The sequence below is a fragment of the Ahaetulla prasina genome, chromosome 13 (assembly GCF_028640845.1).
Source record: "Ahaetulla prasina isolate Xishuangbanna chromosome 13, ASM2864084v1, whole genome shotgun sequence".
NCBI lineage: Eukaryota > Metazoa > Chordata > Lepidosauria > Squamata > Colubridae > Ahaetulla > Ahaetulla prasina.
This window is the reverse complement of record NC_080551.1, coordinates 10,395,027-10,597,500: the sequence shown is the minus strand read 5'-3', so window position 1 is coordinate 10,597,500 and position 202,474 is coordinate 10,395,027. Positions and strand designations below refer to the sequence as shown.

Sequence of the window (202,474 nt, the reverse complement as noted above, 5' to 3'; positions counted from 1 at the left end):
TGAACATTAGAAGTCGAATAGTTGGCATGCATGTTTAATAAAGACAGAAGGGGGCTAACAAAAGAGTGAGAACGGTTAACACAAAACAAATACACACAGAGAGGAGTTGGAAGGCTCTCTACATTCAAAGAGAGAGAAACCTTCAAATGAAAATAGCCCAATAAAAACCAGCTTCTCTTCTATCTCTCCCTTTCCCTCTCCTTCTCCTTCTCCCTCTCTCTCCCCTCCCTTCCTCTCCTCCCATTCCCTCATCTTCTCTTCCTGTTTCCTTCCATCCCTTCCCCTTCCCCCTTCCCCCTCCCCTTCCCTTCCCTTCCCTCCCCTCCCCTCCCCTTCCTTTGCAATTGAATCTCAAAGTTTCATGCATAGGCCTCACTTTTTAATGCACTTAAACAACATTAATAAAGTAGAGTCCTGTTACTGAAGACTTTGTGCTGCATTGAGGAGGTGCAGTGTTTTACAAGTGCTGTTATGTATTAACAGTTGTGCCTTTAAATATTTGAGCGGGAAATCAGCACGTTGCTGATTGGACGAAGCCTCCAGCAGAACTGTATAAAAGGAGAGGGTTTTGCCCCAGCCTGTTGCTGGGTTCACCCTATATTAAAGAGCTGTTGTCACTACCCTGGTCTCCAGCCTCGTTACTTCCCGAACATAACATTGGCGACGAGGATGGGATTTCGAGGCTAAGGAGAACCAGAACCGAGCTGAAGCACGCTAGTCCCGAACCCAGCAAACTCAGGGCAGAAACGCGGAAATGGCAAACACGCCACCCGCACCGTACAACCCGGGCAAGGAGAAATGGGGAACATATATGACCCGTTTCGAAAGCTTTCTAGAAGCCAACGAATTACAGGGGATCCCTGATAACCGCAAGCGGGCTTACTTCCTAAGCCATTGCGGGCCGGAGGTAATCGAGATTGCGGAAGCCCTGGCAGAGCCAACGCCGATACAATCGGTATCGTGGCCGACTCTGCAGACTTTGCTGAAGAACCATTTCGCACCGACGCCCAAATACGTGCAGCGGTTTGAATTGAGAACGAGACAGATGGAGGGCGAGTCCATCGGTGACTACATGGCCGCTGAAGAAGAGCGCCCAAGGACTGCGGATACCGAGACCCAGACGAAGTGCTACTCGAGCAACTCATCCGAGGGGTCAAGGACATCCGCCCACGGCGACGACTGCTAGCCAGGAGCAACCTGACACTAGCCACCGCCTGGACGAGGCCAGAGCACACGAAATGTCTACTAAAGCAGCAGAGACTCTGCAAAGCCTCTTCAATCCAAGACGAGCGCAGCCAACGCCAGTACACCAGGAGGAGATTCAGTCCGAATCAAGGTGAGGGCGAGGATGAGGAAGGGTCTGCCGGACCGAGAAACGCGACACTGAGGACCGTGACGAGTGCGGAAGCTGCGGAGGGCAGCATCAGCGCCAACGCTGCAGGTTTAAAGACGCAACATGTCGGCGGTGTGGGAGGAAAGGGCACTTAGCTCAGGTTTGCAGAGCGCCCAACCTTCCCGCCGAAAATTCAAATCGGCCAATCAAACGCTGAACCGGAAAGGCGGCCCGCGATTGGTACAAACAAGAAAGGCGCGAAGTCTAACCAAACGACTGTCATTATAGGCCGCGCCCAACCAAAGTGGAAAAGAAGATTTTCACAAAGCCCAAGATCGCGGGAGTACGGTGCCGGCTTGCAGTGGACACGGGTTCAGCGATCACCATCATGTCTTGGGACACCCTGGCGGTCGCTGCCGTCCGTCGCGGCGCCATCTGCAAGCACAGCGGCTACGAGTGCACGACTACCAGGGGAATCGCATCCCTGTTCGAGGACCACCTCCGTCCGAGTCGAGTACGGCCTCACAAAAGACCGTGCCCAGCACGAACGACGAAGGAACTCTGCCCAGTCTGTTGGGACTAGACTGGTTTCGTGCCCTGGGCATGGGAGTGACTGGCATCTACAGAAGTGACTGCAATTTGAAAGACATTCTCTTTAACGAGTTCAAGATGTCTTCAAGGACTGCCTGGGCAAGTACAAGGGGACCCCTATTTCCTTCAACTTAGACCCCAGGTAGCCCCCATTAGGCTTAAGGCGAGGAGAGTCCTTTGCCCTAAAACCAAAATTGATAAGGAGCTGGACAAGCTCATAAATCAGGGGGTTTTGGTGCCAGTCGATCACGCAAAGTGGGATACGCCAATCGTCACCCCCATCAAATCGGACGGGTCAATTAGAATTTGCGCTGACTACAAGGCGACGCTTAACAAAGCCTTACAGAAAAGCGCATACCCGGTTCCCGTAGTGCAACATTTATTGCACTCCTTGGGGCAAGGGCAAGTCTTTGCAAAGTTAGACTTGGCCCAAGCCTACCAACAACTGCCAGTAGACGCCCGACAGCCAAGCCCAAACGATTGTGACGCACAGGGGGGCATTCAAGTGCACCCGATTGCAATTTGGGGTTAGTGTGGCACCAGGGCTGTTCCAAAACCTGATGGAACGACTACTGCAAGGGCTCCCAGGGGTAGTTCCCTACTTCGATGATGTCCTAATTTCAGGGGAAAACATGGAGGAATTGGGGGAGCGGTTAAGAAAGGTCTTGAGTATTTTCCGGACAGCCGGATTAAAAGTCAAGACAAATAAATGTCAGATAGGGGTCGAATCGGTCGATTTCTTGGGCTACCGGATAGACAAGAAAGGAATTCACCCTACTGAGAGCAAAGTTAAGGCAATTAGGAAGGCTCCAGCGCCCAAAAACAAAGCAGAGCTGCAGGCATTCCTGGGATTGGTTAATTTTACGCGGTCTTTTAAAGAACAAAGCAACTGCTATGGAACCGCTGCATAGGCTCTTAGGGAAAAATACTGTTTGGTCTTGGGAAAGTCAGAAAATAGGGCTTTTGAAGCAGTAAAGAACCTGCTCTCAAGTGATAGCCTGCTCATCCAATATCACGACTCACTACCCCTAGTGCTGGTTTGCGATCGTCCCCTTATGGGGTGGGGCTGTACTCAGCCATAGACTTCAAACGGCACAGAAGCCCCTATAGCGTTCTACTCTAGAACGAGGTCCTCCCCAGAGAGGAACTACAGCCAATTAGACAAAGAAGCATTAGCCATTGTATCAGGGGTCAAAAAATTCCATGAGTATGTCTTTGGGCGGAATTTTGAAATCGTGACTGACCACAGACCGTTACTGGGATTACTGGCTGGCGATCGCCAACGCCTGTGGCACTTTCGCCACGCTTGACTCGATGGACTATATTTTAGCCGCTTACTCATACAAGCTGCAGCATCGACCGGGAAAGAAGTGGGCATGCAGACGCATTGAGCCGATGCCCACTGCCAGGGGCGATCAAGACCCCACTCCGGGACACCCATCCTCCTTATTGACTCGTTGGACTCTGGCCCAGTCACATCAAGGAAGTGGCCCGGCATCATACCGACATTGTGTTAAGGACTGTACCGGATGGGTACAGAGAGGGTGTCAGCTGCGCCGGGCGAACGGTTCAAAGAATTTGTTAAAAACGAGATGAGCTCTCGGCTCAAGGGGTGCCTGTTATGGGGTGATCGTGTAATAATTCCTGTTAAGTTAAGGGCAAGGTATTGGACCTCCTCCACGAGGGTCACCCAGGCATCGTAAGGATGAAGGGTTAGCTAGAAGCTATGTATGGTGGCCACTCATGGACGCAGAGATTGCTGAGAGGGTAGGGAAATGCCAAGCTTGCCAAGAGTCCAGACCGCTACCCCAACAGCCCCAGTCAGAGAATGGGAAAAGCCCCAAGGGCCTTGGTCAAGAATCCACATTGACTTTGCTGGCCCCTTTCACGGCCAAACGTTCCTAGTGGTGGTGGACGCATTTTCCAAATGGTTAGAGATCATACTTATGAAGTCCACCACAGCCGAAGCAGTAATCGCAACCCTGCGCCACCTATTCGCAACTCACGGGTTGCCGGACACTCTGGTGTCCGACAATGGGCCCCACCACGGCAGCCCAGTTTGAAGAGTACCTGGCAGAGGAAGGCATCCGACATGCCCTCTCTGCACCTTTCCACCCTGCGCCGAATGGCCTTGCAGAGCGTTCCGTCCGGGCGCTAAGGAGGCATTGTCCAGGCTCAAGCCAGGTGACTGGCAAACAAAATAGACTTTTTCCTAGCCCAGCACAGAACCCCAAGCACAGCCACGGAAAAGCCCAGCTGAATTGCTAATGGGACGAAACTCCGGTGCCCACTTGACTGCTTGAACCCCATTACACACCCGAGGGTTACAAGGGGAGCTAGAAAAACAAGGAAATGAGCATAGGCGACCGGGTGTGGGCCCGAAACTATGGGGACGGCCCGAGTTGGGTCGCCGGACAAGTAACAAAAGTAACAGGGCCAAAATCGACGTGGTAGAGCTACCAGACAACCGAATGTGGCGGCGCCACATAGATCAGTTAAGGAAACGACTAACTGACCAAACCAAACCAACAGAGACAGGTAATGACCAATACCACTTTGAATCCACAGCCGACAATGACCCGGGGGAGGCGCAAGACTTAGCTGAGGTCCCAGAGTTCCAGCGACGCCATCAGGTCCCCGAGGGAAACAGCAAGGAAAATTCCAAAATTAATCCAAGGCCGGATGGCCAAGAAAAAGAGTCGGCCAATAATCCAGAGCCCGATGGCCTAGAGAAAGAGCTGGGAGGAGAAAACAGCCCCTCCGACCAGCTCAAAACACCACCCAGAACTGAACCGCGCAGGTCAGAAAGAACTAGGAGACGCCCAGGTTATTTGCGTGACTACGTCGAAAAATAACATGTGAATAAATATGTAAATAAGACCAAGTGTTTTCTGGGAGGGGAGGAGTGTTATGTATTAACAGTTGTGCCTTTAAATATTTGAGCGGGAAATCAGCACGTTGCTGATTGGACGAAGCCTCCAGCAGAACTGTATAAAAGGAGAGGGTTTTGCCCCAGCCTGTTGCTGGGTTCACCCTATATTAAAGAGCTGTTGTCACTACCCTGGTCTCCAGCCTCGTTACTTCCCGAACATAACAAGTGCTATTGTAAAAAAGAACAAAAGGAGACACAGCCTCCATTCTGAAACATTGAACAAAGTCAATGAGCTCCTGTCTTCTCTTTTCCTCCTCACCTCCAGGTATAGTGACTGGCTTACAATATTTACCATACTTTTCAGAGTATAAGACGCACTTCCCCACCCCCAGACGTGGGTTTCAGCAGGTTCTGACCGGTTCTGGAGAACCGGTAGTAAAAATTCTGACTGACCCCACCACCTATTCTGTGCCTCCCAAGTCCCAGCTGATGAGGAGGAAATGGAGGTTTTGCAGTAACTTTCCCCTGGATTGGGGAGGGAATGGAGATTTTACAGTATCCTTCCCCTGCCACCCCACCAAGCCACACCCACAGAACCGGTAGTAAAAAATTTGGAAACCCACCACTGCTATATCACTATTATTATTCTCATCCTTAGTACCTAGTACCTATCTCTTCCCATTTATCCATGTTGCTTGTATCTTTACATTGTTTTTATTGTTTCCTAGTATGATTTGATTGCTTATTAGTACCCTATGACTATCACTAAGTGTTGTATCTTATGATTCTTAACTAATATATTTTATTTTTTCTTTATGTGTCCTGTTTTCTTTATGTGTCCTGTTTTCCCCAAAATAAGACATCCCCTGAAAATAAGCCCAATTAAATGCATGGCAATAAGGCCAAGCGTTTATTTCAGGGTTAAAAAAAATATAAGACAGGGTCTTATTTTCAGGAAAACATGGTACACTGAGAGCATATGCACCAAAGACAAATTCCTTGTGTGTCCAATCACACTTGGCCAATAAAAAATTCTATTCTATTCTATTCTATTCTATTCTATTCTATTCTATTCTATTCTATTCTATTCTATTCTGCTGAATTCTACTTTACTCTCTATTCTGTTCCGTCCTATTTCTATTCCTACTCCCTATTCTGTTCTGTTCCTACTCTTACTCCTACTCCTACTCCTACTCTGTATTGTATTGTATTGTATTGTATTGTGCTGTGTTGTGTTGTGTTGTGTTGTGTTGTGTTGTGTTGTGTTCTATTCTATTCTATTCTATTCTATTCTATTCTATTCTATACATTCACAGTAGGAATCAAAGCGTCCTATCATTTTTGCGCATACAATAGTCTCGCTTCTCCCAACATATACCAGAGCATATAAAACATTTGTTAGGCCAATTCTTGATTACTGCTCTCCTGTCTGGAACCCTTACCATATATCTGACATCAACACAGTTGAGCGTGTCCAAAGGTATTTTACGAGAAGAATTCTCCATTCCTCTGAAACTAATAAAATACCTTATTCCACCAGACTTGATATCTTGGGTCTAGAAAACTTGGAACTTCGCCTTGACTGGATCTGGGTTTAGCATATAAAATCATCCGTTGTAATGTCCTTCCTGTCAATGACTTTTTTAGTTTCAATAACAATATCACAAGAGCTACAAACAGATTCAAACTCAATGTCAACCGTTCCAGTTTAGATTGCAGAAAACACGATTTCTGTAACAGAATTGTATATACTTGGAATGCATTACCTGACTCTGTGGTTTCTTCTCATAACCCCAAAGGTTTCACTCAAAAACTGTCCACGGTTGACCTCACCACTTTCCTAAGAGGACTCTAAAGGGGCGTGCATAAGAGCACAAACGTGCCTACCGTTCCTGTCCTACTGTTTCTTTCCCTATGTATATACACGTTTTTAGTACCTCATTTCTCCTCATATATACGTTCATATATTTATAACCTTTTATGTAACGCTTGTATATATTGTTATGACAAATAAATAAATAAATAAATAAAAATAAATAAACATCTATAATAACATGGTTCCAAATTTTGAAAGCTTTGCTTTTTGAAAGACGTTTAGAAGCCTCTCCTGTCACTAGGGGAAGGGGAAGGAAATGTAGGGACTAGCACAAAGCGAATGTGCTAACATGCTGTATGAATTATGGAAGCTTTCACAGCTATCGGATTAAAGGTCACTCAGAATCTTTGTTTTTATGAACAGGTAGAATGTCCAGATAAATGCAGTCACACAGAGAAGTTTTGAGAATGAGAAGTTATGTGAGGTGTCTGCTGTCGTGGCACTGACGGATTTATTGCAAGAGCTTAACGTTGTTGTTTTTTGTGGGGTTGGTTTTTTTTTTGCGAAGACAGATTTATCGCTCTTTAAAGCAAGAAAAATGGAAGCAGAGACGCCGGGGCCTTGCTCCATCGCAAAGTTCTCCTCGGCTAAACATCTAAGTGATAACAAAAGTGGTTAGATCCTTCAAGGCGTAGTCGTCACAGTTTGCGAAAGGGATGCCCCAGCGAGACATAAATATGTTTTAAACTCTCCAATGACGCCCCATTCATTTCCTTTGGTGAAAGATCCAGGGCAGATGGGGGGCCACCTGAAAGCATTCAAAACTTTCTTGGATTTGGCATACGCCTTTTTTGCGTGGGACATTTCAAAGTCCAAATTGGAAATACGTGTTTCGTGATTAGAGACGTGAACACCTACAACATGAAATGCAAGCAGCCAAAGTTTGTCATTGTCATTTCATTCTTTGACGATAGCTGAAAATGGTTTAATTGTACTTACCACTAACTCAAAGGTCAAATCATGCAATCTCCGTTGTAATCATCATTATGTAATTCTCCATGTGTGGAAGCTGCCAAGGATGGGAAATGTTGACTCTCTAGCCAGACAGGACCATGATGTAGGGAAAGAAAGAAAGAAAGAAAGAAAGAAAGAAAGAAAGAAAGAAAGAAAGAAAGAAAGAAAGAAAGAAAGAAAGAAAGAAAGAAAGAAAGAGGGAGGGAGGGAGGGAGGGAGGGAGGGAGGGAGAAAGAAAGAAAGATTAAGAAAGAAAGAAGAAAGAGATTAAGGAAGGAAGGAAGGAAGGAAGGAAGGAAGGAAGGAAGGAAGGGATTAAGAAAGAAAAAAGAAAGAGATAAGAAAGAAAGAAAGAAAGAAAGAAAGAAAGAAAGAAAGAAAGAAAGAGGGAGGGAGGGAGAAAGAAAGATTAAGAAAGAAGAAGAAGAGATTAAGGAATGAAGGAAGGAAGGAAGGAAGGAAGGAAGGATTAAGAAAGAAAGAAAGAAAGAAAGAAAGAAAGAAAGAAAGAAAGAAAGAAAGAAAGAAAGAAAGAAAGAAAGAAAGAGAAAGAGGGAGGGAGAAAGAAAGATTAAGAAAGAAAGAAGAAAGAGATTAAGAAAGAAAGAAGAAAGAAAGAGAAGAAAGAAAAAGAAAGAAAGAAAGAGAAGAAAGAAAGAAAGAAAGAAAGAAAGAAAGAAAGAGGGAGGGAGGGAGAAAGAAAGATTAAGAAAGAAAGAAGAAAGAGATTAAGGAAGGAAGGAAGGAAGGAAGAGATTAAGAAAGAAAAAAAGAAAGAAAGAGAAAGAAAGAAAGAAAGAAAGAAAGAAAGAAAGAAAGAAAGAAAGAAAGAAAGAAAGAGGGAGGGAGGGAGGGAGGGAGAAAGAAAGATTAAGAAAGAAAGAAGAAAGAGATTAAGGAAGGAAGGAAGGAAGGAAGGAAGAGATTAAGAAAGAAAAAAAGAAAGAAAAAGAAAGAAAGAAAGAAAGAAAGAAAGAAAGAAAGAAAGAAAGAAAGAAAGAAAGAAAGAAAGAAGACATCCAGCTTGCTAACCTTTGGTTTTATATAGTCATTCCTATTCGTCTGAATAATCAGTAGAAAAACAACATTGTGTTGGAACGCCCTGGCTTAAACCCAGTTAAGAATAATACAATGGATCTTATAAAAATTTTCCCTTAAATTCTGTGCTTGTGTAAACTTAACATTTCTAACCCAAATTTTCTCCCATGTTTCCAACATTATTGGTTCCTGAATATTCTGTGCCCATTTTATCATACAATCCTTTACCAAATCCTTTTCCGAATCTATTTCAAGCAACACATTATACAATCTCTTTATATGCTCCTGGGTCTGATTTCTAATTTGCTTTATTAAATTTTCCTCCCTTTGCATTATACCAATTTTTTGATCTTCTTTCCATCTAGCACTTATTTGCCCATATTGAAACCAAGTATAATTCCTCCCTTCTTCATTTAATACCTGTAATGATTTTAATTGCAATCTACCTCCTTCAGCATACAAAAGTTCTTTATATGTAATCATTTCCTGTTTCTGTTCTATATTTATATTCTCTATTGCATGTCTAGGGCTCGCCCATATAGGAATCTTATAATCTAATTTATAGGAATATTTATTCCAGACCATAAAGAGCACTTCTCAACACATGATTCTTAAAAGCCCTATCCACTTTTTTCCATAAAATAAGTACGCATGCCATCCATATAACAAGTCATAACCTTCTATATTCAAAATTCTTTCCTCTGTTAAGTTAAACCAGTCACTTATTACTGAGAGGGTTACTGCTTCATAATATAGTTTAAAATTAGGCATTCTTAAACCACCTCTTTCCCGTGAATCCTGTATTATTTTCATTTTAACCTCGCCTTTTTACCCTGCCATATAAATTTATTAATCCCACTCTGCCAATCTTCCAAATTTTTATCCTTTTAATTATAGGTATCATCTGGAACAGAAACAAAATCTAGGTAACACATTCATTTTAATAGACGCAATCCTTCCCAATAGGGATAACTGCAATTTCTTCCAGCCATTCATATCATTCTGAACTTTTTGCCATAGCAAGTCATAATTATTCTTATAAAGTTTCTTGTTCGATGAGCTAATATAGACCCCTAAATATTTAACCTTTTTTACTACCTCAAATCCTGTCATTTCCTCTAGTTTTGTTTCTGTTGTATAGACATATTTTTAATTATCACTTTTGTTTTTTCTGATTTATTTTAAATCCTGATACCTTTCCATATTTATCAATTACTTCCAACAAAATCTACTTGAATTTATAGGATTCATTAACGTAACCACTACATCATCTGCAAAAGCTCTAACTTTGTACTCATATTGTCTAATCTTAATTCCTCTATTTTCATTAATTCTATTTTATCTAATAATGGTTCCAGAGTCAAAACAAACAATAATGGTGATAAGGACATCCCTGTCTTGTTCCTTTCGCAATCTTAATAACTTCTGTCAAACTACCATTTACTATAATCTGTGCTGTTTGCTCTCCATAAATCGCTTTAATTATTCTAATAAAACAGTCTCCAAATTGCATTTTCTCTATTAATTTAAATAAAAATCCCAATGCAATCGATCAAAGGCTTTCTCTGCATCCAAAAAATAAGTGCCGCTGAAGTATTCTTCTTTTCCAAATATTCCAATATATTAATAATCTGTCTAACATTATTCCTCATCTGCCTCCCTTTATAAAACCAGATTGATCAGTATGAATTCTTTGTTGTAAAACTAACATTAATCTATTTGCTATTATTTTTACAAAATCTTATAATCATTATTTAAAAGTGAAATCGCCTATAGTTACCAGGTTTAGAGCAGTCTTGCTCCTCTTTCGTATCAGTGAAATAAAAGATGTTTTCCATGACGGGGTATTCCACTCCTAATTGTATCTGATTAAATAATTCTTTAAGTGGGCCTAATATTTCATCCTGTGTTTTTATAATAAGTTGCTGTAAGACCATCTGTACCAGGGTTTTCCCATTTTAATTGTTTAATTGCCTCCACTATTTCTCCAGTAGCTATCGGCCGGTTCAGCTCCTCCTCTGTTCTAATGTTAGAATATTCACCTTATAATCTTTCAAATAATCATAAATATCCCTATCCAATATTTTGTCTTTTGCATATAGTGCAGTATAAAATTCTGAGAATGCCTTTTAATTTTATCCTGTTGATATGTCTCTTTACCTTTATATTCTATTTTTGTATGACACGTGCTTTCTGTTTCTTCCTTAAATTATATGCCAACCATCTCCCAGGTTTATTTGCATTACAAAAGTATTATGTTTAGCATATTGTATATTCGTTGCCACCTGGTCTGCCATTAACATATTAAATTGACTCTGTAATATTTTTATAGCCTCTTTAAGTTTATGATCTTGTGGGTTTTGAATTAATAACTGTTGCTTCCTTTGAATTTCTTCTTCCAAATATCTACGCTGCTTTTGTTTATTATTCCTTTGCCTGTTGTCCAAATAAAATCAATATCCTCTAATAAACGCTTTGCTCGCTTCCCACACAGTTCCTATAGGTGTCCCTTTGTACATATTAAAATCAAAAAATTCTTTTAACTGTTTCTTACAATAAGTTACATTATCCTCATATCTAAACAGATTTTCATTCAACCTCCATGTTCTACCACCTTTTTTCCCTTGTAATAATTCCATCCATACTGGGCTATGGTCAGTTAAACACCTCGAAAATATCTTCGTTTTCTTCACCCTAGAAAGCAAGTCATTAGAAATTAAAATAAAATCAATGCGTGAAAAAGATTGATGCCTATCAGAAAAAAAAGTAAAATCTCTCTCATCTGGATTCCGTAACCTCCATATATCTCTAAACTCAAAGTCTTCCATCATTTCAAAAAAAGATTTTGGTAATTTTGCATGTATAGGTATCTTCTTGGAGGAAGTTCTCTTATCCTTCTTGTATCAATTACTCCATTCCAGTCTCCTAATAAAATAAACGAACTATAATCCCAGAGGGTCAACCTCTCATGTAACATTTTGTAAAACTTTTCTTGTTGCTGATTAGGTGCATAAATACCTATCAACAAAGTCTTTTTTGCATCTATCACCAGTTCAATAGCAATAAATCTTCCTTGAATATCTGCCTCAATTAGCTTAGCTGGTATATCCTTCCTGATATATACAACAATTCCATGCTTCTTTTCCAAAGCTGATGCAACAAAATGGTTACCCAATTTTGAATTAATTAAATATTTTTGGTCTGATAATTTTATATGTGTCTCTTGCAAACAAATCACATCATTTTTAAATTGTTTCAAGTAGTGAAATATTTTCCTTCTTTTCTGAGCTGAATTCAAGCCATTAACATTCCATGACAAGATTCTATTTGCCATTACTGGCCTCCTGAAGCTTTGAAGCAGACAACGGAAGCTCCTCCTCCGGTATCTTCCGTCTAGCTCCTCCCACAGCTTCCATAATGGGATCCTGACTTTACTTTGAGACTGTTGCTCTTCTTTACGCTTAAGGGCTCCTCTTGTCACCCTTTGCTCTTGTGGTTCCTCTAATACTGGCAGCAATAAAGGCTCTTGGGTCACCACGCCTTCTTGAGTCTCTTGAAGTTTTTCTATCACTTCTATTTCGACTTTCAAAACTGTAGAAAGAAAACTTTGCCTTTAAAACAGTGTCAATTCTATATCTCCTTCCTTGATAGAATAGTGTCAGTCCAACTGGCACCTCCCATCTGAATTGAATCTGATGTTTTTAAGTTCTTGTGTAAAAAGCAAATTCCTTCCTGTCTCTTAACATCTTTGAAGGAATCTCTTTCAACACCTTCAACTCCTGTTCTCCAATTTTTAAAGTTGTCTGATATGAAACTTGCAGAATTTGATTTCTCATAGTCCTTTTCACAAAATAAACCACAATGTCCCGAGGAAGCTTTCTCTGTCTTGCAATCCAAGAATTAACTCTATATATTTTATCAATTTGGTAAGCTACCTCTTGGGGTCCGCTTCAATAAATTCAGCCAATGCTTCTGATATAATTTTTCTTAAGTCTTCTCACGCTCTTCTCGCATACCACGAATTCTAAGAGCTCCTTCCATAAGTTTATATTGTAATATCACAACCTGATCTTCATTTTGATCCACTTTTTTCTGAACACCTTTCATTTCATCTTCTAAATACTTATTTGACTGAGAGATCTGTTGCATTTCCACTTCCAATCCTTCAATTTTTTACTCAGTCCTTGAACTGCCATAAGAATATCTTCTCTTATTTTTGCATTAAAATTCTCCATCATCTCTTTTTGCCTATCTTCAGAAAGTTTTAATTGTTCTTTCAATATTTCCTCAAGACTTGGTTCAGACCCCCTTCTTCCAGAAGGCTTTAAAGGTTTAGCTGCCATTCTGTCTTCAAAAGAATCAGGAATTCAAACTTAATAACTCTCCTTCCTCCTTTCAGTATAAAAACCTCCGTTTGTAACAATCCACAAGTAACGCTGCTTCATCGTACTAAAAAATTTTACTTTCACTTTTAGACGCCATTTTAAAAGTCAATTAATCAAAGACAAAGAAAGGTTTCAAATTTCAAAAAGGGAGTCGGTACTTGCCGTGCTGATTCTACATCAAAGTTCGAACGCTTGTGAAATTCCCGTCTGCTTGGAATATCAATCAATTTAATAAGTTCTCTAGAGCAGAAGCAACATTCCTCTCCTTTTCCCTGATAAAAACAGGGGCGTGCTGAAGTTGGAAGGAGTGGAATTCGGTGGGGTCATAAATCCAGGAAAATTCGCTCTTAAGAGCAAACCCCCTGTCAGACCTGCCACTCTTCCACAATTCTGATAATCTCTTTCACCCAGAGATTATGCTAAGCTCAGTGAACAGTGATTTATTTTCTGTTTCACTGACTTTTACAATCTTCTAACATGGAGTGCTCTGTTTGAGCACCCAGCAGGAGGGTGACGTCACTGGTTCCTATTCGTCTGAATAATCAGTAGAAAAACAACATTGTGTTGGAACGCCCTGGCTTAAACCCAGTTAAGAATAATACAATGGACACATTTCTGCCCAATCAAAGTGCGATCCTTAACAAAGTTCTTTGATCAGCATTGTTTAACTTACGTCAGCACTAAACCTTAACAAGCTAATAAATGAAGTGCTAAGGAAGAAAAATGGCACGGAACATGGAAGGAGATGCCCAGGTTCTGGCATCTGGGAATTATGAGACATTTAGCCCAACCTATCTGGAGAACATCAAATTGGAGAAAGCAAAGGGCAGAAACAAGTACTGGAGCAGAACACGATGAAGTCATATCAGAGTAAAGTCATCAGATTGCAAGTTAAGTTACAGAAGATAACCCTGGCTACCAGGCCTCCTTCCAGGACCTCTCAACTAGCCTACTTGCTTCAGTTGTATTGGGCAACATTGCCTTTGGCCAGTATTGGTTAATATCACCCCATTAGCTGTTGTACATTGTGAGGAACATAATTCTGTCTTTTGTCCAACCTCCTGCTCAGGCAGGAAACCATATTCTTGAATACAGCTCATCAATAAGCTCATCAATAAGAGACCTATTCTCAATAATCAATAAGCTCATCAATAATCAATAAGCTCATCAATAATAATCAATAATAATAATAATTATCAATAATCAATCAATCAATAAGTTCCTCAATAAGAGACCTATTCTTGAATACAGTTCATTCGTCTGGAACCCACACCACATCTCTGACATTAATACAATCGAACGCGTCCAGAAATATTTTACTAGAAGAGTTCTTCGCTCCTCCGAAAACAACAAAATACCTTATACCACCAGGCTTGAAATCCTGGGATTAGAAAACTTAGAACTCCACCGACTCCAACATGATCTGTGTTTAACACACAGAATCATCTATTGTAATATCCTTCCGGTAAAAGACTACTTCAGCTTCAATCGCAACAATACAAGAGCAAACAATAGATTCAAACTTAATGTCAACCGCTTCAAACTTGATTGCAGAAAATATGACTTTTGTAACAGAGTTGTTAACGCTTGGAACTCACTACCTGACTCTATAATCTCTATTCAAAACCCCAAAATCTTCAACCAAAAACTGTCTACTATTGACCTCACCCCATTCCTAAGAGGACTATAAGGGGCGTGCATAAGAGCACAAAAGTGCCTACCGTTCCTGTCCTATTGTTCCCTTCATTATATCAAATTAACATAGTTGTTGTATACTTTTACTTATATATGCTTTTTTTTTCTCTCATGATGGGTTATTGTTTATATTGATGATTGTATATACTGTTGTGACAAATGAAATAAAATATACAATTTACATATACATATACAGTGGGCTAAATGACCCACTGGAGAAGAGCGTAATGCTTAGAAAGATTGAGGGCAAAAGAAGAAGGGGACGGCAGAGAACAAGGTGGCTGGATGGAGTCACTGAAGCAGTACGTGTGAGCTTAAATGGACTCCAGAGGATGGTAGAGGACAGGAAGGCCTGGAGGAACGTTGTCCATGGGGTCACGATGGGTCGGACATGACATCTACATCTACATCTAACTACATCTACATCTTAAATTCCTCTCTGCTTCTAAGATGAACTACAAAGTATGAGGATCAGAAACAATCATCTTTCACTCATTCAATGTTTAAACATCTTAGGGTTTCTAAAGCAAATTTCTTCTAGCGACAATGTAATATTTCAATTTTGCCATTTTATCTCTTTCCAGCTTCTTTATGCTGATTCATCAATGATTACAGTCATTTGTATGCCACCTATTCATCTAACTTTAGGTAACTTACATTATTAAAAAAAAAAAAACCCAACAACTGCAGGTTCTTTATTCAACATATAAGCACAAAGCCTTCCTTCATTCTTCAGATTAATTAACTAAGGTTTCTTTCATAGGAAGAATGTCCTACAATTACTCTTTCAAATGCAAAGACCATCATCCTGACTGTAAAAAAAAATAATTAAAAAAAATCAGACCGATCTCAGACGACCAAACTGTATCCTAATTCCATCCAGATGGAAAGGACTGAAGAGGTTCCTGAAAAAATGGAAGGAAATTTAAAACATCGGTGAGCCACTTTGTTCTTTCCTTCATTACGAGTCTTTTTTCCCCCACAGATTAGCTGGTTGTCTGAACTAAGTCTTTTATGATTTATTCAGCCAAGAATGGCTTACACTGATCAGTGAATCCAGTGTGGAATAGAATGGAATAGCTGGATCCATACGTAGGTGTCTGGGAGAAGCTATGAGAACATCATGTGTATCAGGACAACATCATCTGTATAAATGAGGCAAATTTTATAATTCACATCACGATGCCATGTCACAGATGTCCAAAGCTACCGAAAAGCAAGACAAGAAACAACGGATGGAAACGAACCAAGGAGAGAAGCACCCTAGAATTAAGGAGAAATTTCATAATGGCGAGAACAATTTACTAGTGGAACAATTTGCCTTCAAGAGTAGTGGGTGTTCCATCACTGGAGGCTTTTAAAAAGAGACATTTGTCTGAAATGGGATAGGGTCTCCTGACTGAGCAGGGAATTGGACTAGAAAACCTCCAAGGTACCTTGCAAGCAGGAGTGAAATGCTACCGGTTCAGTCCGGTTCGCCCAAATCGGTAGTAAAAAATGCTACTGGTTCACCAAACCGGTAACAAAAAAATGTTTTAAAAAAAAACTTCCAACAATCAGCTGAGTGACCCACGATCATCAGAACTTTTTTCTTTACTTTTAAGCATTTTTTTACTACTTATTGTCTGAGCTGGTAATAAAAAAATGCTTTTAAAAGGTTAAAAAAAAGGCTCCGACGATCACAGCTGTGGTGTACAAGCGTCGGAACCTCTTTTTTTTAGGGGGTGGGTCAGTTTTTGCTCCCAGCAGGCTTCCCTGAAGCCTGCTAGGCCAAAAACAGGGGGTGTAGGCAAAAAACAGGGTGTGTGTGTGTGATATTCTATGATATTTCTCCAGAACAGCAGGAGAAACAGGTCTGACGGACTCCACAGCGTTGCCATTGGTGATCAAAATCAGGAGTAGCCCACCATCTTCTTTCTGAAGACCCTTCTTTCCGATTGGGCGGAAGTCCGAATGCTGGGAAATACGTGTGTACAAGGGTATATGTGTGCGTGTGTATTCTCCCTGGCTTTGTTCTGTGTAGGACTATTTAACCCACTGTTTCATAACTATCGTTCCTCCGGATAATTTGGACGGGAATGAGGACAATCCCTGCTTTCCAGCTGCCAAGACCAGATGTTTGTTTCCCACTGAGACGGAGTATTGAAGAGGAGCCTGTAGGTTAAATGGCATTCGTAGTATGCTGGAACCACATTTAAAGAGCTGAGAAGGAAAAGGGTAGGCTTTGGGGGCCCAGTCATCATGTGCAAATTGCCCACAAACCAGGGAGGGTTGTATGTCAATAAATAGTTTCCCTGCTGATGTCACTTTTATATAAAATGTGCAATGGCACGGGTGATTTTCGCCTTGTTCCACTTATTCCATCCTCACCCGCAATGGATTTAAATTAAATGGACTGAAATTGCTGGGAAAGCTGAGAGCCAATTAGGGAGGAGGAAAATTAAAGATGTCCTGTCTCTGTTGTCAGGGAGGATGTTAAAAGGGGAAACTGGGGGGGGGGAAGATGGGGGGGAGTACACATCTGGAAGTGTGAGTGTGAGTACGAGTGCAAGGAAGGAGAAAAACAACTAAAAGAAAAATGCTTCTTAACTAGTGGTGGGATTAAAATTTTTTTACTACCGGTTCTGTGGGCGTGGCTTGGTGGGCATGGCAAGGGAAGGATACTGTAAAATCTCCATTCCATCGCCACTCCAAGGGAAGGTTACTGCAAAATCTCCATTCCCTCCCCACTCCAAGCGAAGGTTACTGCAAAATCCCCATTCCCTCCCCACTCCAAGCGAAGTGCAAGATCTCCAGTCCCACCCCACTCCAGGGGGAAGGATACTGCAAGATCCCCATTCCCTCCCGACTCCAAGCGAAGGTTACTGCAAAATCCCCATTCCCACCCCACTCCAGGGGGAAGGATACTGCAAGATCCCCATTCCCTCCCGACTCCAAGCGAAGGTTACTGCAAAATCCCCATTCCCTCCACACTCCGAGGGAAGGTTACTGCAAAATCCCCATTCCCTCCCCACTCCAAGCGAAGGTTACTGCAAAATCCCCATTCCCTCCTGATCAGCTGGGACTCGGGAGGCAGAGAATAGATGGGGGCATGGCCAGTCAGAGGTGGTATTTACCATTTCTCCAAACTACTCAAAATTTCCGCTACTGGTTCTCCAGAACTGGTCAGAACCTGCTGAATACCACCTCTGTTCTTAACTCTCAAAGGGAAGCACCTCCCCAGCCTTGAAGATGGTATCAATTCCATTGCTGACTGAGTTATAATCTTCACACAACCATCTAATCTTCTAGTCCAGCTAAATTTGTGCCATGCAAACACAAGAACTGTCTATCAGTTCTTAGCATATAGGGAGTCCTCAACATGTTATAACATGGAACACAGAACATCAGAGATGGAAATGACCTTAGAGGTCTTCTAGTCCAGCCCTCTGCTTCAAGCAGGAGACCCTGTATCATTTCAGAGAAATGGTTGTCCAGTCTTTTCTTAAAAACCTCCAGTGATGGAGCACTAACAACTTCTGGAGACAAGGCGTTCCAATGGTTAATTGTTCTCACTGTTGGGAAAATTCTCCTTAGTTCTAGGTTGGTTCTCTCCTTGATTTAGTTTCCACCCATTGCTTCTTTATTTAATTTTTATTTATTTTCGTCAGGCATGTATTAGATAGATATAAGTATAAACATTATTATGAATACATGAAATGGATACGAATAAAAGGGAACATTAGGACAGGGACGGTAGGCACGCTGGTGTGCTAATGCACCCCCCTTACAGACCTCTTAGGAATGGGGTGAGGACAACAGTAGACAGTCTAAGGTTAAAGTTTTAGGGGTTTGGGGAAGAAACCACAGAGTCAGGTAGTGCATTCCAGGCATTGACCACTCTGTTGCTGAAGTCGTATTTTCTGCAATCAAATTTGGCGCAGTTTACCATAGGTTTGTATCTATTATGTGCTCATGTATTGTTGTGGTTGAAGCTGAAGTAGTCTTTGACAGGTAGGATGTTGTGGCAGTTAATTTTGTGTACTACGTTTAGGTCGGACCGGAGACGGCGAAATTCTAAGTTGTCTAAGCCCTAAATTTCAAGTCTGGTGGCATAAGGTATTCTGTTGCAAGCAGATGAGTGGAGGACTCTTCTTGTGAAATATCTCTGGACTTGTTCAATTGTATTAATGTCTGATATACAATACGCGTTCCAGACAGATGAGCTTATCCTGCCTCCAGGTGCTTTAGAGAATAGGTTGATTTCCTCTTCTTTGTGGCAACCCCTGAGATATTGGAAGTCTGCTATCATGTCTCCCCTAGTCCTTCTTTCCATTAAACTAGACATACCCAGTTCCAGCAACTGTTCTTCATATGTTTTAGCCTTCAGTCCCCTAATCATCTTTGTTGCTCTTCTCTGACTCTTTCTAGAGTCTCAACTGACTGGTCATAAACAAAGGACTACCTTTATCAAATTTTGTTTGGCCCTTTCTATTTCATTTCTTCCAAACGCCATTTAGTAGCGTCTCGAACTGATGATCTGCACATGAAGCTCTTTAGCAAATCCTTGCTGAAACATGAGGTTAGCATTGTGTTGTGGTCCGCCAGCAGCCAGTGGAGCTGGCAGCGGAGTCGGACAGTGAAGAGGCTGGGGAGGACAATGGGCCAATCCTAGAGTCAGGGGAAGGCCTGGACGAAGGCTCTGCATTGGAGGCAGAGATGGGGCCAGGGTCATCTGGGAGCGATGCGCAGACTCCGGAGCCTCCAGAGGCAGACAGCAGAGAGGCAGAGAAACAGGAGGAGCCTGTTCCTAGTGCATGCATGTGAAGAGCTGCCAGAAGGCAAGAGCAGCTAAAGCAAAAAGAACAACTCGGGAGTAAGGCCAGAAGATGACTGCCCCCTCCCATAAGGCTTAAAAGAGCAGCAACGAGCCGTTGGGTTCTTTGTAGGAAAGCAACGTTGATTTCTGTGCTTCTTGTCAGCGTCTCTTGAACTGTGTGGGGGTGTTGCCAAGAAAAGCCTTTGGCAGGTTGCCAAAGACATCAAAGGTTGATGATAAGGCCCACGGACTGGTTATTAAGAATTTTGTTTTGGACGAAGCTGAGAATGAATTAATTTTAATAAAATAAGTTTGTTGAGGACTGAATTGTGTTTAGTAATCACTACTTGGGTCTTGGTCACAACACATCTCATGTAAACACAGCTATCCCCAACTGACAATATCTTTAGTTTAATTGCCAAATAAAACCCAGCAATTCATGAGTGGCTGGGTAGAGAAGGCGTCTCGATTCCCTTGAAGGTATAAAGGTCCATGGTACAGCCCTACTCCTGAGCTGAAGTTTCCACTGATGACATTGTTCAGAGGTCCGGCTGAAATCCACAGTAGTCAATTGTTAAGAGCAAAACCAAGCCAGGCAGATTGTGTGTCTCCGGGAAAGGATATCGGTGTCTAATCTTGGTGGAAACGGAACGCAGGAGTACTCGGAGCCTTGTTGGGCTCAATGCCCTTATGTACAAGGCTGAATAGGAGAACAATGTTTACATCCCCCCTCCTGATGCCTTTTAGAGGCTGGAAGCTGTGCAGTCGCAAAGCATGAGTGGTTTTCAAAAGACCGCCATTCCTGGCTCTCGGTTACCAAGGTCTTGACTGGCAGGCAGTATTGGTTGTAAATATACCTCCCTTGCAGGCAAGCCAGGAAGGGGGGGAAAATGGACTTCTTTCTGATGCTGAGTAGGGATTTCTCAAATTCCTGAAAAGCAGCTGTGTTTGTCCAGTCAAGCAAATAAATAATATAACATAAAAGCTGTAGGTTGCCATAAGCTGGAAGGCAGGAGGCCAGGGAAAGGGCTGTAACCATTCTGGAAGGAATAGATTTGTTGGAATAATAGAGGCAGGGACTTTATTTTGTTTTACTTATTAATTAAATTCCCCTATAAGGTGATTTATAGGGCAGCTTACAGGTTATCCTATTAAAGGGTTGTTTCCTCCTTTTCGTTCTTTCAAAATACTGAAGCCAGAATCACCCCGAAGGCGAACTGGAGCTCTGCGTGGACATTGCTTGGCAACTAGATGGGCAGACAACCTGCAGGTGAATAGGCGGAAAGGTCTCCTGAATCGAAGAAAGATCATCTGAAAGATGATCATCTATTGCCCCAATGAACAACAGAGATAACTCTTGGATTTCACCAGTAGATGATAGATAGATAGATAGATAGATAGATAGATAGATAGATAGATAGATAGATAGATAGATAGGTAGGTAGGTAGGTAGGTAGGTAGGTAGGTAGGTAGGTAGGTAGGTAGGTAGGTAGGTAGGTAGGTAGGTAGGTAGGTAGGTAGATAGATAGATAGATAGATAGATAGATAGATAGATAGATAGATAGATAGATAGATAGATAGATAATAAATGATAGATAATAATAATAGATTAGATAGATAGATGATAGATAGATAGATAGATAGATAGATAGATAGATAGATAGATAGATAGATAGATAGATAGATATGGATGGAGAGATGGATGGAGAGAGAGAGGGAGGGAGGGAGGGGGAGAGGGAGAGGGAGAGGGAGAAGGAGAGGGAGATGTAGATAGATGGAGATGGATATGGAGATGGAGATGGAGATAGACAGACAGACAGACAGACAGACAGACAAACCAGAAACCTGGTTTGTGGAGCCTGCAGCCTCTGAAAGTGGTGAAATCCTGACCTGGAAGGACCTTCTCAATCTTCTTGACAGAAAAAAGAAAAAAAATCCTGAATATGGTGGTCTGAGAATATCTCCCTCTATGGCAAGGATTTGCAATGTATTCCTGCATGGGATTCCAGAGTCGTATTCCCAAAGTAGTGGATGAGTCTAGGAAAAAAAGCAAAATTTTGCTGACAGCTAGATTTAGAATGAACTCAAATGAAATTAACATGCACACTCCCCAGGCGTCTATCTCATATTATTTTTCTTTTGCAACATTAGACATCAATTTAGCCGCAGTGATGACTGAGGATCATATCTTTTAGAACGGAATAGAATAATAAGAGTTGGAAGGGACTTTGGAGGTCTTCTAGTCCAACCCCCTGCTCAGGTAGGAAACCTTGTACCATTTCAGACAAATGGTTATCCAATCTCTTCTTAAAAACCTCCAATGATAGAGCACCCACAAGTTCTGGAAGCAAGTCGCTCCACTGATTAATTGTTCTCACTGTCAGAAAATGTCTCCTTAGTTCCAGGTTGCTGATTATAAGTGACGCACCTTTTGCAAACTAGAAGTGGTACGCTTTGCTTCTAACGACTGGATTTCATAATCAGAGATCCTAGCAAAAAAGATCTCCTTGGGGCGCTTCTTCTGAGATCTTTGTCAGGGTTCCAAGTAATACACCCATAGCAAACAAAACTCCGAGGCCGGTAGGTTCTTCAAGGGATAGTTTTATTGGATATATCATATTGGCACCATTTTGGCGAAACCGACTCTGAAAGTTCCTGCGGTTTTCACCTAATTAAAAGTAAAAGTTTTTCCCCTTCCCCAAACTATTAGTCACATGGTCCAATCAGGGTGCTCTCCAGTTGTCTGGTAATGTCACTCCTCTCTTTGATCAGGTGTGAGAACGTCCTTGGTTCAGTGGTGGGATTCAAATTTTTTTTACTACAGGTTCTGTGGGCGTGGCTTGGTGGCCATGGCATGGCTTGGTGGGCGTGGCTTGGTGGGCGTGGCAGGGGAAGGATACTGCAAAATCCCCATTTCTTCCCGATCAGCTGGGACTCGGGAGGCAGAGAATAGATGGGGACGGAGCCAGTCAGAGGTGGTATTTACTGGTTCTCCAAACTACTCAAAATTTCCACTACCGGTTCTCCAGAACTGGTCAGAACCTGCTGAATACCACCTCTTGCCTTGGTTCCCAGGAGAACATATTTTGTTTTAGCTACAAAACCCCAGCTATCTCTATTCCTCCCTCTCTATCCCTCAGCTCCGGTGTGGCAACACTGAAGCTCCAAGATGGCTTCGGCCAAGTCAGCTTCAGAGTTGACAATCTTCTTCCAAAGAGCTGTGGTGGCGCAGTGGTTAGAGTGCAGTACTGCAGGCTACTTCTGCTGAATGCCGGCCGCCTGCAGTTTGGCAGTTCAAATCTCACCAGGCTCAAGGTTGACTCAGCCTTCAATCCTTCCGAGGTGGGTAAAATGAGGACCCAGATTATTGGGGGGGGGGTTGTGATAGGCTGACTCTGTAAAACTGTTTAGAGAGGGCTGTAAAGCGGTATATAAGTCTAAGTCCTATTCCTATTGCTATTTTTCCAGGATGGGATGGAGAAGAATGACATTCAGAGCTGTTGCCATTGCCACTGACCTGTCTGGGTCTTAAGGGACAAAGGAGAATTTTGCTGCGCAGAGACATAAAATTGGACGGAGGCCAGACTCCCCATCCATGACTTCTGACCCTCTTTGGAGCTGATCCTCTCTCTCTCTTTCCTTCCATTGCCAAAAACACATTAATCTATTTTGAAAAATTCTCCACGCACACCAGCAGTATCGTGTCCACAGTTAACAGCTATCCAGCTGTAAGAGCTGAGATACACATGGAGAAAATATTTCCTTATTCACTGGAGAACAATAAATGCTATCCAGGAAATGGCATAATAAATGTAACAACATTACTGTGAGCAGAGGGATGGGAGTAAACTATTTAAAGCATTAATCAAAACGACTGGATTCCTTATACATTTTTCTATGCAGCCAATGAGAAGGTAATCCTCCCACCCTATAAATTTTTAGATTCCCGAATATCTGTGTATGTGGAGTTAATCAAATCTGACACCCTCATCTTCAGGAAAACTTGATGCATTTATCATGTTGAATTGTGATACGGTTTCCTTTTTTTTTTTTGGCACATTTTTATGAAGTTGGTCACTGCGGTATGTACACTATGGTTTATGGCCTAGTGTAATATGTGAGGATCAGGAAAATGACTTGCTAAAACCTTGGGTAGAACACTTCATGGCTTAGACCAGGGGTCTGCAAACTTGGCTCTTTTAAGACTTGTGGACTTCAACTCCCAGAGTTCCAGAGCAAAGCTCCCAGAGCAAATCTGGCTGAGGAACTCTGGGAGTTGAAGTCCACAAGTCTTAAAAGAGCCAAGTTTGCAGCCCCCTGACTTAGATGAATGGGTTCTCCTTGCATGTCAAGCTCATTAACAAATTCAAATAAACAAGTAATGTCATATATTTCAAATCCCGGTCTCTGTAAAGCAGAAAAAGGCAGCCATTCTTGGTTTTAGGCAACATAGTAAGTTTGTTGTTGCAGTTCAGTGTTGTATGGCATGAGGATAAGTTGATGGTATGGGACGGTGGTGAAATCCAGTTTTTTTTTTTTACTACTGGTTCTGCGGGCCTGGCTTGGTGGGCGTGGCAGGGGAAGGATACTGCAAAATCTCCATTCCCACCCCACTCCTGAGGGAAGGATACTGCAAAATCTCCATTCCCACCCCACTCCTGGGGGAAGGATATTGCAAAATCCCCATTCCCACCACACTCTGGAGCCAGCCAGAGGTGGCATTTGCCAGGTTTTTTTTTATTTACATTTATATCCCGCCCTTTTCCGAAGACTCAGGGCGGCTTACAGTGTATAAGGCAATAGTCTCATTCTAATTGTATATTTACAAAGTCAACTTATTGCCCCCCCAACAATCTGGGTCCTCATTTTACCTACCTTATAAAGGATGGAAGGCTGAGTCAACCTTGGGCCAGGCTTGAACCTGCAGTAATTGCAGGCTACTGTGTTTTAATAACAGGCTCCTTACAGCCTGAGCTATCTCTGAACTGCTCAAAATTTCCACTACCGGTTCTCCATAACCTGCTGGATTTCACCCCGGTCCAATCTCTTCTTAAAAACCTCCAGTGATAGAGCACCTAGAACAACTGGAAGCAAGTCGTTCCACTGATTACACCGAGGGAACATAGATCAGCAAGAAAGTAGATACCAGTGGTGGGTTGCTGCCGGTTCTGTTCTGTTCTTTAGAACCGGTAGTAAAAGCAGTGGGAGGCTCACCCACCCGCCGGATATCAAAATGGATGATCTGCGCATGTGCAGAAGTGCGCGCGCAGGTGAGTGAAGGGAACCAGTAGTTCACTCCCATTGCGAACCGGTAGTGAAGGTAAATAGAACCCATCCCTGGTGGATACAATATGAAAGAATGGATAGCACTGGCCTTTGAAACAAATTTGGCTATCCTTCTAGAAATCACAGAAGGTGTATTGCTAAAAGCAGTTGAACAACTGTGGCTTAAAAAGGGTAATACTGGAGCATCCCATCAGAATAATAACAACAGCAACAACAACAACAACAACAACAACAACAACAACAACAACAACAACAACAACAACAATAATAATAATAATAATAATAATAATAATAATAATAATAATAGAATGCAGGAATAGGTATGAAACAGTCTCTATTTCTCCTTGTAAATCAGGACTCTCCAACCTTGGCAACTTTTAAGACTTGTGGACTTCAACTCCCAGAATTCCTCAACCACTCTGCTGGCTGAAGAATTCTGGGAGCTGAAGCCCACAAGTCTTAAAGTTGCCGAATTTGGAGAGAACCCTGTTGTAAACAAAAGTGTTATTCAGTCTTTCTTCTGGAGAGCAGATCATTGTGCCCAGCAAGCGTGAAAGCTCTCTTAGGACAGGAGTCGGCAACCTTAAACGCTCAAAGAGCAACAAAGGTCCTAAATGGAAGCCCCCATTCAATTCTGGAGCCAACTGGAAGTCCCCCCACCATAGAGTCTCCTCCTAGCACGGCATCCTTTTTCCTCTGCTGACCGGAAGTCCGGTTCCCCCACCATAGAGTATCCTCCTAGCGCGGCATCCTTTTTCCTCTACCTATCCTAACAGAAAGCCCTATCAATTGTGGAGCCGACCAGCAACAGGGAGCTGCAGCAGAGGGATGAAAGAGCCACATGCGGCTCCAGAGCCGCGGGTTGCCGACCCCTGTCCTAGGAGATATACCTCAAATCTCAGCTAAAGAATAGGAGTGATGCATGAAGAACATTATGAGACTCTCCATGTCTTCTTGGGGTTTTTGGGGACAATGTTCCCTCAACAGTGACATCCGAGATGTATGGTTCAGAAGTTATGAGGATGGATATAATCTTTGGACATAGGATAATTTCAATCGTTTCATGCAAGTCTGCAGACTTCAGGAAGAAGCATCAGTCCTAAATAAGATGGCTCCACAATGTCCTTCAGTGTTAAGCAGCTGCATGATTTGTTATGCAATCTGGTTTAAGTTCTGCATGGTTATTTTCACTTTAGTACTAGAGAACACAGCCAAAAGAAACACATGCTTACAACTATAATCAGAATTAGCTTTCAAACACACACACATACATGTGCGTGCGCGCACACACACACACACACACACACACACACACACACACACACACAGGCCCCAACAGAAAATTGAACTGTAGTCAAAATGCAGACACCATATGAATATTTGCCAACAGTATTAAACAAGAAAAGAGCAAAGTATGAAGTTTCTGGCAGGAGCCGAAAATGGACTGGCGTTTCGTTCTGGCAATACCTAAAAGATACCAATGTCTCACTTGTGTTGTAGTTGTTGTTGTTGTCATTTATCCAAACAATACTGCGCCTTTGCTTTGTGTCAATCATCCGACGGTCTGGTTCTTCGTTATACAAGGGAAGTTGCTCTCCAGAAATTCATCAACCAAAATTTAACATTTACTAGGAACATGCTGGAAGAAAAGAAAGGGAGTGAGAGGGTGAGGAAAGATGTAGTAATTGAATCCAGAACCTGAACTATTTGAAAAGAAAATGTCTTCGGGAGGTAATTGATTGTTAGACGGTCCACAAATATTAAAAGAGGAAAAAGAAAATATGGATAAACTTTGGGTTGGTTAAGAAAACAGGTTATTCTTGAGATAGTACTCCCGTGTGTATTGTATCTTAGCTTCACATTTAAAAAACAGGCAGTATAATCTGATAGCATATGTGGTCCTTTTTTCTCTCCCTGCATCCAATTTTTGTCATCACAATATAAAAAAAGATGTTGAGACTCTGGAAAGAATCCAGAGAAGTGAGACAAAAATGATTAGAGGACTGGAGGATAAAACATATAAAGAACGGTTGCAGGAATTGGACATGTCTAGTCTGATGAAAAGAAGGACATGGGGAGACATGATAGCAGTGTTCCAGTATCTCGGGGACTGCCACAAAGAAGAGGGAGTCGGGCTGTTCTCCAAAGCACCTGAGGGTAGAACAAGAAGCAATGGGTGGAAACTAATCAAGGAAAGAAGCAATTTAGAACTAAGGAGAAATTTCCTGACAGTTAGAACAATTAATCAGTGGAACAACTTGCCTCCAGAAGTTGTGAGTGCTCTAACATTGGAAGTTTTTAAGAAGATGTTGGATAACCATCTGTCTGAAGTGGTGTAAGGTTTCCTGCCTAAGCAGAGGGTTGGACTAGAAGATCCTCAAGGACCCTTCCAACTCTGTTATTCTAAGTTTCTAAGTCTCCCTACCTGCCTGGAAAAATGAAAGTGCCACATGGAGAATCTCAACGATAGATACGATATCTCAATGATAGGGTGACATGATAACAATGTTTTAATATTTGAAGGGCTGCCACGAAGAAGAGGGGGACAATCTGTTCTCCAAAGCACCAGAAGGAAAGACAAGAAACAATGGGTGGAAACTATTCAAGGAGAGAAGCAACCTAAAGCTACGGAGAAACTTCCTAACCGTGAAAACAATAAACCAGTGGAATAGCTTGTCTTCAGAAGTGATAGGTGTTCCAGCATTGGAGGTTTTTAAGAAGAGATTGGACAGCCATTTGTCTGAAATTGGTATTGGATCTCCTGCTTGGGCAGGGAGTTGGACTAAAAGACCTTCAAGATCCCTCCAACTCTGTTATTCTTTTATTCTCCAGATTGCTCCAAACAGTTTGAAACTGTTCCACAATTGTTTTCATTGCTGCCAGCCTCAATATTCAGGGAACACATGGAGATGACAAACCATCAGCTAGGTCCTCTTCAGTTACCAGCAGGAGAATATTATGGAAAATATCTCGTATCCACTGCCCTAAAACAACTGAGCTAACGCAGAAGACAACAAACATCTCCACCCCTATCCAATACAAAAAGGAAGAAAAATATAATCATAAATTGCCAGTCTTCCTCCCCACTCCCACAATTCTATTTTGAGCCATCCATGGGCGAGTTCATGTGCAGCTGGCATAAAAGAACATTTTCCTGGCTGTTGAAACTGTTGTTTGTTTATGAATCTGTCATTCCGCTTCACTTAAATGCCCACTGAAAGCTTTGAAGATGGAATGACATAACCTTGCTCCTTCACATATGTGGTTCCGTTCCTGGGTCCCCCGAACCAACTCCTAGAACAGTGATGGCTAACCTTTTTGCCGTCGTGTGCCAAAAGTGTGGGGAGCGTGGGGGAGTTGCATGTGTGCATGCCGACACCCATAATTCAATTCATCCCGTGCATGCACGCCTGACATCCGCCCCCTCCCGTGCACGCGACCCCCACTTTTGGCACGCGATGGCAAAAAGTTTACCGGTGGGCCCGGTAGGCTTGTTTTTTGCCCTCTCCAGGCTCCAGAGACTTTCTTGGAGCCTGGAGGGGGGGCGAAAACAGCCTTCCCCATTTCCCCCTCCCGGTGGCCCTCCAGAGGCCGGAAACGGCTCATTTCCCAACTTCCGGTGGGCCCAGAAGGCCCGAAAATCAGCTGGCCGGGGTGTGCGCTGGAGCTGAGCTAGGGCAACACTCGTGTGCCCACAGATATGGCTCCGCATGCCACCTGTGGCACCCGTGCCATAGGTTCGCCATCACAATACTAGAACAATTGAGAAGAGACACTGAGGGGTGGTGGACCATTATTAATAAAGGGACAGAGTAGCAGTAGTGTGAAGAGGGAGGGTTAGCATTTGCCCCCCAAATAATAGTAATAAAAAAAATAGATCGCCCAATAGTTAATACAGCCAATCTTCCTTCATCCTTACAGGGAGCCATCAACAACTGGCAACTCTATGAAGGAGAAGAAAGAGTGGCAACGGTGGGAAATCTGGTGCCAATTGTGGCAGGGGTGAAATGTAAAATTTGTTACTACCGGTTCTGTGGTCGTGGCTTGGTGGTGATGGTGTTAATGTGACTGGGTGGGCATGGCCAACTTTTTTTTTTTTTACTCTTAAAAGCATTTTTTCTACAACCTCTTCGGCCAAAGAAGTTGTAGAAAAAAATGCTTTTAAAAAGCTCCTCTGGTGATCCCAGCTGAGTTGCCTGATCGTCCCAGACTTTTCTTTTCTTTTAAAAGCATTTTTTTTTGCCTTTAAAAGAAAAAAAAGCCTCTGACGATCAGGCAAGTCAGCTGGGATCATCAGAGGAGCCTTTTAAAAGCATTTTTTCTACAACCTCTTTGGCCCATGAGGTTTTAAAAGCCTCTGACGATCAGCATCAGAGGCTTATTATTATTATTATTATTATTATTATTATTATTATTATTATTATTATTATTATTATTATTATTATTATTATTATTTTTATTATTATTATTTTTAAAAGCATATTTTCGGCCGAAGAAAAAATGATTTAAAAGTAAAAAAAAAAACAACCTCTGATGATTGCACGACTAAGCTGGGCATGGGGGGGGGTGCATTTCCTCCCGATCAGCTGGCACTCGGGAGGCAGAGAATAGATGGGGGAGGGGCCAGTCAGAAGTGGTATTTACCAGTTCTCCGAACTACTCAAAATTTCTGCTACCGGTTCTCCAGAACTGGTCAGAACCTGATGAAACCCACCTCTGTCCTGATCTGTGCCTGACAATATAGTACCGTGATGGTGAACCTATGGCAGTCTCTGAACATGCCAGCCGTCGCCCGTTGCTCTTCCGGATTCCAGCATGCACATGCGCGCTGGCCAGCTGGTCTTCATGCATACATGCGCACCAGAAACCGGAAGAGCAGGTGACTGGCGTGCAGGCACATGCCAGAAACCAGAAACTCAGCTTCCTGGCACGCACACGAGTGCTAGGGAGCTGCTCTTCTGGTTTTTGGTGCTCCCGGCACTCGGTGCCGAAAAGGTTCGCCAAAACTGATATCGTATATTTGCCATTATTTGATTTTTTAAAATCCTTTTTTAAGATATGCTTCAGAGGCTCCCTCGACATACCAAATTGCAATAGTTGTACATTACAAGTTAATGGTTTAAGTGACTGTTTTTTCCTTCTTTTTTTGTACCCTATTTTTTTTTCTTGTTTTCGTTGTCGTTAGGGTGGAATGTATGTTTTTGTTTCATTTCGTTTTGGTAGATTATATTGTATTCTCTATGGAAAAAAAGCAGCAGATCTATTTCCTGATTGAACCTATTTAAAACATAATAGCTGCATATTTAGGGGTGATCCTATGGCTCGTAGAACGAAGCTAAGTTTAACGAGAGATGAGCTTTCAAGAGGTAGAGAAAGCGGATAGTGACTTTACTAACAGAGAGCACAGGGATATTCAGAGAGGGCTCCCAACCTAATCCACATTTCCAGTGCGCTTTCTCCTTGCTCTGTCATCGCCCCTTTATCAAATGCTAGACTGTAATTCCTCAAGGCGCAGACCACTTAACAGCAAATGTAACGTGATAGTTCAATGTCACTGCCTTTCCTGGATAAAGAGCATGATAAATAAAAGTGATGACATTTTCTGAAAACTCACGGAGCAAGATGCAATATTTGCTGGTACTGTTTGCCTATCTACTACTTGGAGAAGAGTTTATTTTGGCTCCAGACAGGGGGAAGTTGGCTCAGCTGGAATCCATGCAAATGTCTAGATTCCCTACCCAGCATAATTTTGCTTCTGGTCGAGATGTTGGTATCGGGAGAGAGATAAAATTTAGAAAATAACATAGAGCAACCACCAAGTAGGGAAACAATGTGGCCTATTGCTCTTCCTTGTTCGTGCCAGTTTTTATATGAATTGCTTAAATTGCAAAGCTTGGACATACTGAAGTGCATGTTGTCGTGTCCCACTCCCACTCTGACGACCGGGTCTGGGAAGTCTGTATCAAGCGTGGCCACAAAGCCTCTGCAGCTTTGCCAAATTCCTTTCAGAGTTCTCAGGGCGGGCAGGAATCCAAGGTGTGACTTCAGCAAACCAGATGAGACTTTGCTTGACTCAAGGAATGCCAAAAAGCAGATCCTTTATATAGGCCATGGGGTATGGCTCCATGACTCAGCACTTATCCAGGCCTGCCCCTCCCTTCCTTTTGCTGACGTCGCCTCTCCATTCTCCAGAAGCAGGGATCCGTCCACTGTGACTTTCCATCCTCCTGATCTGCTGCCGGCAATTCTAGCACGTGGCTGGCTTCGTGCTCCCACGCTGTAGGAGAGAGGTTTGTTTGCTCATTCCTGACATTCTGTCCGGGCATGGTGCCAGGGCTGGGGACTGGAGGCATGCCAGGCCGTTCCTCTTCATTATCAGACTCTGATTCAGATAGCAGGAGATGGGAGGGGCCCGGCTGAGGAGAGGATCGCGGGCGAGGCACAACACATGTGGTCAGTACTATCTACAACTACAAAGACAAGAATCCACTGAAAAAGACAAGACGGGAACCAAATACAAGTAATCCTCGACTTGTGACGACATGTGAGCCCAAAATTTCTGTTGCTAAGCGAGACAGTTGTTAAGTGAAGTTTTGCCCCATTGTATGACCTTTCTTGTCACCGTTGTGAAGTGAATCACTGCAGTTGTTAAATTAGTAACACAGTTGTTAAGCGAATCTGGCTTCCCCATGGACTTTGATTGGTCCTGTGTGGGTGCGCGGGCACTCCCTTTTCAGCCCTCGGTGCCATCACTGTACTAGGTATTCGCCTTAAGCTGCATTCTGCCTTTCCTAACTCAAAACTTGATTTTGGAATCATAAGCAGAACAAAACAGAGAACACCTTGATCACCACCACCCCAAATAACCATTGAATTTTCCTACTTTTTTCTAATTTTCCTACTCACCAGGGGAGACATGATAGCAGTGTTCCAATATTTCAGGGGCTGCCTCAAATATTGGAAGGGGAGGAATGAGAGGAAGGGGTCAAGCCAGGGGTGAAATGCTCCCGGTTCTCCCGATCCAGTAGCGATGGCGGCAGATGGTTCGGAGAACCGGTAGCAAAAAAACCCTGCCTCCCCATGCCCAGCTGAGCCACGCGATCATCAGAGGTGTTTGTTTTTTTTTACTTTTAAAAGCATTTTTTTCTTCGGCCGAAAAAATTCTTTTAAAAGTTAAAAAAAAAAAGGTTCTGATGATCGCGCGGCTCAGCTGGGATCTTCAGAGGCTTTTAAAATAATTTTTTCTACAACCTCTTCAGCCAAAGAAGTTGTAGAAAAAATGCTTTTAAAAGTTAAAAAAAAAAGTTGACCATGCCCACCCGGTCACATTAGCCACCACCATGTAGACACACCCACAGAACCGGTAGTAACACATTTTACATTTCACCACTGGGTCAAGCTATTTTCCAAAGCACCCGAAGGCCAGACAAGGAATAATGGATGGAAACTGATCAAGGAGAGACTCAACCTGGAACTAAGGAGAAATTTTCTGACACTGAGAACAATCAACCAATGGAACAGAAGTTGCCTTCGGAAGTTGTGGGAGCTTCATCACTGGAGGCTTTCAGGAAGAGACTGGGCTGCCCTCTGTCAGAAATGGTGTAGGGTCTCCTGCTTGGGCGGGGGGAGGGTTGGACTAGATGACCTACAAGGTCCCTTCCAACTCTGTTAATCTGTACATATCTGTACTTTCTTTCTAAGGTAGTGGCCCCCAAGCTTTTGGATACCAGCAACCGGTTCTGCGGAGAGAGATTTTTCCATGGATTGGTGGGAATGTAGTTTTGTGTGATGGGGCTTTGTTTGTTTGTGCTGCCTGGTTTCTGGCATGCTATAGCCCGGTGCCGGTCCATGAACACAGGGTTGGGGGGCCCTGTTGTAAGGTGTTACCACAGCAACCTGGTCCTTACCTCAGCACCTGTTTCAGTTTGGCCCATGGACCCCTTATAAATTAAAACACTCTTTGATGTCTTCAGTTACAATAACAGCCTGGTGATAACAACAGATGACATCAGAGGCAGGAAAACATGCTTAACTAATTTATTTTGCTTGACTTTATTCATTGTACAGGAAAGAGAGCAGAACTGATAGATCTTCCCGAGGCACTTTTGTTTTTTGTTTTTTAAGGACAAGAACTTTTAATGGAGAAAAAGAAAGAGCGGGATAAATTAAGAGCAGCAGGGTCTTTTGGGAACACTTTATTCAAGGGTGGGCTGTTGGGGGTTTGTAAGGGTTCGGGAGGACCTCTAGCTAAGATTCTGTGCAGTTTGGAGAACCCCCAAATCCCACTCCTGGCTGGACCGGCCCTACCCCACCCCTCCCCTCCCAGGAGTCCCCACGCGGCCCATTTTGGATGCAGGTAAGTGCAGGGCGCACACGGAGGCTCAGGGAGGGCAAAGAATGGGCCTACTTGGAAGTTCAGGCCTCCACAGGGCATCCAGAGCCTGGGGAGGCTGTTTTTGCCCTCCCCAAGGCTTGAGGAAAGCCTCCAGAGCCGGGGAGGGCAAAAACTCCCCTCCTTGCCATGGTGCAGGAGGCTGACTAGGCCACTCCCACCATGGTCACGCCCACCCCACAACTGGGCAGAGAATCCCTTGATAACATTTTTGAAGCCCACCCCTGGTTTTATTCCTCATTAATAAGCAAACAACAAATATTTAAGGCGTGAAATCAAGATGGACGCCACCACCAGGAGAAGATCAGAAGATCAGCCCATAAGGAGGAGGATTCTCAGGGGAGTCTGACGTCCTACGGCCCTTTGATCAGTTATGTCAGCAGCAACCACACTTGTCCCTTGATTGCGTTTGCGTTCTCCCCCAGTCTTTGTTTCTGTTTGTGTTGTTTTGTGGACTCGGCTCCAGTTGTGGCGTCAGATGATTCATCCCTATGTGCAGACTTGGGGAGAATAAACGTTGGCGTATGCCCTCTGCAGATGTAGAGCAATAAAGTCACATTGTTTACGCCACAATGCATTCATCCATGCCCTCTTCATTTAATTGTGGCTTATAGGGTGGTTAGATATAAGTGTAATTTCTGGGAAGCAGTCTGAAAACGGGAGGAGGCGTAACGTCGTACTGGCAGGGGGCTGAGCCACAAGCAGGAATCTGTCTGAAACAGTGGTCTGGAGGTGCGTAGCTTTAGCTCAGGGTTTAGAGAAGATGCTGCTCCTTTAATCGTGCATCGTCATTGGCCCAGTTCATTCAGTTCATGGTCAGACATGGCTTGTTAAGAAAATTCAAAGACACACATCATTATTCTATGCATTTCCATAATGTTTCCTTCTACAGCAGTGATGGTGAAACTTTTCGGCACCAAGCGCCCAAACCAGAATGTGTGTGTGTGTGTGTGTGTGTGTGTGTGTGTGTGTGTGTGTGTATGCATGTGCGTGCATGCGCTGGAGCACCGGAAACCCGAAGAACAGCTGTTCTTCACACGTGCCAGAGCACCGGAAACCCAAAAATGAGCTGGTTGGTACGCATGCGGGCGCCGGCCAGCTGGTTTTCGGTTTCTGGCGTGTGCATGTGTGCTAACCAGATGTTCTTTGTGTGTGCTGGAGCGCCGGAAACCCGAAGACCAGCCGGCCGATACACGCCCAACGCTCCAACATGCGCGAAGACCAGCTGGTGATGCCGTGCACGGCCACAGAGAGGGCTCTGCAGACCACCTCTGGCATGCATGCCATAGGTTTGCCATCACGGTTCTAGAGCAACCATCTTCTGCTTTATTGCTGTATGTGGGGTCTTCTTCAAGCTTCTTGGATGAAAATAGAATAGAATAGAATAGAATAGAATAGAATAGAATAGAATAGAATAGAATAGAATAGAATAGAATAGAATGGGAGGGGAGAGGAGAGGAGAGGAGAGGAGAGGAGAGGAGAGGAGAGGAGAGAAGAGAAGAGAAGAGAAGAGAAGAGAAGAGAAGAGAAGAGAAGAGAAGAGAAGAGAAGAGAAGAGAAGAGAAGAGAAGAGAATTCTTTTTTGGCCAAGTGTGATTGGACACACAAGGAATTTGTCTTTGGTGCATAGGCTCTCAGTGTACATAAAAGGAAAAAAAGAAAAAAATACATTCATCAAGAACCATAAGATACAACACTTAGTGATAGTCTAGGTTATTAATAAGCGATCAAATCATACTAGGAAATGAACAGAACAATATAAATCCTAAAAATATAAGCAACATGATTATAGTCATAGTGGGAGGAGATAGGTAATCATAAGATACAACACTTAGTGATAGTCATAGGTTACTAATAAGCAATCAAATAATACTATAAACAAATAACAAATAAATAAAGTAAAATGTCTTCAAAGAGAAACCAGAAAGTCCAGCTGCCTCTTGAAAAAGCATCTTTGGGACAGTTACTGTTACATTTTGGTACAGAAGATGGGATGGAGGGGGTCTTTTTTTAAAAACTCCAGAAGTAAAGTCTTCATGAGACCCTCACCCACTTTTCTCCCTACTTCTTACATCAGTGTGATTCTGTTTCTTTCTCCCCTGAAGTCAATGCTAAACTAATTTATTGAAAATTGAGTTCAGCCCATGGATTGACCTGCCTTTAAGGCAGGGGTCTCCGACCTTGGCAACTTTAAACCTGGAGGACTTCAACTCCCAGAATTCCCCAGCCAGTAAAGCTCCCCTCCTTTAACTGGGGTCTCCATCCTTGGCAACTTTAAGCCTGGAGGACTTCAACTCCCAGAATTCCCCGGCCAGCAAAGCTCCCCTCCTTTAACTGGGGTCTCCGACCTTGGCAACTTTAAGCCTGGAGGACTTCAACTCCCAGAATTCCCCAGCCAGTAAAGCTCCCCTCCTTTAACTGGGGTCTCCGACCTTGGCAACTTTAAGCCTGGAGGACTTCAATTCCCAGAACTCAGAGCTGGCTGGGGAATTCTGGGAGTTGAAGTCCTCCAGGCTTAAAGTTGCCAAGGTTGGAGACCCCTGCTTTAAGGGACAGCATCAATCTATTGGATGGTTCATATACTGTAGTTAGGAGCCCCACCCCCACCCGCTCTGTGTGAGGGGCCCAGGGCAATGCCTAAGTGAGGGCAAGGGGCTACATCCCAGCTGAACCTTTTCCTATTAATCCTTTCCTAAATGAGCTGTTTTCACGTCTTCTGTAGTGACACAGAACTTAATCCACCCCACAACCCCAATACAGAGGTTCTCCCCCCCACTCCAAAAACTTTAATCCTCTTAACTTGACAAAGCTTTTTCTTTTAACCTCACACCTCTCTCACTTCCTATGACCCAAGATTCCCTTTCTCTCCCCTCCCCCCTTTCTTTTTTTTCTTCTCTTCACATCGAACCATGGGAGGTAAAAAAAAAAAAATGGTCCAAGCATAAAAGATGCCAAGGGTGAACCGTACATCCAATACACACTGGCTGTGCTCATACCATATACTTAGCCATTCATTAGAACATAGAAAATAGAATAATAGGGTTAGAAGAGACCTTGGAGGTCTTTTAGTCCAACCCTTTGCTCGGGCAGGACATTAAGTCATTAATCTTTATATACCACAAACCACCACCAAAACCAGAAAAAAACAAATTACCCATATCAATAAAAAAGCTTCAATCAAAAAAAAAATCCCTTTGGAGAAGAAACAAAAAGGGCTATGTAGCAAATTTCAAAAACTGCTACAGAAATATATGCAATCAAATAAAAAATGAATGCGCCAATTACCACACCAAGCGAGAAGAAGACCTCTTGTGCACAAATTCCAATCGTGCTTTTTATAATTTTGTGAACAACAAACTTAAAGACTCGAGATCCATTCCACCACTAAAAGATTCTAACGACAAAGAATATAATGAAGAAACAGTTAAAGCACACCTCTTCAACACATTCTTTGGCACAGTCTTTGTTAACAGTAATGACTTATACCCGACATTCCCCAATCGTACCAACAATGAGTACAACGACCTAACACATATAGATTTCATAGAAGATAATGTTGAAAAAGCTCTTCGCAAACTGAAACCATCCCTATCTATTGGACCTGATGGACTATGTGCATACTTTTAAAAAAAAAGATTTCCACTAATATAGCAGAACCCCTAAGCATAATTTTTGAAAAAGCTTTCACGACCAGTTCCCTTCCCAAACTTTGGTCACTAACTACGGTCATCCCTATCTTCAAAAAAGGAGACCCCAGCCTAGTTGAAAATTACAGACCTGTCTCTCTTTGCTGTGTCACCTGCAAAGTAATGGAATCTATCATCAACCAATCCATTACCCTCCATCTAGAAACAAACAACCTACTCTCTAATAAACAATTTGGTTTCAGAAAAAAATTATCATGTAATTTACAACTTCTTCACTGCAAAAACATATGGATTACAAATCTTGATCAGGGCAATGCAATAGATGCAATCTACATAGACTTCTGCAAAGCTTTCAACTTAGTAGTACATGATAAACTTCTCCTAAAACTAAAATCCTACGGCATCTCAGGACCCCTCCACAATTGGATAAATGCCTTCCTGTCAAACAGACAACAAGTGGTCAAAATTGGCAATGCTCTATCAAATCCTGTTCCTGTTAAAAGTGGAGTTCCCCAAGGCAGCATTCTTGGACCGACCCTCTTCATATTATACATTAATGATCTCTGTAACCATATTACAAGTAATTATGTTCTCTTTGCTGACGATGTCAAACTATTTAACACCACCAACAATACAGCTATCCTCCAAAAAGACCTTGACTTTTTATCTGAATGGTCAAAAACTTGGCAACTCCAAATCTCAACCAGTAAATGCTCAGTCTTAATATTGGAAAAAAAGAACCTAAACACTAAGTACAAGCTTGACGGACATTACCTTACTGATGACCCCCACCCTTAGAGATCTTGGAGTTTTCATATCAAATGATCTAAGTGCCAAGGCCCACTGCAACTACATTGCAAAAAAGGCCTTAAAAGTTGTAAACCTAATCTTGCACAGCTTCTTCTCCAAAAACACTACACTACTAACTAGAGCATATAAAACATTTGCTAGACCAATTCTTGAATACAGCTTGACTGTTTGGAACCCATACCACATTTCTGACATCAATATAATTGAACGTGTCCAGAAATATTTTATAAGAAGAGTTCTCCACTCCTCTGAATACAACAAAATACTTTATGCCACCAGACTAGAAATCCTGGGTTTAGAAAATTTAGAACTCCACCGCCTTCGACATGACCTGAGTTTAACTCATAGAATCATCTATTACAATGTCCTTCCTGTCGAAGACTACTTCAGCTTCAATCACAACAATACATGAGCACACAATAGATTTAAGCTTAATGTGAACCGTTCCAATCTTGATTGTAGAAAATATGACTTCAGTAACAGTGTTGTTAATACTTGGAATACACTACCTGACTCTGTGGTCTCTTCCCAAAATCCCCAAAGCTTCAACCAAAGACTATCTACTGTTGACCTCACCTCATTCCTACGAGGTCTGTAAGGGGCGTGCATAAGAGCACCAATGTGCCTACCGTTCCTGTCCTAATTGTTTCCTTTCATTATATCCAATTAATATAGTCATTACATACTCATATTCATATATATGCTTATATATTGTACAATTATTTCATGCTTATGCTTATATATACTGTGTGACAAAATAAATAAAATAAAATAAATAAATAAGTAAATCCTATACCAGGGGTCAGCAACCCGGGGCTCTGGAGCCGCATGTGGCTCTTTCATCCCTCTGCTGTGGCTCCCTGTTGCTGGCCGGCTCCACAATCGATAGGGCTTTCAGTTGGGACAGGTAGAGCAAAAAGGATAATTGACTGAGTGAACCTATTTGGGAATAAAAGTGTTATTAATTTTGCTAAAAGGAAATACATTTGTAAAGGCATGTATACAATAGGCAAGTGGGAGACATTGTATACATTGCGTATGAATAAATGAATAATAATAAAAATTAAAAATATGCGTAAACAAGTAAAAGAAAGGAAAGGAAGAAGGAAGGAAGGAAATAGGAGGAGGAGAGGGAGAAGGAAAGGGAGGGAGGGAGGAAGGAAAAGAAAGAAAGAGAGAGAGAGAAAGAAAGAAGGAAGAAAGGAAGGAAGGAAGGAAGGAAGGAAGGAAGGGAGGGAGGGAGGGAGGGAGGGAGGGAGGGAGGGAGGGAGGGAGGGAGGAGGAAGAAAGAAAGAAGGAAGGAAGGAATGAAAAGGAAGAAGGAAGGAAGGAAGGAAGAAGGGAGGGAGGGAGAGAAGGCGAAAGGAAGGAAGGAAGAGAGGGAGACAAGAAGGAAGGGATCAGAATCATAGGGGAGCAAGGGAGACAGAAGAAAGGAGGGAGGGAGGAAGGAAAAGAAAGAAAGAGAGAGAGAGAAAGAAAGAAGGAAGAAGGAAGGAAGGAAGGAAGGAAGGAAGGAAGGAAGGAAGGGAGGGAGGGAGGGAGGGAGGGAGGGAAGGGAGGGAGGAGGAGGAGGAGGAAGAAAGAAAGAAGGAAGGAAGGAATGAAAAAGGAAGAAGGAAGGAAGGAAGGAAGAAGGGAGGGAGGGAGAGAAGGCGAAAGGAAGGAAGGAAGAGAGGGAGACAAGAAGGAAGGGATCAGAATCATAGGGGAGCAAGGGAGACAGAAGAAAGGAGGGAGGGAGGGAGGGAGGGAGACAGAAGAAGGAAGGAAGGAAGGAAGGAAGGAAGGAAGGAAGGAAGGAAGGAAGGAAGGAAGGAAGGAAGGAAGGAGTGCAGCTATCTAGCTATTAGCTTAGTGCAGAATATGAACTTTGGCAGCTGGATTAATTCAATAAATTATCGCTCAATTAATTGTGTGTTAGGGCGTCTATAAGTTTAAAAACAAGCTATGTCATAATCTAGTTTGTTTAGTTTTGGCTACCTATATTTGGTAATCCTCATTTTTTACTGTTCAACAGAATGACATAAAATGAGATGTGTGAGAATCCAGTTTTAAAGTGGCTTCGACACCAGCCTCTTCTGTTAGGGTCGAAGGGGCGTTCTGTAACACCAATGAACCCCATCCATTTCCCAACAGCCTTCTCTCATACACCCAGAGATACACACACACACACACGCACTCTCACACGCACAAATGACATATGTTAAATAAAACGGACACTGGGAATTAAAAACGGCCATTTTTCCAGCTGCTTTCTGGAATAGTACAGATCCTCTAAAGCTGTATCATATGGTCTCTCCGAATACATAGATTAGTTCTAATTCTCCACAGTCTTACAGACTAACACATGCAGCACGAACAGATGTTTAAACCGCTGGCAGAAAACAGCGGTTGTGCCTTATTCGTTTGGCAAGAGGAAAAATCTCCTGCGAGCAAAAAAATAATTTCAACCGGTTCCTTCGCAAAGAGAACCGTGTTTCATTTCATGGTTGCAGTTCAATTGAGACCAACCGTCAAGCTGGGCTGGGCTGTATCACCTGGTGGTTCTCTTTCCCCCTTTTGTTGTTATTGTTGTTTTGGTGGGGGTTTTTTTCTCTTTGGTCTCTGCTGGAGCCAGGTAACTCATTTGTTGAGGTATATAAGCCAAAGCAATTCTTGGCGTCGATATTATAAATTAATTCATTCACGCTGGCGTGAATACCTGTGGTTTTTGCATACTCAGACTTTGGGGAAGTTTAAAAAAAAAAACCGGTCTCCATTTCATTGGTGTAAGCCCAGAATTGCAAATCATTCTACCAACCTTTATGTAAGGTATGTTCACATTTAAACATCAGTTTATGCTTAATTGAACGTGATTCCTTTACTAACCAACCCAGGAACCGAAGTATAAACAAGTACCGCCTAAAGAAGAAAGCAGCTAAGGTACGATGCCCTGCCTAGAGAATACAGAATAGAATAGAGAATAACAGGGTTGGAAGGACCTTGGAAGTCTTCTAGTCCAGGAGTCTCCAATCTTGGCCACTTTAAGGCTTGTGGACTTCAACTCCCAGAGTTCTTCAGCCAGCTTTCTAGACTCCCTGGACTAGAAGACCTCCAAGGTCCTTCCAACCCTGTTTTGCTGGCTGAGGAACTCTGGAAGTTGAAGTCCACAAATCTTAAAGTGACCAAGGTTGAAAACCCCTGTTCTAGTCCATGCTCAAGCAGAAGATCCTAGACCTGTGATGGCAAACCTATGGCACGTGTGCCCAAAGTAACACACAGAGCCATGTCGCCCTGGCACGTGTGGCATCACCCGTTCCTCTTCCGGGTTCCTGTCATGCATGCATTTGCGACAATCAGCTGGACTTTCTGCATGCGGAAGTGCCGGAAACCGGAAGAGCTGTTCTTCTGTTTTCCAGCGTCAGCGTGCCAGCTGTTCAGCACACGCGCATGTGTGGCAATAACCGGAAGACTTGCTGGCCGGTGCCCATGAGTATGCCAGAAACCATAACATAACATAACATAACATAACATAACATAACATAACATAACATAACATAACATAACATAACATAACATAACATAACATAACATAACATAACAACATAACATAGAGTTGGAAGGGACCTTGGAGGTCTTCTAGTCCAACCCCCTGCCCAGGCAGGAAACCCTACACCATTTCAGACAAATGGCTATCCAACATTTTCTTAAAAACATCCAGTGTTGGAGCATTCACAACTTCTGAAGGCAAGTTGTGCCACTGATTAATTGTTCTAACTGTCAGGAAATTTCTCCTTAGTTCTAGGTTGCTTCTCTCCTTGATTAGTTTCCACCCATTGCTTCTTGTTCTGCCCTCAGGTGCTTTGGAGAATAGCTTGACTCCCTCTTCTTTGTGGCAGCTCCTGAGATATTGGAACACAGCTATCATATCTCCCCTAGTCCTTCTTTTCATTAAACTAGACATACCCAGTTCCTGCAACCGTTCTTCATATGTTTTAGCCTCCAGTCCCCTAATCATCTCTGTTGCTCTTCTCTGCACTGTTTCTAGAGACTCAATATCTTTTTTACATCATGGCGACCAGAGGTACCTTTCTGGCACACACATGCCCCCTGAGCAGCTCCTCTTCCTGGTTGTCGCCCTGAGAAGTGCATGTGTACGCACATGCACGATATGCTCCCTTTTTGGCACTCGGTGCCGAAAAGCTTCACCATCACAGTCCTATACCATTTTGGACAAATAGCTGCCTAGCCTCTTCTTGAAATCCCCCAGTGATGAAGTATTCACAATTTCTGGAGACAAGCTGTTCCATGGATTAATTGTTCTCACGGATAAGAGGTTAGTCCTTTGTTCTAGTTTGGATCTCTCTTTGAGAAATTTCCTTCCGTTATTTCTTGTCCTATCCTCAGGTGTTTTGGACAATAGGTCAACCCCTCTTTCATTTGACCATCTTTCAAATATAAGAAGACTGCTATTGTGTCAGCCCTAGTCCTTATTTTTGTTAGACTAGATATACCCAGGGGTGGGCTGCTGGGGGTTTGCAGGGGTTCGGGAGAACCTCTAGCTAAGATTCTGTGCAGTTCGGAGAACCCTAAAATCCCACTCCAGCTGGCCCCGCCCACCCTTCCTCTCCCAGGAGTCCCCATGCAGCCTGTTTTGGATGCAGGTAAGTGCAGAGTGCACACAGAGGCTCCGAGAGGGCGAAAAACGGACCTACAGCCGCGAATTGAAAACACATCTGTTCATTTGCACGGGGCTGGCTTAAGGCTTTTCTTTTAAACTGTTTAGATTTTTTAAATTTTAAATTTTATTTATGTTTTAAATTGGGGTTTTTAGATTTTAAATATTTTAATTTTTCGGCCAAATTGTATAATAAGTTTCTTAATTCGTTTTTAATTGTACATGGTTTATGTTTTATCTTGGCTGTACACCGCCCTGAGTCCTTCGGGAGAAGGGCGGTCTAGAAATCTAATAAATAAATAAATAAATAAATAAATAAATAAATAAATAAATAAATAAATAAATAAATAAATAAATAAATAAATAATAATAATAATAATAATAATAATAATAATAATAATAATAATAATAATAATAATAATAATAATAATAATAATAATAATAATAATAATACCAGAAGTTCAGGAATGCTGGAAATGGACCCATTTCCAGTCTCCAGAGGGCCTCCAGAGTCTGGGGAGGCCATATTTGACCTCCTGGAGGCTCAAGGAAAGCCTCCAGAGCCCAGGGAGGGCAAAAATGCTCCCTCCCCCTGCTGTGGTGCAGGAGGCTGACTAGGCCATGCCCACCATGGCCACACCCATCCAGCAACTGGGCAGAGAACTCCTTGCTAAAAATTTTGAAGCCCACCCCTGGATATACCCAGTTCCTGCAACCGTTCATTGTATGTTTTATCCTCCAATCTCCTCCAATCTTTGTTGCTCTCCTCTGAACCCTTTCTATAGTCTGAATATCTTTTTTGTATCATGGTGACTGGAACTGGATGTAGTATTCCAAGCGTGGTCTTATCAGAGAAGGGAAGGGAAGGGAAGGGAAGGGAAGGGAAGAGAAGAGAAGAGAAGAGAAGAGAAGAGAAGAGAAGAGAAGAGAAGAGAAGAGAAAATACTCTGAATCATTTATGGACACGTAAGATATAAATTGGCAACTTTTTTTTCTACAAAAGAACATCAGATTATAAAACATTGTAGATTTACAGATTACAACATCAGATTACAAAATTCACTTCAAGTTCCCGACAATTGTGAAGTCCTCCATAATTTCCAATCAGGACAAATTACCTGAGATATAAGAGATTTGAGATCTTGGAAAAAACCATATTTGAGTTTTCCACATTTTACCAAAAAAAATCTCAGCCAATTTTCAGAATCATCTGAAGGAAGCTCACCCTGTTCTGCTAGACTCAGGGCTGGTCAGGGTGTGCTCCGTTCTACTCCAAAGACGTTTCTGGAGCCTCTGCTATGACTTCATCCCAACCCTTTGACAAAACCCAGCTTATGTTTCCTCAACTTTGCTTTCCAGATAGGTTTAAAAAAAAAAAAAAGAATTAGCATGCAAATTGAGTGTTGCAGGCTAGATTTTGCATAATGTTCATTATTGGAAACAGCTCTTCATGTCAGCCACAGCCTTGCAGGATTTTTCTCAGCCAGATGTGGAAGACGTCTGTCTTGGTATGTGAAAAACCATCGTGGAACAAGCTTTTTGCTACACTGAGAAAAAACCCTGGGGCAGCAATACGGAAGGAACCACTGAACCAGTATTTCCATGGGGCAAGGAGCCAATTCTCTCTGCCCAGGTCCTGAAGAGTTCTGACGCCAATGCTTCGCTGGTAAACACCGTTTCTAAGTGTCAATTTACACTCTTCAGCAGATGTTTCTGTTTTGGGGAGTAACGGGAATTTTGTGGACCATTTTTCTCCTCTTCCTACCTCTTCTTCAGGACCAAAGCATCAGATGCTCAGTTAAGAAACAGTTAGTTTATGGGGGGGGGGGGAAACTTGCCAAAATGGATAATTCTTCTGCCCATGGCAAGACTGAAATGCCAAAGAAAACCTGTTGAAAGCAGAGACGGTATAAAAGTTAACCAGGAAATATTGGAAGTCTTGGTTCTTTGTTCCCCAATGAAAGTTGTAGGTTATAGATGCTTTTCGAGAGCTTCAGTCGAGCAAATCTAAGAAGCTGTAATCGGTGACGTTAGAATATAGATTATATTATCTTTATAAAGAATAAAGATAAAAAAGAAGAAAGAACAAGAGAGAGAGAGAGAGAGAGAGAGAGAGAGAGAGAAAGAAAGAAAGAAAGAAAAAGAAAGAAAGAAAGAAAAAGAAAGAAAGAAAAAGAAAGAAAGAAAAAGAAAAAGAAAGAAAGTGGGAGGGAAGAAGGAAGGGAGGGAGGAAGAAAGAAAGAACAGAAAGAAATAGAAAAAATAGCATTCTTTGCAGCAAAGTGCAATTTAAAAAATTGTCTTCTATGTTTACAAAAAAGCTCACTTTTTTCTATCATTCAGGTTTTTTTAAAAATCAACAAAACCAAAACAAATCATAAATACGTTTTTCTCTCTGCTTAATTGCAGACGACAAAGTTTTATCTTATTCGTCTTGCAGAAAGGAAACCTGTCTCAGCTTCCAAGTGGAAGTTTGATTGTTGTTGTTGTTGTTTTTGGATCTGTGCTTCTTCCACAAAATATTATTTATTTATTTATTTATTTTATTAGATTTATAAACCGCCCTTCTCCCGAAGGACTCAGGGCGGTGTACAGCCAAAGTAAAAAAGAAACAATGTACGGTTAAAAGTAAATTAAAAAACTTATTATACAGTGTGGCCGAAATTAAAATAGTTAAAAATCTAAAAGACCCCAAATTAAAACTAAAAGAAATTTAAAATTTAAAACTAGACAATTTAAGAAGACCCGCACGAACAAACAGATATGTTTTCAGTTCGCGGCGAAAAGTCTGAAGGTCAGGTATTTGACGTAAACCAGGGGGAAGTTCATTCCAAAGAGTAGGGGCCCCCACAGAGAAGGATCTTCCCCTGGGGGCCCCCAGCCGACATTGTCTGGCGGACGGCACCCTGAGAAGACCCTCTCTGTGCGAGTGTACGGGTCGGTGGGAGGCATGAGGTAACAGCAGGCGGTCCCGTAAGTACCCAGGTCCCAAACCATGGAGCGCTTTAAAGGTGGTAACCAAAACCTTGAAATGCACCCGAAAGGCAACAGGAAGCCAGTGCAGTCTGCGCAGGAGAGGTGTCACATGGGAGCTACGTGAGACTCCCTCTAAAATAAACCAAAGGGGAGAAAAGAATCTGTGCTAGTGAAAGTGACCCCCCCACAACGCTTCATGAAGCTGAAATGGTTCTTTGGCTCCCCTGTTGTTTATAACACAGGTAGTCCTTGACTTACAACAGTTCATTTAGTGACGGTTCAAAGTTACAACAGCACTGAAAAAAATGACTTAGGATCGTTTTTCAGTGTTACAACCTTTGCCACATTCTCCATGATCATGTGATCAACATTCACATGCTTTGCAACTGGTATATATTCATGACCAGTGCAGTGTCCCAAGGTGATGTGATCTACTTTTTGCAACCTTCTGACAAGCCAAGTAAAAGGGGTAGCCAGATTCACCAAACAACCGGGTTAGTAACTTATCAACTGCAGTGATTCACTTAACAACTGTGTCAAGAAAGCTTATAAAATGGGGCAAAAGTCAGTGTCAGGGTTCCGACGGATGCCTTAATGAAATCATGAGCCTCAAGTCAAGCTTCAAAAGAAATTCAGTTGTTTATTAGGAGCTTCATGTCGGCACGTTCCCAAGTGAAGCCAGCTCTGACCCTACGTAATTTACACCCCAATCATGACCCTGTTTCCCTCCTCCCCCCAGGGTGTGCCATCAATCACATTTGCCAAGGGAGCAATTTCACGGGTTGTAGAGGTCACTCCCCTCCGGCAGCTGTGGGTAACCCTGGGATACAGCCTTGAGAGAGATAAGTGTGGAATGTGCATCTGTCTTTGGCTGCTGTGCCATTTCGCCAGTTTCCCATCCCTCACCCGGCCTATGGCAACTCGAGACCAGGCCAGGAATGCTTTGCGAGTTGACACTCAGCTTAACAAATGTCTCACTTAACAACAGAAATTGTGGGCTCCATTGGGGTCGTAAGCCCAGGACTACCTTTATATAGTGGTCAGATTATTCGTCAAGAATAGATTTTACAGATGTCGTTAGAGATTCTCAGTCATCCAGGTCATGGTTGTCCTTCAAAGAAAAACAAGAAAATCCAGCTGCCTCCTGAAAAAGCACCTTTGAGACAGATTTTATAAGGGTTTGTTTTTGAACTGAATTTGAAATCATTAATTTGGGAGAAGCTGTCATGGGTAATGTAATCAGTGGCCTTCGTTTCCCTGTAAATGATTCCTGGTCAAGGTGGCTACCCACATACCATAATATACTTTGATCACATCGTGTGAATCTGGGTGCTGTAGTTAGAGACCCCGAGTTCAGGGGTCTGCAAACTTGACTCTTTTAAGACTTGTGGACTTCAACTCCCAGAGTTTGTGGAACTCTGGGAATTGAAGTCTACAAGTCTTAAAAGAGCCAAGTTTGCAGACCCCTGCCTTAGTTCATGGCTAAGCCATTCATGGAGTGAACCCAGTCACTGTAAAATCTGGGTCAACGGAGGTTCCTGATTGATTGATTGATTGATTTTGTCAAGTACATATTAGATAATATATATAAGTATAAGCATGAATTGAATACATAAAGTGAATGCAATTAAAGGGAACATTAGGACAGGGGTGGTAGGCACGCTGGTGCTGTTATGCACGCCCCTTACAGACCTCTTAGGAATGGGGTGAGGTCAACAGTAGACAGTCTTAGGTTAAAGTTTTGAGAGTCTTGGGATGAGACCACAGAGTCAGGTCTAGTCCTTGACCACTGTTGCTGAAGTCGTATTTTCCACAATCGAGTTTGAAGCGGTTCACTTTATCTATTGTGTGCTCGTGTATTGTTGTGGTTGAAGTTGAAGTAGTCATTGACAGGTAGGACATTGTAGCAGATGATTTTATGAGCTATGCTCAGGTCAGACCGAAGGCAGAATAGTTCTAAATTTTCTAAACCCAGAATTTCAAGTCTGGTGGCATAAGGTATTTTGTTGCGAGCGGAGGAGTGGAGGACTCTTCTTGTGAAATATTTCTGGACGCACTCAATTGTATTAATGTCCGATATGCTATCTGGTGAGGGCAAAGAAATTCCTTCCACAAATGTGTGGTGGTTTCTGCTACATTAAGGATCTAGGAAGTGGGGCAGAAAACTTACAAACATGCAGCAATTTATCAGTAGGATGTATACAAAACCACCATTTAACATTAACCAGAAATCTTGAAGGACGGGAGTCAGCTAAAGTCTGGAGCAGAAATTGATAAAAATTTCCATTAACTTTTCTTGTCCTTTTATTGGTGATCTGGAAAAAAAATAGCTTTACAAATACCTTTACTCCCTTAGTTACATAAGTGGTCTTGTGCTAGGCCTCCTTGAAAAATCTTCAAACTCTCTCAAGCAAAGGTAGGAGATTCAAAAATCAGAAGAAGGAGAAGAAGGGAAAAAAGTGAAAATTAAGATGGGTGCATTCTCCAAGTGAAGTCATGTGTGAGAAGATCTGGGGGGGGGGGTGTAATTATTTCAAGAATTGTGTGCGCCCCCCCCCCTTAGCCTTGTGTCGCCAGGATTCAGTTTGTCAGGTTAATATTAGGAGTAGCGGTTGTGAAGACAAATGCTTCTGTCCTTCAGGTATGTAAAGCTTTGCAGCCTAGATCAAGTTTCATATGTTTCAAATTCACTTTTGCTTTTCTTAAAAAGAAAATCTACAACTAGAAATAAAATCTCAGCTGTGTGTCCTGGATCTTGAGTTAGTCATTCTTTGCTACTCGGATGATTGCTCGAGGTTGCTATCTTGCGTTAATGTCTACTCCATTCTATTCAGGAGAAGACTTGGTTCAAGAATTGCAATTTCCAATAGCTTACACAAAGAGAAAACACATGTCCACCTCGCACACAAGTTACAACTGAGCTTGTAATCTGACAAGTTAGAAAAGGTTATATAACTATGTAGCAAATAATGCCAAAATTCCACTGCTTGTACTTAAGTTATGCCTCAGTAACTTGCACAGATGGTTGATAAGGCAGGTGTCTGTCAATCAAAACTTGCTGATCTAAAAGAAAATGGTCATTACTAGGATACAAAAATCTAATTCCATAGGTCCGTGATGGCGAACCTATGGCATATGTACCACAGGTGGCACAAAGAGCCATATCGGTGGGCATGCGAGCTCAGCTACGGTGGGCATGTGCGCGCATGCCAGCTGATTTTTTGGCCTTCTGAGTCTACTAGAAGTAGGGAAACAGGCTGTTTCCTGCCTCTGGAGGGCCTCGGGAGGGTGGTCCATTTTTCTCTCTCCCCAGGCTCTAGAGCCTTTCTAGGAGTCTGGGGAGGGCAAAAAAGGCCTTCCCTATCTCCCCGGAGGCCCGTTTCCCAACATCTGGCCCCACATAGAATTATGGGTGTGGGCACGCATGCACACGACACCCCACCCCCACCCCACCCCGCTCCTGACATGTGATGGTTAGCCATCACTGACATAGATACTAGTGAAGGCTTTTCTGTATTTCTTTATCTCCATCCATCAATCTACTGGTTGCCCAGATGCTGATAGACAAAGATACAATCTCCTTCTTTGAAAGTATGTTCCATTTTAATTCAGTAGATTGATTATTTATTGTGTGATCAATTATACCTTGATTAAGTCAATGGACTTCAGGAAACTTACATTAAAAATTGTGAAAATCTTCCTTTTTTTAGAAAAACATATCAATTTGGATTGTATCCTTTTCTGAATTGCTCTTTTGTACATTCCCATAGAGCTACTGTAGATTGCTGCTTTAAGTTTGCCAGACATTTTCATTCCCTCTTATCCAGGGGTGAAATGCTCCCTGTTTGGACTGGATCGCCCGATCCGATAGCGATGGTGGTGGGTGGTTCGGAGAACCAGTAGCAAAAATCTCTGGCCCCCCCCATGCCCAGCTGAGCTGCGCGATCATCAGAGGCTTTTTTTTTTAACTTTTAAAAGCATTTTTTCTTTGGCCGAAAAAATGCTTTTAAAAGTAAAAAAAAAAGCCTCTGATGATCGTGCAGCTCAGCTGGGATCATCAGAACCCTTTAAAAGCATTTTTTCTATAATCTCTTCAACCAAAGAGATTGTTAAAAATGCTTTTAAAAGGCTCTGACGATCTCAGCTGAGTTGCCTGATCGTCAGAGGCTTTTTTCTTTTAAAAGCATTTTTTTTGCCTTTAAAAGAAAAAAAAAGCTTCTGATGATCAGGCAACTCAGCTGGGATCGTCAGAGCCTTTTAAAAGCATTTTTTACAACCTCTTTGGCCGAAGAGGTTATAGAAAAAATGCTTTTAAAAGTAAAAAAAAAAAGTTGGCCACACCCACCCAGTCACATTACCCCCCTCTCACTAATCTATGCCCACAGAACCGGTAGTAACAAATTTTACATTTCACCACTGCTCTTATCATTGTCATTGTAGATTTCAATTTAAACTCTCTGCAAGATCCCTAGGAATCTTTCTCAGTTTAGAAAAATCTGCTGGTTCAAAACAAAATAACAATGAAGACAATGCATGAGAACTACCCCTCCCCGGATCTTAAACAGATTGGATTCTGAATTGCTTTTAAACTGCTTTATTTTTTTATTTTTGATATAAATATTAGATAAAAGAGGCATTTTTTTTGTTTAATGACAGGATTATAAAGAACAGATATCAGCAATGAAAACAGAGGGAGTACCATATTCTTATGGTATTCTGACATGTAATGAAAAAAACCTTGGAGATTATGAGAATAAGCTGCTTTAACAGTTAGATGTGAGTTTTCCTTTTCTCATACAGCTACAAGGCTGACTTTGGGAGCCTCTATTTATACTTTAGATTACCATATTTTTCGGACTATAAGATGCACTGGAGTATAAAACACACCTTAGTTTTTGGGGAAGAAAATAAGAAAAAAGATGATTGGCAGGTGGATCGGCCTCCCGGAATACCCCCAATCAGCTGTTCCCAGAGGTGAATTTTAGCAATAAGTTCCTTGGTTGTGAGCTCTGCGCCTTGCTTTTTTTTTTTTTTTGCCTTTTTTTTCTGCCTTTGAAACTTCTGTAACTCTGTTTCAGAAAAAAAACTTTTTTCTGCCTCTGAAACCTCCGAAAAAGCTTCAGAAAAAAAGCCTCTGAAGCTCGGTTTAGGGGCTTATTTTCTGAAGCTTCATTTCTGATGCTTTTTTCAGCCTCTGAAACCTCAGTTTGAGAAGCTGGGCAGGGCTTTTCAACCTCTTTTTTTGGGGAAAAGGGTGCATCTTATACTCCAAAAAATACGGTAATTAGCCAAATTAATGTCTCTGTGATTGGGATACTCCGTCTCTTGACAAACTATAGTTGAAATGGTTATATTGTTAGTGCGCACCCTCCTCTGTCTTTTTATTGTTGTATTTGAAATGTAGCTTTTAACTGTTTTTAATGATAGGAGATTATGATTTTTACTTGGGTTTTAACTACTGTATGTATGCCACTCAGAGGCACAAGTAAGTGAGATGAGTAGCCATGTAAATTGAATTTGTGTATAAATAAACTTGTGTTGGAACAAACCTTTTTCAAATAAACCGGCATATTGTGACAAACTGCCGTGAAGAATAGTCACAATTCAGAGTTTGGATAGAACAGTAAAATGTGTAGGAGAAGAGCACACAGAACTGATGGACAGAGTTTAGTGCATCATCAGTTCAGAGTCATTATGTTTCCATAAACGGTCTAAGTCCAACCCTGTTTGAATTTCCTTTAAGCCTTATCTGGTGCCAATTTAGCACAGAATGTTAACGTCGCTGGGTCCAGTGCCTGACGCGTGGATGTGCAGAAGGCAGAGGAGAGGAGAACAGTGGAAATCTATGGGCTGATCCTTGGGAAGGAAGAGCCACCACTGCTAACAAAGCCCCACCCTAGCTCTGGGGATAAAAGGCAGGGAGCGGAGATGAATAGATGTGGCAGACAGTGATTCATCTCTCTGCCTGATGGACTTGTTAGCCTGCTTCAAAGAGAAACTTTTTGCCGGGGCTGGGCTGGCGCTCCTAATAAAGGAATCATTGATTTACATACAGAGGGTTTGTCACCTTTGGCGAGCTGGGTCAGAACACGTTAGTTGACTAGATTCTTGTGTATAGACTTGAACAATAAAGCTTCTAACCTACAACTTCGTGGACAGTCCTGATCATTTTCTGCCTGAAAAAAATGTAACCAAAACCAGAGATAGAAAATCTCTGGTTTGTTCTCTCTTTGTTCCATCTTGGAAAAAGAGGGGAGAAGTGAAAATACACCTGAGGCTCACTACAACTTGCCTTATACCTACACCAATTTCTACTGACCTGATACTGTTCAGATCTGCTGGGACTGCATGACCGGAATGCCCACCCTTGCCTCATAATTAATGGAAGTTGAATTAAACTTTAACTTCATGTGCAAATACAGTTGCACCATCTTTCTATTCAGTCATATTTGGGAGCTTTGGCAATGGCAAGAGACCAATGGGCACTGGTGGAATTCAATTTTTTTTACTACCGGTTCTGTGGGCATGGCTTGGTGGGCGTGGTGTGGCTTGGTGGGCATGACAGGGGAAGGATACTGCAAAATCTCCATTCCCATCCCACTCCTGGGGGAAGGATTAATGCAAAATCCCCATTCCCTCCACACTCCTGGAGGAAGGATATTGCAAAATCTCCATTCCCTCCCCACTCCCGGGGGAAGGATATTGCAGAACCTCCATTCCCACCACTCTGGGGCCAGTCAGAGGTGGTATTTGCCGGTTCTTCAAACTACTCAAAATTTCCGCTACCGGTTTGCCAAAACCTGTCAAAACCCGCTGAATAGCACCCCTGCCGATGGGGTATTAATGTTTTTAGGAGAATGGGAGCAAACACAGCTTTATCCTTGAATGCTTGATGTAAACGTATACTAATCATAGCTAGCGAAACATGCTCCATCCACCATCTCCATTTTTGAATCTATCTTTGAACTTCAGATGGGGACACAGCCTAATTTTAGACTTGGAATTACCTGGTTGGGTATTGAAACATCTGCAGAGCTCAGGGAGCATCAAGACTCCACAGAACAGGAGTCTCCAACCTTGGTCCCTTTAAGACTTGTGGACTTCAACTCCCAGAGTTGAAGTCCACAGGTCTTAAAGGGACCAAGGTTGGAGACCCCTGCCACAGAACATAGAATAATAGGATTGGAAGAGACTTTGGAGCTCTTCTACTCCAACCCCCTGCCCATGGCAGGAGTTCCTATACCATCCTGGACAAATGGCTGTCTGCTTTCTTCTTGAAAACCTCCAGCGGTGGAGCAGTCACACTTTTTGAAGGCAAGCCGTTCCACTAATGAATTGTTCTCACTGTCGGGAAATTTCTCCTTAATTCAGTCTCTCTCTTGCATATATTCTCTTCTAATTTTAGATTTCCTGACTTTGGTAACCTTTTACTTGATGAAAACTTGGGGGAAAGTCAAAGGCATCCAGAACTTTCTTTTGACATTTTGGACTAATTAATAAAGCCAACAATTCAATTTGAATTTAATTTGCAAAGTCCCGTCTCTACCCACGTTCAGCTAGCATGGAAATTGGAAACTAGCAGCGTACGTTCTCCTTAAGTATATCCTGCCATGTGAAAAGATGCCAGCTCTCTGTTTGTGCTTAGGATGTTGTAATGGAAAAGAAATATGGACACGATCAACTCACATGTGGTTTGTTGCAGACCAGTTTGTCCCAGCCTGGCACATTCTCAGGAGGTTGAGATTTATAACTCAAGAGAATTCCAAGTTACATGGCTTTTATCAAGGCCTTAACTGGCTGGGAACCCTGGGAGTTGCAGTCCCAACACATCTGTAAGGTGCCAGTTTGAGGAAGACTGTGGTAAACAGATAAAATAAAACCAGGCTTACTGCTTGGAATGGATTTAAGACTCCATCAAACAAAAACCAGAACCCTACCCAGAACTGAGCATCAAAGGAGAGCTGGTTTGGGGAAAAGTTGGTCAGGCCCTTTGAGGAAGACGAAGACCAAATCCGTAGCACAGATGGCCAAGAAGACCATCATCCACAGTTTGCTACCCAAAACATCTCTCAGGAACAAAAGAAAATCTCTTCTTTGGCTCCTCGGTAACTCTTGTATCTGCCATACATTACATATATATATATTTTTTCAAGACAAAACCACAATCCCTCTTCATTAGCGTTAGGCAAAAAAGAAAGAAAAAAAGAAAGAAAAGAAACTTCTTTTTCTTAAATTATGACTGCTGAAATAAATTAGCTCTCAAAACAGCAGTCCATATAGCATTTTGTATACTTTGTCCAGAGACAAACACAGCTGGCTTTTTGGTGGAAAGCTGCCACTTGCTTTCAACTTTCAAAATCGATGTTTTAGAGAATTTGTATTAATACTGTGCTGAAATAAATCCCCTGGTGTCTGGCAAAGTTTCTTCCATGGCAAAAGACGCTTCTGTTTTTCTCTTGGATTTGCCAGATGCTTTCAAGTCTCTATTGGTAGTGCCGTAATTCTGAGCTTCATTTTTGCAAGGCGACGGGCGATGTGATTACCCTTGGACTTCTTATTTGTGGGGGGTGGGAAACAACCGTGGAGAAATCCCCTTGCAATGCCTGCCTTTGAGACTTTATTGGAAGCATAGGAAAGTAATAATAATATAATAATAACAACAGAGTTGGAAGGGACCTTGGAGGCCTTCTAGTCCAACCCCCTGCCCAGGCAGGAAACCCTACACCATCTCAGACAGATGGTAATCCAACATTTTCTTAAACATTTCCAGTGTTGGGGCATTTACAACTTCTGCAGGCAAGTCGTTCCACTTATTAATTGTTCTAACTGACAGGAAATTTCTCCTTAGTTCCAGGTTGTTTCTCTCCTTGATTAGTTTCCACCCATTGCTTCTTGTCCTGCCCTCAGGTGCTTTGGAGAATAGCTTGACTCCCTCTTCTTTGTGGCAACCCCTGAGATATTGGAAGACTGCGATCATGTCTCCCCTAGTCCTTCTTTTTATTAAACCAGACATACCCAGTTCCTGCAACCGTTCTTCATATGTAGGGAGACTGTAGATGAGGGGTGTCAAACTCAAGGCCCGGGAACTGGATCTGGCCCACGGGGTGGTTAGATCTGGCCCCTGGAAACAGCGAAGGACTGGCCCATGGTGCTTTCTGTCAGCAAAAACAGAGCTCGGGAGGGCCACGTGCGCCCCCCTCCCTGAGCTCCATTTTCGCTGGCGGAGGATTGCAGGAGGCTGTCGCAGCCGAAAACGGAGCTCAGAAGCCCGTTTTCACTGGCAGAGCGCTCGGGCCGCCACAGGCACCCCTGACACGAGTGATGTTGAACTGGCCACGCCCCTCCTGGCCATGCTCCCCCAAGGTCAAACACAACCCTGAAGTGACCCGCAATGAAATCGAGTTTGACACCCCTGCTGTAGATAAGGGGTGGGGAAAGATGGCCCATTTTTTGACCCGTGGATTTCAACAATAGCCAGATCAGGAATTCTGGGAGTTGAAGTCCACAAATTATCAAAGGGGAAATCGTTCCCCACCCCTGTTGTAGATGGAAGGAAAGAAGATTGTGCAATGAAAAGCACTGACAGAAACCTCCTTTTTTAAAATCATCCTATAACTAAAAGAAAGAACAAAATGGCATGCTATTGACGTGAGAATTTCACCAAAATGACTTCAGGGACATTTGCAGGCTAATAATTTCACAAGAACAGACAGACTGTTAGATTGCTTGTAAAACTAACATTGTTTTAATTGATTGTTTCTTTTATGGTTTTGTTTCAGGACAGATTGTTTTCCCTGTAGATTGCCTTACTTAATTCACTTAATTCTTCATCTTAATAAGTAATGTTGCATTGCATTGGCTGGATACTACTTGGGAGTCCTTCAGAAGTAAGAGTCATACAAACGTCATATAGTTCAGGAATCAGAGAGGTACAGTAGATGGATCATGTAGGACCCATCCAACTTCTGCTTCCCAACGGGAATACAAATCAAAGCATCCATCACCAATGACTGACAGTAGGGAGTAGTAGTAAAGGCACAAGGCTAGAAACCGGGAGATCATGAGTTTTAATCAGGAGTGAAATGCTATTTATTTATTTATTTATTTAATCGCATTTTTGTACCGCCCTATCTCCCAAGGGACTCAGGGCGGTTTACAGCCTAGTAAAACATACATATAAATACAAAATAAAACGCCAATTTAAAAAACTTATTAAATAAGGCCGAATATTAAAACTACAATAAGATAATAAAACCCCGTTAAAACCAGATTTAAAATTTAAAATTCTAGTCCAGTCCTGCGCAAATAAATAGATGTGTCTTAAGCTCGCGGCGAAAGGTTCGAAGGTCAGGAAGTTGGCGAAGTCCTGGGGGAAGTTCGTTCCAGAGGGTGGGAGCCCCCACAGAAAAGGCCCTTCCCCTGGGCGTCGCCAGTCAGCACTGCCTGGCTGATGGCACCCTGAGGAGTCCCTCCCTGTGAGAGCACACGGGTCGGTGGGAGGCACTCGGTGGCAGCAGACGGTCCCGTAAGTAACCCGGCCCAATGCCATGGAGCGCTTTGAAGATAGTTACCAAAACCTTGAAGCGCACCCGAAAGGCCACAGGTAGCCAGTGCAGTCTGCGCAGGAGAGGTGTCACATGGGAGCCACGAGGGGCTCCCTCTATCACCCGTGCATCCGCATTCTGGACCAACTGGAGCCTCCGGGTGCTCTTCAAGGGGAGCCCCATGTAGAGAGCATTGCAGTAAATGCTATCAGTTGCAGTAAATGCTATCAGTTCGCTCCAGTTCGGGCAAATCGGTAGTGATAAAAACTACCAGTTCGGTCAAACAGGTAGTTTAAAAAAAAAGCTACCGGTTCATCTGAACTGGTATTTCCGACGATCAACTGTGCCGCATGGTTTAGCTTTGCTAGAAAGCAGGAAATCCTGCTTTCTAGTGAAGCTAAATCGTGCAGCAGAGCTGTCGTCCCCCCTCGCTGTTCTACTTACCTAGGAAAGTATTCTTTTTTCACACTAAGCATGTGTTTGGTGCACACCACGCATGCACGCACAGAGTGTGTTTGGCGTGCGCTGCACGGGCAGCAAACCAGTGGCGATCTGAGGAGGATTTCGCCACTGGTTTTAATACCACTTTTCAGTCATGAAGTGACTTTGAGCCAGTCATTCTCTCTCAACCCTAAGGAGAAGCAATAGCAAACCACTTCTGAAAATGTTGCTAAGAAAAATACAGGGACTTGCATTTCACAGAGGGAAACTTCATAAACTTTCTGGGTGTTTGGCTCAAGCATCTATTTGCTATTATTGTTAGGAATTTTTTTGTAGGAGTGAACCAGTGTCTATTTTCCTGTAACTCTTAAGTCTCAAATTCTTGGATGCTACTTAAAAGGATCTTGGCTTTCTTTTGTATGACATTCTGTGATATACTTCATGTTTATGAATATATCCCTGCGGCTTTTACTTCTCAAAGCTAAATATTCTCAATATTTCTCTGTAAATATTTCCCAGAATTTCTCTCTTCATAGAATTTTTTCCCCTAGTTCCCTGATCATTCTTCTTGTTCTCCTCTATATCTTTTTCATATTGTCTTGAAACCTTCTTGAAATGCGGTGCCCAGAACTGAACTAAACAAAGGTACCTCTGGGTATGTGGGTGTAACAATGCAGAATAAAAAAGTAAAATAGAACAATTTGGAAATATTTTGTTGATGTTGCCTGAAATCACATTTGATGGAGAGCTGTTTTCTCACCTAGCTTTTGTATTTATTGTTTGGCTTAATAAGGCCTCCTCTTTTTTCATAACAAAAGCATGACCATTCATCCATCCAAGCTTCACATTTCTGGCACTATTTTGTCTCTTTTTATATTTTCTTAAAATATATCTTTTTAAATTTCACCTCAATTCTAGGTTGGTGAGAACAATTAATCAGTGGGACAGCTTGCCTCCAAAGTTGGGAATGCTCCATCACTGGAAGTTTTTAAGAAGAAGTTGGATAACCATTTGTCTGAAGCAGTGTAGGATTTCCTGCCTGGGCAGGGGGTTGGGCTAGAAGACCTCCAAGGTCCCTTCCAACTCTGTTATTCTATTCTATCTCATTAAAATGGAGAGGTCTATAAACAGGTGAAAGGACGCGGTGGCTCAGGGCTAGGATGTTGAGCTTGTCGATCAAAAGGTCGGCAGCTCAGCGGTTCGAATCCCTAGTGATGCCGTGTAACGGGGTGAACTCCCGTTACTTGTCCCAGCTTCTGCCAACCTAGCAGTTTTGAAAGCACGTAAAAATGCAAGTAGAAAAAATAGGGACCACCTTTGGTGGGAAGGTAACAGCGTTCCATGCGCCTTTGGCGTTGAGTCATGCCGGCCACATGACCATGGAGATGTCTTCGGACAGCGCTGGCTCTTTGGCTTTGAAACAGAGATGAGTACCACCCCCTAGAGTCAGCAACGACTAGCATGTATGTGCGAGGGGAACCTTTACCTTTTATAAACAGGTGACCTTCCTGCCTGGTGCACGATTTACTATTCAGGTGCTGCCAAACTCATAATGTGCAACCTGAAAGCCTCTTCTGTTTCCTCTTGATATAAAAACATTGTCCTCATAGAGTAACAGTTAACATTACCGTAAACAACTGTACACAGCAAGTCTGTACTTTTTCTCTCCATTTCAGATATTCTCTGCAAGCTGAAAGTTAGGTTCTGCATCAATTAAACTCTGAGTGGGCTAGTTGTAAAACGCTTGAGAATTGTTGCTTCTATTTATGCTTCCTGGACAATGCACAGTCCATCACAAGATTGAAATCCTGCAGGCCAGCATGGAAAACAGTTGTTCGCTTATCATCTACCCAGTTCAGTAGTGGTATTCAGCTGGTTCTATTTGGGCGAACTGGTAGCGGCGGCTGCGGGAGGCTCCACACACCAGCCCAGACGTCACCATGTCCCATTTTTGATGCTCTGTGCATGCGCGGAAGGCCATGCTCATGCGCTCACATTTGTGAACTAGTAGCGAAGGTAAGTGAATACCACCCGATCCAGTTTAACTCTGAGAATGCCTGGAGAGAGGAATGGTCCAAAGTGACCTGACCATCAATGATCCTTCAAGCAAACCACCTGGTTGTTTTTTTTAACCTGACTCACTCTCTCTGGTCCAAATCGAACAGAATTCAGTGTGAAATTGGAAGTAGTGGCTCTACCCTGTATCAGTGGATGGAAAGATTTCCCCTTGTTGTGATTGTGGTGTTGATATGCAAACTATTAAACATATTGTGCAAAATTGCCCAGGACCAGTGGTGGGTTGCCCCTGGTTCAGACCGGTTCTATAGAACTGGTAGTAAAAGCAGTGGGAGGCTCCGCGCATTGACCCAAACGTCATCAAAACTCTTCTTTGCATGTGCAGAAGAAGCAGAGCGCGTGGGCATGATGCAAACTGGTTGTAAAGGTAAGTAGAACCCACCCCTGCCCAGGACGTGCATTCTCTAGTTCCCTAGAAGATCTGAATGAAGCAACACCAGAGAGGATTGCCTGGAGAGCTATAAGGCCACTGCCATTCCCCTGTAGAGGTTTTGTATATAATTATGTGGATTGTGCATATATGTTTATTTCTCTTTTTGTCATGTTTACATCGTATGCTAAGTAATCAATAATAATATTTATGCTTCTATCATCAGAAAGAGTTCAGGAATAGTTAAAATGGCACCGACCAAGACCTAGATCTCTACTCCCCCGTTGCTACACAAGTCTAGATCCATCAAATTTAATTTTGTGCAGCATATAGCCAGTTTAGAGCTCACTTTGTCAGATGCAAAACGTTCCAACACAGCTGGCTCCCTGGAATTTGTCAGTCTAAATGAAATCAAGACACTCAAGAAGATGCAAAATGAGTTCCTTTTGCACAGATGCATTTGTTTAAACAAAGACTTATAAACAAAAAACTTGGAAGAGACGTCTACAAACAGGCAGTCCAACCGGGCAAAACTCAGTCCATAAAACATTTATCAGCAGTGACCCATCAGGGACTAAGATTTTTCTTACCGTCAAAGGTTACAAAAATGTGTAAATGTACATTCAGTACTGAAACACCTACTAGGCCTCCAGGTATGTCCAGCATGCCGTATAACTCTTGAAATTAAAAACAATTAAAAACAAAACAGGATAAAAAACACTTTCCAACATACGAAGATGATTGATCCTAAACCAGTCTACTGTCTCATCGACTCTAGTGGTGTCACTTCTAACTGGTACAAAATTTCCATCAAAAGCCTTTCTTAGCTTTACTTGACCCTTTGCTTAAACCATTTGTCCGGAATAGCAATAGCACTTAGACTTATACAGTGCTTCACAGCCCTCTCTAAGCAGTTTACAGTGTCAGCCTCTTGCCCCCAACAATCTGGGTCCTCATTTTATCCACCTCGGAAGGATGGAAGTTATTTCTTCCAATAACTGGTTCTCCAAACTGCTTAGAAAGTTAACCGGTTCTCCCGAATAGGTGCGAACTGGCTGAATCCCACCACCGGGAAGGAAAATCTCCATTCCCTCCCCACTCCAGGGGAAGGTTACTGCAAAATCCCCATTCCCTCCCGATCAGTTGGGACTTGGGAGGCAGAGAATAGATTGGAGCAGGGCCAGCCAGAGGTGGTATTTACCGGTTCTCCGAAATACTCAAAATTATGGCTACCAGTTCTCCAGAACTGGTCAGAACCTGCTGAATGCCACCTCTGGAAGACTTCAGTCTTTTGAGTTCTCATGAGCAGCTATGCTGAATGTAGAAGCTGAGGTCCACACTTCCGGATAGGTGCGCACATGTTAGAGGGCAGCTTTTGAAACAGAATAGAGTGTTGATATATTTCTATTATGGCTTGGCATTTTCCTCATCTGATCATTGTTATCTTTGGAAAAATCTCTCTATCCTGGTTTGTTTTGCAAAGGGAACTAGTTTTCCACTGCTGGCGCTTTGAAGCAGTGAAGTGAGGACGGGCAAAGCTGAAGTTTATCTTATCACAGAGCAGTTGTTCATTCCTCCAGCTGCTGTCCTGGAACAGTCTTGGTCTTGGTTCTTGAGGTTTGGGGGGAAATCCAGGAGATGTTGCAATGCCATTGTGAAATGCACGAGGCATTTGCATCATTTTGGAAGTGAATTGAGCTCTTAGGAGTGTTTGCTTTAAAATGGGTATCTGCCATAAAATATTGCTCTTGCCTTCAAAGATAGCTTTAAGCTTGCTGTAGGCTTTGTATTTAATGAAATAAAATCTTATTTGGGATGGTTATTTTTTGAACCTCAATTTAATGGTCCATTTGGGGGGAAAAGGATGATTGATTAAGTGAAAGACCATCCAAACTGATTTTGCATAATTGATGTTCACGATATAAATGACTTCCATTGTCCAGTCTGCTTTGGAAACAATGAGAGTGAAGTCTGAAGGACACTGTCCACTGTGTTTGAAGTCTACCGTATGGAGATCCAGAGAAGCAAAATTTTAATGTAACTGTTTCCTCCTCTTGTGTTTTAACTTTGTGAGAACAAAACATATTATCCTTCCTTGAACAAGTATATCATGTGAAAAGGGTTGGTGGTGGTGGTAGTGGTGGAGGAGGAGGAGGAGGAGGAGGAGGAGGAGGAGGAGGAGGAGGAGGAGGAGGAAAATAATCCATGATTGGATCATCTACATTTTTACTACTGTGTTTCCCCGAAAATAAGACCCTGTCTTATTTTTTTTAACTCCGAAATAAGCACTTGGCCTTATTTCCCGGGAGGTCTTATTATTTTGGGGCACGTGGAGCAAGATGGGGCTCCTCTTGCCTGATTTCCAGCTCTGCTTTTAAATATTTTTGGGGAGGGCTTATTTTTTTTTGGGGGGGGGAGGCACTCAAAAGCCCGACTGGGCTTATTATCAGGGGATGCCTTATTTTTGGGGAAACAGGGTATCCCCACCCCATTTGGCCAAGAACAGCTGAAACTAGTGCAATTCAGACAAAGATCCTGGGATGAGCAGAGGGTTGACATTCCTTTTCAAAACCCTCCCTAATGCAGGACTCCCTCCATTCCCAAGCTAGAAAAGACCCTCATAAGTGGAAGCCAGTGAAGGGACATAAGGGGGAGAAGAAGGGGGCCTCTGGTGGTTCAACGGACTAAGTCTGTATGTTATTAACACAGCTGCCTGCAATTACTGCAGGTTCTAGTCCCACCAGGCCCAAGGTTGACTCAGCCTTCCATCCTTTATAAGGTAGGTAAAATGAGGACCCAGATTGTTGGGGGCAATTAAGTTGACTTTGTATATAATATACAAATGGATGAAGACTATTGCTTAACACATTGTAAGCCGCCCTGAGTCTTCGGAGAAGAGCGGGATATAAATTCAAATTAAAAAAAAAAAAGAGTCATAATCACAGGAGAGTTGAAAAATGTTGGCACCAATGCTTGGGTTAGACAATGAAAAGAGAGATCTGTTCAAAATGGAAGAGGGCCAGAGCAAGGACCAGACACGGAAAGGCTCCTGGATCAGTTTTTAAGCTGTGCTTTTGGCGTTATCTCGGATGCAGCTGCAACTGGGGGCTAGCTCCACTGTCTAGTGCAAAAAATAATAATAATGATGACCTCCTTTTACTGGTCCACAATAGAAAGCGTCCTCACTTATTGCGTCATGGTATGGCATGCTGGTCTGACAGCCGCGGATAGAAAAACATTACAGAAGGTGGTGAGCACAGCATAAAACGTCGTGGGCCGTCCCCTGATACCACTAGACGAGATCGCTAGGGCTCGCTGCCTTAGAAGAGCGAGGAAAATCCTCAGGGACAACTCACACCCTGGTCAGCACTTCTTTACCCTCCTACCATTAGGAAGGAGACATAGAAGCATAGCAAGCCATACAAACAGGCTAAAGAACAGTTTTTATCCATGGGCTGTCAAGAGTCCTGAATGAGAAATAACTATGTAGTATGATGGACTGCAGGGCCGGGGCAATGTGTAACATGTTCACACTCGTGCAATAGGACTGGGTGTTTTTGTTAATATGATTTATTGGGTTAGGGATTTTCTGTCTTCACTGTGAGTTGTATCGTGTTCGGAGGGGTGCACTGAGGGAGCTCAACCAATCTCATTGCACATGTGTTGTGCACTGACAATAAAGATTTGGATTTGGGAAAAAGAAATTGGTGAGTTTTAAGTGAGTTAAGTTGAAGTAAACTCTCCTCCCATGATACGGTCCTGGTGGACCATAACACTTTGGTTTTCCTCACAATCCCTACACTTTTTCTCCCTTGTATTGATTTCCTCTTACAAATCCTGGTGCCTGAAAATATCTCCATGGTTTTCTACTATATAAGGGAAATTCCAATTTCGTACTCACGCTTCCTGACTCAGAATTTCAAATTGCAATCAAAGTGGTGCAATGCCCTTCCTTTCCCAGGACACAAAACTTCCACAGAACTCATCATTCCTGTCTCCTAACAAAAGAGCAGGAGATAGCAAAACCCTGGCTGAATCACTGAATCCTCTTTATTGGAATCACTGAACGGTTTCCAGGAAGTAGATGACATCACTCCTTTCCTCGGTCTTTGGGGTTTGCCCTCTGTTATTGTCTTTTTTTCTGTTTGCTTTGGACCAAGTTTTTTCTACAGTGGTGAAGACAAGGGGAAATTACTTTTGGGAGAAGAACTTGGATGTGGTGTTACCTAGCCATACAGCTTTGCGCTTACTCATACTGCTCCCTTGCTATACTTCCTGGTTTTGCTTTGGAGAAGTTCCACAGAAGTTGCTTTTCCAACAGTTTGCTGGAGAATGAGTACCAGTGGTGGGTTGCCCCCGGTTTGGACCAGTTCTATAGAACCGGTAGTAAAACAGGCGGGAGGCTCCTCCCACACACTCAAACGTCATAAAAACTCTTCTGCGCATGCACAGAAGTTTCTGTGGTTCGGGCACAGGCACGATGCAAACCGGTAGTAAAGGTAAGTAGCACCCACCCCTGACGAGTACATTTCTATTATTATTATCATCATCATGTAAATATCAAGTCCCAGATGATGAGCAACACCCGACAAGCTCTTTCTTCCAGTGTTGCCAGGAGACCTTCTCACAGTCCAAGAAGAAACGGTCCCAATCGTCACACGACCATTGCGGCAGTCCACCATGGTCACGTGATCAAAATTCAGATGCTTGGCATGGTGGTGAAATCCAAATTTTTTTACTACCGGTTCTGTGGGTGTGGCTTGGTGGGTGTAGCAGGGGAAGGATACTGCAAAATCTCCACCCCACTCTGAGGCCAGCCAGAGGTGGCATTTGCCGGTTCTCTGAACTGCTCAAAATTTCTGCTACTGGTTCTCCAGAACCTGTCAGAACCTGCTGGATTTCACCCCTGGCTTGGCAACTGGTTCATGTTTATGAAGGCGCAGTGGTTAGAGTGCAGCACTGCAGGCTTACTTCAGCTGACTGCTAGCTGCAGTTCGGCAGTTCAAATCTCACCAGCTCAAGGTTGACTCAGCCTTCCATCCTCCTGAGGTGGGTAAAATGAGGAGCCAGATTGTTGGGGGCAATATACTGACTCTGTAAACTGCTTAGAGAGGGCTGTAAAGCGGTATATAAGTCTAAGTGCTATTGCTATGATGGTTGCAGCATCCCCAAGGTCATGTGATCCTCTTTTGCGACCTTCTGACAAGCCAAGTCAAATGGGGAAGCCAGATATACTTAACAACCGTGTTGCTAATTTAACAGCTGCAGTGATTCACTTAACAATGGTGGCAAGAAAGGTTCTAAGGTGGGGAAAGCTCGCTTAACAACTGTAGAATCTATAGAATGGCAGAGTTGGAAGAGACCTTGGAGGTCTTCTAGTCTAACCCTCTGCTTAGGCAGGAAGCCCTACACTGCTTCAGACAAACGGTTGTCCAATTGCTTCTTAAAAACTTCCAGCGTTGGAGCATTCACAATTGTCTCGCTTAGCAACATAATTTTAGGGCTCAGTTGTGGTCATAAGTCCAGGACTGCCTGTATTTATTTAAGAAAAATGCTGGAAGAACTAGCTGTGGGCTAGTGAGATGTTTTAGAGATACACATGGGCGAATCCAAATTGCTTCAAAAGTTGAAGAATGGTTTTAATTTGTTGGGTTTTTTCTTTAACACACTAAACCATAATGTCGTTTATTTGGGTTTGGCATGATATAGGATTCATTTTGAAAACTGTGGCGGGAAAGTTCGTAAAACGTGGCCATATTCACAACAACTGTCTCGGTTAGCAACAGAAATTTTGGCCTCCATTGTGGTCATAAGTTAAGGACCACCTGTATTTCGGTGGGCGGCGGCGGGGGAGGAGGAAGGGAAAAATTAAGCCAATTAGACACTGTAGCAAAATGGCTTGCTTGCATGCAGCTTACTAAAATTGTTAAGGTAAAGGTAAAGGTTCTCCTCACACATACGTGCTAGTCTTTCCTGACTCTAGGAGGCGGTGCTCATCTTCGTTTCAAAGCTGAAGAGCCAGTGCTGTCCGAAGACGTCTCCGTGGTCATGTGGCCAGCATGACTCATCACCAAAGGCGCACGGAACGCTGTTACCTTCCCACCAAAGGTGGTCCCTATTTTTCTACTTGCATTTTTTACTTGCTTTCGAACTGCTAGGTTGGCAGAAGCTGGGACAAGTAACGGGAGCTCACCCCGTTACACGGCAGGACTAGGGATTCCAACCACTGAACTGCCGACCTTTCGATTGGAGTTTCTAAAAGGCATCGTTTCCCCCACTTTTGATACGACACCCAGAAATCCCAGATCCTCCTCACTGCCTTTTTTTGCGGTGGTCACAAACCCTTCCAAAGACACAGCATCACATCATCCGGGAATACAGTGTATGTATATATGTATATATATATGTCTTTGGTTATTCGGGTTTTCTCCCGTGTAAAATTGGAAGTGTCTTGGCCAAGACCTACATACAAACACCCGCGAAAACCTCAGAAAACAAATATATATTGTGGCTGTGGATGCCGGCATCCCGGTACAGTCAGCTGAGTCCACGGCTGACTGTTGGAGGCGAGTCATTGGCCCCGGTGGAGAGGGTGCGCAACTTGGGCGTCCTCCTGGATGAACGGCTGTCTTTGGAAGATCATTTTACAGCCGTCTCCAGGAGAGCTTTCTACCAGGTTCGCCTGGTGCGCCAGTTGCGCCCCTTTCTAGACCGGGATGCCCTATGCACGGTCACTCACGCCCTCGTGACGTCTCGCCTGGATTACTGCAATGCTCTCTACATGGGGCTCCCCTTGAAGGGCATCCGGAGGCTGCAGTTAGTCCAGAATGCGGCTGCTGGTGATAGAGGAGCCCTCGTGGCTCCTGTATGACACCTATCCTGCGCAGACTGCACTGGCTACCTGTGGCCTTCCGGGTGCGCTTCAAGGTGTTGGTAACCACCTTTAAAGCGCTCCATGGCATAGGGCCGGGTTACTTACGGGACCGCCTACCTCCCACCGACCCGTGCGCTCTCACAGAGAGGGATTCCTCAGGGTGCCGTCAGCGAGGCAATGTCGTCTGGCGACGCCCAGGGGAAGGGCCTTCTCTGTGGGGGCTCCCACCCTCTGGAACGAACTACCCCCAGGACTTCGTCAACTTCCGGACCTCCGAACCTTCCGTCGCGAGCTTAAAACACACTTATTTATCTGCGCAGGACTGGACTAGATTTTAAATTTATTAGTTTTAAATGGGTTTTATTATTTATATTGTTTTAACAATTCGGCCTTTTTAGAATAAGTTTTTTAATTCTTATTTTAATCTGTATTTATATGTTTTTATTTGCCTGTGAACCGCCCTGAGTCCTTCGGGAGATAGGGCGGTATACAAATGTGATCAATAAATAAATAAATAAATAAATAAATAAATAAATATATTTGTTTTCTGAGGTTTTCGCGGGTGTTTGTAAGTAGGTCTTGGCCAAGACACTTCCAATTTTACACGGGAGAAAACCCGAATAATATATATATAAAACCCAGATGCCATTTAGGCCAATCACAAACTCTTCTTTTATCGTTCTTCCCCCCACACCCACAAAGGTTGGCCCTTGCAATTTTGCAGACTAAACAGAAAAGATGCGTAATACCCAAAACGAAAAGGGCAAGAGAACAGGCGAGGCATTGAGACCGGACGTCGCTTAAAATGAGCAGGCTGGAGGGGTGGGCAGTGGGGGACGACAAATTAAGTCTATCAGACAAAAGAGATGGACTGCTGAGTGTAAGAAAGCACTCTGTATTCAAGAGCCGTCTATGTATGAGATGTCATAATAGGGCACGAGTTAGTCATGTCTAAATGAGAGCTCTCAACTTACGGATCACTGTCTAGCGAGACCGAAACTCATTGTCAGGAAGGGACCAGAGCGACCAGGGGCTCTTCTTTACAAAAGGCAGTCCTGTTTTGCCCAAGTCTAGCTTAAAATATCAAGAACAGGGTTGCCTATCAACAGCGAACATCTGGGCCGCCAATGAAGCCGTAATGTCGAATGGTCACGGCCTTCCTTACTTTTCTTAAGATTCATCCCGGTTCTACTTGTTTTTACAGACTTGGATTTGTGCATTTCCATGAAGTCAGTTTGACTTCTTTGATGGTAGCTTAGCACACTGTGCGAGTTCAAGTTCAGTGGTTATATCATATGCAGGCTGAAAATCTTGAGTCTTTTTTCCCCTTTTTTTCTATCCTTTCTTTTTCTTTTCTTTTTTTCTTCTTTCCTTCCTTCCTTTTCTTTCTTTTTCCTTTCATGTCCTTCTCTCCCTTTTTCCTTCCTTTTCCTTCCTTTTGTCTTTCCTTTTGTCTTCTTTCTTTCCTTCCTTCCTTCCTTTTCTTTCATGTTTTCTCTCGCCTTTTCACTTTTTTCCTTCCTTTTCTTTTCTTTGTCTTTCCTTTTTTCTTTCTATCCTTCCTTCCCTTTTTTCTTTCTTTTTCCTTTTCCTTTCATGTCTTTCTCTCCCTTTTTCATTTCTTTTTCCTTCCTTTTTTTGGTCTTTGGTCTATTTCTTTTTCTTCCCTTCCCTTCCCTCCCCTCCCCTTTTCTTTTCTCTCTCTCTGTCCTTTCCTTTCGTTCTTTTTTCTCTTTCTCTCTCTTTCTTTTCTTTCTCATAGGATCGAAAAAGAGGAATAGCCATCTCTCCATCCATAGGCATGAAGCTGCTTCACACAATTAATGCAACTTTCATCAGCTTGAGGACCATGCCAGGATCAATCTGGCATGTCGTTTTCCAAAAAGCCATTTGAAGACAACATGCTCAGGAGCCAAATGAGTGCCTTGAGTCTCTGCAAGCCTTCTTTGCACCTTCATAGGTAAAGGATCCCCTCGTGCATACGTGCTAGTCATTCCTGACTCTAGTGGGCGGTGCTCATCTCTGTTTGAAAGCTGAAGAGCCAGCGCTGTCCGAAGATGTCTCTGTGGTCATGTGGCTGGCATGACTCAATGCCAAAGGTGCACGGAATGCTGTTACCTTCCCACCAAAGGTGGTCCCTATTTTCCTATTTGCATTTTTTACATGCTTTCGAACTGCTAGGTTGGCAGAAGCTGGGACAAGTAATGGGAGCTCACCCCGTAACACGGCACTAGGGATTTGAATAGCTGAACTGCTGACCTTTCGATCGACAAACTCAGCGTCTTAGCCACTGAGCCACTGCTCCTTCATACCTCCTACTAAAACAAAAAAATAAAAAAATTCCTTTTCTGCCTCACATTGCTTGAGGGGGGGAATGAAAACACTCCGAGCTCCCCACTGAGGTATGGGTCTACTTGCAGCAGCCATCTTATGGTGTTTCCAGTCCACGCAAAGGACCCTGGGAGATGGTCATTACTCATTATTGCGAAGTATGGGTCATCATTTAATTAAAAAGCAGACTGGCTATTTATTTATTCCCAGAAACTTATCATCTGGTGGTAACCACCCAGCCCAGAAAAGGGGAGGAATGTTCAGAATGAGGAAATTGCTTTAGAGGAAATAAGGCAGGAGAATTAAATTACATGGACCCCTTCTAATGCATTATACTCATTCCCACAGTGCCTTATCCCACAAAGATTGGAAAATAGCCTGAGGAAAACCTCAGCCATTTATCTGTTCAGCATGGCAGAGGAGTCCCTGTGGATTCCTGGAGGTGCCTCATCGGTAGCTCCGTCAAGCCATGCAAAACGGCGGTTGGGAGAGATTGAGCCAATTGCAAAAGAAACCAAACTAACCCAAATCCATTTCATGTACATAATGTTTTGTATGTATCTGAGACCTGCAAGAATGAAAGTACGGAAGTGGGTTCAAATGTGGGAATTTCGAATTGTCACAATTCTAATGTGCTCTGACATGGAGCTTCTGCAAAATACACACAAAAATACTATGCTGTAATGTAATGTAATGTAATGTAATGTAATGTAATGTAATGTAATGTAATGTAATGTAATGTAATAGAATAGAATAGAATAGAATAGAATAGAATAGAATAGAATAGAATAGAATAGAATAGGAGAATGTAATGTAATGTAATAGAATAGAATAGGATAGGATAGGATAGGATAGGATAGGATAGGATAGAATAGGAGAATGGAATGGAACGGAATGGAATGGAACAGAACAGAACAGAATAGCAGAGTTGGAAGGAACCTTGGAGGTCTTCTAGTCCAACCCGCTGCTCAGGCAGGAGACCCTATACCATTTCAGACAAATGGTTAGCCAATCTCTTCTTAAATACTTCCAGTATTGGAGAACTCACAACTTCTGGAGGCAAGCTGTTCCACTGGTTAATTGTTCTGTCAGGAAATTTCTCCTTAGTTCTAGGTTGCTTCTCTCCTTGATTAGTTTCCATCCATTGCTTCTTGTCCATCATACCATTTTGTGCATCATAACATTATGTAACCAAAGGGGTATATAAAATCATGCATGGAAAATGTGGATTCAGAAAGTTTGCCCCTTACATGGTTAAAAAACCTAAGTACTGATAGTAACTCAGGACCAGAAAGTGAGTTATTTGTGCCATATAGAGTTGAACTACAGTTAAAAGGAAGTAACAATAGAGTACGGCTAATTGCTTCTGGTTGTCCACCACAATCTTGTTCAATAAAGCGCTGAACATGATCAACTTTTAACTTGATCCAGCAATATTTTAATGTTACTATTTCCTAGTCACCTAATGTGTTAGCCACTGTTTATTTCAAATGACCCTCTGTGAGTTCCTGAAAAAAAGAGAGAAATACATTTAGCCTCCCACCCACAGTGGTTATCACAGGTACTACCCAGGGGTGGGTTCTATTTACGTTTACTACCAGTTTGCAATGGGACCACGCACGCGCATGCGCAGAAGCTTCCTGATGATGCCCGGGTCGGTGGGTGGAGCCTCCCGCCGGTTTTACTACCGGTTCTTGTAAACCGGTCCAAACCGGGGGCAACCCACCACTGGTCCTACCCAAAAATGCATGTTTTTCACCCCATCCTTCTAAGTAAGGATTTTCTCTGAACATTCAGCATGAATTTTACAACTTGGGATACAATCGTCTCATCCAACATTTGTTCCTGGAGCGTTAAGCTGTCATGGTAGCATCTCAAATGCCTTTGCCATTAGAAGTGAAGCAGGTAAAATACCACAAGAAAAAGGCAGTTTTAGCTAGGATTACATACATAAAACTCTGCCAGTAATTATTAGGTTCTTCTGTCAAGTTCCCCAGTTTTTATATATAGTGGATGACTTGAAATGAATTCTCCCACGTGCTATTTGGTCAGTCCGTTTTGATCAGTGCGGTCTCAGGTGGCAATCCACTTGAAAATCAGTTGAAGGCTCCACCCAAAGGTTTCGGGAACAAGATGTCCAGCCACTCACGACCCCTTTCAAGCAGTGATGGGTTTCAATGTGGGTGTGGCTTGGTGGGCATGGCATGGCTTGGTGGGCGTGGCTGGTGGGCATGGCAGGGGAAGGATACTGCAAAATCCCCATTTCCTTCCGATCAGCTGGGACTCAGGAGGCAGAGAATAGATGGGGGCGGGGCCAGTCAGAATTTTTACTACCAGTTCTCCAAACTACTCAAAATCTCCGCTACTGGTTCTCCAGAACTGGTCAGAACCTGCTGAGACCTACCTCTAGTTTACACATAGTTTCACATCTCTTTTGCTCAGTGGTAGAATTCAAACTTTTTTACTACCGGTTCTGTGGGCATGGCAGGGGAAGGATACTGTAAAATCCCCATTCCCTCCTCACTCCAGGGGAAGGTTACTGCAAAATCCCCATTTCTTCCTGATCAGCTGGGACTCAGGAGGTATAGACTAGATGGGGGTGAGGCCAGCCAGAATTTTTACTACCGGTTCTCCGAACTACTCAAAATCTCCGCTACCGGTTCTCCAGAACTGGTCAGAACCTGCTGAAATCCACCTCTGCCTTCAAGCATCCCCTTTAATTAGACCAGGAGAAAGGCATTTTAAATATCACTACAGATTCATTCCTCGTGTTAACCTCTGTCATAAAGCAGAGCCGGGCAATCCGTTAAAAAAACAAAAAACAAGAAAGTTCTGTTTTATGTTCATTTCTTACCCTCGCCGCTTTTGAACAAAGTTCTTGTGATCCCTAATGGTCAAAAAGAACAAAAGTCAAGGTTGTAAGAGCCATATTTGAAAGCCTTTAGCCCTCCATTTATGGTGAGGGGGCGATCAATCAAAATACAGACTAGCCCTTGACATACAACAGTTTGTTTAGCAACCTAAGTAACAACAGAACTGAAAAAAGTGTCTTATGACCATTGCAGCAGCCCAGTGGTCAAATGATCAAAATTCAGACAACTGAGTCATATTTATGATGATTGCAGCGTCCCAGGGTCATGCGAATACCTTTTGCGACCTTCTGACAAGCAAAGCCAATGGGGAAGGCAAATTCACTTAACCACTCCAGTGATTCACTTAACAAATGTGGCAAAGAGAGGTCGTAAAATGGAGCAAAATTCATTGTAAGTCACCTCTTGGAGACTAGGCATGAACAAAGAAAAGGACCGGCCACTGAAAAGCTCATTTTTATTCTCTTTTTCCAGCGAAACACACAATTGATAGCACAGTCTAAAATATCTCTTTTCAGAAGAATCTCCCATTTAGTTCATTGTTAAGTGTATACAGGTAGTCCTCGACTTACATCCAGAATGAAGCCCAACATTTGTTGCTAAGTGAGACGCTTACTTTTGCCCCATTTTACGACCTTCCTTGCCATAATTGTTAAGTGAATCACTGCAATTGTTAAGTTAGCTAACACGGCTGTGAAGCCAGTCTGGCTTCCCCATTGACTTTGCTGATCAGAAGGTTGCCAAAGGTGAAAAAATGGCCATAATTCACTTTTTTCAGTGCGGTTGTAACTTCGAGGGGGTCACTCAATGATCTGGTGTAAGTCCGAGGACTATCTATAGTTCGTGGAGAAAACAACTATGTAATTGCTTAGGAGTCTAAAATGGCTTAATGGCACACAATCAATCAGTCAGTTTTATAGGAAAAAAGGGCCTTCAAAGAATCAGCAGATTCTGTTAAAATTTATTGGGTGTAATAACACTTGTGTAGCACTTCAAAATAATTTACATTCATTGTTTATGGAGAAACTAGCTCTTGATCACAAAACTTTTTACCCTAGAAAATATGTCAATGTCAGACGATGTCAGACTTGTTTAAAAACGTATTAAAGGTAAATGAAATCGGGGGAGGGGGGAAATATAATGACGCGTTATAACTTGATATGTTATCAAGTACTGGAAGATAAAATGGATCAACCTTCACAGTACATTGAACGATTTAATAATATTCCTGATATAAATTGGCTGTTAAAAAGAACTTTATTTTTCGGACTATAAGACACACCGGTGTTTAAGATGCACCAAGATTTTGAAGAGGTAAGTAAAAAAAAAAAATGTTTTGCCCTCACTGGCCCTCAGGAGCATTCTGCAGGCCTCCCAAACTCTCTGTGCACCCCATTTTTCACAAAAACAGGGACCTATTTGCCCTACCCCAGCCCCCAGCCCCCAGGAGCAGTCTGCAGGCCTCCCAAACCCTCTTTGCACTTCGTTTTTTGCCCGTTTTTCCAAAAAATGACGTGCACAGAGTGTTTGGGACTCCTAGAGAGGCTCTGGAGGCTGGAGAAAGCAAAAAACGGGCATTCCGGTCCCACCGGAAGTTGGCAAATGGGCCATTTCTGGCCTCCGGAGGGCCTCTATGGGGGGGGGAGAACATTTTCACCCTCCCCAGACTCCTAGAAAGGCTCTGGAGCCAGGTGTGAGAGAAAACAGGACTACCGGGCCATCGCGTGCCGGGGCGGGGGAAGCAGGGGGGGGTTGCACGTGCATGCGTGGGGGTGGTAAGCATAGAATTATGGGTGTGGGCATGCCCCTGTGCGGCCCCCCCTCCCTCCTGGCACGCGATGGCAAAAAGGTTAGCCATCACTGCTGTAGGGATTTGAAGCTAGGGAAAAGCAGTGAAATAGCCAAGAGGGAGAGAACAGAATTCCAGATCCTTCTCTGTGTATATTAGGGTGACAAAAGGATTATAACTGGAAATATGTTTTTCTGTAAGCAATGACTACTCGGGAAAAGAATCTTGTGGTTGTGGTAGGGTAGACACTACAGTGTAAACATGTAATGCAATTTGCAGCTGCTATAAAATGGCAAAGTGAATGTTGGGGACTATTTGGAAATAAACTGAAAACAAAGCTATCAATATTATTAACTCTTTGTAAAAAAAAAAAAAAAAGTGAGATGCCCACGTTCTGCAAGCATTTCCTGGAAAAGAAACGGGGAATCTTGGATGGGCAAAAAAATTGGAAGCAATTCGTTTATGGCAAGAGATAATACTACTATTCACATTCAGGTGACAGAAATGCATAAAATTATGTGTTGTAGGGGAAAATACCATCAAAACAGTAAATATATATATAATGATTCCCTAGTACAGCACCTAAACAACATTGATTGATCTTGGAAAGTTAAGCCCGGTTAGTCCCTGTATTTCTATGGTATTTCTACAGGACATCATCAGGAAGGCTCAGAACCAGAACTAAAATAATTCCCCAAAGAAAACAACCAAAAACCAGTTCTCCACTGCTGCCTTCACGACTGTTCCCCTATTCTTGACCAAGAGTTGAGTTCCATCTTAGACTTCTGAAAATGATGATTAATACTATAAAGGTAAAGGTTCCCACTGCATATATGTGCTAGTTGTTCCCGACTCTAGGGGGCGGAGCTCATCTCCGTTTCAAAGCCGAAGAGCCAATGCTGTCCAAAGACCTCTCTGTGGTCATGTGGCTGGCATGACTCAACGCCAAAGGCGCATGGAATGCTGTTCCTTTCCCACCAAAGGTGGCCCCTATTATTCTACTTGTATTTTTTACGTGCTTTCGAACTGCTAGGTTGGCAGAAGCTGGGATAACTCACCCCGTTACGCGGCACTAGGGATTCGAACGGCAGAACTGCCAACTTTTCGATCGACAAGCTCAGCGTCTTAGCTACTGAGCTACCGCATCCCTTGATTAATGCTATAAGAGTATATATATTCAGACTTGAGTATTGAAAACTATCTCAAGAAATTTTTAAGCTTAAAATACTAGAATATTTGTTACCGGATGCTTGATATCAAATTCAAGGCTTCTGAGGCTGGCTGATCATCTTTGGTTTAAGGACTATACAGAAGTGGCAAAATTGTGGAAACCTTTTGGGAAAAGTGTATTTTCTAAAACTAGCTAATAACTTTTTTTTGGGGGGGGGAGTAGTACCATAAAATTATATACCAATGGAAACATAATTGAATCAAGAATGTAATGCAATAACTTTTATGAAGGATTTGCTATTAGAATAGCAGTAACAGTATAAAGAAGAAAAGTGAAACACAGAGAAAAAACAAGATATACAAAAATTATCACCATAGAAAAAATGAGATATACAAAAATTATCACATCATTTACTAGGTAGCTGGGTAACCTTTAGCATGACTTACGGCCTTACAACATCTTCCCATGGAGTGAACCAAATCTTCTAGTTCTGCAGCTGTTATAATGTGAAACCAAGATTGAATGATTGCTTCTATTAACTGGGTTTTATTGCTGGGTCGCTTCTGACTAACAAGTTTCTTTAGTCGACTCCATAGATTTTCAATTGGGTTATGAAGGTCTGGGCTATTCCCAGGCCATTCCAGCAGTGGAATATGATTATCTTGAAATTAAAAGTCCTTCGGGAGATAGGGCGGTATATAAAAAAAAAATTTGAATTTGAATAAAAAAAAAAAGTGGTGTTATTAGCCATCAAACCTCAAAAATACACTTTTCCCAAAAGGTTTCCACAATTTTGGCCACTGCTATAAGCTCCTCAGCAGTTGGACAAAGTTTCTGTATCTGCAAACATAAAATACACCCCCCTCCATGGTTTAATTACACCAAAAAAGCAGGAAAGGTACTCATGCCTCATTAGAAACTCATTATCAGAAAACAAACTAATTTCTATATAACAGAAGCCAAATATACTTTATGAGAGGAAATGTGCTATCATTTGAATAAAATGTTCATTAGTAGCTTTTGCAGGTCTACCATTTCTGTAAACAACAATATGCATTTGGCTGAGAAAGGAACACAGGAAATGCTATATAGAAACCAGAACATAATTCATGGCCTCTTATTAGTAAATCAGTAAGAATCATATAAATATTTTGCCAAGAGAATAAAAAAGGGTTGATTTTGCAAAACAGCTCTGGCTCACTCTTTAAAGAAAATAAAAAAAAAGTTTATTAATTGGATGCTAGCTTAAAGTATCCGCTACATATTTTCCATCCTAGGGAAATCTAAAATATTAACACGGAAATCCTTTTTCTTTCTTTTTTCTTTTTACATCTAGTCTGTAATTTCTCATCCTTGGATAGAATGTCAGTGTCTTGACTAAATGAAGTTCAGTCCCATATGTTCTTCAATGCCATTCTGTTTTCCAATATATGGGAAGATAATTCACAGATCTTAAAAGGGCAACTAAAAGCAACAAAAACACTTTGAAATACAATATATTTTACACCAAGTAATCTTTCACTGAAAGTATCAAATGATGGCGCAAAACATACCAATCACTTTAGAAATCAGTGAAAAGCTGATTTTGCTTTCGGCTCTTTCTATTATGCAGTTCAGAATTATCCCTTTTGCAATATGGATACTTTTTAGTTCATTATTTTATGCTTCTGATTTTTAAATATATGCTTGGGGTTTTTTTTGTTTTTTTTAGAAAAATGTTTAGTGTGAATGGGAACAAAAACATACATGCATATTTCACATATACATATAATTTCGCATTCCATTGTAGAGTGGCTAACATTTTATAAATTTTATATATGAAGTTTTTATATTCCTGTAAGCTGCCTTGAGTCGCCATGTGTGAATAGGCAGCAATAATAAATTTCCTATTTTTTTAAAAAAAACATCATCTTGGGGGAAAAGAGATATAGAAGAAATCATCCAATTAAGAATTTGTTGGAGTTTTTCAGGGAGGCCTGACATTGCTTAAGAGGTGGGAGCTGCCAAATAGGAAAACCCGAAGACCTGTTTAGCCGAGAGCAAAGATATTGAGCAGCTGACATATTGACTGTCAGGATACTGGTGTTATCTCTTCTTTTCTTAAGACTGTAGGGAAAGTAGGGAATAATTTTTAAAATGACTCATCTTTTCTGTAGCTTTTTCAGCTGAAGTAACGAGGGAGCGAGTCCTAGATAGAAAGCAAAAAGATAAAGAGATTTGGAAGCAAGTAAAGCAGGACGAAATCTTTTGGAGCATATTAAGGCTGGCCAAGAGAACGAGCAACCTTCTCCCACAGTTTATTCCAATATCTAGAGCGGTTGCTACATCAAAAATGGAGGTTTGTATGCCAACCCCCCCCTTTTTTTTGGCATCTCTGAGGAATTCCAACATGTTTATAGTCTCTTTTAAAAACAAATTAAGAGTTGACAAGCATACAAGAAGAGATAACAGGCCTAGCACAAATGCTCATATCTTTTTTCCTCCATATTTTAAGCCCAAACATTTTAACAGAAAATTCTCATAATTTTTTTTTATAAATTATTATACACCTCTTCAAATTGTCAGTCTAGTCAGTTGGATCAAATAAGTTAAAAGTTTACTTTTTCATAACCTTTCATCCAGTTGAGTTTTTACAGAGGTATACATGTATGTGGTACATTCTGTCTTCTCGGTCTCAAATTAGCACAGTACGTATGCTGTGGAATTCCCTGAACATTAAAACTAAAGAGGGAGGGCAACTAACCAGTTATTTAATAACTCAAGTGCTTTTTAAATTTTCTATACAACTGGGACCCAAAGTTCAACCTTCCCTCTTTGCCTTAAACTTTCCAACACAGCTTCGCAGACAGGAAGGCATGCAGGGTGGCGTTTAGGACTTTTAGAACGACAACTCAATATGCACTTCATAAAAATGAGCGAAGTATTAAAACGTGGGGAGAAACCCAAAAATAAACCTCGAAACGAATAAATAAAACAAAAAGGAGTTACATATTAAATAGCTCTTTTTTGTTACCAGCATGGCGTTTATACATTTTCCGAAAGCCACAGCAGCAAGACAGAATTAAAAGTCATCTTATAATGGATCTCTGCATCCGTAGAGATAACTCAGATGCACGAGAATGCGATAAGATCAAGCACACCAAGTCAGACCTGCAAAAATCTGTTGTGCCAGTTCACAACTTCCTTCCTTCTGGATTGGACCTGGATTGAAAGTACCTTTAAAAAAAATCCTAAGAGATTGACCATGGGAGGGTTTAAACATTTCCCAGAAGGCTGGAATTTAACAATACTATTTGCTGATGTGAAGATGGGTATCTTATTGCCTATGGCATTGCATTTACATCTAGCATACCAAATGCATGCTTGACTTGGCTATGGCACCTTAAAAGGAAAAATAATTAATAGGCCGTTTCAAGGGATCGTTGCACTTTTCTTCTAAAAACCATTGACATACTTAAGGGAAGGAAAGTGCTAGTCGCTGTTACCTTATATACTGAGCCATCAACTTCTTGCTTGCTTCTGTAAAGCCAAGGCTAAATTAGGAGCAACAAATCCCTGGATTATCACTGTTCCTTAAAAATCCACTAAAAGCAAGAAGAGAAATCCTTACCCAAAGGGATGCTGTGCTGCTCTTATGAACTACTGATTTACCTGGCAAAACTGATATATGGGGCGCAGGGTATACATGTATGCCTGAAAACTTCGAAACACTGAAGCATGAGAACCAGCAGTGTTTCCGTGACATAATCCAAGCTAAATCTGATCTAAAATCCGAACACTCCAACGTCCACTGGACGTTGATAAAGGACCATCAGAATCCCATTTCTGTAATGATCTCAACTCCCGTAAAAGAAGAGACGTATCTAAGATATTCACAGTAGCCGACATTTAGAACTAAGCTGTAATCAAGGATTAGTTTTAAGCTACGAAGAAATTGTCTTTAGCAATATTAAGGAATTACTTCCCTAGCAGGGAGAATACGGGCTTCAGAAAGGCAGTGATGTTAGCTGTGTATTGAATATGATCGACCACTTGAGGTTCAACATACCTATGAAAAGTGAGTTATAAGCACAGAATTCACATGCTGCCTATGAACTCAAGCTTTACGGACCTTCCTGTTGATAGTACAGAGATCTGTGCATGTATAATTCACATTTGCAGGTATTTTGAATTGTGAATGGTTTTCACATGGCCTGAATAATTTAAGGAGAAGTTTGCAACAGCCTAAGGCTCTGTTTAGCGTCAAACCAGCTGGAAGCATGTCAGGCCAGAGAAACAAATTATGGACCCCATTTAAAAAAAATTAAAAATTAAAAAGCAAATCGCTAGCTTGGATTTTGTTCTAAGAAAACCAGGAATTAGCCTGTTGCATGAAAAAACAACAATGACAGCTGAGATATGGGCCACGGTATTTGAAATCGGATGTCGTTGAAATGAAGATGGTGATAACAAACAAACAAACAAACAAACCAACTAACCCCTATAAAGCAGCAATTCCAACAGTAACAAACATCATATCTGAGGTCAGGATAGGAATGTTTGAAAGTCACATGTGTGATACAGGAAATAAAAATAAGACAGATAGATATATTGCACTCCAGGCACTATATGGAAACAGGATATGTCGGCTTTAAAATTAAATTTGTTTTCGGTTAATGCTTTTATGATGCACAGAGACCAGAAAGGTATCCGAACAGTATAAAACCTAATTAAAAAAGAGCAGTCCACTCATACTGGCATCAAAGGAACGTTTGGACATCTGAAGTACAATAATTATGCAAAAAAATCTAAAGTTGAATTTTAAAAAAAAAAAAAAGAATGAAGGCGGCAATATTTTCAGAGAGCTGTCATGTCTATGATAAACTTCAAACATTCTACTTACATGCCTGAGCCATGATTTTGAAAAATAATAATAATAATAATAATAAAAATAAATAAACCCCCCCTGTGGGCAGAAAAGTACATCCCAGTGTGGAATCCAATCAATTGCCAGCACTAATGAAGCGTAAAATAGGTGCCGTATTGGCCTTTTGTTTGTTTGTGTGTGTCTGTATGTGTGTGTGTTTGTGTGTGAACAGTGCTAGGGGGCTTAATCCACCAATCAGTGTTGCTACGGAAGGATCTGCCTATAGAATTCTCTACCAATAAAGAGAAATACAATTGCAATACCTGGTAGATGGCGTTCTTAAGCCCTGACCCTTATTTGGTTTAGAATTCATTCAGCACTTCGCTAAAATTACGCATGCTATGCAGGGATGGGGAAGACTTATTTTCGAACAAGCAATGTTCTTCTTCGTTCTTAAAAGCGATGTTTAAAAAATGCCCCCCCCCCTTGCAAAATAAAACCCAACCCCCCCGCCCCGTTTGTAACGACGTATAGAAAGCTTGAATCTTGTAAACTTGGACCAAGAATTCAAAAAAAAAAAAAAAATTAAGACCTCCTAGCATTTGGTATAAAACAGGCCCCTCCACCTGCCCACCCGCCCCGCCCCAAAAAGAATTGTATACCTGCCTTCTGACTTCTTGGGGAGAAAAAAACACAAAAAAATCAGAAATTGCATAGGATATACGTTGTGCAAGGTGACCAGCCTTTGAAAGGTATCTGGAATACAAACTAATCCTGCTTATTGTCCAACTCTTGCAAATTGTCAGATATCATCAAATTTGTGTTTTAAGTAGTCTTTCATGACCTTGGCAATCGGTAGTTCGTCAAGAAGTCTGAGGTTTTGAAGGCCTATACACTGGCGGATTTTAATTCGACAGAGATCTTGCAAGTTCCGAGGCTGCCCTAAAAAAAGAGACAAAAGCATTGATGAGTCATTACCAGGCCTTGAGTTTTTTTTTTTAAAAAAAGAGTAATTGGGGGGGGAAAACCAGCCTGTCAGCCCTGGAGGCCATCTTTTTCTTTGGATCTTCAGGGCTGCCACACTTAGTGCTGTGGGAAACTGGGAGGGGGGGATTGCATGGAGTTGCAGGGGTATCTATAGCCATAATAACATTCTTTTCTCTGAGAGTCAAGGACATCTTGCCCTGCACCTGGAGTGGCGTGACTGGGAGTCATCTCCAATTGGGACGGTGCATTGATTGGACCATGTGATGGACATGCGGGTGCAGGGGGAAGGGACTTGGGTTTTCTTTTGGGTGGGGAAAACCTGGAAGCTTTCAGATTTGGGTTTTCCCAGATGTGCCAATAGGACATCTCTCATAAAATGGAACTTCGAGGAACGTCTAGCCTCAGAGTCTTCTTTGGTTGGGGTGTTACTTGGAACCCTGACACAGGCAAGAAGAAGCCAAACTGTAGAACAGTACAGCTGTCCCAAAACTGTAAAATAGAATAACTAGGTGTTTTTTTTAGTCCTAGTAGGAAATATTTCACTTTTTAGTTAAGATATCTGAGACGGCCCATTAGCAGTAAACGCACATGAGCTCGATCCTAGCGCTACAACCTAAGAATCATTTGTGTGGACACCAGGGAACGAGCCGGAGAGATCCTTCAAAAAGATTAGGTACTGTCCAACAAAGGTGTATACAACCAGAACTGCACAAAAAGCAAACTCACACTAACTGCAAAACAAGATGAAAGAGGTCAAAAACAAATTTCCCCGGTAAATCTCCCTTATAAATGCATGCTTTTAACAAAAGTATATGTGACACACACACTTTACATTGGCAAAAACCCGAAGACTGCCAAAAGCACAGAAGGAACACTTGGAAGAAAACGGGAGGGTGGAGAGGAAGGGCATCTACCCTTAACTCTAAATTCCTCAAGGGTGATTATTAAATGTCCTGACATTTCCTCCTGATAATCTGAACAGCATTTCCTGGGAATGTGCTAATAATGGACATTTCCAGTGTTAAGCACCAGTTGCCACATCTATTGCCCCTTGGTGTCCAGAGCACTTACTCATTCTTGGATGCATCTGAATGGGCGAGCAGGGGGGGATTATAGACCACACCAGTGAATTTTCTTATAGCAAATGTAAAATGTTATTAGCAATCTGGTAAAGGCAAAGAAAATAAAGAAAGCGGCGAATTAAGCGCTGCCTAATGATGAAGAGGTAATGCGGGAGAGCTTCGGCTAAATCTGGAAAGAACCGAGTTGGATTAAAGTAGATTAGGTAAAACAATTAAAAGGCTTCCAAAGCTGACACCTTCCATCCAGAAATACAATGGTGTCAGAGTCATAGAAGTCCTGAGCTGACTTGCTCCCAGACACATTTCTGAAACCGACGTTTAAGGAATGCTTTCATTAGTAAACTTTATCCCCAATTTTTTTTTTTTAAAAAAAGAAAAGCATGGCCAGTGCTTATCTACCACTATTTGGGTACAATGGAAAAGGCCATTCAAGCCAGCCCTCCCCTCCCTCAACAAAGGCAATTTTATGTACTTATAACTATCCTGTGCGAAGGGCGCTTAGCAATCTTATTTTTTTTCTGAAGAGCTAAAAGGTGGGAGGTATTTTACAGGGTCCCCTATCGCAGATTGTTCGGTAAGCTTTCAACTTTTTTGTTTGGTGGGATGGACAGAAGAGGAACATGGTAAGCTGCAGAGATCCATTTCTGTAAGTGGCTCTGTTTGAACAACTATATAAAGTTGGAAATTGCGGCAGCAACGTAAGCAGTGACATGGAAACTGCAGCTGCTTAGTACCGTCCTCCAGAGAATGCCAGAACAGGGCAGTGGGGTTCAGAAATTTAATCAGTATTAATTGTCAGCTATTTAAAAAAAAAGAATTTTAAAAGCAACTTATTAGAGTTTATTAGGCAGCTAATAGTGAAGATTGTTTTCACAACTAATAAGAAATTTACTGTCACAGAATAAAATTTTATTTATTCAATGAAGTGATTAACTGCCAACAAAATCCCGATGGAGATACATATATAGATTTTATTTATATATATACATATACATACATACATATACATATGTGTGTGTGTGTGTGTGTGTATGTGTGTGTGCATATGTATGCATATAATTATATATATGTATGCAATGAAAATTTATTCTTCAGTTTGATTTGTTATTCAGTCAGTTATTAATTATTAATCTCTGCAATAGGGGCCCAAGTAAAACCCCACTAAACATAATCATAGAAAAATGTGATTTTGAAGGTAGAGTTCCATAAGGGACAGGTGAAATTATTAGGCAGTTTAAACTATAAGAAAATGACACATACAGTGATATTAGTAAAATGTAAGAAATGAGAAAAAATAAATGTTAGTGAAGAAAGAAAATTAAAACTGAATGATCCAGTTTTAAAAGTAAGCCTAGAATAATACCAAAAAAAAAGAATGAAGGCGGCAATATTTTCAGAGAGCTGTCATGTCTATGATAAACTTCAAACATTCTACTTACATGCCTGAGCCATGATTTTGAAAAATAATAATAATAATAATAATAAAATAAATAAACCCCCCCTGTGGGCAGAAAAGTACATCCCAGTGTGGAATCCAATCAATTGCCAGCACTAATGAAGCGTAAAATAGGTGCCGTATTGGCCTTTTGTTTGTTTGTGTGTGTCTGTATGTGTGTGTGTTTGTGTGTGAACAGTGCTAGGGGGCTTAATCCACCAATCAGTGTTGCTACGGAAGGATCTGCCTATAGAATTCTCTACCAATAAAGAGAAATACAATTGCAATACCTGGTAGATGGCGTTCTTAAGCCCTGACCCTTATTTGGTTTAGAATTCATTCAGCACTTCGCTAAAATTACGCATGCTATGCAGGGATGGGGAAGACTTATTTTCGAACAAGCAATGTTCTTCTTCGTTCTTAAAAGCGATGTTTAAAAAATGCCCCCCCCCCTTGCAAAATAAAACCCAACCCCCGCCCGCTTTGTAACGACGATAGAAAGCTTGAATCTTGTAAACTTGGACCAAGAATTCAAAAAAAAAAATAACAACTGAGAGTTAGGAAAAATGATAAGAGTAAAGATGAAAGAGAGATCAGAAGAGGTTGAATATTTGAAATTCTGACACAGGATAAACGTTACAGGATTTTCAACCTACAGCACACAATTAACTGATAGACAAGGATCAAAATTACAAATTGTATGATATCCATGAAGGCTACACAGGTTTAAATTATTAGATTTGCTGAAAGTGAAAGTAGCAATTTTAAGTCTTAATTATTATCAGAAAAAACAATGTACCAGAAGTATAATAAAAGCAAATATTAGCATGTTTGTATTTCACTTCACCTGGCTTTTTGACTGATAAGGTTTAGACTATTTATATTTATTTAGGCTATTATAAATGGGCTGCAGGATTCTGTTGGTTAGTACATTTCAAATTGCATTAGTAAGTATGCAAAATAATTATTTGATATTGTGAAGGAACTAATGAATTCATTTATTATTTTTAATTTTACAAAACTAATGTTTTGATATTTGTATGATTTCTTGACATTAAATATTAAACACATGAAAATATGATATGCCCAACTGGTATTGTAATACATACCTATAAACAGTCAAATAATTGTGATAAACTTTTATTAATGGACAATAAAAAGAATTGATAAAAATAAAAAAGAATTATAATAAATTGCTCAAAAATCCATTTTGTTGCTCTCTACTACTTCAAAGACAAAAAGAAACAAAGTAGAAAATTACATTAAAATTCTGGAAGGCTACATATGGATATTCAGCACAAATGTATAAATGTTATGAGGGCTGACAATGTGACTATACCAAAAAAATATCTTAAAGTAATCAGCAAACATAATATACAGTACACTAAATCTGCAAGAATTTCTATAAATGGTTATTTATCTTTAGATCAAGCACAGAACCAGATATCTTTAGTTTCCTTTGCTATTTGTGGTTTTCATGAGACCAGTAATAATAGAGTTTGTAGGACATTAATAAAAACATTGCTAAAAACAAGGCTGACGGTAGCGCTATATAACAGAAAAAAGAAATTTTGACTGATTGACAAAAGATTGAAATACTGTGCAATTATTTTTGAACATAAATATTTAATTCTTCCAAATCCGGTTGGGTAAGAGTCAAGATTTAAAAAACAAACAAACAGAACAAAGCTAAATTAAATCAGAGGCAAAATAGCAGACATAAACTGCAGAACTAAGACTTGAGCAACACTAACACTTATCACTCTTAAATTCCCTTTATGCTTGCACTGTCAAAGAAGGAAGCGGTTACCGAGAAATTAAATACCCGTTTATTTGTTTCTATTAATTATTGTCTAACTGAAATTATCTCCCTTCTTAGATTTGTAGCAAATAAAATCAGTTCCCTAGTATAGTCCCCTCTATACAGTATGAAGCATGCCCAGTTTGCAAAAACATTTTAACCGAAGCCTCTACAGGAACAAGACATATAAAGGAGCTATGCTCACCAAGGTACTTATTTCAGGTAGCGATTGCTATGCCAACTGGTCCATAATTGGGAAGGCTCAGATTCCTTACTTAACCTCAAAGCTAAGTCATTTTCTCCTAAATCAGTGTCTTTTACAGTACTTCTTAAGGTTTAATAAGGAACAGGAGACAGGGTTATGTGCCTACTTTCTCAGACAAAGTGATATTAAAAATGTAAGAACTAAGATATAATGGATTGGATTAGTATTTCTAGAATGTGCATTGGACAATTTAAATCCACAACTTCAGCAATGCTGGAAATCTCTGGAAACTCAATGATACCTGATATGCATACATTTAAACCAAAATACAAACATCTATATGTTTTAGGCTAAAATTCAGGTACAAGTAAAATAAAGCCTTACACCAGTCCTTAATTCCGTTCAAAAATTTTAAACGGTGTAAATACATTCACAGGTCGCCTTCAGTATGAATGTGATTTTACGTGGAATTCAGCAGTTCAGCAAACGATTCTAGAACCAAATTGGGGGGGGGGGAGAAATCTGAAGCTGCTAATTTCAGCGTTTATAGGTTTTCTTTTACCAAAACATTGCTCAAATTAATTCTAACCTTGTTAATTACAAAAGCAAAAACAAGCAAACAAAAAATTCAAAATGAGAAAACGAACAAATAAAAACCTTTAGAGTTTTTATTGGTGGCTTTCTTCATATCTAGCGATCTGCAAAATTTTAAAGAGTTCCAGCATACTGGATTTCTCTCCCCGCACCCCCCTCTCCAAAAGAAAATATCAACTTTTACTTGTTTCTTCATGCTTGCATAACAAAAACACTGTAACATGGCATAACATTGGGTTCTTCTTACAAGATGGCAATCAAATAAATTGACAATCTAGGACACAATCTTCTCCTGCCTATGATAGGCATCTCGAAAAACTAATTTCAAAAGGTAAATTGTCTATTAAGGAGATAATAGGAATTAAGAGTACCAAAGAAAAATATTTATATTTTCACATACTCATAATTGTTATTTATTTTCTTTCCTTGATTTGGACTGTTCCTTCATAAATCCACCATTATTATAATTGTACAAAATTAACCATTAAAAATTATACCTCTAATTGCCGTATTAGTTGGAAAAATTGCCTGTTGTGGCTTTTCAATATAGTAAAGCTTTTTATTAGAAAATTATCCTATTCCCAAGCACATTACTTCAGCAAGGGAAGCCAAGTATTTAACTCTTACTTTCAAAAACATATCAAAGTCTCATCGAAAATGTTTGAACATCATAAACAACTGCACTGCATTTGCTCTCTGCTCTAAGAGTTATATTAATTAAGATAATTTTCCACTTATCTTTCTTAGAATTGGACATTCAGATAGCCACAAAGTTAGGCAAAACAAAATGTTTTGGAGCTTCGAAGGGAACACAGTGCAATGTAACTACATAAGGATTCAGGAGCATCAGCATTCATGAGACTACTTTCTTTCTTTTTTTTTAAAAAAAATAGGAATATGAAGATATGTTACATCTAATATTGTTTTCTTCCGTGTAAAAGATGCTCCTTTTCTGTTTACGTTGCTTTTTGTTTTATTTTAAAGAACATTTAATCTATTGCGCTATTTTGATTTTTCACAATTGTCAACAGAGAGAAAAGGCACTGTTGCAAACAACCAGAAAGGCAAACATTTAGATTTGAATGATGTTCCAGTACTCCTAAACTTGCATAGAATTTATCTTAAATTGTTAAGATTCAATACTGAACAACAGGATAATTACTTAAAAACCCTCAGGCGTGTACTGTTTCCTTTCTTTCCTTTTCTCATGCACGAATATTAAAATAAAGATGAAAAAAAGAGAGGATTTCTTCGTATTTTTAAAGTGGCACTGCTATGAAACAATGATGGTAACTGCCATGACATCCCGGCAATAATTATAGAATATTTGTGAATATCTTGATTCCAACTATACTATCTCTCTAACGTATTCCACGATACACAAAGTTGTACCAGAACCTGGAGAAATTCTGATGACATTTCAATTAGTTTGTGCTCTTATTTTCCAGAGAATGCAGTTATCATGGGATGGGTGGGTGGGAGGTTTCTTTAAAGATCTAGAAAAAAAAAACCTCGATCATCTAGAAAGCTCAAGAGGGTGAAGCAAACAAAACATGAGTGGATTGGAACGGATGGACAAAGAAAAAGTAATAAGGCCAAGGATGAGTTACATGAGGTGAAGAATGAATGAGTTTATGCTTGCCAATGAAGGTTACAGGTTATAGAAAGGGGAGGTATCATAAATAGTATGTGATGTATCAGATAGTATGCGATATATTAGATGATAGAAAGGCAATGTATCAAAAATATATATTTCTCTCTCTCTCCCTCTTTTTTTTTTTTTTTGCTACAGAAGAAAGAATCACATGAATATATGTATTTAGAAACACAGACATCCCTGTAATACATGTTTTTGCTCTGGTGTACACATATCGCTTGTTTTCCAGAGTATTGGCTATTTTCTTTTCCATAAGATAGAGAATATTCCCCTGCCTGTTTTACATTTTGGAGAAAGTGAAAACTATTCCCTTCAAAGAAAGAAAGAAAGAAAGAAAGAAAGAAAGAAAGAAAGAAAGAAAGAAAGAAAGAAAGAAAGAAAGAAAGAAAGAAAGAAAGAAAGAAAGAAAGAAAAAGACTTCAGGGAGGAACGTATTGTTTAGACAGCAGCAATTGCTGGGGAGGGGAGGTTGTGCCTCCCATTTAATTTTGGGAGCAAATTACCTTTCCTTGATGACTAGAAGTCCCCTGCTTCCATTTGTGGCAGTTGCATGAATTTTAAAATACCACCGAGAACCCCAAAAGATTAAAACTGCTTGCCTTATACAAGGCACATGCCTAGGTAACACTTTTTGATAGGTGTCTAAGAGTTCAACTTCAAACCCAGTTTCTGTAATCTGCAGCTGAATATGACTGATTAGAATTGGATCCAACTTCCTGTTATATAAAAGCCTCTTTACTGCCAAACCCTTTTGATTTCACTTCAATGCTAACCAACGCAGCTTAGCCGTGTTCTTTGCGCTGTGTTCAAGTCCACTGCTCCATTTACAATTTGTACACCTGATATTTTTACTTTTATATGTTTGCCATACCCAAAGGCAGCCAGAATTTTTTAGTCCCTTGAAACAGGGCACTCCAGAGAAGGAGGAGGAGGAGGAGGAGAGGTAGTGGGATTGTCAGGGGATAAACACACAAAAGCATTACGGCAATATCAAAGAAGCAAGCTGAACAAAAACCCTAGTTATATTCCTGAGGCTAACATGCATGCTTTGAAAATGTGCCTGCAATACGATAGTCGGGGAGTTTGCTTTGACTAACAGTCACCCACCCAACATACTACATGCCATTCTGAAAGCTCAGCTTCCAATTTCCATGCCCAAGAGAAGCTAAGATGTCACTTTTCTGAAAACGTCTGATCCATCTCCAACATATATAAAAAGCCGGTCCCACTTATAAAATATGATTTATTTTAAAACTGAGATTTGAATATCAGCTAACAAGAGAATATAGTCCAGGCTGTTCACAGATTCTGCAATGCTCGGTCGAAAAAAAAACCCAAAACCAACCCACCTGTAACGGATTCAGAACTGAAGTCTGAACTACATAATCATCCTACACTAGAATTACAAAGTAAGATAAATTCACAAACTTTGACTGAGGAACGGGATTATAAAAATGTAACATTAAGCTACCGAATATTTCGCATTAAAGGAAATTGCCTTAAAGCTAGAGGAAAAATCTAGCAGCTGACTACAGAATTGTATTTTATGATGGTCTCGGTTTCAAAGCATTGAAATTATGCCGAAATAAAACCTGTAGAATGATTTAAAGAAACAACACATTTCCTAAAGACATGAATGATTTCTTTTGATTGTAAGAAAAAGAAGATCTCATTTTGTAATAACAAAACAAAAATTTTCCGATTATTCAAAAGGGCTCAGCATCTTCATCTACCTCATTTTATATTACAATTGTGATTCCTATTTATATAAAAATTGAAATTATATACTAATGAACCTAAAGAACAGCATCAGCAAACTATGTGTCTTAACCCCAACATACCTAGTCACAGCTAAGAAATCTATTGACGTGGCATTTATAGGCTACTTCTGCTGATTGCCAGGTGCCTGCAATTTGGCAGTTCAAATCTCACCAGGGTCAAGGTTTATTCAGCCTTCCATCCTTCCGAGGTCAGTAAAATGAGGACCCAGACTGTTGGGGGCAATAAGCTGATTCTGTAAACAGCTTAGAGAGGGCTGGAAAGCACTATGAAGCCGCACATAAGTCTAAGTGCTATTGCTATTGTTAAAGCAGCTCTTAGTTTGATGTCCTAAGATGATGATGGAAGAAATGGAAGGATGTCAAAATAATTGCCTATCTCTACCCATGTCAAGTCTGTGTGATAAGACTTCAGTACACCTCAGCAAGCTATTAAAGGATGCAGTTTCTATTTTGCTAAAACTTCCCAGATTGGTCATACGGATATTGAATGATGATTGTTCATAAATAATAAAGATAATCTACAGGGAGAATGGGTGATTAAGAAGTTTATAGATATATGTATTGGATGTGTGTAGATAGATAGAATAGAATAGAATAGAATAGAATAGAATAGAATAGAATAGAATTTTTATTGGCCAAGTGTGATTGGACACACAAGGAATTTGTCTTGGTGCATATGCTCTCAGTGTACATAAAAGAAAAGATACGTTCATCAAGGTACAACATTTACAACACAATTGATGGTCAATATATCAATATAAATCATAAGGATTGCCAGCAACAAGTTATAGTCATACAGTCATAAATGGAAAGAGATTGGTGATGGGAACTATGAGAAGATTAATAGTAGTGCAGATTCAGTAAATAGTTTGACAGTGTTGATGGAATTATTTGTTTAGCAGAGTGATGGCCTTCGGGAAAAAACTGTTCTTGTGTCTAGTTGTTCTGGTGTACAGTGCTCTATAGCGTCGTTTTGAGGGTAGGAGTTGAAACAGTTTATGTCCAGGATGCGAGGGGTCTGTAAATATTTTCACGGCCCTCTTCTTGATTCGTGCAGTATACAGGTCCTCAATGGAAGGCAGGTTGGTAGCAATTATTTTCTGCAGTTCTAATTATCCTCTGAAGTCTGTGTTTTTCTTGTTGGGTTGCAGAACCGAACCACACAGTTATAGAGGTGCAAATGACAGACTCAATAATGACAGACTCAATAATTCCTCTGTAGAACTGAATCAGCAGCTCCTTGGGCAGTTTGAGCTTACTGAGTTGGCGCAGAAAGAACATTCTTTGTTGTCCTTTTTTGATGATGTTTTTGATGTTAGCTGTCCATTTGAGATCTTGCGATATGATAGAACCTAGAAATTTGAAGGTTTCTACTGTTGATACTGTGTTGTCTAGTATTGTGAGAGGTGGAAGTATGGAAGGGTTTCTCCTAAAGTCTACCACCATTTCTACGGTTTTGAGTGTGTTCAGTTCCAGATTGTTTTGGTTGCACCACAAGGCTAGTCGTTCGACCTCTTGTCTATATGCGGATTCGTCATTGTCTCGAATGAGACCAATCACTGTTGTGTCATCTGCGAACTTCAGTAGCTTAACAGATGGATCATTGGAGATGCAGTCATTGGTATACAGAGAGAAGAGAAGTGGGGAGAGCACACAGCCTTGGGGGGCCCCTGTGCTAATTGTACAGGTATTTGATGTGATCTTGCTTAGCTTCACCTGCTGCTTCCTGTTTGTTAGGAAGCTTGTGATCCACTTACAAGTCTGTTCCGGTACCTGTAGCTGGTTTAGCTTAGTTAGAAGAATGTCTGGAATGATGGTATTGAATGCTGAACTAAAGTCTACAAAAAGGACCCTTGCATAGGTCTTTGGAGACTCAAGATGTTGTAGGATGTAGTGCAGAGCCATATTAACAGCATCATCTGTTGATCTATTTGCTCGGTATGCAAATTGCAAGGGGTCTAACAGCGGATCCGTGATGGTTTTCAGGTAGGAAAGCACTAGCCTTTCAAAGGTTTTCATGACTACAGATGTTAGAGCAACTGGTCTGTAGTCATTCAGTTCCTTGATGGTGGGCTTCTTCGGCACTGGGATGATGGTAGAGCATTTGAAGCAAGAAGGAACATAACACATCTCTAGTGATTTATTGAAAATATGGGTGAAGATGGGGCCAATTGGTCAGCACAGACTTTTAAGCAAGAAGGAGTTATCTTGTCTGGGCCTGGAGCTTTTCCTGGCTTTTGTCTGTGAAATAGGTCCTGCACTTCTTTTTCTGTGATCACTAAGGGTTGTGAACCCAATGAAATGGGGTCAGTTGTAGGAGGCTTGGCTGTTGTTGGTGTGTCTGAGATGGGGGTTGTGGAGATAGGTGGCTGTAGTTTCCTTTCAAACCTGCAGTAAAACTCATTCAGGTCATCTGCCAGTTGTTGATTACCTTCAGCCTGGGAAGGAGGTTTGCCATAGCCGGTGATATTTTTAAGAGTTTTCCACGTTTGCTGGTTCATTTGCTGAAAACTGATTCTTTAGCTTTTCAGAGTAGCTTCTTTTTGCTGCTCTGATCTCCCTTGTTAGTGCATTTCTGGCCTGATTGTACAGCATTTTATCACCTTTTCTGTAGGCTTCCTCTTTGGAATGTCGTAGCTGCTTAAGTTTAGGTGTGAACCAAGGTTTGTTGTTACTGTATATTCGCAAGTTCCTTGTAGGTACACATAGGTCTTCACAGAAGCTGACATATGATGTTACAGTATCTGTGAGTTCATCCAGGTCTGCAGAGGTATCTTTAAAATATTCCAATCAGTGCAGTCAAAACATGCCTGTAGCTTTAATTTTGATTCCTCCGTCCAGGTCTTCACTGATTTAATTATTGGTTTTGTGGCTTTAAGTCTTTGCCTGTAAGCAGGTACAAGGTGAATCATGCAATGATCAGAGTGTCCTACAGCTGCACGTGGTAAAGACCGATAAGCATCTTTTAGTGTTGTGTAGCAATGGTCTAGAGTATTCTTGCCTCTGGTGGGACAATTGACATGCTGAAAGTATTTTGGTAGCTCTTTCCTTAAGTTTGCCTTGTTTAGATCTCCCAAAACAATGGCCAGTGAATCAGGGTGTTTGGCTTCAGCCTCCATGATTTGGTCAGCTAGAGTTCGTAATGCCTTGTTTACACAGGCTTGTGGTGGGACATAAACAGCAATTAGAAGAAATGAGGAAAATTCACGAGGCGAATAGTAAGGTTTGCAGTTGATAATTAGAGTCTCTAAATTATTGTCACAGAATTTGTAAATTATTTTAAAATCTTGACACCAGTTTCTGCTAATATATAGGCATAAGATAGATAGAGATATAGAGATATAGATAGATAGATGATAGATAGATAGATAGATAGATAGATAGATAGATAGATAGATAGATAGATACACACACATATACATATATAAATATATATAAATTGTTTCACCAGTATTCAACTTTTGAATATGGAAAGCACACATTAAAAGCTCAGTTGAAAATGCATTAATGGAGGAGTGCCTGCAGAACAGGGGTGTCAAATTCAAGGGTACTTAGATCTGGCCCGTGGAACAGCCCTGAAAACAGCAAAAGGAACATAGGAAAGAATATATCGGCACAATACACTCCAAGGGCAAAAAATGTTTTGTGAATCTCAGGTTTAATAACACAATTCAACCTTGCCAGCTGGACTCAGGTGCAACCTGTGATGTTATGAGTCTAAAGCAGGGGTCTCCAACCTTGGCAACTTTAAGCCTGGCGGACTTCAACTCCCAGAATTCCCCAGGCTTAAAGTTGCCAAGGTTGGAGACCCCTGGTCTAAAGGACAAAATGAAACTGGTACCCGAGGTATGTCTTCAGCCTAGCGGTTCTAAATTGAAGTTATATTCAGGAGAACTAATGAACTCACTGGGCCTATTTCAAACAGAATGCAGCATATATGGGGATATTTATAAACTTGAATTTGAGATTGTGGAAGCTGATCAGAAACCGCTATTGTCAGGATCAACATGTGAGCACTTGGGGTTGATGCAGTTTACCATACCGGCCGAGCTACACAATGTTGTGAGTTACCCCCCACTTAAATCTCTGATGGGGCCACTGACAAAACAGCAAATCCTTCAAGTATACCAGGAAGTGTTTGAGGGCCCCATAGTATCTGTTCCAGGAGAGGTTCATTTTGAACTTGATCCTGCTATTTCCCCAGTACAAAGTGCACCACGCAATGTGCCTATAGCTATTAAGCAGCAGGTTAAAGCACAATTGGATAAGTATGAGGTGGAAGGACGTATTACGTCAGTAACTGATCCCACTTCTAACACCATGTTTCAAGCCATCATTACAGGTATATATCTACATATTACAGGAACCGGAACTACCTCACAGGAGCAGCTGAAGGCAGCTCCTCGAGAGTCAGGGAATACATCTCAAACTAATGCTGCCAAGACTACAGAGATAACCCTTGTAACAGACTGGGTTCTGCCAGTGAAAACAGAGCATGGCCCTGCCAGGCTCCGTTTTCAGCCACAATGGTCTCCTGAAGCCCTCTGCCAGCGAAAACAGAGCTTGGGGAGGCTGCATGCTGCCCACCCGGCCTCCGTTTTTGGCCGCAGCAGCAGGAGCCCATTGCGGCTGAAAACGGATCCTCGATGAGTGACGTCGAGCTGGCCATGCCCCCCACGGCTCCCCTCCCAAGGTCAAACACAACCCTGATGAGGCCCTCAGTGAAATCAAATTTGACACTCCTGCTGTAGAAAAAGACCAGGCTGAGACTGAGGGAAGGGTGAAGCGCGTCATCAGTCTGGAATCCCTTCATGCCCACAAGTGATCTAAGTCCAGCCCACCTTGAATTCCATTGACCCTAATCTATCACCAATATGCTTGGACCTTTAGTAGTTCAGATTCTTGTAGAGGGCTCTAGCTTACAATAAATCTATATGCATTTGAACTTCCTGGACTCCTGATTGCCTGTGCTTGACAATGCCATTATCCAAATATTTGAGGAAAAGACATTTATCCCCACATTACTTTGAATGTTTGAAGCTACGGTAATGGTGCAGCTCATAAATGGTGGTTCGGTATTAAGTTTATGATCTATCACAGACCCCCCCCCCCAAAAAAAAAGACTGAATAATCAACTTTAGCTGTGCCCAAGTGTATACTGATTGCTGTTTCTAAATGTTATTAGAAACATTTGACTGTTTCAATCTTTTCATAAAAACTACAGTTTTGCCATTGTTGGGTTAATTCCATTCGTTCTGGAAAATATCTTTAAAACTAATTTTTTTAGTTTTAAACTAAACTAAGAACACTGCATTGAAAAAACAATGTAATTTTTAAGATTAAAGAAGGCCATAAAAGTGATTAAATGAGATGAGTGTCATCTTAAAAAGCTCCTCTTTATTAAGTGTTAACACACACAAAAAAGCTTCAAGCTGGCATCTCATTTTATAGGTTAGTTTTTGCTCTAGCCAGACTTAACACTATGATTTGATAATTTTCGCAACTAGATAGCATAGGAAAGAGAATAGTTTGTTAAATACAGGTAGTTCTCGACTTACAACAGTTTACTTAGTGACCAGGGGCGGGTTCCAAATCCTGTTGCTACCGGTTCGCTTGTGCGTGTGGGGGGCATTTCTGCGCATGTGCAGAAGTGTCTGGGCAGGTGAGCGGAGCCTTCCCAACGCTACCGGTTTGCCTGACCGGTACAAACCGGTAGCAACCCACCACTGTTAGTGACCCTTCAAAGTTACAGTGTTACTGAAAAAAAAAGACTTATGACCATTTTTCACACCATTACAGCATCCCCATGGTTACGTGATTTACTGCTTGACAACAGAGTCGCATTTATGATGGTTTTCAGAGTCTTGTTGGACTAGATGACCTACAAGGTCCCTTTCAACTCTGTTAACCTGAGGAGGAGACTGTCCAGCGTGCCATAATCCCCCTTGCATTATTAATAGAGAATTGGCGATTACAGTGTGTAAAAACTGTTTTGAGTTATCCCAGAGTCATAAGATGCCCTTTTGAGACCTTTGGAGAAGCAAAGTCAATGGGGGTAACCAAGCTCTGTGCGACTAATTCAAGAACTGCAGTGATTCACTTAAGAAAGGTGGCGAGGAAAGTCGTGAAATGAGACAAAACTCCCTGAACAAATTTCTCACTTAACAATAGAAATGTTGGGCTCAGTTGTGGTCATAAATTGAGGACTACCTGTAATTCTTTGTTTGGGGGATTCTCAGGAAAGTGCAAGAGCAGTTGAAGACGATGCAACGTGCAAAGAGTGTAGCAGTAGGATAAAAAAGGGCCGCGGTGTGGCTCAGGCTGTAAGAAGCCTGTTATTAAAACACAGCTGCCTGCAATTACTGCAGGTTCTAGTCCCACCAGGCCCAAGGTTGACTCAGCCTTCCATCCTTTATAAGGTAGGTAAAATGAGGACCCAGATTGTTGGGGGGGGCAATAAGTTGACTTTGTAAAATATACAAATAGAATGAGACTATTGCCTTACACACTGTAAGCCGCCCTGAGTCTTCGGAGAAGGGCGGGATATAAATGTAAATAAATAAATTTAAAAAATTATAAGGTAAACAAATTAAGCAAGCAAGATTCAAATTCAGGGAGTCAGCTGAATAGAATAGGAGTGATATGAGCTTTTAATAGTGCCAGCTTTAGGAATTTAAGGAAATAAAAGTATGGTGTTGTGTTCTAATATATTAAAAACAACAGCCAGAAGTGCACACACCATTAATCTGTTAGATACAGCAGAATAAGCAATGTAGATATCGGGCACAGAAAGAGAGAAAAGATGGGAGATGGGAATCATGACAATATAGAAGATGCTGCATAAGCACAAAATATTAAAAATCTACAACAGAGAACTAAAAAAACTTCAGGAAGACCCCAGCTCATCAAAAAGAGGAATATTAATAAAATATTACTAACATTTATGTATGAAATATGTTCTGTGTTGTACTGGAACAAACTTTTGAAAGTGAGAACAATAAACGAGTGGAACGACTTGCCTCCAGAAGCTGTGGGTGCTCCATCACTGGAGGTTTTTAAGAGACTGGGCAGCTATTTGTCTGGAATGGTAGAGGGTCTCTTGCTTGACCAGGGGTTTGGACTAGAAGACCTCCAAGGTCCCTTCCAACTCTGTTATTCTATTAATTCTAGTATGGAACTATATTTTAAGGTATTAGTCTCTATGCAGAATGCATCCACCAATGAAGCAGATTTTCCTGCTCTAAATGATCACCTTTGTATCTACTCCAGAAGATGGAAATAGCAAAGCTAGGGCATATACAACAGAAGGTGGAGGGAGAGAAGAGCGAAATTAAATCTTCTTGCATGAGTACAGATTCACACCTAACACTGGCTATATTCATAATATTCACCTTAATATCAGTCATTGCCTCCAATAATATAAAATTCAATTTATAATCTAGAGGTACTTGTTTCATTAAACTAAGGAATCTGAATATATGTAAGATTTAGACACCAGAAATCAACCACTTTTTAAAAATTGGTTTATATGTGCAGCAAAAAAACAAAACAAAAAACCAAACCTGATACAAAATACAGAATGGTGCTGAATATGAAATCAGTAAATTCTGGAGAAATAGGAAGAAAATCTGCAGAAAAAAAGATTTGAGAAAATTTAGCCACAGAACAGACAGCATACGGCCTAAAAATGTGTTACCAATCACGTGCATTTGTGTGTGTGTGTGTGTGTGCGTGTGTGTGTGCGTGAGAATATTGCATGTAGCCCCAAAATTATTTCCTTCCAAATCCCAAAGATTAAAATAGCCAGAAAAATGCACTGCTTAGTTGAAAACAAAGGAGAAAAATGCTTCAAGTTTCTAAATTAAAAGTGAATGCTTGGTTTCAATAAACCACAAGGAGATCTTTCCAATCTGGCGTTTTCCAGATTTGCTGAATAAAATTCCTAGAACTTTCAATCAGCACAAACGGAAACACGCTGTTTTTCCTCCCAAAACATTTCTTAGCTCAAGCTACGTTCAAAAATACATTTCCTAGAGCGACATTGCACTTTCAAGGGCAATCTTGCATGCATATACAACAATCTGTTTTCTCGTATTTAAAAAAAAACATGCAAAATGTTTTGAAAGTTTATATAGTATTAATAACAACTAGGTACATGTGGTGCTGACCAGATATCTTACAAATGTAATTTTTTACATATGATTTCATTTTTCTCCTATATTTTTAACAGCAGAAAACTTTAGCAAAAAAACTCTATGAGAAGCTCATTAAATAATTTTAAACTACAGAGTGAGTAATGTGTCCTGTTAACCCAAACGTATAAAAGAGGTGAGTTACATTGTTCCTTTCTTACATGACACAGAGAGGTTTATAAATTTATGTCTATCAGCAAACTATGATACATTGTAAAAATCAAGGTTAAGGGAAGAAATGAGAAAATGAAGACTATTTGGGAGAAACCTGGGCTGCTAAAAACTGCCTGATTTTACATTTGTGCTAGCAAGATTTTTGTCTCTGAAATCAATTCACCTAAATGATCATGTGGATACTGATTACTTAGATACCATGTTCCCCTACTGAACAAAACATTGAACAAAACCTATTTATAATCTTTTTTTCTGAAGTAATCTAATTTGGCCATATTTATTTTATTTATTTATTTGATTTATTTGATTTTTATACCGCCCTTCTCCCGAAGGACTCAGGGCGGTGTACAGGCAAAAATAAAACAGATAATACAATATACAAATTTAAAATGCAATTAAAAAACTTATTTTAAAATTAGCCTGAGAAGTAAAAATATACAATAAACTAAAAACCCCATTTAAAATTAATTAATAAGAATTTAAAATTAATAAAATTCAATTTAAGCCAGCCCCGCGCGAATGAAAAGATGTGTCTTCAGTTCGCGACGGAATGTCCGAAGGTCAGGTATTTGGCGTAAACCCGGGGGAAGCTCGTTCCAGAGTGTGGGAGCCCCCACAGAGAAGGCCCTTCCCCTGGGGGCCGCCAGCCGACATTGCTTGGCGGACGGCACCCTGAGAAGTCCCTCTCTGTGAGAGCATACGGGTCGGTGGGAGGCATGTGGTAACAGCAGGAGGTCCCGTAAGTACCCAGGCCCTAAGCCATGGAGCGCTTTAAAGGTCGTAACCAAAACCTTAAAGTGCACTCGAAAGGCCATATTCAACCAAGTCTGGAAATATGGGACAAACTGTGTTTTGTTATGCCTGACATTTTCTTCAGCAAGATGAGAGGATGGCATCATTGCACAATGTATCCGATCACTGTTTTGTTTTATTATCCTTCCAACAGGATCAATCATTTCGAAATATTAAAAATCAGAAACCATGAATAAAGAGAAGCCTGAGCCTGCTGGAAAGAAAATTCATTTGGTGAAACTTTACTCTGGCAATAAAAGTCTTATTATTGGTAAAAGTAAAGATAAAAGGGTCCCTGTGAGTTTTACTCGGCTAGACATAGCTGACTTTAGGGGGACATGCTCATCTCTGTTTCTTTGAGCCATTGAGCTGGCACTGTCCGGAGAGGTTTCCATGGTCATGTGGCCAGCATGACATCACACTGTAGCACAAAGTGTATGACGAAACACAGAACGCTATTACTTTCCCACCAAAGTGGTACCTATTTATCTACTTGCACTTACGTGCTTTCGAACTGCTAAGTTGGCTGGAGCTGAGTCAAGTGACAGGAGCTCACTCCGTCGTGCAGGGGTAGGACTCGACCTGCCAGAGCACAGACCTTCTCCGGTGTCTTTTAAACCACTCAGCGCCTCACCTATTATTGGCGGCACAATAATAATAGATGATTATTGATTGCTTCCTCTTATAAGTTTGGAATATTTTTAATGTATATGTTAAGGGACCCAAAGAGGGATCGAAAACAGGATTATTTTAAACATTAAGGGAGATTTATTTATCTGACTGCTGGCTCATTGCATTACTGTCAAGATTGAATCGCTTTATTGCCTTCTAGCTTCTATTGCTTTTCAACTTGCCAATGAAAAGGGGGGGAGGGGTGGAATGTGTGGGGAGGAAACGGGATGCCAAGACATAGTTCACGGAGCGTGAAAACCTGCAAAATGCCAAGGTCACTACTGAAGTTGCTCAGTGGAGAAATGGACTATTCCCATAACAAAAAGAAGTTTTGCAACAAGTACCCAAGGAGCGAGAGAAAGGGAATCTATTGTTTAACTAAGCAAGCTTTCGTGTGGGAAAACCAGAGCTGGTTTTGCTTCTTGAGTTCCAAGATGGCGTATTCAGTAAAGTTTTACTTTTTGGGATTCAAAGACCCCGAGGGTCGGACTGTTGACCATTATCATATGTAATTAATTTCGCTCATCAGAGGTCTCACTTAGCAACAGAAATCTTGGTCTCAATTGTGTTGTAAGTCGAAGACTATTTAAAACTGCCACCCCTCCTCCCAATCTAACTGCAAATTTTGATAAAAGATTTCTGCTATACATACTTGTTACTTCCTGTAAGAAATCCAAACAAGGCCGGCTACTTCCAGATATACTTATTGAAACCGCCAATGGAGTCTGTCCTTCATAGTTCCTTGTGTTGGTATCCGCGCCATAATTGTACAACATCTGCGCGCAAAGTACATCATCCCTAAGAGCAGACAAGTGCAACGGCGTCTGTCCATCTTCAAGGCGCCCCAAGTTCGTATCCGCCCCTCTCTGAAGGAACATCCGGCAATAAGTGTGATTGCTTTTAATCACGGCATAGCGTAACAGAAAGCCATTTTGAATGTCAATGTTGGCGTTGTGATCTAGGAGGATTTTGACACAGCTGGACCGTTCGCGGATAATGGCAAGCTGAAGTGGTGTAGTACCTTTGTCACTCAGTGGATCGACTTCAGCCTTGAACTCCAGCAAGAGTCGGACAAAGGAGTCCCTTCCATAATGAGCTGCCACATGCAAGGGAGTCCAGCCGTCGTTGCTCTTCGCGTTAATAATATCGACACGATAGTCGGATTCCAACATTAGGCGTGCAATCCGGGCTCGGCCATGCATAGCTGCATAATGTAGAGCAGTGAAGCCACCAATCAGGTCTTTCACTGTAGGATCCGCTGAAGTTTAAAAAAAAGTGGAAAAAGTTAATTATCATGAAAAGGACGCAAAACAGCAGTTTAAAATAGAACTTTTTCCCCCCCGCAAGGTTAACCTATAAATTCAGCTTTCACAGCAGACCTGAAATCTCACAAATGTTAGCACTTTTATGATATGATACCGTATATACCTATTTAACAAAAGTGGTGTAGTGGCCTAGAGGTGGAGCTCTCGCCTCACAATCAGGAGGCTGTGAGTTTAATCCTAGGTAGAGGCAGATATTTCTCTCTCTGGGCACACTGAGAACATATCCGCTGAATATAACTCTGCATAGGTGATAGAAAGGGCATCCGGCCAGTAAACATTCAGCTCCATTCGGTTTGCCCAGACTCCACCCCGCAAGGGATGATACCTATTTAACAAAAAACCTATTTCTTCATTAGGTATGACAAAAGACCTGTAAAATTATTGCCATCCATTATTGTTATTTTTTTTATAGACTTCTTTCCAACTGATACGAAAGGTTTTGTAATACTACTGAAGCATCATTGTGTACAGTGGTTGGGACTTAACAGTGATTAAGCAACATCGTGTATATTGGAAGTTGCTTTATAGGCACCAAGGATTTAACATTTTAAACATTCACATTTCAATACTGAAAAATGCAAAATTTGAAAAAGAGCATGCTTCTGAATTATGGGCTGAATTTAAAATATTTTCATGCAAAGTTCCATATAAAAAGAAGTGGAGAAGACCCATTTATTGGGAAGAGTTCCAAAGCAAAAGAGAATTCAATAAAATTTGGATCTGGTTTGTGACAGATGAATTGAATAACCGGTGTTTTCCCCTGTAATTCAGTTTTGGTAATAAAAAAAAAACAAAACCAAAGAAAAATGAATATTTACTATACCTATTGTCTCCAATACAGGTAGTCCTCAACTAATGACCACAATTGAGCCCAAAATGTCTGTTGTTAAGTGAATTTTGCTCCTTTTTACAACCCTTATTGCCCCACCTGTTAAGTGAACCACTGCACTTATTAAGGAAGTGACATAGTTGTTAAGGGAATCTGGCTTCCCCTTTGACTTCGCTTGGCCAAAGGTCACAGAAGGGGATCACATGACCCCACGGCATTGCAACCATCATAAATATTAGTCAGTTGCCAAGCATCTAAATTATGATCAGGTGACTATGAGGATGCTGCAACGGTCATTAAGTTTGAAGAACAGTCATAAGCGACTTTTTGCAGTGCCGTTGTAACTTTGAACAATCACTAAATGAACTGCTGTAAGTCGAGGACTACCTGCAGTCAAGTCACCCAACCCAACAACCACCAGGTATTTCTCAATTTCTCAAAATCTCTCTACCTACTTATCCTAATTCCTTCAGCTCTAACATTTCATCCTTGGTTCCATATTTTGTTTTCCCTTGTGCTTCTTGGTTTTAAAGAGAAGCATCTGTAGCAACATCTGCAGGCTCAAGATGCAGATGTATTGTGGTCTGGCAAGATGGGTTTGTTTTAGGGGGTCAATACTGTGTAAGTTAAAAGAAAGCCCTTTGTGATCTATGCAGTTGCAAAGCATGTAAGCTCGATATTAGTTCAGATCATCTCGATAAAACTGTCTTCTATAAAATGAAAATAACTTAACTTTGCCGCTTCACAAAACGTTGAGCTTTGCAAGAATGTAAACATCTAATTTTGAAGAAGGGGAAGCAGGATAGGGCAAAATGTCAGCATTTCAAGAGGAATAGCTAAGTATCCCTTCTCCCACAGAAATCTGGATTCATAAAATATTTTAAAATTTACCAGATGTATAGATCTAATATCATCCTGTCACATGCAATGACTAACACTATTTTTTGTTCATGGGCAAATTACATGGTGCCTGGCACTCAATTCTTCCCACTTCTGCTCATGTTATTTGAATATAAAAAGTGATATAAAACCTTGGCAAGGGCAGTATGTGAAAATAATCATGCAATATTACAGAAATCTCAACTATGAATACTGTTTTAAGGTAGAAAGACAGGATATCATTAAATGTAAATAAGCAAACTCCTTTTGAAAGAACATTTTATTAGAAATATTCTCTATTTCAGCAAGTGGTTAAAGTTGCTTTCCAGATGGTAACAAGACAATTAAATATTAAAATTACAACCCTTATTTTATAGCTAAAGAAAATAACTTGCATTAACAATTTTTGTACAGACTAACTGTGAATTGTTTAAAAGCTTTCTCTGTTTAAATAAACTGGTGTTAACTTGTATTAAACATCTCTCTGTGACACCTGTGAATGTCAGTATCTTCACTGCTTTTCTTGGCATTTTTCATAGATAAAAAGAACCCCTGTAGTTAAATCTAAGATCACTTAGTTGTAAAATCTGAAATCTATTTATTTTAATTTTAATTCAAAGAGAGTAGAGAATAAAAGAAGACCAAGAGGAAAGCTTGACTGGTTAGGTGGGATCTAGGTGAGGGGGTCCTGAACCAAATTTATAGACAGGAAGAACAAAAATCCTACAGAAGAGAATCCCAAAGGTGCTTTTTCAAGAGGCAACTGGACTTTCTGGTTTTCATTTGAAGACATTCGCTTCTTGTCGAAGAAGCTTCTTGGATGAGAAGCGAAACGTCTTCAAAGGAAAACCACAAAGTCCAGTTGCCTCTTGAAAAAGCACTTTTGGGACAACCATGACCTGGATGATTGAGAAACCCCATAGACATTTACAGAAGAGAAGATATGTAGCCCAGGGTTGAACTGTAGAGTCCTTGGTGCTCTCATCATGTTACAATTTACCTACTTGGGTAATAAAACATCATCCGCAAACTAACAACCAAACAAACTGGCAAACCTACCTCCCACCACCAGCAGTTCACTTCCCAGTGAACATGACCTGATGTAACCTTCCTATCAAAAAACCCATCACAAATGACTCACACCCGGTCCATCATGAGACCCTCACTTGACACACCCACACCTGAAGCCCTTATAAACAGAACAACACTGACACTGACATCCCCTAAACTCCGCTGAAGATGTTACCTAGCCTGGTAACGAAAGGTTCAGAAATCAACCCACAAGCCCGGAGAATGAACCTTCACTCTCATTCCACACCCGAGCTACAGATATTCGCCACTATTGCAAACTAACCACCAAATTCAGAGAGCTTTAAGGATTCCAGAGTTTAGAAATCCTCGCAAGAACTGGAAAATTAAATTATACTAATTACACTTAGTGAGGGCAAATTCAAGGACAAGATAATTTGTGTAAAAATCAGATGGAAAAGTGAAGCAACCTTATTTCACGAGAGACAAAAGCAAATGAAAAGATTCGATAGATGTACTTGGTCCCATATAAAATGAACTGTTTCTTTCTGCAATTTGTTGCAGGTTTATGTCTACTATTTTTCTTTAAAATCATAGTCTCACATTTTTCTGCCATCTGCTATGGTACGCTTCTAATGTAATATTTATGGTTATTTTTTTAAATAAGTAATCTGTGACCATAATAAAAGTGGACTTGCTTTGATTTCTTATCCAGTCACTTAATAGGGCTGTTAAGAATTTCAGGACATCATCATTAATATCTGGTATACAAAACAGCTACAGGATTGTGGACTAATCTTTGAATTAATTGCACTACTTGCATAATATCTCCCTGATTGCTTGCATTCAAGCTGAATGAAAATCTGTGACTGTTTGCAAGCATGATCAATACATTAAAAACATAATCAGTTTTCTGTAGCTCTTTTATAACATCAAGTTCACACCTTGGATAAGAGCATATAAGTTCAGGAAATGATTACGGGACTTAAGGTTTTTCAGTATGTTAAATTGGTAAATTAAGTCAGACAAAACTGTCCTCCGTAAACTAACAAACAGCAACCCATCTCAACAAATGACTCTACATGTGGTAAACAGTATTTTTACACAAACAGACACACACATACTAAAAAACACAGAAGCTGAGAAAATCACAACAATCATCGATAGTCAGGAAATAGGTCTTTTGGCACACTTGGGACTGAGGCCTAAGCACAAATAGGATGTCTGAAATAGTCAACTGTTTTCATCAGGAATACTCATTAAGAAGATCACTTGAGTTAATATCACTGCCTTAGCTCTGGAAAGTGCATCTACAGTAGAACAAGGCACAGGTAGTCCTCGAGTTACGACCACAATTGAGCCCATAATTTATGTTGCTAAGTGAAACATTTATTAAGTGAGTTTGTCCCATTTGATGGGCCGTTGACTTACTTGGATTTCATTGATGTATTTACCTACTTGACTTACTTACTTACCCTAACTTTTAATGGTCACTAAGTGAACTATTGTAAGTCGAGGACTTACAATAGCTCAACATTGTCCTGTGTCAACTAAGGATCCATGTGAGGTCCATCTAGAATTTGCGCAGAATTCTGAAAAGCTCAGAAACGCAACAAATATTCCTGAATCTGAATAGTCTCAATTTGAGACAATGCATCAGTTAAGTCTAGCCAACTCTACAGTACTATTGTGGCAAATTCTGAACCAAAAAGGACAGGATATCACAGATATCAGAAAGCATTTGAAATCAATTTCCACAAGTACAGAAATTCAGCTATTTACTAAAAATATCAGATATGGGAGAGGAGGAAAACTGTACTATAGCTTAATATCTGTTTTGGAAATACCTTCTGCCATCTTCTGGTCATATTCCACTTGATAATGATTGTTAAAAATGACACTCTGCCCAAAGGTTAAATATCTTTTGAGTTAAATTAAAGTCTAGGTGACATTGATGGACTATACGTTTTCTGGCAATATCATGAAAATAATTAGCAATTGCCTTCTTTTTAAAAATTTCCAGTGTTTATAACCAGCATTTCTCAGAGTTATCCTTCCAAATAAAAACCAGGTCCAATTACATTAACTTTTCAAGATCAGTCAAAACTGGCTAAATGTTGCCACATACATCTTAAAGAATGATTTAATTTTACATACGTGTAGCACGAAGTTCTGTGAAATACCTGACTTTATCAATAAGCAATTTCTATACATGTAGAGACTCGATTCTCTGTGGAAATATTATACAATATTTGTCCAGAACTGTTATCGGGTATCCTGCTTGGGCAGGGGCTGGACTAGAAGGCCACCAAGATCCCTTCAAACTCTGTTATTCTGTATTTCACTAACCAGACTTCTTCTTTTATCCCCAGTTGCATAATCAACACCACCAACTGTCTCTTCATCCATAAATGGGACATTATTTATAAAATTTAAGGAAAAGATGAAGAAGAGAAACTCGATTTCTTATACCTTCAGAACATTTGCATTTCATTTTTTACAAGTGCAACTTAAAGCAACAAGAAATAGACTCTAATAGATATTGGGAAATCATTGAGAAATCTAAAGCTAAATGCTACTGCCAGAAGTGACAATTCCATATGGCCATTAATTTAGCAGAACTGAATTATGAAGCTAAATTGTTCTATGAACTTCCCTTTTGTTCTGCTATTACAAATGCATTTATGTGTATTTTCTAGAAGTGGTTAGTATCCTACACCCAAGAATGAATTTATATTTCAGAACATTTACATTTAGATTATAAATTTAATCACAATTTAGTTTACAATATAGAGTAAGATGTTAGCCATCTATTAGAACCAGTCCATGCAGAAATATGTTGTGGAATGAGTTAAGTTTTTCTTTTGTACAACACTCAAAACACACAACAAACTAGTGCCATCTTGTGGTCGACTCTAAAGTCACATAGTTTGTCTGCTGTTTTTCTTTTTCTCCTTTCCACACCCTATTAGAGATCTAAAAAATGTAGAAATTAAATTTTATCTAGATCACGTTGGGTGTCCAAACAGCAAAAACAAAGGGGGAAAAAAGGAAATTCTATTTTTTAAAAAAGGAAACCAAACTATTGAAAGAGAAGGTCTGAAACATTTCATCACTAAGCAACCATAAATTCCTCTTCAACTAACCTCCATGTTCAAGAAATACACGAACGCATCGTTCCTTCCCTCTGGCTGCTGAAAAATGAAGCAAGGTCCAGCCATTAGCGTCTCGGCCGTTGGGAGAGTAGCCCTGCTCTAACATTTTGCGCACCGTATGGACATCCCCAGCGGCCACTGCTGCCTGAATCTGCAACTCTTCTTGTAGCTCAGGGTTCCTCCGGCAATGGTGATGTAACATCCTCGCAGAATCTGCTTCCTTTTAAAGAAGGGTCATGAAGTCTCAGCGGTCACCTTAAATATAAAATACACTGATTTAATGAAATTGATAAAGAATAAAAGACAATTTATTGTGCATAGGAGAAGGGAGGGGACGATCATATTGACTATCAACTACAGCAATACTTCTTAACCTTGGTCACCTTAAGACCCATGGACTTCAACTCCCAGAATTCCCCAGCCAGCCATTCTCTTAAATCCACAAGCCCTGAAGTGGCTGCGGTTGAGAAACACTGAACTAACTACTGCATTGGCTACATACATTCCAATGAACTGAAGAGCTGTATGTACACTGTAACCTCTAGCTCAACGTTTTCCATAGCCCATAGCAACAGGAAAATCCAATTGTGGAGACGAAGAGACCAATAGAATACCAACAACGTAATTTATGTTAAGTGATTGTGTCAGCTTAAGTAAGTAGCCACAAATATGTATTATAAAGAGCCAAAACTGTTCTTATCTTCTATTCTGGTTTGAGACAAGTAACTTAGAGAGGGTAATGGCAGCAAGGCCAAACTGCATGAGTACAAAGCTTTCAATTGTCTCTAAATATATATGAGTAACAATTCAAGGCTCAATTCATGTTTGGCACAGGATAACAGGCTAAAAAACAGATTTGAAGGGAAGAGACAAAATAAAAAAATCTGGTCAACAGGAACAATCCACCACCAGGGAACTAAGGAAAAAGAGGTGTTTTTCTCCTTCCCATGTTACCAGTAGTCCTCAAGTTGCAACAATTCATTTAGTGACCGATCGAAGTTACAACGGCTCTGAAATGGCTTGTGACCATTTTTCACACTTACAGCTGTTGCAAAAACCCCATGGTCACGTGATCAAAATCCAGACTCCTGGCAGCTGACTCATATTTATGACAGCTGCGGTGTCGTGGAGTATTGTGACCCTCTTTTGCAGCCTTCTGACAAGCAAAGTCAATGGGGAAGTCAGATTCATTTAACAGCCGGGTTACTAACTTAACAACTGCAATGAGTCACTTAACAACTCTGGCAACATCTGGTCTTCCGTGTTTTAGTCAGGTGTCTTAATCATTATACCAAAGGGTCACTGTATTTATATATACAAACTGTATCTGGGTTTTTTAAAATGTTTTTAAAATATGGATTATTAATGCCCATTTTTAAAATAGTGACAATTACAGCATGTCTGTGTCCTTTTTCTTAAATCATTTTACTTTTCCATAAAACTATTCTTGGAAAGAAGCAAATAGCAATAGCACTTAGACTTATATACCGCTTTACAGTGCTTTTACAGTCCTCTCTAAGCGGTTTACAGAGTCAGCCTGTTGCCCCCAACAATCTGGATCCTCATTTTACCCACCTTGGAAGGATGGAAGGCTGAGTGAACCTTGAGCCTGGTAAGATTTGAACTTTCAAATTGGAGGCAGACGGCAGGCAGCAGAGGTAGCCTGCAGTACTGCATTCTAACCAGCACTGTGGCTCAATTTCATAATGTTTCTCTCAAATACTGGATATTTAGTCATAAAATTATCTTTGGAGGGAGCACTGGAAAAACTGTTCCCGGATGACCTCACTGACAATTCCTTAGTTAAGATGCAGGTAACATTTTCCACAAAGAATGATTAAGGTCCTCTATTTAAAAAATACCTTATAGGCAAAAGTCAGTTTTTGTACGTTGTGTTTTCCGTCTTCATTGTACATTACTTTGTCTGCAGGCATAATACGGCAAGCAAATGGTTTCTGCTTGAAACGAAAAAGGTGTCTGTTAGATCAAAGCAAGCAAGAAACGTTCATCTAATCTCTGATACTGCCTGGATTGCAAGAAAAAGTAGAATTGTGGATGCGTTTTTATAGAGATACTTATAAACGAGCGACAAAGCAAGGCAGAAAAAGTGAAAAGGACCGCTGAACAAGGAGCCTCTCATAATATACCCTGGAAATATATCCAAAGTTCATTCAGACTTTTTTGGGACAGGAAAGATACTCCTGCCATTTATATTGTACATTCTGAATGGTTATTTTATTGGAAAAGATTATGCAACGGCAATGTCATTCCTAGTTTTAAATAAGCTTATATACCCAAAGGACAAGATTATAATGAATGTAGGACAACTACATACCAGAGCATGTAGCATCCAGCAGGGCTGCCAAGGACATTATCTTCTTTCTTATTATTCCGCGCTTGGAGGTTTACTCCTTCTGTGATACTGCTTCAATCAATATAGCGAAATTTTACAATTACAATTTACTTCATGTATAATAATATAATAAAATATCATATTAATACGTAATATTTTTCAGAATGAAATATTTTTTCAATCCATTTCCCAACAATCCATTCCTAACAATGTTCCAGAAGAGCTCCAGACAACTTCACAGAATGTTCTGCTGTTCCATAAATGGGCTGACTTCAGAAGACTTGGAAACTCTACACCAGGTTGTCCTCTTTCAGAGTTCAATTGAAACATTTTATGACAGAACTGTTTCACACCATTATCAGCCTATTAGTTTCTTTCTCTGGATGCTTATTTCTCTCAAGAAGTACCAAGGATTTCCATTCATTTCTCCTAATGCCATCAATGTTTTGTTAGAGGTGAATTCCCCTTTTCAGCAAGGGAAATGGCCATCTATAGAGTGCATTTTCTTTTTATGAGTATTCAGATCTTTCTGTATCATACCAAGATTTAAGGAAGCTGTATCTCACAGGAAATTGTCCGTCTAACGGAATGAGAGGTTCACACAGTGCACTAAGCTATGATTCATTTTATAATGTTTTAGTGAACGAGTCACTAATGGCCAATTCCCAAATCACAATGTGCCACAAATTATAGTTTATTAATCATAATACTTGAGTTGGCACAACAAAATAAACCAAACACATTTTATAATGGTTTTTAAATGCCTCTGAACTTAGCTCTTTGCTTAATTGCTGTAGCTTGCCATGGTTTCGGTTAATAATCTTAGAAGGCTAAAAAACAAGCTATGCATTAGCAAAGCATGTACTTACTGTATTTTAGCACTTCCAATATTTTTCCAGGATTTTTTTTTTGCATTTATATCCCACCCTTCTCCGAAGACTCAGGGCAGCTTACACTATGTTAGCAATAGTCTTCATCCATTTGTATATTATATACAAAGTCAACTTATTGCCCCCAACAATCTGGGTCCTCATTTTACCTACCTTATAAAGGATGGACGGCTGAGTCAACCTTGGGCCTGGTGGGACTAGAACCTGCAGTAATTGCAGGCAGCTGTGTTAATAACAGACTGTCTTACTAGTCTGAGCCAGAGGCCCTTCTAGGATTTATTGTTCCCAGTTTATCTCACTGAATAAAATGTGGGTTATTGAATTCAATTGGTGATTACCAAACATTGCAAAGAAAAAATTGACCCGTGTGAATAGGACAACAACAGGACAATCAATTTTGCAATATTTTGTTGTCCAAAAGCAATGTCACAATAAGAATGTGAGGGATATGTGGTCAAGACAAATCCAATTTGGGGGAGTCCAAACTCTTTTATTTTAAAAAGTGGCATTGCTTCATAATTTCTCTTAGGTAAAAATCATTTTTCAAAAGCAAATTTAATCTCCCTGCAATAGTTGCAGCTGAAAACAAGATAGGAAATTAATAAAGATACTGAGACATAATGCTTTGTGCTGCTAGGCACTATAAAAGTCAGCCATGTTACAGCGTTGATGAAGTAACATAATGAAAACAGCTAGTAAATAGAAGTGGAAGATTTCTTTCCCAGACCCGAATCAACGCTGCCCATTTCCTTCTCACTTACAAATCATAATGGTCTGGTTTCCATAATGTGCTAAGCCAAAAATAAACGAACTACATTCCATGCTGTATACCAAAAAACATTGATGGCTAAGACTTTTGCCATTGCATGCCAAAAATGGAGGAAATGCGGGGGGATCGCACGCGTGTGTGCCCACACCCATAATTCAATGTACCCCCCGTGCATGTGTATGTGACCCACCCACACTCCCCCAGCTTTTGGCACACGATGGCATGGTGGGCCAGGTAGGCCCATTTTTTGCCCTCCCCAGGCTCCAGCTTGGGGACGGTGAAAACGGCCTTCCCCACTCCCCAGAGACCATCCGGAGGCCGGAATCGGCTTGTTTACTCCCCAGAGACCATCCGGAAGGCCCGAAAATCAGCTGGCCAGCGCACACATGCACGCTGGAGCTGAGCTAGGGAAACACTCACGTGCCTACAGATATGGCTCCGTGTGTCACCTGTGCCACCCGTGCCATAGGTTCGCCATCATGGCCATAGAAATACAGTTGCTGTTCACCGACTGTAAAATGGGTATAAATGCTCACTTCAGTACAGCACAGAAGTAATGAATGGCTTACCAAGTGTAAAATGGTATGCAGGTTCTATTATAAAAGGCATATTGTATGTATATCTATATATTAAGACCTTCGTTCTAGTTTATAGCTTTTGATCATTTTAGAAGCACGTGCACACAATGAAATCTGTTTGTAGAAGGATGAGATTTGCCCTCTCCTACAAGCTACTGGGAAGGTAAAATGTTCTTTTATTATGAATGCTATTGCCAAAGTATCACAAAATATCCAAACTTGCTCTCAAAATCAACATACATGGTTGTAACGTAACCATTTTAAAATACAAACATTTGACCCAGAGATAGCAATTTGAACAAGCAAAAACATTCATCTAAAAGGTCATAAAGGCTTCAAATAACAAAAGCAATATAAACATTTAAATGTATTTGATCACTCGGCTGTAAATGTTAAACCATTTTTAAAAGCTCATCACATTCTGAAAACCAAAAAACGAACTTCACCTTAGGAATACCACCAAGGCTAATATATTCCACCCTTTGCTGTTTACCTTGCAAATTGTTTCTCAGTGACATATTTTCAAATTCTTGTAATCACAGGCAGCCCCTGAAATCATACTGAGCCTCACTGAACAAAAACAGTATCTGACTCTTTCCTTCCAAAACTATCAACGGGGACCAGTACACATTGAACTGTTTGTGACTGTAAATAGACTTAAAAGAGAACATTTAATTCCAAGGATTTGAAGATGGAAGTTTACTTTAAACATACGGTATGTATCTCAGCTTAGTAAGCAGAGAGTCTACATGCTATATTCTGATGATATTCTTCATTTAAGACACTATGTGAATCCTAAAATTGACCATGATAACCAGATCACCTGCAACTTAGAGGTTGCAGGTGATCTGGTTATTGTGGTCAACTTGAGGATCCTAGAAAACATAGTTTAATCTGCAGTAGAAAACAATTAAACCCTTTTCTGGGTCAACTATGCACAGGGAAAGAAAAGTAAAAGACTGGATCAATTGGGGTATAAATCTTGTGTGTTTCTTAGTTAATTAATCCAAAACATGGATACCCAAAGTGGGCCAGTGTATCTAATGCAAAGGGATTGATTCTCAAAAGAGGGCAAATGAATTAGAAATCAGACCGTTGCAATGTGTTATACGCACATATAATCAAAACTAAAACAGCTGCCTTCACTAAGCAGATAATACAGTTCGTTGAGCTAATTAAGCTATGTTGAATTCAATGTATGGAGTGTCTTCTGTGCTTCGCAATATACAAGTAACATGTCTTGTTTCTAACTTCCAACAGAACTACCAGTAATATTCTTACGGACTAATGTAAAATGTTTTTAAAAAGTAGAATTTTAGATCAGTTACCTGGATACTAGGTTCTTCTATTACATTTTTGCTTCTTGGTTTTTATTTTGTATTCAGAGTTTCCTAATTTCTTATGTCGCAGCATGAGCCTGGAAAACAAGCAGAACAGATTTACAATAGATACAGGAACCTTTCCTAAGACCACTCAATTTTTATTACATTTTTATTACATTTTCCCTTATTATCCAAAAAGGAGCACAGAGCAGTTTATATAATTAGCCTCAGATCCCCAATATTACTCTGTTCAAATAGCAAGCCTGATATAATTTATGGTGAAAGATGATGGGTTGACCAAAAACTTCAGAAACTGTTGTGAATGAATGGGAATTTGAATCTAGTTCTTTCCTCTCCCGATAGTTCAATATTATGACTAAGTTATACACCACAATTTTTAATGATTTGTGGAATCTTCTTGCCATACACATTATTCTACAGAGGAATTATGGAGTCTGTCATCTGCACCTCCATAACTGCCTGGTTTGGCTCTGCAACCCAACAAGACAGACAAAGACTTCAGAGAATAATTAGAACTGCAGAAAAAACAATGGCTACCAACCTGCCTTCCATTGAGGACCTGTATACTGCATGAGTCAAAAAGAGGGCTGTGAAAGTATCTACAGACCCTTCGCATCCTGGACATAAACTGTTTCAACTCCTACCCTCAAAACGACGCTATAGAGCACTGCACACCAGAACTAGACACAAGAACAGTTTTCCAAATGCTATCTCTCTGCTAAACAACTAATTTCCACAACACTGTCAAACTATTTACTAAGACTGTATTACTATTATTCTTCTCATCCTTCCTATTACCAACTTCTCCCACTTATGACTATAACCTTGTTGCTTGTATCTTTATGATTTATATTGTTTTGTTTCCTAGTATGGTTTGATTGCTTATTTAGTAACTTATGACTATCACTGTGTTGTATCTTATGATTCTTGATGAATGTATTTTTTATGTACACTGAGAGCATAAGCACCAAGACAAATTCCTTGTGTGTCCAATCATACTTGGGCAATAAAGAATTCTATTCTCTGCACTATGATGAATAGAGCATTCTCCTTACATAAATCAAGAAAACCTCTTTAAATGTAGCTTAGATTTGGCAACAATTAGCTACACCTTCTATCGCCTCTTTAATGCAATCTTTAGAGAAGATTCAATACCCGTTTTTCCCGTCCTTCTCCATCTTATAAATATAGTATTTCTTCCTTAGCCATTCCAACTATTTGTTATCGATGTTGTTACCCTTTCAGAATAAGAGGTTACCCCGGTCCCCCCCTCTAAGGAACTTTTAACAGATTAACAGAGTTGGAAAGGACCTTGTAGGTCATCTAGTCCAACCCCCCACCCAAGCAGAAGACCCTACACTGTTTCTGATAGATGGCAGTCCAGTCTCTTCTTGAAAGCTTCCAGTGATGAAGCTCCCACAACCTCTGAAGGCAAACTGTTCCATTGGTTGACTGTTCTCACTGTCAGAAAATTTCTCCTTATTTCCAGGTTGAATCTCTCCTTATTCAGTTTCCATCCATTATTCCTTGTCTGGCCTAATCTTCCCCACCTGCAACCCAAGCCTTGGGGATGCCAACATAAGCTGCCTTCTCCCCTTTTCATGTAATCTTTCTCTCTCCCAGCTCAAGCCATTCTCCCCTTTAAAGGTATGAGGTAGAGGTGAACTATGAAAAACTCGCCATGATTGAACTGTGCTTTTCAACAATGTCTCAGCTTTGGGATCACTAGCCACCAACTCTCACCGCTGATCTCTTAATATTAAACCTGAAGTTATTTGACGAAATTGGAAAAGTGAAAGTTGCATATCAGACAAAAGGAGATATTCCACACAGCATGTTACCACCTGATGAAATTTGCTATCACAAGATAAAGTGATTCCTGCCAACCCGGGTTGCTACAAAAATAGACAAGTACATGGAGGATAAAGATTTCAATGAATTGTTGTTTTACCTTCAGCATCACAGCTAGTGTGTTTTTGAATCACTGTTGCCAGGGAACACAAGTACCATATGAGAAAGCAACTTAACTCATATTCTGATAGAGGGTTTGACAAAGGATCTGACTGTCCACGCTGCTGGGATCAAATGGATCTTTGGTTTGATCCAGCATGGTTCATTTTTAATCTATTCTATTATGTTCCCAACCTTCCAGGATGAGTTTTCATTAATTCCTCCCCATTATGATTCCTTCTTCTGTATATTTTTAAAGAATCAGCTCTGCCTATTGCATTCTTCCAAGCAACAGAAATTAAGTGAATGTCCTTCATATCTTCCCTCTCCACACATTATCAGAAGAAAAAGAAATCTGCAGCTGCCATTTTAAATTTGCCAACCAGTAAATATATCCTGTTGAACTGAATGGAACATACTTTTGAGTAAAAGAAACATGTACAGAATGTGAACTAAATGTTTTTTACTTTTTGAGGTTGAAAGAAAAGCATTTGTTTTCATAATTGTTGAGAAAATTCTGAGGTATAACTTAGAAAATGTATTTCAAAGAACACTGCAGCATTTTAATGGCCAAACTTCATCAGAATATTTGTACAATATTATTTTTTTAATGGGCCACTCAACCTTTAAAAATGCAACAGTTCATACAAGAGACATTACAGTCAATTCCAAATCAAGCAGTTGCATTTCCATAAGATGTTAGGTATGGTTGATTTAACCCTTAATGGGTTTTGAATATGTATGTGTTGACCATGTTATATAGACTACTTGATTAGTTTATAATTTAAAGTATTATGCAAACCCATACAAATTAATTAATTAATCCAGTAAACAGGAGTGCTAAACAGGATTAATTCAGGAGAAAGGTGCTAAGCAAAGAAAGGTTGGTCAAACCATACCTAAAATATTGCATCCAGTTCTGGGCATAGAATTTTAGGAATGACATTGACAAACTGAATCTTAAGAATGGAGCAACTGAAATGAAGATTGAATGATTGGAGTCAATGGCTCTGTGTAATGTGGAGACCTGATACAAGATAGCTGTCCTTCAATATATGAAGGATTATGTAGAAAATTGGGCAGGACTTTTGTAGTTGTTCCTGATGACAAAACACAATGGACTTAAATTAAGAAGACGACTTCAGTTGGGCATTCGGATAAATTTCTGGTAAGAGCCCTTCAATAATAGAACACATTGTCACAAGAAGTAGTTAAACAGAAACTGGATGGTTGTTAGGGATGCTACAGCAGGGTAGCTGCAGCTTTTTGGGCAGGGTTTGATATCCAATGATATCCAACTTATTTCTAATCTTTATATTCTATTACTTTACTGACCCATGAGGGAAAAATAAGTTTATTTTTTTCTTCCATTCAATTAGGTCTTACCCTCAGAAACTGTCTCGACAAGTCCCTACTGTTTCTTAGCAAGGTTTTTCAGAAGTGGTTTGCCATTGCCGTCTTCCTAAGGCTGAGAGAAAGTGATTGGTCCAAAATCACCTAGCTGGCTTTGTGCCTAATGTGAGACTAAAATTCAGGATCTCCCTGTTTCTAGCCCAGTGCCTTAACCAATATATCATAAACCAACATAAAATTTAGACTACAAATTGCCCTGTTTTCAGTTTTAAATGGCTACTCTCAGCTCAAAACAGGCTTTCCAATCTTAGTGGAAATGCTCTCTACTGTCTCAAGCATTCCAAAATCACTGAAAGCCCCAAACACGTCTGTTTTGAGTTCAATCTGGAAATATTTAAAACTCAGCATACCTGGAAGAGTCAAAACACAGCATTTCTAACTTGAAACCAGTGTGCTGAGCCTGAAGTGTTCCAAATTCACAATGTTCTGCCCAAAGACTAGAAATGTCTTTTACTGGGATGTACCCAGATGAAAACTGCCTGCACACTGTTATCAGTACTAACACCAGTGCTGGTTTACCATGGGTGTTTTTGGAGAGCGGGGGTGGAGCAAGAATGGTGTGCTAAACAAGGTTGCCTGAGCATGCCAGACATGAACGTGGTTCAGTATGTTGGGTGATCCCATGCAAGTGAATCAGAAAAAACTCACTGGTTCAGCTAACCATGAGTTAGCATTTTGCAGACACGCAATTTAACATGAGCTAATCTGCTCTGCCCTCCTCCCAAGACTCCCAATCCTTAGCTTTACCCTGGGTTCACTCAACCTAATGCCCTAGATTGCCACAGCAGGCTGCAACAGACTCCTAAACTTGGCTCCACACAATGCACAAGGCTCCAGATCTATCTGTTGGTTGACTCCGTTGCTGCATCCTAAAGATGGGGTTCCCCCCCCACTTCTGTTTTTCTTCCCAGTTTTGAAGAAGCTTCTTGGATGAGAAGTGAAAAGTTTTTCAAGCAAAACACCAAGGAAGTCCAGCTGCTTTGGGGACAATGTCTACGGATGATTCTCCATCATCCAGGTCATAGTTGTCAACAAAGATGCTTTTTCAATGGGCAACTGGGAAGTCTGAAAAGCAGCTTTGGGACAACCATGACCTGGATAATGGAGAATCTCCACAGAACCTCCATTGCTGGGTCCATAGAACGTGCTGCACAATCCCTGTCATGAGGCATTTCAACCCTTCACCCTAGAGAAAAGCTGCCAATTGAGCTGCCCAACCTCATCAACCCAGCCTGAACCCACCATACCCCTGGCTAGCTCACCCCAACTCAGCCCAGGTTTCTCCAGCTTGGAGGGTGGGGGTGGGTGGGGGTGGGGTTAACCCCTGCAATTGCCAACTCCCCATCTCAGTCTCTTTGGCCATGTTTCAATCCCAGCCACCCACCGGATGGAGAAAACGGGGGTGATCCCTGACAGATTCCACCCACCCCCACCCCCATCCCCGCCACAACCCGTGGAGAAGAGGTTGGGACTTTCTTGGGGCAGGGGGCTGGACTAGAAGACCTCCAAGGGTCCCTTCCAGCCCCATGGGATTCTATGCTTGCTCTTGTCCGTTCCACCACCCTATTTTTTGTGGGGCTGGGGTGGGCTTTCGATGCTCCCCCCGCCCCCCCAAGTTGGGTTGATGATGCCACTCCCTTGATCAGGAGCAACAACTTCCCTTCCTTTCCCTGGTGCAGGTGGTGGGGAAGCCGGGCCCACCCGGGAAGGGGACTTTCAGAGACCACCACCAGGCCGCAGCAGCCTCTGGGATGGGGGGGGGGAGTCGCCCTCTCCCATAGCCGCTGTGGCTCCCCCCTTCCCCCCTCCCCTCTCCTGTTGTTCTGAGGGGGGGGCTGGGCCCCACTAAGCCCCTCCCTCCTCGCCGGCCGTTACCTGTCTGTCTTTCCGTCTCTCTCTCTTTCTCTCTCTCTCTCTTTTCGCTTCAGGGCTCGGCTCGGCCCGGCCCAGCCGCGGGGGCCCCCCGGGCGCTTCCCTTCCCGGCTGCCTGGGAAGCAAGGGGAAGTTGAGGTGGGGAGGGAAAGGGCTGCCCGGCGCGTCGGCCAAAGCAAAGCGGGTCGTCCGCCGAAGGAAGGAAAGGCAGCCAGGAAGGGAGCCACTTTGCCCTGACTGACTGACTGACTTGACTGACTGATGGAGTAGGAGCCACCTCCGCTCCTTACTCCGGGGTCACCGGGCCTGGGCTGACCCCACCGCGCGGCCAATCAGAGGGCGCGCTGGCCGCCCACCGCCGCTCCTGATTGGACGCCGCCGCAGAGAGGGCGGGAAGGAGGGAGTGGAAAGGCCCCGCCTCGCCCCGCCTCCCTCCTGGCGTTTCCTCCTCCTCCTCCTCCTCTTCTTGTTCTCGGTGTCTCTCTTTCTCCTCGGCTCTCCCGAAGCGGTGCGAGTCCTCCGCGCCCCCCGCCACCGCAACTACAGACACTTCCGGCCCCGTCTCGACAACTTTTTCTTCTCTTTGGGCTCTCCGGGGGGGGAAAAGAGAAAGGAGCCTCGATCATAGAGTCGCGGGTGGGCAGAACGACGCCGACCCACTTCCTCCTCCTCCTCCTCCTCCTCCTCTTTCCTTCCCCTCTCCTCGCCACACGCACGCAACACACCTCCGCTCTTGCCCAAAAAAGACGGCTTTCCTGCCGGAAGTTGTAAAGCTTTACCTCTATGGTCCCACCGGAAGTAGCAGTAGACGGGCAGGGAGAGCCTGGCTGATAGCGGCTGTCAAGTCGGGTGGGGTGGGGGAGGGGCGGTTTGCAGCTTGATCCACCTCAGAGAAACGTTGCCGTCTGGTCGGAAGGCCGAGATTGGAGCGGGTGGGTGGGGAGGGGTGGGTGGATGTTACATAGGGGTGTTGTGTGTGGGGGGTCCTTGCTCCAATGCAAGGATCGGTGTTGTGTGTGTGTGTGGGGGGGACATTATCATTATTATTATTTTGCAAATCATCCCTCCTGGAAATACGACCCTCTTTCTCCCCCCTCCCCACCCGCCCCTCATATCTTGGAACGTAGCCCAGAAGAATGGAAAGGTAGGGTTCCCCTGTTCATATCTGTGTTACCTATGCCTATAATAGATTATCTGATATTTACATATGATACACAGGTAGTCCTCGACTTACAACAGTTCGTTTAGTGACTAGAGTTACAGCGGCACTGGAATAGGAATGGAATAGGAATAGGAGTAGAAGAATAGGAATAGAATAGAATAGAAATAAGAATAGGAATGGAATAGAATAGAAGAATAGGAATAGAAGAATAGGAATGGAATAGGAGTAGACTAGGAATAGAAGAATAGGAATGGAATAAGAATAGAATAGAAGAATAGGAATGGAATGGAATAGAATAGAATAGGAATAGGAAGAGAAGAGAAGAGAAGAGTAGGAATGGAATAGGAATAGGGGTAGAAAAATAGGAATAGGAATGGAATAGGAATAGAAAGGAATAGGAATAGGAATAGGAGTAGAAGAATAGGAATAGAATAGAATAGGAATAGGAATAGGGGTAGAAAAATAGGAATAGGAATGGAATAGGAATAGAATAGAATAGGAATAGGAGTAGAAGAATAGGAATAGGAATAGAATAGGAATAGGAATACTACACTACACTGTACTATATTGGCCAAGTGTAATTGGACACACAAGGAATTTATCTTTGGTGCATACGCTCTCAGTGTACGTAAAAGAAAAGAAACGTTCATCAAGAATCCTAAGGTACAACACTTAATGATAGTCATAGGGTACAAATAATCAAATCATACTAGGAAACAATATAAATCGTAAGGATACACGCAACAAAGTTACAGTCATGCAGTCCTAAGTGGGAGGAGATGGGTGATAGGAACGATGAGAAGGTTAATAGTAATGCAGACTTAGCAAATAGTTTGACAGTGTTGAGGGAAAAAGTGACTTAGGACCATTTTTCACACTTAATGACTGTTGCAACATCCCCGTGGTCACGTGATCAGAATTTGGTTGCTTGGCAACATACTCATATTTATGACGGTTGCAGCATCCCCAGGGTCATGTGATCCCCTTTGGCGGCCTTCTGACAAGCAAAAGTCAATGGGGAAGCCAGATTCACTTAACAATTGGGTTCCTAACTTAGGGACTGCTGTGATTCACTTCACAACGGTGGCCAGAAAGGTCATATAGTGGGGCAAAACTCACTTAACAAACATCTCACTTAACAACAGAAATGTTGGGCTCAATTGTGGTCGTAAGTAACACAAGTAGTTCTCGATGTTCTATGGAGATTCTCAGTCAACTAGTTCATGGTTGTCCCAAAGATGCAACCATGGGACAATGGGTTTTTCTTCTCATCCAAGAAGCTCCTTGAGGTTTTGTGCCTGAGGCAGCAGGATTGAAACTCAGTTTCCCAATGCACATGCCTTGTGCCTTAACCACTGCATCAAGCTGCCATCTGCTGGGACCAAGAAAAAAAAAATCCTAAAGTACAATTCCTGCTAATTAAATTGATGCACTCATGCATTAGAAATTTACCTAGTAACAATACAGGAGTGGATTATAATTGCCGCCTTTTAGAGTGCTTAACTTCCAAGTCTTAAGTTAAATACTGGGAGCTGCACTGAATGAAGAAATTTGTTTCCTCTAGACTACATTCCTGTATGCAGCATGAGTAAGATTTCAAAAATGGAGAAGTGCAAAAAAAAAACCAACAACCCAAAAAACAGGTGAAGAGACAGAGGAATTGTTTTCAAATAGAATATTTTTAAGGGATAGAGTTAGGATAGATAGCTATTTGAGGTGTCTTGAGCAGAATTAGGATGACCACGTGCGATAGAAAAAAGGTCCAAAGGTACTTTAGATAATTCAAATATTTGTTTTTTAGTATAACTAGTTTTATGGGACGTGGTGGCTCAGGGGCTAAGACGTAGTACAAATATATAAGATTTCAAAAAATGGAGAGCAAAAAATGCAAAAAAAAAAAAAAGGCCAAATGATTGCCTCCCTTGCGCTACTTCAAGTGAGAATGAAAAAGACAGAGGCCTCCATGTAAACTGCCTTGACTAAGGAAATAGTGGAATATAAATCTAATAAAAAAGTAATTAGTAGCCATGTTTGAATAGTACTTGGTGCTGAAATGTTTCTAATCTGATACCATAACTTGAATTGTTTTGACTTTTCACTAAGAATCATTACTGACCTCACATTTCTTGTCATTTTTTTTTAGATACAGTAGAATTGGAATCTTTACAAAGTTACATCTTGTATGAGAGTCAGTTCCTGAAAATAAACAATGGAATTGGAATTGGCATCATTATAAAGTTACACCTTATATGAGAATCAGTTCCTGGGGGAAAAAAAACTGCGATTCAAATCCTCCTGATTTGAATATATAAAGAATCCCTGGATATATAAAAATTGCTGATAATGGAGACTTACTTTCACTTCCTTCAAAAAACGTATAATGATATAATTGCTGGTGCTTTGTTAGCCCAAGATAGTTACAATTGTGCAGCTCTCCTAAATCCTTCATTTTTTTCATCAGCAAAAAATTGTGAATTATGTGCCTGTCATTTTTTCCGTAAGTTGGATGCTCAGGTCTCTTCCAGTCTAGACCCAATAAACAACGAACATGATATTTCTAAAAACATTAGCCATCTGAAGTGCCATGCCCGGGAAATTATTCTGCTTCAGTTAACTTTGATCGAGATGATGCTTGCCAAACTCCATCTGCAAGAGGTGGCTCCTGAAATAAAACGGAAATACATTGAGATCTTGAGAATCTTGCAAGAATCGAACCTTGCCTCTGAATTAGTAAGTTTCCCAAAGGTGGTATTTTTCTCAAACTCCTTTGTTAAGGTGTCTCGTAACTACAACTTCCTTCTGTTTTCATTTCTCCTAGATTCATCTGTTACGTAGTTCAGATAAACCGCTCTCTCACATGGCTTCTAAAAGTTTGGCTTCCCTTGTGCATTTTCAGCTAAGAGAAGAGGTAAGTCAGAAAGGGAGCTTTGGAGTTACTATTTAACCAAATGTATCTGCTTTGTTTGTAGTTTTGTTTGTACTTCCAAGGACAAATGTAAACGAGCACGTCGTACAGAACTTAAAACTTAAATGTTTAATGTTATAAATCCCCGTCCAGCAAAAATACTAATTATATCTCGTGCGCTCTCAATTCAGCCTGTTTTGTTCTCCTAGTAAAAGAAGAGGTAAGCTTATACCTGGTGGTGCCATCTGTTATCCCCTTCTAATTACGTTGCTTTTACGCATTTGGGCTGGCCAGACAGATGTCTCTGCCTTCCTCATTGGGCCATGTACTTTTCTCCCAAATGTTACACTTAGAAAAGAGGGCCAGTTTTTTAAAAAATGTAAATACTATAAATCCATAAATGACAAAGCATATTCTTTAAAGAGACATTCTTCATAATTTATACCAAAGGAAATATCTCTTCCACTGAACTATACTTTTTGTGGATATGTATTATGTATAGCTAGGTGTTTTTAATGATGCATCTAATTCATCCACTATTATTTTTTAATGGAGTAACATTTTTTTAGCTAGCTTATCTTAAAAATGAATGAATGATTTCCTGTTTTTTTTTCCTCACCTGATACGATATTTCAAGAGAATTTTAACATTTTTTGATTTTGTGGGAGAATAAAACATTCCCCTCACCCCACCCCACCCCACCCCCCAAAAAAACAGCCAGGAAAAGCTCTGAGTTTTCAGACCAGGGGGGTGGGGGGGACTGTATTTAAATTGCAGTTCTTTGGTTATCTTTCAGTTCATTTTAAATTCCTAGTTGCTTTTTCCTAATTGTGCTGTGTTTGCATTGCAATCTTTTAATGCCATGTTTGTGTTTGATTATTTACAAGCATTAGCTGTATAAAACTAGAACCCCTGGAATGAAACAGTTAAAAAACATTAATGGATAAAAATAAAAAGAAGTGCAAGTATATTTTATCAGTAATGTTGCTGCTATTAGTAGCTTATCTCAAAAGTCTGTAGCTCACCCTCATAAATGACTTTGTTTTTTCACTATCTCACAGGATGCATTATTAGTCCATGCGTATAATTTTCAGTTATTTGTGGCATATCGTTGGTTTAAAAGATGGGGAGTGGAGATACGCTTGAATGTTCCTTACATATATCATTATTAAAATATGAAAAAAAAAATAGGAAGGAGTTTGTTAGGCTGGCCTTTTTTTTTTTTTAGTCTTGTTGCTTTTCTATACCAAGAAAATAGTTGGTACTGACCATATTGTTTAAGTATACAGACACTTTGTATACATTCTGCATTTTTATGCAGATTCTTTCCAATGTGCAACTGTACCTCATTAGTTTCTTCCTGCTAACTGGTGTCATAATGCAGTACTAGAATAATCAGATAGAGGGCTTCATAGGACAAGAGAAATCACATTTTGGATATTCTGCTGTTCAAAATGCCTGCAGATTTTCCTGCAAATCTAATGTATGTATGGAAGCTACCATTTGCATATTCTGTCATCTATTCTCCAAAACAGATTTTTTTTTTGCCTGAATTTGACTGAACTCAAGTAATGGTAGCACCCTTACTTTTCCACCCATTGTACTTTTCCTTTGGACGGAACCATTCCCCTTTCTTTCAGCCATCAAAAAATTGCCATGAAGGTATTTACAACAGTAAGAAAATGTGGGAAGTTTCCAAATTAGGATAAATAATCTGTTCATTTGATTGAGGGGAACAAAACGTTACGGGGGTTAGAGTGAGCTTTAAAAGTTAAGCTTTATAGAAGTGATTGATAGAATAGGTAGGTGGAAAAATTAAAGCCTGCACTACTGAATATGAAAGTACAGAATTTAACCAAAAGTCTAGGATAAAGTAAGACCATTTGTGTTCTCAGATAGATTCCTCAATGTTCTTCAATGATGCCTCAGCATGAGGAGGCATTGGCAACCCAGCATTTTGACTGCAGTGCTTAGAAAATATTACTCAAAATTTCTTCTAAGCTTGCTAAAGGCATAAAGGGAAAAGCATGTGCTTGTGCTCTGTGCAGCTGAAATTAAATATAGGTAGTCCTTGACTTACAATCATTCATTTAGTGACCATTCAAAGGTGTAACGCCACTGAAAAAAAGGACATGACTGTTTTTTCACACTTACAACCTTGAAGCATCCCCAAGGTCACATGATCAAAATTCAGCTGCTTGGCAATTGACTCATAGTTACGACAGTTGCTGTGTTCCGGCATTGTATGATCCCCTTTTAAGACTTTCTGACAAGCAAAGTCAATGGTGTAAAGCCCTGTGAAGTGGTATATAAGTATTTACTGTTGCTGTTGCTATTTAGAGACACTTTGATGCTTTATGAGTTCTCATTTTCAATCTGAATTAATTCAGTATACAACTGATTTTATCCTAATTAAATACGGAGGCCTATATATATATATATATTTTTAATTAGATTTTTATACCGCCCTTTTCCCAAAGGACTCAGGGCGGTGTACAGCCAAGGATAAAAACTCAATATATACAATTAAAACCAAAATTTAAAACAGAGCAAATTACAAAAAAGGCCGACATTAAAATTTGAAAATTTAAAAACCCTAAAACAATCAAAATCCAATTTAAAATTTAATAAAACTATTAAGCCAGTGGATATATGTGGATTAATTAAGTAAGGGAGCCTATATCTTCACAGGTTTTTTTTATGTCTAGGTGTATTTATCGATGTATGGCTGTAATATTAGTATTATCATCCTTCTCATCTTCTCTACTACCTCTTCTTATTGATATCGTATTATGATTGGGCCGTGGTGGCTCAGGCTGTAAGATAGCTTGTTATTAAAACACAACTGCCTGCAATTAACTGCAGACTCGAATCCCACCAGGCCCAAGGTTGACTCAGCCCTCCATCCTTTATAAGGTAGGTAAAATGAGGACCCCAGATTGTTGGGGGGGGGCAATAAGTTGACTTTGTAAATATACAAATAGAATGAGACTATTGCCTTACACGCTGTAAGCCGCCCTGAGTCTTCGGAGAAGGGCGGGATATAAATGTAAATAAATAAATTAAATAAATAAATAAATAAATAAATTATTATTATTACTCTGTTGCTTTGCATTTATCTTGAGGGTTTCTGCACCGGAAACAAATTCCATGCATGTCTAATCACATTTGGCTAAATAAAGCATTATATCTATTCTATCTGTCTATTCTATCTGCTCTGTCTATTCTATATCTATTCTATCTGTCTATTCTATCATGATTGGTAAAACAATGTTGAGTAATTAAGCTGTAAGAGTTGGATAATAAGATATATAGACCTTGCTTTATGTTACTGGTTTGGCTAGCTAGTCACTTACTAAAGAGTGCAAAATGATGAAGAAAACCATCATGGCCAATCCCAAAAACTTTGCCTTTTTCATGCTTCTCCCCTGTCTTGATTTTTGGAGAAGGGTTAAAGTTTATCCTTCAATCATCATTTGTTCAGTGTAACCCAAAGTAACACGCGTTCTCTCTCTTTTCTCAGAATTCATTAAATAGTGCCTGGCTTGCTTTTTGTTTGGAGACTTTATCAGGATTTCCTAGTAATAGTTCGATAGCAGAATGCCTCTGGACTTTGACCAATATAATAAAAGAAATGTTGAATGATGACAACACTTGCAAAGAAGGTACCATTTCAATTGGTGTTACGTTGCAAGTAGCTAATAGAAGATCAATGCACAGTTACTCTTCACAAAAGCTGTTGCTATGTTCACATTGTTACGGATATCGCTTGTCTTGTAAATTTTCAGGGAAGAAATAGGTTTTTAATGGGGAAAAGTTCTAATTTTGACTGATAATTTAGTTAAAGCCTCTCTATCTTATTTAAACCCTGCTTGATGCTGGTGTTGTTGTTATTATAGGTGACCTGAAGAAACTTCTTACTCCCCTTAACAATGTGCTGGAGAACTTTTACAGTTCCATCCTTTCTTATTATTCATCTGCTCACAGTGCTCCACTATCTGCAAAATCAACAAATGACATGAATAGCTTTCTAGATCTCTTTGAGTTGCTTGTAGCTTCCAGGATTCAGGTGCCACTCAACCTTGGATGCCAGAGGGTACTGTTTTTGAACTCTTGCGGTATCGGCTGCCTTGCCACATCACCTGTTCACGGTTTCATCAAGAAGAAATCGATCGCGTTGCTTAAGAACTGCATTCTTCACAAAGCGGGCGAAGACCTAATCAAGACAAAGGCACTTCCTTCCTCATCCCGGGACCCTTATTTGGACAACGATCGATTAGCATTGGCTGATACCGTGCTACACTTTGTGAATTCTGATTGGCTGGGCAGGTTGTGTGTTAGTGGAAACACCCGCCATTTTGATGGTAGCACAATTGAACCTCAAGCACAGGTGAAGGGTAACTTTGACATAGTGCTCTTCAGATCTTTAAGCTTGCTTCTGCTTAAAGCGTTAGAGACGAAGATCCAGGATTTTGCCTACAAATCTGAATCGCCAGGTAATTTGGCTTCCTAAAGTGTCTTCAAAGTTTCACAGGAAAATGCCTTGTGAGTAGACTACCTACAAGATGAAAATGAATGGGGTTGCCACCGTATACCAGTAATAATAATGAGAAAATATTAAAGATGGTGTTTTCTTTTAACAGCATATAAAAGAGTTTGAGCATTAAGGATCAAATCATAAAGAAGTACAGAAAGAACTGTGACTGCAGGATGGGTGTGCAAATTTTGGTTTCGCAGACGCTAGAGAAATAAATTACTTTTAAGAGAAGATGCCAATTATTCATTCATCTGGCATTTCAGTAAAACATTGCTTCAAAACATTCAGAATATTCCCATCGTGGCATAGAGGTGTCTATAACAAAGCTACATCGTACAAGAGGTGGGAGGATTGTGTTTAACTTGAGCAGGTGTTGTAATCCAAAGGCTCTCTAGACAATTCAGATGTTCAGTGTAAGTGTGCAATTTGAAATTCAGTTTGATTGCGTCTCCCAACTTAATTAAGAAGTTCCACTCCCAGAAGTCTCGATATACAGTCCATAAAAGATTGGGCTCAGCTAAAGCGGAGAGTTTTTAGTGGAGTGGATAATTATATGTACACAGGATCAGTTTTCGGGATTTTCGATTATGGAAGCTGTAGGCATGAATACTTTTAATCTGTTGCATGGGCAGAAATCTTGTGCCACATTGAATTTGGAAATGGATCCTTTCTTCCCCGAGCTCAGACTTAGCTTCGTTTCACTAAGTCCTTAAGTCAGTACAGTAGCGTTTTCTGGTATAAAAATAGGGGTTCTTGTCTCCAAAGACTGTACAGGTAGTCCTCGACTTACGACCACAATGGAGCCTAACATTTATGTTGCTAAGTGAGACATTTGTTAAGTGAGTTTTGTCCCATTTTACGACCTTTCTTGCTGCAGTTGTTAAGTGAATCCTGCAGTTGTTAAGTGAGTACCATGGTTGTTAAGTGAATCTGGCTTCCCCATTGACTTTGCTTGTCAGAAGGTTGCAAATGGGGATCACATGACCCCAGGATGCTGCAACCGTCATAAGTGTGAGCAACTGCCCTAAGTCACTTTTTTCAGTGCTGTTGTAACTTCAAACGGTCACTAAAGGGACTGTTGTAAATCAAGGACTATCTGTAGTAATATTATATCTGGTGGCTCGGACTGCTAAGACAGTCTGTTATTAACAGCAGCTGCTTGCAATTACTGCAGGTTCAAGTCCCACCAGGCCCAAGGTTGACTCAGCCTTCCATCCTTTATAAGGTAGGTAAAATGAGGACCCAGATTGTTGGGGGCAATAAGTTGACTTTGTATATAATATACAAATGGATGAAGACTATTGCTTGACATAGTGTAAGCCGCCCTGAGTCTTCGGAGAAGGGTGGGATATAAATGCAAAAAAAAAATTATATGTTCTTGGCACCCAAGTAAAAACACCTTTTCAATTTTTTTTTATTGCCATCCTACCTGTAGCTGGTTAGGATCCCACCAAATGACTATAAATGGAGACATAGATGGAAAAAGAAGAAAATAAAAAGACAGTAAAGTTGATAACATTTTTAAGATTTTTTTTTTCTTGCTGTTCTTGCTTTTTGTGGCAAGACTTATTGGAAGTGAAAAGCTTCTTTAAGGTTTTAGATTTAAAAAACGTTGGCAAGCAAGATATTGTCACTCTTGGTCACCTATTGGTCACCACTTCCCTACAAAATAGAATTTCCACTATTGTTTCTCCTTTGCATTCCCTTTAAAACATTTCATTAGAACAGGTAATGCTAAAAAAAATCGTTCCTCAGATATTGTAAATTTTTAATCAGAAACAAATATATTTATGTATATGATTTTGGGCTGCCATTGATTTTTCTTCTTCTTCATTTTAGTTCATTTGGAGAGTGTTATGGGTCTACTCTTTACAGTCTTAAAAAGCCACCTGAAGCCTTCTACCAGTGTCTGCTTACTTCAACACCCTTGCATGTGGATTTCTCTGTTTATAGAACAAGATGATGAGATGGTAGAAGCTGTAAAGTCATTACTCACAATTTATTTAAACTTGGAAAGGTTAGTGCCTCTTTTCCCAGAAGCCATCAACTTGTATTTGCTGAAAATTAATTGATCGTCATAAATATCTTCAAAATGAACACACAGTTCAGGCAACAGTGTTCAAATTGAAACATTCATTCATTCCATTTCATTTTGCTTCCAGCGTATCACTCCTAAGACAAAATTATTCCCAATTCCTTCAGTTCCTGGGACACATCTAGGAAGCTTACTTGTTCCTCTCAAATACGGTAGTGCATGAATAATGTCCACATTTAGAATCGGGTATTATCCAGAGTTTCTTTTCTTCCATATACAAGGAATTTGACAAGCAGTACAAAGAAGATGTACAGCATTCTTCCATATCATAAACGCGATAAGCAAATACGCACCTCTTCTTTAAATAAGACTAATAGAAACATTGACAGAGAGATCAGTGAAGGAATCTCCTGGTCCATTAATTACTCTCAATGAAACAGAGAGAATTGTATTCTGAAATTTTGACATAGTTCTTCAGCTTTGTCGTGAATTCAGTTTATTTCCCTTTCCGTAGGGAAGAGGGAAGAGTGTTCAAGATGTAGGTTCCAAACATGTGCTTTGAAATGAATACCAGCTATTTTACTTATTTATTTTTTGCAGATTTTACTGATTTCCATTATGTATATAATATGTTATTTTTTTCAGAGTTTTTCCAATTAGAACTAAGAAGAAGCCCCCACCCCTCAAGTGGGAACAATTAATCGGTGGAATGGCTTACCTCCGGAAGTTGTGGATGCTCCATCACTGGAGGTTTTCAAAAAGAGACTGGGCAGCCATTTGTCTAGGATAGTGTAGGATCTCCTGCTTCAGCAGAGAGTTGGACTAGAAGACCTCCAAGGTCCCTTCCAACCCTATTACTCTGTGTTCTAGGTATCTTGGAAGTCCCATAATCCATCACCACTGGTTCTGTTTATGCCGGTTGTCTGAAACATCTTACTTGCCCCTAGTTACTTTGTGCTGCTCTATGTTTGGATTTCCTTATGCAGGATATGGAAGATCATTGCATACTGAGTCCTAATCAAAAATTTTACCTGAAAACTACCTGGATAAAACATAGATTCTCCCTGCTAAACTCCGCTTTCTGTCCCTTTACTTTGTTTCAGTGACACACTACAAAATAGTATTCTCCAATGGTTTGTTAGTTCACAAACGAAGGCAAATATTTGTTATTTATTTAAGTATATCTAAACCATACTTCGTGTCCATGTGAAGGCCCACAGAGTGACCAAGTTCTCCTAATTAGTAATTACTAATGATTGATGCCTGCCTTTTCCATCTCATAAATTAATGTCAAATTACAGTTGATGGAGATGAAAATAAGCAAGTCAACTTCTTTGACTAAATCGCCATATATCCAGGCCATGTCTCGACCAGGATCTATGGGGATTAGAGTAGAAAGTGAATTTCTGGGTTTCGAGTTCCCCAGATGTCTAATAGATTTAATTCTTCTTCCATTTCAAAAAAAAAAAAAAAGTTTGGTATGGTATTCCTTTTTATTTTTGTTTTTTTGTTTTTGCTTATTTGCATAGTCTTTTGTAATGTCCACGATTGCATTATAATCACCAATCAAACTTTCTTCACTTTTATCCTTATAATGTGGATTGAATTAGAGCACACAGTGGGAGAGAATGCTTGAGCGCCGTGATCATTCTGATTTATTTGGCCAAAAATAATAAAATGTAAATTCGCTCTATTGTTAAAAGAGTTCTTGATAAAACGATGTTGTAATTTGCGACGTTCTTGTTTATTTTGTAGGTTCTGCCCCGACGTTCATTTTACCCTCTGCCGTTCAGATGAAAGAACCCAGGACAATCGGACGCATCAGAATGGCTATAATCCCCACTGCCTCTTCTTATGTCTGTTAGGGAGCGTTGCGTTTGATGCCACGGTTCTTCTGGATTTCTTGATTTCATCAGAAACCTGCTTCTTGGAATACTTTGTGCAATATTTGAAACTTCTTGTAGAAGACTGGCACCAGTTCGTCCAAGTTTCCAAATGCTTTAAGTTCACCGTTGGCAAAGATCTCAGAATTTGGGAGGAGAACATGTCTTGCCAGCAGGGAAAGGTCCCCAACTCAGATCTGACTGGGCAGAGCACTGCATACGATACACAGCCTTGTACGGAGGCCCTGAATTTGTCTACCCTCTGTCAGGGAGACAGTCAAGCCATGCAACTCAGCCATTTTGATTTTGTAACATCATCTAGTGACTCACATTTATCGGGGGCTTTTCAGAAGCTGGTTGATTACGACAGCTCAGAAGATTCTGATGTAGAATGCATACGAGAAGAACGTTTGGCAGACACAGAACAAGAAGCTTCAAACCATCGAGCCTGTCCAAATAAAGCCGTTCTTGACGAGAAGGCAAAAACCTCCAAGCAAGAAGGGCTCCTTTTCACTGAGCAAGATTTGAATATTTCATCAGACTCCGGCAGCAAACTATCCCCCCCGGAATTTAAATTAGCAGATGAAACTTTCCAGAAAGCAACTGCATGTTTCCAACAATTGCAAAAGTCCATTTCTAGGCTACATGCAAAACGACTCTTCCCGTACAACCCAAACGCGCTCTTGAAGCTCCTGAGTCAAGTTCATATAATTAGTGAAGATCACTGAGCTGTTTCAGACTAGTTGGATTGTAAAGAAATATAGTCTTCCGGGTTAAACCCATATATTTGTAAGCATTGGAAAGGATGTTCCAGAAAATTAATAAGCTCTGAAATATGTGGCCCAAATGCGTTCTTTGGGATTGGAGTCTATGTTGTTTATGAATTTTCTGCTTGGTTAAAAAACACTGTAGCTTCAAATTCCTTCATACATTTAACTCCAAAAGGGTGTTACTATCTTGTCCGTGCTATGTGTGAATTTTCCCTCAGAGATTTTTTTCTTTTAAGGCAGTAAATTCTGAATTTTGGCACCTTGTTCTGTCTGAGATCATTTTGATATGAAGGATATATGTCCTTGGAAAGAATTAGTCACTGTTTTTAAAAAGAGGATAGCTCTTTTTAAAGAAAACATAGAATAGCTCTGTGTTCCCATACTAAGGAAAGGAAAGTGTGTCATAATTAAATAATTTAAAGTTTTATGAATTGGGAAAGCACGGCTAAAGGGGAAAAGATTCAACTTTTACAGTTTTTTCTTCAAAAATGGGTCATAAGAGCATTCAGCCTCTTATAGGTGTATGCTCTAATGTTATATTGTTTATGATATAAACAGAACAACCTAAGAACAACTTAAGCCCTGGTGGCACAGTAGTGCAGGCTGCCCGCTGCCAGAAGTTCGATTCTCACCAGCTCAAGGCTCAGCCTTCCATCCTTCCGAGGTTGCTAAAACAAGCATCCAGATTGTTGGGGGCAATTTGCTGACCTTGTAAACCGCATAGAGAGAGAGATCGAGAGCTGTAAAGCACTAAGAAGCGGTATATAAGTCTTAAGTGCTATTGCTATTAACTTGTTATTCAACAGCCTATTTGTTTGCAGAGAGCGGTAGCTAGAACTGACTTCCTTAATTATTCTGGGTGGCCTACAGAACACAGTAAACGTGTCAATAAGGAAAAACGTGAGCCTGAGGAAATAAGTGTGTTTTGGAATCCTGCTAAACAGCAAAAAAGGAAGTGGCTTGAAACTTCAGTATCAACAGCACTTTGTTCCACAAGGATGCTCTTTGCTATGGAGAAAGGGCATCCATGTTACCAAATAGTTGTTGGACCTGTCCAAGGTGCCATATTGATGCATAAATGAGGGCACGAGATGGGATTGACTGTATGGGAGTTAATGGTGCTGGCGGCAGCATAAATGCAAATTATTTCATATACTGTGAAAGCTTGAGTGGTTTTGGAAGATAACTAGCAGCCGGTAAAGCTGTTTCATATTTTTTTTTAATTTGCATTTATATCCCGCCCTTCTCCGAAGACTCAGGGCGGCTTACACTATGTTAAGCAATAGTCTTCATCCATTTGTGTATTATATACAAAGTCAACTTTTTATTGCCCCCAACAATCTGGGTCCTCATTTTACCTACCTTATAAAGAATGGAAGACTGAGTCAACCTTGGGCCTGATGGGACTTGAACCTGCAGTAATTGCAAGCAGCTGTGTTAATAACAGACTGCCTTAGCAGCCTGAGCCACCAGAGGCATTGAAGGTAATGCAAGACCTTGCCACTTAATTTTATACTGCCACATTCTGGGCCAGCTGCACTGTGCACTTTAAGGGTGGTTCCCCCAAAAAGCACATCACAGCCATTTAGTTTTGAGTTCCCAGTATATCAGTCACTGAGAGGTCCAGTGAATGACCCTCTAGTCTAGAACATCTTTCTTTGAATCCACAACATTCCTACTAAGTGCTTAGTTTCTTCTCGTTCTGGGCAAATCCTTCTTTTACTTTAATGTTTCAAATGTGTTAATTGAACATTCAATTCATAATGTTGCCATTTGTTTTGTTGTCTTAAAACATATGAAGAATGGTTGCTGGAATTGGGCATGTCTAGTTTAATTGAAAGGCCTGGGGCAGGAGTGAAATGCTACCTGTTCGCTCTGGTTCGGGCAAACTGGTAGTGATAAAAACTACTGGTTTGGGTTAGCTGCTGGTTCAGTTGCACCGGCAGTTTAAAAAGCTACTAGTTCTAGCAAATCGGTAATTAAAAAAAGCTACCGGTTCCCCCAAACCAGTATTTACAATAATCAGCGAGAAATCCTGCTTTCTAGCAAAGCTAAATCGCACACCACAGCTGATCCCCCCCACTGTTCTACTTACCTTCCCAAGCCTCCTTTTAGTGCATACTGCATATGCATGTGCACGCAGCACATGTGCGGCATATAGCGCACATGTGCGGCATATAGCGCACATGTGCGGCATATAGCGCACATGTGCGGCCAGCGAACTGGTAGCAAACAGTTTGGATATTATCACTGGACTGGGGTGACATGATAGCAGTATTCCAATATTAGAGGCTGCCACAAAGAAGAGGGAGTCAAACTATCCTCCAAAGCCCCTGAGGGCAGGACAAGAAGCAATGGGTGGAAACTAATCAAGGAGAGAAGCAACTTAGAACTAAGGAGAAATTTCATGAACAGTTAGAACTATTAATAAGTGGAACAACTTGCCTGCAGAAGCTGTGAATCCTACAACACGGGAAGTTTTTAAGAAGAGGTCAGACAAGCATTTGTCTGAAATGGTAGGGGGGTTTCCTGCCTTAGCAGGGGGTTGGACTAGAAGACCTCCAAGGTCCCTTCCAACTCTGTTATTCTGTCTTTATCTTATATGTTTTGTTATAACCTTCGGCACTGCAAATTTTATGCCATTAAATTTAATTTGTTAAGAAAAATCCATCTTGAAGGCCACTGAGACATCTTGCACATTTTTTTTGAATGAAGGATCCAGTTGATTTTAATAAAGCTGAAAATACTTTCTGGGGCTATTGTTTTAATTCTAGTATCTAAGCCTAAATGGGCATCAGTAGTAGTATTGAAAATGTCATAGACATTAGAGTAGATGACCCCTTCTACAATCCCTTATAATTCTATGATTTTATGATTTATTCATATTTTATCAAGATTCTTATAAGGATCTGGGCTTGCTAACACTACAAATAAAGACTATTTTAATAAAAAAAACCTCTATTGGTTTAAGGCCAGATAATATTAGAATGATTTCAGCATCATTTCTCTTCTGGGGCATTGCAAAATTGACTACATCGTTTTCAATTTGTGAAATCAATCTCTCTTTTCAATTCAACGTTCATGTGTTAAAATATAAAGTATTTCCGGCATCAAATCTGTTTCATTGGAGACATTGCTTTTTTTCCCTCCTAAAACAAGGGCTATCCATTTTGGACCTTAAAAACGGTGGCTTGTTGATACACCCTGCATGGTTACTTAATAGGCTTTTTTTCTGTAAAAAGGGACCTTTGAAATCAATTAACATTGGTCAGAAACAGCATTTGGTACACTGTTCCATCTAGGTTATATTTAACAATATTTAACATTCCTCCCATAGTGTGTAAAACACCGCTAGGTTTGTTTCCAAGATTTATAGTAAACCTATGACAGATACTACAATGATACTATGATGGATACTACATCTGATTTACTTTAGCCATGTCATCAGGGGTGAAATCCAGCAGGTTCTGACAAGTTCTAGAGAACTGGTAGCAGAAATTTTGAGCAGTTCGGAGAACCGGCAAATACCACCTCCGGCTGGCCCCACAGTGGGGAGCGAATGGGGATTTTGCAATATCTTCCCCAGGAGTGGGGAGGGAATTTGGATTTTGCGGTATCCTTCCCCTGCCACACCCACCAAGCCACACCATGCCCGCCAAGCCACGCCCACAGAACCGGTAGTAAAAAAATTTGGATTTCACCACTGCGTGTCATGCATGCAAATTCATTGGAGAAGGCAAGGATGTTAGGAATGATTAGTGGATCAAGAAGTAGGGTCAAGCAAAGAACACACTGGTTTGACAACATTGAAGCTGATCCAGAGATGAACCTCCAACAACTGAAAGAAATTATTATTATGATGATTATGATTATGATTATTATTATTATTATTATTATTATTATTATTATTATTATTATTATTATTATTATTATTATTATTATTATTATTAGAATTTTTATACCACCCTTCTCCCGAAGGACAAGTTGTGCTTGACAGGGTAGAATGGAGAGGACTTGCCTATAAAGTCACCAAGAATCGGACATGGTGAAATGGTTAAAACAACGATAGGTGAGAACTAATGATAAGAGAACATCACAGATGAGACTTAAGGCTGTTGATCTAATTATACAGAAAATGTACCTTCTCACTCCAAACATGAGTTGACTTGTTGCAGCCTTTTAAACCAATTAGGAAATCATGCTAACAGACCTCTTACGTGGAGTGCTTAGTGGGCCTGTGGGAAAGAGATAAAGATAATTCCTTCTTTCTACAAAGTGATGGATGTCAACTCTCAATGTCATCTCCTCTTTTCAGTTTTATTACCCGCCTCCTCAAAAAACACCCTTATTGCATGGTATCAAATCTCTCCACCTACATTTGGTTAGCAATAGCTGTCCCAAGTTGTAGGAAATGGATGACTTACTTTTTCTGGTCCTTTCTCTGTTTTCTGCCTCTGATTTTACTTCCCACCTGGTCTGATGAAGGGTTCTACAGAATTTAAAAGCTTATTTATAATTTTGTGATATTTTAATTAATACTGTGTTTTTTTCACTCCAGATAATTCAATTTTTTCCAGTCTCTGTAATGCAGAATTCTTTAAGGGAAGAAAAGGCTAAGATGTTTGTTTTACACAAACCTGACTTGGCTTTCTGAACTTTGGATTGATTGTTGACTACTTTCTGTGTGTTCCCATTGAAAGCAAAACCACCGGGCCAACCTTTCCAAAGATTCTGTTTTGATACCTTGCCTGCCATTGTCTTGAGTGAATTGTTTATTTGCCCTGAGTAAAATGTTATTTTTACCTAGCAACTGGGTATATGAGTTGAAAACCTGAAACAGGGTACCCTTATCATCAACTTTTTATTTTATTTATTTATTTATTTTATTTATTTAATCACATTTTTATACCGCCCTATCTCCCAAGGGACTCAGGGCAGTTTACAGCCTAATAAAAATACATATAAATACAAAATAAAACACCAATTTAAAAAACTTATTAAATAAGGCCGAATATTAAAACTACAATAAGATAATAAAACCCCGTTAAAACCAAATTTAAAATTTAAAATTCTAGTTCAGTCCTGCACAGATAAATAGATGTGTCTTAAGCTCGCGGCGAAAGGTTCGAAGGTCAGGAAGTTGGCGACGTCCTGGGGGAAGTTTGTTCCAGAGGGTGGGAGCCCCCACAGAAAAGGCCCTTCCCCTGGGCGTCGCCAGCCGGCACTGCCTGGCTGATGGCACCCTGAGGAGTCCCTCCCTCTGAGAGCGCACGGGTCGGTGGGAGGCAATCGGTGGCAGCAGACAGTCCCGTAAGTAACCCGGCCCTATGCCATGGAGCGCTTTGAAGATAGTTACCAAAACCTTTTCTTCCATAAAGTATTTCGGGGGAAACCATTGACTGCACAATTCTGACCTTTATAGGATAAAGACATGGAATAGCTCTTCTAAGATAAAACCTTAAATATTCTGCAACGTATTTGTTGATTGCTGGTTCCTTTGCTGTTGAGTTGATCCTAAAAGACAGCAGCTATTCACTATATAGTCAGTTCTAAAGCTGGTCACTGAACCGGTTGTGTTCTTTATATTTAATCCGTCCCATTTTTTTCATTGCGCTCCTTGATACTAGAACTTCCAGATCATTTACCTTTTCAGCTATCAGAACAGTGTCTTTAGCTTTAAATTACTGCTGTTTCGTCTCCCAATTTTAAAACCAAGCACATCACTTTCCAATTCATCCTGCCAGAAAGCAGCCCATTTTGTCATCTCTTCTCAAAATCCCAAAAGCTTCAACCAAAAACTGTCTACTATTGACCTCATCCCATTCCTAAGAGGTCTGTAAGGGGCGTGCATAAGAGCACAAAAGTGCTTACCGTTCCTGTCCTATTGTTCTCTTTCATTATATCAAATTAATATAGTCGTTGTGTACTTTTGCTTACATGTTATGTTTGTGTATACTGTTGTGATAAAATAAAAATAAAATAAAATAAATATCGTTCAGGCTGTGGTTTTCTGCTCCTTGGGAGGACAGCGAGATCTTCTGAGATTTTCCTTTTCCTAAAAACATTCTCCAGATTCACATAATCACACAATCAAAGGCCTTTCCCCCCCCCCTTCTTCTCCCATTTATTTATTTAGTGCCTTTGACACAGTGTTGGCTCCTGCCAGCTGCCTGGACAAGTCTCTGCAGTTTTCTTGGCAAGGTTTTGGAAGTGGTTTGCTATTGCTTCCTTTCTAGGACTTGAGGGAGACAACTTGGAGAGATCTAAGTTCACCTAGTTGGCTTTGTGCCTAACAAGGGACTAGAACCATGGTGGGCTGCAACTGGTTTAACAACTGGTTCGGTGATCGCGATCGCGCGCGCCTAACGCACGCACCTAACACGCTGGCTGGCACGCAGCGTTCAAAATACAGCAATTTGAAGCTCAGCTGCTTACCTTCTAAGCCAGCCCCGGTAAGTAGAACAGCGGAGATGCTGAAATCAGCTGTGCTGCACGAATCAGCTGAGCAAGAAAGAAGGAAATATAGGACAGGATAGAGCAGGGGCAGGTGGGCAGGGCCAGCTGATCATTGGAATTACCGGTTCGCCCGAACCGGTCTGAACCGGCAGAAGCCCACCATTGGACTAGAACTCACAGTCTCCTGGTTTCTAAGCTGGTGCCTTAACCACTCTTCACTGTGTAATCAATTATAAGAATGTCAAAAAGAATACGTGCCTCACTGTATAATCATTGTATATTGATTTTTTTTTTTTGACATTCTTTCATTTTCCTCAGTTATCCCGAGTACCTCGGCACCAATGTATCTTGTTCCTTGATGTTTTCTAAAACCGGCTTGAATATCTGGCAACTCTCTTTTCACACGGGGTTCTAATTTGGCTTAAAAGTAAACCTGAAAAGGAATCAGGCTATGTTTAATAAATTCACCAAAGAAATAATTTGTTTTATATCTGGAGAAGAACTAGATGTACGTGTTGTGGTATGTCAGCAGCCTACGGAGCTGGCAACCGAGTCAGACAGCGATGAAGCTGAGGTGAGGCCAGGGCCATTGGGAAGTGAGGTGCAGACTCCAGAGCCTCCAGAGACTGGTTGATAGTAGTGTGGCAGAGGAACAGGAGGAGCTTTTTCCTAATGCACGCATGAGAACCCTTTAAAAGCATTTTTTCTGCAACCTCTTTGGCCGAAGAGGCTGAAGAAAAAATGTTTTTAAAAGTTAAAAAAAAAAAAGTTGGCCACGCCCACTCAGTCACATTACCCACCACCACCACCAAGCCACGCCCACAGAACTGGTAGTAACAAATTTTACATTTCACTCCTGCATCACGGCCCTACACCATTCTTGACAAATGGTTATCCGGTCCCTTCTTAAAAGCCTCCAGTGATGGATCATCCACAACTTCTGAAGGCAATCCATTCCATTGGTTAATTGTTTTTACTCTCAGGAAAGTTCTCCTTAATTCTAGTGTTAGTTTAATTAGCTAATTTATGTTAGTCTTAGCTCTAGTACTCTAGTTCTAATGCTGATGTTCTGTGCTGTTTTCTCGTTTTGCCTTATTTGATGTCCTTACGTTTGGAAGAAACTCAAGCTACAACCCGCTGAATTGACTCCTCTCGGTGTTGTCGTTACCTCCCTCATTAAAAGTGCCATAAAGCATTGACTCTTTCTCATTTTACAATATTGGGATAAGCAGCCTTGAAGGCTATCAGTATTATTCCACTCGAATTGAATCCTCAAACTTTGCACAATACAAGGATTATGCTTAGTCAGAAATCCTGAATTGCAACTTTCATGGGTGGGTCACTGAAAAATCTGGGAGTCTGCGGAGAAGGAGTGTGCACTACTCAAAAAGTAGCCGGCGTAGTTGCTCACTGCTCACCTGTAGATGTACTGTAACATTTTGGAGTGAAGCACAGAGGTAAGAATTTTTTTTGCCTCTCTCCTTCTTTTAACACTTTGATGATCTGAATTGCAGAAATTGAAGGTACAGCTTTTACGAGAATGTCAACTATTCGTATTCGGTGCTGGAATGCATGTTCACGCCTGTTAATAACTTCATACCAAAAAAAGAACGGTTTTGAGTGGCAGTGGCATTTGTTGACTTGAAATCAACTTGACTTGGAACAAGAGGGAGAACTACAGATCACTCCTGCTTCTTTCACTCCTTTCCCCTGGCTCCGGCTGATTGTTTGGATCACGCTGAAATATTTTAAGGCACCTTCCTTTGAAAATCCATCTCTTTGTAGGCAGGGAATAACGTGACTCATGTGTGGGTTGAATGCTTTAAGTGTCCCATTAAATTTTTTATATGGATAAAAAAAACCAGCAAGCCATGAAGAAGAATTGGGGTTGAATATATCCGCCATTCTTCTTATTTTTGGCTCTTCTACCCAATTGATGTGCTTTGGTGGTTTTATTTCAGATTGCAAGTAGTGTTCAGGGTGAGAGTTCCTTGAATTGATATTGATGTAGTGTTAGTGGTAACAACATGGAAGAAATGGCCACTGCCTGTTTCAAGATTTATTTATTTATTTTTTAAAAAATTATAGAATACATTTTTGTATTCTACAATACATAGTGTAGAACAGGGGTCTCCAATCTTGGCAACTTTAAGCCTAGAGGACTTCAGCTCCCAGAATGCCCCAGCCAGCAAAGCTGAAGTCCTCTAGGCTTAAACTTACCAAGGTTGGAGACCCCTGGTATAGAATACAGGATGGTGTTCCATAGAAATACTAAATGGGGACACTCAGTGGTTATTTTTTTTTACCAAGAGGAGAAGGAGGCCAAGTTCTGCCACATGGTAGACAGTGGTCACATCTGCTATATTGAATTATTGAATTATTGAATTATTGAATTATTGAATAGGGATGCAGTGGTTCAATGGTCGGCAGTTCAGTGGTTTGAATCCCTAGCACCGTGTAATGGGGTGAGCTCCCATCACTTGTCCCAGCTTCTGCCAACCTAGCAGTTCGAAAGCATGTAAAAAATGCAAGTAGAAAAATAGGGGCCACCTTTGGTGGGAAGGTAACAGCGTTCCGTGTGACTTTGGCGTTGAGTCATGCATGCTGGCCACATGACCACGGTCTTCGGACAGTGGTGGCTCTTTGAAAGGAGGTGAGCACTCGGTTTTGAAACGGAGATGAGCACTGCCCTCTAGTGTCAGGAACGACTAGCACATATGTGAGAGGGGAACCTTTAGTTTACCTTTATATATTCACTATATTGAATTCTACTGTATAGTATTCAATTCAATTCAATTGTATAGAATGTGGAGGATGTGTGCTTGTGTTTTATTTTTATAGTTATAATTGTACACTGAAGATGGCGTTTCATTTTGTTGTACGAGGTGCAATGACAATAAAGTAAACTTAACTAAAGCATTTGTAGAAGATGTCCCAAAGGTGTTTTTTCGAAAGGCAACTGGACTTCCTTTGGGGTTGTTGTTGTTGCTGTTGTTGTTTTTGGTGTTTTTTTTTTTCTCATTCAAGAAGCAACTTCACTTCATAAAATTTCTTCAAGGGAAAAAAGGAACGTTCAGTTGCCTTTTGAAAAAAAACTTGGAGATACCTGGATGATTGAGAATCTCCATAGACTTTGCTGAGGGACAAATGAAGCAAAATATATATATATCTGTGATCTAGACATACGTTTATAACATTTTGGATTTTATATTTTGGGTTTGCATCTCTTGTGGGTGTTTTTTTTAAAAAAAAAAAACCCAAAATGTGATAGGAATGTGCCATATGATCAGTAATAAGAACAGTGGTCCCATGTAGACGAAATTCATGCTATACAGTGCAAAGCTAGAAAGGAAGGGCTGAGCTAGAATTTTTTCTTCAGTCACCTTGCTCTCCACCTGCATACTGATGCATGTAGCTTATCTAGCAGATATCATCACCTCTGTGTAGTTATAGAGGAGAGACAGTCTGGTTAATTTTATTTGAAAGTGAGTCTGCAAAGGATCATTGGAGGTATTTGAGAGGTTGTGTGTGTGTATCAGTGGTGAAATCCAAATTTTTTTACTACCAGTTCTGTGGGCATGGTTTGGTGAGCATGGTGTGGCTTGATGGTTGTGGCAGGGGAAGGATATTGCAAAATCTCCATTCCCATCCCACTCTGAGGCCAGCCAGAGGTGGTATTTGCCGGTTCTCCAAACTACTCAAAATTTGCACTACCGGTTCTCCAAACTGCCCAAAATTTCCACTACCAGTTCTCCAGAACCTGTCAGAACCTGCTGGATTTAACCCCTGGGGTGTGTGTGTGTGTGTGTGTGTGTGTGTGTGTGTGTGTGTGTAATTGTAGTTCCTTCTAGTAACTTGTGTTTATTGTTTCTATTTATTTCTGCATTAAACGTGTTAGATCAATTACAAATGAAGTGTACTGTAAGGCCATTATTATGGTTTTAGAAGTCTATGATAAAGGATCCCTGCATGCATTTGAGAGGTTGTGTGCGTGTGTATAGAACAAGTTCAGTAACTTGTGCTTATTGTTGCTGTTTATTTCTGTTTTAAACGGATTAGAGCAATTACAAGTTTGTTATAAGACCATTATTATAGTCTTAGAAGTCTATGATAAGGCCAGGAGCCCTGGTGGTGAAGTGGTTAGAATGCAGTATTGCAGGCAAACTCTGCTCACAGTCTGGAGTTCGATCCTGATGGGGGCTCAAGGTTGACTCGGCTTTCCATTCTTCCAAGGTTGGGAAAATGACCTGGTTCAGATCAGTTCTTCTGAACCGGTAGTAAAACTGGGGGGGGGGGAGGCCCCACCCACTGACTCCAACGTCATCAGGAAGCTTCTGCACATGCGCAGAAGGAAGTGCGGGTGTGCGAGCAAAGTAAGTGTGTGCGATCCCGCTGTGAACCGGTAGTAAAAGTAAGTAGAACCCACCCCTGGTGCATATGTGCTCGGAATTAATGTCAAAAACTGGAGGACATTGCATAGGCTTGCTTGCTTATTTTGACAAAAAGATCCTGTCGTTTTTCCCAAAATCTACGTTTTAGATTGTTGTTCAAAGTAAAATCATGGCAACATTCCAGTTGGTTACACCGGGATTTTCCTGAAGGGGCACTTCCTTTTCTCCAAAGATGTCTGCTTTTTTGGAATAAATCAGCAGATTACAGCAGTTGGAATACCAGAGATTGGGGGCAGGGCAGGGAAATGATGCCATGTCTCCACATTTGTAATGTCTGCAAAGCTTGGGAGAATTTCCATGAGAAAACAGGATAGAAAGTCAGCATTATCTCAGCTCTTTTTGTATCATGGTCATAGATAGAACAAGGAGAAGGAATATGACATATGTTCAGGACAAGATCCATTTCAGCCTAGCATTCTGTTTCTCACAGCGGCTATTAATCTTCTCATAGTTCCCATCACCAATCTCTTTCCACTTATGACTGTATGACTGTAACTTTGACGCTGGCAATCCTTATGATTTATATTGATATATTGACCATCAATTGTGTTGTAAATGTTGTACCTTGATGAACGTATCTTTTCTTTTATGTACACTGAGAGCATATGCACCAAGACAAATTCCTTGTGTGTCCAATCACACTTGGCCAATAAAAATTCTATTCTATTCTATTCTATTCTATTCTATTCTATTCTATTCTATTCTATTCTATTCTATTCTATTCTATTCTATTCTATCCATCCAGATGCTTCTCAGCTGCCTGCAAACAGGACCTGGAGACATATTTGTGGATCTCGTATTTGTAGAAGCATTAAGGAGACCCAGATGTAAATTTCCTGAAAGATCCAGAAAGATCTTTATCTGGAAACATTTGGTTGATTTTTTTTTAAAGGAGAGAACAAACCAGAATGAGACATGGAGGTTATCATCTATGGAAGGAGCATCTGGAAAGCAGCTTTCCTAATTGTTCTGTTTCAGATAATTCATTTCAGTTGGTCTTGAAAAGTGAGAGATTTTGGAAGGTGAATGATTGACTCCTTTTGAAGAATGCTGAGGAACTTGTAGCGAGATAGGAGGGAAAGACATCTAATAAATAAATTAACTCAATCAAAAGCAATGTAAACGTTAGCATCCTTGCAGGTCTGGCCCTATAATGAGACAGAATGAGATGCGTATCCTGAGCAGAAAAGATGCTGAAGAGCAGGGAACAATGCTGAGATTTCCTTCTGCACATTCTGCACGACTTGTCCAGGACTCTCTTACTGGACTGCTGTCCTCACGTGCAATTTTCTTCATAGCCAGGTTGCAGAATATGCTAGATGACGCTAAAATGAGATTAGAAAAATATTGCAAAAGTCTAGCAGAACGTCTGAAATTCTATCAGTAAGTATGGCAGTGTTAAGTGTAGCCTGGGATCAAATGGTAGGTTTTCTGATGTTCGTAATTCCTTTTGTGTGTGTTGTGGTGTTAGTTGCAAAGTCATGTCTGACCCATCGTGACCCTATGGACAACATTCCTCCAGGCCTTCCTGTCCTCTACCATCCTCTGGAGTCCATTTAAGCTTACGCCGACTGCTTCAGTGACTCTATCCAGCCACTTAATTCTCTGTTGTCCCTTTCTTCTTGTGCCCTCAATCGTTCCCAGCATTAGGCTCTTCTCCAGGGAGTCCTTCCTTCTCATTAGGTGGCCAAACTATTTGAGTTTCATCTTCAGGATCTGGCCTTCTAAAGAGCAGTCAGGGTTGATCTCCTCTAGGACTGACTGGTTTGATTGCCTTGAAGTTCAAGGGACTGGCAGGAGTCTTCTCCAGCACCAGAGTTCAAAGGCCACAATTCTTTGACGCTCAGCCTTTCTTATGGTCTTGTGTGTGTATACCATCCCAATATGTAATGCAAGACTGGAAAATGTGGAAAGATTTGGCCCACAGAATTGTCAAGAGTCGACACGACTGGATGGATAATGTTATATCATCATCATCTTCACCATCATCTTCATCATCCCAATAAAAGGGGATGTAGCTCAGGACTGAACTGTGCAGTCTGTTGAGTCTTTTGGTTTTCTTAAGATGGTTTGGAGCACTTCAGATGGTTTGGGCAATGCAAGTCTATCGAAAAACAATGCTCATTTACCAAATGTTCCATTAGCAAAGCAACAACCAGAGGTGGGTTTCAGAAGGTTCTGACCAGTTCTGAAGAACCGGTAGTGGAAATTTTGAGTAGCTCAGAGAACCGGCAAATACCACCTCCGACTGGCCCCGCCCTCATCTATTCTCTGCCTCCTGAGTCCCAGCTGATCAGGAGGAAATGGAGATTTTACAGTATCCTTCCCCTGGAGTGGGGTGGGAATGGAGATTTTATAGTATCCTTCCCCTAGAGTGGGGAGGGAATGGAGATTTTGCAATATCCTTCCCCCAGGAGTGGGGAGGGATAGAGGATTTTGCAGTATCCTTTCCCTGGAGTGGGGTGGGAATGGAGATTTTGCAATATCCTTCCTCTGCCACACCCACCAAGCCATGGCCACAGAACCGGTAGTAAAAAAATTGAATCCCACCACTGGCAACAACCCAAACTCCCCTAGTTAAATAAGTATAAATGCACTCTAACAACCCAGAATCCCAGAAAAATGAAATATAGACTATCAAAAAAACCCTCTTCCCTTCAAAACATCTCAAGCAAACCAAAAGATCTAGTTGTCCAAGAATGAAAAGCCAGAACTCATCTCCAACATACAGTGTAAGGACTGTAACAGCCTCTACACAGGACAGATAGTCAAAAGACTAGCAGAGCACATCCATGAACACCAGCTAGCAGTCAACGCCTTAATCTCACAACACATGGACAGACTCAACCATGGTTGTAACCGGGAAACTGCGAGCATCCTAGACTGAGCTAAACCCAAACATTCTAGGGAATACACAATACAATAATAATACGCAACAATACACGAGCACACAATAGATTTAAACTTAATGTGAACTGCTCCAATCTTGATTGCAGAAAATATGATTTCAGTAACACAGTTGTTAATGCCTGGAATGCACTACCTGACTCTGTGGTCTCTTCCCAAAATCCCCAAAGCTTTAACCAAAGACTATCCACTATTGACCTCACCCCATTCCTAAGAGGTCTGTAAGGGGCGTGCATAAGAGCACCAGTGTGCCTACCGTTCCTGTCCTAATGTTCCCTTTGATTGTATCCAATTCGTATGGTTATTTCATGCTTATACTTATATATACTGTTGTGTTTGACAAAATAAATAAATAAAATAAAAATAAATAATTCCTGGAAGCATGGCATTAAGACTAGTCATCCATCAATAAACAAACCTGCTTTCACATCATTCAAACAAGACAACAAATAGTTAGGAAGGACGCAAAGCTGGCTGTGGAATTCTGGGAGTTGAAGTCCACAAGTCTTAAAGTTGCCAAGGTTGGAGACCCCTGGACTAGAGGACCTCCAAAGTGCCTTCCAACTGTTACTGTTACATACTGCTGTAGACCCAGCGGCAATCCAAATCTCAGTCCCACTCCATGAAAAAAAGGAAAACAGAATAAATTGCGTCCACCTTCTTATCCCCATCCTAATTTCACACCTGGTTCTCTGCAAAAGAAAAGGAAGGGAAAAAACAGTTCCAATGAGAAAGAGCTATAAAATCTCCACTCCATCTTTCCCCTTAAAAGCCCAGGAGCTGACCAATAGAATGAAGCAGGAATTCCATCATTTATTTATTTTATTTTTATTTATTTATTTTGTTGAGTACGTATTAGATAATATATATAAGTATAAGCATGAATTGAATGCATAAAATGAATACAATTAAAGGGAAAATTAGGACAGGGACGGTAGGCACACTGGTGCTCTTATGCACGCCCCTTCATGGGGAAATCAAGGGCCCACTTCACTAGAGTAGTTACTTAGCAGGCAGAGTGATGGCAATTTAATGGATACTGCACACAAATCAGAAATAATCAAGACTCATCTCTCATACATAAGCAATATCATGCAGACAATGCTGCCGCATTCAAACCGGTGGAGACTTCCTGTCTCTTCTAATCACTATGGGAAAAAATACTGCCTAGAACAGTGTTTCTCTGCCTTCGGAACTTGAAGAAGTGTGGACTCCAGCTCTCAGAAATTCACAGCCTCCATGGTTGGCTGGAGAATTCTGGGAGTCTTGAAGACCTCACTCCTTCAAGTTGTTCAAGGTTGAGAACTATTGGCCTACAGCAGGGGTGGGGAAGCTCGGCCCTTTTACGACTTGTGGACATCAACTCCGGGAGTTGAAGTCAGGGGCGGGCTTCAAAAATTTTAGCAAGGGGTTCTCTGCCCGGTTGCTGGGTGGGCGTGGCCTAGTCAGCCTCCTGCACCATGGCAAGGGTGTGTGTGTGTTTTTGTCCTCCCCAAGCTCTGGAGGCTTTCCTTGAGCCTCCGGGAAGGCAAAAACGGCCTCCCCCTGGGCTCCAAAGCAGTGGTTAAATCCATTTTTTTTTTACTACCGGTTTTGTGTGCATGGCTTGGTGGGGATGGCAGGGGAAGGATCCTGCAAAATCCCCATTCCCACCTCACTCTGGGGCATTTGCCGGTTCTCCGAACTGCTTAAAATTTCCACTACCAGTTCTCCTGAACCTGTCAGAACCTGCTGGATTTCATCCCTGCTACGAAGGCCCTCTGGAGGCCAGAAACGGGCCTATTTCTGGCTTTCCCGAACTTCTTGTAGGCCTGTTTTTCACCCTCCCGGAGCCTCTGCTCACGCCCTGCACTTACCTGCATCTAAAACTGGCCACATGGGTACTCCTGGGAGGGGAAGGGAGGGTTGGGTGGTGCGGGGCCAGCCAGGAGTGGGATTTGAGGGTTCTTCGAACTGCATGGAATCTTAACTAGAGGTTCTCTCGAACCTCTGCGAACCCCCAGCAGCCCACCCCCGGTTGACGTCCACAAGTCATAAAAGAATAGAATAGAATAGAATAGAATTTTTTATTGGCCAAGTGTGATTGGACACACAAGGAATTTGTCTTGGTGCATATGCTCTCAGTGTACATAAAAGAAAAGATACGTTCATCAAGGTACAACATTTACAACAAAGGGCCATGGTTCCTCAGCCCAGCCTATAGGTTTTTCAGTTGTGGGGGGGGGGGACATTAGTTTTCACTTGAATGTGACTGTTTAATAGACAAATGTAAGACATAAAGAATGTGTCCTTGTCGCTCACGGTAGCCTGTGGCCACTGTGAACATTTCCATAGCAGCTCCTGAATCTCAAGGTGCAGATGCTTCTTCTAACTAAGACAATTGTTCTCTGTTGGTAGCAGAAGGGCAGAAGCAACTTGAAATCTATTATGTTATTACTTATGAATATGAGTGTGGGCGTCAGTTTCTCCTCCTGTCTAAAAGGTTTTAAGTAGAAGTGCATCTCTTTGTCTACAGGGGTGCATTTTTCACTATTCTTTTGGAGCAGAGCCCCGACAGTAGATACAGATTAACAGAGTTGGACGGGATCTTGCAGGTCATCTAGTCCAACCCTCTGCCCAAGCAGACCCTACACCATTTTTTGACAGATGGCAGTCTGTCTAGGTGGCTCAGTGGCTAAGACACTGAGTTTGTCAATCAGAAAGGTCGGCAATTTGGTGGTTCAAATCCCTAGTACAGATCTCCTGCATGAGCAGGGGGTTGGACTAGATGACCTCCAAGGTCCTTTCCAACTATGTTACTGTTACAGTCCAGTCTCTTCTTGAAAGATACTACCTAATAACTCACTGCAGTAAGGCTTGATTATTTCTTCTGGGTTCTGGGTTTGGATTCTACAGAGTCATGTTTGTGGCTCCAAGCCAGACAAGTAGATTGGACCCTAATTTTAGCAAAAATAAATACAAAACAAAAATAAATAATTGGTTTTTTCCCCCAGTTGCTGTTACAACCTTCAGACTTATTGGCATTGTATACATGCCTATGCAGGTTGTAGACACAGCTAACATGGTGCCTTCCTTTAGGCAGAATGAATTTGCAAGGGAAATGAAGGTTGCACTAATTCTGTAATTTGAATATGTTACAACTGCCGGGAAGTCTCAACTTTAGAACTTTAGCAGAAGTGCAGAATGCCTGTTGCTTTGATACAGCGTTTAAACTGCCTTGCCGAACTGCTGACTGAAGTGAATCTGTGCTTTGAAATCCTGGAATTTCATATCTCCCTATTTAAGCGCAAAGCATACATGATCTCCATGGTAGGTTCCCCTCCCCCACCTCTTCTTAATAAAGAAATCCATGGTTTGGACCTGTATTATTTGCATTAAATTGGTGTCTTGAATGATACAGGGCAGTGGTGGGTTTCAATTTTTTTTACTACCGGTTCTGTGGGTGTAGCTTGGTGGGTGTGGCAGGGGAAGGATGCTGTAAAATCTCCATTTCCTTCCCAATCCAGGGGAAGGATACTGCAAAATCCCCATTTCCCCCAATCAACTGGGACTTGGGAAGCAGAGAATAGATGGGGGTGGGGCCAGTTAGAATTTTTACTACCGGTTCTCCGAACTACTCATAGCTTCCGCTACCGGTTCTCCAGAACTGGTCAGAACCTGCTGAAACCCACCTCTGATACAGGGTTTCCTGTTTGAATGAGGATTAGACTAGAAGACCTCCAAGGTCCCTTCCAACTCCTTTATTCCGTATTCTATTCTAGTGAAGTCTTCTAAGGGCATATATTACAATTCTCATTGTGATATAAGTAGGCTCAATAAATAATGTAAGTATATTTGGGAGTGATATGGAAGTCACCTAAACCAGGGGTCTCCAACCATGGCAACTTTGTGGCCTTCAACTCCCAGAGTTCCCAGAGCTTTGCTGGCTGAGAAACTCTGGGAATTGAAGTCCACAAGTCTTAAAGTTGCCAAGGCTGGAGATCCCTGATCTAAGCAACCTAAGAGGAATCTTCAAATGTTGCTAGCACTAACCGCATAGAGCAAGTTTAATGTGGTTAAGATATCAGGTCAGAAAATGGGAGAAGGTAAGTTCCAGACCCACCTTAGTAACGAAACTGGCTGAGTGACTTTGGGCCAGTCTCTTTCTCTCAGCCCTAGGAAGCTGGCAATGGCAAACCACTTCCTAAAGTTGCCAAGAAAACTGCAAAGGTTAGTCCAGGCAGTCACAAATTTAAAAAAAAACAACTGTGGAGTTAAAAATTGACTGGAAGGAAGAAAAACAAAACAGAAATGTTAAAAAGGACCGGGATAGCTCAGGCTGGTAAAGAAGCCTGTTATTAGAACACAGAGCCTGCAATTACTGCAGGTTCAAGCCCGGCCCAAGGTTGACTCAGCCTTCCATCCTTTATAAGGTAGGTAAAATGAGGACCCAGATTGTTGGGGGGGGGGCAATAAGTTGACTTTGTAAAAAATATACAAATAGAATGAGACTATTGCCTTATACACTGTAAGCCGCCCTGAGTCTTCGAGAAGGGCGGGATATAAATGTAAACAAAAAAAAAAAAAAAAAAAAGGGAAAGCGATTCTGAATTTAAAACAACGTCCTCCTATCACCTTACCCAAAAGGAAGATTGGGCAGAGATAACTCAACTGCCTCCCTTAAAAAGTTCTCCATAAATGTAGGCCAGTCTTCCAGCATAAATTCTTTTGGGAGAAAAGAATTTTAAAAAAACCAGTTTTCCTACTGTAGTATAGTAGTATAACTTTGTGAAGTAAAGAATGAAACTGGATTCTCCTTCCTTCTGAACTGCATCTTTTGTTCCCTAACACAGGTGAGATTCCTTACCTGTGCTTTCTTTAACACTCTGACCGCATGAATGGTTGGTTACATGCAAATGTTTAAGCATAAGACTGTGCTCTCTGCAAGTCGTCCCCTTGTAGTTACTTCTTGTGGTTTGTAGAACTTTCTGTAGAACAGAGCAGAACAGAACAGAACAGAATAGGATTTTTTTTATTGGTCAAGTGTGATTGGACACACAAGGAATTTGTCTTGGTGCATATGCTCTCAGTGTACATAAAAGAAAAGATATGTTCATCAAGAATCATAAGGTACAACACTTAATGATAGTCATAGGGTACAAATAAGCATTCAGGAAACAATATCAATATAAATCGTAAGGATACAAGCAACAAAGTTACAGTCATACAGTCATAAGTGGAAGGAGATGGGTGATGGGAACGATGAGAAGATTAATAGTAGAGCAAATTTAGTAAATAGTTTGACAGTGCTGAGGGAATTATTTGTTTAGCAGAGTGATGGCGTTCAGGAAAAAACTGTTGTTGTGTCTAGTTATTCTGGTGTGCAGTGCTCTATAGCGTCGTTTTGAGGGTGGGAGTTGGAACAGTTTATGTCCAGGATGTGAGGGTGTCTGTAGATATTTTCACAGCCCTCTTTTTGACTCGTGCAGTATACAGGTCCTCAATGGAAGGCAGATTGGTAGCCATTGTTTTTTCTGCAGTTCTAATTATCCTTTGAAGTCTGTGTCTGTATTGTTGGGTTGCAGAACCAAACCAGACAGTCATAGAGGTGCAGATGACAGGCTCAATAATTCCTCTGTAGAACTGTATCAGCAGTTCCTTGGGCAGTTTGAGCTTCCTGAGTTGGCACAGAAAGAATATTCTTTGCACTATAACTTTCTGAATAAGTTTCCTGACTACACTTTCGAAACTCTGCCTTAACATCTCCACTCCAGGAGGTTACCCTTCCAGATACACTAGTTTTTCTGCATAACACAGCCATGGTACCTCTCCTTATCAATCTTTGGGGACCTGTTCATCTGTTTAACATTTCATGCCTGCCTCCTCCTAAGTGATTAAAACCAATCATTCCTCTAGAGTGGATGAGTAAGGAACCTGCACCCTCTCTTCACAAAGACATTAAAAATGAAAGCGTAAAGTACTATTGCTTCTTAACTGGATTAGCTCTTGTGTGCCTTCAGTAGTTTTTCCAAGGTGGTGATTACGGTCTACGAATGAACTTGCTAAAAGTAACTCGGTATTCTTGGATAATCTTAAAATTACAATGGCATAGCGGCATCTGTAGCCAAAGTGGAGGTAGAGTTAAGAGGCTGGTTAGCTTGGAATTCCTACAGGGGAGGAAGCCATAGAGATCTGAACTCCCTCCCCCTCCAAACCCCTAGAGTGTTTCTCTAGTTGTTTTCCAGAGAGTGAGGTTAGTTGGACAAGGTTCTTGTAAGTAGGTGAGCAATAAGTTGGCGTGTAGGAACAACTCCCTCCCCCCACCTTCTCTGATAAACTCATGGTGTCGTGCTGGTTCCTTACGCCAGACAAATGGTGTTTTGCCAGGGCAAGCATCTAGCATGACACCATGATAGTGTTGAGTTGTGGTGACAAAGTTTAATCAATTAGTAAAGACACAGGGATGAAAAAAACAAGCCAGTAAGCAGCCTCAAACTGGAAGCATCAAATCAGAGACAAAGACAGAGATGGATGGGTGGGTGGATAGATAGACTGAAGGACTGGTCAGTGGCCAGCCAACCAACCAATCAGTTTTCAATCTTATATCTCAGGGATGGCGAACCATTTAGGCAAAGAGTGCCCAAACTGGCAAGGCACGGCACACGTGTGCTCCAGAGTGCCGGAAACACAACAGCCAGCTGGCTGAGCTGGTGCGACAGCGCGAGTGCCCACAGAGAGGGCTCTGCGTGCTACCTCTGGCATGCGTGTCATAGGTTCCATGTCATGGTTATATCTCTTTCTCGTTCCCTTGCATTGTAACAGGTTGAGGATCATTCATGGGGGAGGAGAGGGGAAGGAATGATACTGTACAGGCATTTTGTATAAGTTCCCATTGCCATTCTGAATGGGTATCTACTTACTTTATTTTTAGCTGCCTTTCCCATCTAATTAGTGCTTATTCCATTTTTTAAAATAATTTTTTTTAACCAATTTAGATGATGATCGGGGGTTCCGTGCCCAGTTCAGACCTGAAGGAAAGATATATTCAGAGGAGAATTCAGTGATCTTTAGAAGTCCGAGTTTCCAGTTACCATCAATGGCCAGCTTGGCTAGCCTACGGAGATCAAAATCCCAAAAGCTAGCCAGCCAACCGGCAGTAGAGAGAAGATGTTCAGATCTCTACATTAACATATATTTCATTGAGAAATCACATTCTAGCTCAGTGAGCTTTTCGGCACCGAGTGCTGTAAACAGAGCCCGTGCACATCTGGGCTGCGACCAGGCAGTGGAACTGCCTGGGTCACATGTGTGCGCCCAAAAAATGAACTTCCAGTTTCAGCTACTGAATTTCCGGTTTCAGCCAGCTACTTTTCCGGCTTCCTGGCACGTGGGCGTATGCGACAATCAGCTGGCCGGCGTGCATGCTCATGCAGGAAAACAGAAGACCAGCTCTTCCAGTTTCTGGCACTGCCACATGCAAAAAGGGCAGCTGATCATTGCGGGTGCCTGTGCACCAGACACCCGGAAGAGGAACGGGAGATGCCGCGGGTGCCAGGTCCATGGCTCCGCGTGCCTCTTTTAGCAATGCGTGCCATAGGTTCGCCATCACGGTTCTAGCTGAACTCACATATCAGCAAATGAAAGATTTGACAAACGTTCAGCAATCATTCCAGGTCTGAGTTAGTAAAGTTACAGAAGAAAGATTAAGATCGAATTTAGAGCACCAACTTAGGAAATCAGGGCTCGGGAAAACACCAAAGTAGATGTTATGAAATTGGACTATATAACCTATGATAATAAATTGTGTTTCTTATTCATTTCATGTGACAGAATTCAACACTCCTTGTTCTCGTTCCATCAGCTTCTGTTACCTTGAGTTCTTGTTCAGGATAAAGACTGAAACTGGTTCAGTTTCTTGTTCCTCTGAAGTCATGAAAGACCTGCTCATTTTCAACCAGCGAGTTACTACGGTGATGCAAAACACGTGACTTGCTCCAGCATAACTGCTGAAGTTTGCTTCTACCTAGTGAATAGGACCAGTCAATCCTGTTGCTCTGGAATGCTGGAGTTTTTGAGGCAAAACATGTCCCCATGTTCCCCCATGGAAACTCATGACTAGCATTTTTTTTTTGCTCAATCCAATGTATTGGATTTGTTGGGTTACTGGATTTGCTCAACACGCTGAACTAGAAACTAAATGCGCAGGCTGGATTTAGGGATAAAGAGAAAGGTTTCTCCTGCCCGGTTGTGTTAGACTCTAGCGGATGGTACTCATCTCCGTTTCTTAGCCGAGGGAGCCACTGTTGTCCAAAGACAGTTCTGTGGTCATGCGGCCGGCATGACTATAAGCTGGGTCATATAGAATGTGGTTACTTTCCCACCAAAGTGGTACCTATTTATCTACTCACATTTGCATGCTTTCGAACTGCTAGGGGGCAGGAGCTGAAGCACAGAACGGGAGCTCACCCTATTGGGCAGTGCTCGGATCTCAAACCTGAGCTGTCATCTTTCTAGCTGACAAGCTCAACATCTTTAACTGCTAAGCCACAGACACAGACACACACATCCCCACACCCACACCAGTGGTGGGTTGCTACCAGTTTGCACTGGTTTGGGAGAACCAGTAGCGATAATTTGTCGTCAGTCTCCGAATCGTTAGCAATGGCTGGCTGACCACACCCCTAAACAGGTCACCCAGTCGCCGCTCGCTTGCCCCACCCGCTCACCCTGCCCAGTCACTCCTCACCTCCTGGGCAGCGGACCACACTGTGTGGCACTCACGCAAGCGCACAGTCTGCTCTGCGGCTTGCCTAACTAAGCTGCCTTCCCATGCGGTGTCTGCCCTACGCCCCAACTGAGCTGCCTCCTCCTACCTACAGGAAAGCATGCGAGTTGTGCTAGCCCCCCATTCCGTCGCTTGCTGTGTATCCCCCACCGTCCCCACTGGGCTTGCATGGCTCCATTCCAGGCCATGCTGCCTGGTGCCTAGCTTGCTGCCCCCCACCGCCCCACCGTCCCTGCAGGCTTGCAACCATACCTTCTTCCTCCCGTGATGGTAGTAGAAGGGAAGGCAAACCAGCGCCCACGAGGAACTGCTCCTCGGCCCCAGCCATGTGTTTTCAAGCCCAGGCAATTGCAATAGCTTTTCATTCCAAGCAGCCTGGGCTTTTAAACACATGGTTGGGGCTGAGGAGTGGTTCCTCATGGGCGCTGAAAGTACCAGCCTTCAACCTGGCCATTTCTCTGTGCCTGGCTTTCCGGATGGGTCCCCAAAGTGCAGTGCTGCGAAAAACTCTCTCTCTCTCTCCCAGCAAGAGAGCGGGGAAGAGAAAACAGGTCACCCGAGAACACGTGGAGGGCTGTTTCTGTTCCCTGCTGCTTCTTGCCTGGGAGAGAAAGTCTTTTGGAGCACTGTGCTCTAGTCGGACTCCTGCAAGTCCCATCCAGAAAGCCGGCACGCCCACAGTCACATGACCACCAAGCCGTGCCCGCAGTCACGTGACCACCAAGACACACCCACCAAGCAAGCCACGCCCACAGAACCAGTAGTAAAAAAAAAATTGAAACCCACCACTGACCCACACACCCTGAATTTACGTGGTACCCTTGTCTAAATTGGGTTCTTTATTTATAGTTCACTATGATATGGTGTAACAATTTTATGGCGGTTGAGGGGCCAGTGCTTCCTTAAAGCATTTGGTCAATAATTTGACTTTTTATGTTTTTATATTTTCAATGTCAGCACTATAGCATATCATGATAAATAATCCTTGCATCAACTTTATATATAGTGGTCCTGGAACAATTTGGTATCAGAAAATGAATGAATGAATGAATGCACTTATTACAGGTGCACTTTCAATTTATGATCACAACTGATCCCCAAATTTCTGTTGTTCAGCAAGATAGTTGCCGTGTGAATTTTGCCCCATTTTGCGACCTTTCTTGCCACTGTTGTTAAATGAATCACTGCCGTGTTTAAGTTAGTAACATGGTTGTTAAGTGAATCAGGTTTCCTCATTGAATTTGCTTCTCAGGGTTCACCAAAGGTGATCATATAACCCCGGAAAATTCCAACTGTCATAAGTACATGTCAGTTGCAAAGATTCCAATTCAGATCACATGACCATGGGGATGCTGCAAAAATGGTCATAAGTCACTTTTTTCAGTACTGTTGTAACTTCAGTCACAAAATGAATGGTTGTAAGGCAAGGACTACCTGGAATGGATAAAAGCCATTAAAAATAACTTAAAAGCTTTTTGACATCCCTAAATAAATCCAGCTGAAAGTATTATACGTTTGGCATTAAGCCATCCCCGGTGCTGGGTTTCTACCGGTTCACCCTGGTTCAGGCAAACCGGTAGTGGCGGCGACAGGAGGCTTCACCCACCTGCCCGGACGTCATCACAGACGCTCTGCGCATGCACAGAAGGTTCTGTGAATGTGCAGAAGCGCCAAGCGTGTGCGTGTGCTCCCGGTTCCGAACCAGGTGCGAAGGTAAGAGGAACCCACTACTGGCCATCACCTTTCTTGATGGATATTTCATCTTCAACAAAGAGAGCCTCTGGACCAAGGCTTTCACTGGTGCTTTCAAAACATAAACATGGGAACAAAGCGGTGGTGAAATCTGAACCGGTTTGCCACCAGATTGCAGGCTGCGCATGAATGCTGCATGTCAAACACATGCTGCATTCACACGCATGCGCAAAATGAGGCTTGGGATGTAGAGCAGCGGGGGAGGGGGGGCAGAAATCAGCTGTGCCACATGATTTAGTTTCACTAGAAAGTAGGATTTCTTGCTTTTCTAGCGATTTTAAATTGCGCAGCACAGCTAATCGTCGGAAATACCGGTTCGGAGGAACCGGTAGCTTTTTTTTACTACCGGTTCGCCCGAACCGGTAGTTTTTATCACTACCGGTTCGCCTGAATCGGTGCGAACCAGTAGCATTTCACCACTGGAACAAAGACTCCGTAGGGAATTAGATGCTGGGACCTTTAGGGTTTTAGAGATAAATAGCAACATCAGAACTTCACATGAAGAAACTAAACAAACCAGTAGTGTTGTTTGTTATATCTGTAAATCTAGGTGTTCCAATCAACCCACAGATCTCTGTATTTTGAGTCATTTTGAAGTCTGGGAACCACCCAAGTGTTGCTTGGTAGATGAGTGACTATATAAATGTTTTAAATAATCCAATAAAATCTTCAAAGAGAAGTCCTTATTCCAGAAAGAAAGAAAGAAAGAAAGAAAGAAAGAAAGAGAGAGAGAGAGAGAGAGAGAGAAGAAATTTATAGCTGTCCCCACCCCACCATAGTGCAGGAGGCTGACTAGGCCACACCCACCATGGCCACGCCCACCCAACAACCAGGCAGAGAACCCCTTGCTAAAATTTTTGAAGTCCACCCCTGACTCCAGGACACTGCAACCGTCATAAATATGAGTCAATTGCCAAGCGTCTGAATTTTGAGTAGAGTAGATCCACCATTTTCCTTCTGCCAGAATACAAAGTGTGAGCAGGTTCCCAGAAGGTCTGTCAGGATCTCCTGCCTTTCGTCTTCAGTCTCTTACCTGGGATTGATTCTTGAATGGTAGATCAAGTGATGGAAAGGTCTGAGATAATTTTGGTCTTTCTTGCTTCTTCTCCATGTAGTTTTTGTTTTCTAAACAGATTAACTTCCTGTCTGATGGAGCATTCTGAGGTACTCAGTTTACGTTTGGTAACCTGGAAAAGATATTATCTTATTAATTCTGGGTTTTCTTTCCTGTGAATCAACCCTGCTGTAATTGCTTTTTTTATTATTATTATGGAAGGATTTCATTTCTTTAGTTTGCTTCAGTTACTAACACACTCCCACACAGCACAGCAGTTGTGTAAGACAAGGCTAGCACCTTTTTTATTTTAAAACACCTCATCCTTAAATGACATCTTCTAAAGAACTGCCTCCGATGTGGTGAATAGAAGCCTTTAATAAAATATATAGAGAGAGACTTTGTCGAAATGTCGCCAAGACACTCCCAATTTTACGCGGGAGAAAACCCGAATAACCAAAGACCTACATACAAACACCCGCGAAAACCTCAGAAAACAAATATATATATATACACACACACACACACACACACACACACACACACACACACACACACACAGAATAGAATAGAATAGAATAGAATAGAATAGAATAGAATAGAATTTTTTATTGGCCAAGTGTGATTGGACACACAAGGAATTTGTCTTGGTGCATATGCTCTCAGTGTACATAAAAGAAAAGATACGTTCATCAAGGTACAACATTTACAACACAATTGATGGTCAATATATCAATATAAATCATAAGGATTGCCAGCAACAAAGTTACAGTCATACAGTCATAAGTGGAAAGATATTGGTGATGGGAACGATGAGAAGATTATATTATACATATAAATACATACACACGCACACACACACATTCATACATACAGTGGTGGGATTCAAGTAATTTAACAACTGGTTCTCTGCCCTAATGATTTCTTCCAACAATCAGTTTGCCAAACTTCTCAGGAAGTTAACAGTTGGTTTTCCCGAAGTAGTGCGAACTGGCTGAATCCCACCACCGTATATATATATCTCTGTGAAATTCAATAAAATTCAGTTTTATTGATCGGCAGCAAAATGTTGTTCTAAGCTGCAATTTAAAGACACAGAGTCACAATTGTCAGGATTGTGATATTTTTTAAAAAAATAATTACTCCATTCATTCTTATAAAAGCTATTTGGTATATGTTTGTATGAACTTCTTAGAACTTTTAATGATGTGATTTCTAATCTTGAAATAGGGACCATTCTCTCTAGTTCTAGTCACCCAACTACTGTTTACTTAGGATAGTGGATCCGTACATGTTGGATCTGCATATTTTTCATGGGTTTACGTGTTGGCTATATAAAAAGTAAAGGTTCCCCTCGCACATATGTGCTAGTCGTTACTGACTCTAGGGGGTGGTGCTCATCTCCGTTTCAAAGCTGAAGAGCCAGCACCATCCAAAGACGTCTCCATGGTCATGTGGCCGGCATGACTAAACACCAAAGGCGCACGGAAGGCTGTTACTTTCCCACCAAAGGTGGTCCCTATTTTCCTACTTGCATTTTTTACGTGCTTTCGGACTGCTAGGTTGACAGAAGCTGGGACAAGTAACGGGAGCTCACCCCATTATGCCGCACTAGGGATTCAAACCGCTGAACTGCCAACCTTTAGATCGACAAGCTCAGCATCTTAGCCACTGAGCCACTGCATCCCTTACTATATTGTAACTATATTGTTACAACTATACTGTATAATATAAACAACTATATTGTTGGCTATATAAGTGTTGTAAAAAGAACAGACTTCAGGCTGTTATATGGAGATATGCATTTCTCTTTTCTTTTATTTAATTGTTAGTATTAGTGGTAGAGCCATAAATACTCTCACGTATCTCACAAGGACAAATAAGCGCTTTGTCAGCATTTTCTAGTCTTTCTGTGAACCCCCAAAGGTGTTTAATGAGCTTTTCTCCATAAATCTGATTTCCTGGTTGCGACAAATGAAGCAAAAATTAAATTTTGTAATCTAGACATTCCTTTATAACATTTAAGATTTTATTTTCATATTTTATATTTTTATCTGTGTTCTTTTAAATCTAAATGTGATCTGAATGTGCCGCACGATAAATAGAATCTCCATAAACCGTTGAACAATTAACTGATGCTACACATTGAAAGAGTACAATGCACATTGTGTACATTGAAAGAGCCAAGAGGGAAAAGTGATAATATCTTAGACTGATTTTTTTTCTTAGAAAGGGTAATCTTTTTCCTATGTTCTTGACGTATGGAGAGACTTTAAATAAATTAAATTTCAGAGTTATGCCCAGCAGGGTTTCAAGTGGCACCAGCCAAGAAACAGGAGTCATGGGGTGGCAATTGTCATTCAAGAATTGCTTAGAACTTTCAGGGTCCCAGCCCTGCAGGTCACCCAATGGGATACCTTGTTCATTAAGTTGGTCTCTAGGGATCATGTCATGCCCCTGTTGGAGCCTGAATCTATGGAGGAAGATGAGCTGGAGCTGGAGCCAACGCAGATCAAGGGGGGCAGCTTCGTTGGCTTTGGAGGAATGTAGGGAGGAGCAGGCCGAGGCAGCCCAGGGCTCCTCAGGATTGGGATGGCTTGTTGGCAGGGAGGAACGGGGGCAGGAGAATCGAGAGGGCAAGCAGTGGACATGAGGAGCAATGGAGCTCAGGCGATGAGTAAGGATCGCCCCCTCCTGATCCCCAAGCACGGAGAGTGGAGAGAAGGCTGTACTGTAGAGTAGAGTAGAGTAGGACGTGTTACAGAATAGAGCTGGAAGGGACCTTGGAGGTCTTTTAGTCCAGCCCCCTGGCTCAAGCAGAAGAATCTATACAATTTCAGACAAATGGCTGTCCAGTCTCTTCTTAAAAACCTCCAGTGATGGAGCACCATAACTTCTGAAGGAAAGCTGTTCTACTGGTTAATTATCTTCACTGTTAGGAAGTTTTTCCTTAATTCCAGATTGCTCCTCTCTTTGATCAGTTTCCAACCATTATTCCTTGCACTGCCCTCCAGTGCTTTGGAAAATAATTTGACCACCTCTTCTTTGTGCATGTGCAGAGGGTAAAAAACAGGTTACTTCCTGGTTAAAACCAGAAAGTAACGACAACCAGGTGGGTGGGCAGAGCCTCAAGCCACCATTGCTACTGGTTCTCTGAACCAGTCCAAACCGGGAGCATTTCACCCAGAGATGGGTTTCAGCAGGTTCTGACCAGTTCTGGAGAACTGGTAGCGGAAATTTTGAGTAGTTCGGAGAACCGGTAGTAAAAATTCTGACTGGCCCCGCCCCCATCTATTCTCTGCCTCCCGAGTCCCAGCTGATCGGGAGGAAATTGGGATTTTGCAGTATCCTTCCCCTGGATTGGGGAGGAAATGGGGATTTTGCAGTAAAATGTCACGCCCACTTCCCCTGTCACGCCCACCAAGCCATGCCACACCCACAGGAACCAGTAGCAAAAAATCTTGAAACCCACCACTGATTTCACCCATGAGCCAGACGAAAATCTGCAACCGTTCTTCATATGGTTTAATCTCCAAGACTCCAGTTCAGCTAAGGTTTGTTTGGTTCCATGTAAGTAGTATTCATTTTTAACCTATACATGAAATTAATTTGCTTTTTTCATTTCTTTTCAGCCCACTTAACAATGCATCAAATAATACAAACCGCATACAGCTGGTTTTGGTGGGAGAACATCTGGATGCCTGCTAATTGCACATGGGCAGATTTAGAAGATCACAATGGATATATCTTTCCCAAACCACGACAATTATTTGCCACAATTCCATATGCCTTTGTGATGTTGGTTATCAGGTTCTTTGTTGAAAGGTAAAAAAAAATCTCTTTTTTAAAATAATAACAACAACAACAACAACAACAATAATAATAGTCTTTTTTATTTAATAATAATAATACAAATATGAATAATAATCATATTTGATTTTCAATGCTATGAAATATCTTAAGGGCTCCCTTCCCACTGTTTATTTTTGCAACTTTTAGCGAGATGTGTTCAGCTTTAAAATGATGGTCCTGAGTTATCTTGATTCAGTCTCAAAATTGATAATGCAGATTATGGAAATACAAATTACGTGAAGGTGTAACCCTTTACTCATTTGTCTGCTTGCCCTAACTTGCCGCCTAATTTTATTATTATTCTTTTATTAATTAAACATGACACTCAGTCAATTGAACAGTTAAAAATGTATCAAATACCATTGACTGGTGCTAATGGTTGATAAAGATCGCTGCCATAGTCCTAGGTATCAACCAAGTACCTTCTTAAAATATATGATGTTCCGAGTAACGCAGTTTTTTGCAGTTCCACTGGTGTTATTGCAGGAAGCTGCAATTTGTTGATGTGTTTTGTAAAATCCTTGGACATGGTACCAAGTGCCCCGATGACAATGTTACATGTTTCATCCATAACCATGTAATTTCGATGGCCAGGTCGCGACATTTCATGATTTTTTTCAGTTCTTTTTCTTCGACTCTGGCGTCTCCTGGTACAGCGATATCAATAAATTGTACGCTTCGGCCCTCGACAACCATGATATCTGGCGAGTTGTGTTCCAAATGACGATCTCTCTGTATTTGAAAGTCTCACGTTATTATTATTATTATTGTTGTTGTTGTTGTTGTTGTTGTTATTGTTATTCCCATTTGTATAGCTGCCTGTCTCAAACCAGTGACGCTCTATCTGCTTGCTTTATTTTGTGCTTAAAGTGAAGGTAAAGCAAAAAGATGTAAGGGCAAACGCAGAAATAAATTGTAAGAGGAAAAGGACAGGCAGAATTAATACGTCACAGGTTGTCAGATACGAAAAATGGGGACTATAAGTTCTAGTTCTGGTTGAGTTCCAGTGAAGATGATTTAGATTTAGATGCTTGTACATAAGAATCTGATGATCTAATGGTCAGCACTAAACTGACTCTAGGTAAGAGTCAACAAAATTCAAGACCAGCTGGATTTAGAACGCTTATGGCAGGGGTTTCCAAACTTGGCAACTTTAAGACTTGTGGACTTCAACTCCCAGAATTCAACCCAGCAAAGCTGGCTGAGGAATTCTGGGTGTTTTTTTAAAAATTTGAATTTATACCCCGCCCTTCTCCGAAGACTCAGGGCGGCTTACATTGTGTTAAGCAATAGTCTTCATCCATTTGTATATGATATAAAAAGTCAACTTTTTATTGCCCCCAACAATCTGGGTCCTCATTTTACCTACCTTATAAAGGATGGAAGGCTGAGTCAACCTTGGGCCTGGTGGGACTTGAACTTGCAATAATTGCAAGCAGCTGTGTTAATAACAGACAGACTTAGTCTGCTGAGCCACCAGAGGCCAGAGGGTGTTGAAGTCCACAAGTCTTAAAGTTGCCAAGTTTGGAAACGCCTGGCTTATGGGAACATAATGATTCTAGATTGATTCCTCTCTTGACTCTGCCCCAGGCTCTGTCTCTTCTTCTCCTCCACAGGTGCAGGAAAAGAAAAAGTCGCCATCAGATAGAATTGAATGGAGTCTGGTCTCTGATTAAAGTAGTATTCTTACGTTAACCACATCATTTAAGGGATAATTTGGATGGGGAAAAAACAATTTCCCACTGTTCCATGCACCTGTTGTATAACTTTTTTAACTACTAGAGGAAAGTAGGTTGGATCTGCCATCCCAAAGGTGTATTGGATGGAAATTCTGACAGATGTCTTAAAGCAGAAATGGAATTCACTTACTTTTCCTACCGGTTCGCAAATGTGAGCTCTGCGCATGCACATGGCCTTCTGTGCATGCACAGTGCTCACACATTACATCTGGGCGGGTGGGCGGAGCCTCTCGTAGTTGCCACTACCAGTTTGCCCAGTCTGGAGAGAACCGGCTGAATCCCACCATTGTCTTAAACCCTTTGGAAGATACCCAGTTTAAGGAAGACTCATCTGTCCTGGAAAATGGACTAATAAGCTGTGCAAATGAAGAAATGATGCAACACAGTGGTGAATGAATGCTCCACAATTCCCCATAAGACAAAGCAAACAGGTTGCAACCATGAATACAGGAAAACCTGTCCTTCAGCCCGAGCAGGGAGTGCTTCATTTTTCTGTGCTATCGTATAGCTAGCCTCATATTGAAATCGTTGCGTTTTACAAACTTCCTTTTTAAATTGTCTTTCAGATATATGGCTCTTCCTCTGGCTGACTACTTAGGCATAAAGGATGTGAGGCGGATCAAACCGCAGGATAATCCCACCCTTGAAAATTTTTTCCAAAAGTGCACAAAAAAGCCATCCCAGGTGAGGATTCTTTAAAAAAAAAAAAAAAAATTGCTCCCTAGGAGATTTCCATGGCCCCAAATCACTACCTTTCTATCCAGCCAAGAGATGGTAGACAGATTAACAGGGTTGGAAGGGACCTTGTAGGTCATCTAGTCCAACCCCCCGCCCAAGCAGGAGACCCGACACCATTTCTGACATCTCTTCTTAAAAGCCTCCAGTGATGAAGCTCCCACAACTTCCGAAGGCAACTTCTCTTCCATGGGTTGATTTTCTCACTGCCAGAAAATGTCTCCTTATTTCCAGGTTGAATCTCTCCTTGTTCAGTTTCCATTTATTATTCCTTGTCTGGCCTTCGGGTGCTTTGGAAAATAGCTTGACCCCTTTCCTTTCTGTGGCAGCCCCTCAAATATTGGAAGATGGCTCTCATGTCTCCCCAGTCCTTCTCTTCACTAGACTAGTCGTGCCCAATTCCTGCAAATGTCCATCGTATGTTTTAGTCTCCAGTCCCCTAATCATCTTGGTTGCTCTCCTCTGCACTCTTTCTAGAGTCTCAACATCTTTTTTATAGTGTGGTGACCAAAATTGGATGCTGTACTCTAGGTGTGGTCTTACTAAGACCGGCCAACCTTCAGAGCATGATGAACTCCAGGCAACTATAGCTCACGGAGACGGGTGCCAGAATTGTAGTCCAATAACACCTGGAGTTTCCCAAATCTTGTTAGCTGTCTGTGTGCTTCTTACAATTCTTCAACCTTGAGAAACGTCAAGGTGTGTGGACTTCAGAATCCCCCAACCAGCCATGCTGTTGAAGTCCACACATGCTGTCCGTCCCATTTTAAAGTCGCCAAGTTTGAGAAATATCGCTTCAACCGATGGAGTTGGCCAAATTGTGAGTCACTTTGCTCTCCCCCCTGTACTTCATACAGGTAGTCCTCAACTTACGACCACATTTGAGCCCAACATTTCTGTTGCTAGAGGTGAAAGAGTTTTACCTCATTTTACAACTTTCTTTGCCACTGTGGTGCAGTGACTTCAGTGGTTCAGTTAGTAACTTGGTTGTTCGGTCAATCTGGCTTCCCCATTGAGTTTGCTTATTGGAAGGTCGCAAAAAATGATCACATGAGCCCAGGACACTGCAACCATCATAAATGTGAACCAGTTGTCAAGAGTCAACTTGACTCTTGGATCACATTGTTGTGGTCCACCAGTGGCCGGCGAAGCTGGCAGCACAGTCGGACAGTGAGGAGGCTGGGGAGGAACATTGGCTAGTCCTGGAGTCTGGGGAAGGCTCGGACGAGGGCTCTGCATCGGAGGCAGAGAAAGGGCCATCTGGGAGATATGTGCTGCCTCCGGAGCCTCCAGAATCAGACATCAGCAAGGCAGAGGAACAGGGGGAGCCTGTTCCCAGTGCGCGCATGCGCAGAGCTGCTAGAAGGCAAGAACAGTTAAAACAAAAGGGACGACTCAGGAGTAGGGCTTGGAAATGATTGGCTCCTCCCATAAGACTTAAAAGAGGAGCAAAGGCATGTGAGCCTTTGCAGGAACCAATGTTTGATCATGCTGTGCAGCTTAAAGCCTGAAGCTCTGTTTGATTCTGGACTCAGTGTGGCTTTGCCAATTAGGTCTTTGGCAGTGTGTCAAGGGAGATAAAGGTGGGTGATTATCAGCCTTATCCCAAAGGACTCTTGACAACTATTTGGGACTCATCTGTGAATGAACGGAATTCACACCTGTTAAAATAAAACAGGTTTTTGGGACTACTCGTGTGTTTTACTGACTGTTCTGTCCCCCCCCACCTCAGTCCGGGAGACACGTGAACTAACTCAATTAGCCAGCAATTTAGTCCATGGCAGTTATCAGCTCTGGCAGCAAACCAGCGATCGTCTGCCAAGGTTTTTTTATCTTCCCTGATGCCGGCGTCACAGACGCTCGTTACTGGAGCAACCAGGAAGTCAGGAACAAACAGCAATCCAGGCCAAATGCTCAGTCAAATAGTCCAGCTCAAGTTTTCTCCAGTCAGTTTGTTTTGTCCGTCACAAAGTAGTAGAGCAGCCCCTCCTGCTTTTATACCCTGTGGGGTGTGGCTCCATGACTCAGCACTCTCTAGGCCTGCCCCACGCCTTCTTTTGTTGTTCCCGCCTCTCTTGTCTACGAAACCTGGGATCTAACCAGGACTGATTGTCCACAGCTGGGTCTGAAAGCATTGCCTGGGCGGGGGGAGATACAGGAGACAGAGGCCTCGTCACCTCCTCCACCTGGCCTGCCTCTGGCTCCTGGAGCTGAGCCAGAGAGGCTGGCCCTGCAGAGGGGAGCCCTGACGGCCCTTCCCCCTCACTCTCTGAGTCACTTTCTGGCAGGGGGCCAGGCCCTGGGAGGGGGGGGGCTGGAGCCACAACACTGACTCAGGAGGCCTAGGTCAGAACACACATGACCATGGGGACACTACAATGGTTGTAAGTGTAAAACACAGTCATAAGTCCCTTATGTAACTATGAAGAGTCACTAAAGAAATGGCTGTAAGTCAAGGACTAGCTGTATGCAATATGCTTCCTATAGGTTGCTGAAGGGAACTAATCTTTTCAGAGAGCAGATTTTGATAGAGAAATCAAGAGTTCTCCTTATGCTCCAACAGCCCTCCTGTCTTATTTCAGGAAGTACAGAATGTGTCCATCAGCTTAAACTTTCTAAAAGTGAAGCAGCTGCTAAAAAAAGCCAACATAGTTCTAGGCTGCATAAACAGAGGGATAGAATCAAGATCACTTGAAGTGTTAAGACCACTTTATAATGCCTTGGGAAGGCCACACTTGGAATACTGCATTCAGTTTTGGTTGCCATGATGTAAAAAAGATGTTGAGACTCTAGAAAGAGTACAGAGAAGAGCAACAAAGAGGTTTAGGGGACTGGAAGCTAAAACATACAAAGAATGGTTGTTGGAACTGGGTATGTCTAGTTTGATGAAAAGAAGGACTAGGAGAGACATAATAGCAGTGTTCCAATATCTCAGGGACTGCCACAAAGAAGAGGAAGTCAAACTATTCTCCAAAGCACCTGAGGGCAGGACAAGAAGCAATGGGTGGAAACTAATCAAGGAGAGAAGTAACCTAGAACTAAGGAGAAATTTCCTGACAGTTAGACAATTAATCAGTGGAACAGCTTGCCTCCAGAAGTTATAAATGTTCCAACACTGGAAGTTTTTAAGAAGATGTTGGATAACCATTTGTCTGAAGTGGTGTAGGGTTTTCTGCCTAAGCAGGGGGTTGAATTAGAAGACCTCCAAGGTCCCTTCCAACTCTGTTATTCTATTCTAAAATGTTATATGCAACTTGCTAACCCAGGAGTGGATGTCTCAAATGGCCCACATCATATTATTGATATATTTAGTTGTTCTCCCATTTTTTTCTCCCACTGTACCCAAACTATCTACTCATCATCAAAAACCCTTTTCAATCAGAACATCTGAAAATGGATATGTACGTACAGCTAAATATTCTGTAGAATCAGTTCAGGTTATTCTGCAAAGGAAAGCCTTAACATCAGGACTACTAATGAAGAAATCTATTCTTATTTGAGCCGTATGAGCCGTATGAGCCATGGCAGTGGTTAGAATATGGTACTGCAGGCTATTTCTGCTGCCTGCCAGCTGCCTGCAATTTGGCAGTCTAAATCTCACCAGGCTCAAGGTTGACTCAGCCTTCCCTCCTTCCGAGGTGGTTAAAATGAGGACCCAGATTGTTGGGGGCAAGAGGCTGACTCTGTAAACCGTTTAGAGAGGGCTGTAAAGCACTGTGAAGTGGTATATAAGTGCTATTGCTATTTGTAGATGTAGACTTTCACTCTCTGCCCTGTTCCCACCATGCTACAAGAACATTAGGAATACATTATTAATATTACATCCCGCTTAGCATACACATGCCTTTAGGGCCATGTTAAGTCTAATTAGCTGTTTAAGTTTAATTATTGTTTCGTTAATGACCAACATTAAATGGAATAATGTATGAAGCGTGAAACCGTTCCAGTAGGAGAACAATGATCCATGGCGCAATACAATTTTACTCCTTCCAACTTGCAAGTTACTACCTGTGCAGCTACATTCTGCACCAACTGAAGTTCCCAAATACTCTTCAGGGGCAGGCCTATATAGAGCGTGTTACAGTAGCCTAAATCAAAAGTTACAAGGGCATAGGGAGCAGGGTCTCCCATTCCAAGAGTGGATGCAACCAGTAGATCAGCTGAAGGTGTGTAAGGCTCTCCTAGCCATGGGTTCAGAGGTGGTATTCAGCAGGTTCTGACCAGTTCTGGAGAACCGGTAGCGGAAATTTTGAGTAGTTCGGAGAACCAGTAAATACCACCTCTGACTAGCCCCGCCTCCATCTATTCCCTGCTTCCTGAGTCCCAGCTGACCAGGAGGAAATGGGGATTTTGCAGTAACCTTCCCCTGGAGTTGGGTGGGAAGGGAGATTGCCACACTCACCAAGCCATGCCACACCTACCAAGCCATGCCACACCCATCAAGCCACACCCACATAACTGGTAGTAAAAATTTTTGAAACCTACCACTGACCTGGATGACTGAGAATCTCCCTAGACACGTGACCAGGGGAATGCTGCAAGGGTCATCAGCGTGAAAAATGGTCGTAAGTCACTTATTCCAGTACCGTTGTAACTTCGAACGGTCACTATGCGAACCATTTTAAGTTGAGAACCACCTGTACTGGTTCTCACGTTTACATGACCGTTGCAGCATTCTCGTGGTCACGAGATTAAAATCCAGGCCCTCGGCAACCGGCAATGTATTTCTGACAGTAGGACTGTCCGGGTTCATGTCATCTTCATTTGCAACCCTCCCAGCTGGTTTCTGACAAGCAACCTCAATGCAGAGGTTGCAGGTTCATTTAATAACTGCACGAGTCACTAAACAACTGCTGAGATTCACAACTGTAGCAAAAAAGTTGTAGAATGGGACACAACTCACTTAACAATGGTCCTGTTTAGCAATGAAAATTTGGGGCTCCATTAGAATCGTAAGTGGAGGACGTCCTATATTCTTTCCACTAAACTTAGCATTAAAAGGGAGTGAAGGGGAAAGAGTTCATGTTTGATGTGGATATCTCATTTAGGTTAGGTTAGGTTAGGTTAGGTTAAATTAGGTTAGGTTAAATTAGGTTAGGTTAGGTTAGGTTAGGTTAGGTTAGGTTAGGTTAGGTTAGGTTAGAGTAGAGTAGAGTAGAGTAGAGTGGAGTGGAGTAAAAGTAAAGGTAAAGGTTCCCCTCGCACATACGTGCTAGTCGTTCCCAACTTTAGGGGGCGGTGCTCATCTCCGTTTCAAAGCCAAAGAGCCAGCGCTGTCCGAAGACGTCTCCGTGGTCATGTGGCCGGCATGACTCAACACCAAAGGCACACGGAACGCTGTTACCTTCCCACCCAAAGGTGGTCCCTATTTCTCTAATTGCATTTTTTTAGGTGCTTTCGAACTGCTAGGTTGGCAGAAACTGGGACAAGTAACGGGAGCTCACCCCATTACACAGCAGCATTAGGGATTCAAACTGCTGAGCTGCCAACCTTTCAATCGATAAGCTCAATGTCCTAGCCCCTGAGCCACCGCATCCCAATAGAGTGGAGTAGAGTAGAGTATAACAGAACAGAACAGAACAGAACAGAACAGAACAGAACAGAACAGAACAGAATAATAGAGTTGGAAGGAACCTTGGAGGTCTTCTAGTCCAAACTCCAGCTCAGGCAGGAAACCTTGTACCATTTCAGACAAGTGGCTGTTCAATCTCTTCTTAAAAACTTCCGGTGTTGGAGAATTCATAACTTCTGGGGGCAAGTTGTTCCTCTGGTTAATTGTTCTAATCTTGATCATTCTGTTTATCTTAAGCATGAGCAAACTAAATTGCTTCACAACTTGGCAACAGCTGTTGGAAGAGTCTTACATTCCGAACTTTTTAATCATCACGATGGAGTTTCAACACGACGGGTGGCATGGGAAAGGTGTGGGTAAATCCGGCATGTTTAGCGTAGTGTGGAATTCCCAACCCTTTGCAGCACAACTGAGATGCATCCCGATGCATTTTTCAATTGATCGGGAATTATGTCGCAAGTGCTGCAGATAATGACAGGAGGAGTCGTAAGTAGGTGGAGCAGCTTTGAAGAGCAGAAGAACCAGAAAAGTGATGCTCTTCACAGAAAAACAGAATAACAAGCGTTGGGAGGGACCTTGGGGGGTGGGGGTGTCTTCTAGTTCAACCTCCTGCTCAGGAAGGAAACCCTGTACCATTTCAGACAAATGGTTATCCAACATTTTCTTAAATACTTCCAGTTTTGGAGCATTCTCAACTTCTGGAGGCAGGTTGTTCCACTGATTAATTTTTTCTCACTGTTAGGAAATTTCTCCTTAATTGTGTGTTGCTTCTCTCCTTGGTTAGTCTCCACCCATTGCTTCTTGTCTTGCCTTCAGGTGCTTTGGAGAATAGGTTAACACCCCGCCCCACCCCCGCCTTCTTTGTGACAGCTCCTCAAATATTGGAACACTGCTATCATGTCACCCCCTAGTCTTTTTTCTGCCCTTCTCTGAACGTAATCTCCAGTCTTTGAAAGCTTAAACCATTCTCATTTCTTGGTTTGTATATAGTGCTTTTTAAAACAGAGATGAGTAGTTTTTGGAACTTTTAGTGTCATGAGACTTTTTTTTATCTAGCAAACACATTTGCTCTCTGAGAAGGATGGTCAGTGACCTCCTCCTCCTCCTCCTTTATCTCGTCTGCCGCCTTCTCTTCCTTCTCCTCCTCCTCCTTCTCTGCTTTCTCTCCTCCTCCTTCACCTCTCCCTTCCCCTCTTCTTCTTTCTCCTCCTCTTCCTTCCTCTCCTCCTCCTCCTCCTCCTCCTTTTCCTTCCCCTCCTCTTCTTCCTCCTCCTCTTCCCTCCTTTCCTCCTCCTCCTCCTCTTCCTCCTCCTCTTTCTTCCCCTCCTCCTCCTCCTCCTTTCCCTCTCCTCCTCCCTGGCATAGAAGCTGCAATGCTTGTTTTGATTGCTTGACTTCCAGTGTGTGCATCACTGATTTCTCTCTCCTTCTTTCTCCAACCTTGCAGTCAGAAACGCGTAAACTAGCTAAAAAGTGTAACTGGACTGTGCACCAGGTGGAAAAATGGTTCAGGCGAAGACGCAACCTAGAAATCCCAACTCTGCATAAAAAATTCAAGGAAGCTTGGTAAGCCCCATTCTCGCCTCCATTCTCAGTTTCTAAAAAAGAAAGAAAGAAAAATCTTCTCAGGTAGAAAAATAGCCAGAAATTTGACATTTAATGGCATTCTGAGTATTTTATAACCAGATATTTCCTTTCTTGTCAGTCAATATAAATAAATAATGTTATTGAACTACTTATCTCCGTGGGATGGACTTGGTAGGTGGATAAAAATGTCAAATTCAGTCTAAACGTCTGGCTAATTCTGCAACTAACTATAAATAATAATAATAATAATAATAATAATAATAATAATAATAATAATAATAATAATAATAATAATAATAATAATAATAAAAATAAAAATAAAAATAAAAACTATTATCCTGTTATCAATGAGCCTTGTCTTACACATTCTCCAGAAACACTTACATGACATTACAGCTTCGATTGCAAAATTGCAGTCACCATCTTGACTTTTTAATCCTCTCCAGCCAATCTTGTAGGCACTGAAGCTGTAGCTTGAGTTTCCAAAGGCGGTTTTTACTAAATCTGAATATGGGGATTAGAAATTAATTGATTCTTCTATTCTAATTATTTTCATATTCTGTGTTTCCTCTTGAGCATGTGTGTGTGTGTGTGTGTGTGTGTTTGTGTGTGTGTACATAATGCCAATTTATTCCTGTAATGAAGTGACATAACCATTTAAAGCTTGAGGGGTCTTTTGTGCTCTCTGAGCTTGGTTGTTTTCTTGCAGACATTCCATTTCCCAAGCTAGATAACATCACCAGTACTAGTTAGTTAGCTGCCTAGCTAGCACTGATGATGCTAACCAGGGGTGGGCTTCAAAAATTTTAACAAGGGGTTCTGTGCTGGGTGGGCGTGGCCATGGTGGGTGTGGCCTAGTCGGCCACCTGCTCCACAGCAGGGGGTGGTGTTTTTGTCCTCCCCGGGCTCCGGAGGTTTTCCTTGAGCCTCCGGGAGCACGAAAACAGCCTCCCCAGACTCCGGAGGTTCTCTGGAGGTCTTCCTGAACTTCTGATAGGCCCATTTTTTGCCCTCCCTGAGCCTCCGCACATGCCCTGCACTTATCTGGATCCAAAATAGGCCATGTGGGGACTCCTGGGAGGGGAGGGGTGGGGTGAGTGGGTCCAGCCAGGAGTGGGATTTGGGGGTTCTCTGAACTGCACAGAATCTTAGCTAGAGGTTCTCCCGAACCCCTGCGAACCCCCAGCAGCCCACCCCTGATGGTAACTAGTTTGGGGAATGAAATATCTGCAAGAAAATAAACCAAGTTCAGAGAGCACCACGGATCCCACATTTCAACCCTGAGCTACAAATATTCTCTGTCAGTACTCTGACTTATTTTGCACTTAGACTGAAAAGCGGCTCCAATCACTGTAAATAGTAATGACGAGGCAAATTAATGCAGAAAGAAAGAGATGCCCAAGCAGGCAGTACAGCTTTCCTAGCTATGGTGAGAAGACTGGATAGAGTCTGTTCTGTCTTACCATCTTCTTCTGTGTCCATGCGAACTCCTTGGTCCTAACCTGCATTTTATTTTTGCAGTTGGCGGTGTTTATTCTACAGTACCTCGTTTATTGCTGGAATTATATTTCTCTGTGACGTAAGTTAAATAAGGGGCCGGGAGGGAGGGAGGGAGGGAGGACTCCGGTGGTAACACGGCCTAATCTGAGGTTGTTTTTTAACAGCAGCTTCCCATGAGTTGTTAAACTTGGGTTCGTATAAAAACAGATGCAATCTCCCCACAAAGAGGAGACGCTAAATGTCTACTGTTATTATCCAGATAGAGTCATTGTGATCATCGAGAATTTATAATTTTGAGGGGAGGTTTTGCTGCATTTTTGTTTGAAGAATTAAAATGAGGAGAATTAAACCAGATGAGGCCTTAAGCGGGAATAGTACCCACACATTTGCACCGTAAGACAATGAACCGGGAGGTCAAAAGAATGTCTTGACGTTTGTGGTCCTGTGATTCCATAATTCTTAACGATATAGATTCCTTGCAGCCCAACTGCAATTTTCTTGGCAGGTTTATCAAAACAGTTTGCCAACACTAAGATGAACTGGAGATTATACGAAGTTCTGCGTGCTCTCCAGGGGTGGTATTTGCTTTCTTTCCCTACCGGTTCGCAAATGTGAGCATGCGAGCCCCACCCACACATGCGCCCGGTCTTCTGCGCGTGTGCTTTGCTGGTACGTGCGCCATCCACACATGCACCTGTAAGGTGGGCTACATACACCTATTTAGCCCAAGGTCACACATAACAGGCCTCAAGCCTGTGGGAAAAGAAACACCTGGCCTCAAAAACATGTCTAAATAGGATGGCATAGAGCGGGTGGGTGGCACCCACAATTTCCGCTACCGGTTTGAGCGAACCGGTCCAAAATGGCTGAATACCACCTCTGATCCTCTCATTAGGGACCCCCTTGACTAAAAGTCCACCCTCAGACATGTAAACCCCTGGTGTGATCTTGGGCAAGCCACTGACTCTCCACCCAGTCTGAACAATCTATCTCACAGCCCTGTTGTGGGGATTAAAAAATCAATGGGGAGACCCATGGAAGCAACTTGGGCTTCTGACGGGCAGGTGGGACAGCAAACTAATAGGTCAATAACAAATAAATGACTCTTATTAAAAATGCTAATGGAAAGACTCTTTGATGGAACACCCTCCAAAAAGAACCTTGGCTTTGCCCATATTGTAGGGCAGGGGTCGGCAACCTTAAACACTCAGAGAGCCACAAAGGTCCTAATCGGAAACCCCCCATTCAATTCTGCAGCCGACCGGAAGTCTGGTTCCCCTACCATAGAGTCTCCTCCTAGCACGGCGTCCTTTTGCCTTTACCTGTCCTAACCAAAAGCCTTATCAATTGTGGAGCCAACCAGCAACAGGGAGCCGCAGCAGAGGGATGAAAGAGCCACATGCGGCTCCAGAGCCATGGATTGCTGACCCCTGTTGTAAGACCTTCAATACCAAGTTGTTGGTTTTTTTTTAAATTTTTAAAACTTACTTTTCAATTTCTCAGGATCTTTAGTATCAAAACGCTTGTTCAGTTCTTTGGGGCATTCTCAGGATATTAATCTATTAATTCAGTCCTGCTACAACTCTATTATACTCATTTCATGTCCTGCTGCTAATTCTCAATCCCTTTTAGCTTTTACAGTTTGGTGAATTTTGTTTTTGGATTAACCTCTTATTATTTTAAGCCTTGCAAAGAACACCTAACATCGTGCTATACTGTAGACGGATAGACCTGTCAGAAAGAAAGCCTGACTTGCTTGCTCTTAACATGCTTCTCCTTTTGGAGACCCACGTGTGAATGACTCATTTCATATCCAATTTTGCACTTTCTGGATATGTTACAGTGCATGGCTACTTTATTTTTTATTTTTTTAAAGCATGCCGGATTCACAGAGATTGCCTGGATAAGCTTTTTGTGGAAAGGTCTTCCAGAAGACCTTTAGAAGGCCAGATCCTGAAGATGAAACTCAAATATTTTGGCCACCTAATGAGAAAGAAGGACTCACTGGAGACGAGCCTAATCCTGGGAAAGATGGAGGGCAAAAGAAGAAGGGGACGACAGAGAACGAGGTGGCTGGATGGAGTCATTGAAGCAGTAGGCCTGAGCTTAAATGGACGCCAGAGGATGGTAGAGGACAGGAAGGCCTGGAGGAACGATTTGTCCATGGGGTTGCGATGGGTCAGACATGACTTCACAACTAACAACAACTTCCAGAAGTGATTTACCATTCTTAGGGCTGAGAGAAAATGACAGGCCCAATATCACCCAGTTGGCTTTGTGCCTAAAGCAAGATTATAATCTCCTGGTTTCTAGCCTGATGCCTTAATCTCTACACGAACTGGCTCTTTTGTTTTGTAAAACAAACAAACAAACATTCACTCTAAGCATTCAATAAGGCTTTATTGCAGGCAAGTTGGCATAGGGCTGGCCCTTTGATTTTTGATTGAGAGTTGCCTCTATGTGTGTTCTGACCCAGCCTTAACAGAAACAAGAAGCAGACTTCTTGTCCCGAAAAAACCCTCTTTATTTATCTCCTGTGAATTAATGGCATTCACACACCAAAAAGTCCAAGCAAGAGTCCTTCAAGGAGTTAACTGCTGTAACAGACCTTACCAGTTCCTTGCAATAATTGCCCGGCCGTGAGCTCCCAGCCACAAAGCTGAAAATTAAGCTCTGGCAAGCAGTCTCTGAGGCACGAAACATGATGAGCCAAATCTTCAGAAATCTGAGCGGTTGTCTCCTACAACCACCATTCCCCTTTCCTTCTATTCCCCAGCCGGGGAGGAGCCATTCAGCATCCACATGTGCCTTGCTTCCCAAGTCGACTCCTTGTCCTCCGTTGTTCTCCTCTCCTAACAGCTCTGCGCATATGTGCATCTGGAACAGGCCCCAGTTGCTCTTCCTCCCCACTTATCTCAGCCTCCACTGCCTCTCCAGTGGCTGGGAAATGTCGGACATCCCTGGCTCTATCTTTGCGTCTGACACAGAGCATCCATTAGAGCCTTCCCCAGACTTCAGAGCTGGCCCAAGTTCCTCGCCAACCTCCTCATCGTCCAAGTCTGCGGCCAGCTCCACTGACAGCTGGCAGGCCACAACAACGTGTTTAAGTCACAAAGTACTTTGCGGGATCCAATCTGGGTTGGTCACCAGGACCAGAGGTTTAGTCTTCCAAGCTTTCGGACTTATGCTGGAGCCCATCCTCAGGGAACTTCTCTCTACTGGAACGTGTGAAAGATCCCCTGAGGATGGGCTCCAGCATAAGTCCAAATACTTTGGAAGACTAAACCACTGGTTCCTGTGACTGACCCAGTGTTGTGTCTTTCCCGCCCTCAGAGCAGCCGGGGCCTTCTTACCTGCTCCCGAACACTGAGGAATGTATGCCTCCCGGCCCAAGTCCTGGCTCCATGCCCACACAAACTGCAGAAGAAGGAGAATCTCCCGGCCCCAGCCCTGACTCCATGCCCAGGCAAACGGAGCAGCTAGACCCCTCCCCCTCCTCCACAGCATGTGAGCCTGAGGAGGGTTTATTACCAACAGCTGATTGGTGTGACCCTCGCATCAGAAGATTGGATAGGCGGAGGCAACAGAGGGAAGGGAGGGGCAGGCCTTAATGAGTGCTGAGTCATGGAGCCACACCCCATGGCCTATATAAAGGATCTACTTTCTGGCAGTCTCTGAGTCAGGCAAAGTCGAACTTATCTTGCTGAAGTCACTTACTGGTCTCCTGCCTGCTCTGAGGACTTTGCTAGGGCTTTGGGCAGAGCTGCAGAGGCAAGCCTGATTCGGATTTCCTGACCCGGCCCCAGCCCTGACTCCATGCCCAGGCAAAGCGGAGCAGCTAGACCTCCCTCCTCCACAGCATGTGAGCCTGAGGAGGGTTTATTACCAACAGCTGATTGGTGTGACCCTCGCATCAGAAGATTGGATAGGCGGAGGCAACAGAGGGAAGGGAGGGGCAGGCCTTAATGAGTGCTGAGTCATGGAGCCACACCCCATGGCCTATATAAAGGATCTACTTTCTGGCAGTCTCTGAGTCAGGCAAAAGTCGAACTTATCTTGCTGAAGTCACTTACTGGTCTCCTGCCTGCTCTGAGGACTTTGCTAGGACTTTGGGCAGAGCTGCAGAGGCAAGCCTGATTCGGATTTCCCTGACCCGGCCGTCAGCGGAGGAGTGGGACACGACACCCAGATTGGCTCCTGCAACATTATCCTGAGGCATATATATAGTATATATTTGCCTTCATTCAACAAAGTACTTTGTGCATGGTTTTCTCAGTTACCCGTAAGACTCTTGTCATAAGGTAAAGGTAAAGGTTCCCCTCGCACATACGTGCTAGTCGTTCCTGACTCTAGGGGGCGATGCTCATCTCCGTTTCAAAGCCAAAGAGCCAGCGCTGTTCGAAGATGTCTCCGTGGTCATGTGGCTGGCATGACTCAACACCAAAGGTGCACGGAACGCTGTTCCCTTCCCACCAAAGGTGGTCCCTATTTTTTCTACTTGCATTTTTTACACGCTTTCGAACTGCTAGGTTGTCAGAAGCTGGGACAAGTAAGGGGAGCTCACCCCATTACACTGCACTAGGGATTCAAACCGCTGAACTGCCGACCTTTCGATCGACAAGCTCAGCGTCTTACCCACTAAGCCACCGTTTAGTGTCATAGCCATTTCCAATTTGGAGCTGCCAAAAATGGAGAAGGGTGAAGATCCTTAGAGTGGGCCAGGAACATGCAAGTCCCAGTGCCAGAATCATAGAGCTGGGGAGGGCATCAATCCACCTTCAGCCAAGGTAGCTTACTAAATGACTTTCAAGCAATCACTCTCTCTCTCTGCTCAACCTACTTCACAGGGTTAGTTGCGAAGAAGAAGGGTGCACTCCAATGAGAAGGTCTTTGACTTTCAGTTCCACCCTGTGATGGCCACCATCTTGGGCATCTACAAGGCTGTTGTAGAATACAGGCCAATAGGGTTACCCTGATGAGCAACAAAAAGAAAGAATTCCTAACCCCCCCCCCAATTAAGTTGTGAGTTGGTGGCAGGGATGAGATTTTCACTGTTGTCATGTGGAAACATTGATGATTGTTTTCTGTCTCCTTCTACCTTCCTTCTAGAAATCCTGGTTTTATGACCTTTGGCAAGTGTGGCTCAACTATCCAAACCATGTGAGTCTCTTACTGGTTCTTTGGAGATAACCACTTTTGACATTGTGTGAAGAAATAGCCCTGCCTTCCATTTTTGATGGCCCATGAATAGCTTTTTCACCATTGGCTACCAATTGTAGCAACTTTGCTTTCCTACAAAGCACCCAAGAGCCGTTGCTGCTCTTTTAAGCCTTATGGGAGGGGCCAATCATCTCCTGGCCTTACTCCTGAGTCGTCCTTTTTGCTTTAGCTGCTCTTGCCTTCTGGCAGCTCTTCGCATGCATGCACTAGGAACAGGCTCCTCCTGTTCCTCTGGCTCTCTGCTATCCGCCTCTGGAGGCTCTGGAGTCTGCGCATTGCTCCCAGATGGCTCTGGCCCTATCTCTGCCTCCAATGCAGAGCCCTCGTCCGGGCCTTCCCCTGACTCTAGGACTGGCCCATTGTTCTCCCCAACCTCCTCACTGTCCGACTCCACTGCCAGCTCCGCAGGCTGCTGGCAGACCACAACAGTAATAATACAGCCTTACCACATGATTTGACATTCCAGGGCATAAAACATGTGGTGGGAATTAGTTGTTTAGCAGTGATGTCATGGAGATGGGGGTGGGGGGGACTTTTGCTTTGTTGTTTTGGTATGCAATGTCCTACTATCAACCTTTTTTCTCCTGCTCTGGAACAAATCAACTTCCCTCTCTAATCAAAAAAGTAATTGTCTTTTCTCTTCTCATACTCTCTTTGCAGGCCATGCTCCCTTCTCAGTATTGGTACTACATGCTCCAGATGAGCTTCTATTGGTCATTGCTCTTTACTCTTGGAACCGACACTAAAAGGAAGGTAAGGAAGGTTGACAACTTCATCGCTCTGGGAACGGGATGCAAGACATTCTTAGTTCCTGGTTTCCAGGATGCTAGATAACTAGATAACTCCACTCCTCTGATCACAACAAAATTCCTTATGCCACCAGACTTGAGATCCTGGGTTTAGAAAATTTAGAACTCCGCCGCCTTCGCCATGACCTGTGTATAACTCATAAAATCATCTGCTACAATGTCCTTCCTCTCAAAGACTACTTCAGCTTCAATCGCAACAATACACGAGCACACAATAGATTTAAACTTAATGTGAACTGCTCCAATCTTGATTGTAGAAAATATGACTTCAGCAACAGAGTTGTTAATGCCTGGAATGCACTACCAGACGCTGTGGTCTCTTCCCCAAATCCCCAAAGCTTTAACCAAAGACTATCTACTATTGACCTCACCCCATTCCTAAGAGGTCTGTAAGGGGCGTGCATAAGAGCACCAGCGTGCCTACCGTTCCTGTCCTAATGTTCCCTTTAATTATATTCATTTTATGTATTCAATTCATGCTTATACTTATATATACCATTGTGTTTGACAAATAAATAAATAAATAAATAAATAAATAAATAAATAAATAAATAAATAAATACATAAACTGTCAAGAGGACAAATACATAGCAGATTGAATCCTTCGTAACTCTAAATGTAATAGCCATTCTTGCTCTGAAATTCAGAGTGGCTCAGATTATTTGTAGCATTGAAGTTGGGCAGCACTAAAGTAAATAAAGAAGTCACAATCAGCTAAGGCTTACTCAGCTTTATTCAGTTATCTTCCAAACAACCTTAGGCCTTTTTTCTTGTCATTCTCTCATGCCTGTAAAGTTGGCTTGCCACCAGATTAGGCTAGCTCCCCCCCCTCCTTTGTCCATTACAGATGTTTCCTTGCAGAATATCTTCTACTCCTCCTCATTTCTTACTCATCCAAGTAACGTACGCCATTTCCCACCATTATTTTGCAACACGATTCGAAAAGAACAGGTCTTTATATCTACGGTATGTGGCTTTGCTGGGGGTGCGATGGCTCAGCCATTAAAAGATGCTGAGCTTGTTAGCTGGAAAGGTGACAGCCAGGGTCCGAAACCCAAGGCCTGCATGGCAGGGTGAGCTTCTAATACTCGCCTCAGCTCCTGCCCATCTAGCAGTTCAAAACCACGTGAAAATGTGAGTAGATAAATAGTTACCACTTTGGTGGGAAGGTAACAGCATTCCGTGTGCCTCGGTGTATAGTCATGCTGGCCACACAACCATAGAAATGTCTTCTAACAATGCTGGCTGCCTTGGCCAAGAAACAGAGATGAGTACTTCCCCCTAGAGTCGGACATGACTGGACAGGGGAAACCTTTACCATTTATGGCCAGGGGTCGCCAACCCCCGGTCCGTGGAACAACACCGGTCCGTGGCATGCCAGCAACCAGACTGCGCAAACTAGCGAAGCCCCATCCGCGGGATGCAGGCAGCACACGAAACCACGCCCCTTCTGGTCCATGGGAAAACCTCTCTCTATGAAACCAGTCCCTGGGGCTGTTGTTTGTTGTTGGCTTTGAAGCAGTTAAATAGATGAGTTCTCTATTTTTATCTACTCATTCAGAATCCTTTTGGGAACATAGTTTTGGTACCTCCACCCAGTGGTGAAATCCAATTTTTTTTACTACCGGTTCTGTGGGCGTGGCTTGGTGGGTGTGGCAGGGGAAGGATATTGCAAAATCTCCATTCCCTCCCCACTCCGGGGCCAGTCCGAGATGGTATTTGCTGGTTCTCCAAACTGCTCAAAATTTCTGCTACCAGTTCTCCAGAACCTGTTCTCCAGAACCTGTCAGGACCTGCTGGATCTCACCCCTGCCTCCACCCTAATTTTCCTAAGACAGAGCCATCATTCTCCATTTTCTAAAAACTGCCTCGGCTTTGAGAAGTCAATTTCTCTCTTTCTTTTCCTCAGGATTTCATGGCCCACGTGGTGCATCATTTTGCCGCCCTTAGCTTGATGTTCTTTTCCTATAGTGCCAATTACCTCCGTCTTGGAACCCTGGCGATGCTTGTCCACGATTCTGCAGATGTCTGGCTGGAGGTAAATCTCAGCATCTGTCTGTGCTTGTGCTTAGTTACACAAGTCATGGAATTTCATTAGTATTGTTTTTCATTCATGGTGGTATCTGGAGGAGCTTTGTGTGAGCCCTGAGCTTGAATGATAAGCTATCCTATCAAGGCCTGACATGATACATTGGCTCATTTCATCTGGAAAAAGCATACCTGGTGGTCTTCCATCCAAAATGAAACTATGTCCTAACCCAGCTCATTTCCCCCCACTCCCCACAACAGCCAAGGTTGTCTCTCAGTATTGCTGCTGAGCTGAATAACAACTTTGTTCTATGAACATAAATCTTCAAGGCTCTGTCCTAAACTATTTTTTGTCAAAGGGGTCTTCTGCCTTATTATTGGGAAGCAGTGGTACATCTTACAGGCCAATCGCTGTAATTGAGATATAAATATTGTACTTTTTGTCCATGACGGCTACTAGCTAGCAATGGTTTTGGACCAAATGTCCAACATAATATTTATTTCCTCAAAGGTATCACTTCCTAAAGTGATGAAGATGGGAAAAAAATGGATTTCTCTTTAATTAGGGGTGAGAGGGAATGTATACGCATCTCAGTATGCGTATATTTATAGTCCGCTGTCAGGGTTCCGATGGATGCCCTAATTAAAGCCAAGCTTCAAAAGAAATCCAGTTATTTATTAGGAGCTTTGTCTCAGCACATTCCAAGTGAAGCCAACTCTGACCCCACGTAATTTATGCCTGAATCATGACCCTTCCCCCCACCTCCACCCAGAGTGTGTCATCAATCACATTTGTCAGCGGAGCAATTTTGAGGGTTGCAGAGATCACTTCTCTCCAGCCGCTGTGGGTAACCCTGGGAGACAGCCTTGAGAGAAATATGTCTGGAATGTGCTTCTGTTTTTGGCTGCCATGCTGCTTCATTGGTTTCCCATTCCCCTTGCCTATGGCAACTTGAAAGCAGGCCATGTTTTGCGAGTTGACAGTTCATGATATATTTATTGCAATAAATGTACACTTATCAAAGACATTTTTAACAGAGTAAAAATAATATAAATTTAAAGAAGGAAAAGAGAAATAAAGAAAATTATACAAGTAAGTAAAATTATACATAAAGGGGGAAAACAAAGAAAAGATTAAAAAAAAGATACAAAGAAGTCGCTTCCAACCTTTGCTAGAGCTGTTATCAAGGCATTTATATTTTATCCCTGGGAAGGAATTTTACCGCCACAACAATCGGTTACTGCTGATTCCTTTTCAGGAGACCATTCCAAGGTGGTAACTATTAGATAAGGGGCGCGAATCGAAGAGGCGGGACATCGTAGTCCGTTCAGCACTTGATTTCCAAGCCGCTATCTGGAGCAAGAGAGAGGCAAGCTGCCAGAGCCCGGAAGTCTTGCTGGCCACTGTCAGCAGTTTATTTTTCCCGCTGTTAGATTAGCCAATCAGCGGCAGGCATGCAAATGGGTGCTCCGTTACATATAACAGTATATAACTGTATATAACAGTAACTTCTCCCAATTGTTCAATTTTAGGCTGCAAAGATGTTCAACTATGCTCGCTGGGACAACACCTGCAGTGTTCTGTTTGTCATTTTCGCAGTGGTGTTCTTCATCACACGGCTCATTCTCTTTCCATTTTGGTAAGTTGTGCGCTGGATTATTGAAAACTGTGACCTGTGGATTAGTGGTGAAATGTAAGATTTCTTACTACTGGTTCTGTGGGTGTGGCTTGATGGGGTGGGGGGTGTTAATGTGACTGGGTGGGCTTGGCCAACTTTTTTTTTTTTTTTACTTTTAAAAGCATTTTTTTCTACAACCTCTTCAGCTGAAGAGGGTGTAGAAAAAATGCTTTTAAAAGGTTCTGACGATCCCAGCTGAGCCGCTCAATCATCAGAGGCTTTTTTAAAAAAACTTTTAAAAGCATTTTTTCAGTGGAAGAAAAAATGCTTTTAAAAGTAAAAAAACAAAAAACCTCTGATGATCGTGCAGTTCAGCTGGGCATGGGGGGACCAGGGATTTTTGCTACCAGTTCTCTGAACCACCCACCGCCATCACTACCGAATTGGGCAATCCAGTCCAAGCCAGGAGCATTTTACCCCTGCTGTGGATAATTAGAGGATAATAATAATTAATCAGAGGATAATTAGAATTAGATAATTAGATAATTAGAACTGCAGAAAAAACAATTGCTACCAACCTGCCTTCCATTGAGGACCTGTATACTGCACAAATCAAGAAGAAGGCCATGAAAATATTTGCAGATCCCTCGCATCCTGGACATAAACTGTTTCAACTCCTACCCTCAAAACGACGCTATAGAGCACTGCACACCAGAACAACTAGACACAAGAACAGTTTTTTCCCGAAGGCCATCACTCTGCTAAACAAATAATTCCCTCAACACTGTCAGACTATTTACTGAATCTGCACTACTATTAATCTTCTCATCGTTCCCATCACCAATCTCTTTCCACTTATGACTGTATGACTGTAACTTTGTTGCTGGCAGTCCTTATGATTTATATTGATATATTGACCATCATTTGTGTTGTAAATGTTGTACCTTGATGAACGTATCTTTTCTTTTATGTACACTGAGAGCATATGCACCAAGACAAATTCCTTGTGTGTCCAATCACACTTGGCCAATAAATTCTATTCTATTCTATAATACACCTGTTCTTACCAAACACCTGAGAGACAAATGACTCTCTGGGTATTTTTAGGCTGGATACTAAACATGATTCGTGTTTGCCAAACATATTCATAACCTATATGACTATTTATGCTTTAATTTAGGGTAGGAGAAATAACAGCTAAGAATCCAACTGTGTTTTTTCTCTTTCCCCTCTTGTTTTCCTAACAGGATTTTACGGGGCTCGATATATTATCCTGCGTTTTATACCCAGACACTTGTCATCGCATATTTTGTATACAATGTGCAGCTGTTGATCCTGCAGGGTCTTCACCTCTATTGGGCCTACTTAGTTTTCAAGATTCTGAAGAAATTCATTTTTGTGAAGGTAAGAGTGGACTTCAGCATTCTTCTAAGGGAAGCCAGTCAGGGCTATCTTCTGCTAAAAATTGTGGCGCTCTAAAAGAACCGAGTGTTATATTGGTCCTTCCTAGTCTAAAGATCCTGAATTCACAAGGTCAGAACTGAAGAAGCTTCTTGGATGAGAAGTGAGACGTCTTCAAGGAAAAACAAAGGCAGTCCAGTTGCCTTTTGAAAAAAGCTCCTTTGGAGCAAGCCAGTCTACAGTACATTACATTTCTAAATGTGTCACTTTCTTACTAGCCTCCCTGCAAATGCGGTAGCTCTTTCAGCAGAAATAAAAGCCAAGGTTTCTCTGACTAGCGAAACGTTATGCGCAAGGAAGGGAAAGAAGCAACTATAGAGCTATATACTATATATATACTATATATATATATACTATATACGCTATAGAGCACTGCACAGCAGAACAACTAGACACAAGAACAGTTTTTTCCTGAAGGCCATCACTCTGCTAAACAAATAATTCCCTCAACACTGTTCAAACTATTTACTAAATTTGCACTACTATTAATCTTCTCATCGTTCCCATCACCCATCTCCTCCCACTTATGACTGTATGGCTGTAACTTTGTTGCTGGCAATCCTTATGATTTATATTGATATATTGACCATCATTTGTGTTGTAAATGTTGTACCTTGATGAACGTATCTTTTCTTTTATGTACACTGAGAGCATATGCACCAAGACAAATTCCTTGTGTGTCCAATCACACTTGGCCAATAAAAAATTATCTTCTATTCTATTCTATTCTATTCTATTCTATTCTATTCTATTCTATTCTATTCTATTCTATTCTATTCCTACTATTTCAAAACTGGAAATCACAAGGGGCAATAAAAAATTGGGTAAATCGGTTTGAGCTGGTGAGGCCAGGATAGATTGGATTTCAACTCTCTGCATTCCCAGGCAACAGCAGAAGGTGAAAACAGAGATCCCAAAGGTACTTTTTCCAAAGGGCACTGGACTTCATTTTGCCTTGAAGATGTTTCGCTCCTCATCCAAGAAGCTTCTTCACCTTCTTGGATGAGAAGCTAAGTGTCTTCAAGGAAAAACAAAGAAAGTTCAGCTGCCTTTTGGGAAAAAAAAAACCACACCTTTGGGACAACCATGACCTTGGAGGACTGAGAATCTCCATAGAGAAAATAGGGATGGACACACTGGAAAATGTTATGCATCCTGCATTGTTTATTAAGCCACATTGATTCAGACTCGGGCTGCTTGCTGTATGCTAGGATTGAGAAAAGGATGAGATAAGGAATTGATTTTTCTTTTATAAGCACATAACTCTTTATAGAATAGAATAGAATAGAATAGAATAGAATAGAATAGAATAGAATAGAATAGAATAGAATAGAATAGAATTTTTTATTGGCCAAGTGTGATTGGACACACAAGGAATCTTATGCTCTCAGTGTGCATAAAAGAAAAGATACCTTCATCAAGGTACAACACTTATAACACTTAATGATAGTCATAGGCTATCATTTATATTCTTAGTTTAAATAACAGTTTCATAAGCCATTGTTTTATGATTTCAAATGAAGACCATAACAACAAGCTACAACTTACGGTGTCAGATCTTCAAGGCCAAACGTGTAAGTTTTGAATTCAAGAAGTGAGCAGAAAAATCGCCTTTCCCTAGGCCAATCCAGCATCTAGCACCTTGCATCTTGGTTGCTGTTTATTCTACAACCAGTTACCCTTTTCAGGTGCTCAGGATTCCTATACCAGCTTGGGCTAATATAGGCAATGACAAGGTAAGCAGTGGGAGGGGGGGGTCTATGCATGCTTTATCCAGAGGTGTTCAGTTTTGGATATTTGATTTGAGAATGGCTGTGATCCTTGTGAAAAATCGACCGGAATCTCTGGATCAACCCAAATCACTTTCCAGGTTCTTGCAAAATTATTTTCTAGTGATTAATTTCCTAAAGATACTGTCCAGTCATTTCCTCTGGAGATAACAATTCATTCTCTCAATGGGTTATCGATTGGTGGTCTTGATTCTAGAAATCACTTTTCTTCACAATCAAGTTTTTCAACTGCTTTAGATGAAAGACCAACCTCTTAATCATCCTAAAAAAACATATTAGCTTGTTGAGCCTAATATAATTGGTAGGCTTCCAATATCAATCTTGACTTGATTTGATGGAAGAGTGTATTTCCACACTGGGCTGGCTGATCGTCTTCAATTCTCTTCTCTCCCTCTTTTTGATTTGGTTGTCACTGATATTCAGAGATCCAACAGATTTCTCAGATCGTTTCCAAGAATACTTTACAACCCTGATCACGTTCTTTGGATCGCATTCTCATTAAATGCATTGCTGAGTGGGCAATGTTGATCTTGGTCTTGACAAATCAGATCTTTCTGTCTCAACAGGAGCATGTTTAGTAGATCTTAAAATAAAATACCACTTTATATATATATATATATTCATCCCTTAAATTTCTGTGAAGCATACAGGAAGAAAACAAGCGGTCACCATGGCAATGCATGTGCTAAGAGTTGATGAATTGATGACATTGTCAGATAGCAATGCCATTTTGTTACATGGGCCATTCACAACTTTACTTCTTGTTTGAACTTTCCTGTGTTTCAGCTTTGCTAATTATGGATGTACTTTGCTCTTCACTTTTTCCAAACCAAACAACTCTAAATGTGCTAGATCCCTTGAGACATCCTAATTCCAGACTCCAGAATGGGTCTTTCCAACCTATTTTGGCTCAGCCAGAATAATGTTTCCAATCACTTTCAGCAGACACATGAGTGGTGCCCAAAAAAACCCCACCGTCCTTTCTCTGCTGTTTGCTCCCAACCTTAAAACATATTCATTAATAGGAATGATCGGTCCCTAAGAAATTTCCCTTAGATACCATGCAAATTCTTGTTATTGCCACATCTCGTGCAAGTTGCTTTTTCATAAGTGAGCATATAAAGTCAAACTATTTGAAACCCTCTTTTTGGATCTTTTGTCTGTTACCCACAGAGAAAAAAAGAGCTTTGTAACCTCTCATTTGAATCTGCAAAATCAAACTTTCTTGAATATAAGGAAAAGATACTTTTATTTATTTATTTATTTATTTTGTCACAACATCATACAAAAAGATTATATAGCATATAAACATATATATGAGTAAATATTAGGAGGTATGAGCATATATATATATATATATAGGAAGAAGAAAAGAAAAACAATAGGACAGGAACGGTAGGCACGTTTGTGCGCTTATGCACGCCCCTTATGGTCCTCTTAGGAATGGGGTGAGGTCAATAGTAGAAAGTTTTTGGTTAAAGCTTTTAGGATTATGGGAAGAGACCACAGAGTCAGGTAAAGTATTCCAAGCACTGATGATTCTGTTACAGAAGTCATATTTTCTGCAATCTAGATTAAAGCGGTTAACATTAAGTTTAAATCTATTGGTTGCCCTTGTATTATTGCAATTAAAGCTGAAGTAGTCTTTGACAGGAAGGACATTACAATAGATGATTCTGTGAGTTAAACTTAGGTCTTGTCAAAGGCGACGGAGTTCCAAGTTTTCTAAGCCTAGGATTTCAAGTCTGGTGGGATAAGGTATTTTGTTGTTTTCAGAGGAATGGAGAACTCTTCTTGTAAAATATTTCTGGACACGTTCAATTGTATTGATGTCAGAGATGTGGTGAGGGTTCCAAACAGGTGAGCTGTATTCTAGAATTGGTCTAGCAAATGTTTTATATGCTCTGGTTAGTAGTGTGGTGTTTTGGAAAAGAAGCTACGCAAAATTAGGTTTACAACTCTTAGAGCTTTTTGCTATGTAGTTGCAGTGGGCTTTGGCACTTAGATCATTTGACATGAAAACTCCAAGGTCTTTAACGGATGGGGTCGTCTGTAAGGTAATGTCCATCTAGTATGTACTTAGTTTTGGGTTCTTTTTCCTATATGTAAGACTGAGCATTTGCTGGTTGAAATTTGGAGCTGCCAATTTTTAGACCAAGCGGATAGATGATCAAGGTCGTTTTGAATGATAGAAGTATTGTCTGTGGTGTTAAATAGTTTGACATCGTCAGCAAAGAGAACACAATTACTTGAGATATGGTCACAAAGATCATTAATGTATAGTATAAAGAGTGTTGGTCCAAGGACGCTGCCTTGAGGAACGCCACTCTTGACAGGAACAGGATTTGATAAAGCATTGCCAATTTTGACCACTTGTTGTCTGTTAGACAGAAAAGCAGATATCCATTTGTGGAGGGGTCCTGAGATGCCATAGGATGTTAGTTTTAGGAGAAGTTTATCGTGTACTACTGAGTCAAAAGCTTTGCAGAAGTCTATGTAGATTGCATCTATTGATTTGCCTTGATCGAGATTTGAAGTCCATATGTTTTTGCAGTGGAGAAGTTGTAAGTTACATGATAATTTTTTCCTGAAACCAAATTGTTTGTTGGAGAGTAGGTTGTTAGTTTCTAAGTGTGAGGTAATGGATTGGTTGATGATAGATTCCATGACTTTGCAGGTGATGCAGCAAAGGGAGATCGGTCTGTAGTTTTCGACTAAGCTGGGGTCTCCTTTTTTGAAGATAGGGATGACTGTGGCTAGTGACCAAAGTTTGGGAAGAGAACTGGTAGTGAAAGCTTTATCAAAGATAATACTTAGGGGTTCAGCTATATTAATGGAAAGTTTTTTTAAGAAATATGCACATAGTCCATCGGGTCCAATAGAAAGTGATGGTTTTAAGTTGTGAAGAGCTTTACCAACGTTGTCTTCTGTGAAATCTATATGAGTTAAATCATCATAGTCATTGCTGGTTCGTTTGTGGAATGTCGGATATGTGTTATCGGAGTTTACAAAAACTGAGCTAAAGAAAATGTTGAAGAGGTTTGCTTTGACTGTTTCGTCATTGCATTCTTTGTTGTTAGAATCTTTTAGTGGTGGGATGGATCTTGAGTCTTTAAGTTTATTTCTTGAGTCTTTAAGTTTATTTCTTGAGTCTTTAAGTTTATTTATTATTAAGTTTAAGTTTATTATCAGATTTCAGTACTTTTTTCTATGTGATGGGAGAATATTGAGTGCATCTAAATAGCAACAGCAATAAGCACTTATATACTGCTTTATAGTGGTTTACATCCCTCTCTGAGCAGTTCATAGAGTCAGCTTATTGCCGCCCTCAACAATCTAGGTCCTCATTTTTATCAACCTCGGAAGGATAGAAGGCTAAGTCAACCTTGAGCTGATCAGGATCGAACTGCTGGCAGTCGGCAGAGTTAGCATGAAATACTGCACTCTAACCACTGTGACACCACGGATCATAAAGAAATAGCATATACGAGAGAGACGGGCTGATGTCTCTTTTCTTCCTGCACAAATTAGCTTTATTTGAAGGGTGCACAATCCCTCGCCAATAACCTGATCTTATTATAAGTAATAGTAATATTACTTATTACCAGAGGTGGCATTCAGCCAGTTTGGACTGGTTCAGGCGAACCAGTAATGGCGACTGCGGGTGACCGCCCCAATGTAAAGACGTTCTATTTAGCCACGATTTTGAGTCTGGGCACATGAGCGAAAGGCGTGTGCGCAAGCAAAGCACATGCACAGAAGTCTGGGCACATGCGTGGCAGGTGCACACATGTGTGAAGCGAGCGTGTGTAGCGAACCAGTGGTAAGCATTTCTGAAACCCACCACTGCTTATTACTATTAGTAATTAATATTACTAATAGTAAGCATAGATCTTATTTTTTTAGGTTAGAATTTGATCTACCTTATGGGGAAATGAGAACATGTTAATAGGTGAGAAGAGACATTCGTAACAGGTTTGTTGTCACTATTTCAGCGCCATTTTAATATCTAGTGTTCCCTTCCCTTCCCTCCCCAATATTTTGGCCATAGACTTCTTCAATTCAGTCTACAAATCAGGACTCGAGAAGGTTTTTTTTTTTTTTGAGAATCTCCATGACAGTCCAATTCCCTCCAACATCTGGGTAGCTTTTTTAAAAAAAAAAAAAAAAATTGGGAAGATGGTGTCACTTCCTCTTACCCAGCCAAGGATTTAAAGAAGTGGAATTTTTCTGTAAGTGTCTAGAATTCCATTTTGTAGAACTTCCTTCTTTAGATGGCTGGAATTTGTATAACAACTAGATCAGAGGTGCAATTCACATAAGTTACCTACTGGTTCGCCCAGCACCAGAAATGTGAGCATGCATGCCTTTGCGCATATGCCCGGCCTTCCGTGCACGTACTTTGCTCACGTGCATGCCTTCTGTGCATGCACCCACCCTCAAAAACATACCTAAATAAGACAGCATAGAGCCCACCCACAATTTCCGCTACCAGTTCGCCTGAACTGCTTGGAACTGGTTGAATACTATCTCTGAACTAGATGTAGAGCAGGGGCGCCAAACTCGATTTCATTGAGAGCCGCATCATGGTTATGTTTGTCCTCAGAGGGCTGGGGGAGGGGGCATGGCCAGGGTGGGTGTGGCCAGCTCAATGTCACTCATGTCGGGGGCAGCTGTGGTGGCCCGGGCAGGTCTGGGGGGATCCTCCTGCACTCCTCTGCCAACGAAAACGGAGCCCTCCCAAGCTCCATTTTTGCTGGCAGAGGTACCATGGGCCAGTCCTTCGCTGTTTCTGAGGTGGCCCTGTGGGTCAGATCTAAGCACCTCACGGACCGGATCTGGGCCCCGGGTCTTGAGTTTGACACCCTTGATGTAGAGTATTAAATATTCAAATTTAAGTTCAATTCAAACTGAAACGTTTGGCGGGGAGAGAACTCTTACACGAGAGAGTGAACCTGGGCATTTTACAACCCTTTCACTGCCCTTGTCTGACCTGCCTGAGGTCAATTGGAAATTAGAAACCAAATGTAAATACATCAAGTGTACACTATCACCAGTGGTGAAATCCGAACCGGTTTGCTACCGATTCTCTGGCTGTGCATGCGGACTGTGCACCAAACATGTGTTCCTGCGCATGCGCGTGCATGCGCAGTAGGTGCCAAAAGGAGGCTTGGGAAGGTAAGTAGAAGTGAGTGGGGGAAGCAGCTGTGGCACACGATTTAGCTTCGCTAGAAAGCAAGATTTCCTGCTTTCTAGCAAAGCTAAACCCGGCTACACAGCTGATCGTTGGAAATACCGGTTCGGAGGAACTGGTAGCTTTTTTAAACTACCGATTCACCCAATTCGGTAGCTTTTTAAACTGCTGGTTCAACCAAACCAGAAGCTAGCTACCGGTTCACCCGAACCGGTAGCTTTATTTTTTTACTACCAGTTCGCCTGAACCAGTAGTTTTTATTACTACCGATTTGCCCGAAACTGAAGCGAACCGGTAGCATTTCACCCCTGACCATCGCACAATATAACTGCATTGCTTTTATTTTGTAGGCGACTGCTTATTTTCATTTTACATACTGTGTGTATTTATCACTTTCACAGCCCTATTGGTTCAGCCATCTATAACAGCCCCACTTTCTCATATGGCTCCTTGGGAAAATTAATTGCCCACCCTGGGAAACAGCATAGTTTCTCTCAATCAAAGGCAAAACAGAAGACTTTTCCATGTATCCCAAAGGTACTTTTTCAAAAGGCAACGGGACTTTGTTTTTGCTTGGAAACGCTTTGCTTCTCATCCAAGAAGCTTCTTCAGTTCTGACCTTCGGTTCTGACCGAGGATAATTGAGAAGCAAAACATCTTCAAGCAAAAAACAAAGACCAGCTGTCTTTTGAAAAAGCACTTTTGGGACTAACCATGACCCGGATGACTGAGAATCTCCATAGATACTTTCCTATACAGCCCTCGACTTAAAACAGTTTGTTTAGTGACCGTTGAAAGTTACAAGGGCACTGAAAAAAGTGACTTATGACCAGTTTTCATTCTTATGACTGTTGCAGCATCCCCATGGTCACGTGATCAGGATTTGAATGTTTAGCAACTGGCATGTACTTATGACGGTTGCGGTCTCCAAGGGTCATATAACCCCTTTTGCCACCTTCTGACAAGCAAAATCAATGGGCAAACTAGATTCACTTAACAACCATGTTACCAACTTAACAATTCACTTAACAGCTTGGCGAGAAAGTTGGTACAATGAGGCAAAACTCACTTAACAACTGTCTTGTTTAGCAACAGAAATTTGGGGCTCAGTTGTGGTCATAAGTCGAGGACTACCACAGATCCACAAAGTATGAAAAGATGCCGGAATAGTGGAGATTTATTCTAGACTCATTTGTTTGTCAAAAAAGGGCATCTGTGGAATGAATTAAGCCATGTTTGACAAGATGAAGTTTCCAATGAAGCAAGAACTTAGTTTGAATTTGCCAACTGAGGTCCCGTACAGAAGTGATGCTTGTTAACAACTGGGATGTGGCCAACTTTAAATTTTCAGTTTAATCACAGAGTTAAGTGTCAATTATTGAGTGCTAAGAGGGAAGTGATAGCTCAGTGGCTAAGATGCTGAGCTTGTCGATTGAAAGGTTGGCAGTTCAGCGGTTCGAATCCCTAGTGCTGCGTAACAGGGTGAGCTCCCATTGCTTGTCCCAGCTTCTGCCAACCTAGCAGTTCGAAGGCACGTAAAAAATGCAAGTAGAAAAATAGGGACCACCTTTGGTGGGAAGGTAACAGTGTTCTGTGTGCCTTTGGCATTGAGTCATGCCAGCCACATGACCATGGAGACATCTTCGGACAGCGCTGGCTCTTCGGCTTTGAAACGGAGATGAGTACCGCCCCCCTAGAGTCAGGAACGACTAGCACATATGTACGAGGGGAACTTTTACCTTTTTATTGAGTGGTAATAATTGCTTAGTTAATAGGTGAGAAGAGACTGAGAAGAGGTAAAAATTGCAAACTAAAATGGATAATTCAGTATGAACGCTAGTCCTTGTAGTCAGAGAGATCTTGAAAACAAACTGCATGATCTTTCAAAATATATGAATATCCACAGAGGAAAGGTTTCAAAGGATTCAATAAAAATGCAAGCCTACAACTTCTCTTTGAATCCCTCCAATTACAGCACCCAGTGGGATACGCTAAATCTTATTATCTCAATTTTTGTTTGGATTGGTTTGGGTTAGCTTGAAGGGGGCCAAATTCTTATAACAAGGAACCCTTTAGTTCAATCCAAAGCATCATTTTAGGGTTAACCAAATCGCTTAAAGCAAGGCTAAAAGTCTTGGTGTACTCTCCTTTGTTTTACTGCCAAGAATGGGTTTATAATTGGATTCCCTCAGAAAGCAGTTGGACGCTTGGGTTCACACATGACCACCTGGGCTTTTGACATCCAACCAAAGACCCCGTGCCCTGGGGGATGTCTTGAATTTCAGTAACATAGTTAACAGAATTAATGAAGTCTTGCAACCAGTATTAAAAAGCTGTTTAGTTTACAGCAGTGGTTGAATTCAATTTTTTTTACTACCAGTTCTGCGGGTGTGGCTTGTTGGGCGTGGCTTGGTGGGCATGGCTATTACAAAAGGATATTACAAAATCTCCATTCCCTCCCCACTCCAGGGGATACTGCAAAATCCCCATTCCCACCCCACTCTGGGGCCAGCCAGAGGTGGTATTTGCCAGTTCTCCGAACTACTCAAAATTTCCGCTACGGGTTCTCCAGAACCTGCTGAATTTCACCCCTGGTTTACAGTCATTATCTCTCCACTGGATTCAGCCAAGTGATAATGAAACATACCTGAAATGAAGCATTGTGGTTTGGCAGATATAAGAAGTGATAACATTGGTGGGTGATCTTGGTTTCGGGAAAGGTGTGAACACACCTGGGGCCTCTGGTGGCTCAGACTGCTAAGACAGTCTGTTATTAACAGCAACTGCTTGCAATTACTGCAGGTTCAAGTCCCACCAGGCCCAAGGTTGACTCAGCCTTCCATCCTTTATAAGGTAGGTAAAATGAGGACCCAGATTGTTGGGGGCAATAAAAGTTGACTTTGTATATAATATACAAATGGATGAAGACTATTGCTTGACATAGTGTAAGCCGCCCTGAGTCTTTGGAGAAGCTGGCTGAGGAACTCCGGGAGTTGAAGTCCACAAGTCTTAAAGGGACCAAGGTTGGAGACCCCTGGTTTAGAAAGTTCTAAGGTTTCCTCGTTGATCAAACTCTTGAGGAAGTGCAGTTGAGGAGATGCCTCTTAAGACTCTGAATATCCCGTGATTGCTTTTTATATTGAATTTAAAGCTGACTTTTGCTTTTGGAGCATCAAAAGGAAAGGTTTCTGCATAATTGCTCTGTTGAAACATGCATGAAATTTAGCCTGACGGCATTAAGCATATTAAGGAGCCCAACCAGTTCTGACTCAAATGAATATATATATATATATATATATTGTTTGGCTAGAAGGATAGTAGCGTAATAATTCCATGCATGGAGATCTATTTCAAACGTGAAGTTTTGTTCATTTCAACATATAAAAGAGGGTTACATGTAAATCTTGAGGATAATGAGCCGAGGTGAAGCAGTGATTAGAGTGCAGTACTGCAGGCTACTTCAGCTGACTGCTAGCTCAGTTTGGCAGATGGAATCTCACTGGCTCAAGGTTGACTCAGCCTTCCATCCTTCCGAGGTGGGTAAAATGAGGACCCAAATTGTTGGGGGTAAGAGGCTGACTCTGTAAACTGCTTAGAGAGGGCTGTAAAGCACTGTGAAATGGTATACAAGTCTAAGTGCTATTGCTATTCCTTCCTTCCTTCCTTCCTTCCTTCCTTCCTTCCTTCCTTCCTTCCTTCCTTCCTTCCTTCCTCCCTCCCTCCCAGTGGTTAGAATGCAGTATTGCAGGCTAATTCTGCCCGCTGCCAGCAGTTCGATCCTGACTGGCTCAAGGGTGACTTGACCTTCTGTCCTTCCAAGGTGGGTAAAATGAGGACCCAGATTGTTGGGGGCAAGAGGCTGACTCTGTAAACCGCTTAGAGAGGGCTGAAAAAAGTACTATGAAGCAGTATATAAGTCTAAACGCTATTGCTAGTGCTATAATATTCAACTGACCCATTAATAAGTGATTCATGCAGTGATCAGCATGAAATTATGTGACAGTTGTACCATATTCCAGATATAATTGCCCTATTATAGCTTGGGTCATTTTGAGAATATCTATCATGGGCTGCTTGCCATCCTTTTGTCTCTTATTTTGATTGAAAGAAATATTTCCCAATCTGGTGTCCTCCAAATCTATTAGATCAGGGGTCTGCAAAGTCGGCTCCTTTAAGACTTGTGGACTTCAACTGCCAGAATTCCCCAGCCAGCTTTGCTGGCTGGGGGGTTCTGGGGGGTGGAGGCCACAAGTCTTAAAGGGACCAAGGTTGGAGACCCTTGGTTTAGAAAGTTCTAAGGTTGCCTCGTTGATCAAACTCTTGAGGAAGTGCAGTTGAGGAGATGCCTCTTAAGACTCTGAATATCCCGGGATTGCTTTTTATATTGAATTTAAAGCTGACTTTTGCTTTTGGAGCATCAAAAGGAAAGGTTTCTGCATAATTGCTCTGTTCAAACATGCATGAAATTTAGCCTGACGGCATTAAGCATATTAAGGAGCCCAACCAGTTCTGACTCAAATGAATATATATATATATATATATATATATATTGTTTGGCTAGAAGGATAGTAGCGTAATAATTCCATGCATGGAGATCTATTTCAAACGTGAAGTTTTGTTCATTTCAACATATAAAAGATGGTTACATGTAAATCTTGAGGATAATGAATCGAGGTGAAGCAGTGATTAGAGTGCAGTACTGCAGGCTACTTCAGCTGACTGCTAGCTCAGTTTGGCAGATGGAATCTCACCGGCTCAAGGTTGACACAGCCTTCCATCCTTCCGAGGTGGGTAAAATTAGGACCCAGATTGTTGGGGGTAAGAGGCTGACTCTGTAAACTGCTTAGAGAGGGCTGTAAAGCACTGTGAAATGGTATACAAGTCTAAGTGCTATTGCTATTCCTTCCTTCCTCCCTTCCTCCCTCCCTCCCTCCCTCCCTCCCTCCCAGTGGTTAGAATGCAGTATTGCAGGCTAATTCTGCCCACTGCCAGCTGCCAGCAGTTCGATCCTGACTGGCTCAAGGGTGACTTGGCCTTCTGTCCTTCCAAGGTGGGTAAAATGAGGACCCAGATTGTTGGGGGCAAGAGGCTGACTCTGTAAACCGCTTAGAGAGGGCTGAAAAAAGTACTATGAAGCAGTATATAAGTCTAAACGCTATTGCTAGTGCTATAATATTCAACTGACCCATTAATAAGTGATTCATGCAGTGATTAGCATGAAATTATGTGACAGTTGTACCATATTCCAGATATAATTGCCCTATCATAGCTTGGGTCATTTTGAGAATATCTATCATGTGCTGCTTGCCATCCTATCATCTCTTATTTTGATTGAAAGCAATATTTCCCAGTCTGCTATCCTCCAAATCTATTAGCTCAGGGGTCTCCAACCTTGGCAACTTGAAGACTTGTGGACTTCAACTGCCAGAATTCCTCAGCCAGCTTTGCTGGCTGAGGGATTCTGGGAGTTGAAGTCCACAAGTGTTCAAGTTGCCAAGGTTGGAGACCCCTGTATTAGATCATAATTCCCATAATCCATGCTGGATTTGCAGTTTTAACGCTGCTGAATATATCCGTGAGAATTTCCACTAAAGACAGAATATTGATCTCTAGGAAATGTGTCTGTTAGGGAAAACAGCTTTAAACTTTAATAACTGTGAGTTTTGCCAAATTACAAGGATTGGGATATTTTTAAATTCTCGCAGATGAGACCTGTGAGCCAGCTTTGCAATTGGACACTTAAAATAACTATTAAGCAATAAAAATATGACTCAAAACCTATCTGTAAATTATTGCTACCAAATATTTCCAGGGGCATCTGTGTAACTCAATCCACATTATTAATGTAATCAGCTGCAATAACCAGCATATTCCTATAAATCTTAACTCAAAAGTGAATTCCCTCAGTTAGAATGAATTTCTTTCTTTCCAAAGAAAGCGTATATATAGAATTATAGGCCTTGAAGAATTTAAATCTCTATACAGGTAGTCCTTGACGTCTGACAATTGAGCCCAAAATGTCTGTTGCTAAACGAGATGCTTGTTATTTATTTTTATAATTTATTTATATTTATAATTTAATTTCTATACCGCCCTTCTCCCGAAGGACTCAGGGCGGTTTACAGCCATATTAAAAGTACAAATATAAATAACAATTTTAAAAAGCAAATTAAAACCAAATATTTAATGGCTAAATCAGCTAAAACAGTCAAAGACCGACTTAAAACCGGTTTAAAATTACAATTAAAATTATACTTAGGCTAATCCCGCACGATGAAATAGTAGAGTCTTCAGTTCACGTTTGAAGGCCTGGAGGTCGGGGAGTTTATTTTATTTATTTATTTATTTGATTTGATTTTTATACCGCCCTTCTCCCGAAGGACTCAGGGCGGTGTACAGGCAGAAATAAAAAAGACAATACAATGTACAGTTTAAAATGTAAATTAAAAAACTTATTATAATTAGCCCGAAACTTTAAAATATATAAAAAACTAAAATCCCGTTTAAAATTGATATTAAAATTTAAGAAAATTTAAAAAACCAATAAAATTCAAGCCAGCCCCGCGCGAATGAAAAGATGTGTCTTCAGTTCGCGGCGGAAGGTCCGAAGGTCAGGTATTTGGCGTAAACCGGGGAAGTTCGTTCCAGAGTGTGAGCCCCACAGAAGGACCTTCCTGGGGCCGCCAGCCGGCATTGCTTGGCGGACGGCACCCTGAGAAGTCCCCCTCTGTGAGAGCGTACGGGTCGGTGGGAGGCATGAGGTAACAGCAGGCGGTCCCGTAAGTACCCAGGCCCTAAGCCATGGAGCGCTTTAAAGGTCGTAACCAAAACCTTAAAGTGCACTCGAAAGGCCACAGGTAGCCAGTGCAGTCTGCGCAGGAGCGGTGTTACGTGGGAGCTACGAGTTGGCACAACCCCGGAGGCAGCTCATTCCAAAGGGCCGGTGCTGCCACAGAGAAGGCTCTCCCCCTGGGGGCCGCCAACCGACATTGTTTGGTCGACGGCACCCTGAGGAGGCCCACTCTGTGGGAGCGCACAGGTCGTTGGGAGGCTATCGGTGGCAGAAGGCGGTTACGTTCAATTCTTTATTTATTGATTAGCCCTCGGGCCAGATCAAAGTGCAAAGCTCCAGAAACAAATTATTACTAAAGGTTGATAAAAGCAATTGAAAATGAAATTGGAATAAAATACCATTGAAAATGAAATTGAAAATACCATTCAGAATGAAATTGGAATAAAATACAGTCTAAAATGAAGTCGGAATAGAATACAATAATTTAAGATATAGATAAACGTTTGTTAAGTGAATTTTGCCCTGTTTTACCACTTCCTTGCCACCACTGTTGAGTGATTCACTTAACAAGGGGCCTCTGGTGGCTCAGACTGCTAAAACAGTCTGTTATTAACACAGCTGCTTGCAATTACTGCAGGTTCAAGTCCCACCAGGCCCAAGGTTTTTATTTATTTATTTTATTTATTTATCAAACTTCTATACCGCCCTTCTCCCGAAGGACTCAGGGCGGTGTACAGCCTTCATTTAAAACAATTGATATACATATTAAAATAACAATTAAAAAACTTATTCAATAAAAGGCCAAATTAAAACCGTCGATTGACCATAAAAATACCCAATAAAATTACCATTAAAAGTTTAAAATTTAAATTTAAAATTTAAAAATCAGGCCAGTCCCGCTTGTATAAATAAATAAGTTTTCAGTTCCCGGCGGAAGGTCCGAAGGTCAGGCAATTGGCGTAAACCGGGGGGAAGTTCGTTCCAGAAAGTAGGTGCTCCCACAGAGAAGGACCTTCCCCTGGGGGCCGCCAGCCGACACTGCTTGGCGGACAGCACCCTGAGAAGACCCTCTCTGTGAGAGCATACGGGTCGGTGGGAGGCATGTGGAAACAGCAGGCGGTCCCGTAAGTACCCGGGTCCTAAGCCATGGAGCGCTTTGAAGGTGGTAACCAAAACCTTGAAGCGCACCCGGAAGACCACAGGTAGCCAGTGCAGACTGCGCAGGAGTGGTGTTACCCGGGAGCAACGCGGTGCTCCCTCAATCACCCGCGCAGCTGCATTCTGGACTAACTGCAGTCTCCGGGTACACTTCAGGGGTAGCCCCATGTAGAGAGCATTGCAATAATCCAGTCGAGAAGTGACGAGAGCGTGAGTGAGCATGCATAAGGCATCCCGGTCAAGAAAGGGGCGCAACTGGCGGACCAGGCGAACCTGGTAAAAAGCTCTCCTGGAGACGGCCGTCAAGTGTTCTTCAAACGACAGCCGTTCATCCAGGAGAACGCCCAAGTTGCGCACCCTTTCCGTTGGGGCCAGTGACTCGCCCCCAACAGTCAGCCGCGGTTGCAGCTGACTGTACCGGGATGCCGGCATCCACAGCCACTCCGTCTTGGATGGATTGAGTCTGAGTCTGTTTCTCCCCATCCAGACCCGTACGGCCTCCAAACAACGGGACAGCACTTCGACAGCTTCGCTGGGGTGGCCTGGGGTGGAAAAGTACAGCTGGGTATCATCAGCGTACAGATGATAACTCACCCCAAAGCCACTGATGACCTTGCCCAACGGCTTCATGTAGATGTTGAACAGGAGAGGCGAGAGAGTCGACCCCTGCGGCACCCCACAAGTGAGGCGCCTTGCGGCCGATCTCTGCCCCCCTGTCAACACCGTCTGCGACCGGTCGGAGAGGTAGGAGGAGAACCACCGATAAACGGTGCCTCCCACTCCCAACCCCTCCAACCGGCGCAGCAGGATACCATGGTCGATGGTATCAAAAGCCGATGAGAGATCCAACAGGACCAGGGCAGAGGAACAACCCCTATCCCTTAAAGGGACCAAGGTTGGAGACCCCTGTTCTAAACCCAACCCTAGATCATAAACCAGGTTTCCATCAAAATATTTCCTCTCTCTATAGGAGGCGATGGCTTAGTGGCTAAGACACTGAGCTCATTGATCAAAAGGTCGGCAGTTCAGAGGTTCGAATCCCTAGTGCTGCATAACGGGGTGAGCTCCCGTTCCTTGTCCCAGCTTCTGCCAACCTAGCAATTCAAAAGCATGTAAAAAATGCAGGTAGAAAAATAGGGACCACCTTTGGTGGGAAGGTAACAACATTCCGTGCGCCTTTGGCGTTGAGTCATGCCGGCCACATGACCACGGGATTGTCATCAGACAGCGCTGGCTCTTCAGTTTAGAAACAGAGATGAGCACCGCCCCCCTAGAGTCGGGAACGACTAGCATGTATGTGCGAGGAGAACCTTTACCTTTACCTATAGGAGGCACCTATATTTTTTTTATTCATGGAGGGTCCCCCCCCCTCTCTGTCTCTGTAAAATCCTAATGACAGTCATGATGGAGCTCCAAAAGAACTTGTTGCCTTATGTGAAGGGCAAAGGGAAATTCTACCCAGGAAGTCCTAGGGGTGATTTGGCCAACGTGATATACCTCATCAATTGTTTGTGTGCAGAAAGATGCTTTTCCTTTCCTTCCTCTGATCGTGTGCCAAGTTTATCTTTTAATATTTACGCTGGGGATTGTTTGTTTGGATACACTTCTGCATATAGCTTTGGAAAAGACAAGAGAGAGAAAACCCCAGGAAGTTTGTGTGTTGTGTGGCCAAGCTGGTGGAAAAAACTATGTTTTTTGTTTTCTGCTCTAGCTTTGCTCTGTTTTTGTGGAAACTAAGTTGTACCGAGGTGGAAATGGGCAATCCCAAACTTTGCATGCTCTCTGAAGCATTCGATGCCTATATTTGGTTCCAAAAAGGAGGCTACTGGTAGTTCAGGGTTAAAATGAAGGGTCCTGGGTGCTCTCTGAGCTTGGTGGTTTTCTTGCAGATGTTTCCTTATGTGTCCAATCACACTTGGCCAATAAAAAAAATTCTATTCTAAATTCTATTCTATTCATTACCCAACTAGGTAACATCATCAGTGCTAGAAGGGAGTTGGAGTTTGCAGGCAGGAGGACACGGAGGAGGTAGTCTGTGACGTCCTTGGTGCTTTCTGAGCTTGGTTGTTTTCTTGCAGACATTTCATTAGAATAGAATGTTATTGGCCAAGTGTGATTGGACACACAAGGAATTTGTTTTGGTGCATATGCTCTCAGTGTACATAAAAGAAAAGAAAAAGAAAAAAAAATACCTTCATCAAAAGCACGTTTACAACACAAATGATGGTCATAGGTTGCAATTTAACCCTTAGTAATAGCAACAAAAAGTTACAGTCATACGGTCGTAAGTGGAAAGAGATTGGTGATGAAAACGATGAGAAGATAAATAGTAGTGTAGATTTAGTAAATAGTCTGACAGTGTTGAGGGAATTATTTGTTTAGCAGAGTGATGGCCTTCGGGGAAAAAACTGTCCTCGTGTCTAGTTGTTCTGGTGTGCAGTGCTCTGTAGCGTCATTTTGATGGTAGGAGTCAAAACAGTTTATCTCCAGGATGTGAGGGATCTGTAAATATTTTCACAGCCCTCTTCTTGATTCGTGCAGTATACAGGTCCTCAATGGAAGGCAGGTTGGTAGCAATTATTTATACTCAATGCAATGTCTGCAAGCACTGATGATGTTACCTACTTTGGTAATGAAATATCTGCAAGAAAACAAGCAAGCTCAGAGAGCATCAAGGACCCCATAATCCCAAACTTGTTTAAACTACTATCCTAAGAGTAATCTGATATGGCCTTATGAGTATATAGTAGCAGATCTAAGAATGACCTAAGATTTAGTTATTTACTTATTAAGAAAATTTATATAGCTGCCCAACTCACTCACAGTGTCTCTGGGTGGCTTATGAAAATAAAACCCCAATATAAATCCAATAACCCCCCCACCAAAGATTCAATGAAAATGTGTTCTAGCTCTGCAAGAAGGGTCGGTGCAGCTCTCAAAGTAACATTCCTCCAAGCTAAAGCATTTGCACGATTTCAGTATAAATCAAGGTAAAGGCACACGGTGTGCGTAGGGATGTGGTGGCTCAGTGGCTAAGGTGCTGTTGATCGAAAGGTCGGCAGATCAGCAGTTCGAATCCCTAGCGCCGAGTAACAGGGTGAGCTCCCGTTGCTTGTCCCAGCTTCTGCCAACCTAGCAGTTCGAAAGCACGTAAAAAAATGCAGGTAGAAGAATAGGGACCACCTTTGGTGGGAAGGGAACAGTGTTCTGTGTGCTGTGTTTCTGTGTTTCTGTGTTTCTGTGTTCTGTGTTTCTGTGTTCTGTATGACTATAACTTGTTGCTGGAAATCCTTATGATTTATATTGATATATTGACCATCAATTGTGTTGTAAATGTCGTATCTTGATGAACGTATCTTTTCTTTTATGTACACTGAGAGCATATGCACCAAGACAAATTCCTTGTGTGTCCAATCACACTTGGCCAATAAAATTCTATTCTATTCTATTCTAAATTCTATTCTTTGGCGTTGAGTCATGCCGGCCACAGGACCACGGAGACGTCTTCGGACAGCACTGGCTCTTCGGCTTTGAAACAGAGATGAGCACCACCCCCTAGATTTAGGAATGACTAGCACGTATGTGTGAGGGGAACCTTTACCTTTATATGTGTGTAGGATTGCACTAGGGTCAGTTGTAGGGTTAGGCAACCTAAGCTTTCATCTAGGACATCAAATTTTAGGAAGTGCCACAAATTGAAAAGATGTCCAAAAATACATATGAGTATAAAATCTGCTATTTCTTCATTATTGCTTTAGAATTATTCTTTCTACGCTTTTCACAAACCCTTATCCACAAATCAGTGGACATGTAACCCAACTTCACATTCCTGATCCTTGGTACCTGACAATCAATAACTGTTGGTCTACACCTCTTCTGAATATCACATCTTCCTCCTTTTTTTCTGTAATGCCAAGCAATCCACACAGTGCACAATCCACATAGTGCACAATTGGTTTTTCTTAACACTTTTGCTATTCTTTCTTTCCTAGAATGTTAAAGATGAACGGAGTGATGATGAAGAAGAAGAAGACTCTCTCAGCGATACTGAAGGGGAGTGTATGAAGAAAGGAATGAAGAATGGATTAAATGATCCTCTCCTAAATAATAATAATATTAATTAATGCCCAGCCAATACCATCTCCTGGTGCCATTACCTGCTGTGTCATAAACCCAACACACCATACAGACTTTTACATCCACATCGAAACCAAAGTTCATGAATGGTTTTATTGCAGATCAGTAGATTAAGGAGGGTACTCAATTTCGAAAAAGGGACCCTTTGCAATATACAGTCTAGAGGATATGCAATGTAATTATTATTATTTTTTTAAAAAACAACAACAACTCTGAATGGTTAAGGATGGGAATGAATTTAGAATATAACATTTTTAGACTGAGATCTTCATGTATTTAAATGTTGATACGTCTTAAAACAGTTTGGACAAGTTTTGAATGATGTTTTAATATGATTTGAGAAGTGTGGCTTTACACTGATTTTATTGAAGAATAGGATGGTTTTATACAAGGAAAATCCATGCAGTTGGAATCGGCTTCAGTGAAAGGTTCATCCTATTTGATCAATAGGCTGCTTATTACAATAGAATAGAATAAAATAGAATAGAATAATACGAGTTGCAAGGGACCTTGGAGGTCTTCTAGTCCAACCCCCTGCTTAGGCAGAAAACCCAATACCACTTCAAACAAATGGTTATCCAACTTCCAGCGTTGGAGCATTCACAACTTCTGGAGGCAAGTTGTTCCACTGATTAATTGTTCTAACTATCAGGAAATGTCTCCTTAGTTCTAAGTTGCTTCTCTCCTTGATCAGTTTCCACCCATTGCTTCTTGTTCTACCCTCAGGTGCTTTGGAGAATAGTTTGACTCCCTCTTCTTTGTGGCAGCCCCTGAGATATTGGAAGGCTGCTATTATGTCACCTCTAGACCTTCTCTTCATTAAACTAGACATGCCCAGTTCCTGCAACCGTTCTTCCTATGTTTTAGCCTCCAGTTCCCCAATCATCTTTGTTGCTCTTCAAAGAGTTTTGAAGAAACTCTTATTGGTGGGCTCAAAATAAAGAGAGGAAGGCTGTATCAAGCCCTGCTCTTTCTCAATTCATCAGTCAGGCCTGGAAGCCCTATTACCTTGGGGGTGTTACTTGGAATCCTGACATCATCTCTTATCAGTGGAGCCCCAGATGTAATTGTCAGATGTCATTGCCGAGCCCAGAAGTGAATTCTAGTTTTAGTGCAATGGTTTTAGAATTTATAATTCTAAATTTCACTGGTTCCTGAGTCTACCTTCCAGTCAATCTTGAGTTCTTGCAACTGCATAGATTTGACAACGTTTCTGGAAATTGATGTCCTAAGCTACCAGGTGTCATTGAGACTGAGCTGGGTGGCCATATAAATGTTCTTAAATTAAAAAAAAGAATCTTCTCTTGATTGAGAGTGAGTGACTGTCTCCCCCCCCCCCCAATCACCCATCCGGCATACTGCCTAAGTCAAGACTAGAATTTGTGGTCTCCTAGTATTTTTAACCACTACACCAAAGTGGTACTCCAAACACGTTGGACTATTTATATAGAAAATTAGCAAAGGCAGACAGGAATATCTAGATTAGGATTAAAGCCATCTGCTTGAACTGTATTGAAGTCAACCTTGTTTTCTTTTCTGGATTCTTCCAACTCTGATTTCCTTTTTATTTATACTTTGTCTTCCATTATATAGTCTTGATTTTCATGCTTTGTGTATTCTGGATTGTTTCATTTAGAGATAAAGTGTGATCCCATGAAAATGGAGAAAATATCACCTGGACACTTTTTAAATAATACGTTGCTCTTTTGTTATGCTTGGTCAAATAGGAGCTAGCCTTGTGGGTCTAGCTTTATAGCAATAGCAATAGCACTTAGACTTATATACCGCTTCACAGTGCCTTACAGCCCTGTGGTTTACAGAGTCAGCCTCTTGCCCCCAAACAATCTGGCTCCTCATTTTACCGACCTTGGAAGGATGGAAGGCTGAGTCAATAAATAGGCTGTCACTTAGATGCCAATTAATGGAGTTTGACTTCTTGTGATTCTTTGAACAAATGCATACCAAACCGATCAATAACCCAGGTCTTCTCAGAATGAGCAACACACCGTTTTATCCTTCGGAACCAGGGGTGGGCTGCTGGGGGTTCGCAAGGGTTCAGGAAAACCTCTAGCTAAGATTCTGTGCAGTTGGAGAACCCCCAAACTCCTGGCTGGCTCCGCCCACCCCTCCCCTCCCCTCCCCTCCCAGGACTCCCCACACAACCTGTTTTGAATGCAGGTAAATGCAGGGCACGCATGGAGGCTCAGGGAGGGTGAAAAGGT

At 41.7% G+C, this 202,474-nt stretch overlaps 4 protein-coding genes across 27 annotated transcripts; 3 read left to right on the top strand and 1 right to left on the bottom strand.

Annotated features, from left to right (window-relative positions):
* Window positions 1-32,849: 32,849 nt before the first annotated feature.
* ASB7 (ankyrin repeat and SOCS box containing 7) lies at window positions 32,850-117,159 on the bottom strand. 22 transcript variants are annotated; one of them, XR_009152056.1, is made up of 10 exons: window positions 116,386-117,159; window positions 111,133-111,221; window positions 107,550-107,639; window positions 107,077-107,169; window positions 105,206-105,469; window positions 98,650-99,255; window positions 97,829-97,959; window positions 95,730-95,795; window positions 38,474-38,616; window positions 32,850-34,046 (listed from the first exon to the last, which is right to left on the bottom strand). XR_009152056.1 is itself a non-coding variant. In XM_058156818.1 (9 exons), exons 5-8 carry the CDS (start codon window positions 105,414-105,416, stop codon window positions 38,480-38,482), a joined length of 1,020 nt encoding a protein of 339 aa, XP_058012801.1. In that variant the 5' UTR covers window positions 105,417-105,469; window positions 107,077-107,169; window positions 107,550-107,639; window positions 111,133-111,221; window positions 116,386-117,159; the 3' UTR covers window positions 32,850-34,046; window positions 38,474-38,479. The 22 variants fall into 22 exon arrangements, 21 of the variants coding, with proteins under 21 accessions (XP_058012801.1, XP_058012800.1, XP_058012803.1 ...); XM_058156818.1 differs by lacking the exon at window positions 97,829-97,959; XM_058156815.1 differs by lacking the exons at window positions 32,850-34,046; window positions 38,474-38,616 and adding an exon at window positions 79,377-79,567.
* LOC131184921 (uncharacterized) lies at window positions 91,170-147,944 on the top strand. Its single transcript, XM_058156821.1, has 2 exons — window positions 91,170-94,590; window positions 147,905-147,944. Exon 1 carries the CDS (start codon window positions 91,879-91,881, stop codon window positions 92,815-92,817), a length of 939 nt encoding a protein of 312 aa, XP_058012804.1. The 5' UTR covers window positions 91,170-91,878; the 3' UTR covers window positions 92,818-94,590; window positions 147,905-147,944.
* LINS1 (lines homolog 1) lies at window positions 117,267-133,172 on the top strand. 3 transcript variants are annotated; one of them, XM_058156796.1, is made up of 7 exons: window positions 117,267-117,314; window positions 119,688-120,274; window positions 120,363-120,452; window positions 123,973-124,114; window positions 124,349-124,945; window positions 126,826-127,003; window positions 128,777-133,172. In XM_058156796.1, the coding sequence occupies exons 2-7, from the start codon at window positions 119,888-119,890 to the stop codon at window positions 129,630-129,632; spliced, it is 2,250 nt and encodes a 749-aa protein (XP_058012779.1). In that variant the 5' UTR covers window positions 117,267-117,314; window positions 119,688-119,887; the 3' UTR covers window positions 129,633-133,172. The 3 variants fall into 3 exon arrangements, with proteins under 3 accessions (XP_058012779.1, XP_058012777.1, XP_058012778.1); XM_058156794.1 differs by lacking the exon at window positions 117,267-117,314 and adding an exon at window positions 117,337-117,526; XM_058156795.1 differs by lacking the exon at window positions 117,267-117,314 and adding an exon at window positions 117,838-118,207.
* CERS3 (ceramide synthase 3) lies at window positions 137,456-202,176 on the top strand. The gene is made up of 11 exons (XM_058156797.1): window positions 137,456-137,587; window positions 158,691-158,883; window positions 161,216-161,333; window positions 168,404-168,522; window positions 170,065-170,122; window positions 175,153-175,203; window positions 175,924-176,016; window positions 177,982-178,110; window positions 179,634-179,740; window positions 180,967-181,123; window positions 200,108-202,176. The coding sequence occupies exons 2-11, from the start codon at window positions 158,702-158,704 to the stop codon at window positions 200,237-200,239; spliced, it is 1,146 nt and encodes a 381-aa protein (XP_058012780.1). The 5' UTR covers window positions 137,456-137,587; window positions 158,691-158,701; the 3' UTR covers window positions 200,240-202,176.
* Window positions 202,177-202,474: the final 298 nt, after the last annotated feature.

Excerpts from the sequence above, each read along its gene's own strand:
- LOC131184921 (XM_058156821.1), top strand. The coding sequence starts at position 91,879 with ATGAGTCTAAAGCAGGGGTCTCCAACCTTGGCAACTTTAAGCCTGGCG.
- ASB7 (XM_058156813.1), bottom strand. The coding sequence starts at position 105,416 with ATGTTACATCACCATTGCCGGAGGAACCCTGAGCTACAAGAAGAGTTG. Across the intron at positions 99,256-105,205 it reads TGTATTTCTTGAACATGGAG|CGGATCCTACAGTGAAAGAC; the intron begins GTTAGTTGAAGA and ends TTTAAACTTCAG. Across the intron at positions 95,796-97,828 it reads ACTTAGCAGTTCGAAAGCAC|ATTTTCTTCCTATTTCTCCA; the intron begins GTAAGTGCAAGT and ends TTTTTTCTGCAG.
- LINS1 (XM_058156796.1), top strand. The coding sequence starts at position 119,888 with ATGGAGACTTACTTTCACTTCCTTCAAAAAACGTATAATGATATAATT. Across the intron at positions 120,453-123,972 it reads ATTTTCAGCTAAGAGAAGAG|AATTCATTAAATAGTGCCTG; the intron begins GTAAGTCAGAAA and ends CTCTTTTCTCAG. Across the intron at positions 124,115-124,348 it reads TGACAACACTTGCAAAGAAG|GTGACCTGAAGAAACTTCTT; the intron begins GTACCATTTCAA and ends TTGTTATTATAG.
- CERS3 (XM_058156797.1), top strand. The coding sequence starts at position 158,702 with ATGCATCAAATAATACAAACCGCATACAGCTGGTTTTGGTGGGAGAAC. Across the intron at positions 158,884-161,215 it reads ATCAGGTTCTTTGTTGAAAG|ATATATGGCTCTTCCTCTGG; the intron begins GTAAAAAAAAAT and ends ATTGTCTTTCAG. Across the intron at positions 170,123-175,152 it reads GAATTATATTTCTCTGTGAC|AAATCCTGGTTTTATGACCT; the intron begins GTAAGTTAAATA and ends CCTTCCTTCTAG.